The sequence below is a fragment of the Schistocerca serialis genome, chromosome 4 (genome assembly GCF_023864345.2).
Source record: "Schistocerca serialis cubense isolate TAMUIC-IGC-003099 chromosome 4, iqSchSeri2.2, whole genome shotgun sequence".
NCBI classification, from domain to species: Eukaryota; Metazoa; Arthropoda; class Insecta; order Orthoptera; family Acrididae; genus Schistocerca; species Schistocerca serialis.
Genome location: NC_064641.1, coordinates 433,929,194 through 434,176,463, shown reverse-complemented (window position 1 = coordinate 434,176,463; position 247,270 = coordinate 433,929,194). Strand labels below are relative to the sequence as shown.

General features: G+C 42.4%; 1 protein-coding gene and 1 non-coding gene across 2 annotated transcripts; both read right to left on the bottom strand.

Moving 5' to 3' along the window:
- Positions 1 to 20,135: 20,135 nt before the first annotated feature.
- On the bottom strand, positions 20,136 to 20,210 carry Trnat-ugu (transfer RNA threonine (anticodon UGU)). The gene has a single exon. It is a non-coding gene; the product is annotated as a tRNA-Thr (tRNA).
- A 58,931-nt stretch (positions 20,211 to 79,141) lies between these two features.
- On the bottom strand, positions 79,142 to 236,885 carry LOC126475036 (cholinesterase-like). The gene is made up of 12 exons (XM_050102581.1): positions 236,785 to 236,885; positions 214,330 to 214,443; positions 198,678 to 198,812; positions 171,919 to 172,195; positions 169,948 to 170,133; positions 146,636 to 146,838; positions 113,208 to 113,358; positions 108,672 to 108,853; positions 104,244 to 104,373; positions 94,188 to 94,320; positions 81,102 to 81,283; positions 79,142 to 79,681 (listed from the first exon to the last, which is right to left on the bottom strand). Exons 2-11 carry the CDS (start codon positions 214,390 to 214,392, stop codon positions 81,115 to 81,117), a joined length of 1,629 nt encoding a protein of 542 aa, XP_049958538.1. The 5' UTR covers positions 214,393 to 214,443; positions 236,785 to 236,885; the 3' UTR covers positions 79,142 to 79,681; positions 81,102 to 81,114.
- Between the last annotated feature and the right edge of the window lie 10,385 nt (positions 236,886 to 247,270).

The window sequence follows — 247,270 nt, the reverse complement described above, 5'->3', positions numbered from 1 at the left end:
CTATTGTTCTTGTTACTGCTGCTTGTTTTAATGTGACTCTTTTATCTTCATAAGGCTTAAGTTTATTCCGAGCTGGTTTACCATCGTCATTCCCAGAATACGAAGTACACTATGTGATCCGAAGTATCCGGACACCTGGCTGAAAGTGACTGACAAATTCGTGGCGCCCTCCATCGGTAATGCTGTAATGCAGTATGGTGTTGGCCCACCCGTTGCGTTGATAACAGCTTCCTCTCTAGCAGGCATACGTTCACTCAGGTGCTGGAAGTTTTCTTGGGGAACGGCAGATAATCTTCACGGAGTGCTCCACTGAAGAGAGGTATCGATGACGGTCGATGAGGTCTGGCACGAAGTCGGCGTTCTATAAAATTCCAAAGATGTTCTATAGGATTCAGGTCAGGACACTGTGTAGGCCACTCGATTACAGTGATGTTATTGTCGTGTAACCACTCAGCCACAGGCCGTGCATTATGAACAGGTGCTCAATCGTACTGAAAGATGCAATCGCCATCCCCGAATTGCTCTTCAACAGTGCGAAGCAAGAAGATGCTTAAAACATCAGTGTAGGCCTGTGCTGTGACAGTGCCACGCAAAACAACAAGGGGTGCAAGCCCGCTCCATGAAAAACACGACCACACCGTAATAGCGTCGCCTCTGAATTATAATGTTGGCAGTACACACGCTGGCAGATGACGTTCACCGGGCATTCAACATACCCACACCAGGCCGTCGGGTCGCCACATTGTTTACCGTCATTCGTCACTCCACCAACGTTTTTCCACTGTTCAATGTTGCAATGTTTACGTTCCTAACACCAAGCGTGGCCTCGTTAGTCATTAACCGGCATGATGTGTGGCTTATGAGCAGCCGCTCGACAATGAAATCCAAATTTTCTCACCTTCCGTCTAACGCTCATAGTACTTGATTCTGATGCAGTTTGGAATTCTTGCGTGATGGTGTGGATAGATGTCTGCCTATTACACACTACGAGCCTCTTCAACTGTCGGCGGTCGCTGTCAGTCAACAGACGAGACCGGCCTGTACGCTTTTGTGCTTTACGTGTCCCTTCACGTTTCCACTTCACTATCACATCGGAAACAATGGACTTAGGGATGTTTGGTAGTGTGGAAATCTCTCATACAGACTTATGACACAAGTGACACCCAATCGCATGACCATTTTACTCTCACGATGTTTAATGATTACTGAGGTCGCTGATATGGAGCACCTGGCAGTAGGTGGCAGGACAATGCACCTAATAAGAAAAACGTATGTTTTTGCGGGTTTCCGGATACTTTTGATCACATAGTGGATATGAAAATCTGACAGTTAGTAATGACCATTAGCATTTTTCCTCAGGGTGGAAAAATTTACTGAAAATCGTCTTCCTGCAGAGTGATCATACCTAGGTACCAGTGCTGGAATAAGGTTCCATTGGTATCAATGTCCCGAGATAAATAAATCATCTATGTTGTACTTCAGGAATTAGGTTGTATATAGGGTGAGTCACGAACTATTGCCACCAAGAATAACTCTGAAAGTATGATAGTAGCTGAAAATTTGTGGGACAAATGTTGCATGGGTCAACAGGGGCGATAATAGTTGCTGGTTTTTGTTGCTAGGTGAGGTCTCCTCAGAGATATGAAGGTCAGCTTTGTTTTTTTAAAATGGGATGCTATAGTTTGGTACTTATTTTCTGACAGCGGTTTTCGAGACGAATCCAATGATGTCCAACTGTAAGGCCTTTGAAGGTCAACGAAGGACAAAAATGTGGCATGAAGTCAATTTACTGAAGGTGTTCGAAGTGATAAGATTGTTATCAACGTAGTTCTACGATCTTCTTATCACAGAGTGAGTGGTATTCCTGATCACTTCGGCACTTACCGAAGCACATGCTCTGAAATTCTCTCTCATATATCGTACAAATAGTAAATATTCGCCGAAAACGGCGTATCCATCTAATGTGCCATTGACATGTATACACCATTCGACGATTTCATAGTACAACGCTGATAGGAACGGTAAGCATAGTATAATCGAATCAAGCGAATTTGAATGATGTATTCCTACGAAGAACAAGTCGATATGATTCTCATTTACGGGGAATGCCAAAGAAATTCAGTGAGAGCTAGAGACTTATACGCTGAAAGATATCCTGAACATACTCACCATACACGTCGTACATTTAACTATGTCTATGATAAACTGAGAACAACTGCATCTTTAACGTATCGGAAAGTATGCGGCTAAAGGAAAGTTACTAACGAGGAAACAGAAATGTGTACTCTTGCCACTGTGGTTCCAGATCCTAGTGTTAATTCGCGTCAAATCGCAAGGGAATCTGGCATGAGCCAGAGTAGTGTTGTTCCTGTTCTACATCGCCATACATATCATCCTTACCATATGAGTCTGCACCAAGAATTAACTGGTACGGATTTATGGCCGGCCGCGGTGACCGAGCGGTTCTAGGCACTTCAGTCCAGAACCACGAGGCTGCTACGGTCGCAGGTTCGAATCCTGCCTTGGGGATGGATGTGTGTGATGTCCTTACGTTAGGTTTAAGTAGTTCTAAGTTTAGGGGACTGATGACCTCAGCTGTTAAGTCCCATAGTGCTTAGAACCATTTGAACGGATTTTGCATTGCATTGAATTCTGCTGATGGGCTCAGCTTCAGATTCAGAGGGATAACACATTTATTAATTTGATTGTATTCACTGACAAGGCTACATTGGCGAACCATGGAAATGTTAATTTTCATTACAAGCATTACTGGGCAACTGTTTATCCAAGTTGTTTGCGGCAAGTTGCACACCAAAAGCAGTGGTCGGTGAATGTATGGTGTGGGATTCTGGAGGACAGAATTGTAGGTCCTTATTTTATCGAAGGAAATCTTAATAGTAGGAAGTTCACCACATTCCTGCAAGAAACATTAGGTCTGTTTTTGGAAGAAATGCCTTTAGGAATAAGGAACAGAATGTGGTATCAACACGATGGGTGTCCGGCACATTTTTCACTGATGGCTAGAAATGAGTTAGAGACAATTCCCAAATCGTTGGATTGCACGCGAAGGAGATGTGTCGTGGCCGGCTCGTTCGCCAGACTTGAAACCTCTGAACATTTTCTGGTGGGGATTCGTAAAAGACATTGTTTATAAAGACGTTCCAACTACAGCTGAAGATGTGCGAGAGAGAACTGTCAGAGCATGTGCTTCGATAAGTGCCGATGTGATTAGGAATACCACTCAGTCCATGATAAGTTTGCAGCACTGCATTGATACCAACGGTCATCACTTCTGTAAATGGGCGTTCATGACCCCTTTGTGACCTTAGTTGATCATCAAAGACCTTGCTCTTACACATTATTGGATATGTCTCGATAGCTGCTATCAGAAAATAAGTACCAAACTACAGCATCTCATTACAAAAAAAAAAGAAAAAAGAAAACAAAGTTGACCTGCGCATCTCGGACGCGACTCCACCTAGCAACAAAAAACCAGCGTCATATTATGGCCCCCGTTGTCCCAAGCAACTTTTGTCCCACAAACTTTTCAGATCCTATCATACTTTCAGAGCTATTCTTGGTGGCAATAGTTAGTGACTCACCCAGTATGTACGGCGTTCCATAAGGCCTGCATGTAACTGCCACCTCACTTCATGAGGCTTTTTATCAACAGCGACCGACGTACACAAAGTCACAGATTACACCAAGTTAGTACAGTCAACGCCGAATATCATGACCTTTAAAAAAATTCTACATGATTGTGAACCCCGAACATGCGAAGCTTAACAGTACGAGTAAGTTTCGATTGTACCCTACGTGGGCTATAGCCTCATTTTGTCGGAATTTGACGTTTATGGCCTCAACTGGGGATGTTTTGTCGACAAGTCCTGTCTGCAGTTAGCCGCCACAGTTGTCTTTTCTTCATGGCGATAGAAAGTTGCCTTGAATTCTCTCTCTCCGACAAAAATCACGAAAAAATCTGAAATTCACTAACACATCTCTGTAGTGTCTCTACGCATGTCAAATATCTGCCCTTAATTTTTATTATGGTCAGAGCGAAGTATTTTAGTTTTTTAAATAGATAAAATTTTTCCGTTGCATAAACAGCGTGAAAATTGTCACGTAATATTTCGAAAGGTGTTGATGTCACTGAGAAACTTTTTTTATTGCTTGTTATCAAAATTCCTTGCTCGGCAACACATCTTTCCGAAGTTGCGTACCACATTGCTTTTGATTTGTGTGAGCTTCGGAACACGGCGCTTATGTTTCTTCTGCAGTTTTATTAGTACGTAACTCATAACAAGAATGAAGACTCTGTTTATCTCTCCAAAAAAGTAACTAAAGTTTCTGAAATTAACATGCGGTATAGATATTCATTGTTTCCCGTGTGTCCTCCTTTCAAATACTTTCATCTCACGTCGTAAGCCACGCGAAACTAATGTTTACGCGGATCTCTTACACCTAATGCTCACAGGGAACTTGCAGCCACAATGCTTGGAACATTTGAAGCGCCAACACATGGGAGACGGTAGTGCCACGTTCCCATTGTCATAGCGACGGCGGGGTCACTCCATCCCACTACCTGTCAAAAGGTGACCAGTTTAACACTCTAGCTGTTTCAGATAGAAAATATAACAAGAGTGAGAATAGTCCACCTGACTCCATAGCACTTCCACTGAGAGCTGTGTAGCTAGGGAGCAGTGCTAAGTTATGTCCGTGACCTATGCACGGTTTTTTTTATTTTGTAACTTATGATGTGACTTAGCCGGCCAATCGGCAGCGCAGTCCGTATCGAGTGACTTCTAGGAAGCCGTGATAGTCGCCGCCGCAACATCTTACGCGCGGTATGTTTAATGCCTGGGGAATTACCTCCGTGTTGCATAGCACTCACGTCCGCGTTGCGTATCGTGGCGGCCGCCTAGTCCTTTCAACGCTCCACAGAGAAGAAGCACAAACAAAGTTCGTTACCGCTGTCCGGCACACGTTCCAAAACCGTGTTGTTTTTAGCACTTCGAAGGGAAACGGTGAAAGGTGCTATCATGATGTGCTGTATATTCCTTTCGCTTGATTGAAAATGTGCCTACTGCCATATCGCAAAGAAGGCGCAAATTTACTCGTATGGTCCTGTGATATCGGTACTCTTTGGTGTAATACGAATTCCTGAGACTTTACAAACCTATTTTGATGAGTCTCTAACAACTTACTTTTTTTACTTGCGGCGATTCCAGACTGGTCAAGAAGTGCTCTTATCGCTGAACGCGCAGCGTGCTGCAGTCCGAGACGGGGAGGTGAGCGAGGCCCGCTTCGATTCCTCGCTGCGCATTAACGACCATTGGTTTGGTACCTCGGATAGTGGGGATATGATTATCCTCGATCGTTGAGGAGAATACGTGGTTGGTTCCCAATGTCCGCCACATAAAATATCACACACGAATAGTTAAAATACTACGACACACATAACGCACACAGATGATACACAAGCGGATAGCGCAAATGACTTGCCACCCATAAAAGTCTATACAGGGTTTCCAAAAACCTGACAAGCTTGTCAGGGAGTGGCAGGATGGGTTGTATTGAGAAATAATTGTTAAGAAAGAAATTCGTTACGTTGCGCCGTTGGCATTGATATTAGCCACTCAGGCTACTGCACGTGCAAATTCAAATGGTTCGCCAGATACTCGTACAGTTACTGTCAGCTGCTCTCAGAGCGCACGAGACCGCTCAGCCTTTGGTTCAGATTCGATAGTTACTACCGTTCCATGTTGAATTTTTGTATCGCTCTCGTGCTTGGCTTTAGGAAAGAAAACTATGAATGCGTTTGGCGACATCGTGTCTGCCGGGTGGCTTAAATTGACGCGCGCTACATCCTGATTGGCTAACTTCAATGCTAATTAACTCGGAAACGGCGCATCAAGTGGAATTTTTTTCTTAAAAATTATTTCTCAGCACAACCTAACCTGCAATAAGTTTAAAAGAAAAAAATGGCTCTGAGCACTATGGGACTTAACTGCTGAGGTCATCAGTCCCCTAGAACTTAGAACTACTTAAACCTAAGTAACCTAAGACATCACACACATCCATGCCCGAGGCAGGATTCGAACCTGCGACCGTAGCGAAGTTTAAAAGATTTGCAGAGAAAGTATGCCCATTATTTTCCCGTCTGCATGCCACGGGTACAGTTCGTGAGTGGCTGTAGCCACGTAATGCAGCCGGCCATATTGGACCCACCCGTTACGTGTGTTGCACAGAAAGTGCTAAGTATTTTCGGAAGCTGCGTGTGAAATCGTGCCACGGCACTGTGCTTCCACCTGCACTATTCAAGCGCAGATGAGACGGGAAGTTCACAGAATTCCTTCTGAAAGATGAAATGCACCAAGAAGAATGTTCATGTACTGACGTAAATCTTCTTAGGATCTAAGACTGGGCGATCAGTGTGTCATGCAAGAAAGAGCTGTAATATTTTAATTTGCCTCAATTTGTGTTCTAAGCTCCCCCATGATCTGAGTTTAAGTTCTTGAAGTATGAGTCTCTTTAATTGTCTGCAGGTCATTCAGACACCCAAGAAACGATGACGTAGAACTAAGCCAACATAACTGATAATTGTTTCACAGCTAAAGTGTACTTAAAGAGTTGGCACCAATATTTTTGCTGAAAGTTCTCTACCTTAATACAGTTATCCGTAAGTGACATCAATCACTTACACCGTAATCGAGATAAGGATGTGTGAACTGTAGCTGTACGTCAGCGATACTGGGAACGTGTAACGCATCAGGTTAATACGCGATAACGTTCGTTGCGGTAAGGCACGCAGTCGTCTAGTAAGGTGGCTGCATGATGGCTACGTTCTTTTTTCCACTCTTCCGTGAGAATTGCGTTCAGTCGATACGAAGATTCATACCCTTTACGAATTAGTTATTATCTGATTTTGTTCAAATGTGGTACACGGTCTTTTGTTATTAATGGAATGATGCTGTCAAAATTTAATATTTATATTTATTATGGTTCCAGAGATAAGGAGAACTACCTAAAAGTGCTAAAACCTACTCTTGTTTTTTAAAACAAAGTTAGGAACAATAACAGATTGACTTTCGTTATTATTTGAAACCGTTACAAAGATGCAGTGCACAAAAATCAATTAATTCGAATTTTCTTTTTAAAACTTTAGTCACTCTGAAATACATAATGAAAAAATCGGCCAAAATTATTATTTGATTATATTTTGTTGGGTGATTGCGTAAGAGTAAATGAGAGAGTGTATGTGGGACATACGTTAAAATTTAATATTTCATTTTACGTAAACCCTTGTACAAAACGAGCTGTGGGAAAGTTATGATGCAACCAGGATTCAAGTGACGTATATCTGTGTGAGCATGCTTTTGTATAAAAGCTGCCAGAATGGAAGTTAAAGCCGGAAAAGTTTATTAATTTTGAAGAATATTTCGCACTTTGCTCATTTTCATTATTTATTTATTTTATTTTATTTATTGATTTGTTTAACCTGGCAAGATTAGGGCCATCAGGCCCTCTCTTACATCTAACCAGGCATTCTACTTATTTTACATTCATATGTTTTAGTAGGCATGTTAAACTACATCTAGTACAAAAAGTGAAATAAACAATTTGAAAGGTACACCTGGAAAAATACATACATATAGAGTTTATATTCTTAGGTCACAAGTACTGTTATAATTAGACATTATTGAAGAGACAGATTTTAGATAGGAGTGCCGGCAGCACGGAGTATTGAAGAGACAGATTTTACATAATACAAGAAATTGAAGTTTTGCTGACATTAATTACTATCAAATTAGTGATTGGATAAGGCAAGATTTGCCGCGAGAATGATCAGGAAGGAACGTTCAGATTGGTCATTTAGATCCACAGCCAATCAGAATTAGGCTGTTCCCATGCGAACAGAGAAGTGTGCAGAGAGGAGAGTACCTCGAGAGAGTTGCTTGCTAGCCGGCCTACAGATAATACGATGATAGATCGCTCCTTAAAAATACTCTGTAAAATGAGGAAATAGTGAGCTAGTTTCGGTTCAAACATATCGTGACAAGCGGCTGCCGGTACGAGCATTTCAATGAATTTTGATGTTTCTAAGTTAAACAGTTTGAGAGATATGAGCGTGTGAACTTTCTGGTCGTAGTAACTATTCCGCGTTGGATGTTTCGTGCCCGCTACCGAATATTTGGCGAGTACTTCTTACGAAGAAGACCACTGAAACGACCGAATGTTTAGCTCGCGAATATCTGTGGGTATGTGACTGGTAGAATGTGAAAATTAGTCGTGTCGGACTTACTAAAATTCTGGCTATTTTTTTCGAGTGAATATTTGTTATACAGACAGTGAACTTTCAATGATAACGTTTCGCCATATTAAATACGGACTTGATAGCCATTTAATGTGTTTCAATATAAATAAAAAACAGAGTTAATCCAATTTTAATGCTTTTCTGCAAGGAGGCTGAATATCCCGAACGGCCGATTTTTGAATCAAGAACTTCCAGGAACTGACTTTCAACTCGAGTTACGCGTCCTCTGCGTGGTAGTTATTAGGTAGTGGTTTCATCAACACTGATTTACACTGCCTAGCGTGTATCTGCTACCACAGAGTGAAGGGCCATCCGCAAGAATGACTGAATGATGGCGATAACAACAATATAGATGACCGATCCCAGTACGCCGCAAACGATACATGTTTGGATCATATAAGTTTAAGAAGGATACTGACCATTGCATGAGTGCTATACCTAAGTCATTTATGCTTTGCACAGCAATTTGTTTGACTGGAATTTTCTGGACTAAAAATACACTAGTATTAGGCCTACTACATACGTTGTACACAATACACTGTGATTCTGGCCCTCTAATAAAAGAAAAGAGAGCAGTGTAATAAGAGGAGTAAAAGTTCTAATCTGATCCATTAAACAAATATTGTTGCCGACGAAATGTGGTTTCTATGCCTGCAGGCGGTCTGCTTTAGCTTAGAGACGTTCGGTTTGAAGCTATTACTTCAGGCTGTCAGGCAGTGGCACAAACTTCTGTACACCCCCCCCCCCCCCCAATACCCCCATCTCGATTCCCGATAATTACTCCCCTTTACCTTCCATTCATAGTCGCGCTGCACTTGGGACGTGCTTACCTGCTTTACCAATTTTTTCCAGTATAGGTAATTTCCAAGCGTCTAGGCACTATGAAAGCAAATGGATAAAGTAGGAAACAAGAAATGTTACGTAGATTACTTATTGCGTTTTAAAGTGATAAGTGATACGTAGGAATACTGACCTCTGCTGGCCATAGCCCGTGGGAAGTGCACGCAACTAACGATAGATGAATAGGAACGGCAAACATGCGGGGGTCGGTGTTTGAGCAACTGTATGTGTTGCCATATTGGTAACCGCCGACAAGTTCGTTACATTTCCTTGTACAGTGGTTTAGCACCCCTTAAATAAACATACTATTGTGGCGACAAGAAGGTCACCAGCTACAAAGTTGAAATGAAAATAAATTTTGCCCAAACGTGGAAAACAGAGGAGCCCCTATGGCGGTTTAAAGCTAAGGACCAGAGAGACAGTACTCGTGATAGAATATTACCGATGTTAATGAGACTTGTTATGTATCCAACATTATTTTCCTGTCATTATATTTTACACGTAAATGAAATATGTCTACCTGATTGAACTATGTAGTTCATGAACAAGTATGAGATGAATGCCCTAGCTAGTTGTGGTATGCTCTGAATTACAACTAATTTGATTACGCGCACAAACTGTGAAGGAATGATTTGCGTTAACGTCTAAAGTTCGCTGGTTGCATTAAGATGTTATTTCAGAAAAGAATGTATTCTGTTTCTAGTTAACTGTTTGCTACTGCAGTGAAAACAGCCAAGTCATTAAATGAAAACATTAGATTTATCAATAAAATTCCAGCCAAAAGGCTCACAGCTACTTACTGGTGCAAATACGTATTCAGCTGCCGTGCATGTCTGAGGCGCTCCGGAAGTTCCATGTTTAGTAGCGGGTGCGCAGCTTCCTGTTGTGTTGGAAGAGGAAATGTACGGAACGTCAGTATGTCTCTTGCCTTGTCCCTGCACTGAACAATTCTGTGAAGTACGTTAAGAGTTACCCTTATCAGCAGAGGCGCTCTTCTGATCACATTCACTTCTTGAAAGGGAGCAGGAAGAATTACTAATATAAGTGGTTCATTCGTTTACAGAGGTCTGTATTTTCCAGAATGTTACACGTACAGATGAGAGTAATGGATGAACAAAACGTAAACTCACTAAATCTGCATTCTGGCCACCAGTTGACGTTACTAGTGTAGTGCATTGACAAAACGGTGCGAAGCAAGACAACAGTTTCTGTGAGTTGGAATACGCGGTGAGCATTCAGAAACAACTTTGAAGAAAAGCCAACTTGTAAGCAGAGAAGAATGCTTTGGTATCGACAGCACACTCCTTGTCTCTCCAAACAGCAAAGTAACGGTCGGAAAATTTGTGCCAGATGCAGTCGTGGAGAGGGTGAGGGAAACGGTCGTACGCAGTAATAAAAAGGTCCGCGCAAGTCACGAACTTGGAATACCGCAGCAAACTTTGTACAAGACGGCGGTTACATTTCAGACCGTACCGTCTGCGCTTTGTGCAACAATTAAAACTGCAACATTATGGCCAGCGCCTTCAATTTTATATCACAACGGACGAAGCACTTGCGGATGAACATTTAGCCTCCAAGTTGCTAGGCAACGACTAAGCAACCTCCCATATATCTGAAAACATTAAATGCCACAATGTGACACAAAGAGTCAGTGGACATCCTCATGAAATTGTGGTGCATGAACGAGATTCGCCGAAGGTTAAGGTTTTAAAATATATGGAATGGTTTTCTTATGTTAGAAGACTGCAAGCGTACCAATTGCTTTGACATGTTGAGTTGTTGTTGTTTCACAACTGACTGCTGATTCCGAGGATTTCATCTCCCATCGCTTATTTGAGCATCAGTGTTTGTTGCTTCCTAAACGTCGAAATTCGCATCGCTGGGTTGGTCAAGATGATGCAGCTCTCTTCGCTTTGTTCCCCAGATTCCCTGACTGAAAGCCTTGTGATATTTTCAATTTGGGGTACTTCAGTGGACAGTGTTTACGTAAACCGCAGTGCCAAGATCGCTGGAACAACTCAGAGAACACATCAGTGGTACTGGGCAATCACAGACAGGATGTCACAAGGTATGGAACAAACTTGGATACCTCTTGGACGGTGTCATTCGCTCTGAAGGGCACTCATAGGACATTTGTAGAGTGCAAAATGGAAAATTGCTGAGTTTACGGTTCTCTTCATGCATAAATCACATTTGTACATGTAATACTTTGGAAATACATAGCTTCGAAAACGAAAGACTCAGTTATATTACCCCTGTACATGTTCTCTTTATGAATGGGCAACCATTAAAGAAATATCGTATGTACAGTACGAATCCTTTGTTGACAAGTAATAACGTTAGTAATTCAAGGTACTGTCCGCATGACTTAATGCTGAATGACAAGTTCAGACAGGCAGGTACTAGAGATGTTAAAATGTCACAAGATACTCATAACAGTACAGTAAAAAATAAAGTTAGTTTATCACAGTATTCGGATAAAAGGACAGTCTAAAATAATCTTAGTATATTTCATCAGAATATCAGGGGATTAAAAAATAAAGTAGATGAGCTTCTCGTTTGTTTGGAAGATTTAGAAACTGAGGGTGGAACAGATGTACTATGCCTGTCTGAACATCATATAGTCACAGGTATGGAAATGCTAAATGTAGATGGATATAAGGTTTCAGCACATGTAAGTAGAGACACTATGGAGAGAGGAGGAGTTTGTCAGAGTGTGAAAAATTTGGAAACTAAAAAATTTTGCGTAGAGCGACATATAGAGGCATGTGCTGCATGTGAGGTTAATCAAAATAATGACACTTTTAAAATTGTGGTGCCCGTGTGGAGTTTGCTGGTCTCCCATCGGGCGCCTCCCCAGGTGGCGGATAGGTGAATGCTCACCAGATATGGTGGGTACCGGGGAAATAAAATACCCGGGGTGGACCAAAACTAGCAACTGCTGCCTTATAGTATGATATTGGCTTATCAAAGGCTAAAGGAAGAAAACCTTGAGTAAAAATTACCTGGTCCTCCGGGTTGGGTGTTGTGCAGTGGGCCAGCTCCTCACTCACATAAAAACATAAAAATGCTAAAAAACCTAATAATATGCCTTGGAGAAATTGGAACTTTGGACGACGAACTGGCGATGAGAAACGGAAAATTATGTTTGGATGCTGGAATGTGATAGGTATTTCCACTAAAATAAATTTACTACCTGCAGAACTTGACATGTTCAACATGGATGTTGTCGTACTCTCTGAAAGAAAGAAGAAAGGCCAAGGAGAAGAAGAACTGGATAATTATGTACGTATCTGGAGTGGGGTATCAAAAGCACTAAGAGCCAAAGCAGGAGTCTCCATTATGATAAAGAAATCATGGAAAGAAAGAATCACAAATTGGACATTTATCAATCAACGTATTATAACTGTTGAAAAGACATCATTTGCTAGAGAAGTTGTGATTATTGGCGTATATGCACCCACGAACGACACAAAAGATAAGGAGGAAGATACATTTTGGGACACCCTCAGGGAGACTATTGAAAAAATCCCAAGAAGAAAGGAACTAATTATCATGGGAGATCTGAATGGAAGCGCAGGAATTAGAGAATCTTGTAGAATAGTAGGAAAACATGGAGAGGACGAATATAATGACAATGGGGAACGATTGATTACAATTTGTGAACAATTTGATCTAAAAATTACCAACACATTTTTCAAACATAAGGACATTCATAAATATACTTGGCAACAGAACACCAAAGAACTTCGTTCTATAACAGATTATATTATCACTAGGCAACAAGTCGTTTCAAAGCAGTAGACGTCAGATCTTATAGAGGAGCCCAGTGTGGATCAGACCACTATCTAGTTAAAATGAAGTCTTTCTGGCCATGGAAGAATGCAAGGAGTGATACAAGTAACATAAATAAAACGAACCAGATTGAGAAAGATGAAAATTTACCTTTTAATATTGACAGCCTACAAGACGAAAGTATCAGAACACTCTTTGCGGCCAGGATGGAAAGGAAATTGGTTGAATCATTTGAAGGAAGTACAGAGGAAATATATGACTATATAAAACCTAATGTGAAAATCATAGCAACAGAGGTGTTGTGTAAAAAAGATACCAACCACAACCGTGCAGCAGAGTGGTGGTCAGAGGAACTAGAGATCCTCGTTAGAGAAAAACGAAATGCGTTCTTTCAGTGGCTGAATGATAACTCAGAAGAAACAAGATCAATATACAAGGAAAAGAAGAATGAAGTGATGAAAAAAGTAAGGATGGCAAAAAATGAAGCATGGGAAAGAACATGTGCCAAGGTGAATAGGAAATTAGGATTTGGGAGAGCAAAAGAAGCATGGTCAGTATTGAAAGGGCTTCGACAGGATACAAAAAGCAAAACTAATCTCCAACTGATAACACAAAGATAGTGGAAAGGGTATATCCAAAAATTATTAAATGAGGACAGAGAAGAATATCTAGAAGAAGGAACAGGGGAAGATAAAGGACATGAAGATGATGAGATCCAGATTTTAGAAAGTGAAGTACTTCATGCGGTGAGAACAGGAAAGAATGGTAAATCATCGGGACCAGGCAATATCAATCTGGAGTGTCTGAAATATGGTGGTGACAAAATTGTGAAACTGATAACACAGCTCTTCAACAAAATGATGCATGGAGATTCAATACCCAACGAGATGAAGCTAGGTTACATCAATACAATATTTAAGAAAGGGAATCGCAAAATTTGTTAAGACTATCGAGGAATTTGTGTTACAAACACATTTATGAGAATTTTTACGAAAGTAATTAAAAACAAACTGGAAAAAAATTTTAGAACCCCAGAAGAACAATGTGGATTCATGGCTGGGAGATCATGTGTAGACCATATTTTCACGTTATGACAGATTTTGGAGAAACATAGGGAAAAATAAAAAAATATAGGATTAATTTTCATAGATCTAGAAAAAGCGTATGATACTGTTCCAAGAAAATTACTTTGGAGAGCACTACATATGGCAAACAGAAACCCTTCCTTGATTAAAATAATACAACAGATGTATAAAGATAACATTTGCCAAGTGAAACTTGCACAGAAATTTAGAACAAGCAAAGGCCTTTTATATGGCTGTCCCATGTCACCATCATTATTTAAAATCTATATAGATATTAGCCTTAGAACATGGTCTCGTAAATCTAATAATATGGGATTAGAAATAAGAGATGGAGTTTACCTACATCATTTATTATGTGCTGATGATCAAGCAGTCGTAGCACAAGATGGGGAGGATGCTAACTATATGTGCAATCAACTAGCAGTACCATGCAAAACTTGGGGTTTGAAGATTAATTACCAAAAAACAGAATACTTGACTAATGATTCAGATGAGCTATACATTGAAGGAAAGAAAATCAAAAAGATAAACACTTTCTGTTATTTGGGATCCATTTTAGAAATCGAGGGAAAATCAGAGTCATAAATCAATAAAAGAATTAGTAGCGGACGGAGGGTCATTGGGATGCTTAACTCAGTCTTATGGAGCAGGAATGTAATGAGCAGAACTAAAAAACTAATATACAAATCCACATTAGAGAGTGTGGTTCTGTATGGAACGGAGACCTTGACAGTTAACATGAAGCACATTAAAAAATTACAAACTCTAGAGATGGACTTTCGGAGAAGTTCGGCAAGAATCTCCAGGAAAGAAAAGATAAGGAACACCGAAGTAATAAGGAGAATGGAAATAAAAGAAAGAATATATGACGTAATGGACAGGAAGAAATTACAGTGGCACGGGCATGTACGACGAATGGAGAAACCCCGGAATACCAAAATTGATACTGGAGTGGGAACCGGAGGGGAGAAGAAGAAGAGGACGACCTATGACCACCTGGCTCCAAAATGTACAGCACACAATGAGGAGAATGGGCGCAGAGGAAGAAGACACACAAGATCGAAACACCTGGAGAAATATTTTGAGAATATAGTTTAAGAATATTTATTGTTTGTATTGTAATTTCCAAGTAAATTATTATGTTGGAGATAAGCCTCTGTAATGAGGAAAAGCTCAAAATAAAAAAAATAAAAAATAAAATTGTGGTGGTGTATAGGTCCCCACTGGGAAATTTTCTACTATTTTTGAAAAACTTGGATTCTTTGTTGTGCTATCTGTCAGATAGAGGAAAGCAAATCGTTTTTTGTAGGGATTTCAATGTAGATTTTCTGAAAGAGTCCGATAGAAAATTTGACCTTGAAGTGTTACTTGGTTTTTTCAATTTGACATGAGTTAATGATTTTCCTATTCGGGTGGTACAGGAAAGCAGCACACTGATAGGTAGTGTTTTCATAGATCAAGATAAATTTCATTAAATAAAAAACTTTTCCTGTTAAAAATCGTCGGTCTGATCATGTGCACAGCTAGTTACAGTATATCACATAGATCCATAAAGTAACGCAAAACAGTCCTCCAAAATAGTGTGTTCAATTAACGATTCAACAATTCAAAATTTTAGGCAAAGCTTGCAACAGTTAGACTGGGATGAGGTGTACATGTTCATATGGTTCAAATTGCTCTGAGCACTATGGGACTTAACATCTTAGGTCATCAGTCCCATAGAACTTAGAACTACTTAAACTTAACTAACCTAAGGACATCACACATCCATGACGAAGGGAGGATTCGAACCTGCGACCATAGTGGTCGCGCGGTTCCGGACTGAAGCGCCTAGAACCGCTCGGCCACTCCGGCTGGCGTTCCTTATAGCCAGGAGGAGTAATGATTCTGAAACAGTGAAATAGTATAAAAACTACTGCACTACAGGGTGTTACAAAAAGGTACGGCCAAACTTTCAGGAAACATTCCTCACACACAAAGAAAGAAAATATGTTATGTGGACATGTGTCCGGAAACGCCTACTTTCCATGTTAGAGCTCATTTTATTACTTCTCTTCAAATCACATTAATCATGGAATGGAAACACACAGCAACAGGACGTACCAGCGTGACTTCAAACACTTTGTTACAGGAAATGTTCAAAATGTCCTCCGTTAGCGAGGATACATGCATCCACCCTCCGTCGCATGGAATCCCTGATGCGCTGATGCAGCCCTGGAGAATGGCGTATTGTATCACAGCGGTCCGCAATACGAGCATGAAGAGTCTCTACATTTGGCACCGGGGTTGCGTAGACAAGAGCTTTGAAATGCCCCCATAAATGTAAGTCAAGAGGGTTGAGGTCAGGAGAGCGTGGAGGCCATGGAATTTGTCCGCCTCTACCAATCCATCGGTCACCGAATCTGTTGTTGAGAAGCGTACGAACACTTCGACTGAAATGTGCAGGAGCTCCATCGTGCATGAACCACATGTTGTGTCATACTTGTAAAGGCACATGTTCTAGCAGCACAGGTAGAGTATCCCGTATGAAATCATGAAAACATGCTCCATTGAGCGTAGATGGCAGATCATGGGGCCCAATCAAAACATCAATAACAATGCCTGCCCAAACGTTCACAGAAGTGTCGCATGTCAACACAAGCACCGAAGTCAACCTTCCTTCAATTGGGCCAACTGGCGGTGAATCGAGGGAGTACAGTACATTCTGACGAAACTAAAATGAACTCTAACATGGAAATTAAGGGTTTCCGGACACATGTCCACATAACATCTTTTCTTTATTTGTGTGTGAGGAATGTTTCCTGAAAGTTTGGCCGTACCTTTTTGTAACACCCTGTATATTAAGAAAAGTTATTAAAAAGGCCTGAAGTATGTGCATTATGTGTGAGATCAGCACATCTGATAATAAAATTTAAACAAGTTGGGATATTGTTAAAAGGGAAACAGGGAAACTGAGAGCACAGGAAGACTGTATTTCCATCAGACTCAATGAAAAGTTTGTTAACAAGAAATCAGAAGTAGAAAACATTTTAATAATCATTTGTTAAGTGTTGTAGAGAAAATAGGATCCAGCTATTCATAATAAAATGCAAGGCAGTGTACAGAAGAGGCAGTACCTAAACAAATTGATAAAACTGAAACTGAACATACCTCTCCTACTGAAATTAGGAAATTAATAAATTCACTCAAAAGTAAAAGTTCACATGGAATTGATGGCATTTCCAACAGAGTTCTAAAAGGTTGTTCCAAACAAATAATTAGGATTCTCAGCTACATATGTAGTAGCTCACTGAAACAGCATTCTTCCAGGTTGACTGAATTTCACTATTGTTAAACCATTGCATATAAAAGCGGACAGGTCTGATGCTAACAACTACTGCACAATTCCACTTCTGACAGCCTTATCCAAAATTCTTGAAAAAGTAATGTATTCAAGAGTAGCATCCCTTATTTGTAAAAATTAAGTACAAACAAAATGTGAGTTTGGTTTTCAGAATATGCTTTCACTGATCAAATATTAAATGCATTGAATAACTGAACATCACCCACTGGGATATTTTGTGATCTCTCAAATGCTTTTGATTGTGTGAATCATGAAATTCTTCTAGATAAGCTCAAGTATTGTGGTAAGAGTGGGACAGTGCACAAATGGTTTAATTCATACTTAACTGGAAGAATGCAGAAGGTTGAATGTAACAGTACAGATAGTCTGCAAAAATCCCCAGAGTCCTGTAATTGGGGAGGAATCAAGAATTGTGTCCCACAGGGTTCAGTCTTAGGTCCCTTATTGTTCTACATATACATGGTGTTACCAAAAGGTACGGAAAAACTTTCGGGAAACATTCCTCACACACAAATAAAGAAAATATGTTAGGTGGACATGTGTCCGGAAACGCTTAATTTCCATGTTAGAACTCATTTTAGGTTGTTCTTCCACCTACGCTCAATGGAGCACGTTTTCATGATTTCATATGGGATACTCTACCTGTGCTGCTAGAACATGTGCCTTTACAAGTACGACACAACATGTGGTTCATGCACGATGGAGCTCCTGCACATTTCAGTCGAAGTGTTCGTATGCTTCTCAACAACAGATTCGGTGACCGATGGATTGGTAGAGGCGGACCAATTCCATGGCCTCCACGCTCTCCTGACCTCAACCCTCTTGACTTTCACTTATGGGGGCATTTGAAAGCTCTTGTCTACGCAACCCCGGTACCAAATGTAGAGACTCTACATGCTCGTATTGTGGACCGCTGTGATACAATACATCATTCTCCAGGGCTGCATCAGCGCTTCAGGGATTCCATGCGACGGAGGGTCGATACATGTATCCTCGCTAACGGAGGACATTTGTTTGAAGTCACGCTGGTACGTTCTGTTGCTGTGTGTTTCTATTCCATGATTAATGTGATTTGAAGAGAAGTAATAAAATGAGCTCTAACATGGAAAGTAAGCGTTTCTGGACACATGTCCACATAACATATTTTCTTTCTTTGTGTGTGAGGAATGTTTCCTGAAAGTTTGGCCGTACCTTTTTGTAACACCCTGTATATTAACGAATTGCCACTCCATATTCATGAAGATGCAAAGCTAGTTCTTTTTGCTGATGGTACAAGTTCAGTAATCACACCCAACTAGCAAGAATCAGCTGAGGAAATTGTAAATAATATCCTTCAGTAAATTATTAACTGGTTCTCTGCAAATTCACTATCACTAAATTTTGAGGAAACACAGTAAACAGCATAGCACCATTGATAAATACAGACTATGAACAGAAGTCTGTTGATAAGTAGAATGCTCAAAATTTCTGGGTATCTGCCCTGATGAGAAAATGAATTGGAAGAAACACATCGATGATCTGATGAAACGGTTAGGTTCAGCTACTTATGCTATTAGGGTTATTGCACATTTTGGTGATAAACATATCAGTAAATTAGTCTACTATGCCTATTTTCATTCACCACTTTCATATGACATATTTTGGGGCATTTCGTCATTGAGAGAGAAAGTATTCATTACACAAAAGCGTGTAGTCATACTAATAGCTGGAGCCCACCCAAGAAACTGGGATATTCACAGTACCCTCACAGTACATATATTCACTTACAAAATTTGTCATTAATAACCCATGCCAATTAAAAAAGAACAATGAAGTGCATAGGTACAACCCTAGAAGAAAAGATGATCTTCACTAGTGTGGATTAAATCTCACTATGGGACAGAAAGAGGTGAATTATGCTGCCACAAAAATCTTTGCTCTGACAGATAGCCAACCAACATTTAAAAGCCAATTACAAGAATTTATGAATGACAACTCCTTCTACTCGGTAGATGATTTCTTAGATGTGAAGAAGTAACTGCAAAAATTAAAAAATAAATAAAATAAAATAAAAATTAATTATTTTGTGTAAAGAAAACTTATGTTAGCGTGACACATTCCACATCATTACGAAATGTCGTACTCATGATCTATGAAACAAGAATTAATGTATCTAGCTACGTACTGAGTATGAAGCACGCCGTTTGTATAAAAGTTGTATCTGCCTTGCTGAATGAATGGCTTGTTGCTTTCAATATTGCAAAATCAAGATAGACTTCGCAAAAACATACGAAGATTACAAACTATACAATTTCCTGCGTTCAGTAACATAGTACCCCTCTACACTGAAGAGCCAAAGAAACTGGTACACTTGCGTAACATAGTGTAGGGCTGCCGCGAGCACGCAGAACTTCCACAACACGACGTGGCGTGGACTCGATTAATGTCTGAAGTAGTGCTGGAGGAACTGACAGCATGAATTATGCGAGGCTGCCCATCAATCCGTAAGAGTAAGAGGGGGTGGAGATCTCTTCTGAACAGTACGTCCCAAGGCATCCCAGATAAGCGCAACAATGATCATGTCTAGGGAGTTTGGTGTTTAATCTCAGAAGAGTGCTCCTGAAGCCACTCCATAGCATTTCTGGACGTGGGAGTGTCGCATTGTCCTGCAGGAATTGCATAGACCTGCAGCCGTCTAGAACGAAATTAGAATTATATATTAATACCTTCAGCTGCTAACGGGCGTTGATATATATCAACGGGGACAGGTGAAAATGTGTGCCCCGGCCGGGACTCGAACCCGGGATCTCCTGCTTACAGAGCAGACGCTCCATCCATCTGAGCCACCGAGGGCACAGAGGATAGTGTGACAGCAGGCTCTATCTCGCTAACGCCTCCCTCGAGACCCACATTCTCACCATATATGTCCACACGCTACGTTCGTAGTGTCACTACCCAACACACTCACTTGTTCTGGCAATACCGGCCATGACCTTCTTCTTCTGTGCGGATGCACACATATTACCCGAACTCTCACGGAACTTGGTAAGAATGTCGTCCACGAGTAATGAGTGTGTTGGGTAGAGACACTACGAATGCTGTGTGTGGACATATAAGGTGAGAATGTGGGTCTCGCGGGAGGCGTGAGCGAGATATTGCTTGTAGTCGCACTATCCTCTGTGTCCTTGTTAGCTCAGATGGATGGAGCGTGTGCTATGCAAGCGGGAGGTCCCGGGTTCGAGACCCGGTCGGGGCGCACATTTTCACTTGTCCCCGCTGATATATATCAACGCCCATCAGCAGCTGAAGGTATTAACGTGTAATTTTAATTTGAATGGATGCAGGTGTTCAGAGTATCAGGTGCTCCATATCACTCCGACTGCACACGCCCAACACCATTACAGAGCCAGATTGAACAATTACTTGCTGACATGCAGGGTCGATGGATTCATGAAGTTGTCTCCATACCAGTACACTTCCATCTGCTCTATACAATTTGAAACGTGACTCGTCCGACCAGACATGTTTCCATTCACCAACATAAAAAATGTCTGTGTTGACGGGTCCACGTCAAGTGTAAAGCTTTACGTCGTGCTGTCATCAAGGGTACATGTGTGGGCCTTCGGGTCCGAAAGCCCATATCAATGACATTTCATTGAATGGTTCACACACTGACACTTGTTGATGACCCAGAATCGAAGTCTGCAGCAATTTTCGGAAGGGTTGTAGTTCTATCATGTTATACGATCCCCTTCAGTAGTCGTTGGTCCCATTCTTGCAGGATCTTTCTCTGGCTGCAGCGGTGTTGGATATTTCATGTTTTACCGGATTCCTGTTATTCATGATACACTGGTGAAATGGTCGTATGGGAAAATCCCCACTTCATCGCTACATCAGACATGTTGTGTCCCACCGCTCGTCGCCGACTATAACATTAGGTTCAAACTCACTTAAATCTTGATAACCAGCCATTGAAGCAGCAGTAATCGATCTAACAACTGCGCCAAACACTTTTTATCCTATATAGGCGTTGCCGACTGCAGCGCCGTATTCTGCCTAAACACATGTCTCTGTATTTGAATACGCATGCCTATACCAGTTTCTTTAACGCTTCAGTGTATAGATGGATGTAACAGCGTATAAAGTAGCGGAATGTTTCCTCGACCATCTGCTGGTAAAGGCAGAAACAGTTTTTAAATATAAAATAACAAAAACAAAGAGACAGAGAATACTCAAAATACAAGCACTCCCTCTGAAGAGCGAAAATGTAACCTAGAACTGATTGAAAGAAAGAATCGATGAATGATTGTGGAGGAAAGGATCTAGACAGTGATGGGGATTACCTACAGTGTTTTATGTTCGCCGATGATCAAATTACATTAGGTGCAGAATATTGCGATATAGAGTAATGATGAAGAAATCTTAGACAAACTATAAATTTATCTAAAACAAAAAACACCTCTGTAGTATGTAAGCAACATGACACTATCATACATGTAAAAACCTGCATGCAAGTTGTAATCTCGGATTATTCCAGTAAAATAGAAATAAGGCAGAGGTCAACTCAAGCTAAACATGTGGTCAATAAGCTGACGTCCATCCTTTGATCATACAAAATGAAGTAAAAGGAAAAGAGGTTATGTTATTGCTGTTGTTGTCTTGATGCAGTTCTCCATGCTTCCTTCATGCAAGCCATCTCCAAATAATAACTACAACGTACAATCTTTTGAGACTACTTAATGCATCCATCCCTTGGTCTCCCTCTACAATTTTTACAACTGCCCCACCCCCCATACACACATACACACATCCTTCCTCTACGAAACTTGTGATACCGTATTGTCTCTGGATGTGTCCCGCCCACTAATACCTTCTTTTACTGAAGCTGTGGGACAAATTTCTTTCCTGACCACTTTTATTCAGTATCTTTCAATAATTAACGTGACCTACCCGTTTGCTATTCAGCATTCTTCCGTAGCACCATATTTCAAAAGCTTCTTTTCCATTTTTGTCTGAAAGCTTATCGTTCACACTTCACTTCCATATAAGGCTACACTCCAGATTAATACCTTAAATCTATATTCGGTGTTAACAAATTTTTTTCTTCAGGAACACTTTTCCTGACATTGCCATTCTGCGTTTTATATCGTTTCTACTTCGGCCATCGTGAATTACTTTCCGGCCTAAATAGCAGAACTCGTCTTCTGTTCTTGGCGTGTCGTTTCCTAATCTAATTCCCTGTGATTTAATTATACATTTGCTGTTCGTGTAAGAACTGAAATGTCATGATCAAACTTCTAAGTTCTTATTTTTTCTCCTTGAACTTTAAATTCTTCATCAAAGTTTTCTTAGGTTTCCTTTACTGCTTGCACAGTGTACCGGTTCAGTTACATCGGGGATAGACTCCAACGCTGTCTCACTCTTTTCTCTCACGCCCCTTAGTTCCAATAGCTGCGGCATGGTTTCAGTAGAAGCTGAAAATTACGTTTCACTCCGTGTATTTTAACCCTGCTACTTTCAGAATTTCAAAGACTGTATTCCAGTCAACATTGTCAAAAGCCTTCTCTAGGTCTACAAGTTCTGTAGACGTAAATCCTCCTTTCCTTAACCTATCTTCTGAGGTAAGTAGGGACGTACGCGTGGTCTAGGGGTTTTTATTTATTAATTAATTTATTTAATCTTCATAATTACAGCCTATTATCTGGAAACTTAAAATAGGCCATGAAATCACGTTATCCTGGACAGTAATAAATTACATATTAATTATTTATATCTGATACTTACCTCCTTGCTTATCTGTGAAGATAGGTTAAGGAAAGGTAAATTTACGTTTATGGGACTTGTAGTCCCAGAGAAAGCTTCCGGTAATGTTGACAGGAATACACTCTCTGAAATTCAGAAGGTAACGTCGTTGATTGGTAATTAAAATGTCATCGGTCCCGGATTCGATACCCGCCACCAATTAAATTTTGATTAATAATCGACAATGGTGGCCGTAGTCTTCCGGCACACTAAGTCACCGACCTTCTGCCAACGGCCTTGTCAAAGAGGTCGGAGCAACGGACAGATGTTCAGGGCACTCTCTTGATCTTGGAGTGGGAAACCATCCCTTAAAGGCGGAAAAATCAGCATTGATCAATGGAATGAGGATACAGAAGCCAATGGAACCCACAGCATTAAAGACTCATAACATGTATCACAGGGTATGTGCTCTGTAATTGAAAAAGTGTCATCATAGTCTCTCCATTGGCAAAAGATTCCGGAATAGTCCTCCATTCGGATTTCCGGAAGGGGACTACCAAGGGGGAGGTCACCATGAGAAAAAGAATGAATAACCACGGAAAGGATAACGATCTACGAGTCGGGGCGTGGAATATCAGAGCCTTGAAAGTGCTAGGGAACCTAGAAAACCTGAAAAGGAAAATGCAAAGGCTCAATCCAGATACAGTATGGGTGAGTGAAGTGAAATGGTAAGAAAACAAGGATTTCTGGTCGGATGAGTATAGGGTAAAATGAACAACAGCCGGAAACGGTATAATTGGATTAGGATCCGTTATGAATGGGAAGATAGGGCAGAGAGTGTGTGTTACTGTGGACAGTTCACGGATAAGCTTGTTTTTTTCATCGACAGCAAACCAACACCATCAACAATAGCCCAGGTATGCATGCGGACGTCGCAAGCCGAAGAGATAGCGAAAGTATATGAAAATACTGAAAGCGTAATACAGTACATAAAGGGAGATAAATATCTAATAGTCATGGGGGACTGGAATACAGTTGTAGGGGAAGAAATCGACGAAAAAGATGCAAGGGAATATGCGTTTGGGACCAGGAATGAGAGAGGAGAAAGATTAATTGAGATCTGTAATAAATTTCGGCTAGTAATAGCGATTACAAAAGAGGAGCAGCTATTCTTGGAAAAGGCCGGATGATACGGGAAGATTTCAATTAGATTACATCATGGTCCGGCACACATCCCGAAATCAGTTACTGGATTGTAAGGCATACCCAGGAGTAGATATAGACCCAGATCACAATGTAGTAGTGATGAAGAGTAGATTGAAGTTTAAGAGAAGAGTGAGGAAGAATCAAAAAGCAAAGAAGTGGGCTACAGAAGCGCCAAGAGACACCCTTGAAGTTATGTAAGGTTGTAGATACAGTAATGATGAACAGCTCAGTAAGCAGTCAGTTGAAGAGAAATGGACATCTCTAAAAAGGGCAAACACACAAGTTGGAAATAAAAACATAGGTACAAAGAAGATAACTGCGTAGAACCCATGGATAAAGGAAGAAAAACTTCAGCTGATCGATGAAAGAAGGAAGTAAAAAAATGTTAATGGAAATTCAGGAATATAGAAATATAGGTCGCTGAAGACTGAAATAAACTAGAAGGGCTGAGAAGGTAAGACGAAATGGCTGCATGAAAAATGTGAAGAAATCGAAAAGGAATTGATTGTCGGATGGACTGACTCGGCATATCCGTAAGTCAACACAACCTTAGAAAAGGGGTAACATTAAGAGTGCAACGGAAATTCCATTGTTAAATGCAGAGGAGAGAGCGGATATGTTGAAAGAGTACATTGAAGGCTTCTGTGAGGGGAAAGATTTTTCTGATGTGATTGAAGAATAAACAGGAGTGGACTTAAAAGAGGTGATCCAGTATTAGGATCAGAATTTAAGAGGCCTCTGTGGGACTTAAGATCAAATAGGGCAAAAGGGATAGATGACACTCCATCAGAATTTCTAAAATCATTGGGGAAGCGCCAAGAAAACCATTATTCACATTGGTGTGTATGAGTCTGGGGACGTACCATCCGAATTTCGAAAAAATACGATCTACATAGTTCCGAAGAGTGCAAGAGCTGACAAGTGCGAGAATTATCGCACAATCTGGTAAACATCACATGCATCAAAGTTACTTACAAGAATAATATACAGAAGAATGGTAAAGAAAATTGTGATGACGATCAGTTTCGCTTTAGGAAAGATAAAGGCGACATAGAGACAATTCTGACGTTGCGATTGATGATGTAAGCAAGTCTAAGGAAAAATCAAGATGCTTTCATAGGATCTGCGTTCGACAATGTAAAATGGTGTAAGATGATGCACATAAAAGAAAGGTTCGGGAGTGGACTTTTAATTCAACGTAAAAGGATAGTAAAGATAAGATTCGCTGATGACATTGCTATCCTGAGTGAAATTGAGGAAGAGTTACATGATATGCTGGATGGAATAAACAGTCTAATGAGAACTGAATCTGGATTGAGATTAAATCGAAGAAAGACGAAAATATTGAGAAGGAGCAGAAATGAGAACAGCGAGAAACTAACACCAGGATTGATGGTCGCGAAGTAGATGAAGACTAGGAATTCTACAAACTATGCAGCAAAATAACAAATGACGGCATGAGCGAGGGGGACAGAATAAGCAAACTAGCACTAGCAAGAGTGACATTCCTGGCCAAGAGAAGTGTGCTAGTATCAAACACAGTGCTTATTTACAGGAAGATATTCGGAGCAGAGCATTGTATGGTAGTGAGACATGGACTGTGGAAAACCAGAACAGAATGGAATCGAAGCATTTGAGATGTCCTGCTACAGACGAATGTAGAAATGTAGATGGACTGATAAGGTAGAGAATGAGGAAGTTCTGTGCAGAATCGGAGAGGAAAGGAATATGTGGAAACCACTGACAAGGTGAAGGTAGGACGTAAGGACATTTGTTAAGATTTCAGCGTATGACCTCCACGGTACTAAAGAGAGCTGTATAGGGCACAAGATAGGAATTCGTGGCGGGCTCTATCAAACCAGTCAGAAGATTGACCATTAAAAACAAAAAAAAGAACTAGTAGTATGGTCAGTACTGTCTCGCATGTTCTGAAATTTCTCACTGGTCTTCCCCGCCGTTGGCTTCAGTTTGTCGATTCTTCTGTGAATGTTACATATTAGTATTCTGCAGCCGTAACTAATTAAAGTGATAGGTCGGTAAAAAGAAAACAAAGAAATTTATTTGTGTGGTATGGAGTCCTAGGAAACGACAAAACAAAACAGAGGAAAATTTAAAGCCGTGCAAGTGGATTTTCTGAGAATACGTTGCAGAGTTTCAAGGCGGGAGAAGATAACAAACAAAAAATCAAGAAGCGAATAAAAGCTGACACGTGCACGGCTGTAGAAGTGGAAAAAAGGCTTTCAAAATGGTATGGGCGCATAATGAGATTAGGGAATGAACGATAGCCGAAAAAATACTGTATTCACAACCTCTATGCAAGAGAAATAAAAGATGACCCATGCAGAATGGTAAAATGAAGTGGAGAATGATAGATAACGACGAAATTTGAAAGCTTTATGGGAGTATCGGAAAGGCTTGTATATGAGCATGTGAGAAACGGCCGGCAAAGCTGTAAAACTCTGGGTAAAACGAAGTATAGCAGATTTCGGGGGTATGATGTTTATTTGCGAAGAAATGCCAGACACGTTGGATGTGAGTTGTCAAAATATGTGTTTGAATGTTGGTGTCTTGAACAGAAGGACACCACCTATGCTCAAAACCCCGTATCCGAACACCAGAAGTTACACTTTCACGTCTGGATTGCCGTATCAGGCGTGCAATCACTGGAGATCTCGCAGCGACATCAGGACAAATATGGACTTACGTTGTACCCTGACTGCCGGTTCGTACCGTGAAATGGAAACTGTACTTTTACGAAGAGAAGTTATTAGTCATCTTCTCACTGACGCGGCATTACTCAAGGAGGAATGTCCATTCATTTTTTAAGTAGGGTTCTTATCTGGACTATCTAGCACCATTACTCTTCTAGCCTTTTAGATGGACAATATCGTGGTCAATAATTCCTGTCCCTGCACTGAAACCGCCAATAAGACCAGGCCTGTTTGAAGCTATGTGGTTGGTGCTTGAATTGTCTAATCCCTCAAATTCGGTACGGATGTTTGTCGGTCCTGTCTTGAAACTCTCATTTTGCTATGTGAAATCGATCACAAAACAGGTGCTGATTCTTTCCATTTCTGTGGGTTGGGTATGTATCCAAATTCATTGCGCTCATCGTAATGTTCATAATGATGCATTAATTATTCTTAATAAACCGAATAAACGTTTTCAAAGGGATACACATACTAAAATGATTACTTATAGACCTGTCTATGAACAATCCTGCATTTTGTAGAACGTTTATGTCCGAATTTCATGCAGATACTCTGGAGTGTCGGTTGTGCTGTGATGATATAGTCTGATCTCTGGTGACCTACAGAGAAGGAAGAAACCTCATATGATCACGAAAATAAATTAAAGGAAATAATAATGATAGAAACGTCTTACTGAGTGATAATTAATAGGGGTGGCCCAATCGAGCATAACAGTGTGGGTACCGCATCCAACAAACAGACAGATTAATGAGAGGTTGGATCATCTAATCTATAACAGAAACAAGTGATCACTATAACAATCAGGCTTATTATCGCAAAGCAACACATGTTCAGAAAAAAAACCAGAACACCTTGAACGACTAGAGACGGGACGTTCATATTCAAAGGACATGTGCATTAGTATGTTCTGCAGAAACGATTAGCCTTTCACTCGTCTCGTTTCAGTATGTGCTCTGTCGCCTAGTAGGCTCAATGTCCGCCATGGACTCTGGTAACTTGTTTCACCCGTGGTGGCATCGACATGTATGAGGCGCTAATGGCGTCCATGCTGTATTCACCTGGTTCCAAAGTTCATCTGTGGTAGTTGACATTGGGTCACAGCGCTTCATCTGTCGTTTCACCATATCCGACACATTCCTGATTGTCGACAAGTCGAATGATATGGAGGGTCAGGCAGAAGGCAGACATTCTGTGACACCAAGGAGGCACATGTTCGTGTAGCAACATATGGTAGTGTATTGTCTTGCTGAAAAACGGCGTCTGGAGTGTTGTGCAGTAAGGGTATGGCTACAGGTCGCAGGATGTCATTCACGTAGGTCACACTGGTCACATTGTCCTGGATACGCAACAAATGTGATTTGTAATTGTACCTTTGTGACTGTACCCAATAGTACAACACACCTTAATGCCTTGAGTTGGTACTATTTGCCTAGTGCGAACGCACTCACTATGATGCAGCAACTCTGCTGCGAACGAAAATGGGGCAGTCATTTTCAAATATATAGATTCATCCGGAAACACTATCTGCTGCCATTCCTGTCCCCAGTGAAGTCGTTTCATACACATTCTCACCTAGAACGTCTCTGCACATTCGTCAAAGGTAGGCGAAGAAGTGGACGACGCACACGTAACCAACGTCGTAATAAATGGCGACGGACTGTCACTGCTTATAATGTAGGATGTATTACCATGTTCCACTGTCGCGCCAGAGGTGAGGAGGACGCAAATCTGCCCTGCAATGCTATTCGGAAGAGGTGTCGATCATCTCGGGAGTTGGTCTGGGTAGTGCGCCCTGACCCACTCGTCGTATTCTACGACATTCCGTTGCACTGCCGAAACACTTCGTCCCACACGAACAGCAACTTCCTATATGGCCGCACCACATAGTTTCATGCCAAAGACGTGCTCTGTTTCGAGCTCACTGATTTTACGGTAAGATTCGGGTATACGTCTAAGAGGCGTCTTGCATATCTGTTCAAGTCACACTGATCCATTACCTTCGGTTTATAGCAACAATAGCAACAAAGAGAGGCGTAGGCACATTTTATCGGTAGGTTGTGTTGCGCCGCGATGTGGATGTTGACTTTGAATCCGCTGTCGGACATGGTTAAAACGTTAATCATTTCTGCAGAACACACTAATGTACATGTCCTGTGAATCTCTATTCGTTTTAGGTGTTCCGTTTTTTCTGAACATGTGTGTATGAGTTACCCAATGAGGTAAAAAATTGAAAAATTAATAATTGAATAATGGGATTCTAATGGTGAAATGTAACCTTTGCACACTGGAATGATCAACATACAAGCAAAGTTAAGTGAATAATACTCGAGTACAGCCTATAATTGACCATGGTTAGAAAATTAATGGAAGTACACGGAAAAATAGTTTCGAAAACCAGTGAAGTCTATGCAACTACATTGCACAATTTTGAAACAGACGTATGAGGCAGATGATATATAGGCAAGGTCGGGAAAGTGCGTACTCTGTGTAAAATAACAGTAACAACTAACGGTGACGGTGGGTTCTGAATATTTAAACTGAGCGTTATTTTGTGAAGTCGCTCCCGGGGTAAAGAAGGTTCACCCAGCAGCGTTTGGGAAGTGACGCCTGGATCGAGGTCCCTTATCTTTCTCAAAAGCGTTTATGAACAACGACGCGTTTTTTCGACTGAAAAAAGTCGACCATGTCCTGCCGGGGGAGAGTGGGATGAGAGAACGCGCATGGACGCGAAAGTTGGTCTGTCCAGCTGAGGCTGCAGCATCACCTCGGGCTCCCAACATTTTTATGGTAGCATTAAAAGGGCTCTTACTTTTTTACTAGACACCTCTTTGTCTCCAAACTGTGCAATCTTTTCACTGTATTAGAAAGAGAAGAGTATAAGGAGAGGAATAAAAGTGACACTCACTGGGAGTAGTGAAACTTGAATGCCATTATTATGCAGCGTCCATAATCGACTAGTTCAGCTAGGTAAATATTCTGGAATATGTTGGGTGACAGTTTAAGAGAAATTTAGGCACTTAATAATATGTAAGCTTTGAGTGTTGATGTGATTCCAATGTTTCTTGTGCAGTTGACCTTCATACTATTACGTTCGTGCAGTATTTCTTGAAACAGAAAGGCGAACGCTTCAAGTGTAAGTCGTGAGGTCTGTGCTGGAGAACTTCTATAACTCTTCATAAATGTGCATTCGAAATGTAGAAAACTAGTTCTTGGAATTCGTAAAAATAAATTATTCCTTCGTGATAGTAAGGTGGAGATATTATATCGACTAATGTCATTTCGATGCTTCAGTCCTGTTTACGTGAGGAACTTGTAACTCTGACGTGTTAGCGCGTTATATTTTCATTGTGGAGTGGAGTACTGAGTGATTTTTGTACTGGTTTGTACTTTACGACCCTGGTGCTTCTTCAAATGAATATGTACCATCATTTCCCCTCCTGGAAAATTTACAGGATACCTATCTTGGTCAAAAATGTTCAACTCGTGGTGGTTTAATGTCTGAACAGGCACTAAGAGGCATATCAGGCTGTTCCACACCTCCGTGACTTTGTATCCTGTTCACACTGTAGGGAAAAATCCGTTGATTGTACGTATTAATTGGTCGTTGAGGTATTAATTCGTTACGTTGTTGTACTTGATACGGTACTTATTAACAGGTAAAATGTTGACTGGCTGATCCGACTTGCAATTGTCGGTTATCATAAACCGACACTTGAATCCTTGAGAAACCTCGTATTGACACTGCTGACTTCCTGGCTAAAGTCTGTAGTTTGTTTCGTCAGATTTCCTTGTTTGACATATATTAATGATTGCTTACAAGTCAAGTTCTCTTACAGATCGTATTTTTTACAGATTTGCATTTATATCGTCAATGTTGTACGAGACAGATGGTATCTCCTCAACTTACCCACCTCCTAGATGAAATTTACTGTTCATCGCGGTGATGTTCGGAATGTTGTTGTAAGTTTCCAGACCAATCAATTCAATACTCCATTCCCCCTTGTTTAGCTATTTTGGGGGAAAGTAATTTACGCTTAAAACAGCTGGGTATTGCTTTAAAGACAGACTTTAAATCATCACACCTATGCCTCAACAGCCATTGTGATGTACATGCTGCTTGTTTTTATGTATTCGTCAGAAAAACCTTTTGACAGAAATGACCACAAAGGTATGACTCGAAGGCTCGATAGTATCGAAAATTTTAGAAAACATGAGTGTTGGCGGAGTGCATAATGATGCATTAATTATTCTTAATAAACCGAATAAACGTTTTCAAAGGGATACACATACTAAAATGATTACTTATAGACCTGTCTATGAACAATCCTGCATTTTGTAGAACGTTTATGTCCGAATTTCATGCAGATACTCTGGAGTGTCGGTTGTGCTGTGATGATATAGTCTGATCTCTGGTGACCTACAGAGAAGGAAGAAACCTCATATGATCACGAAAATAAATTAAAGGAAATAATAATGATAGAAACGTCTTACTGAGTGATAATTAATAGGGGTGGCCCAATCGAGCATAACAGTGTGGGTACCGCATCCAACAAACAGACAGATTAATGAGAGGTTGGATCATCTAATCTATAACAGAAACAAGCTCCTCATACATGTCGATGCCACCACGGGTGAAACAAGTTACCAGAGTCCATGGCGGACATTGAGCCTACTAGGCGACAGAGCACATACTGAAACGAGACGAGTGAAAGGCTAATCGTTTCTGCAGAACATACTAATGCACATGTGCTTTGAATATGAACGTCCCGTCTCTAGTCGTTCAAGGTGTTCTGTTTTTTTTCTGAACATGTGTTGCTTTGCGATAATAAGCCTGATTCTTTTTTTGATGGTGCGGACCACCAGACGAGTCAAAGTAGAACGCGTTACTTTGTTTTCCTCTGCTTTTTTTTTTTTTTAACACGGCAACCGAGTGTGTTTCAAATCCTCTTGGAATGTCTAAATTTACGATCCTACATTGTCTGGATTTCCACAACATTTTTGGCGACGTATTCCGCTGCCCACTGCCCACCACGAGATTGAATCCCACCTGGTGGGGTTGGCGTTCATGTGACGCCGTAAGAAAAGTATATTAGCGGAGCAGGGACGAGTGGGGAATCATTCTATCTATGGTACGGGCCACCGATGGCAAAAATTATTTAATATAAAAAAAAACTTTGAGAAAGTTTAGATTGTTCTGACCCGGCAACTAGGAACAAATATTTCAGAAACTGTGAAGCTGGTCGGGTGTTCGCGCATATTGTTGTGAGCATCTGTGACAAGTATCTGCAGCGCGGTGAAACGACGAGAAGGCGACAAGGTGCTTTACGGCCAAGCCTCGTCACAGAACGTAGAGAACGTAGAGCTCAGAGGCTTGTTCGCTATGTCAAGTTGGATACGTGGCGATCTATGGATGTTCTGACGACATCCTACAATTCTGGTGCAAGCATAAGCGTTTTAGAGTACAGCGTTCAAAGTACGTTGTTAAACAGGGGGTTCTGCAGGCGACGACCTTTTCCTTTTTGTCATGCTGACCCAGCTATAAAGGCAATTATAATTGCAGCAGACACGGGATCGTCGAGGCTGGATCGTAAACCAATGAAAACTGTCGCTTGGTTAGAAAAGTCACGTTTCTTGTTAACACCAGGTCGAAGGTCATGTCCAGATACATCGTCATCCAGGCGAAAGGTGGTTCGATACATCTGCCGCGCGAGGGTTGCTGGCCGTTGGGACCAGACTAACGCTAGCAATGATACTTAACGTGGGCTTCCGTGAGACGTGTGGTAGTAATCGAAGGTATCGCGACAGCTGTGGACTCCACAAACATTACTGCAGCTATCTGCATCCTTAAAGGATAATGTCTTCCACGATGGCGATGGTATCTTCCAGTAGGATAACGGTTCATGTCACAACAGAATAGTGCTACAGTGATTTGAGGAGCATGACAGTGAACCCCCACTAATGTCTTCGCCAACAGATTCGCCTGATATGAGCCCAAAAGAAGAAATCCGGGATGCGTCAAATCCGGTCCGACAAACCAACATCCCGTAATTTATGAGAACTGCTTGACCTATGGATTGACATCTGCTACCACATATCTTCGTAAACCTAGTAAGGAACCCATGTCATGCAGAGTCGCTGCTGTATTGCGTTCCAAATGTGGACCAGAATGCTATGAAACCAGGCGGTCATAATGTTTTGGCTCGTCAGTGTTATATGGTTCATAAAAATAGTACTTTACCAATAGCTATGGCCTCCATCATCCTACTATACCTTTAAATTCCTGTAGTGTTTCCTCTGTGTTCCGTGTGTGTTTTTATTGTTTGGGTTTGGATAAGAGCTCCTGCTCCTAAGGAGTCAATTTATGTTAACTTAGGCAATGCTGGGTTTATAAACGGGATAGTTTCACCAGATGTCTTACATAAAACCAGAACCATAAGATTTTTAACAAGGCTTCTTCTTTCTCCTTTCTGATTCTTCAAACCTTTTTATGCTGCTACCACCACTGATTGGATGCAACTTTTTAAACAGCCTACCGCCTTCCTCTTCTTTTTTAGTGAACGGTGTTCTGTGTTCACAGTTTGTTTGAAATTTATTCTAGGACGAAATTTAAGTTTGGTGCACATTTCTTAAGCTTATGTCCTTCTTTAGTCGCCTGCCTTATCAGTCGCCTGCTTTATCAGCTACAACTCGATCTGCAGTGTGACGCTCTGCGAAATATCGATTTGCAGCATACGCTAAATCATGCTGGTTGCAGCCCTTATCAAGAAAGGTTAAAACCCTTGTCACTAGGAGCCAGACACTCTTTTGGTATCGTTCCAGGCCAACAGAAATTGCATCCAGCGATATGCGGTTCAACTGATAGCTTATGAAGAAATACGTCACCACCTCTGATGGACTTTTCAGCATTCCTGATAAGCTGTTGCCGTGTCTGAATTTTGCGCACCCTGCTATACACCATATTGTGAACGTACACCCAAACTGAATAAAATAATATAGGATATAAGGTGATGTCATGAAGCAATTAAATTACCAATATTTCGACCAACTTTCTGTGGTCCTCTTCAGTGCAGGTAACTGCTGGATATTGGTGAATCGCTTCCCCTACATACTGTCTATTTAAGTTATCTGGTAGTTGCCGATTGTCTGGGAAGTCGCTGGACAATTCGAAGAGAGGTAATTGTGTAGGGGGGTGGTTATACAGTGCCTAATTGGTCGGCAATTCTTGATGGTGATTGGCAGGCAGGTTCGCACCACAATCCTGTACAAAAGAATATTTTGCTACGTACTTTGACAGACGAAACTCATTGGAACAGTGATTCTGACCAAGGGGAACAGGAACTGAACGACCCCAAGACAACATTCTCTATGAATGACAACAACAACAGGGACATTAAACGAACTATGAGGAACGGAGACGACAAAATAAAGGTACAGAAGAAACTCTTCCTGTAGATCACCTACCTTATGTTAGACCCATAAGTGAACGTGTAGGCACGGTTTTGCATCATGGAGAAATCAAATCAATATTTCATAGTTGTCACAAGATCCGAGATCTCTTGAGGCCCAATATGGATCCTCGAATGTTTTTCAGGTATCTACGAACTTCGGTGTGAATGTGGCGAAATCTACTCTGGCGAAACCGGCAGAGTGTCTGAGCGTTAACGTTATGTACGACAGAGACAGAATTGTAACTGAGTTATGAGTTACCTATGGACTCGCTGACAGCGGTTTCAACCTAGTGGACTGCATGTGTTCACAAACCTGCAACACCACTTGACCCAGCTTTAGCAACATACACAGCTGCCATGAGAGAACTGCTGTGTGGCCTTTACGCTTCGCCACCGATAGTTCTACTCCATGCATACTATCAGCCGATTTGCTGTCAACTACCAGTCACCAACCCGAGTTGTCAACTAATCACTTACTAGAGCAGCACATGCAACAGCCTGCTGATGTGCTATTTCCTACCAGTCAACTACTGGAGTTGTCGTCCAATCAGCCACCAGAGTAGCACAGGTAACTGTGTACTGTACAACGCTTTCCCCCAAGCCAATTCGAATTGTCCAGTGACATCCTAGACATGTGACGTCAATAGCTACCAGACAACCGAAACAAACAGTATACAGGGGAAGACGTTTACCAATAAGCAGCAGTTAACTACCCTAAACAGGACTGCAACAAATTAGTCGAAATTTTAGCAGTTCAGTTGCTTTAGTGTTTTACAATGACGCGACCTAATACACAAAATTATTTTCTTCAAAATGACAGTAACCGTGTAAGCCTACGACTTTCACCCACTATTTTGCGATGACTGATAAGTGACCTTTTCTAAAGGCTTCTTCCCTTGACGTCATAAGACACACTTTACATGAAATGTTTAGAATATTTCTCTAATTCTTGTGAGCAAAAGCTCTCCGAAATTTCTTAAACTTCACTGTCGTTTAAAATGTAAGACCTCAGGTTTGTCTGGTGTACTTTGGAAACTGTAGATATCTCAACTGATCAGTTCGGTGGGTAATATCACTTAAATGCATTTTGTATTTCGAAATACTCACCAGATGAGCTACATTGAACTTCTGCTTATGCGCATCTACCACCTGAATACTACTGTATACTGCCAGATGTCGATTGTTACCAACAACAGTACGTCTCATTTTAATCGTATGATGTTTAACTAATTGTACTCCAGAATAATTTGTGGGAGAATGACCAGCCATGTGTGTGAACCATGAAGATTAAAGTGCATCCAAATAAATTTTTCTATATTTCAGTTCAGATACTCCACGAAATTTATTTTCGTCTGGGAAAATGTTGAACAGAGGTGTATTCTGTAGTTTTCAATAACCAACCTGTAGTACTAATTATAAAATTCATGTCTGTAATCGGTTTTTTGGTTGTCAGGATACAAATCATCTCGGAACGCTGCAACTTCGTACCCAGATTTCACCTTCACAGGAAGGGCCCAGGCGAATTTGCGATACGTGTTTATGGCTATTAAAATATATTTGCAACTTTTATTGGTCGTGATTATTCTCTCATATCCACGAGAGCGCCCTGCCGTAAATCATCCACACCTCGTGTTATGACACATCAGTATGGGCTGTTTTGCGGGCAGGCCTGTGGAGTTCGTGACCCTCAGTCAGTAATGTGTCTTTCTCAGTGCTCTGAAATGGCTAATGTTATTAGTTTCATGTGAGCTGTATTCCCTGCAGTGGCTGGTTGGCTGAAACTGTGAGTATTCGTAATCGATATGTCATTTCGCTGGGTTATCGTAATTTATGTACACCAGAGGTAATGTGTTCGGCATTTTTTGTTGAGTTGCAGTGCCTTCGTCTTTGCTATGTATATCGCTAAACACTAGTCTAATAATGTTATCGTATTTCCTCCTGTTTGTGCTTCTTAATGGTATTTTTGGAGCATTAGCCGGCCGAAGTGGCCGTGCGGTTAAAGGCGCTGCAGTCTGGAACCGCAAGACCGCTACGGTCGCAGGTTCGAATCCTGCCTCGGGCATGGATGTTTGTGATGTCCTTAGGTTAGTTAGGTTTAATTAGTTCTAAGTTCTAGGGGACTAATGACCTCAGCAGTTGAGTCCCATAGTGCTCAGAGCCATTTGAACCATATTTGTTTTTTTGGAGCATTGTCTCATCCATGTGTGTTCACCATACATAAGATTTAAATATATCAGCTCTCCTCCTTCGGCTAATACTTTTTGGAGTTCGAACTCCCCAGGAATATTCTTCGCTCAATCTCCCTGTATGATGACATTCATTAAGCATATACGTACCTCCTCCAGCCCGTAGTGTTAATCACAAATGCCGCCATATGTCCTACCTAATTCGCTAGCACTGTGACAGCTGATGAAATGGCTGAATGTATACCCTAATTACTCTTCTTCTACAGTCAACCCCCCCCCCCCCCCTACCACAACCAAATGTGATAGATATTTAATAGTTTCTGTTACAGATCTAGTTTCAGAACGAGGCACTTCATGCTCCAGCTGTCCTAGATTTAAGAACTGTGGTTTGCGACTAATAACTCTCCGTGCCTCTAGTTCTGTGCATGCTGTCACAGACTGATCACACTTAGAGATACTACACATATTGTATACTTTTATACACCGTGTTCTCAATCTCTTCAACCTTCCATTTGTTATACTGAGAAACTTCAAAAGGTTTTCATTGGCTTCTCACCAAGCTTTACTTTCCGTAGTATTTACAACAGGAGACTCTTTCTATCTCTTTTAATTGTTGTTGAATTCCGTGGATCTTTATAGTTACTACAAGAGCGTCATTTATCTTTCCCACAATGTATGACTGTATTCTTTCACTAAACTGCCACACCTCATACTTACCTTTCGTAGCTGCAACCTTGGTAATTGTATCCAATTGGGTTAATATTGTGATGATTGCTTGCTCACTTCGCTGGATTCTATCATTCATATGCTCCACCTGAAATTCACATTTTTCAGATGCTGCCTTCACATCATTATTTAGCACCATTAATCTTGCGTAGATTGTCTCGATTTTTCTGTCGATTTATGAACGTATGTTTCGCATCCGCTTCATACCAACAGAATGAGCCTGTAATGTGCAGTAGTAACACAGTTACAGGTTGGTACGCTACCCTTTATGCAGAATTTCCTCGAAGTTTGAATTGATCAGCCGTCATATTATCAAATAACGTAAAGCCAGCATTTCACCCATGTGGTAAAAATTCATTAGATGATGCGGGGGTTCGTATACATGCTTGGTAAATATACGTTAGATTCATGCTGTCTTGTTTGGAAGCGGTAGTAAGGTTTACACGATCCCTGACCAACTGTTCTGGAATCCTCGAGTATGTTTGGCTCAAACAAAAGACATCTACTTCCATATGGCGTCCGAAACACATTTGTGGATTCGATATTTATTCCATCTAGTCCTAGTGATTTTCTGCTTTTCATTTTTTTTCAAACCTGCCTCAATTCCGTATTCAGTATAGTCTATTCGTTGCAGTTGTTCTTTCCTAACAGCTTCTTTGATTTCTGCATTATACCACAGTTCTTTGTCAAATTGCACCCAAGCTCTCGGGATAAATTACGTCGCGGGACTGGACTGGGGTTCGGGAAAACATCATTCACCTTTACTGAAACATTTACTATAACAGATTATAAAGCACAAACAATTTTTCAACAGTCAAACTTTCTGAACATACAGGAGGACAACAATTGAACTTATGAGAAAACGTAAATTAGTTATAAACTAAGGCATGCACACCCTTTATTCAACGTGTAATCATCACTACAAGTTTTCGTATTAACGTTAAGACTTGTTCGATATGCCTGCCATCATTGGGCCCGCCGTGGTGGTCTCGCGGTTCTAGGCGCTCAGTCCGGAACCGCGCGACTGCTACGTCCGCAGTTTCGAATCCTGCCTCGGGCATGGATGCGTGTGCTGTCCTTAGGTTGGTTAGGTTTAAGTAGTTCTAAGTTCTAGGGGACTGATGACCACAGATGTTAAGTCCCATAGTGCTCAGAGCCATTCTGCCATCATTGGCGATGATGTGGCGCAGACCAATAGCGATATTCTGCAAGACGCGCTGAAGTGTCAGAACATCGAAGCTGTCAATGACCTCCTGAATGGCTGTTTCCAGCTCAGCAATGGTTTTGGGATTATTGCTCTACATCTTGTCTTTAATATAGCCCCACTAAAAGGAGTCGCATGCGTTCAGGTCCGAAGATGTGGCGGCATATCAAGGCCCATGCCAGTGGCCTCTGGGTACCCCAGACCCAGAATGTCGTCGCCAAAGTTTTCCTCCAGGACATCAAACACTCTCCCGCTTCGATGGGGTCGAGCTCCGTCTTGCATGGACCACATCCTGTCGAAATCCGGGTCACTTTGAATAACGGGCATGAAACTGTCTTTCAAAATCATCATTTACCGCTAGGTGGTCACCGTGCCTTCAAGGAATATAGCACCGATTATTCCGTGACTGGACATTGCACACCACACAAAAACTCGTTCAGGGTGAAGAGACGTCTCGATCGCGAAATGCGGATTCTCAGTCCCCCAGATGCGCCAATTTTGCTTCTTGACGAATCCATCCAAATGACAATGGGCTTCGTCGCTAAACCAAACCATGCATTCGTATACAAATTCCCATCATGTCCCTCGACCAACCGTGGAATTTGAACGTCCTATCGCAAACCATTCAGAAGTTATGACGATTTTATTTCATTTAGTTCAGTAATTGACACCCTGTACCTATTGGCTATTGACGGTTAATTGAATTAAAATAGCCTGAACCCAAAAAAACTTTAACATTTGTGAACAAGCCCACAGCGCACCAAAATAAAACTTGAAGAAGAAGCACTGGAAATTACTCTAATTTTGAGTTTACACATTTAGGAACAGAGGAAAAAACTATCATTATCAACATGGGCTTAATTATTCTGATAATCGGGTCCAGCTAGCCTTCTAGACACTTATACCACGATTCAGATCTACAAACAGGATCCCGGATAATATGAAACCAAGAACACGAGGGGAATAAGGATAATTACTTACAAAGGAATCAATTAACATATTGCCTCTACGCATAAATGCCCGTTTACTTATGAAAATTTGGCCAGTGTCAGATAATAAAACATTAAAAAAATGGAACAAATTAAGAAACTGCAACCACGAATCTTAAAACATTTAAATCTGTCCGAAGCCAGATAATAATATTTAAGGAAATCTCAAATTTTGGACAACGGCCGTACACGGCCCTGCGAACCATTAACCCAACATTAAGTAAAACACGAAATGATAAAAGTTTTTAAATGATGGAAAATAAAGCAAAATATTAGAATTATTGTGGCAGAAGCCCGTAATAAAGTTATGTAATTTAATTCTCTTTGGAGTGAGGTCATGCGCAAGACAGCACGCGCAGTGAAGACGATGTCAGCAGCCGATGCACTATGGGGCCAACAGGTTCTTAGTTTTGCTCCACTCTGAATTATAGCATCTTCCCCATTAGTTCGTATTACATTAGGAATTGGCAGTTTTCCAATTCTAGCATTTAAATCTCCCATTAAAATCACATGGTCATCATTATTCGTTTTATTTAGACATTTCTGAAGTTCTTCGTAGTAGTAGTAGTAGTAGTCTCTTTCCTCCTTCTTACCTTCCTTTGGCACATACTTTCCTATTAATGTTAGATAAGCCGTGTCGTATATTAATCTTACTATTAAGAGTCTTTCATTTGCTAGAGACTAATCTCTTACTTTATCCATCCGTATCCCATCTGTTTAAGCTGCCACTCCATAGAGTGCTCTTGCTGTCTGTGTCACTCCATCTTAAAAGAGGGCATAGTCTTCTAGGTATTTTGCACCTTTATGCTTCTTCTTTGTTTCTGTGATTACGGCGCCGTAGTCAATAACGGTAATTCCTGCGGTAATTCACCTTGACCTTTCTTAACACCGTAAGATACTGCTCGTGTGATGTTGAACACGTCGCTCTCTAAGTTCACAATCTGTGTGGAATGCCACTAACCTCTACTAACCTCCTTGTGGCTTCCGCTGTTCTATTCAATATAATCATGTAACTTGCATCTGCTGTCCCGAATATGGTCTTTAGTATCCTACCTCCAGCATCTATCTAACTCCTTTTACCCAACTGGACCGGTGAGGTACCAACCTGATCAGTTTCCACATTTGCTCCTAAAAATAGTGCATACTCCCCGAGTAACCTCCTGCGCTCCTATGAGACCTCTAGCAGCATTTCGCTACTATTTACCAAACGTTGTACCCTTGGAAATACCTCATCACATATTAAACATAAAACACAATGACCATCTATGACTGGATAACAGTACGTCTGGTTCCCTGGAAAATAGAGCTCATGCGTCCAGGTAATGATTGTGCAGCGCCCCTACTCTACCCCTGCCGAAATTAAAATTCTTCTTTTTTGGCCCTTCTTTTCTATAGAAAGATGAGGACAGGTATCCATATCACCTCCCCTCCCCTAAGAAGGCTACTGTCATCGAACAGCACGTCTTAACATACTAGTGATCACTTCTTAACGATCACATCCCTTCTTTTTGTGAGTCATCAGTCTTCTTACTACAAAAATACAAACATACAACCTCATCTAAAACAAAGTTAATGGCCTACATTAGACACAAAAAATAATCCTAATCACAATTTACCATAAAGTTTTTTTTTGTTTTTGTTTTTTTTTTTTTTTTTGTTGGTCATCAGTCTACTGACTGGTTTGATGCGGTCCGCCACGAATTCCTTTCCTGTGCTAACCTCTTCATCTCAAAGAAGCACTTGCAACCTACGTCCTCAATTATTTGCTTGACGTATTCCAATCTCTGTCTTCCTCTACAGTTTTTGCCCTCTACAGCTCCCTCTAGTACCATGGAAGTCATTCCCTCCTGTCTTAGCAGATGCCTATCATCCTGTCCCTTCTCCTTATCAGTGTTTTCCACATATTCCTTTCCTCTCCGATTCGGCGTAGAACCTCCTCATCCCTTACCTTATCAGTCCACCTAATTTTCAACATTCGTCTATAGCACCACATCTCAAATGCTTCGATTCTCTTCTGTTCCGGTTTTCCCACAGTCCATGTTTCACTACCATACAATGCTGTACTCCAGACGTACATCCTCGGAAATTTCTTCCTGAAATTAAGGCCGGTATTTGATATTAGTAGACTTCTCTTGGCCAGAAATGCCTTTTTCGCCATAGCGAGTCTGCTTTTGATGTCCTCCTTGCTCCGTCCGTCATTGGTTATTTTAGTACCTAGGTAGCAGAATTCCTTAACTTCATTGACTTCGTGACCATCAATCCTGATGTTAAGTTTCTCGCTGTTCTCATTTCTACTACTTCTCATTACCTTCGTCTTTCTCCGATTTACTGTCAAACCATACTGTGTACTCATTAGACTGTTCATTCTGTTCAGCAGATCATTTAATTCTTCTTCACTTTCACTCAGGATAGCAATGTCATCAGCGAATTGTATCATTGATATCCTTTCACCTTGTATTTTAATTCCACTCCTGAACCTTTCTTTTATTTCCATCATTGCTTCCTCGATGTACAGATTGAAGAGTAGGGGCGAAAGGCTACAGCCTTGTATTATATCCTTCTTAATATGAGCACTTCGTTCTTGATCGTCCACTCTCATTATTCCCTCTTGGTTGTTGTACATATTGTATATGACCCGTCTCTCTCTATAGCTTACCCCTACTTTTTTCAGAATCTCGAACAGCTTGCACCATTTTATATTGTCGAACGCTTTTTCCAGGTCGACAAATCCTATGAAAGTGTCTTGATTTTTCTTTAGCCTTGCTTCCATTATTAGCTGTAACGTCAGAATTGCCTCTCTCGTCCCTTTACTTTTCCTAAAGCCAAACTGATCGTCACCTAGCGCATTCTCAATTTTCTTTTCCATTCTTCTGTATATTATTCTTGTAAGCAGCTTCGATGCATGAGCTGTTAAGCTGATTGTGCGATAATTCTCGCACTTGTCAGCTGTTGCCGTCTTCGGAATTGTGTGGATGATGCTTCTCCGAAAGTCAGAAGGTATATCGCCAGACTCATATATTCTACACACCAACGTGAATAGTCGCTTTGTTGCCACTTCCCCCAATGATTTTAGAAATTCTGATGGAATGTTATCTATCCCTTCTGCCTTGTTTGACCGTAAGTCCTCCAGAGCTCTTTTAAATTCCGATTCTAATACTGGATCCCTTATCTCTTCGAAATTGACTCCTGTTTCTTCTTATATCGTATCAGACAAATCTTCACCCTCATAGAGGCTTTCAATGTATTCTTTCCACCTACCTGCTCTCTCCTCTGCATTTAACAGTGGAATACCCGATGCACTCTTAATGTTACCACCGTTGCTTTTTATGTCACCAAAGGTTGTTTTGACTTTCCTGTATGCGGAGTCTGTCCTTGCGACAATCATATCTTTTTCGATGTCTTCACATTTTTCCTGCAGCCATTTCGTCTTAGCTTCCCTGCACTTCCTATTTATTTCATTTTTCAGCGACTTGTATTTCTGTATTCCTGATTTTCCCGAAACATGTTTGTACTTTCTCCTTTCATCAATCAACTGAAGTATTTCTTCTGTTACCCATGGTTTCTTCGCAGCTACCTTCTTTGTACCCATGTTTTCCTTCCCAACTTCTGTGATGGCCCTTTTTAGAGATGTCCATTCCTCTTCAACTGTACTGCCTACTGCGCTATTCCTTATTGCTGTATCTATAGCGTTAGAAAACTTCAAACGTATCTCGTCATTCCTTAGTACTTCCGTATCCAACTTCTTTGCGTATTGATTCTTACTGACTAATGTCTTAAACTTCAGCCTACTCTTCATCACTACTATATTGTGATCTGAGTCTATATCTGCTCCTGGGTGGACCTCACAATCCAGTATCTGATTTCGGAATCTCTGTCTGACCATGATGTAATCTAATTGAAATCTTCCCGTATCTCCCGGCCTTTTCCAAATATACCTCCTCCTCTTGTGATTCTTGAACAGGGTATTCGCTATTACTAGCTGAAACTTGTTACAGAACTCAATTAGTCTTTCTCCTCTTTCATTCCTTGTCCCAAGCCCATATTCTCCTGTAACCTTTTCTTCTACTCCTTCCCCTACAACTGCGTTCCAGTCGCCCATGACTATTAGATTTTCGTCCCCCTTTACATACTGCATTACCCTTTCAATATCCTCATACACTCACTCTATCTGTTCATCTTCAGCTTGCGACGTCGGCATGTATACCTGAACTATCGTTGTCGGTGTTGGTCTGCTGTCGATTCTGATTAGAACAACCCGGTCACTGAACTGTTCACAGTAACACACCCTCTGCCCTACCTTCCTATTCATAACGAATCCTTCCTGTTATGCCATTTTCTGCTGCTGTTGATATTACCCGATACTCATCTGACCAGAAATCCTTGTCTTCCTTCCACTTCACTTCACTGACCCCTACTATATCTAGATTGAGCCTTTGCATTTCCCTTTCCATATTTTCTAGTTTCCCTACCACGTTCAAGCTTCTGACATTCCACGCCCCGACTCGTAGAACGTTATCATTTCATTGATTATTCAATCTTTTTCTCATGGTAACCTCCCCCTTGGCAGTCCCCTCCCGGAGATCCGAATGGGGGACTATTCCGGAATCTTTTGCCAATGGAGAGATCATCATAACATTTCTTCAATTACAGGCCACATGTCCTGTGGATACACGTTACGTGTCTTTAATGCAGTGGTTTCCATTGCCTTCTGCATCCTCATGTCGTTGATCATTGCTGATTCTTCCACCTTTAGGGGCAATTTCCCACCCCTAGGACAAGAGAGTGCCCTGAACCTCTATCCGCTCCTCCGCCCTCTTTGACAAGGCCGTTGGCAGAATGAGGCTGACTTCTTATGCCGGAAGTCTTCGGCCGCCAATGCTGATTATTTATCAAAATTTAGGCAGTGGCGGGGATCGAACCCGGGACCGAAGACGTGTTGATTATGAATCAAAGACGCTACCCCTAGACCACGGGTCTCACAGTCCATGTAGTTACATCATTTATTTCTTTTGTCTTGATGCCTACTGTGCTTGACCTCCTCCTCTTGTTCTCGTCTCTCTGCTTCTTCCTCTTTGCATTATTACTCACTTTCATAGCAGCTTTAGCTTTACATTTACTGGTGATGTGGTTTCATTTACTTGGGACTGGTATTGATACCGTGTTAGAAACATCTTTGTTGTTACCTTCGAAGTATATGGACTTAATAACACCATCCATTGTCCTATTTTATACTCTGAGATAACGCTCCCACAGGTTTTACTGTCTTTTCCTGCTTTTCCAACGCCTTAGTGATTGTATATAGCATTCCCGGATATACTGCAGCGTCAATTCTGGGTTAAACCTCGAGCTTTCGACGTACCTCCATCCTCTTCGTCAGGAGCAACTGACTTCTGCTATGATGGGCTTATATAGCCCGTAGCAAAACATAGAGGTCTTATAATTGCTTGGTAATTAAGTAATACTATCACAGATAGTCTCGAAAGCTCGAGGTTTTACCCTGAATTTACGTGGCAAGAAGTCACAATTCCGGAGTAATTATCACTTCTCACGGGTTCTAAGTTGCCCCACAAATTCCTCTCCTGTGCCAATCTCTTCATCTCACAGTAATGTTTGCAATCCACGCCCACAATTATTTGCTCGATGTATGCCAATATCTGTATTACTCTACAGTTTTTACCCCCTGCAGCTCCCTCTAGTAACATGGAAGTTCTTTCCTGATGTCTTAACATATGTCATGTCCCTTTTTCTTGAGTGTTTAACATATATTCCCTTCCACGCTCATTCTCCAGAGAATTTCCTCATTCCTTAGCTTACCAGTTCAAATAATTTTCAGCATTCTCCAGTAGTACCACATATCAGATGTTTAGATTCTCTTCTTTTCCGGTTTTCCCACAGTCCTTGTTTCACTACTACACAATGCTGTGCTCCAAACGTATATTCTGAGAAAGTTTTTCCTCAAACTAAGGCCTATGTTTGATACTAGAAGCTAGCCAAGAGTGCCCTTTTTGTCAGTGCTAGTCTGTTTTTGATATCCTTCTCGCTCTGTCCATCATAGATTGTTTTACTGCCTAGGTAGCAGGATTCCTTACCTTCATCTGCTTCGAGATCGTCAGTTCTGACGTTAAGTTTCTCTATGTTCTCATTTCTGCTACTTCTCATTACTTTCGGCTTTCTTCGATTTAGTCGCAACCTATATTGTGCTCTCCTTGGACTGTTCATTCCTTTCAGCACATTCTGTAATTATTCTTCACTTTCACTGAGGATAATAATGTCATCAGCGAATCTTATCACTGATATCATTTCACCCTGAATTTTAATCCCACCCATGAGTATTTCTTGTGTTTCCATCGTTGCTTCTTCGATTTGTAGATTAGACAGTAGTGACGAACTATTACAAATCTGTCTTACATCTTTTCAATCATAACACTTCCTTCTTGATCTTCCACTCTTATTATTACATCTTGGTTCTTGAACATATTCTATATTACCCAAATTTCTCTACAGCTTACCATTATTTTCCTCTGAATTTCGAACATCTTATACCATTTCAAAATGTCGGACGCTTTTTCCAGGTCGACAAATCCTAGGGATGTTTCTTGTTCACATTATCAACTGCAACGTCGGTAGTGTGTCTCTGGTGCGTTTAAAATTTAAAGCAAAACTGGTCATCATCTGACACCTCAGTTTTTGTTTCCATTCTTCTGTATGCTTTTCTTGCCGGCAACTTTGATACATGAGCTAGTAAGCTAATTGTGCAATAATTCTCACATTTGTCGGCTCTTGCAGTCTTCGAAATTGTGTGGATGATGTTTTTCAGAAAGTCAGATGATACTCACCAGCCTCACACATTCTACACAGCAACGCGAATAGCCATTTTGTTGCCACCTACCACAATGGTGTTAGATATTCAGTGGTTAAACATCACTTAATGTCGGCGGGAGTGAATAATACGTTGCAGTAGTATAGTCTGGCCATCCTCAAGGAAAGGATACGACGTATAAGGTACGGAATGGATGCTAATGCATGCTGCTTTTATAGCTGCCTGCTCTTTTTATTCTGAGTTCTCTCGTTTTTACTGGGAGTGTGCAGCTCATGAAACATTTACCATAGCAATACAACGGCTAAACAAACAAAGAAATCGAACTCGCAAACACGCAAAGATCGGTGTCATCACATGGAACGATACGCACTGTCATCAATATGTGGGCAGGAACCTGGACGAATAAGCTAACTCGCCCTTAATAAAGGATTGCATTTCGCTCCTACACCACGCACTGTATGGATGTGGGGTTCATTAGGGAGCCGAACAGTGTTGCGGCACCTCTTACCACTGGACGGTGACAAGCTAACACCACCATTCGCATTTTAGCCTCAGCCACGGCTCCATGGTCTGATCAGCAAAGAAGAGAAAGAGAGGGAGAAAGATGAAGATTTTGTGGTGCTCCCGGCGTCAATGAAAATTCCATGGTTGTTCTGTATACCATTGAACATAGCAACACAGCAGTATCGTTGCTGGAAGGTAGCTCGTACGAATGCCTAAAACAGGACCCAGATCTGTCATATAGCAGAAAAGCAGTGAAACTCCTGAAGAATTCTGGTCTACCAAAGGCTGTTTTCAAAAATATTAGAGCACGAGCTCCTAGACTTACCAGGCTGCTCGGATTATCTAAACACCACAAGGAAAGTTTTCCATTGAGGCCAAATGTTGGCGCTATTGGTTCTTCTAACTCCACGCTGGCCAAATATTTCACTACGTTGATGACTCCGCCAGTGGGCCGCTGCGAGCATCACATCAGAGCTAAGATGTTCATGGAAAAAATTAAGCCGACCAGAGATGGCCGAAACAATATTTTATTCACGCAGAGTGTGGTCTAACTATTCAAAAAACTTCCTGTGGAGGACGGATTGAAACTGTTGGCAGAGCATTTGCCTCCTGAAACGGTAAAGTTGTCCCAACATAATTCACAACCACTAACTCCTTGTATGTAGGTAAATTTTATGAAATGACGGACGGAATAAGAATGGGTTTGCTGTTGTCTCCAGCAGCGGCCAACTTTTTCGTGGAACATTCAGAAAAGGTGAATTGTATTTGCCTCCCATTCGTCCATCTTAATTTGTATGGATTTGCAACACAGAGTGAAAGTTCTTGAGAACTTCCTTGGACATATGAACAGTATGTACCCAAACATCCAATTCAGTGTCGAGAGAGAGAGAGAAAAGGAATGAAGGCTGCCCTGCCAATTTTAGATGTTTTGGTACAACGAAAGTAGGATCCATGGATCGGCCACTCAGTGTACCGCAAGCCGACGCATACTGATTTACATCTTAGCGCCTACAGTTTCCACCATCGAGTCCAGAAGAGAGCAGTTTTAAATACATTGGTACACAGGGCAAAACTACTTCTAACAGTGATACCTTGTATAACGAAATTAATCACCTAAAGAAACGGGTTCCGAAAGAGTGTTTTTCTTCGTGTGATATGAAGGCAGCGTTCTTCAAGAAATGAAAACGTGAAAAAGTTGAACATTCACGTGGTGAGCCTTCCTTTCTGCGGCACTTCATTCAGAAAATAGACAGTGTCCTGGGAAGACAAGGTATAAGACCTGTTTCCGACCTTCTAAGAAGATAAAGAAGATTCAACGCCCTGTTAAGGACAGTCTCGGCCTCAGGGTCCCTGGGATCCCTTCTGAGTGCTGAAGCCATTACGTCGATCAGTCCATCCACATCGTTTCTAACAGCTGTGCAGATCATATTAAAAACAGAGAGCTGGAGAAATCTACAGTTGTTGAGCACAGCCCCACGAACAGACACAAAATACTGTTTGACGAAACAATTTTCTATCCCAGGCTGTACAAGTTTTACAGAAGCTCTAGATGTAACCCGAACACCAATCGGAGATGCTTTTAATACATTGCACAACGAAACTGTCTCGAAATCTGTCAGAAAATCTACAGTGATTCTGGTCGTATGTGAGGTGCATAAGCGGAATGAGAAAGTCTATACCTTCGATGTACTATAACAACGGTGATGTTACTGATAAGAGAGCCACTGCAGCAGAGATACTAAATACGAGTCCGAAGCTCCTTCACCAAAGAAGACGAAGTAAATGTTGCAGAATTCGAATGAAGAAGTCGTGGTCTAGTGGCTAGCGTTGCTACCCCTGGATCACGGGGTCCCGTGTTCGATTCCCGGCCGGGTTGGGTATTTTCTCTACCCGCCGACTGGGAGTTTGTGTTGTCCTCATCATTCCATCATCATTCATAAAAGTGACTAGATTGCACTGGAAATGTGTCAGGGCGCTGATGACCGCGCAGTAGAGCGCCCCACAAACCCAACATCATCATCATCGAGTGTAGCAAAGCAGGTTATATCACTTAATGAAGGGAAGGTCTCCGGTCCTGATGGTGTACCAGGCAGGTTCCTTTGAGTGTGCTGAATACAAAAGTTTCGAATGTGGCAATCGTGTGCAACCGGTTGAAAGCTCGCTACCAAGAAAGGAAATAGGAATAATTCGCTGAATTACAGACCCGTATCGCTAACGTCGATCTGCAGCAGGATTCTGGAATATACGCTGTGTTCAAACATTACGTGTTATTTCGAAGAAAACGATCTATTGACAAACAGCCAACTCGGGTATAGAAAATATCATTCTCGTGAAAAACAACTAGCTCTTTATTACCACGAAATAATGAGAGCTACTAACAGGGGATGTAAATTTGATTTCATAGTTTTATGTTTCCAGGAGGCTTTCCACAACGTACCTCACAAGCGAATTCAAATTAAATTGCTATCCTATGAACAATTGTCGGAGTTGTGCGACTGGTTTCGTGATTTCTGTCAGAAAGTCATCAAGTAAAACTGAAGTAATATCAGGCGTTCTCAAGGAAGTGTTATAGACTCTATGCTTTTCCTGGTGTACATAAACTATTTACGAGACAGTCTGAGTAGCACTCTTAGATTGTTTGCAGATTATGCTGTCATTTACCGTCTTATAAACTCATTAGATTACCAAAATAAATTGGAAAACGATCTATGTAAGATACCTGTATGGTGCAAAGAATGACACTTGACTCTAAATAATGGAACGCGTGAAGTCATCCACATGAGTACCAAAAGGAATCCGCTAAGCTTTGGTTACACGATAAATCACACAAATCTAAAGGCTGTAAATCCAACTAAATACTTACAAGGGAACCTCCCCATCGCACCCCCCTCAGATTTAGTTATAAGTTGGCACAGTGGATAGGCCTTGAAAAACTGAACACAGATCAATCGAGAAAATGGGAAGAAGTTTTGTCGAACTATGAAAAAAATAAGCAAAATATACAAATTGAGTAGTCGATGTGTAACATAAGCCACATCAAGGAGAATGTGGTCTGAGGAGCGTCGTAGTAGCCGGCACGGTAGCTCAGCGTGTTCGGACAGAGGGTTACGTACCCTCTGTAATAAAAAAACTGAGTTAATCGATCATCAAAGAACTTAATCGGATGTCTTATGACGTCCGCCCCGAGCAGATACAACGAACAAACGCGAACAAAATGAGAATAAAAAAAAAATAGTCTCGTGGTTAGCGTAAGCAACTGCAGTACTAGAGAACCTCGGTTCAAGTCTTCCCTCGAGCAAAAATTTTAACTTTTTTATTTTCTAGCAATTGACGTGTGTCAATTATCAAAGTTCAGGCACTCACACAATCAACTTCGCTCTCGAAAATTCCAGTTCAGATTTGCTTGGACATATGCAGGATTTGACGGTCTACACACGGAAAAAATTGGAAAACGTTAAAAACATATGTTTTGACAGAGCACAGGGAAAACTGTGTGACTGTGAAACTGTTGCATTCATTTGTTGCAGTTTATGTGACAAACTCTTATGTTTTCATCACTTTTTTGGGAGTTATTATCACATCCACAAGAAAACCTAAATCGGGCAAGGTAGAAGAATCTTTTTACTCATTCGCCAAGTGTACAAGTTAGGTGGGTCGACAACATATTCCTGTCATGTGACGCACATGCCGTCACCAGTGTCGTATAGAACATATCAGACGTGTTTTCCTGTGGAGGAATCGGTTGACCTGTGACCTAGCGATCAAATGTTTTCGGTTCCCATTGAAAAGGAACGTACTTTCGTCTACTAATCGCACGGTTTTGCGGTGCGGTCGCAAAACACAGACACTAAATGACGTCAATGAACGAACTGACAGGTCATAACTTTTCGAAAATAAATAAAGTAAAATTTTTACCTGAGGAAAGACTTGAACCAAGGACCTCTCATTTCGCAGTTGTTCACGCTAACCACGGGACCACGGCGCTCCTGAGCTCACCCTATGCTCGATGTTGCTTATCTTGCACATGGACTACTCAGTTTGTATATTTTACTCTTTTTTTTTTTTTTTTTTTTTTGTTCCACACAACTTCTTCCTGTTTTCTCGATTGATCTGTGTTCAGTTTTTCAAGGCCTGTCCACTGTGCCAACTTATAACTAAATCTGAGGGGGGTGCGATGGGGAGGTTCCCTTGTTAGGGATTACGAATAACAGGTCTACCGACAAGAGACTATATTTGTAACTCCTCTTCTGGAGCATTGCTATGTGGTGTGGAATCCGCATCAGATAAGATCGACGGGGAACATGTAAAAAGTTTAGAGAAGTTCACCTCGTTTCGTACTACCGCAAAACAGGGGAGACGGCGCCACGGATACGATACGTGAACTGGGGCGGCAATCACTAAAACAAAGGCTTATCTCGTTGCGCCACAATCGCCTTATGAAATTTCAGTCACCAAATTACTCATCATAGTGTGAAAAAAAAATTGCTGGCGCTCATCTACATAAAGAAGAATGATCAACACAATAAAACAAGTGAAGTCAGAGCTCGCCCAGAAAGATTTAAGTGTTCGTTTTTTCCATGCGCTGTTCAAGAGTGGAATGGTAGACAAATAGCTTGAAGGTCTTTCGGTTAACCTCTTCCAGGCACTTAACTGTGAACTGCAGAGTAATCATGTAGGTGTAGATATTAGAATTTGCGACGAGAACTTCAACCGTGACAGCGCAAATAATCTTAGTGGTGCACTGAAGTGTGCTCTCGATGCACAGGAGAGGCAGAGATATTCGTTGCGCTGTTTACGCTACGACGGGAGCGATGGCGCCACCAGTGCAGACATTGACACTATACGCGACCACATTATCAACCAATCAGAACTAGTGTGGGGGAGGCGGCAAGAAGTCAGATAATGTTTCAAATAACAGAGCTGTCGTGAAATACTTCATGCCTTAGTATTTGCTCGCTGGATCTTTCTCCACAGTTCCTACACCCTTCTTGCAACTTCCCGGATTTTCTCTGCGTTCCTGACACCTAGAGTCAACTCGCTAGTTTTACGCTCTCACTACGAAGGATAAATAGGTGCCTGTATTCCCACGTCCCATCTCCGGCGGTAATTCGGTTGAATACCGCCCTTCGATTGTGCTATTACGGTACCAATCGAAGCGGAAGGTGTTGCAGGTTCCAGCCAGCCAGCCAGCCAGCCGAGCAGGAGCAGCAGCAGCAGCAGCAACGGTCCCGGCCAGCAGCAGCGGTCCAGCCGGCAGCCGGCAGCCAGCCAGCCAGCCAGCCAGCCAGCCTGCCTGCCTGCCCTCCAGAAGCGGCGGTCCAGCCAACCTGCCCTCCAGCAGCAGCAGCAGCAGCAGTCCAGCCAGCCAGCCAGCCAGCAGCGGCGGCGGCGGCGGCGGCAGCAGCGGCGGCCCCGCCCCGTCCGCGGCAGCAGCAGCAGCTGCGGCATTCCTGCCAGCCATCGTCAGCGCCAGCGCCAGCAGCGTGGGACTCTGGTCTTCGTCCGTCTTCGTCTTCATCTGTCTTCGTCTTCGTCTGTCCTCAGTTTTTTCCTTTCCTTTCGTCGTGTGCAGTTTTGTTTATCCCTGTCGTCATGTCAGCCCCCACCATCACAGCCATAGATTGTACTTCCCCCTCCGCCGCCACCACCACCATTACGTGGTGTGCCCAGTCACACCCCCCTCTTTCCCTCCCTCCTCTTCTCACTCTCCCTTCTCACTCTCACTCTCGCCGTCGCCGTCGCCGTCGCCGTCGCCTTCACCGTCACCGTCACCATCTCTGGCGCCGACTGCAGCGTCCATGCCGGGACCTGCCCCTTCCCGCCACATCCCTATAGCTCCCGTCCCTCATGTCACCACCCACCCTTCTGCCGCCGTTAAACGCCCTAGAGGCACCACCACCTCCTCCGCTCCCAAAAAAGCCCCGTCCCGTCTTCTTCCCCCCCCCCCCCCCAAGGATGCCATGGATGTCTCCCCGCCTGGCCCTGCTCCCTCCACCTCCTCCTCCTCCTCTTCCTCCTCCTACTCCTCCCCCCCTCTTTATACAAATATCTCCTCTCCCACCCCGATCCTTACCTCCTCGAGGCCCGGAATCTCTCCCTCCTCCTCTGCCAACACTTCCCTGGTGCCCCCATCTCTCTCCTCACTCCCAGGCGGGATTCCATTCTCATCTTCTCTCCCAGCCCAACCCTCCATACTGACATCCTCTCCTGCCTCCCCGTCACCCATTTTGCCCCAACGCCACCCTTACCCCTGCTCCTTCCCCATCTCCTACCCGCCAACCCCAACCCCCACGTCGCCTGCCGACCCTCACCGCCGTGATCACTGGGCTCAGTCCGTCGATCATGGAGGAGGAGGAGTTGGCAGAGCTCAAGGCTCATCCCACGCGGGAGATGCGGGCGGTCCGCCGCATTTTCAACTCGACCGGCCCCACCCCCCTTATGCAGGTTTTCTCCGAGGCCGCCCCCTCCATTGACCGTCTCCTGAAGGAGGGTGCCCTCCTCTTCAACCAGCGCCATAAGGTCGACCCCTCCCATTCCCCTCCTCAATCCCTGCGCTGCCAGAGGTGTCTGCACTATAACGCACACCCAACAGCCGAGTGCCGCGAGGCCACCACCTGCCCGCATTGTAGCCAAGTGCACTTCCTCCAGCAGTGTCCGAACCTTCAATCCCCTCCCTCCTGCAATACCTGTAATCTCCCCCATCCCACCTACTCCCAAAAGTGTAAAGCCCGACCCACTCCGACCACTCCTGAACTCACCATCGCTGTCCATCCTCTGGACGCCCCCACCCCTCCTGGCAATTCCCTTTGCCCACCCCCTACCACTGAGGACATCATCAGATTCCTCACCATCATCCTTCAGAATGTTCATCCTTTTCAGCGCCCCCACACCCTCCAACAGATATCCCTCACCGCCCGTTCCATTTTCCAACTAAAAATGTACACCACCTACTCCAACAACCAGGCCCATTTCACCTTCTCCCATCTTGACACCCTCGTCTAAATCCCTGTCATGGCACGACAGCACCATATCCTTTTCAACAATATCTGCTCCCTTCCCGCCAACAAGAACCTCTTCCTGCACACCCTTGCCACCCACCACGTGGATGCCTTCCTCCTCAATGAAACCTTCCTCCAACCCCACCACACCGACCACACTTCGCACTATCTCCTTCACTGCTCCAATAATACCCCCCCCCCCCCCCCCCCCGATTGCGTGTGGCGGAGTTGCCATTGGTCACCACCGCCAGATCCCCATTCGGCTGCAACCTCTCCTTCCCGACCCCACCGAACACATCCTTAGTCTCCTCTTACCCAGCCTTACCGTTACCTGCGCCACCGTCTATGTCCGCCCTAACGCCCCTATTCCCTTCGGCTTCCTCTCCCACATTGACTGTACCTTCTCCTCCTACGTGATCACCGCCGACCTCAGCATCCATAGTCATTCCGCCACCCAGTTACGGTGGTGGCATCGGTTCCTCTCCTCCCTTCAAGGCGACCTCATCCCCATCCCCCAGCACACCCATCCCGAAGCCAACTCCACTCCCAATGTTATCATTTTCTCCCCCAACCTCCTTGGCCGCATAACGGTGGATGTCCTGAAGCCTATTGGTAGCGACCATCTCCCTGTCCTCCTCACCATTTCAGATGGTCGGCGCCCCTGCCCCGACCCTCGTCATGACCCTCCCCCTAATTATGTCCATGACTATTCCCATGCCAACTGGAATGCCTGCTGGGATACCCTCTCCACCCAGGTTGATAGCCACCCCTTCACCTACTACCACCCTGACGATGTAACCCATGCCGCCTCCTTTCTGCAGCAGACCTTGTCTGAGGCTGTGGAGGCCCACGTCCCTACTGTCGCCATCCACCCCCACCATCCTACCTTACTCCCAAAGGCCGTCCTCCTCCTCCGAGAATCCCGCCGTCTTTACCGTGCCTTCCTCCACACGCGTGACCCGGACACACTACGATGCCACCGGCAACTCAGCGACACATTCATAATTTGCTCGCGGCTAAGAAACGCCGGGACTGGCGACAGACATGCACTCGTTTAAATGCTACCCTACCTATCACTCCTACAAGTTCTGGTCAGCCTTCCGTCGCCTTACCGGAACTAAACCCTCCCCCTACTATCTTCTTCTCCATGATGATCACCCCTTCCCTGACACCCTTAGTAAGGTCAATCACTTTGCCTCCTACCTCTCCGATGTGTTTTCCATCCCCGATGATCCCCAGTTCGATTACTCCCTCTTCCCAGATGTTCGCAATCGAACTGACACCTCTGTCCCTCCCCTTGCTCCTGGTTTCCAGTTGTTGGACAACATTGCACACACGGAACTCAATGCCCCTGTCACTACACAGGATCTCATTGCAACACTCCACACAAAACGCAACACCGCTCCTGGTCATGATCGTGTCACCTACCATCACCTTCGTGAAGCTCCTGTCTCTTTCCTCTCCACTCTGGCCAGGCTCTACAATGTAGTCCTATCCACCGGTTACTACCGCAACCTGTGGAAAACCTCCCATATCCTGATGTTCCTCAAACCCGTCAAACCGCCGTCCGCCATCTCCTCCTACCGTCCCATCAGCCTTACCTCAGTCTTCAGCAAGGTCCTGGAATCTATTCTCACCCGGCGCATCCACCAGCATCTCTGCCAGCACCGCCTCCTTCCCATTACCCAGTGTGGCTTTCGGCCATCCTTCTCTTCCAACAACCTTCTCCTTCACCTCACTCATCTCCTTTCTGACCAGCTTAATTCCTGTCGCTCTGCAATCTTCCTCTCCCTGGACCTCGAACCTGCTTATGACCGTGTATGGCAATCCGGTCTCCTCTTCAAGCTCCAAACCTTCGCCCTTCCCATTAACTACGTCCGTCTGATCGGCTCCTTTCTCTCCCACCGTCCTTCCTGCGTCACCATCCATAACACAGATTCCTACACCTCTTTCCCCTCCGCCGGTGTGCCCCAAGGCTCCGTCCTCTCCCCCCTTCTGTACCTTTTCTACACGGCGGACATGCCGCCGCCGTCACCCCCCGTCCACCTTCTCCAGTTTGCCGATGACACCGCCTTCCTTGCCCTTGCCCCCACCCTGCAGCGCTCCCAACACCTTCTCCAATCCCATCTTGACCTGTTCACCACTTGGTGCAACCAGTGGTTGCTCAAGGTCAGTCCCTCCAAAACTCAGGCGATCATTGTAGGCAAAACCACCCCTTCCTTCCGCCTCCTTGATTTCTATCTCACCATCTATGGCCGTCCTATCGCCCTCACTCCCACCCTTAAGTACCTTGGCGTCACCCTCGACCGTCGCCTCTCCTGGACTCCCCATCTCCGGACAATCCAGCCCAAGGCACGCTCCCAACTCCGTCTCCTCAAGCTCCTTTCCGGCCGTACGTGGGGTCTGGACCCCTCCACCATCCTCCACACTTCTAAATCCCTCATCCGCCCTATCCTTTGTTACGCCCATCCGGCCTGGATCTCCGCCCCCCCTACCTTTTATAAATCCCTTCACATCCTTGAACGCCATGCTCTCCGCTTCGCCTATCGCATCCGTCTCCCCTCCCCCACATGGATCCTTTACGATCTCATTCCGTTCCCCCACCTCCTCCTTTTCCTTGAAAGGATACGAATCCTGTACACCTCCCGCAAACTCGATCCTCCCACCTGCCTGTCTCGCCCATCCTCTCCCACCCCCACCCAATGCCAGGCCTGTATTCCCACGTCCCACCCGGTCTCCATCTCTCCACCCTCCTTACCCTCTCCCAAGGTGGCTTCCGCCAGCTCCCCCTCACTGATGTGATGATGTCCTCCTCACCATCAACCCCTCCTACCAACTTTGATCCTCCCTCCCTCTTCCTGTGTCTGTTCCCTTGGGCACCCTTCCTCCCTCCTCCCTTTCTCCCCACTCCTCCCTGGGCCTCCCCTCCCCTGTCCCTCTGCTCCTCCTCCCATCTCCTCAGCCATTGGCATCTTTGTTCTCCCCTCTCCACCCCCCCTCACCCTTCTTCCCCACTTGGCAGGTCCCCGGACTTGCACACGCTACATGGACTTTCGCGCGCCAGGGATCATCGCCATCAGTGTCTCGTGTGTGTGATGTCGATTTGTGTTTTTAGTGTCCACCATCACGCTTCTACATTCACTTGTGCCGTCGGATTCATCAGTGTTATGTGCGCCATGTCAACGTGTTTTCAGTGTAGTTATCGTCGAGTGTGAACGGCTCTGTGTTTTTTGTGTATCTGTGACCACTATTTTTTTGCCCGTCACTATGTTCATTCTGATTCTCCATTCTGTGTTCTGTTGTTGTCAACACTATGGTTGAAGAACGGCGTAGCATGCCGCTGACAGCCTACCTGATTGTTCAGGTATTAAAATAACAATGAAAAAAAACCCACATCCCATCCTGTCTCTCCACCCTCCTTACCCTCTCCCATGGTGGCTTCCACCAGCTCCCCCTCCCTGATGATGCCCTCCTTCCCTCCATTTACCCCTCCTACCAACTTTGATCCTCCCTCCCTCTTCCTGTGTTTGCTCCTTTGGGAACCCTCCCTCCCTTCTCTCCCCCCTTCCCTCCCTCCTCCATTTCTCCCCACTGCTTCCCCAGGCTTCCCCTCCCCTGTCCCCCTACTCCTCCTCCCATCTCCTCAGCCATTGGCATCTTTGTTCTCCCCTCTCCCCCCCCCTCACCCTTCTTCCCCTCTTGGCAGGTCCCCGGACTCGCACACGCTACGTGGACATTCGCGCGCCGGAGATCATCGCCATTAGTGTCTTGTGTGTGTCGTCGTGTTTAGTGTTCAGTGTTCACCGTCACATTCCATCGTTCACCAGTGCCATCGACATCTTCAGTGTTTGTGCATCGTGTCAACAGTTTGTAGTGTGGATTGTCATCGCGTCTGAATGGCTTCATGTATTTTATTTTCATGTGTCTATTGTTTTTTCCCTGCCGTTTTGTTCCAACTCATGTGTCTTCTCTGTTTTATCATTGTAACATCTTTGGCTGAAGAGCGGCGTATTGTGCTGCTGCCAGCCATCTGTTTTTATACGGGTATTCAAATCACAATAAAGAAAAAAAATGTAATGGTGTGTATTCTAGTAATATGTAAGAATATTTACAATTATCCGACGATCTTATTCTATCTATCAGTTAGCTTCTGGATGAAGCATGCAAGTTCTTAACATTTTTACTTTTAATAACCGACACAACTCTATCACCAGGTCTGACATGAAGTTTGTGCCCTGGCCTGTAATTATTATCTCCTACCTAATAACAAATACTTCACCGACTTTTGTTCTTTGGGGCCCGCAATGAAAAACATGTATTTTAATGACATGATTAGCCATGCAACACACATACATTTGAACATTTGAATGACATGATTATTATGAACAATAGCCAGCTACACTGCTCTGTAAATTGTTTTTATTTTATATGATCCATGATGAGCCCTTTTCGACATACTGCCATCATTAGGTGCTCTGTAAATACATAAGTGATGGCCTTAATATAATGGCCTCTAACTATGATCAGAAAAGCTATAATACCTTGTTAGGTGTTTTTACCTTACATGTAACATCGTTGATGTCATGTCCTGTCTTTTATATAATCATTATTTTCTCTTAGGTGTACACTGGAGATGTACTTTTACTTGGTTTCCATTTATGCTGCTTTTCTGACAGCTTGGATGACAGCGGATCGGCGATATTGCATGTTTCCATAGATACCATTATAAATAAGTGATGTGTGAAATTTAGTTGTTTTTTGTTATTTTTATGGCTTTGGTTCTAATTACGTTTTTGCCTGAACCTGTTTTAGTATTATTTGAGATTTTTATTTTACGTCTTTAATTTTTTCATAATAATTTTATTAGTGTCTATTTAAGTTGGTGCTATATATCTCTGTTACTTTTCATGTTGTTATCGCTGTTACTATGGATATGTGTTATTTAACGTCTCTGATTTATTACTTTACCCGTTTTTTGTTTTATAATGTGAATAAAGTTTTCTATGTACTTTTTGCGCTTTAGGTGGGTTTGTATGTTTAGAGAGTTTGTAGGGTTGCTGTTTACATTTGACTATACCTCTAATTTCTCAAGGACGTTCATGAATGTTCCATTCTGCGCAATATGGAGGATTTCTAGTGGTTCGTTTATATGTTTTATGTCGTGTTTTTCTGTTTGTAAATGTTGAAAAATTGTGGAATGGTCGTTTTCTCTTTCTCTAATGTGCTATTTATTCTAATTTTGAAGTTTCTTCCGGTCTATCCCCCGTGGAGTTTGTGGCATGTGTCGTACCAAATTATGTAAATGCCGGTAATATTGTGTATGGCAGTTTTCGATCTGCCTTTGTGAATTTTGTGTTTGAGACTGTGTGTTTTGATATGCAAAGGCGATGTCATTTTAGTTAATTAATCTGTTAATTTTATTCGAGATGTTTCATAGATAAGTTGTGGCTACGTATTTTGAGCTTAAGCGACTGTGAAAACAACGAAGGCTTTCATTCAATCTCAACACATGTTGTGTCATGGCTCATTCAGGCAAAACACGTTTCTCTCTGTTGACACTGGCGGGCCCTGACGTATGGACGTCGGCTTCCGCCGAGTTATTGAGGATACTGCGTAGGCACCTCGAAATGCTGACAGCAGTCCCAGAGGCAGCCAGTGGCCTTTTTAGGTCACGATCATGGCGTGAGCGGCGCGCTACTGCTTCGTGGCCGATGGCACTTAGGATGACACCTTGGCTGCGCCCGCTGTCAGTACAGGAAAGTGTGGAGACGGCTGTGTGCGGAATTCGACCGGCTGCTCCCTGGAAGGAGTTGGGTGGTGGCATCGAAATTCAGCTATAATTATATCGCTTCGTGTTACATTCGTTTTGTTAAAACCTAGCATCTAGTCAGGTTGCTCATAACAAGAGACTTGCTCTAGTGAGGTGACATCCACCCACTCGCTACAGTTGTTACCAGTGTGCGGTGCAGTTTTCCGCTGAGCTCAGCTAGTCTCGTCTCGCAACACCATTACGTGTGTGTTATTCTGACCCACATGTTGCCCCACTGCGGCTACCAGGCAACGGCTGCTAATGCAGAACTTCACTATAGATTTTTCACTCCTTATTACTTTCGCCAAATGACTTTTGTAAAAGACAGGGTAGCTACACTACATAATATGTTTATTTTTCTCTAGCTAATACACTCCTGGAAATTGAAATAAGAACACCGTGAATTCATTGTCCCAGGAAGGGGAAACTTTATTGACACATTCCTGGGGTCAGATACATCACATGATCACATTGACAGAACCACAGGCACATAGACAAAGGCAACAGAGCATGCACAATGTCGGCACTAGTACAGTGTATATCCACCTTTCGCAGCAATGCAGGCTGCTATTCTGCCATGGAGACGATCGTAGAGATGCTGGATGTAGTCCTGTGGAACGACTTGCCATGCCATTTCCACCCGGCGCCTCAGTTGGACCAGCGTTCGTGCTGGACGTGCAGACCGCGTGAGACGACCCTTCATCCAGTCTCAAACATGCTCAATGGGGGACAGATCCGGAGATCTTGCTGGCCAGGGTAGTTGACTTACACCTTCTAGAGCACGTTGGGTGGCACGGGATACATGCGGATGTGCATTGTCCTGTTGGAACAGCAAGTTCCCTTGCCAGTCTGGGAATGGTAGAACGATGGGTTCGATGACGGTTTGGATGTACCGTGCACTATTCAGTGTCCCCTCGACGATCACCAGTGGTGTACGGCCAGTGTAGGAGATCGCTCCCCACACCATGATGCCGGGTGTTGGCCCTGTGTGCCTCGGTCGTATGCAGTCCTGATTGTGGCGCTCACCTGCACGGCGCCAAACACGCATACGACCATCATTGGCACCAAGGCAGAAGCGACTCTCATCGCTGAAGACGACACGTCTCCATTCGTCCCTCCATTCACGCCTGTCGCGACACCACTGGAGGCGGGCTGCACGATGTTGGGGCGTGAGCGGAAGACGGCCTAACGGTGTGCGGGACCGTAGCCCAGCTTCATGGAGACGGTTGCGAATGGTCCTCGCCGATACCCCAGGAGCAACAGTGTCCCTAATTTGCTGGGAAGTGGCGGTGCGGTCCCCTACGGCACTGCGTAGGATCCTACGGTCTTGGCGTGCATCCGTGCGTCGCTGCGGTCCGGTCCCAGGTCGACGGGCACGTGCACCTTCCGCCGACCACTGGCGACAACATCGATGTACTGTGGAGACCTCACGCCCCACGTGTTGAGCAATTCGGCGGTACGTCCACCCGGCCTCCCGCATGCCCACTATATGCCCTCGCTCAAAGTCCGTCAACTGCACATACGGTTCACGTCCACGCTGTCGCGGCATGCTACCAGTGTTAAAGACTGCGATGGAGCTCCGTATGCCACGGCAAACGGGCTGACACTGACGGCGGCGGTGCACAAAGCTGCGCAGCTAGCGCCATTCGACGGCCAACACCGCGGTTCCTGGTGTGTCCGCTGTGCCGTGCGTGTCATCATTGCTTGTACAGCCCTCTCGCAGTGTCCGGAGCAAGTATGGTGGGTCTGACACACCGGTGTCAATGTGTTCTTTTTTCCATTTCCAGGAGTGTATTTAATAGTCTGATGAGTAATACTGTAAAGGGCTGTTAAGGACTAAAACCCCTTTCATAAAAATCTATAAACAAATTTTCATAAAAATCTATAAAAATATTTTTCTCTGAAGTATACTACAGCATGTTGTTATCAATGGAGAGACGTCTACAGACGTTAAAGTAACCTCTGGCGTGCCACAGGGGAGTGTTATGGGACGATTGCTATTCACAATATATATAAATGACCTAGTAGATGGTGTCGGAAGTTCCATGCGGCTTTTCGCGGATGATGCTGTAGTATACAGAGAAGTTGCAGCATTAGAAAATTGTAGCGAAATGCAGGAAGATCTGCAGCGGATAGGCACTTGGTGCAGGGAGTGGCAACTGTCCCTTAACATAGACAAATGTAATGTATTGCGAATACATAGAAAGAAGGATCCTTTATTGTATGATTATATGATAGCGGAACAAACACTGGTAGCAGTTAATTCTGTAAAATATCTGGGAGTATGCGTGCGGAACGATTTGAAGTGGAATGATCATATAAAATTAATTGTTGGTAAGGCGGGTACCAGGTTGAGATTCATTGGGAGAGTGCTTAGAAAATGTAGTCCATCAACAAAGGAGGTGGCTTACAAAACTCTCGTTCCACCTATACTTGAGTATTGCTCATCAGTGTGGAATCCGTACCAGATCGGTTTGAAGGAGGAGATAGAGAAGATCCAAAGAAGAGCGGCGCGTTTCGTCACAGGGTTATTTGGTAACCGTGATAGCGTTACGGAGATGTTTAATAAACTCAAGTGGCAGACTCTGCAAGAGAGGCGCTCTGCATCGCGGTGTAGATTGCTCGCCAGGTTTCGAGAGGGTGCGTTTCTGGATGAGGTATCGAATATATTGCTTCCCCCTACTTATACCTCCCGAAGAGATCACGAATGTAAAATTAGAGAGATTAGAGCGCGCACGGAGGCTTTCAGACAGTCGTTCTTCCCGCGAACCATACGCGACTGGAACAGGAAAGGGAGGTAATGACAGTGGCACGTAAAATGCCCTCCGCCACACACCTTTCGGTGGCTTGCGAAGTATAAATGTAGATGTAGATGTAGATGTAAAATTTTTTGGCTGTAATGATAGAGCAATGTACAAGTTAATGACTCCGACAATTTTTGTTGATATGCATTTGTATCGTTGCTGTCACTTGAGATTAAGTAGAATTCTTCATATAGGGTGTATTTTAAATGTTTAGAGTCAGAAATCATAGACGGTAGAGCATCGTAAGAGAGTAGCTCGAGACAAGGAATCGACGGTCTGAAAAAATGTAAGTCGGCAAGCGGATAATAACAGGAAAGTGTGTGTGAGACACGTATTTCTAAACAGCTTATGTTTCATTACAAACACCTGCATCCGGGATCGCACTGGCGTGGGACCTGGAAAAGAAATACCCAATCGCCTGTCATGACGGGACGATGTTTACCATTGTTTACAGTGCGTGACTGGCTGACGAAAACAAAGGATTTTTTCTTACAGGAAGTTGCACACAAGTGTTCAGTGTACGAGTGGTGTAATAGCAACGTTGTGCTGCGGAAGCAAAACGAACATACAGAATAAAATCCCGCAACAGGCGTCATCGCCGGTTGCGGTGGCCGACCGGTTCTAGGCGCTTCAGTCCGGAACCGCGCGACTGCTACGGTCGCAGGTTGGAATCCTGCCTCGGGCATGGATGTGTGTGATGTCCTTAGGTTAGTTAGGTTTAAGTAGTTCTAAGTTCTAGGGGACTGATGACCTCAGATGTTAAGTCCCATAGTGCTTAGAGCCATTTGAACCAGGCGTCATCCTAACGGAAAGCAATTTATGGCAGATATATTGCTGAACGAAATCATAGCAGAAACTAGTGAGCAACTGCTTAGTGTGTTCCTAGTCACATGTTTTATTGCATAATAATCAAGTGGTTTGGAAGAGCGCAGAAGCATTTTACGTGCAGTTGTCATGCACGCATATAGATTTATTTCTATAGTGCTTTTATGATTCAACAATCTGTAAATGTTATTTTTGCAATAAAAACAATAATGTTTCAAATAACATTTATTCTGGGAACATTTATTTCCTTCAAAAAGTAATTTCAAAATTAAAACTAAAGTTCTTAATGCAACTTAAACATAAGGTAGTATCATCAGGCAGGACTTGAAAATTTAGTAGCATATTTTAATGCGACTTCTGCTTTCGAAGATATATTCCTTCCTCTTCAAAGAGGCCTGATACTCTGCAGAAGTAATCGCACTCATTGGGTCGCATTCGAACTGCACAAAATGCTGTACTTTTTTCTTGACTGCAAGAATTTATTCGTAAACACTAAACATATTTGGTTATATATCCTGAAAGATTAAATTAAGTTTATTGTTGTTTGGGAAAATGTCGTTTAATTAGAGAATTTGAAGCAGCTGGTTTCTACAAAATAATCGATGTTTCAATTATGTTCTAAAAGGAAGGCATGCACCTCATCCCTCAGCTTTAAATTACGTATTAATATCTTCCTTCGAGATAAATATCTGGCCAGTATGTAAGAAAAGAAGTGTTTATATACTTCCCATGTGCTAACGAAGTATTTTAAATAAACAGGTATTTTGTTACTGGTATTTTTGAAGTTACTAGTTCTGATAACTAATGGCAGCAAAATTTTTTCCCGCAGCAGGTGTCTGCCTAAGGCTAATGCTGTGTTTGCTAGGAATGTAGTTTTAGACATTTCAATAATTTGTATAGCTCCATAAATTATTAAAATCTTATATTTGTGTGGTTCCACGGCCTCCAGACACTTAAAAAACATAAACATTGTCCGTAGTAGACTGCAATGCAATGTTTATTTAACCGTGTGATTAGTTAATTCCGACCCAGCGTCACTGTCAAGCACCTATGAAACTAACATGGAAAAGGACTACATTGTCTGCATACACTGCCATGTATAAATAACACTTTACGCACCTCACATTAAGATAAAACAGTACCATACAAATTACTTTCTTACTTTCGTAACATTTGTATTTCATGTAATTTTCGAATCACTCTTAATTACAAGTAAAAAGAAACCATATTCCGACATTTTACACTGCACTGATATCTGTCAAGATCATGTTCTGAACTTTGCTCTATGTGCAAGATATGGTAACTGACAGCAGCTGGTATGAATATATATTTGTGTCAATGCGATGTCAGTTGCCATGTTGTTGTACACAGAGCAAAGTTCGGAATATGATCTTAAAAGGTATCACTGTACTGTGGATCCTTTCGTAAAATGACGGTATATGGCTACTTTTTACTTGTAATTATGAGTAATTTGAAAATGACATGAAATACAGATGTTACAAACATGAGAAAGAAATTTGTGCAGTAATTTTTTATCTTCATGTGAGATGTGTAAAGTGTTATTTGTACATGCGATGCGTGCAGACAATGTAGTGCTGTTCCACGTTGGTTATACAGGTGCTTGACAATGAAAATTGGTTGAAATTAGCTAATCACACAGTTAAATAAACATCGCATTGCAGCCTACTACAGACCATGTTTACGTTTGTTATTCATTAATTACGCAACCCATGGCTTTTACTCTATTAATTCAAATTTGAATCCTGTTGTTCAATGGTATTTTATTCTGTTCAGAAAATGAGTTCAGGACACGAAATATTTCACATGCGCTAGCATTTGTTAGTAGACGTCTGCGTTGAAGTATGTCCCCTAGTTTTCGTGCTGATATTGCAATTAATCCTGCAAGTCCAGCAATAACGCTAGACTCATCCATCTGCAACGAAAATTTTCATTATGAGACAAGAACTAGGTTCATTCTTTATGTGTGATGCTAAATCTCTTATATGGTTAGCTACCACCTCCTTCGCGACTGGCATCTTAGTTCGTTGTTTCGCTTTCACCTAACATACATTTTATGATCTTTGTGATGAAATATTTATTAAGATTTGGCACTACTGAGTTGTCTTCATCATGAGCTGACTGATAACTGATTGAGAAAGGAACTGCAGTTTCTTTTTCATTCACTTTTTTGTGGTCTGAAGTTCGTCACGCTTTCTAATGTGATTTCTATCGTTTAAGCCCACTACGAATCTACTTCAAATGACGACGGATTTTAGAAGAGCCATAGAGCTCTTTCGAAGAGCTTTGTTGCATGTACCACGCAAATAGTTCATGCTTTAAGAATTTTAAATATATATGACTTTCATCACACTTCCAAAGTTTCTTAGTAAGTACTCTGGGTTGACTGCCTGTAAAAGAACGAACTGTTCTAACTTCTTTGGAGGCGACTTCATGGCTTTCATTCTCATTGTTACCATAATTGTCTTTAAAAAAGATCTAATTGTTTAGTCAGGAAAAGAATAGTCAAAATCTACGGTAGATGAGTGAATTTTTAAAGGTAGCTCTCAATCCTGGAAAAAAATTCGGTAATGTGTGATGTTCTTGCTCATGTTCCTTGAGGCTGCGCTCTTCGACACCGTCGTCAATCGCTGAAGCACGGTCATTAAAAATTAACCTTGCCTTCTTTAAACAGTTGCTGAGTGTTTGGGGTGTTGCTTGTTTTAAGGCTGAAGAAATCCACAGAATTGCATCCAATACACTAATAGATTTTCCAAGTTCGTATCCAGATTCAACACTGTCATTTGAGGCAAAATGTGTCTCAACACTTTTTGCCTGTAAACCACATGGGTATTTCGAATAATTCCTTGATCCAGTAGTTGGCAACGTGAAGTTGAATTTGGCGCCAAAAAGATTCTCTTCACATTTTTTAAACCAGCATTGTAATGGGAAGTGGCATTACCATTTTTTTAAGGCATCATTGTAATGCAAAGTGGTATTACCCATTAAATATTATACTATCCTCCTTTGTCTTTCCATTCTTCTATCAAATACCAGCAACCATTCAGCCATTATTGCTCTCATCATCCAAGATCGTTTATTAGCATACCCCTCCAAGTTCAGTTTTTTGACGTCAATACCCTTAAAACATATAGGCTTCGTAGCCTTACCAATAATTAAAGGCTTTTCAAATTCGCCTATCGTAGTAACACGCCACTGAACAGTGAGTCATCCTATTGAAACTTTGCCTTCTGAACAGTTTTCATATTTATGGTCGTTGTTTTGCAGGGAAGTGTTCGGAAGAAAAGAGCAGTCTCGTCATTGTTAAAAATGTTTACTTCTTCATAACCCTCACAAATTCCTGTTACGTTTTTTTTTTCCCATTCTGTTTTCGTCCACTAAACTGGATTCAACATACACGGTTAGAAAAGAGATATGTCTACTCCTAAATTTGTCAAGTGTGACGTATAATTATATGTATATATATATATATATATATATATATATATATATATATATATATATACTGATGTAGTAGAAACTGAAAAAATAAATTTCTTTTAAAGCACAGTTTCGTATATACTTTATATTCAAAGCCTTACACCTGTGTCACAGAACAAATCCTACATCGAGAATACTTTACACAAGTTTAAGGGAAGAAATGCTTCCGATAATTATTACAGTATTTAAAGAACATCAAAATATTAACAGGCTGAAATGAAAAAACAGTACATGAGACTATGTTAATCAATTCAACTGTAAAACGTTAAGGAGCATATTATTAGCAAAATGAGAAATATGTAAAAGTGGAATGCCAAAATGAGCACTTCTCAATTGGAGTAAATCAATGGCTGAAAGAGAGCACAATAACTTGAGCCATAAACGAATAAGAGCTAAGCAACTAAGCAAATAAGAGAATAGGCAAAAATGAGATGCCAACAAAATGAGAGCTGGCCAAATTCCGTCGGCAGTTACATACGGTTGCGCTCCTGGCGGCACCTCGTGACCCGTACGCAACACGCGCGCCTGCGGTCGCAATGCACTTTTAGCGCTCGCGGCGGCTTCTAGTGGCCCGTACGCAAGTTGAGCGATTGCTTTCGCAGATCGACCCTTTAATCTATGATGTTACACAATCCAACGTATAGAGCCCTAAGTCTTTGACGGCTGTTAGAGCTGTTTAGCGGATCAAAGGCCCACTAAGTGGCAAATTATTTCTGCGAGTGCAACAGAGCCATTCCAAATTCGAATTGTCAACTTTTAAGCCTGGTGTGTTGGGAAAAGCGTGTTTACTGGTAACGTTTTCATTTCTAGTCCACGATTTCAGAATGCCATTTTTGTTTCTTAAAATGTCACTGCTCTGTGTTTTTTCCAACAGCAGATCACGTGGCCGTATCTCTCCACACTAAGGTCTTCCTTTCTGTAGACATTGATTATCTCGACCTTTTCATTCAGCTTTAACGGTTTCGGTTTTTGTGATATCTTGGCACTACAGTACATAAACTCTGCCGCTTGAAGTCAGCAACAGTATGCATTTAGGCCCTCTTCAGACGGAGCCACAGAGAAGCGTTTCTCGGTCGCGCTTCCGCTGGGAAAGCGTTGGTTTAAATGTTCGTCTTCACACGTGCCTTCTGTTGTGCTTGGTGGCAGACTCGCCAAAGGCGGCGCCAATTAACCGGCCATACAGTGGGTCTGCACATATGAAAAGACGCCATGTGAAGTCTGTGTAGCAGTAGCGGCACCATCAAAGCTGTTCGCGGCAACATCAAAGTTGCACAGAGCAACAGCTGCGCCATGTGAAGGCATGCATGATCATGATTATTGATTTTAACTTGACAACCGTCATTGTTTTCACGCTGTCCGTTATTTGGAAGTCTTAACTGTTGTTGGGAAGCACATTTCAGTTACCGCATCAGTTACTGTGAATGTCCACTATTCGGAAGAGTTTAACCATAAGGGCTGATGTAATTTGGCAGGAGAATTTTAAAAAGTCTACTACTTAGAGGAGTCCACTATTGGGGAGTATCCGGGGAAGTTTTACTTTATTTAAACACTTATGCGGCTTAGCATAATAGTGAGTGAAATAATAATATAATTGGACATAGATATATCAAAACACATTTAAAACTTGATTGACGTTACTGGGTCCCGAAGGATAATGCACTAGCCTAATGCTCAGGTTTTAACTCAAGGTGTAATTAATTATAAGTAAAAGTGTAAGAAACAACTACGGAAAGGTGGCCATACAGTTCTAAATGGATTTACTTTAGTTCCTTAGGTTGATCGACAGAGTAGTGCGAAGTAAGCAGGCGGCATTCGGAAGTTCCAAACGCTTATCTCACAGTTCGCGGGACGTAAATCACAGTTCTAAAATACTGAAGATCCAAAGAAACTGGTACAACTGCTTAATATCGTGTATGGTCCCCGTGAGCCCACAGAAGTGCCGCACCAAGACGTGGCATGGACTCGACTAACGTCTGAAGTAGTGCTGGAGGGAACTGACACCATTAATCCTGCAGGCCTGTCAATAAATCTGTAAGAGTAGGAGACGGTGGAGATCTATTCTGAACAGCACGTTGCAAGGCATCCCAGATATGCACAATAACGATCATGTCTGGGGAGTTTTGTGGACAGCGGAAGTGTTTAAACTCAGAATAGTGTTCCTGAAGCCACACTGTAGCAATTCTGGACATGTGGGGTGTCACATTGTCCTGTTGGAACTGCCTAAGTCCGTCGGAATGCACAATGGACACGAATGAATGCAGGTGATCATACAAGACGCTTACGTACATGCCACCTGTCAGAGTGGTACCTAGACGTATCATGGATCACATGTCACTCCAACTGCCTGCACGTGCCCCACACCTTTACAGAGCCTCCACTAGCTTGAACAGTCCCCTGCTGACATGCAGAGTCCCTGGATTCACGAGTTTGTCTCCATACCCGTAGATGTCCATCCGCTCGATGTAATTTGAAACGAGACTCGTCCGACTGGTAATATGTTTCCAGTAATCAACCGTTCAGTGTCGGTGTTGCTGGGCCAGGCGAGAGGTATAGCTTTGTATCGTGCAGTGATCAAAGGTAAACGAGTGGGCCTTCAGCTCTGAAAGCCAGTGGCGTAGCGTGGTTGTAAAGATTGGGGAGACTCCACATTTATTATAGGTAGACAAAATAGTACAATAAACAATAATTTAAACAAATGAAACAAAATGCGTCAAATAAAACAACAACAACAACTGCTACTACTACCACCACTACCGCCGCCACTAGTAATAATAATAATAATAGTAATAACTAACTTGTTCAAGGAACGATGACAAATTTGTAGAACTCCAGCAGCAAGAGAAGAAGCACTTATATTTTCTTGTATACAAGTGCAATGCGCCTGTCTTTTCTTTCCACGAATGAGTCTGTAACTCGGTCTACAAAGATCTGATCACTGGATAACTCTCCAAGTAGTGTCTTTTCTATTGCTAACGTGCTCAAACACGACAGCAGGGTGTTGGGCATTGAATTCTTTAAATAATTCTTCACTCGTTTAATAGTACTCATGCTTCGTTCACTACCTGCTGTAGTTGCAGATAGGGTCAAAACCAAACGCAGGAACTTCGTTGTTTCTTCATAAACAGTGTCTAAATCATTGTTGACAATGTACTTTAAGAGTATTCTTGGAGATAAGTGTTTCTTCACATCAGCGTATATGTTACACACTGCATTTTCAAGTTGTTCTTGTTTGAAAAATGGGTACTGTACTAATAACTGAAGCAGTTTCAACTTTGGAAATTCTTTTTGATAGTTCGGGAAACACTTTTCGTTCAAAAGTTCACAAACTGAATTTGGGGAAACTCTTGAAATCTTCTTTCCATCTGAACAATTCGCAAATCCAGTATCACGTAAGTTAGTGCCCTGAGAGATGTCTTTTGACTGTCACGGAATGATAAGTTGCCATTCAAACACAAACTGCATTTAATGCATTCATCAACGAATGTTTCCGTTCTTAATCGTCGAAAGTTTCTGAAAACAGTTCTTATTTCGTCGTGGCGAGCAGTTATACTGACAGATTTTGACTGAAGAACATAAAAGAATTGAACAACATAAACAAAGCAACCTCGGTAGGAACAAAGTAAGTAGACAAACGTAGGATCATCCATCCGTCGTTTCATTCTCATAGCACAGCTCAAAGATTCTGGGTCCCACTGAGAGTCTGTATCATCAATTGTATAATTAAAAATACTATATGGCTCTGAGAAATGACTAGATATTGTTCAAACTGCCCTCTAAGGAAAGTTCCAGTGAGTGTTTCTTGCATGTGGCAGGTTAAATCCTTTCTCTTAGCAATACGGTTCGTTTTGATGATTTGCTGAAAAACGAATGGAATGCAGTAAAATCACTTACAAACATGCGTACTTGTCGTATGATTTTGGAGGCATGTAACAGTACCAAAATCAGTTGGTGTGTGTAGCAACGAATAAACAGCGCATAGGGACAGAACTGCTTCACCAATTGTTGTAATTCTCTTTTTCTCTGCCCGCCATTGCGGAAGCGCCATCATATGTTTAACTAACCACTTTTCTTTCCACATTCCGTTCTTTCAATACTGCATGAATAATGTTTGACAAACCTTCAGCAGTTTTATCTCCAGAAACATCGTAATGTCCAACGAATCTTTCCTCAATTTTGTCTGCAATACAGTATCTGAATATTATACTCATTTGACTCTCACATGACACGCCTAATATTTCATCAGCTTGAATCGAAATGAAATTGCATTCTGAATGTCAGATCTTATTTTCTCATTAACTGCCAGAGTTATCATTTCTATTACATCATTCTGTATACCTCGAGAAGTTCCTTTAAAGGTTGAAGATGATAACAGATGGTCTAGGATTAACTGCTCTCCTTGAGCTAGTATATTCAACAATTCCAGATAGTTATCTTTGTAGCTAGAGGATTCCTCCTCTCAATGGCCGCGAAAGGCTAGTTCTTGTTTACAAAGAATTACAATTGCCTGAATAAGACAAGCCAATACTCTCATGTTGTATGCAACTTGTTCGTTGTATTTTATTGCTGTCAGACGAGCGGCTTCAGAAAGGGCGTGCTCAATTCTACTTTCGACCAATAACTGAAATGATTCTTTGTTCTGCGGGTGACATTTTGATATCTGATGCTTTGGTGCTTTCCAGTCAAAGTTCTTTATTGTACAAATGCCCTCATTGCACCATTCCTTTTCACCACCAAACAGAAGACATATATAACAGTATAATCAGTACTGCATTCGCAGTCAGCCAAGTATACTTTTCGTACCAGGCTGCCTGAAATGTGAGTTTTTGTTTGGCTTCACTTAAAACTACACTGAGTATAGGAGTAGGTCGTTTCTCCTTCTATTCGCACTTTATTTCGTACGGTATGTTAATGTAGAAATAGGGGTTTTTATTAAAAATTCTATAAGGTGTTCAGTTGCTCGACCACTCATGTTGGCGACACAATGAAAATATGCACTAAAATCTCACAAGAATGACTATGAACACAAACCGCGCTACTGTTCACTTCCGTGTTAAAATCCTGCATAGAAGCGGTAGAGACTAGTCTCGATACCTGCTAGCTAGTGCAGCGCACCGGCCATCGTTGAAGAGGGGAAGTGGAGGGGGCGCAGGTGCACACAGCCAGGTAAGGAGAAGGGAGGCCGTGACTGAGAGCACTCGTCTCTCAAGCAGGCAAATACACGAATACTCGGGGTGCGGCGCGGGCTACAAGACTGATGTCTTCGCACATTTAGAGCTCTTAGCAGAAAGTTATTCATATGTTTGTTATGTACTACTACTGAATCTTTTTTAAGCACGAATACATGGGAGTCTCGAAGTCTCCCCTCACTCTACGCCACTGCTGAAAGCCCACATCGATGATGTTTCGTTGAATGGTCTGCACGCTGACGCTTGTTGTTGGCCCATCATAGAAATCTGCAGAAATTTGGGGATTGGTTGCACTTCTGTCTCATTCAACGATTATTTTCAGTCGTCGTTGGTCCCGTTCTTGCAGGATCTTTTTCCGGCCACAACGATGTCTGGGATTTGATGTTTTACCGGATTCCTGACATTCGTGGTACACTCGGAAATGATCGTTGGGGAAAATCCGCACTTCGTCGCTACCTCCGAGATACTGAGTCCCATCGCTTGTGCGCTGACTGTAACACCACGTTCATGCTTCCTTAAATCTTTATAACCTGCCTTTGCAGCACCAGCAACCAGTCTAACAACTGCGCCAGACACTTAATATATCACATACATAATTTTAGAAGTTTATGTATAGATTGTATTACTGGTTTAGATGTTATTTTGATCACTTTTTGGGACTTCTGAAGAAGGCTATATTATTAGACTTGAAACCATGGTCGAGATTTAGAATAAACATAATTAGTGCAACTGTGGGCTGTTTTTCATTCGAGATAACTGATCAGCAAAATATAATTTTTATCACTAGAATTGTTATTATGTGCACACTAAGCTAACATCTTGTGACTATAAAGAAGAAAGTGTTTGAACAATGACAATGACTACAATGTCTGTGATGATTAAGAGGGCATCTAAGGTGGTCGAGTGATAACAACATGCTACTTGGAGTGTTTGCTGTGCTTGTATAACAGTCCTTCGTACTGACTCAATAGATTGAAGACCAGTTCTAGGTTGTTCGTGCAGGCAAAAAATGCGGTTAGGCAGAAAGTTATGAAATCCGTTGGCAAGTTGTGATATTTGTCAGTAAACTGCGAGCCATGGCGTGTCAATATATGCAATGTATTTCACTTACACATTTCAAAAAAACAACAAACTTAATATCAAAGGCATTGTTCTTCAAGATAAGCGTAAATTAGTTATGTGTAATGCAGTAGCAAATGCAAGTTGGCGTTTTCCACGACGTGCCTCGTTATACTTCGCTTCCACATCTCAAGGAACAGGAAACATAGTCCTCAGAGGAAAAAATCTCTTCTCCTCTATGCGGCATGGATATATTTACTGGCAATAACAACAATTTTGAAATTTCAACATTTTGTTGATGTAGGTTCATCTTTTTATTTCCTGAAGATATTATTACAAACTGTCAGTTGTAGTACATATGTTTTGATGATTAGTTTCGAATCGACTTTTTCATTCCCAAGGCTGACCTACTGAGGCTGCACTGAATGTGCCTCATCTTAACGACAACGATCTAAAATTGGCAATACATGCATCACATAGTGATTGCAGATAAATGTCATAATTTACTTATGCTCATTAGACAAATGTGGGGTTCATTCTGACTTGTATAGTGAGTGTATGCACATTGTGACATGCACAGTAAAACGGTCTACTTATTTTTTTCCCCTCTTATACCCCTGGTGACGTTAATACATACTGATCAATTTCGTTTGTGTTCCTCTTTATACACAGTCTCCTTTATACACAGCTGATTAAGTGGGGTTGCGGCGTGTAGTAGCTAATGTCATATGTAGAGAAATATTTCACCCACATACCAATACCGACCTCAAGTGTTAACACATATTCCACAATCAATATTTAAAATTATAAATAACTACATACCATTTTTAAAATTTTTCCACAGATTACAAAATAATACGTAATTATGTGAAGAAGTCCATAGAATATGTTTGCATGAAACTAGAATAAAGGACATTATTTGTTTGGTAGCTAGTCATAATCTGACAACAAATGAACGAATGTTGGCGATCCTTATTGTATCAATCTGGTGAGTAGATTTGACTTTGTATAGCTGTGATCTGTGACGAGCTGAAAATTGCCACATTAGTTTGCGAAGGAAATGTGCAACTCATTGGTTACCAGAATTACGGCAAGTTCGTAACATATTCATCTCCGTTTGCTATTTTTAAATGTGTGAAAAGTCAGCAGCTCCGCATTCTGCTGCAGATTCGAGGATGAGATGCTGCTACAGGGCTGCTTCAGCTATTTCAATGTCCATATGGAGATTTAAAAATTGTTCCATTCACTTAAAATCCCTTCATTTCAGCAGAACTTATAAATGTCAATCTATACTAAAATCTATTCATTGTACAGTCATTTTACAGCTCCTGCTTGTGGCAGCGTTTGAAAGTACTATATGCTACATGGAACAGTAGACGTTGTTTTCAGGTATTTCATAATAATTCCAGCAGGTCCAATAAAATTTAATGACTGCATTAACATATTTTTTATCGTATTACTTTGCTGCAGTTATTAATATTTTAGCACTTCAGTCCATTAAAATCGACTACATTGCAAAACTCCTCTCTGTTAGAAGCATTCGTGTAACGTAAAACGAATCTTCTATTTTACACGTTTATACTGCACGAAAAAGTAATGTCTCCTCTGACACAGATGTAAGACGATGTGCAACGTTTTGGTTCAGCTTCCTAATACGGTGAATAGTCTGTCTTGTATTTAATGATGTGGTTCTTAGTGTCATGTTCCGTTGTCTCTTTCTCCTGTGGTATGGGGTTTACTTCAGGTATATGTAGCCATTTCGTGTGTTGGTACTTTGGTGACGAATGCATTTTATCATTGTGCTACCATTAATCTCATTTATCAAACCGATAGTTATCAAAACTATAAATTCAGGCTCATTAGCTCTGGAGATAATTGACTACTTTCGCAGCTTGAGTAAAACAATTAATAGACAGTTCTTTCATCAAGATGACACGAGGTGGACCATTACAGCATGCACTAACGTTTTTACTAGATCGTGAGGTATTAAAGCAGTCATCTTTCGTTGCACTGTTCAATTGAATCAGCGTCTCTACTCTACTAATCTTGATGTCGACAAGACTATAAAGGCTAATGATTCTCTCTGTATAGACATGTGGAAGTTCTTAATTAGACATAAAATTTTCGTCCATGTGATTGGTACGTAGTCTCACCTACAGTATTCGCTAACACAATAACATGATAGACTTTCATAGAAGAGCCAATATTTTCTGCAGCGGAAAAGACATAGCCGACATTAATGAGAGAATATGAATAATTATTCAAACAATATCAGCAATATTGGAGAAACTTTTACTGTTTATTTATTTAAAATTTAAAACACGTATATCTTAAATATAACTTTGCTTATGGTCGCTATCGAAACGTAACTTCCCAGTATAAATCGGACTTCACAACGACACACTAATCTTTTGTGAGAATTTTTGATCATCTGCATTCGTTCTAAATCATATAAACGATGTTGTCTAAGAAAAACACGAACATCGCTTTGGTCTACAGACACCACAGAAAAGCCGAGGAAGGCTAGTAGGTGTTCCTAGGGCACGAGATTGGAGGCTGATAGATCTACGCCGCTTCATCGAGCAACGAAACAATGAAGAAGGGAACAACAGTACTGCAGCATAATAAGATGTTCAGCGGTTCTCGGGTGGAGATATGTGATGCACTCTGACCCGACACCATGTGGTATAGGGATATGAAGATTTTGCTAGATCTGGTACGTCTGGTATCGAACGTACACAGAAACCAGTAACAGCAAGGTGTGTATGCCTTTCTCAGTCTACAGTGCTATGGAGTGGGCAGCAGCAGTGGTTCTCTGGTGGGGACCAGAAGTAAATTCATCAATGCTCAGGTTGCAAGAATATAGATACGTAAGCATTGTTTATGCTACAACAATGCTTCAAGTCCGCACATGGGAGGCAGGACGGGCGTCGGATCTACTATCCTTGGCAGCGGTGCATTGTCATGCAGCGTGGGTCGGAGCAGAGCGTTCTCACTTGGCGCTACCTGACAATGGCTGACGATGAGTAAGTGCTGATGCTGCAGCCATGGGCATACAGTGGCACAAATATTGGTGGGGCTTGTGCTGAAGTTGGTGTCATCCGGGGAGTGAAAGTAGCCCTCTCGCCTCCCCCCCCTCCCCCCCCCCCCCACACACACACACTCCACGATGTCCGGCAGGCAGCGTCTGGTGTCGCCAGTTATTACACCGTCAATGGTTAGTAGGATATCAGATCGACCCTCGATCCCGTCAGTGTCAGATGCAGAACTGTAGCAAAAGTATCCGGACACCCCCAAAAATATACGTTTTCATTTTCATATTAAGTGCATTTTGCTGCCATGTACTGCCAGGTGCTCCATATCAGCGACCTCAGTAGTCACTAGACAGGCTTCGAACGTGGTCAGGTGACTGGGTGTCACTTGCATCATACGTCTATACCCTAGATTTCCACACTCCTAAACATCCCTAGGACAACTGTTTCCGATGTGATAGTGAAGTGGAAACGTGAACTGACAAGTACAGGTCAAAAGCACACAGGCCGACCTCGTCTGTTGACTGACAGATACCGCCAACAGTCGCAGAGGGTCGTAACGTGTAATAGGCGGACATCCACTCAGACCATCACACTGGAATTCCAAACTGCAAGTACTATGACAGTTAGGAGTGAGGTGAGAAAACTTGGATTTCATGGTAGATCGACTGCTAAAAAGCCATACATCACGCCAGTAAGTGCCAAACGACGCCTCGCTTGGTGTAAAGAGCGTAAACATTGGACGACTGAACAGTGGAAAAACGTTGTGTAGGGTGATGAATTACGGTACACAGTGTGGCGATCTCATGGCAGGGTGTGGGTATGGCGAATGTCCGATGAACGTCATCTGCCAGCGTGTGTAGTGCCAACAGTAAAATTCAGAGGCGCGTGTTTCATGGAGGGGGCTTTCACCCCTTGCTGTTTTGCGTGGCAGTATCACAGCACAGGCCTATGTTGATGTTTTAAGCACCTCCTTACTTGGCACAGTTGAAGAGAAATTCGAGGACGGTGATTACATCTTTCAACACGATATAGCAATTGTTTATAATGCATGGCCTGTGGCAGAGTGGTTACACGACAATAACATCCCTGTAATGGACTGGCCTGCATGGAGTCCTGACCTGAGTCCTACACAACTTCTTTGGGATGTATAGGAACGCCAACTACGGGCAAGGCGTCACCTACCGACTTCGATACCTCTCCTCAGTGCAGCACTCCTTAAAGAATGGCTGCCAAGAACGAATATGCCGCTGGTAATGAGATGCAAGCATCACCTCCTCGGAGCTTCAGCGGTGGACCTACTATAGTTCGAATGTCATGCACAGAGCCCATTTAGCGTGTTTGCCAGTTACAAAACGCTCACAGACTTCCATAGTGGCCAGAGATCGACATTTTCTGAATAGAAGGTATACTAAAGATTGGGGAATTTATAAACCTTTTGTATTTGTATGTGTTAGCGACTGAAGCTCCAAACACAGCAACGAAGTTGTGTATTATGTCCGCTGTTTGATATTAGATGTAGAGTAAATTAATGCCTGAAGTCACTGTTCATGAACGGCAAGCGTTCTTCGCTCCTGCATTCACTAAAAAACCACACAGCGTGGAAGGGAGTCACAAAATAAAACTAGTCATGCTCTACATTAAACACCAATAGCAGCTGGAGGTAAAGATAGTAGCCAAATTAATTAAAACACTCTGAAATATGGAAAATTTATAGCTATTTTTCTGGGGCATGGAAGGAACAATTGTGATTAAAAAAAGAAAGCCGCAGTAACACTACATGCCAAGCGGCGTTTGGAAAGATATCTAAACGTTGAAATTATAACAGGAATAAAGGAAAAATAACGTGAACGATACTGTATACATAACTATAAAGTTCAGTATAAGAAAATAACTCTACAAAAGTTTAACGTAATTATATATATAAATCTAATTTGATCTGCAATTGTACACCGTTGTTAGCAAGAAAATGGTGTGGAAAGAATTAATAAATAAATAAATTTCAACGAATAAAAATTTATTGCAAAAGTGTTAGATCCTTTTTATGGGTACAGCTCTGTGTACATGATATTGATTCGTTGATCTCCATATAGGTTTCAAGTGGCAATTCATAGTGAAGCTATGTTATTTTTCCTGTTTTCATACAAGAGTTCGATAGGGCCCTAATAAATCGACTCCGTCAATGTCAACATAATCCATTTTTAGCCCTCTCTTTTTTAAGTACAATCGTACTCAAAAGTAAGATTTCTTCTCCTGTACAAAATAATACCAATAATTACACAACAAAATGCCTGTTACATCATAAATTGGATTTTTTATGCACTGTATTAATATGTTACCGGAAAGTATTCCACTTAGCTGCCAGTGCTTTCGAACTAGCCACTGAGAGAGGCCTGAATAAATCCTTCTCTCATAATAGAGAAGTTCAGTCGTACTGAATGTCCTAGACAAATCCTTACATCAATTTCATCAGCACACTTTATACAGTCCAGGTATGCTCAAACAATGTCACTCTAAAAACAAATTACGTATGTCAGTTACTTTACTAAATACGTATTTACGTCAGCAAGTATTCATTTTTTTATCTATCAACACTTTAGTCGAAAAGAACCCAGAAAACTTTCTTAATTCACTTCTCTCAATCTGACACCACAATTAAGTTTTCAGGTTTTGAAATTAAATTTATTAATAAATTTTGTCAGCGTCATTTTGTAATACGTGGGATCTACTTAATGAAACCTATTTTACGTTAATTTTAATAGCTTTAGTGTAATGACCTGCATCTACACACTGCTGAGGTTCGATCCATTCCTTACAAGAATAGAGATGATCGGCTGGCTATTGGTCAGGCAACACTCAAATTGTTACTACTCTGAAGCTACTGCAGTATACTTCGCAAGAGTAACGCTTAAACACAAATACATAGTTGTTAGCTGCATCGTGTATCAGTAAATATGTATAGAGATTGTGAAATGCTGTAAAGTATTTTATTAATAATTCCTTTTCACTTTTATTTTCTCAAGTCACTGAGAGGAAATTATTAATTTTATTACAATAAATACAAAAATAATACATTCATCCTTAAGTAAATAAGATAAACGTACATGAAATTAATAATTCCATCTTACTGAGAAGAGAAAACTGAAAACTAAGTGAGCTATAATGGACAGTACCACAAGTTGCACTTGAGCCGTTTTCCGAAATTTCTTAACATTTGTCACGTTTAAGTATCAGGATTATGTTCAGGGAAGATGAAACTGACATTTCGCAGTGACTTGCTACTTATACTTTAATGACTTTGTGTCGAGTTTTTGATTAAATCCTTTACTGGCATTCAGTATTCAGTAACAAGGTGTTGTTTCTCCTCTTCTCTACAACCGGTGAATATCTGTAACATTTGTGAAGTATCTGTATTATATTCAACAACGTCTAAACCCCACATTAAAGGAGATATTTCGAAGTGCTCAGTAATTATGCATTAAAGATGTTTGGTTCAAATTCTTATTGAAGTCCTTTCCTTTTAGTCATTATTAATCTGTAATGTGCTGTTTTTCCTCTCCTCTGCAATCAGTGAATGTCTGTAACAGGAAACAGAAATAATACATACATATATTTTAAGAGGTAAGTAATGAAATGTTAGCCTACTCCTAAAATACTTTACAGCATATATAAACTTATGTTGGAGGGAAAATTGCATTCAATAGCAGCTGAAGCACGTGGGACATTCCTTATATTCAAGAAAGGATATAGAACTAATTGAGAAAATTATCGAAGAATAAGGTTACTGAATAAAACAGCAAGGTATACTAAAAAATCATTACAAAAGAATGAGCAAAACTGCTGTAGTTAACTTAACAGAAGAGGAAGCAAGATTCAGGGGACGAAAGTGCTAACATAACAATCTTGAATCAAACTGTAGAAAAACATACAGACCAGAGTAAGGAAATATATTCTCCTTTGATTTCATTAAACCGTTTGATCGCGATCTAGACAACAAAGGTATCTCTGACAGTTTAAGGGAAGTCATAAAGTGCATATATGAATAGTCGCTTGTATCTGTTGTAGGGAAGAGTATTCAAAATAGCTTTAGAGAGCATCGGGGATAAAGGTGCAGCTAATCCCTTTACTTTGCCCAAAAAATCAATTCTATAATCTTACTATACTATTTGATAACTAATAGGTAACTATTACTGACACTGGATAATCTGGGAACAGAAGCATGTCAACAGTAAAGAGAGTTCGCTTCATGCAACCAGAAGTTACCTGGTAAGAAACGAAGACAATTGCAGTTTACGTGAAAAAGTAAATTTTGTCATGCATTGTAATACATGGGAAGTAGTAGAACAAGTAACAAATGATAAGTGCTTCGCGTGCAATAAGTCACACGATGGCGGAATTGAGTTTGGAAATTAATATCGAGAAACTGAGGTTAATGAATGGCAGCAATAACGTATGGGAACAAAAGCTGGTTAAAAAAATAAATAAGATGATGCACTAAGAATCCAAAGTGCACAAATTAAATTCCTGAGATGTGCCGTAGGACGCACATTTTCGTACAAGAAGTTCAGAAATAAGAGCAGAGTTACTATTAATAACATGAAATGAAAAATTAGAAGAAGGCTGAAGCGAATGTGAGGAGCACTTCAGTAGGACGGAAGACAGACGCACAAAAAATACTACATTTATATTATGCAATACGAAGAAGCTACATGGGGAAACCCTAAACGAGGTTAAAAGACAGACTAGTCTCAGTAAGTAGGCCAAACAGGTGATGTCTAATATGTATAGAAGAACATAACGATGATGACACCGTAGATGTAAATAATAATAAGCTGTGAATTACAGTTCTCTTGTTCCTTTGCTTTCCCGGTCTTATCAAGATTTTGAAATAATTCTTGCAGGGAGGATCGTCCTCTATTAGTGTTTAGAAATTGTATAAAGGGTTTTTCCATACCGTTAGAAGAGTTTTTGCAGCAAGATATTCATGTTAGTACTTACTTCTTGTAGCATATCATATTGTGTCAGGAAATGGCATGAGTGGCACGTTCTCTCTCCAGAATGCCATGCGCTCGCCATATGGGTCGTGTGCGATCGAGAAGTTGGCCTGCATCAGCAGGTACCTGTGGCTGGCTAGGTCGTACGGCTGCCACACCACGGGATCCGCCTCAGGAGTAGGGTTGCTGTTGAGACACACAGTACATGCATTATCCTTTACGTCTTCTAGAGATCCTCATAAGAAAAAGTGAACAGCAAGACTAAAAGTTACTTATTAATTACGTGATGAAGGAAGTTCAAAATAGACCATGGTTAATTCACTGATATTCAGTTATATAAGCATTCCACAAAAAATATCAGTAACCTTGAGGAGAACTGGCGACTGTTGGAAGGAACATCAACTCTATAATTGAGAATGGCTTCAGTTCCGCAATACCGAGAGTAATTAATTTTTTTTATCTTTATTGTAATATCATGCCTCAGCTAAGGCGGGCCGGTAGTGGCCTACATACGCCACTCTTCGGCCAAAAGACACAACATAAATACATGGAAGGCATAGAAAACAGAAAAAAACATGGTAAATACAAATGAACACTGCACAAGGGGTCAGACGTCGTTCGATGGAAGACACTGTGATGAAGGGTGGCACCACTTGAAAACAGATGAAGGCGTCCAGGTGGAGACACGAATGTAGGAGAAAACACTGATGAAGACACTGTACACAAACAGAGAGACACTGACGCACGGAAAACACTGGCGACGATCATCGGCGAAGCACTCACACTGACGAAGGGTGGGGGCGGGGGGCTGCCTCCAGGTCAAAGGGAGAGGTAGGAGCGCGGGAAGGTGGGATGGAGCCAGTGGGAGAAAGAAGGGCGAGTGGGGGGAGGAGAGAGGGGGGATGGAAGCCTGGGGAGAGGGGTGGAAGCAGGAGACGTGGGAGAGAGGAGGGGTGAAGGAAGGTGAGGAGGGAGAGTGGGAGCCCTCCAGGAGAAAAGGGAGGAGAGAGTCAGAGCTGGTACAAGGGGTAGATGGACCGGATAAGGACATCATCAGTGATGGGGTTGGCAGAGCCACCTTGGTATGGATGGTGTGAAGACAGAGAGCAGGTGGGATGCAAGAATATAGGCATGGCAGTGGGCAGGGTTGGGCGAGGATGGGAGAGACAGGTAGGTGTGGAGGATTGAGCTTGCGGGAGGTGTAAATGATCTGTATCAGTTCAACGAAAAGGAGAAGGTGCGAGAACATAATCAAGTCATATAGGATTCACATGGGGAATGGGAGACAAATGCGGTAGGCAAGGTAGAGCACAAGTCGTTCAAGGAATTGGAGGGACTCATAGTAGGTGGGAGGAGTGGAGATCCATGTGGGATGGGCATAGCAGAGAACAGGGCGAATGAGGGATTTGTAAGCGTGTAGGATGGTGGAGGGGTCGACCCCATTTGCGGCCAGAAAGGAGTTTGAGGAGGTGGAGTTGCGAATGTGCCTTGGCTTGGATCATCAGGAGATAGGGGTTCCAGGAAAGGCGATGGCCAAGGGTCACACCAAGGTACTTGAGGGTTGGGGTGAGATGAATGGGATGGCCATAGATGGTGATATAAAAATCAAGGAGGTTGAAGGAAGGGGCGGTTTTGCCTTTAATGACTGTCTGGGTTTTGGAAGGATTGACCTTGAGCAGCCACTGGTTACACCAAGTGGTGAACCAGTCAACATGGGATTGGAGAAGATGTTGTGAGCGTTGCAGGGTGGGGGCGAGGGCAAGGAAGGCAGCATCATCAGCGTACTGGAAGAGGTGAATGGGAGGTGAAGGTGGCGGCATGTCCGCTGTATACAGCAGGTACAGAAAAGGGGAGAGGATAGAACCTTGGAGCACACCGGCGGAGGGGTAGAAGGTGTAGGAATCTGTGTTATGGATGGTGACATAGGAAGGATGGTGGGAAAGAATGGAGGAAATCAGATGGACATAGTTAATAGGAAGGGCAAAGGTTTGGAGTTTCAAGAGGAGACCGGAATCCCATACATGATTCAAGGTCAAGGGAGAGGAAGATGGCGGAGCAACGGCAGTTGAGTTGTTTGGTTAGGAGGTGAGAAAGGTGGAGGAGAAGGTCATCGGCGGAGAAGGACGGCTGAAAGTGGGAAGGAGGCGGTGCTGGTGGAGATGTTGCTGGATGTGCCAGGTGACAATGGATTCCAGGACCTTGCTGAAGACTGAGGTAAGACTGATGGGATGGTAGGAGGAGACAGTGGATGGAGGTTTGTCAGGTTTGAGGAACATCAGGATCTGGGAGGTTTTCCACAAGTTGGGGTAGAAGTCGGTGGACAAGACCACATTATAAAGTCGGTCCCGGGTGGACAGGAAGGAGGTGGGGTCATCATGAAGGATCCAGTAAGGCGGTGGAAGGCTGACCAGTACATAGAGGTGTTGCACTGTCATGACCGGGAGTGGTGTTGCATTTGGTGTGGAGTCTAGAGATGTGATCATGAGTAGTGATCGGGGCATTGAGTTCGGTGTGTGTAATGTTGTCCAAGTACTGTAAGCGAGGAGTGAGTGGAGGGGCAGAGGTGTCAGCTCAATCACGGACATCATGGAAGAAGTAATAATCGAACTGGGGATCGTCAGGGATGGTAAAGACATCAGAGAGGGAAGAAGCAAAGTGGTTGGCCGTATTAAAGTTATAGGGAAAGGGGCGGTCATCATGAAGGATCCAGTAAGGCGGTGGAAGGCTGACCAGTACATAGAGGTGTTGCATAAGACGGGTGCATGTCTGTTGCCAGTCCCAGTATTTGTTGGCCACAAGCAAGTTTCGGACGTGTCATTGGAGCTGCCGGTGGCGTCGTAGTGTGTCGAGGTCACACGTGTGAAGGAAGGCATGGTAGAGGTGGTGGGATTCATGGAGGAGGAGTATGGCCTGTGGGGATAAAATGGGATGGTGTGGGTGGATGGCGACAATAGGGATGTGGGCCTGCACAGCCACAGACAAGGCCTGGTGGAGAAAGGAGGTGGCATGTGTAATGTCATCAGGGTGGTGGCAGATGAGGGGGTGGCTTTTGATCTGAGTAGTGAGGGTAGCATGGTACGCATTCCAGTCAGCACAGGAATAGTCATGGACATATTTCTGGGGAGGGTCGAAGTGAGGGTCAGGACGGGGGTGATGACTGTCTGATACTGTGAGCAGGACATTGAGATGATCGCTGCCAATAGGGTCGAGGACGCCACCATCATGAGGCCAAGGAAGTTAGGGGAGTCCAGGATGACATAGGGAGTGGTATTGGATTCAGGGTGGGTGTGATGGGGAATGGGAACGAGGTCACCTTGGAGGGTGGAGAGAAATTGATGCCACCGCTGTAGCTGGGTGGTGGAACAACTGTGGATGTACAGGTTGGCGGCAATCACGTAGCAGGAGAAGCTACAGTCGATATGGGAAAGGAGGTCGAAAGGAATAGGGGCAGAGGGGCAGACATAGATGGTGGTGCAGGTAAAGGTAAGGCCAGGGAAGAAGAGACTGAGGATCAGGTGTTCTGTGGGGTCAGGAAGGAGGGGTTGGAGACGAACAGGGGTCTGGCGGTGGTGGCCAATGACTACCTTTCCACGTGCTATCAGGAGGGCATTATGAGAGCGGTGGAGGAGGCAGGGCAACATGTATACAGGATGTTGGGCTGGACAAGGGTTTCATTCAGGAGGATGGCATCCACACACTGGGTCATGAGGGTATGCAGAAGGAGGTTCTTGTTAATGGGAAGGGAGCGGATGTTGTTGAACAAGATATGGTGCTGTCGCGCCATGGTGGGATTTAAACAAGGATGTCAAGGCGGGAGAAAGTAAAGTGCGTGAGCTTATGGGAGTAGGTGATGAAGGTGTTGAGGTGAAAGATGGAACAGGCAGCGAGAGAGATCTGTTGGAGGGTATGGGAACGCTGAAAGTGGTGGATGTTTTGAAGGACAATGGTGATGAATCTAATGATATCCTCAGCTGTGGGGAGGGGGTGAAAGTTGTTACCAGGAGGAACGGGACAGGCAGGCACAGTGAGTTTGGGAGAGATGGAAGGAGGCCCGGGCCTTACCTTTTTAGGGAAACGGGAAGGGTCGAATTTGTAACGGCGGTTGAAAAAAAGGGCGCCCTCTTTGAAGAGGTGGTCGATGGAGGGGGCGGACTCTGAGAATTAAAAAAATGGTTCGAATGTCTCGGATCACTATGAGACTTAACATCTGAGGTCATCAGCAGTCCCCTAGAACTTAGAACTACTTAAACTTAACTAACCTAAGGACATCATACACATCCATGTCCGCGGCAGGATTCAAACCTGCGACTGTAGCGGTCACGCGGTTCCAGACTGTAGCGCCTAGAACCGCTGGGCCGCCCCAGCTGGCCTCTGAGAATACATGAAGAAGGTAGGGGTGGTAGAATTATGGATGCGGCGAGCCGCACGGATATCAAGGTTGGGATGGGCGTTAAGCTCTGCCAACACCTCCTCCTCCTTGATCACTTGGCTAAGCCGAGTGATCATGGCGGTGAGGGTCGGCGAGTGGCACAGGGGTTGAAGTTGACGAGAGGAGGGGATGGATGGAGCAGGGGTGAGGGAGGCATTGGGGCCGAAGTGGATACGGGGGATTCACGAGAGGAATTAAGAGTTCTCTAGTATGCTATATCCAGCTGAAACCACTCACTAAAGATGAGATTCCGTTGAATAACCTAACTGCTACGTTTCGTCTACTGTTCGAAATAATCGCAGACCATTAGGCTGGGACTGAACTTGTGTAATTTGGACGGCCATTGCTGCTAAAATCTTAACTATTCTTCAAACCAGAATCGTGTGCAAGCAGCTCTGTGAACACACTGACGCCATCTTCGAACGCGGGAGTGTCCACAGCATACGCATCATCAAGATCTAGAACACAGGGCCACACCGGGTCACTACTAATGCTATAATAAACGTTGTCGTTCACCTTAACATTACCCTCAATACGTTGACTCTAGTGATGGTACGAAAAACACCCGCAAAACATTACAGGACCACCTCCTACCATAACTACTCTAGCGTACTCTCGCGTACACCGTGCGTTATAGCTGTCACCACGTCGTTGATGCTAGTTCAGACTGAACTGAATTCATCGACAGTGGCAATTTCTATTAGTAATATTTAAAAAATAGCCATAGGTTGCATAATAGACGTTATTAACTAAGGAACAACGTGTTTCGTTCGTATAGGACATCTTCAGGTTATGTTAAAAAATCAGAAATTTTCTGCCAAGAAGCATTCGTCACAGAGGCAAGCTACTAAATAAAAATTGTCGAAAGGCAGCTTCATGAAGACGCTATTATGTCGGTCTTGGTCTGCGAGAGGTTATTTCATTCGGTATCATACCTCCTCACGGATGCTTTTTGGAAGAAAATTTCTGACCTTTCGATATAACATGATGACGCGCTATTCGGGCCATACGCGTTGTACTTAAGTTAATAAGGAATATTTTACTTTTACGACTGTTTTTAAGCAGTAGCAATATGGCGTCGGTTCACCACCACACCAATATGGAATTTCTAATTCCAATCGGTTCTCAAGCCAAGCGCCAGTGAAAAAGTAACACTCGTCTTTTTACAGTGGATAGTCTCATGTTAACAAACCTAAATTTTTGTAAAATCTTCTCTGAATCCCACCATTAGAGTTTACGTTATATTGTAAGACTGTTTCTTCATTTCATCAGTTTTCAACCAGAAGAATTCAGTTTTAGCTGTAGCGATATATTCCTGTTTGCCATGGAGTGAAAAGGACTTTCCTGAGTTATTGAAACACACTGTGTTACTAAATCGTAAGGTCGCAAATTCGCGAAGTACAACAAGTAGCTGGCGTTTATAAACACATTTTTCTCAATATAACTGATAAGAAATACATCTCGGCAAACAGCTAGCTGAATTACATTAGAAGAAAGAACACCATCGAAAAAGCTGTGAGACAGTAGATCTGCCATTTAAGTCAGTGCGCTGGTATCCATCTCACTGTGACAAGCATATCCGTAGCGTTTATCGACCTTGCAAAGTCGATAATGATACATAGGGTGTTTAAAAATTTCACCGTAAAACTTGGAAGGTATATAGAGTGTTTTAAGGAACAAAACGAGGTCAGGAGCGTGTGTTCGGAAACGTCATCCGACACCCCACGTCAAAGTACTTATGTCCGTGTATGCATATATAGGGTGATTCCGAGGTGATGCTACGTATTTCAGAGATTATGGAGAAGGTTCAATTTGACGTAACGGGCCCTGGTCTGGACACGACAGAGTCGAAAATTACAAGCCACTATCTTTGTGGCAACTCACAGCGTAATACATGTACTGGTACCGTTGTTGCCAAGATTGTAGGGTAAGAAACTTCGAGAGGTGACAGTATGGACCAAAACAAGGTTAAAAAATCTAAGAAGGTGAACTTACGTTCCATTCTTTAAGAGCTATGAGCATTTGCTCAATAGGGGAGATGCTTTTCACTACAGCGAAGATAAGCAAGTGCTTACAACTCCTCAGATATGCGTTGTAGAGCCCATGTTTACTATACATTTGTTCTTGTTTTCGTCCGTATTAAAACCTCTGACGGTTATCTATCATAAATTCTTAGCAGAAACAGTGTCGGTACACGCATTCCTCTGGCAGGGGTATTAAACAGATTTTCGTTTATAACTTTCCATTCCTTCGTTCCTGAACCAGGGTCCCATACCTCAAACTGATACGTAACCTCATCACGGAATCACCCTATTTGTACTTACGTTTAAGATACGTGGCGGTAAAAGTACGTATGGCATGAGTGCACATCAAGTTTTCAGTCCCGACGTACACATTCATGCACATCAGGGCTTTGTAGTGTCATCCTGCCAAGTGTTTCCCCGAATTGAGACCTGATATGTGCGACCGTGCACGTCATGCGGTTTCCGTTTTTGCCACTAGGTGGAAGTCAGTTTCAGCGGGTTTTCTCGAATTTTGCAACTTCAGATCTGAAGGATGGCGAGAAGAGTAAATTCAGTTTTAATATTCGTTTTTTAATTCTATTATTGTTTTTATCTTGTTTTTTACTCCAAACAAGACATCAAGGAAGTGATATGTGCATGCAATTAAAACGATTGTTTCGTAGTTTTACAAACATCGACTGTTGAATTTGAAGTACACACTCATGTAAATCAGGTCTTAGTCACCTGGTAGTTTTATTCTTCGTCGTGTGCTCCAAGTGGATTTTAAGTGTGTTGTTTCGGAGTGTTTTTAATACTGTGGGGAACTTTTAACCTGTGCCTGCACATTCAGTGTCTTCTCTGTGTTTTAAGACTCGCCAACTGTGTTTTTGAACTTTCTGGTGACTTTTTTAACTGTCCCCCATGAACGTCTACATGTCAGTGTATATTTACCTCCATTTTCTCCCCTTACTCTGTTTTATGTTCCCCTTTTTTATCTCCTTATGTATGTATCATTTTATTCTTGTTTTAGTTGTCGTGTCACTCGGCTGAAGAGCGGCGGATTGTGCCGCTGGCAGCCCTCCCCTGCCCATATGGGGCAGGGGAATGAAATCACAATAAATAAAAAAAAAATAAGACAGATCCCCTTGCGAAATCGTAATTTAAAACGTAATTTGAATTAAAATCTGAAAATTTAGCTACTTATACTGTGGATGAGGAGTAAAGTCGTTGTTGGTGTAATAGGTAGCGTGCTGTCTTGGTGACTTAGGTTTTGGGTTTTAGCTTTGCTAAAATCTCCTAAGATTTTTATTTTTGTTATTAGTTTCAGTTTCATTTCTTTATTCAGTTTCTTCAACAGTTACCTTCACTTCATTTAATTTTCGCTTCTCAGTTCTGACAGACGATGAAATTATAAAACTAGTTGAGACGAGTGACTTGAGTTCCTTGTCAGACGAAGATGAGGATTCCGTTCATGAACTTCAAACTCCACCTGAAAGAATTGGTGTGCTTGAAATTGAAGAATGCAATGTGGATCTTACTCCTGAGTCTGACAATGACGCACGCACTGTCGTCTACTAAGGTGGAGGCTATCTAAGTAGGCAGTACATTGGTGTAGTTCTGTGTGTCATCTGACACGATTTAGGTCAGTATTTTTCAGTGGTACTCAAAAATGGTTCAAATGGCTCTGAGCACTATGGGACTTAACATCTGAGGTCATTAGTCCCCTAGAACATAGAACTACTTAAACCTAACTAACCTAAGGACATCACACACATCCGTGCCCGAGACAGGATTCGAACCTGCGACCGTGGCGGTCGCACTGTTTCAGTCTGAAGCGCCTAGAACCGCTTGGCCACAAAGGCCGGCTCAGTGGTACTATTTGTTTGCAGAATGTGTAATCGACAACCTTCTGACGACAACTTTGGAGATCAGACAGATGGTGAAATGAGAAATCCTTCACAGTTTTTCTTCGAGTACTTCGCTAAAAATTTCTAGAAAACCGTTGCAAGATAAACTAATGTATATTATTGCCGAAAGAAGTCAAAAATTCTTGATACAAATACTAATGAAATTTTGTACATTGTCGGCATTGAGATACTGATGGGTACATTGAAATTGCCCCAGAATATGCAACTTGATATCCCCCTTGTATTATCAACCGCGACAAGAGATAACTACTACAAATTACGGAATAAGCTGCATTTTGTAAATAATTTGGAAGGTCATGACCCAAATGACAAACTCTGGAGGGTTAGACCAGTAACTGATGCTTTTAGAATTAAACGTATTAGTTTACCCAGGTCTCAACACTAGTCTGTGTATGAACAGATGATTCCATTCACGGGGAGGTGTATTATGCGGACTTATGAACCTTCCAGACCTTATCCACTAGGCCTCAAAAATTATATTTTGGTGTGATCAAATGGACTTCTCCTTGATTTTTCTATATAGACTGGCAAAGGAACAATTCCTGCAAGCTATCAAAAAGAACATGGCCGGCGAGCGGGTATACTCAAACTACCGGCTAGAACTGTACCCAATGATTAAAATCATGTAATTTACAGCGATAGATTTCCTACCAGTACAAAACCTATTCATCTTTTACTAGATAATATATTTCAGACAGGAACTGTGATGGCCAATAGAATAAAAGAAGTAGCTCCTAAGTTCAAGAGAGATCAGGAGCTTTAGCGGGGACGATGGGCTGACTATGTAAGAGAGGGCCAAGAAGTTTGCGCCCTTAAATGGAAGGACAATAAATCCATAATTTTGTTTTACGTGCATAGGGAGCGAACCAGAGGGTACCTGAAAACGACGTTGTAATACAGAAAAACAACGGTTAGTGTCAACCAGCTATCATCAAAAGTCATAATCGCAATATGGGTGGCACTGATCTTTTTGATAGATACATGGCATACTACAGGTCAAACATCAGGACAAAAATGTGGTCTGTCAGAGTATGCAACCACTTCACTGATTTAGCCATAATTAATTCATAGATTGTGTACAAAAGGTGTTGTCAAAAAGAAGGGATACCAAAAGAAAAGTGGATCTCTCTAACTTCAGAATTCACTTGGCCCATGACTTGGTAAAGGCTTCAAAAATTGTAGAGTCACTGGAACTATCGAAAGAAACTTCTCCGAGTGTGACACAGGAGTACGTCAGCAGTTCTGATAAAGATGAGCAGCATCAGCCCACAAAACGAAGTCTAATTGTAACAGCCAATTAGAGAAAGCAGATATGACAGGGTTGACCACCTTCTTGAAGATACTGAGAGTAGTTTTGCCTCAAGGTGTCGGTTACCAGTGTGAAAGTCACGTTCTCGCATAGTGTGTGAAAGGTGCAAAGTTTATTTGTGCGTATTAAAAACAATTGTTTTGCTAAATTCCATAAGCATGAGAAGTAATGTGTTCATAAAATGTAATGTTTACATAAAAACGAGAAGTAGGGTGTACATTTTTCATTGTAAATAAAATTATGAGAGTGGTATGAGATCGGCATTTTTTCTCTGTCAAGCCCCAGTGTACACATATGTGTACATTCAGTTATTCAAACATTATGTAAAATAAAATTTCAAAATTTGTTTTTTCGTACTACTTTGAGATCAACTGCACCAAAAAAAGCAACTGAAATATATCTCCATTCTTTCTTTATCTTCGGGACTGAAGGGGCTAAAGCAGAAGTTCACCATTCTTCCGTCAAGCAGCGCATGCGTCATCATGTCCTTAATTTTTTACTGGAAACTCATGGGAGTCGGGCGCTTACACATGGAGAAAACGCTGCAAGTCACTTTCGTACGTTTCGATGTAGGATTTGAATAATTCGACTAAGAGTTAGGTGAACCTAGATGTATTTAAAAATTAGATAAACTCATTACCGGATCTGGCGGCTGTAAGCTTCCATTGTCCATGACTTTAGTTGTGTGTTATCTGTAGCTCGTCGATAGTGAAAATAGTGAAATGGGGTAAAAGTATGCAGGTCCGTTGCGGTAGAAGTTCGCAGGGCATACTTTTATCCCATCAAGAAACTATTTGCGAAGTTTTTCATTAGATACCTCATTGTTCACTTTAGAGAACTTAATTTTTCTATTTTGTAATTTTTCTTTCGTTGGGTAATGGTTTTTTCAAACATACCTAACACGCAAACAGACCCCGAATATAAGCACGTCTTACATAGTGGTATTTTCTTTTCAGGAACCGACCGAGAACATGAACGCGACAGCTATTGGCAGAGCCGTTCTACCATGAAGCTCCTGGCTTTATTGAAAACGTAAGCGCGATACGGCAACCATCCAGAGCTATCCCGTTTTCAGAGACTTCCTTAAAAAGACGTCTTACATATCACAGGTAGTGAGAAACTCGGCCGACTCACGAAAATATTTCCATTGGAGGAAGAATAAGTAATAGTGCATTACTGCATTTCCCTCAATAAAAGATTTTTGGCTTTACTCTCACATTATTACGCTATTTACTTTCTGAATTCGCCGAAAAATAAACAGTTGCTAATTTTTTATTTCACATATTTATTTGTAATCCCTTCAGCTGGGTGTAAAATTACGCTCTGCGTACAATTTCCCCATGCCCATGTACTCAAAATTATTTTTCACGAAAACGTTTATTAGTCTTCTAGTAATAATTGGATAGCACTGAAACTGTTACTCAGTGTTACCAATATGTCAAACTAGGTGTTGCATGCTGCCGTTCTTCATCTATATAAACGGTATAAGAGACAATCTTACGCTGTTCGCAGATGTTGCTGTAGATTATCGCGTAGTAAACTTAGGACATCAAAACAAACTGCGAAACGATTTAGAAAAGGTATCTGTTTGGTGCGAAAATTGGCATGTGAGCATAAACAATGAGAAGTGTGAGGTCTTCCACAAGAGTGCTAAAAGGAATCCGTTTAACTTCGGTTACATGATAAATCACTAAAATCTGAATGCCGGAAATTCAAATACATATCTGGGAATTACAATTAGGAACAACTGAAATTGGAAAGACCGCACAGAAAATGTTGTGGGGAAGGCGAACCAAAGACTGTGTTTTATTGGCAGAACACTTAGAAGCTGCAACAGATGTACTAAAGAGACTGCGTACACTACGTTTGTCCACTTTTGGAGTACTGCTGCGCGGTGTGGTATCTTTATCAGATACGTTTAACAGAGTGCATCGAGAAAGTTCAAAGAAGGGCAACACCTTTTGTAGTATCGAAAAATACTGCAAAGAGTATCACTGACGTAATACAGGATTTGAGGTGGACATTATTGGAACAGAGGTGTTTTTTGTTGCGGCGGAATCTTCTCACGAAATGTCCATCAGCAATCTTCTCCTCCGAATGGAAAAAAAATTTTATTTGCGCTGAGTTACGTAAAGAGAAACGACTATCATAATAAAGTAAGGGAAATCAGAACTCTCACGGAAATATACAAGTGTTCGTTTTCTCCGTGCCCTGTCCAAGATTGGAATAACAGAGTAATATTGTCAAGAGGGTTTGATTAACCATCTGCCAGGCAAATTTGCAGAGTATCCATGTAGATATAGACTTAGATGTAGATGTAGTTGATGTAACATTCCTGCAAGTTTTTAAAAACGTTTTGTAAAACAGAAATGCATACTTTTATCCCCCTCTCCCCCCCATACTATACAGGAGCCAATGCCCTGTAACTACGAAGCTGTGTTGCGTCGTTGGTTCAAATGGCTCCGAGCACTATGGAACTTAACTTCCGAGGTTATCAGTCCCCTAGAACTTAAACGTACTTTACCTAAGGATACCACACACATCCATGCCCGGGGCAGGATTCGAACCCGCGACCGTAGCGCCTAGAACTGCACGGCCACTCCGGCCGGCGTTGCGTCGTTGGATGACGTTTCCGGTCACAGATTCCTATCCTCCTTTTCTCTTAATCCATCAAGTGGGACTGTAGCCGGTCAGGTTGTACTTGAATAACGGTGGAAAAACCAGCGGCTTTATTTGAATATAATGTCGTTTATTCTTTTTAAAACATGCTACCAGTTTGAGCTGTCGTCTGACCATGCTGGGCTTGTCACTGCCACAGAAGGTATGGAATGCATTTAATACTGGCCCGCTGCATACAATTCTGTTCATTCACATGAAAACGGTTTTGGATAGAAAGTTATGTTCAGGGCCTGAGGATGACACCATGTGGTGTCGAAACTGGTTGCATATTTTAAAAAGAATAAACGACGTTAGATTCAAATGCAACAGCTGGTTTTGCCGTAACTGTTCAAGTACTATCTTCCTTCTGTTCCTCAAGACACCTTTTACAGACCGTCCAAGTTTCCCGGTGTGATTTTGAAACACTGTGTATCCATCTTTCATTAGCAGCTTTAGGTAATTCATATTCCCCAGTATACGCACTCCACCCGTTCCAGCTACTACCAACTTACATTCCGTTGTGTACTACTGCGCTAGTAATAATTGAGAGCAGGCAGTAATGCGTCTGCGGTGGGAGTAGCCCACGACTTTTAATCGTAGCCTTCCCGGTACAGATTGTTGAAGCTATTAATTTCAACTTCAGCTGCAGCCTTGTATTCAGAAAATGTAAATTTATCAGATACTGCATTGCTGTAAATGTGCACTCTAATTTCGATGTTTTAAATTTTCGATATTCGCAGTTTCAGTCATCGGAAATACCTACCCATACTTTGCGAAGTTCGTCCAAAGACGCAGCATGTTTCTGCGCACTTTGTCTTCTTCTGATTCAGGATCCAAGTTATACTCTGTATCTTTTCTCAAGAACAACATAGGCAACTCTCCTCCATGTGAAACTCCTGAAAGGAGAAAGAAAGGAATGACAGATGGAAAAGATTTGGTTATGTTAACATTGAAACCAGTATACTGAATATGGCAAGCAAGCCGTCGACTTTCTTGCAGTCAAAGAATGACACAAAGCCCGCCCGGCTGGCCATGCGGTCTAACGCACGGCTTTGAAGGCAGGAAGGTGCGCCAGTTCCCAGAACGAATCCGCCCAGCGGCTTTGTGTCGAGGTCCGGTGAGCCGGCCAGTCTGTGGATAGTTCTTAGGCGGTTTTCCATCTGCCTCGGCGAATGCGGGCTGGTTCCCCTTATTCCGCCTCAGCTACAGTATGTCGGCGATTGCTGCGCAAACAAGTTCTCCACGTATGCGTACACCACCATTACCCTACCACGCAAACATAGGGGTTACACTCGTCTGGTGTGAGACGTTTCCTGGGGGGTCCACCGGGGGCCGAACCGCACAATAACCCTGGGTTTCGGTGTGGGGCGGCGGAGGGGTGAAGTGGACTGCGGTAGTCGTCGGGGGGTTCCAGACCACTTACGCTGCGGTGGGGACGGAGCCTCTCCGTCTTTTCCAGGTTCCCAGTTAACATAACATAACATGACACAAACATACACTAGGATTTTACATTTTTACCAATTTTCTTAGAATTAATGACACTCCTGTACATTTAATTCGACATAGATTTGTTGCAGGTTACACTTGTTGTAAGGTAAATCCAGAACTGGTAATCAGAACCAAATATTCTTAATTAGGATCACCATTGCCACACTGACTGAAGCAAAACCATCTATACCTTGGGTTGGATCTTAAACAGATCTCTCGCCCTTTCGTCGCTGAGAGTGAAACGTATTTAAAAAATGATTTCTGCTTTCGTAGCGGAAGTAAAACCTAGGCCACAGCTTTATTTTGAAAATTTAATTTAATACGTTGTATAAAGAGATTGTCTGAAGCACAAAGCTATGTAATTGGTTTACCACAATTCCTTTAACCCATATTACAAATAATGTAACGGTCCTTATCAAAGACAACAATAAAAAATGTTTTGCCACCTTTTGAAAAGGGAGATATGGCCTGTAACTATAAAGGGATCCTATATTTATGTCATGTGCTAATATACTGTATTTAATGACAGAGTATAACCGATAGTGAGTGCTCGGATGCACAAGCTTTACACATAAAAGTAATCACTTAGAGCTTCTTGGTGCTCTCCGTAAGTTCTTCCTCGAAATACGAGTGATGGGCAATGCAGAGGTGAGAAGAAGAGAACCATTGCTCACTGGAGAGAAAGCACAGTGAAAGCTTTATTACTGATACAGGGGAATCATCACCATCCGGTTTTCTAACCTAGAAAAACTCCTCTTTGAGAAAGATAACGGATGAGCTAACCTCTTCACAAGTGAACAACCAGCCTGAAGTCCTCAGAAGACTCGCCAGCGGGGGAATCCCGTTTTGGATAAGCTGGGAGCCGTCAAGCTGTTATTGAAAACCGTGAGAGCACTTGTTACATGAATTTACTGTTCGCAAATGAAATATTTTAGGGACTTTCACTGTCTTTAGCAGAATGTGGGCATGCGGGAGCAAGTAATCAAGGAGAGGAGAATTTCCCAGCCGTCAGTGAATAATATGATCGTAACGACAAAGTTTCAGCACTCGAAAGCACAAGGTGGAGAACATCTATATCATGGCTGGTGAGTCCTTTTCGGTGGAATTTTTCTGTGGAGACACCCAATGAGGATTGTGCATTCATTACGATTCTTTTGAGAGACTTCATGTTGGGTCTTCCTTCAAGACTTAATGGTTAGGACTTAACCTGCGCTGACCCATGGTTCTGAACCGATTCAGTGATGACTTTAGTCTACTCCATGTTGTTCTGATTCCCATTACAGTCTTAACTGTAGCTGCAGCCTCGTATTCTGCCAATGTAAATTTATTAGACACTTCATTGCTATAAATGTGCACTCTAATTTCCATTAATTCAGTCAAGTTAGTCAAATCTCAGTGTCGCTGGCTTTCCGACTGTGGGCGTGACCCGTGACGTCAACGTAATGTTTCGGCTATAAATATTTTATCCGTCGGCTTTCCGATCGCAAAAGGAACCCGCAACATTGGGGAGGCTCTGCCGACTGTTTTACAGCAACACTATTCTTTTCACATTTAATCTAGGCTTAGGAGTGGTTGTGCGCGTAGTAGACACACTTATATTTTTTATTTTTGACAGCTTTTCTTACTTTTTCCTTTTCTCTTTATACCAGATTACTGGAGAAAGTCATTACACGTCTTGAATTATTTATAAATTCTAAATTTTGAAACGTTTATGTAAGAAAGTCAGAAATTAAAAGTATCTTAAAACCTTATGCAGAGTGACCAGGAAAGGTCTCAGAAGCTTTTAAGGGTGTTGCACGATAGGATGTGCCAAGAAATAATTGTTGTGAAAAAACTTCGATGCCTTGGGCAGTTTTTGGTTAACCAGTAAATGCAAGTGGTCCGCCAGAGACCGTGTCGCCAGACACTGGGCTTTTCTTCCCTTATGGGCATCCGCGATTCATCGGCACTGGTGGATAGAAGGTGTCTGAAGCGAAAATTGTAACCAGGAAGAGATTTTTCGGGAAACAATGTCTTCATAGCTTTAAATATAGGCATTTCAAAGCCTAGCACTGCAGTTTCTGGTGACCACCCAAGAACCAATTTTCTGATTCCTGGAAAAGCTTTCACATATATTTTCACTTCTTCTGTAGTTCCGTCGTTAGCACGTATACTGTACAGTTGCCTGAACTGTTTCGAACAACAATCAGATGTCTCGTTAAAAAGAAGGCTTCAATTCTCGCACAGGATTTTATCTGTTTCTTCACAACCGAACACCAGTGTTATTTTCTCCAGAACAGAACCGTCACCAGTTTTCAGAAGACTGTTAAACGAACTCTTCGCCAGGACATGAAGATTTTTTTGACAAGTAATAAGCTGAATCGAGAAATGTAAAAAAAAAGAAAAAAAAAGAAAAATGTGACAGATGATGTTATCTCCAGACTTCTCAAGTTCAATCACCAGGGTTTTCACAACATTCATTCCAAATCAGACGGCTCTCGTGTGTTTCTCCTTCCCCAAATATACTTTCATCTTCCAGCAGTACCTTGTTGCACTGTCACAGATTGTCAATACCTTTAGTACTGATGTACTAGGTTTTGATGGCATGTATGGTCGAAATGAATGTGACATCGAAATGTGACCAACTGTTCATCCACCGTCATGCACCATCCTGGAATCTAAGTATCCCTCAGTTTCCCTCATCTCAGAAACTTCTCTGATTTGTTCCAGTTTGTCATTTGACATATGTTAACATCAGGATATTCCACGGTCAAAGCGCAACACCCTCAGAATAGTATGGAAGCGATTGCGAGACATTGAGCATTGAGCAGTGGTAGCCGTTCTCCACACTTCAAAGGTGAGTGACATCGTCATTTCTTGACTGGTAAACAGTCGGGATCAGAATATAAAACAACTTTTCCACTCCATCCTAATCTATATCCACCTAGGCTTTGTAAACGATTCAACTTTCCTTGTGAGTCCACAAACACACTTTCTCCATTAGGGGTACATGAAAAAACAACACAAAAAAGACTCTTCATTATCACAGATCCTAATCGAATACCTTGTAGGTCCCTGGTCTTCTTTCAGTACATCATTTTCGCACTGCCAACCAGAAATAGCACCCAGAGCATCAGTAGTCCATATTTCATTCCTATTATTAGAAAATTACTACTCGTACCCAACAGAATTTGCACTAATTCCTGACATCATAATCTTCGTGTTGTTCTGGGTTTTTAGCGACTTCTAGCTCACTATGATCATCACTGAAAAATTCAAATTCACTAGGTGGGTTTTCAGAACCAGACGACTGCTGCAACAATTACCTTATCTCGCCATCTAACAGTCCTTTTTGCTGTAACATTTTTTTTTTTTTTTTTTTTTTTTTTGTAGAACAGACAACTGTTATGAAATAATGCACCAAACTAAATATGTGCTTATCACTCGGATGAAGTCTAAGATGCGAGGCAACAATAGCCAATACTGTTACAGACGCTGAGCAGACAGACATTATCACGATTAAAAATTGCGTGTGACAGGACGGGACTGCAAGGCGAGTACTGGAGAAATCAATATGTAAGGTGTCAGGCAAATCCAACACCTTCCATGAAAACCCTGACATGATCAGCAAATCCAGTAGTATGTCACATAGCTCCGAATAAATCGTGACATTAAGTTAACCAAAGTAATACGAGTAACGAGTGAGCAAATGGAATACTACAGACTAACACAAGAATGCCAAAATGCATGTCATACCTTCCCACCGTGAGACAGACGCAGTTAAGAGGGGAGAAACGAGAACAGAAGCCGAGAGCAGAACCGTGTTAAGCTAGAAGGCCCTACGATAAGGGACGGACACCCACGTTGCCAGCTAACCGCTAGGACCACCCCCGAGCCCATGTTAAAAGCTAGACCCCTCCAGAAGAACAGTATAGATCTTACGATAACACAAAAAGGGCCACACCAGCCGCAAGTTTCAGCGTGAGACTTTTCGCGTCTCTGTTACGTTGCAAACGTTAAAAACATTGCCCCAACACGAAAAGTAAATGCCAGGACCACCCCCCAGCCCATGTTAAAAGATAGAGCCCTCCAGAAGAACAGTATAGATCTTACAATAACACTAAAAGGGCCACACCAGCTGCAAGTTTTAGCGTGAGACTTTTTCGCGTCTCTGTTACGTAGAAAACGTTAAAAACATTGCCCCACCACGAAAAGTATAACATTTCTCATGGGGTAGACAGAATTTTTGTAGGTGGAGCTTAAAGTTAACATTGAGACCCTGATTGGTCAGATGAAAACACAGCCAGATAGTTTTTTTTTAAACCAACATCGGTAAATTGTAGTAAGGAGAAGTTAGGAAAGAGATGCTTCTGAGACGGCGAGGTGAGCGGAGCTGTGCTGGCCGCAGTCCCCTGACGAACACTGACAAGGTAATGAACGCACGTGATGATGCATTTTTGAGCTCATAAGGCTTCACTCAGAACTGCAGAAGTCTCATCTGTTACATCCCCTTTTTATGTGATACTAGTATCGATCGTCAATTGAAGCTCATGGTGTTCACATTTGCTGCGTAAGTTAAAATCTGAAACCCGATGATTTTTCTGTTATATAATTATTGAGAAGCCACATCAGCCATTGTAATTTACGACAAGTTAGATAAGTAATTAAAAATAATTGAGGGTCACTGTTGACCATTTTGAGAGTTTTCTCTTTTGTGAAATTTAATTTAAACCTAGATTATAGATGTGATATGGCATAGGTCATCCTTCAATCCATTGTCTCGGTCCGGGGCTCAGTTTTAATCTGCCAGGAAGTTTCATATTAGCACACCCTCCGCTGCAGAGTGAACATCTCATTCTGGAAACATCGCCCAGGCTGTGGCTAAGCCATGTCTCCACAATATCCTTTCTTTCAAGAGTGCTAGTTCTGCAAGGTTCGCAGGAGAGCTTCTGTAAAGTTTGGAAGGTAGGAGGCGAGGTATTGGCAGAAGTAAAGCTGTGAGGACGGGGCGTGAGTTGCGCTTGGGTATCTCAGTTGGTAGAGCACTTGCCAGCGAAAGGCATAGGTCCTGAGTTCGAGTCTCAGTCCGGCACACAGTTTTAATCTGCCAGGAAGTTTCAACGTAATAATAATCATATACTGCCCTCTGAGGGCCAGTGATAGTTAGAGCGTTAACGGCAGGGAGCTATCTTTCTGACGTGACTCGTCTTCAGCCAGACTTTGCTTTCCAAAGCTTAGTCTTTCAGCAGACGGGCCACTGATATGAGGCTCCTTCCTTGGGTTGTAGTTTCAAGGTGAGTGATGCGCAACACAGTGGCCTATCCCTCTTAGCCCCTCCTCATCTGCGGAGACCACACTGGAGGGGGGGTGGGGGCGATTACCAGCCCTCCCTCGTGTTATACCCTTTCTAGTTGGGGACTGTCAGTCAGATATCAGAGGAATAGGTCCTCTTGCTGGAGGTGCCAAACCAGCTACCCCAGCGCCTATGCAGCCAATAGACCTGCTGAGGTCCTGTTTGAGACACAGCACACAAATGCCCTGAATACGCCCACAGCTTCACCACCAAGTCCTGCTTGGGGGTCCACCACCGCCGACAACACTAGGTGGCTGCCAACGTGGCCATCAACATGGACGATAAACTCGTGATGTGGACCAAGAAGGAGGGCCTCTCACTCGCCCAGGCCGAGTTCTTCTATGGGAGGGACTGCCGGTCCTTCTTCACCAACAAGGAGCTCCCTTGCACCTTTCCCGACAGGGTTGACGCCATCAAAGGACTGAGATGGAAGCCTGTACACCACCAGCGCGTGCAGTTTCTGGCCATCCTGCAGGAGAGAGACGAGGAGGGACAGGCGTCCAGTCTAGGGCCAGCGAGGTTGCCGCCGACGACCAGGGAAAGGACAGCACGACACCGCCAGGTATGCCACCGCCAGATGCCAGCGGGGAAGACCTCACAGAGCTTCCTGCAACTGCACAGCGCTTCTTGGCCTGGACCACCACATCATCGGTTTGGGGCTGGGGATACAGCCCGCCACCATCTTGGGCATGCTCCCAGATGCCCTCACCTCTGTCGGCTCCATGGAGGGGGAGATACACAGGTTCACGCCACGCCCCCCACCTAAATAGCAGCAGCCGCCTCAGCGTTGGAGGAAGTATCGCCGGTGGGAGTTCGCACGTACCCAGGAGGCCCTCCAGCGGTCCTGCACATGTGGCGTGTGGGGTCTCCTGCATGGCAGCCTGCTGCGACCACCACCTGACATACCTGTTGTGCACGATTTCTGGGCCGACCTCTTTCAACAGCAGCCACTGTTAACCGCTGGCGCCATTGGTGACCACCTCTTGCTGCACTCGCAGCCGGTTGACTTCAAGTGCCTGTGGAGGCCGGTCACAGCAGAAGAGGTCGCCGCTTCCCTGCTGCCCAGGAGCTCTGCGCCAAGCCTGGACGGCCTAACTCCTGCCGAGCTGCGCCGCCCGCCAAGCAATATGGTGGTTAAGATAATGAATCTCATCCTTCTTGCACGCGCACTCCCTCGCCCCCTCCTTGCCTGGAACACCTTACTCCCCAAAACGGTTGCATCACTGACTTCTATCCCATTACTGTATGCTGAGTACTTCCATAATGGTCTAACCTCACGCCTGATGCGTCTGTGTGCTGTAGATGTACATCAGTGGACCTTCATCCCTCTGGGTGGAACGCTGGAAAACACGTTCATCTTGGACTAGGCTCTCATCGACGCAGTCCGCTCCTGCCATTCTGTCTTTGTTGTGTCTCTCGACGTATCTAAGGTGTTCGACTTGCTAGACCATGCTACCCTACGCACCGTTCTGAAATCGCATGGGCTCCCGAGCGAATTTGCCGACTATGTTGAAAGCTACAGAGGCAGCAAGAGGGTGATAACGGATGGCGGCGGCGTGAGCGTGGCCGTGCAGCAGTCAAAGGGCATCCGTCAAGGGGCGTCCGTCAAGGGGACCCTCTCTCTACCCTACCTTTCAACAAGGCCATGACATAATGCTTAACACCCTGCCTTCCCACACAGGATTCCGGATTTTAGGTCGCAGAGTCAATGATGCGGTCCTCACTGATGATGTCCAGCTGTTTGCATCGACGAAGAGGGGCCTGCAATTCCTCATAGGCGGAGCCATGGCACCCCTCGCCATTTGGGGCTGCATATCAACTTGTGGAAGTGTTTCGTCCCTGCCTTAGTGGCCTCTGGCCACGAGAAGAAGGTGAAGGTAGATGATTCCATCACCTTCACAGCTGGCAGCGCCACCATGCCGGCCCTACGCATGGGTGAGACCTTCCGGTACCTGGGGCTGCAGTTCTCCTCTTATGGTTGGTGCTTGTTCCACCATCGCCGCCATCGTCACCCGGGCACGCCTGAAGCCGCAACAGCGCCTCCTTGCCCTCGTCCACGTGCTGCTGCCGGGCCTGTATCATGGGCTGGCCCTCAGTCGGACCTGGATAAGTGCCTTCAACGCCGCGGACACCGCGAGGCGTGCAGACGTCAGGAGACGGTTCCGCCTCCCAGAGGACACATCCTTGGACTACTTCCACTCTCTTGTAGCCCCCGGGGGCCTTGGCATTCCATCACCCCACTGGATGAGCCTAGCCCCACGGAAGGTCAGACTCCTGACGCTGCAGAGGATGGGGCCAGCTGCAGACGATACAGGCCTGCGCGAGGTGCAGTTTGACGTCGCGGCAATCGAGCGGCACTTGATGTGGGAAGACCATCTCCTCACGACCTCAGAGCAGTTGGAGGAATTGTGGGCGGCCCGTCTACACGTCGCCTTCGATGGTGCGACCCTCTCCGAGTATGCCGCCATCCGGGTTAGCACCAGTGGGTCGCCTATAGCCGTGTCTCCTCTCCGGGCGCAGCTTCATCAACGCCATCCGCGCCTGCATCAACGCCGTGCCCTCCAAGGCGCGGTGTAGACGCCGGCTCGCGGCTGACAACCGATGCCGTGCGGAGGGCAGAGCCTACGATACCGTCGACCACGTCATCCAGGATTGCGGACATTGTCGTGTAATGTCACGACTCTGTTGTGAAGTACGTCGCGCGAGGACTCGTGCAAAGGGGCTTCGACGTCTCGGTGGAGCCCCGTCTTCGAACACCGGAAGGACTCCGAAAGCCTCACATCGTTGTGATCAAAGACGCCCAGGCCTGCGTAGTAGACGCCCAAAAGTACAACACGCCGTCCATCAGGCGTGCCGCCATCGACCTGCGTCCCGGCGTTCAGAGTGTCACCTATTCATCGGCGACCTCCAATTAGAGGGGAACACAGTCCGCGATCAGCCTCATGACGCTGGGCTTTAAGGTGCGCGAGTTCTCCATCATCTCATCTTACGTCGTGCTGCGCATCATTCAGGACTTGTGAGAGTATGACAGCACAGCGTCCAATGCCCAGGGCTGGTGTTGGGTAGGGTGCTGGTCTCTGTCTTCCTGACTCCTGGGGTCCGTCACAGGATCAATACTGTCTTTGTCCTAACGTCGAGTCATTCTCCAAAAGAATGTAGGAGCATCATAACGACAGCTCGCAGAGATTGTTGGCTGCAGTACAGTGACTGCAAAACGACTGGGAGCGAGATCTAAGGACGACACCGTGTCAAGAAGACATTGCACGGTTCCCTGCGAAAGGACTACACTACGAGGGGACCATAGGATTGTTTGACTGGTCCTGACGGACAGACGAATTATAGCAGGGGCAACCTGGGCAGAGGTTACAAGCAAATTGTCACAACGTAACGTCGGGAAGCTTGGTTGTGATCTGCAGTTGCGTTGCGTCTTTTGGTGCTGACTCTACATCACAGTCAGCCAGATTATAATGGGACACTGACTAGGTTTAGGTAGTGCTGAGCGGCGTCTCGTTTCTGTCGATGATATCCGATCGACACAAACGTTTCAGTAGACGATCTGGTTTCGTTCTACACGTCATTTTACGTCATCTGCAATTGCCTAGTGTATACTATTTTTTGAAGCCTTGCGGCGTATTAGTCGTCGAACACAGTTCTTCTTTCTTCACAGTAGCACACTACAGATCAAGAGCGTGAACCGTGGAAACATCAGCATACTAGCCGGCTGTCGTGCTGTGAAGATTCCATCAAAAAGGTTTCGTTCTCTTCCGTGCACTTTTATTCGAACCTCCTTGACGGGCCGCGTGTAGTGGAAGCAAGCGTGCAATTCAGGACGACCTCTGCTGTAGCGGTGGCAGTAGCAGCGGCGGCTTGTGGTAGTTAAACCGCTCACAATTATTGAAAATTATCTTTAGTTTTATTTGTTAAAGCCTGCCAAGCGAAAACAGAAATAATAGTGACATTATCGATATCATCAGGTAGCACAGTGATTATTTTACTCACCCCATGGATTTGTGAGAACGATGTCTCCTCTGTAGTCGAATACATAGAAATAAAGTGTCAAGTTAGAGACCTCGACGACTTTCTTTATCAAAGCGTCGTTGGGATCAGACCACGCGAAGTCTTCGAAAAACTGAAAGGATAGAAATAAATACGACAAATAAACTGTCTTTGCTTCACAGAAGGAAGATGGAAGGGCAAAACGTGAATAAAAATTAAAAGACTGATTTGAACTAACGTAAGCTACTTGGAATCACTGAGCCGTTACTGATCGAACATAATGTCGTAACAGACGTACTTATTGTAAATATTCGCCTGCCTAATTTTCTCTGCCTCGTATACGTTTTACACAAATTTTAAAATGTGCACTTATTGTTTGTCGGAAATGTTTTACTGACAGGTAAAAGTGAGATACGATGGTCTAGCGAAGGCTTATACAATACTAATACATCGACAAAGATCTTCCCAGTTGGGATAAATGGCAAAGACATGCGTGGTATTTACAGCGTCCTTAAACACGAAGTGAAAAATATAAAAATAACAAAAGAAATAGATAACAGTATGTTAAAGAAGGCTATGAGAAGAATTGTGGCTAATTGTAAAAATTATTTACTTGCAACGTCGAATAAGAAACGGAAAAACTGAAACTAAAATTAGTGTATACATACAAAGGCACACATTAATGAAAAACTTTAATGTCAGCAATGACACAGTCCGTTTGGATGAAGGTAACAACAACTTATAACACGTGACTGGAATGGTTGAAATGCTTAACAAAGAATTATGTGTTAAGTGAAGCAAAGATGGAGACACGCAGAAAAGTGTTACAGAATTTTATGCAGCATTGAGGAAGTGATACAACAAGAAAGGAAGTTTCATAGACGTAAATTTGACATCGTCAAATATTGTATTTCAGTTGAAATTCATTTAGCTCTAATTTTTCATAACATTTTCGTCTGATGTGACATCAGAAGTAGTTAACTGAAATATACTGATATATGTTGCTTAAGGAACACCGATAACCTATGCTATCATAATACGTAGAAAGAAAGAACATAAGTAAGAAAGCCTTTGCTATAAGGAATAAAACTTAGGCTGATCATAGTTCAGTCTTCAGGGTTACTTAACGTTGTCTTGTAAGTAATGAAGTAGTGGGAGATGAACACCTTAATACGTAGAAGGCACTGCTGTAGACGTTGTCAACGTTGGGTATCGAGAGATGAAAAGGTTAACATAGGCCAGCAGTGAGAAAACATTCATTAACGTACGGATATGTCTATGTAGAAAAGAATCAGTGATCTCAGATTAATACCAAACATTTTAGTATTAATTAAAGATATGTATTCCATAATTAGCAATTTCTTCATAGTGGTAAGTGTAGCAGTCCTGGGAACTCTATTAATGGTGCTTTATTCCTAACACGTGTGTCGTGTCATCAGTAAACACTTCCGGGCTAAGTTGCCGTGGTCGATCCGTAGAACTTCTTCTCCCTGACGTTTCGTTCTCAACTACGGAGAACATCTTCCGAAGTGAGTCGACTCACTTCGGAAGATGTTCTCCGTAGTTGAGAACGAAACGTCAGGGAGAAGAAGTTCTACAGACCGACCACAGCAACTTAGCCTGGAAGTGTTTACTGATGAAGACGCCGGCCGTGAAAGCCTACATGGGATGATACGTGTGTCGTGTATTACAAAATGTGACAAATCCGACCCCTATGTTTAACGAGGATACTTAGGAAACGAAACTACCTTTTGTAAAAGTTCACAATAGTGAGGTCGTCAACGATACCCGATGCTGTGTATTTCGACAATATCGAAACTAGGAAGGGTTGTAGGTAATTCACAACCATTTCAATAAAGCTAACAAAACTGATGTCCTACCCGAACAGGCAACCATATGTTGTTGGATATAACTCTTTTTATTAGACAATGAAAAGCGCAAAATAACGGAAAGTTGTTTACAAAGGATTCCTGTGCCGGTGTATGAGTTCCAAGTCGATTTCAGTGTAGGGAATAGGGATTCTGGCGACTAAGTCAGCTAAGCATGTAGTTACGTAACTTTGTACTTATGAAAACAGTTGGGCATCGATCAAAAATGGTCCCACAAAAACACACGCACGTATTAGACTAGAAGTTGTGCCGTACCATAATGTCAATTCATTATCAGACGTGTTTATTAACGCACAAGGCTTTCGCAACTTTTCAAAGGAATCTTTAGTGATGGCGGCTGGCTTTCTTCAATCCGAAGCTCGACTTTTGATTAGTTTCAGACAATTTTACGACAACCACTTAGATAACAACCTAAAACGTAACAAACATTAAACCTCGAACGAATCTATAATTCTGCAGGGATATGTAAGCTATAGTTGAATCTCCTGATTTTTTTAATTGAAAACGCTCAAGCTACAACAGTTTGGAGCTACTGTAAGTTTTCCTTATCCCTAGCAGTACCAACGCATTATCCATAAGCTACATTACCACGGTGGGATACGTCATGCCCGCTATGAAGAAATAATGAATTATGAATAGGTTCCAGAGCACGAAAATATCTTTTAGCACATTCTTAGCGATATCAACGCACTTTAATAATGTACACTACCGACCGGCAGGGGGAGGCGAGAGGGGTGTGAGGCGAAGGTTATTTTAAGCCAGCATAAAAATATTTAAAAAGGTAACATTCGTTAAGATTTTGATGTCTAAGTAATGTCTTGAACATAGAATACTCAATATGACTTACACGGAGGAAAGTGACATTTACTACTACGACATACATTTTTGGGTTAGGTTTAACAGAAAAAAATTATGGAATCTGCTAGAAGAATTCATTAAAAATTATAAGCCATTTTTTCAAAATTTTAAAATTTAATGTAAATGACTACATTACAATATTTTCAAGAGGTTGGCACACAATACCCCCTCCTCCTTGGTGCGGTAAAGGTTAAGCAAAGTTGCTTCACGAATGAAAAACGGGATTGTAGATTTTTTTCCGTATTGTCATATTTTGAAATTTTTCTGTTGTAGGTTGCGGACTATTTTTGTAAAATTCTCAGGTATTTCTCCGGAGTTTGTTGTGAGAGTACTTTCTAATCTCAGTATGCCATGTGCGGCAAGTTCACTACGTGCACCAAATTCGCGGAAGACCCGTTGTTTTTCGGTCAGAAGACGCCAAACAAGTAGCTAATATTCAGTACATGAATGATGTCTTTCCTCACCGATTCAGTATCCAGTTTTGCAGAAAAAGTTTCATGCTATATTCCGATACACTCGGCGCAGAGTTTATCATCTTTCCCGAGTCGTTTTGATTAACTGAAGTAGAGTTTTGTTGTGGTCGTATATGCCACAAGTATGCACTGAATTGATGACCAAAATTGTTGTTCGATGGGGGACGAAAGCATTAGTAGATAAGGGGATGGGCTACATTTATCGTCTTTCTCCTTGGGATAATTAGATCACTTGAAAATTCTGTACACAAGAACCTCAGTACGTTTGTTATATGTTTTCTGTATTACCACTGTAGACTGGATATGCGATTTTTATATCGAACATGTTCCTTTATTTAATACTTTTAATACAGCAATAAATATTTGTCATCGGTAGAGGTCTCTGAAAAACTTTTTCATGTTTTTGGAAGAGTCACGGACGATTAAGAGCTCGCCTTGTTCTTAAATTGTTAAATAGCTAAAAGTAACACTCTTATAACACTCTTTTATGGTACTCGTACTACGGAAGGTGCTTATGTATCTGACGGTTACAACCGTTTTAGGATAGTCCGTACACTTCTCTCTGATGGGAAGTTCTGTGTGCAGTTACTTGGCTGATCAGGTATTCTGTAAGCTAGTACTTCGTTCACTACTACAGGAAGTAGCTGTATAGAATGCCCTCCGGAAGTAAAGTCAGATGGCTTCAAATGTTCCAAAATTGTACAAGAGAATTTCGTTGCTGATAGAGACGACCTTTGGTTCACCGAATTACCTTAACTGATGCCACAGGGGGAGCAATTTTTTTCTCTTAATCTATGCAGATTTGCACACGTGGGGTGAATTTCTAATCCGTCATTAATATCGATCACATCGGACCTCGTACAACTGAAAAGAGGCACTGTGTTAAATTACTCTGAAGAGAAAAAATTTTAGATGATCAGTTTGACATCAGCTCTGGCATTTTTCGTGCTCCCACTATCATCAACGAGTGATTGAGCAGATTTTTATCTACAACTATTGGTCAGGTCAGTAGCAAAATTAGAATTCGTTGGGCAATCGTATTGGTCTTGTTAGCGATATTTGGTTGCATTGAGCTTCCGTTTGTCGGCAACGCTTTGACTTTCTTTAAATCCACATCGAGCAACCACATTGAGAGACCGAACACTTTTATTCACATTGAATAGATAACCATGAAAATAAGGAAGTAGTGTTAGTACTAACTAATTACTCACAGGGATCAGAGTGTCTGGGTCGTCGGCAGAAATGGTGTTGTTGCCGAAGTAGAAGTCTTTCACCGTCCAGGCGGCCTCTGTCTGCTGTTCCACGGTAGGCAGGTGTAAGCTGGGACCTATCACAGCCGCGAAGTCTTTGTTCAAACCGGCTATCAGTTCCGGTCTCCCAAGAAGAATGTATCCTGAAATAAAACTAAAAAGAATCACCTAGAGCAAAGAACTACGATGTGTAGAATGACTAGGACTGTAACTACGAAGCAGACTCAACAAACGCCCAGTCGTCTGACGAGCACAATACACATACACTTTACCGAAGTGGGCAAGAGTGAAGATAAATCGATTAATACGGGAGAGAGTGTGTTCACACTAAGGAATACTGACACTAGACAACATTTACCAACATAGAACCCGTCTCAGATTTATAAACATCTAATAGCAAAATTCAGTAACTTGGAAAACGAAATAGGCACACATAAAGGACAGAGAAACCAACCTCCGAGACAACTTGCACGTTGACACATAATATAGGGTGTTACCGTAAGAGCGTGCAAAAGTTTAACTGCACGTGAAGGATGTTCCACTGATAAATTTGAGGTAGGGAACCTGGGATCGGGAAGGCAGCTTAAGGAGATAATACTACGTACTTTTTTATTTGCGCTAGTTACAGTTAACGGCAAATATCTTAATTGACATAATTAACGTACTGTTTGTATTTTGTCTTACAAAATATCTTCAAACTGACGGCCATCAACCTCAATGCAAGCATGACATCGGGGAACAAGTTTGTGACACCTCCTCCTAACATATATCCCTAATGTGTTTCGAATAATATCACAGGCAGCTAATTTCATATCCGTATCCACTGAATCATGGACCTTGCCATTGGTGGGGAGACTTGCGTGCCTCAGCGATACAGATAGCCGTACCGCAGGTGCAACCAAAACGGAGGGGCATCTGTTGAGAGGCCAGACAAACCTGTGGTTCCTGAAGAGAGGCAGCAGCCTTTTCAGTAGTCGCAGGGGCAACAGTCTGGATGACTGACTGATCTAGCCTTATAACACTAACCAAAACGGCCTTGTGGTGCTGGTACTGCGAACTGCTGAAAGCAAGGGCAAACTACAGCTGTCATTTTTCCCGAAGGCATGCAGCTTTACTGTATGGGTAAATGATGATAGCGTCCTCTTGGGCAATGTGTTCCGGAGGTAAAATAATCCGCCATTCGGATCTCCGGGTGGAGACTACCCAAGAGGATAGCGTTATCAGGATAAAGAAAACTAGTGTTCTACGGATCGGAGCATGGACTGTCAGATCCCTTAATCGGGCAGGTAGGTTAGAAAGTTTAAAAAGGGAAATAGTTAGGTTAAAGTTAGATATAGCGAGAATTAGAGAAGTTTGGTGGTAGGAGGAACTATACTTTTGGTCAGGTGAATACAGAGTTATAAATACAAAATCAAATAGGGGTAATGCAGGAGTAGGTTTAATAATGAATAAAAGAACTTGGAGTGCGGCTAAGTTACTACAAACAGCACAGTGAACGCATTATTGCGACCAAGATAGACACGAAGCAAACGCCTACTACAGTAGTACAAGTTTACAAGCCAACTAGCTCTGCAGATGACGTAGAAATTGATGAAATGTTGTTGTTCTTGTGGTCTTCAGTCCTCAGGCTGGTTCGATGCAGCTCTCCATGCTTCTCTAACCTGTGGAAGCTTCTTCATCTCCCCGTACCTACTGCAACCTACATCCTTCTGAATCTGCTTAGTGTATTCATCTCTTGGTCTCCCTCTACGATTTTTATCCTCCATGCTGCCCTCCAATACTAAATTGGAGATCCCTTGATGCCTCTGAATATGCCCTACAAAGGGATTCCTAATACTAGTCACGTTGTGTCACAAATTTTTCTTCTCTCAAATTCCATTCAATATCTCCTCATTAGTGATGTGGTCTACCCATCTAATTTTCATAATTCCTCTGTAACATCAGATTTTCAAAACTTCTATCCTCTTCTCGACTAAACTATTTATCGTCCACGTTTCACTTCCATATATGGCTACACTCCATACAAGTACTTTCAGAAACGACTTCCTGACACTTAAATCTATACTCGACGTTAACGAATTTCTCTCCTTCAAAAACGCTTTTCTTGCCATTGCCAGTCTACATTTTATATCCTCTCTACTTCGACCATCAGCAGTTATTTTGCTCCCTAAATAGGAAAACTCCTTTACTACTTTAAGTGTCTCATTTCCTAATCTAATTCCCTCAGCATCACCCGACTTAATTCGACTGCATTCCATTATAATCCTTTCGCTTTTGTTGATGTTCATCTTATATCCTCCTTTCAAGACGCTGTCCATTCCGTTCAACTGCTCTTCCAAGTCCTTTGCTGCCTCTGATAGAATTACAATGTCATCGGTGAACCTCAAAGTTTTTATTTCTTCTCCATGGATTTTAATGCCTACTCCGAATTTTTCTTCTGTTTCCTTTACTGCTTGCTCAATATACAGATTGAATAACATCGGGGAGAGCTATAACCCTGACTCACTCCCTTCCTAACCACTGCGTCCCTTTCATGTTCCACAACTCTTATAACTGCCGTCTGGTTTCTGTACAAATTGTAAATAGCCTTTCGCTCGCTGTTTTTTACCTCTGACACCTTCAGAATTTGAAAGAGAGCATTCCAGTCAACATTGTCAAACGCTTTCTCTAACTCTACCAATGCTAGAAACGTAGGTTTGCCTTTCCTTAATCTATCTTCCAAGATACGTCGTATGGTCAGTATTGTTTTACGTTTTCCAATATTTCTACGGAATCCAAACTGATCTTCCCCGAGGTCGGCTTCTACCAGTTTTTCCATTCGTCTGTAAAGAATTGGCGTTAGTATTTTGCAGCCGTGACTTATTAAACTGATAGTTTGGTAATTTCCACATCTATCACCACCTGTTTTCTTTGGAATTGGAATTATTATATTCTTCTTGATGTCTGAGGGTATTTCGCCTGTCTCATACATCTTGCTCACCAGGTGGTAGAGTTTTGTCAGGAATGGCTCTCCCAAGGCCGTCAGTAGTTCTAATGGCATTTTGTCTACTCCCGGCGCCTTGTGTCGACTCAGGTCTTTCATAGCTCTGTCATTTCATCGTCATCTACATCCTCTTCCATTTCCATGATATTGATCCTAAGTACATCGTCCTTGTATAGACCCTTTATATACTCGTTCCACCTTTCTGCTTTCCCTTCTTTGCTTAGAACTGGTTTTCCATCTGAGATCTTGATATTCATACAATAGTTCTCTCTTCTCCAAAGGTCTCTTTAATTTTCCTGTAGGCAGAATCTATCTCGCCCCTAGTGAGATAAGCCACTACATCCTTACATTTGTCCTCTAGACATCCCTGCTTAGCCATTTTGCATTTCCTGTCGAACTCATTTTTGAGACGTTTGTAATCCTTTTTGCCTGTTTCTTTTACTGCAGTTTTATATATTCTCCTTTCATCAGTTAAATTCAATATACTGTTACCCAAGGATTTCTACTAGCCCTCGTCATTTTACCTACTTGATCCTGTGCTGCCTTCACTTTTTCATCCCTCAGAGCTACCCATTCTTCTTCTACTGTATTTCTTTCCTCCATTCGTGTCAATTGTTCCCTAATGCTCTCCCAGAAACTCTCTACAACCTCTGGCTCTGTCACTTTATCCAGGTCCCATCTCCTTAAAGTCCCACCATTTTGCAGTTTCTTCAGTTTTGATATCCAGTTCATAACCAATAGATTGTGGTCAGACTCGACATCTGCCCCTGGAAATGTCTTACAATTTAAAACCTGGTTCCTAAATCTATGTCTTACCATTATATAATCTATCTGATACCTTCTAGTATCTCCAGGCTTCCTCCATGCATACAACCTTTTTCTATGATTCTTGAACCAAGTGTTGCCTATGATTAAGCTATGATCTGTGCAAAATTCTACCAGGCTATTACTAATGTAGAGTTTTCTTCAGAAAGATGTATTCCAGCTGTTTATATGTATTTCTAATACTGTCATCCTGAAACTTTTCTGAAGTCATCAATCACAGCTAAAACGTAAGCAAAAATTCGGAGTATATTGGGGATACGTTCAAAATACATAGGTGTAATTTAGAACAAGAAACGTTTACTGGACGCAAAATGTTAATAAGGGGATGAAATGGACTGTCACTATTATTTGGGGTAGATGGTGGTGGTGATTCAAGGGTTGGAGTGGGGGAAGATACAGCCATTAACTATAGATGCATTACCTTATAAGATCTCTTTCATTTAATAGATTTTAGTTTTCGTGCATTAATGAAATAGGCCACTAACTCAGATACAAATGCCGTGACCACCAGAATGACAAGAGTCAGCTGTTGGAACAAATACTAGAAGACGCAAAGAAGTTACAGAAAATTTATCCGAAACGTTTTCCGTTTAAATTTTGTACTAGCCTTGTACTGACCGAGAAAAAACCCGTCATGCAGCACGAGTGTAGCAGCTACGACTCGGATGGGGTAGACAAGGAATACGTACCAGTTTCAGCAGAAGTAGTGCCCATCATGATTGGCACGTTGTTGAAACGGCCGTCTATGAGCATCTGATTGGGGGACTCAGTAACTACAGCACCCTCCACATCTGGCTCGATATTTGGTTCCCACGGATGGTGTATAATTTGCTTCTTTTCCTAAAATGTATCAAAAGAAAATATAAGTCACACTTACAGCGTTTTAAGAGATGTAGGTACCAAATCTTTGCACAGCAATAAGTGTTACTTCGCAGTGTTCACAACATTATGCGTTTTTATCTTGTGGAACAAATGCCTAGTGACAATAGGCATTTTAAATGAGAGAATTGTTTCACCAATGTAATTATAAGTCAATTTTGAAATGTCAGATGCTGGTTAAGAATTTTTCACATCGGCTGCAGTTGTTTTATTTGCTGGCAGTCACCATGTTCTAGTTATTTTTGCACAGAGTACAAAAACAGCGCAAGTACTGAGCACCGTGCGACAAGAGATGGCAAAGTACAACGTGAAGTGATACACACTGTTGCAATGGAAATATTAATTAAAGAAATAAAGGAACTGATATTCTCGTAATGTGTCTAGCAATAGATGCTGTGACCGGAGAAAATTATTTGATCACTCAGCTATTATTATTTCAAATTTGATGTGGGAAAGCAGCTGCTGCCCCTGTGTGTCCTAGAAAGTAAAATTAGGATCTCCTTTCTACCCCACAACATCCAAATATATATTGTCTGTTTGAATTTTGTACTCATCTACACTCCTGGAAATTGAAATAAGAACACCGTGAATTCATTGTCCCAGGAAGGGGAAACTTTATTGACACATTCCTGGGGTCAGATACATCACATGATCACACTGACAGAACCACAGGCACATAGACACAGGCAACAGAGCATGCACAATGTCGGCACTAGTACAGTGTATATCCACCTCTCGCAGCAATGCAGGCTGCTATTCTCCCATGGAGACGATCGTAGAGATGCTGGATGTAGTCCTGTGGAACGGCTTGCCATGCCATTTCCACCTGGCGCCTCAGTTGGAACAGCGTTCGTGCTGGACGTGCAGACCGCGTGAGACGACGCTTCATCCAGTCCCAAACATGCTCAATGGGGGACAGATCCGGAGACCTTGCTGGCCAGGGTAGTTGACTTACACCTTCTAGAGCACGTTGGGTGGCACGGGATACATGCGGACGTTCACTGTCCTGTTGGAACAGCAAGTTCCCTTGCCGGTCTAGGAATGGTAGAACGATGGGTTCGATGACGGTTTGGATGTACCGTGCACTATTCAGTGTCCCCTCGACGATCACCAGTGGTGTACGGCCGGTGTAGGAAATCGCTCCCCACACCATGATGCCGGGTGTTGGCCCTGTGTGCCTCGGTCGTATGCAGTCCTGATTGTGGCGCTCACCTGCACGGCGCCAAACACGCATACGACCATCATTGGCACCAAGGCAGAAGCGACTCTCATCGCTGAAGACGACACGTCTCCATTCGTCCCTCCATTCACGCCTGTCGCGACACCACTGGAGGCGGGCTGCACGATGTTGGGGCGTGAGCGGAAGACGGCCTAACGGTGTGCGGGACCGTAGCCCAGCTTCATGGAGACGGTTGCGAATGGTCCTCGCCGATACCCCAGGAGCAACAGTGTCCCTAATTTGCTGGGAAGTGGCGGTGCGGTCCCCTACGGCACTGCGTAGGATCCTACGGTCTTGGCGTGCATCCGTGCGTCGCTGCGGTCCGGTCCCAGGTCGACGGGCACGTGCACCTTCCGCCGACCACTGGCGACAACATCGATGTACTGTGGAGACCTCACGCCCCACGTGTTGAGCAATTCGGCGGTACGTCCACCCGGCCTCCCGCATGCCCACTATACGCCCTCGCACAAAGTCCGTCAACTGCACATACGGTTCACGTCCACGCTGTCGCGGCATGCTACCAGTGTTAAAGACTGCGATGGAGCTCCGTATGCCACGGCAAACTGGCTGACACTGACGGCGGCGGTGCACAAATGCTGCGCAGCTAGCGCCATTGGATGGCCAACATCGCGGTTCCTGGTGTGTCCGCTGTGCCGTGCGTGTGATCATTGCTTGTACAGCCCTCTCGCAGTGTCCGGAGCAAGTATGGTGGGTCTGACACACCGGTGTCAATGTGTTCTTTTTTCCATTTCCAGGAGTGTAGTATTGAGCAAGACAAAAGTTGTCATGTATCACAAGTGCAGCAGTTACATTTCGGATGGAGCAGACACAGAATTTGAATTTCCATAAATTATTACTACTTCGATCACTTACGAATCATGTTCAGACATATAATTAAAGAAGAAGTAGTAACAACTATCTGGGTAGGTAGATAATAAGAACTGAAATGGTTTAAAATTTAAAGTTCTTGAAACTGTACCTTACTACTCACAAACTGAGAAAGTTAATTATTTTTGTATTAGAATTCAGAGATAAGGTTACAGTAAAAGGAAGGGTGCTGTACCAAACCTGTAACAGCGTTTAGTGGTATCGAGCAAGTTATTATTTCCAGAATAACCTCGTACACATCAGAGTGTCATGGATGATGACGTTGATGCTGGCGATGTATTTATGTGGCTGCATCACAGGAGGGTCTCTAGCAGCGGCAATAAAATTTTGAGTTGGGTGTGGGTTAAAGTCGTAGGATACAAAAATTTTAGTTCAGTTGAAAAATAATAAAAATGGCATGATGACATGCATATATACATACCACAAATAAAAAATCGTCAAAGAACATTCATTTTCCAGATCTAAGACTTACAGAAAAAAGGAAGAAGCAGTGGGAAGGATTAAAATAATACAGAAGATAGCTCTTTCAGACTGATTGCTGGAATATAAAGGATGTGCCAGCTGCTCTGAAACACACTAAGATTTCCAGGCTAAATCTGAGGCTGGAGACCAAAATCTTCACAAAATTGTCAAGGTTTATCACACTCGTATCACACTTGACCACTCATCATATAAGATAGAGAGCAGGTCTCCACCTAAATTTGCATCTGCTGTCTCAGCACAATAAAAAGTGCTCTCAGTTTAAAGGTAGCGTATTATGATTTCGACAGCGTACGTCAGGGGACAGTGCCCATTCAGAGAGAGGTCAGGGTCACTTGATTCAAGGAGAGCGACCAATGTGAGGGACGCTTTGGCCAGATTGTTGGCTCTGCCACCAATTTGCTTAGTGTATCTCTCCGCCAGCCATTTATCCTCCCACAGTGTCACAGTTCTGAGTCAACAGCAGAATGACTGCAGGGGGGGAAGGGAAACTGTGCCACGTTTTGTCCCCTGTAGACCCCTTTCGCTGCTTGGTCTGCTTGATTATTTATCCGAATTTCCGCGGGCGCTGATACCCAGCGCGGAGATACAAACTTCCCTTGCAACTGAGAAAGAAGCAGATTTTCTTCAATTTATTGTAACATTTTCTCTGAATAGTACAATTGTTGTAACATTATAGGGCACTAAGTAAATCTTAGAAAACAATGAACTTACTGTTGTGAAAACACATCATTTGCTCCAGAGCCTTCAAGATCTCTGTGGCAAATACGGTGTATTCATTCGAAAGTCAAACCCTGAAGACGCGGTTGTGAAACACTACTGAACAGTCGAGAATGTCCCTTTGCTTTGAAACGCCAGTTGATTTTAAAACCTTGATGCAAATCCAAAAAGCTATAAAAGAAAGAAGTGCCATCTGTATGAAACTCCGTCGAATCGGAAATATCTGTGAGCCTCTTTAGGAGCCAAGGTGGAGATCTGCCCCAACCTTGGTGTAAGATATCAAAATCAGACGTAGCCAGCTATAAGAGGCAATCCGTCCTACCGAATGAGGCCTTTATCTCTACACCAAATGAGACTCGCAGGAACCTCACTGTGCCCTTAACACGAGCATCGTGGCTCATTCTTACCCCAGTAAAGTGCAAAACAGGGCGTTAACATTTAGAAAAGCCGCACACAGATTTTTCGGTTGAGACATTAAAACCTCTCCTCTCCGCCAACTCTTCCAAACTTCTAATAGTCTGCAGCAATTGATGAGTTGTTGCTGTAACGCTGGAGGAGGAACAGAAGATGGAGAAACGTCTACAAACAACCAACACTGAACAGGTCTTATTAATGTCAACGTTGTATCATTGATAACTACAACGAAGACTGTCACACTATAAAAAACTTGGGGGACATGGTTCTCTTGTTCAGGTCGATTATGGAGGACGTCGCCGATTCGATATTTAAAATAGAGATTTTTTTCTTTTGTTTTTTTTCTTAGTCATCAATGTTGTGACTGGTTTGATGCGGTCCGCCACGAATTCCTCTCCTGTGCGAACCTCTTCATCTCAGAGTAGCACTCGCAACCTACTTCCTCAATTATTTGCTAGATGTACTCCAATCTGTCTTCCTCTACAGTTTTTGCCCCTCTACAGCCCCCCCCCCTAGTACCATGGAAGGAATTTCCTCATGTCTTAACATTGTCTTATCATCCTATCCCTTCTCCTTATCGGTGCTTCTCACGTATTCCTTTCCTTTCCGATTCTGCGCAGAACCTCCTCATTCCTTACCTTATCAGTCCACCTAATTTTCAACATTCGCCTGTAGCACCACATCTCAAATGCTTGGATTCTCTTCTGTTCCGCTTTTCCCACTGTCCATGTTTCACTACCATACAATGCTGTACTCCAAACGTACATTCTCAGTAATTTCGCAGTGCGGAGTGGCCGCGCGGGTAGAGGCACCATATCACTGACTGCGCGGCCCCTCCCGCCGGAGGTTCGAGTCCTCCCTCGGACATGTGTGTGTATTGTTCGCAGCATAAGTTAGTTTAGGTAGTGTGTAAGTCTAGGGACCGTGACCTTAGCAGTTTGATCCCATAGGAATTCACACACATTTGAACATAGAAATTTCTTCCCCAAATTAAGACCGATATTTGATATTAGTAGACTTCTCTTGGCCAGGAATTCCCATTTTGCCATTGCAAGTCTGCTTTTAATGTCCTCCTTGCTACGTCCGACATTGATTATGTTACTGCCTACGTAGCAGAATTCCTCAACATCATCTACTTCGTGACCATCAGCCCTGATGTTAAGTTTCTCGCAGTTCTCATTTCTTCAATTTCCTCTCAATCCATACTCTGTACTCATAAGGCTGTTCATTCCAATCTGCAGATCATGTAATTCTTCTCCACTTTAACTTAGGATAGGATTGTCATCAGCCAGTCATATCATTGATAGCCATTCACCTTGAATTTTAGTTCGATTCCTGAAGCAATCTTATATATCCGTCATAGCTTCTTCGATGTAGAGATTGAACAGTGATGGCGAAAGCCTACCTCCCTGTGTTACACCCCACTTAATATGTTTAATCTATTTAATTCGTTCTCCACTCTTGTTATTCCGTCTTGGCTTTTGTACATATTGTATATGACACATCTCTTCCTATAGCTTACCCCTACTTTTCTCAGAATTTAAAACATCTTGCACTATTTTATGTGTCGAACGCTTTTTCCAGATCAACATATCCTATGAACGTGTCCTGATGTTTCTTTAGTGTTCCTTCCATTATTTACCGCAACGTCAGAACTGCCTCTCCCGTGCCTTCATCTTTCCTAAAGGAAATTGATAGTCATCTAGCCAACCTCAATTTTCTTTTCCATTCTTCTGTGTATTATTCCTGTAATCGACTTGGATGCACGAGCTGTTAAGCTGACTGTGCGCTACTTTTCGCACTTATCGGCTCTTTCCGTCTTCGGGATTGTTTGGATGATGCTCTTCCGAAAGTTATATGGTATGTCGCCAGACTGATACATTCTAGACACCAACGTGAATAGTCGTTTTGTTGCCACATCTCGCAATGATTTTAGAAATTCTGATGGAATGTTATCTATCCCTTCTGCCTTAGTTGATCTTAAGCCCTCGAAAGCTCTTTTAAATGCACATTCTAATACTGGATCAACTATCTCTTCTAAAAATGGTTGAAATGGCTCTGAGCACTATGGGACTTAACATCTGAGGTCATCAGTCCCCTAGAACTTAGAACTACTTAAACCTAACTAACCTAAGGACATCAATAACAAATCCATGCCCGAGGCAGGATTCGAACCTGCGACCGTAGCAGTCGCGCGGTTCCGGGCTGAAGTGCCTAGAACCGCTCGGCCACACCGCCCGGCTATCTCTTCTAAATCGACTCTTGTTTCTTCTTCTATCACATCAGAAAAATCTTCTCCCTCATAGAGGCCTTCAGAGTACACTTTCCACCTATCCGCTATCCCCTCTGCATGTAACAGTGGAATTCTCGTTGCACTCTTAATATCATCACCTTTGCTTCTAATGTCACCGAAGGATGTTTTGACTTTTCTATATGCTGTGTCTGTCATTCTGACGGTCATTTCTGTTTCGATGTCTTCATATTTTCCCTGGAGACATTTTGTTTTAGCTTCCCTGAACTTCCTATTTATTTCATTCCTCAGCGACTTGTATATCTCTATTCCTGAGTTTCCCGGAACATTTTTGTACTTGCTCCCTTCATCGATCTATTGAAGTATTTCTTCTGTTACCCATGGTTTCTTCGCAGTTACCTATATTTTCCTTCCCAAGTTCTGTGCTGGTCGTTTTTTGATACGTCCATTCTTCAAGCGTATCTCGTCATTCCTTAGTACTTCCGTATCCCACTTCTTTTCTTCCTGACTAATCTCTTAAGTTTTAACCTATTCTTCACCACTACTACATTGTGATCTGAGTGTATATCTGCTCCAGGTACACTTTACAAGCCAGTATCTGATTTCGGATTCTCTGTCTGACCACGATGTACCACCTGGCCTTTTTCAAATATAACTGCTCCTCTTGTGATTCTTGAACAGAGTATTCGCTGTTACTGGTTGAAGATTATTTCAGAACTCAAGTACCCTTTCCCTCTCTCATTCCTTGTGCCAAGCCCATATTCCGCTGTAACCTTTTTTTCTGTTTCCCCTAGAACTGCATTCCAGTCCCTGACGACTGTTAGATTTTCATCTCCCGTTACGTACTGTATTACCCTTTCAAATCCTCATGTATACCCGAATTATCGGTGTCGGTGTTGGTTTGCTTTCGATTCTGATGAAAACCACCCAATCACTGAAGTGGTCACATTAACACGCTCTCTGCCCTATCTTCGTGTTCATAATGAATCCTACTCCCTTTATACCATTTTCTGCTGCTGTTGATATTGTTGCAGAAGAAGCAGAGTAGTTCCGGGGTGTAGTGGTTATGATACTAAACTGTAGCATGGAGGGTCGTGATTTCAAAACTCACCTGGATTGTTCAGTTTTAATTTCTATATTCTGTTCTAGTACGCTCTAGAAGCATCCACAAATGTCAAGAATCATTGTACTGGAATGTTCTGTAGCAGTATGTATACTGTATGTGTTCTGGCCGGAGCAGTTCGTTCCGCGCTGCTGTATGCGCAAGTACTGAATAAACCTTCGTTAGGTGAAGTTAGTGTTCGTCACTGATCTAATTACACCTTCTTCTACGTGACATAATTCTGGTGGAGACCCTGGGTACTGGAACGTGTAGTAGCGCACATTATCTACGACACAGTGGCTCCCATCAGGCCACGACAGAGTATTCGTTTACGTGGCGAGAAACCAGAGTTCAAGCCATGTTCAACAGATCACGATCTATGGGAGACAGAAGAAGGAGTGGACGTTACAATGACGGCAACTGTGTGCCATCAATGAGACATCCTTTCGGTTTCTATGGTGACGATGGCCAAGATCCAAACATGTGGCTGAAGGTATATGAGCGTATAGATACATGTACAAAAGGGGATGACAAAGTGTGTTTGGCTATGGTATTTTTCTACTTGGTGCGCACTGCCAGGCAGTGGTATGAGAACGAGGAGAAGTTCACAAACTGGGAAATATTCCAGGCGCAACTGCGCAAGTATTTCGGCGACACACAATGATAGAAGAGCAAGGCTGAAGATAAATTAAAGTGCCGGGCACAGCTTCCAGAAGAAACTACAGCATCTTACATTCAAGACGTCTTGGAACTGTGTAAAATAGTGGATCCTAGAATGAAGGAGGGATATAAGGTTGCACATTTCATAAAGGCTGTTGCTGAGGACATGTATCAAGCCCTAATCCTGAAGGAGGTTTGGACAGCAGACGACTTCGTAAAATGGTGAAAGCATATCGAGAAAAATGCATGAAAAAAGAATTACACGCAAGAAGTTCGAAAGGCTTCCAAACGTCGTATCGATTTCCGTGATGGAGGAAGCAACAGATTTCACTTCTTCGTCAGATAACGAGAGAGGAATTTCTGAAGGCACTTGTTTTGAACAGCGAGCAAAAAACCGACACGCTTCAAGAGGTCATAAGGGAGGAAGAGGAACAGTCTTTGAACCCCATCTCTCGTCGTTAATTTCCATTTGAAACGGTGAAAAAGTCGAGACCCAGACGGAGTTACGTTCCCACAATGCCGCATGAGGAACCTGGTTGGGCACCAAGGAAGACTGACGTCTGGAGGACCCAGGATAACCAACCAGTATGTTTCCACTGTGGACGACCGGGTCATGTGGTGCGCTATTATCGAGACAGGCGGCGGATGTTTGATGACACCCGCGCCAGCAGACAGCAGACCGATGTTAGCCGACGACAACTCCGGGACGACGACGATGAACAAGAAGATGTGGGCGCAGGACGACGTAGATCACAATCGCCGCAAACTAGCCGCTGAAGAGGACTCTCCCCAACACGCCGACCGATGTCTCCATCGCCGTTTAGAAGCTCCAGACGATCACCTAGCCGACACAGCCTGGAAAACTAAAGGGTGCAACCTTCCTTGGAAATGAGGCCTCCGAAGAGAAAAATCCTCCGCCATCGATCACTACAAAAATGATAGTAAACTACGTCGATATCCTCATGGATGGCCCACCAGCCCAAGCTCTTGGATTCTGAAGCATCATATTCAGTTGTTTCCTAGAAGTACCGTCGACAGTTGCAGAAAACCGTATTCGTCGACAACAAAACATCTCTACTGAAGGTGACTAATGTGAAATATGTAAAACCTACAGGAAGATGTACCATTCGTGCGGGTATAAGTGGCCATACACAGCCCTTAGAATTCATCGTCTTACAAGAGTGTAGTCATGACGTCGTTCTCGGATGGGACTTTTTGAAAGCTTCTCAGGCAGTTATACATAGTGGTCGCTCGTAGATTATGCTAGACGAAATGAGCCACTGCGGACAAGAAGATGCGCATCAGAGTATGTGGAGACTATGTGTGCTGGGTAAAGTGGTCATTCCTGCATCAGCGCTAGAAAGGTGTCACGTGTCATGCCATGCATCGACCCAGTGATCTCGTAGTGGAATGTAAGAGAGGCATACCACTGAAGAATAGCTTGGTCATCCCACCATCTGTCGTCTCGTTTAAGAACGGATTCGGTGAATTGTGGATAGTTCACTGTCGCCGAGAACCGCAGATCCTTCCAAGACGCATGTGCGTAGCAAACACTGAGCTGTTAATTAAGAACAGCTGAGTGTCATAGAAATCTCCCATGCCGAGTCTGTGGGCGAAATTTGCGCTACCACTACAAGATCTTTTATCTCGACTATCACCAGATCTCACTAAGTAACAACAGAATAAGCTACTTGCCATTCTTCAAGGGTTCTCCACAGGTGAAGAGCAAAATAGACAAATCGACGGTGTAGCACCGGATTAGCATTGGAGACCATCAACCATTAAGCCAGAGAGCATACCGCGTGTCAGCAACGGAACGTCGAATAATTCACGACGAGGTAGAGAAAATGATGAAGAATGGCATCATTCAGCCTTCGCAGAGCCGATGGTCGTCATCAGTGGTCCTCTTCAGGAAGAAGGATGGCAGTTGAAGATTTTATGTTTATTACAGGAAGCTTAATACGATAACTAAAAAGGATGCTTACCATCTTCCACGAATTGACGATACACTAAATTGTCTGAAGGGGGCTAAGTTTTTCTCAACCATGGACATGTACTCGGGATACTGACAGATCGAAATAGATGAGGCTGATCGTGAGAAAACTGCATTCATCACCCCTGAGGGCCTGTATGAGTTTAAGATAATGGCATTTGGTTTGTGTAATGCGCCAGCAACTTTTGAACGGATATCGATAATCTTCTAAGGCACCTATAGTGGACGATGTGTCTTTGTTATTTAGATGGTATTATAGTGTTCTGAGAGACATTTGATGAACATATAAAAAGACTGAGGGCCGTTCTTATGTGTCTCCAACAAGGCGGACTGAAACTTAATCCAAGGAACTGTCTTTTTGGAGCAAAAGAAATCAGAGCACTAGGACACCATGTGTCAAACGTAGGTGTGCGGTCAGACCCAGAAAAAGTGAGATCTATAATGGAATTTCCCATTATTAAAAGTATTAGAGATGTGATAAGCTTCCTCGGATTATGTTCTCATTACCGTCTTTTTAACAAAGACTTTTGTATCAAAGCTAGGCTGCTCCAAGAGTTGTTAAAAGCTGATGCCAAATTTATCTGGAGTGGTGCTCAACAAAATTCTTTCGATGTACTGCGAAAAGCTCTGACGACTGACACTGTATTCGGTGTGTATGATGAGAGAGCAGCTACAGAACTACCCACAGATGCCAGCGGGTATGGGATCGGTGCTATTCTGGTGCAAATTTCGGATGGAAAAGAGAAGGTTATAGCCTATGCTCCTAGGACACATACAAAAATCGAGAGAAACTAGTCAACTACAGAAAGAGAATGTCTAGCTGTGATCTGTGCCATGTGCAAATTTCGACAGTATCTCTATGGAAGGCCTTTCACAGTTGTTACAGACCATCATTCACTTTGTTGGTAGTCGGATCCAACAGGACGAATCGCCAGGTGGGCACTACTTCTTCAAGTGCATGACATTACCATAGTATACAAAAGTGGAAGAAAACACTAAGATGCCTATTGTCTCTCAAGAGATCCTATGCAAGACCATCAAGACTTTAATGAACATAGTGACCGTCTCGCTGCACTCCAGGATCTCTCTGCTGAGCAGAACAAGGATGCCAAGATATCTCCAATTATGCTTGCCTTAAATTAGTCAGAGGATGTGAAAGAACTATTTAAGGTAGTTAATGGATTACTTTGCAAGAAAAACTTTGATCCGTTTGGATAGAGGTGGCTATCAGTTATTCCTAAATACATGCGCTTAGATGTTCTCCAGAAATTCCATGACACACCTGAGGTAAGGCATCTCGGATTTATTAAGACATACGATAGATTCAACAAGAGATTTTTCTGGCCAGATTTATTTAGGAGTGTCTGTCACTGTGTGTCGCACTGTCAAGAGTACCAGAGGAGAAAGGCAGTTCCTCAGAATCCACCTGATTGGAACGACCTCATCGGGCGATTTCCAAAGTCCGCTAGTGGCAATAGACGTATTATTGTTTGCACTGATTATCTGACACGCTATGCCATTAGAAAAGCCATGAAAACAGCCGAAGCATCCGAGATAGCGAAATTCATCGTGGAAGACATTGTATTAAAACACGGTGCCCCAAGGTCGTTAATTATGGATCGAGGGAAAGTTTTTCAATCGAATCTTGTGACAGAGATAAACCGTCGGTGCTACATTACTCATCACATGATGACTGCCTACCATCTGCAGACTAACGGGCCAACTGAACGACTTAATAAGACCTTGGCCGACTTGCTATCAACGTTCGTCAGTGTTGAGCAACTGGGATGAGGTGCTACCTTTCGTGAACTTTGGCTACAATACCGCCAAACAAGACACCACAGGAATTACGCCATTTTTCCAGGTGCATGGGCGTGGGGCGACTACGACGATGGACACTGTGTTTCCGTTACATCCTGATGACGTGGACGACAACAACATCGGGCAGGTGTTAACCAGAGCTGAAGAAGCTCGGCAGTTAGCTCGGTTCCACACTTTGCAGGCTCAAGAAAACGATCGCCGAAGGTATGACGCGAGCCACCGCCCTGTTGTCTATCAGCCTGGTGACTTCGTCTGGATCTTCCCTCCTGTTCGGAAGGTTTGTCTCTCTGAGAAGCTCCCCAGGCGCCACCCTGGTCCTTATAAGGTTGTAAGACAGTTGTCTGATATTACTTATGAAGTTAAAGGTTTCGACACCGACACAAGACGACGAAAGATCAAAGATATGGGCCATGTCCTTCAAATGAAGGTCTATAAGGATCCTGCAAACCAGGGTAAATTCGAAGCTCCAGCGACAGGCGACAAGCGGAAAGGTGACGAAGAGCATAGCGGCAAAAGAAGTTGTATGAAGATCACCGCCAGGGCGAGAATCAGTCATCAGGAGTCGGAGTATGCAGGACCGACGACTCATTTCCATTGGTACTTGCGGTGCTGTTTTGTTTCTATTCCCGCTTGTACCAAACACATGTGTCGTAGCATTCATACAAACACCGTTCGCCATCTTCCCAAATTTTCGGTCAGGAAAACTTTCTGGTAAACGCGTCAAACATCCCCTACGTTGGACAAACTTGTCAAACATCAGCGTGCTCCTTTATGAAGGACATGATGTTCGCCATTGGCTGTAGAAAATTATTTGTTCTCCTTCAGTTTTGCAGTTTAGGCCTTTAGGCCACTGTCAAGTGGTACTGCGTAAGATTTCGCTTCAGAACATATTAACTCCTAAAATCTTCCGACACCTGCCTACATGTCATCGCCAGAGCTAAGCTGTTTCACTTTAGGAATACTGTAACAAACAGTAAGCGGTTAAATGTTCGGCAAACATACTGAAGTTGACAAATTGTTTGATCGTTTGCAGGGGCCTTAACTCTGACGAAATATTGCGCCATAGTCTGGGCAAAGTTTCTCGGGTTAGTCTAGAGACTTCCGTTCCCCATTGCAACAGCCACTTTGCTTCTCCCACCTCTCCCAGAAAACCTCCAAATGACCTTCTATACGATTGAACTTTCAGTGGAACAGTTTGTGATGTTTCCACGATTATTTCTCACCATTTCTAATGATTAAGTGGCATTTCACCTTTGCAGCCCGAAAGGCTGCGAAGTTCTTTGCAACTGGCCGGTCCTTGAACCTTCCGTCAACCGTTTGCCTGGCTTTGACTTTTGAGTGGCCTCCATGCCACCACCAAATGAAAGGCTGCCATTTTAGCCGGCCAGTAGGTGTCTACATCTGCAACTACATGATTACTCTGCCTGGTAGCGGATTCATCCAACCAACTTCGAGCTATTTCTCTACCGTTTCTCTTTCGAACACCATGGGGAAAAACAAATACTTAAATAGTCCCGAGCGAGCTCTGACTTCTCTCTGTAGTAAATTTGGTTTTTTGGTAGGTAGTTTATTTTTTAAAGTTTAGGGGGATAGGAACTCGTGAATGAGACTACCACTGATTTTCGATCCGAAGTAAAATTGCCAAAAGAAAATTTCTTTCTATGTGAACAAATTTCTATTAAAGTTTTCTAAGTCACCAAAAGAAAGTGTTTTTTATGCGGTATTGATGATGTAACTTTTCACGACTGTATCGGACAATATGGGTCAATTTACTACAGAAATAACAACCCTGGATAATTTTTGAGATTTAACAGAGTGAATTTGCTTTTAGAATCCCTTTTTACCTAATTTTACAGTAGGCTGTGTAGATCTTCGTTTTCTCTTGATAGCTGCTGGTCAGGCAATTGTCTCCGTTGATTTTCTCCCTCCGATTCTTGAAGTAGGTAGGTATGGAAATGATTTTTTTTCTAACTCTTGATCTTGCTGTTTTTCATATTCATTTATTGCTTGTACTTATTTACGACCATACGAAATTGAGTTGCAATGAAATCTGACATTATCGAATTTCGAACTGGTCAATATCATTTACAAGAATACATCAGTCACTTGCACTGTTCCTATGAACTGCTCTACGTGTTATCACAGTAAGAGATCTTAATTGCAACTGCTGCCGCTCTCGACTGGCGGACGTCTATCAACGCTACCGCACCTCTTTGGTCAGAGATAGCAATGCCTTGTCTTCGCTGCTTCCGACCAAAGAGCGCGTTTACAAGAAAATTTATTTATTTATTTTAATATTAATTTACAAAAATGATAATTTAAATAATTAGTTGCGTAATTTCATTTGAAATAAAAAAATAAACATTTTCCTTTTTCGTCATTTGCGTCAGTGGGGAGGGTTCTGTTCGACTACATCTCGTTTTATTGTGATGATCAGTTCTCCCTGCGTAGATTTGCACTAGCAAAATATTTTCACAATCTGAGAAGAGAAGCGTCTGCCACAACGAGAAACTCTTTTGTTTTAATGATTCCCACCACAGTTCGCATATCATATCTGTGGCACTCTTTCCCGCTTTTGGCAATAATACAAAACGCCCTGCCACTCTTTCAACTATTTTGATGTCCTATTTGATGCACATCCCACAACGCATAACAATATTCCAGAAGCAGATGGAGATTCGTAAAACAAGCAGTCTCTTTAGAGACTGTGAAATGGATGTTTCAGTGGCGTAATGAATAGTCTTGGTAATATGATCGACCCATCCTTAGACACTGCCACAGTGCATAAACGCAAAAGTAGGCTGTAAAGCACCCAGTCTTCCCTATTGAGCACTCAAATTGGCTGCTGCCTTTTGGGTACCGATCTTTTTGGCAGGTGAGTGCAGATCGAGAAATGGTCACTTGACTGCAAGCCATTGATCACATCCCATTCAGTGTGTGCAAAGGCTCGAAAGTATACCAAGTGCTCAATAGCAATGAACGACCCTCTTGAAGTGTTGATGTGTGGGCAGTGCTCTCTGGTTAATTTATACTCTTGCTATGACTTTACGAGGCCCTCAATCGGTGTATTCGACGGACATGTAGGTGCAGAAACACAAAAAGCAATCTCTGTGTAAAAATCTCCATAATGGTGTGACGGTGGGAGAGCTGAGAGTGAGTTCGCTGAGAGCATGTATCCATTACTTCATGTTGGGGCAGGTTGAGGGACCATACTGTAAATCTATGTTGCGCATGCACTGATACAGCAACTGCTTGTAAGCTGGTGGATAGGGGCAGAGGCGACGAGTCTTATTAACGCTTATGAGAATAGCCACTCCTGCATTAAATTTAATCTCACGAAGATTGTCATTTTTGAGGAAGATGTAGCCGCACAAACCAGGAGCATGTAATAGTTTAAAACTGAAGACAGATAACTGTGCATCTCTCCAGCCCTCGCATACTGCTCAACGTGAAGTGGTCCGTGGTCTGCACTCAGGTGACCATTTTGCAGTCTCGACTTACATGCTAAACGTATTGGTGCCTAACAGGCAGCGGTAAGGATGGTCAGACTGGATACTTTACAGTACTGTCAGGTGACATAAACAGTTAATCAGTCACAATTACTGTCTCCTACTGTCCGCAGCTCGTGTTCTTGCGGTAGCGTTCTCGCTTCCCGCGCACGGGGTCCCGGGTTCGATTCACGGTGGGGTCAGAGATTTTCTCTGCCTCTAGATGACTGGGTGTTGTGTGCCATCATTTCATCCCCATTCACTCGCAAGTCGCCGCAAGACCCCGCGAGGGGTCTCCCAGCCACCAATGCCAGACGCTCATATATATATATATATATATATATATATATATATATATATATATATATATATATATATGTGTGTGTGTGTGTGTGTGTGTGTGTGTGTGTGTGTCACTTAAGGTAACGCACAAAGCAGACAGTGATTATTTTAGGCCTAAAGGAGAGTATGTGAAAAGATGAACTTTCAGAGAATTTTTTGGATTTTGCCGAGTGGTACTATGGTGCCAAAGCTCTCTAAAAGGCTCAGTAAATACTGTATTTACCATAATGAACTGCTAAATGATACCACATTCTAGTCACAAAGCTCTGAATATGAGACGTAAACACAGAACATAACCAAACACATACGAACTGACCAAGCGCCATTTTCGGGTAGAAGAATACAACTTGGCCAAAGACATAGTGGAGAAGCTTTCAGATGTAGAAAGGTATAGACATAGTTACGAAACGAGGTATCTATAGTTTCAGCTATCCACTTCCAAAGCCACCTAAGTATTATAGCGACTCCATGTTGGTGTTTCTTGCTGTAGAAAACCTTTGTCACCTTCTGCTAATAATGCTAAATTATTCTGTCACACAGCGGAAGCTGCAATGCTAGGCAGGCGAGGCAGTGACAGTTGACTGAAACAAATACACAATCATATAGCATTACAAAACAAGAATCTGACAGTGCATGTTCCATAACTCGATAGTGGGTGGCAGCTACTGATTTTCAAAGGGTATTGTAACACCAAAAGCTGTCCTTTTATAGGCCACTGCTTGACACTGTCTGCGAGATACAAGATCTCAAAACTGCAATGGAACACTAGTAGCTCTCAGCTTATATGTACAATGTATTTCGGCATTAATACATTGTTCTTAAACTACAGGGCTCTGAAAACAGTATTCTAAAACCAACAGCTGGCCATTTGTAAGTGGGAGAATGTTGGCCACCCTGTAGTGGCACAGAATAGAATGGATTGGAATGTCATAAAAATTCCACAATGCATTCACACTGATTTTGAAAATGTTATTGAATGTAGTTCATAGAAACCTAAAAAAGAAATTACAACGAATATCAGATTGTGAAAATCAAACACAGAACTTCAAAATGGAACATAACTGGATGGGATGGTACAGATCTTCACAAAATTTGGAAATGTAATGCAGATGCTGGTTTTATATTGACTGTCAATGGATTAAGATATCAATGTCAAAGGTTCTTGGGAAGATATTTTTTACATTATGGTTGTGGGGATAGCAGTTGAGGGGGTAATAGTGGAATTGTCTGCTAACATCAAACCTTGACATATTCTTGCTGGACTCGCTCATGATATAGTAGGGGGTAAAAGTGGTTTCAAGTTGCGATGCATTCCAACAACCAAAAACTGATTCATTAATATCAGCAAGTCAAGATTTGACAGTGTCTGTCAGATGTACGATGTTAGAACTGTCCTGTAACACTAGTAGCTGTCAATTGTTTCAAATGGTTCAAATGGCTGTAAGCACTATGAGACTTAACACTTGAGGTCAACAGTCCCCTAGACTTAGAATCACTTAAACCTAAGGACATCACACACATCCATGCCTGGGGCAGAATTATAACCTGCGACAATAGCAGCATAGCGGTTCCGGACTGAAGCGCCTAGAACCGCTCGGCCACAGCAGGCGGCTTTTCCATTGGTCCGAGCAGTGCATTTGTCAGATTTGTAAAGTCATGGTGCATATCTGTACCCTATAGATTAGGTCAAAAGACATGCCATACCAAAAATGTGAACAAATTGGTCTAGACATCACTATGTTACAGTAAACGTGTAACAATTTGCCCCATGTACAGAACGTTTGTAGTCTTCTGCTGATAATGCTAATGCATGACCCATAACGTGATAATCGATGTCAAATAATGGATCTCAAATAATACTGAATCATACGCATATCTGTAACATATAGATATCAAAAGTCACGCTACGCCAAACATTGTAACATATAGGTTCACACACCACTATGTTACAGTAAGAGGGCAACAATTAGTCCTATGTACAAAACGTTTGTTGCCTTCTGCTAGACTGCTGGTGTATGATCCAGAACCTGACAGTGGGTGTCACATAACGGATCTCATAGAGTAACAAAGCATAAAAGGTTGTAAGTGCTCCATAAATCACATCTGTCCCATGAAATTGTAACAAGCACCCCCATACATCATTACTATTACATAAAATAGTAACAAATTACCTGCATCATACACCACCATAGTTACAGCAAGCAGTAAAAAACCTTACATCGCTGACTAAGCTAGCTGAGACTCATTCTGCCAAGTCGGAACTACTTTTAACAAGAAAAATTATTAGTTTGACAGTTATGGCTTGTAGCTGCTACCAAGTGAAGATTTATTTCAGCAGGCAAACCCCTGTGTGACGTTATGTGTGGAGGTCAATATCCTGTAGATGGCCAAACAATCTATAACCCCATTACTATGACATTATACCATTATATGACACATGCAGGTCATTGATACTGACTGCATGAAGACACAGTACAAGGTTGCAGCTACACACTGATTGGGAGTTTTATGTTCAAAGCCACCAAAACGCTTTTCTGATTTTGACAATATACAGTGATGGTCACTGTCCCGCACAGGGCAACATTTTTTGCACCAGTAGTAATTATAGTATCATCTTTACAATTTTGTGTGGCAGTAGTGATGTATGTAGCATTTTGTCGAAATTTTTCAGTAAACTGGCGTTGTATAGTTCAAGGTGAAATGTAGTCTCCACTGTGTGATTATATTAGCACTGTGTGATTATATTAGCACAATCAGCAGATGAAAAAAAATTGTATGTGAGCCAGTTTGTTACAATTTTGCTGTTACATATTAATGTATGAATCAATTTGTTGCAATTTCAGTCATAACGAGCTTGTGATGTCATACATAGAGCACTGACACATGCACTTGACCTCACAAATATGACAGCATTTTTCTTGATGAAACAAGTCTGGGGTTGCTGGCACTGGTTAATTACAACTTAATGACTGTTAAATTTTGCTTAATGTCTGTGAAACTGATATCTCAGTCCATTAATGGTGAGTATCAACGCTGCCATTCGAAATGCACTTAAGATTCTTTGGATCTTGTTCCCGTCATATCCCATTCATTCAGTTGTGAGAGTCTCTGAGTGAATGTGCCATTTTGAAATGCACCTTGGTATTTTTTGATACCCTCATTCATTCTGCTCTATCATGAAGCTCTGTCTGTGAATGACACTACTTTAAATTGTGGACTTTTTTGTTTTGTAGTTATGAACTGATTTTGTTGCTTTTAGTTTTGTATATGTAATTGAATACATCCATTTCAAATGCACTGTGAGATGTTTTTGACATTTTAATCAGTTCCGTTCCATTTCATAGCTGATTGACTGCACATTCATAGATCCTGTAGCTGACACCCACTGTCATGTTATGGCGCATATACCGTTAGCTTCCTGTGTTACAATGCAATTTTAAAATCCAGTAGCTAATGCCCAGTATGAAGTTATGGCATTTACACTGTCGCATTCTGGTTTCACTACACTATTTCATTTCAGAATATGGCCTTTTTTTAAATATTCATTTCTTACATATACTAACGGGCATTATTACTGTACAGCACGCTATATAATACAAATCACATGTAGTATTTATGGCAGCATTGTTATCATTGTCATCTTTATATTACAAACATTTTCTAATTGAAGATAAAGTTGATACCATACTATTGGGCCACAGTAATGTAGGCTGATTCTGATATCAGTTTCAGCCAAACTAAGACCAGGTTTTGACAGATTTAGACATGAGAATGATACTGTTTAGCTACCATTGTCTTTGGACAAGGTGTATGTGAAAGTTTTGTATCTGGAACATTACAAAGTTATGCTTGCATAGCACAAAAATATGCAGTTTAAGATATACAACACAATAAAGGTCTCTCCAAAACCACTACTTTCCCCTAAAATGGTGTTTGATCAGTTCTGATTCTATGCACAGTTAATTTTTTGATCCTTGTTAAGCATAATGTGTTTTATAGAAAAATTAAATATGGAAAAATTCAACTCAACTGTGGTTGTTCCGAAGCACTGTTTAACATGTATGCACATGGCATAAACATGGTGTGTGTTTGTGTGAGAGAGAGGGAGTGGGTGGGCGGCTGAGTGGGTGGGTGTGAGAGGGTGGGTGGGTGGGTGGCTGTGTCTGTTTTGCTGCTGGTGAAGGTTACGTCTTTTACATACGGAAATACTCACTTACACCATTTATATAATTATTTGAAAACTAATTCACATCATTTAAATACCCAGGCCAATAATTTTGGTAGTACTACACCCTGGATGACAGGGAGGGGAGGAGGAAAATTCTAGAGAGAGTGGTCAGAAAAATAGTACTGTCTGCTATTAAAAGTTATATACATCATTCGCTAGTATAAATTTAAAAGTGATAACCTCTATTGATAAACGCAGTAATGCTCATACGAGGAGCGTTCAATAAATAATGCAATACACTTCTTTCTCAGCCAGTTTCGATTAAAAATGCGGAATTTGTTGTACAGCATCTTGAAATATTACCAGTTCAGCCTCGATAGTTTCATGAAGCTCTGACAGGTGGCGGCGCTATACGTATCCTTCAAAATAGTAAAACACCACCACAGTTCCAAGTAGTACACAAGCTACTGTCACTGTTAGCAGCTGTGAACAATGATGTGTTGATGCAGCAACCATTCCTGTTAGGCCCTTTTTGCATCGAAAACCTTCTGTGTAGTGACAATAGCATCTAAAGCACTGCCCTATAAAAGACGTTTCCCGCTTCTTCAGCACAGTCAGCCTTGAACAGTGGCATTGAAATCCTCAGAACAAGCTTCATATCAGCGGTACGACTGGGGCATATAATGACGCCCAGCTTAATGTTTGACGCTGCCGCCACCACACCATCATGATCAGCACACGTACTGCTTTCAGCTGCCGCTCTCGAGACTAGCGTTCCTTGATCATCTTAGCAGTCCTCCACATTGGGATGAAATGATCAGTCTATTGACTACTGAACACGTATTAAGAGTAAACTAGACAAAGACGAAGTGAATGACATGTAGCAGGAATGTGAATGGCGAGACACAACATCAAAGTTGGGGATCACGAAGTAGTCGACATTAAGGAATTCTGTTAGCAAGGACGACATGTACTAAAGATTAGCGCAGGCAAGGATGGCAGTACTGGCGAAGAGATGTCTCCTGATTCAAACAGTGGCCTTAATGTGAGGAACAGATTTCTGGCAATGTGCGTTTGGAGAACAGCAATGCATGGTATTGAATCACGGACAGTGGGAAAACTGGAACAGAAGACAACTGTAGCCTTGGAGATTTGTACTCCTGGTAAGATTATAACTTAACAACACTTACAATTTGTACTTTTCTAGGCCTTTTTTTGTCACAATCTATATAAGGTTTCGAGTGTGTATATGACAACAAAAGCAATTCAGCTTAACACATTATGACCATGTGTAATGCCTGGTGGCTGATGCACCCTGAATTAGGTAATAGCTTTTACTCGTTTTTATGACAGAATGTAAGTTAAAATACCAGATATATGTTTCTGTTGTTCACCTCTGTTATGCAATTTTCTATTTTTTTGATCGCAGATGGCTCATCAATGAGCTGAAACTAGTAATCAACAAAGGAATTTTATCGATCTTGAATTAGGATTTTTATGAACATATTTTAATGTGTTATGTAGCACTGCTTGCTTGATAGTACAAATTCGTATAGGTAATTAAAACAATGTGGTTGTAGAAGTAATCAATTTTGGTAGGTATGACGTAATGAAGTACAAATTATAGTTAATTTAGACCCTGCATAGCATGAATGAGCCAAGCGTAGCAGATTAGGGATAATTGACCAGTTCATGTACCCTTGACTAACCTTTTGCGACAGGTATTTTATTCTCTGTTTCCGTGTAAAACGATTCCTTTGCACCACTCACCAATTTTATTGGTTTTAATATGCTTTAATGTGAGGATTCACTTACAGTGTAATGTAATTAGGCTTCTAGTTAAGGTCGTGTATGTTATTCTTGTGAAGATTTGTCAAACACATAAAGTGACAGAGTACCTCTTTCTGTGTAAGATAAGACATCCACCTTGAAATGGTATGTCTAAATAATGCACATATACATGCACTGAAATGCCATATGCGGTCAGTATACTAATTATAGCTGTACATTTTCATGATTCCATCCATGGGATGGATGGTGTGACTGAGGCTGAGACACTACCACACAGTACACAGCATGAGTGACTAGCTGTTGGCAGAGGCGGCAGATGGTTCACCTTACTAGAGAGTATAGAGGACGTGTTTTTTAAGTAGAAGGAACCCATCACATTCGGAGAATCTGATAGCGCCGATGGGAGACTATATCCATCATTGGGATGAATTACAGAGAATGAGCTTTTACATACCTCCCTAAACTTGTAGAAGTCTGAAGTACCTGGAGCATGGCGAGATCTGCTCCACATATATTGATGAGTACATCAGGTGTTACACAATCAGCACAAGCAACCAGTGAGGTGACAATGATACGACCTGTGCCACTATAGCTAACGATTTTGAGAGAAACCATCACATATACTTATATGTATGTTGATTCTTCTGTGCACTAAGTAGAGTCCAAAACAGTCTAGCCTCGATGTCAAGCATGTTAAATTTCATTTTAACAGAGTAAACGATATGCCTTTCCTGCACTAATTGTATTGTAACTTTACCAAAGTAGAATGTCTGAAAGAGATGTTACTGTGGTACTATCAACAGTGTAGATTAAATACTTCACAAAATTTATCAAATTATAACTAAAAATATTATTTTTCATGAACTCCCCCAGCAATTATGATGTAGATTTCTTTAAAATATTTATAACGAATAATGTTTTATGATGAAATTGTAAGTTATTTTATTATTTTTAGTAATGTTACCTGGTGTGATAATTATTACATCTCCAAGTCTAAAAGATGCTTTTAGAACTGTTGTACTAGATAGTGCATTACATTAATTTATTTACTCCATCATAATCATATTTATAATAATGTATCTGCAAAACATCTACACCAAATTTAATGTTATTAGGAAATCATTTGCATTTAATATCTTTGCTTAAGTCTATTTTTACAGTTTTGTATCTTTTTACTCATCAACATGAATAATTTCCATTTCTATTGTTATGACTGAAACTCACATTTTGTTCAGAAGATGTAGGTGAAAAATATCTCTTATAACAATTTATTTTAATATTAAATTATTTTCCATCATTTGGATTCTTGACAGTCCAAAGTGATCTATATCTTCTCATTAATTTCCTTGATATCCAATAGTCAATCTTAAACTTATAAAATCAGTAAGTTAAAGACACATATGCCTTAAAATATTGTATTAACATACCTGAAGGGCCTGCCACAGTGATGATCAGTTTTCAGTTACAAGAAAAGTCTTCCCAGCATGATGATCAGTTTTCAATTACAATCAAAATGTTTAAATTTTGGGAATTTAAGGCAGAGTATTGTGTAAAGACAAGCGAAAAGGCTTCATCATGAGGTTACCCTGACACATTTCATGTAGAAGTTCTTTACTTACTTTTTCTTACGAAATATCTTTATCTTTTGAAAAGTGTTATGATTTTATGTAATAGTTCGTATAGTTCCCTATTGGTCTCCTCCAGAGAACGTTTCAAATCTCGCATGTTCAGGTAGTTCATTTTTGACCATATTTTACTTTCAGTAGATCTAGATAGTTACTTTTGTGAATTCTTTGTGTGTTTCTACCATACTCACTTTCGATTTAGCAATACAAACATTCTGAGCAACCTCTTAACATAGCCACTGAGGCATTTTTGTTTCCTTGAACTCAGTTTGATGTTAACCAATGGGAAGCCTTCGTCGGTTAGAAACCATGGCGCAGTTTTGTTTGAAATAGCATTCACCATTCTAGATCAGGGTGCCACAATTGGAGTTATCTTCTCGGCTACGACTTGGGAAGAAGACTGGCTCTGTATGGTGGTGGCTTCTGCTGGTGTGGAGATCCCATATGGATGAAATGAATGGGTGAAATCGTTTCAGCTATAAGCCATGATTGAAAGGCTACACAAAATGGTTATTTCAGGACTCCTTGCCAATTTCTACACGGCTTACATCTGCTTACCACACGTTGGAGTCACCATATCCTTATACATAGTGAAACAGAAACTCATAGATTAATCAATTTCCATTAAATAGAAGCGGATTATAGTGACAGCCATTATTTTTGAATGCATAATGTTGTAGACACAAAGTTACCATCCTCCCCTTAATTGTGGAACTGTTATTGCTTTGTTTAAAGAGACATTAAATCTCGAGTGTTCCTTGCTAAACTAATTTTATTGTCTGTTACATTGAGAATTACTGTGGGCTTTTACATCAGTTATCTTCTTTTTGTAATAGTGTGTATTTACATAAACGATATTGCTTCTGAACTAATCTATCCACAACTAGTCATTTCTATCTAAATAATGAACGACCTCATACCATGCAACATTGCCATGTTACTGGTGCCATTAATTGATTCTAATCTTGTGAATGACACCGTATCACGTTGTGTGCCTGCAACTAGTTGTTTCTGACCATGACCAACGAATATTCTGATGTATCAGGGGACACACAATGAAATAAAGTCTCAAAACATTATTTATAACCACTGCCCTTTTGCGTACTATCAGATTAGTGACCCAGAGAAGTAGATCGATGACTGCTGCTTCGACAATGACTGTTGGTTAAATGTGCTGTGGAGTGATCTGACATTTTATTGTAATGTTTGATGGAAATTATAATTTATGTTTCAATTTTGATATCTCAGATACTCTCTTAAGCTTAATATTAGTAATTTTATATCCAAGGAACATACTCATGACCACTGCTAGATGCTATAAGTAGTTTTCAAACACTTTCACACTTATTCAGTTCTTAATTACTTTCTTGATGAATCACTAATCACTGCTCAATGTTCAAATGATAATTAATTAAAACTCTGTTCCAGTGTGTGTGTGTTTGTGAGTGTGTGTGTGTGTGTGCCTGCGTGTGTGTGAGAGACTACTATTTGTAGATACCATCAGGTGTCAGATTGCTTTTCCAAAGTATTATCTGAGGTATAAAGTTTTGTGCTTGCTGTATAGCTTAAAAGTTCAGGGTTTAACTATCACAACTTATGGGGTGTAGTTCAGTCCTTTCTGCACTATATGTACCTTCCCAACTGATGCTTCAAATATAAAACTTGATTTGTTTGTGCTATATTTTCTTTAATAAAACTGTTTCGGTTGTGTGAATACCATATTCACCCAATTTTTATTATGTTGATCATTTATATATGAAATACTATCTCTTTATTTCATGGGCTTGTAAATAGTTTCTGCCCTTGATTTTCCTCTTTTATTGTAATATTATCTCTTTGTAGATGTGTTCAGTTTTAACTTTTTTAAGCATTTTAGTGACTACTTGAGCATTATAACCATTATCTACAGCTACGTACTTCGAAATGGCCATTTTTTGTCTTTTCTGCATACTGATTACTAGTTTAAGCAAGACGTTGATTGGCAAAAGAAAGTGAACCATGTTGTATATTCTATGATGAAATGTGTGCAAATCGGTCTCCTGCAATGCAACAGTTATGTTCATCACTAAGGTTTAGTTTCTGATGGAGAACACGAAGCTTTGTGGGAAATTCATTTGTCTTATTCACATTCCATTTTAAAAATAAAGTGGAACTGAACTGAATGTAAAATCTGTGAACATCACCTACAAGAATCACACGAAAAACTGTGTCGCTAGTGATGAAATCTTTTCGGTTGATAATGGAGAATCGTTATATGAAAACCATTTTCCACCCAACGTGAAAATTTATGGGATTTTTGGTTTGATAGAAGAGCAGGTAGAACTGCAGACGCCAAGCGTTTACAGTATCGAATGCAAATGGGTATTGCACTATATCGGAGAGATGGAGGGATGCACATCAGAACACGTCAGATATGTTCGAATAGGGCAGACAGTCAAGTCCGTGGTAGCAGAGCATAGCTTCCATAAGGAACACATATTCGACTTATAATTAAAGAAGAAGCTATGCAGTGTCTTTGGGTTGTGGGACCTGATTCTTAAAGAGGCCATAGAAATACGTGTACACAACATGGGTTTCAACTCAGCGCACAAATGCGAAATAACTACCGCAACGCTCTGTTCTGAAGAAGGCAGTGTCCGCGGACAGAGTGGACAGACATAGCGACTCGATGCCTTCTTCGTCGCGGCGGTGCGTTTCCCCACCACTAGCTACTCCACACTCCCCTCCACCATCGCAGCACCCTCTTCTGGACTGGCTGCCCACAGATGTGGTCAGCACAGTGGATATATAAATATGCTGCCAGAAGATGATGGCTTTTTTTTTTTCATCAGGCTTCTGACTGGTTTGATGCGGCACGCTGCCAATTCCTCCCCGGTGCTAACCTCTTCATCCCACAGTATCACAAGCCACCTACGTCCTCAATAATTTGATGGATGTGTTCCCACATCTATCTTCGTCTACAGTTTTTGCCCACTACAGCTCCCTCTAGCGCCATGGAAGTCTATCCCTCATGTCTTAACAGATGTCCTGTTCATCTTGTCCAATCTACTTATTAGTATTTTCCACATATTCCTTTCCTCTCCGATTCTGCGCAGGATCTCCTCATTCCTTACCGTATCAGTCCACCTAATTTTCAACATTCGTGTGCAGCAACACATCTAAATGCCTCGATTCTCTTCTGTTACGGGATTCCCACTCTCCATGTTTCACTACCATACAGTGATGTACTCCAGTCGTACATTCTCAGAAATTTCTTCCTCAAATTAAGGCCGATATTCTATAATAGTAGACTTCTCTTGGCCAGGAATCCTCTGTTTGCCATTGATAGTCTGCTTTTGATGTCCTCCTTGCAACATCCGTCATTGGTTATTTTACTGCATACGTAGACGAATTCATTAACTTCATCTACTTCGTGATTATCAATCCTTATGTTAAGTTTCTCGCTGTTCTCATTTCTACTACTTCTCATTTCTTTCCTTTTTCTTCGATTTACTGTCAATCCATACTCTGTACTCATTAGACTGTTCATTCCATTCAGCAGACCATGTAATGTTTTTTCACTTTTACTCAAGATAGCAATGTCATCAGCGAATCGTATCAATGATATCCCTTCACCTTGAATTTTAATTCCGATCCTGAGCCAGTCATTTATTTCCATCATTTCTTCCTCGATGTACAGATTGAACAGTAGGAGCGAAAGGCTACAGCCTTGTCTTACACCCTTTTTAATACGAGCACTTCGTTCTTGTTCGCCCACTCTTATTATTCCCTCTTGGCTGTTGCACATATTGTATATGACCCTTCTCCCCCTACAGCTCACCCCAACTTTTCTCAGAATTTCAAACATCTTGCACTAATTTTGTCGAACACTTGCTACGAACGTTTCTTGATTTTTCTTTAGTGTTCCTTCCATTATTAACCGCAAGGTCAGAATTGCTTCTCTCATGCCTTTACCTTTCCTAACGCCAAACTGGTAGTCGTCTAGGGCATTCTCAATTTTCTTTTCCATTCTTCTGTAAGTTATTCTTGTAAGCAACTTAGGTGCTTGAGCTGTTAAGCTGATTGTGCAGTAATTCTCGCACTTGTCAGCTCTTGCCGTCTTCGGAATTGTATGGATGATATTTTTCCGAAACAAACTGCGTACTGCCTTCTGTCTCGGGTTCTTCGGCCGACGTTCATTGCCGGTGGTGAAATGGCAGTGGAGGGTGAAGCTTTGACAGTGCCAGCCACTCGTGCTGGCGAAACGTCAGTAAAATCATCAGATAAATGTCGGCCGAAGAGCCCGAGACAGAAGCAATAGGCAGTTTGTCAACAAATGGCTACCAAAGCCTTAACAATTTTGTATTTTTCCGAAAGACAGATGGTTTGTCACCAGAATCATAGATTCTACACACCAATGTGAATAGCTGTTTTGTTCCCACTTCCCCCCAAACGTTTTAGTAATTCTGATGGAATTACCCTTGAGCCTTATTTCATCTTAAGTCCTCCAAAGCTATTTTAAATTCTGATTCTAATACTGGATCCCATATCTCATCTAAATGGACTCATCTCTCTTCTTCTATCACACCAGACGAATCTTCCCCGTCTAGAGGCTTTCATTTGTTCTCACCTACCCGCTCTCCCCTCTACATTTAACAGTGGAATTCCCGTTGCACACTTAATATTATCACCCTTGCTTTTAATGTCGCCGAAGGTTGTTTTGACTTTCCTGTATGCTGAGTATGTCCTTCCGACAGTCATTTCTTCTTCGATGTCTTCACATTTTTCCTGCAGCCATTTCGTCATAGCTTCCCTACACTTCCTATTTATTTTATTTGTCAACGATTTGCATTTCTATATTCCTGAGTTTCCCGGAACATTTTTGTACTTCCTCCTTTCATAGGTCAATTGAAGTATTTCTTCTGTTACCTATGGTTTCTCCGCATTTACCTTCTTTGTACCTATGTATTCCTTCCCAACTTCTGAGATGGCTCTTTTTAGAAATGTTCATTCCTCTTCTACCGTACTGCCTACTAAGCAATTCCTTATTGCTGTATCTATAGCCTTAGGGATCTTCAATCGTATGCCACCCGGAGTGGCCGAGCGGTTCTCGGCGCTACAGTCTGGAACCACGCGACCGCTACGGTCGCAGGTTCGAATTCTGCCTCGGGTATGGATGTGTGTGATGTTCTTAGGTTAGTAAGGTTTAAGTAGTTCTAAGTTCTAGGGTACTGATGACCTCAGAAATTAAGTCTCATAGCGCTCAGAGCCATTTGAATCATTTTTTAACTATCTTCAATCGTATGTCGCCCTTCCTTAGTACTTCCGTTTCCCATTTCTTTGCATATTGATTCTTCCTGAATAATGTCTTAAACTTCAGCCTACTCTTCGACACTACTATATTATGATCTGAGTCTACATTTGCTCCTGGGTACAATCCAGTATCAGATTTCGTAATCTCTGTCTGACCATGTTATAATCTAACTGACATCTTCCCATATCACTCCGCCTTTTCCAAATATACCTCCTCCTGTTGTGATTCTTGAACAGAGTATTCTCTATTACTAGCTGAAACGTGTTACAGAACTCAATTAGTCTTTCTCCTCTCTCATGTCTTGTGCCAAGCCTATATTATCCGGTAAACTTTTCTTCCACTTGTTTCCCGTACAAATGCATTCCAGTCGATCATGACTATTAGATTTTCATCCCGTATTACATACTGTATTACCCTTTCAATATCCTCATACATTTTCTCTATCTCTTTATCTTCACATTGTGACATCGGCATATATACCGGAATTATCGTTGTCGGAGTTGGTTTGCTGTCGATTCTGATAAGAGCAACCCTGACACTGAAATGTTCACAGTAACAGACTCTCTGCCCTATCTTCCTGTTCATAATGAATCCTACCCCCATTATATCATTTCCTGCTGCAGTTCATATTACCCTATACTCATCTAACCTTAAATCCTTGTCTTCTTTCCACTTCATTGACCGCTACTATATCTAGACTGAACCTCTGAATTTCTCTTTTCAGATTTTCTATTTTCCGAACACGTTCAAGCTTCTGACATTCCGCACCCCGACACGTAGAACGTTATCCTTTCGTTGATTATTCAATCTTTTTCTCATGGTAGCCTCCCACTAGGCAGTCCCCTCCTCATGATCCAAATGGGGGACTGTTCCGGAATGTGTTGCCAGTGGAGAGAACATCAAGACACTTCTTCAATTACAGGCTATATGTCCTTTGGATACAAGTTACGTGTCTTTCATGAAGTGGTTTCCATTGCCTTCTGCATCTTCATGCCGCTCATCTTTGCTGATTCTTCCGGCTTTAGGGGCAATTTCCCAACCCTACGACAAGAGAGCACCCTGAACCTCTGTTCGCTCCTCCGGCCACTGGCAGAATGAGGATGGCTTCTTACGTCAGAAGTCTTCAGCCGCCAATGCAGATTATTAATCAAAACTTAAGAAAAGACGGGATTCGAACTCGGGACCGAAGATGTATTGATTATGAATTAAAAACGTTACCACAGACCACTTGTGCATGATGGGTGAAAAAGTGCTTGATACCTTCCCACATGATAACGGCACAATTTGGCTGCTAGCCCAACCATATGCCGAGAAGGCCTCCAGTAACATTTGTCTTCACTGTGACTTCAAGAGTTCTGTGTATTTCAAGAATTATGAAGACATGTATTGACAGGCTCAGCCCCACCTGGTGGAAAACCAACTTAGCAGCTCACCACACTTACATGTGTTGTATGCTGCTGTTATTTTACATGTGATGAAAGAGATCTTACACTATAATTTTTGACTTTTGACAACTAATGACTAATCAATGATAAGATTAAGAATTTTAAATTTCTTATATTTTTGAAAAGTGTTACTCACTTACTTAGAGACTTATATCAATGATTTATTTTCATTTATAGACACTAATGTTACAATTAAATGATTGAAATTTGTGACAATTTACTACTGATACTATTAAAAATAAGTATTTAAGTATACATTTGCAGCATCTCTCATGATAATGTTGCTATTGTTCTGGTTTGACGTTGTTCTCCATGCTAGTCTATTGTGTGCAATATTCTTCATCTCGCAGTCTACATGCCTGCTTACAATATTCAATCCTTGGTCTCCTTCTGTAAGTTTTACCCCATACGCTTCGTTCCATTACCAAACAAAGAATTCTTTGATGCCTAAGGTGTGGCCTTCTTCTACACGAGTTATGTCCTAAACTTCTTTCTTCCAAATTGTCTTCAGTATATCCTCCTTAGTTATTGGATCTACCCATCTAAACTGCAGCGTTCTTTTACAGCACTGTAATTCAGAACCTTCTGTTCCCTTCTTGTCGGAATAACCTTTCGTTCATGTTTACATTCGTACAAGACCTCGCTCCAGAAAAAACCTCCAGTAAAGACTTCCTAGCTTCCTCATATGTGTTAGATGTGAACAAATTTCTCCCACTCAGAGATGCTTTTTCTTGTTAATTCCAGTCTGCATTTTATAATTTCCGTACATTTGCAATCATTAGTTTTCTGCAGCCCAAAAATAAAACCCATCTACTAATTTAATTGTCTCATTTCCCAAAGTAATTCCCTCAACGCTACTAGCTCTACTTCGACTACATTCCATTAGCAAGATTTATTTTTAGTGATGTTCATCTTATAACATTTTTTCAAGGAATTGTTCATTCCATTCTAAGGCCTTAGCCTTTGCTGACAGAATTACATTAAAATTGGCGAACGGTTAAGTTTTAATTTATTCTCAATTAACATTAATTCCTTCCCAAATATCTCAGGGTTTCCTTCACGGCTTAGTGAATAGATGGAGTAACGTTTCGGATTGGCTACAACACTGTATCACTCCCCTCTTGTAACTACTGTCTGATTTCCACACAAGTAGCAAATAGCACAAGTAGCAAATACCCTTTGGGCAAAGTTATTTTATCCCTGCCATCTTCAGAACTTCAAAGAGTGTACTCCGGCAAACAATGTCGAAAATTGTCTACATTTTCAAATTCTATAAACATCGGTTTGCTTTTCATCGACTTATTACACGTAGGATTTGTTTGTTTGTTGTTGCTTTGGCGTGCAAAACAGTTGAGGACATAAGCGCCGGTAGACGTAGTGTGATTACTGCCTCCGGTGTTTCTACATTTTTCCTGATCTACTCCAAGATCTGACTCTACTGGTTTCTTCATTCTTCTGTAAATTATTCCTGTTAATATTTTACAAACACGACTTATTAAACTGATTGTCAGTAGTATTCACACCTGTCAGCACCTGTCTTTAGTGGAATTGGAATTCTTACATTTTTTCTGAAGTGTGAGGGTATTGCGCCTGCCCCCTATGTCTTACACACAAATTGGAATTTTTTCGACGTGGCTGGCTCTCCCAATGGTTCCGTAATTCAGAGGGTACCTTGTCTACGTCAGGTGCACTGTTTTTAGAGTTATGTCCTTCAGTGTTCGGCTGATTTTTTGTTGTTGACAAATGTCATGTGTCAAGTCTACAGCTACCTCCTCTGCACTTTAAAATTCGTCCTCAAGCTCGTTCTCTTACACAGACCTTCTATGTATTCCTTTCATCAAACGACTTTACCTTCTTTGCTTAGTAATTGTTTGCCGTCTGAGCACTTGTTTTTCATTCAGTAGCTTCCCTTTTAGATAACGATCCCTGTATTTTCCTATTCTTCCCCTAATTAAACTTCAACTTGTCGTCTACCAATCCACACAGGGCTATTTTGCAGTGTCTGCCAGTAACACTGTCTATGCACCTGTAGTCCCTTTCGCCAACTCCATTTGCTTTATCTTTAATTTTTGACTTTTCGTCGGTTACATTCAGTCTCTCCTGAGTTATCCAAGTTATTAAATTAGTACTTGTCTTTTTATCTTTGTCTTTTTTTGTTTCCTATTTCATTCCTCAGAGTTACCCATTAGAATTCAGTAGTACTCTTATCAACAGTTTCAGTTCAACGTGGACAAACGCTCCCTTTGAAACTCACAAGAACCCTTCATTCCTTCAATTTATCCATCTCCTTAGTTTCTCACCTTTTTGCAATTTCTTCAGTTTTAATCTGCAGGTCATAAACAATAAATTGTAGTCAGAGTCCACATCCTGGAAATGTCTTACACGTTGAAATCTGGTTTTGTTATTTTCGCGTTATCATTATGTCATCAATCTTAACTCTTGCAGTGTAGCAGAGACCATCCACATATATAACCTCGCTACACGATTCTGTAACCAAGTATTAGTGATGACTGAAGTACGCTCTGTGTAAAATTCTACTAAGTGGCTTCCTCTTTCACTCTTTTTCCCCAGTCCATGTTCTCCAAATACCTTTTCCTTCTCTTCCTTTTACTACTACCGAATTGAAGCCGCCCACCAAAATTAAATTTTCATGTCTTGTAACTATCTGAATAATATCATTTGTCTTATCATGCATTCCTTTAGTTTCTTCATCTGCGGACCTAGTTGGCATACAAACCTGTACCACTGTGATGAGAGCTGGTTTGCAAGTTTATCTTGGCTACAATAACGGGTTCACAAGGCTCTTCGTAGCAATGTACCTGTATTCCTACTTTTTTTTTATTAAGGTTTAGGGCTAATACTGCATTACCCCCCATCCAGTTTTGTGTTGATGATCCAATGCTCACCAAACCTAAAATCCCGTTCTTTATTCCCCGCCCAAATTAAAGGATCTAACATTCCACGCAATTTCCTCTGCCAGTCCTAGCATTCCTTATGACGACTTCCACCACCCAGGGATCGAATTGGGGAACCATTTTATCAACGGAATATTTTACATAAGAGGATCCCATCGTCACAAACCGCATGGTCGTAGCACAGAAAGTACTACAGTAGCTGTCCCCTTTTTTCAATAGCTTACATTACCAGACCAGTAAGACCATGCTGGCTAAACTTAAAAAGCTGGACCCATCAGTCTTAACGACTGTTTCTCCTAGACTACTGAAAAGGTTGCTGTTTCTCTTTAGGACGTATTAGACAGACCTCTCCGCAGATACCCCTAAATTGTGATTGCACGTGTTATCTGCGTTATTCAGGCAAGCAGTCAGCTCGATATCGGTAAGGTCCATGATTCACATGGGACTCAAAATATTTTGTCGTCTATAACGAGTTATCAGTTTGAAGAAACCTAGAAGATATAACAAACATTGCGTGACCCCAAGTCCCCCCTCACACTTTCCCCTACTATCACAGCTCAAATCTTGTACACACTTTCGCTCATATGCAGTACACAGAAGGAAAAAGTTGTATTTTTACGTACCACTTCTGTCTGGATAAGAGAGTCGTTCACCAGAAGGTCTGTTACGTTCACAGATTGCAGAAAATCGAGCAGCTGTTGTGAATCGTCGGTTTCGTAGCCGAGGATGGCTCCTAGTTTGAAAGAATGAGTTCGGGCATTTGCTGTTGACAGCGGGTTTGCGACGACGAAGTTGCTACTCTGAATAATAGCTCTTGAGAACAGACCTGCAAAAGGACGTATTACACATTTCAGTTAGTGTCGGCGCTGAGAGGTGTGTCACAGGTATTGCACTCAAACAGAAGCCTTGTGACTTATTCACCATGTTACTGTCCCTCTGAAAGTACGCATCAGTGGATACTATTTCTGGGAAAGTAATAGGTAATCAGTTGTTAATAAGAAAGTGAATCAGTAAAAAATAAATCGTGTAATCTGACTCCTACACGTAATGTATACCCTCGACCTGATGCAAAAATATTTTGGTGGATCATCGAGACTCTGATAAGACATAATCCTCAAATTACAGAATGCAATAAATTTTTACGGTATAACTTCTGCATGACATGATTAACATCTCACTTTCTAACGATTAACTAAGGTACATCTACATCTACATTTATACTCCGCAAGCCACCCAACGGTGTGTGGCGGAGGGCACTTTACGTGCCACTGTCATTACCTCCCTTTCCTGTTCCAGTCGCGTATGGTTCGCGGGAAGAACGACTGTCTGAAAGCCTCCGTGCGCGCTCTAATCTCTTTAATTTTACATTCGTGATCTCCTCGGGAGGTATAAGTATGGGGAAGCAATATATTCGATACCTCATCCAGAAACGCACCCTCTCGAAACCTGGCGAGCAAGCTACACCGCGATGCAGAGCGCCTCTCTTGCAGAGTCTGCCACTTGAGTTTATTAAACATCTCCGTAACGCTATCACGGTTACCAAATAACCCTGTGACGAAAGGCGCCGCTCTTCTTTGGATCTTCTCTATCTCCTCCGTCAAACCGATCTGGTACGGATCCCACACTGATGAGCAATACTCAAGTATAGGTCGAACGAGTGTTTTGTAAGCCACCTCCTTTGTTGATGGACTACATTTTCTAAGCACTCTCCCAATGAATCTCAACCTGGTACCCGCCTTACCAACAATTAATTTTATATGATCATTCCACTTCAAATAGTTCCGCACGCATACTCCCAGATATTTTACAGAAATACCTGCTACCAGTGTTTGTTCCGCTATCATATAATCATACAATAAAGGATCCTTCTTTCTATGTATTCGCAATACATTACATTTGTCTATGTTAGGGGACAGTTGCCACTCCCTGCACCAAGTGCCTATCCGCTGCAGATCTTCCTGCATTTCGCTACAATTTTCTAATGCTGCAACTTCTCTGTATACTACAGCATCATCCGCGAAAAGCCGCATGGAACTTCCGAAACCATCTACTAGGTCATTTACATATATTGTGAAAAGCAATGGTCCCATACCACTCCCCTGTGGCACTCCAGAGGTTACTTTAACGTAAGTACGTGACAAAGGAAAAGAAAAGAAGTAGAGAATTAATAGCATAATAAGTAATCGGGCATAACTCGAGAAAGCAACTAAGCCTTGTGTTCAATAGAAGAAGGAATTCAGGAAGCTCCAATGTGGATTCCTTTAGCCCTTTGTGAGGGACTAAAACAACCATGAACGATATTAATTCTGAAGAAGATTATTCTGTACCTGAAAACAGCAGCGATACAAGAGAAGCAAGTAGGGAAATTTGCAAGGTTTTAAAAAGCAAGAAACCTGTAATTGAACGCAAAACATAATAGTTAATCTGTTAAAGAAATCTATTGGGGTAGTATTTTGTGGCGTCTGTTGGAAATACTCTACCAACTGAGAGGTATTTTAAGTTCACATGGAAAAGGTACTTAGGGGGCTATATCTGAAAGTCTGTCATGAAGTATTACAGATGTTAACAAGTGCCTCGTTAGAACACTTTCTCATTATGCATACGTTGATATGTACAAAAAAAGTATTGCGGGGTTCAAGAAATAGGAATATCTCAAAATGCATTTGAAATATTATTAACAGCTGCTGGCTATAGTTCAAGTGCAGTTTCTCATAGGGGTCCAGTGTGGACTCCAATTATCGGATGGCAGCAGAACGTAACAGATACGCTAAAGCTGTTAATGCTGAACCGATGTACGCTGGAAAAAAAAAAAAAAATTGTTCCAATATTGGCCACCAGGTGCAGATCTGGCGCTGTAGAGCATCTCGTCTACGCCTTCGATGCTCATACTAAATAAACTGTGTAAAGAACTTACTTACTGGCTTGGCCTTTTCTGCCCGCGTCCCTATGCTACTCCTTTACATATGGAAACATTGTTGTACGTCTTTCTTTGCATTCGCAGCGGGAGATATGCGCCAGGTAGCGAAAACTGGAACTAATTCTTTTTCTTGCGTTAATAGGTTCCACATTAACGCATTAGAGTATCTGGCAAGTGTCGTTGCCATACGAGAAGTCTGTACTAGACCTCTGTCTGTAGCTCACTCTAATTACAATCAACCGCTAGTTGATGGATCTGAGCCTCCGCGAGTCAACAGATCTGCATATAACGATCTGCAGGGGGCTCTTGATTATCTGTCATCACCAGTACAGCCTATACGGGCAGTGATTCGAGATACTGGCCGGCAGTCAGCGAGTATTCCCTGGCAGTTTTCGTAAGACTGTCCATGTGCGCGCGGTCTTGCTTGTCTTTAGGACCCGGGAGTTGCGTAGTGGGTGCCAATGTGACCAATGTGACCAGTAGTGAGAGGCGTTCAGTATATATGGCTGATTCGACGTGCACAACAGCCGCAGTACATCGCACATCCCACAACACTGCTGTAAAGGACGTAGTTAGGATCTAGCTATCGTCCTGCAAACGGATGTTTTTCGAGGGTTATTTCAAAGCAGCGTTAGAAGCATTGATTTCTGGACACTAGCAGTTTCCTGGGTTGTCTGTTTGTGCCTGCGCCTCCAAAAGGAATGCGGGAACACCAGCTGTTTTTAGATTCTAGTTATTTCTCCAGAATATGCGGAGTATGTAATGTCTTATAAGCAAATTATCGACACACTAAAACAAAGAAAATGACGTACCATGAAGGAATTATCAAACTGGTGCGGTTACCGGTAAATGTGATGCACAAGCGCAGGCAAACAAATGATAACAATTTCAGAAATGATGGATGATTTGTACTTGAGGAAGAGATTCACAAATTTAGCAAGTGAATCACACAATAGTCCACCTCTGGCCTTCATGCAAGCACTTGTTCAGATTGTCATTGATTGATAGAGTTGTTGGCTTTCCTCCTGAGGGATGTCATGTCAAATTCTGTCCAATTGGTGAGTTATATCGTCAAAATCCCGAGATGGTGGGAGAGCCCTGCCCATAATGCTCCAAACGTTCTCAGTTACGAAGAGGTCCGGCGACCTTGTTGGCCAGTGCACGGTTTAGCAAGCAGGAAGAAGCAGTAGAATCTCTTGCCAAATGTGAGCGAGCTTTAGGTTTGGTGAAATGTAAGCCCAGGATGATTTGCCGTGAAGGGCAACAACAAGGGGCGTTATCGTCAACGTATCCCTGTGCTGCAGGGTATCACGAATGTCAAGCAAAGCAGTCCTGCTACGAAAAGAAATGGTACACCAACCCATAACAGCTGGCTGTCGGGCCGTATGGCGAGTGATAGTCACGTCGGTACCCCACTGCTCTCCGGGACGTCTCCAGATCCGCCTTGGGCCTGGAATCTCATCGACTGGAGTAGTCTTTATGCTGATTCCCGCTTCGAATTAAGCCCGCCGACCAGCGAAGACGTGTCTGGAGGCGCCACAGACATCAATGGGGTACCAGCGTGACTGTCGCCCATCATACGGCGCGTCAGCCAGGTTTAATGGACGGGGTAGCCATTTCTTTTTGTCGGAGAACCATTTGGTTGTCGACATTCGGATCCTTACGGCACAACGATAACTCTACGTTATTCTACGTCCCGTATTGTTGCTTTTCATTGTAAGCCAACCTGGGCTTCAATTTCAGCTAGATAATGTCCGGACGCACCCATCTAGAGTTTCTAGAGCTTGTCTTCGTGCTTGCAAGGTCGCCGCGTCTCTCACCACCTGAGAACGTTTGGAGCGTTAGGGGCAAGGCCCTCCTACCAACACGGGATTTTGACGATCTAACTCTCCAATTGGACAGAACTTGGCACTATGTCCCTGAGGAATATATCATAGAACTTTAACAATAAACGCCATGCCGAATAACTGCTTCAATAAGGGTCACAGGTTGGACCAACATGTTACTGACACTCTCAATTTGTAAAGCTCTTTCTCTTGAATAAATCATCAACTTTTTTCTGAAACTGTACACCACATCTACCGATGTACGTTCTTTTCGGCTAATTGCTTCGTGATGCGTCGTTTTTTTCTGTCTTATGATGTACATGCCAAACAAATTAATGTTGCGTGTACACGCGAGTTGGTGAAAGCACTCTTGTTAAAGAAGGAACTTTCTTATAACTTGCGGTGTTCGTTGCACATTTCGGTTAGTAATTTTTTTTATTTCAGTATAAATCAGCAGTTGCTAACTTTCACAACTTACTTTGAACTCGTCGTTTTAAATTGGTCCCGTAATTTTTTTCATGTGTTAAATCTGAATAATTTTCCTTAACGACCATTTTCTTTCAAAAGGAAGATTGTTTTAATATCGGAAGTAGATTAAAATTTACCAAACGTTGGCAAGATAAGGCGTTAATCTTTCTACAGTTCTGATTTTGTTTCAAGGAGGTGACGGAACAAGCGATGTAGTCTTCGTCAATATCAGATGTTTGTTAGGCTACTTCTACTTATTGTTGTAACAAACGGTGAAACGAAATGATCGTATGGCATTGAATGCTGGAAGTCTCAAGCCGGTGATGTTCTGCTGCCAAGTTGCAAGTCTTTTCATTAGACGCCAAATTAGGCGAACTGCGTGTCAGTGATGATGAAATGATGATGAGAACAGTACAACACCCAGTGCCAGAGTGGAGGAAATCTCCGATCTGGCCGGGATTCGAACCCACGCCCAGTGTATTGCGGTCAGACGCGCTGATCACTCAGCTGAGGGGGCGGACTGCAACAAATGGTAACTGTTCTTTATTTGTTGTAAGCTAGAAGTAGAAAAACGAGCAATCTTTACTTCAGGAACCCGTGTTTCCCCTGTTACAGGTTCTATGCAGTGGAATTCCATCGACTGTACTGCGATTATTCCTGAATATGCTCTTAATACTCGATTAGCTTATATACTATGTGATCATAAGTATCCTGACACCCCATGGACATTAAGTCCATTGTGCTGCCACGTACTGACAAGTACTCCATATCAGTGACCTCAGTAGTCATTAGACATCGTGAGAGAGCAGAATGACCGCAAGACCGCTACGGTCGCAGGTTCGAATCCTGCCTCGGGCATGGCTGTTTGTGATGTCCTTAGGTTAGTTAGGTTTAACTAGTTCTAAGTTCTAGGGGACTAATGACCTCAGCAGTTGAGTCCCATAGTGCTCAGAGCCATTTTTTGAGAGCAGAATGAGGTGCTCCGTGAGACTCACGGACTGAGAGCGTGGTCAAGTGATTGGGTGTCCCTTGTGTCACACGTCTGTACACGAGATTTCCACACTCTTAAACATACCTAGGTCCACTGTTTCCGATGTGATAGTGAAGTGGAAACGTGAAGGGACACGTACAGCACAAAATCGTACAAGATGACCTCGTCTGATGACTGACAGAGACCGCCTACAGTTGAAGAGGGTCATTATGTGTAAAAGGCAGACATCTATCTAGACCATCACACAGGAACTCCAAACTGCATCAGGTTCCATTGCAAGTACTATGAAAGATAGGTGGGAGGTAAGAGAACTTGGATTTCATGGTCGGTCAACTGCTCATATGCCACACGTCACGCCGGTAAATGCCTAACGACGCCGCGCTTTGTGTAAGAAGAGTAAACGTTGGACAGTTAAAAAACGGACAAACGTTGTTTGGAGTGATGAATTACGGTACACAATGTCGCGATCCGATTACAGATTGTGGGTATGGCGAAAGCCCAGTGAACGTCATCTGTCAGCGTTTGTAGTGCCAGTAAAATTCGGAGGCGGTGATGTTATGGTGTGGTCGTGTATTTCATGGAAGGGGCTTACACCCCATGTTGTTCCGCGCGGCACTATCACAGCACAGGCCTACTCTGATATTTTAAGCACCTTCTCGCTTCCGACTGTTGAAAGGCAATTCTGGAACGGCGAGTGCATCTTTCAACACGATCGAGCAACTGTTTATAACGCACGGCTTGTGGCAGAGTCGTTACACCACAATAACATCCCTGTAATGAACTGACCTCCACAGAGTCCTGACCTGAGTCCTATAGAACACCTATGGGATATTTTGGAACGCCGACTAGGTACCAGGCCTCACCGACCGACAATGATACCTCTCCTCAGCGCAACAGTCCGTGAATAATGGGCTGCCATCCCCCAAGAAACCTTCCTGCACATGACTGAACGCATGTCTGCGAGAGTGCAAGCTGTCATCAAGGCAAAGGGTGGGTCAACACCATACTGAATTCCAGCATTATCGATGGAGGGCACCAAGAACTTGTAAGTCATTTTCAGCCAGTTAACCAGACACTTCTGATCGCAAGGTATACATTCACAGTATACGATGCTGATTTATATCCGACCTTAAGGGCTTTGAATGTGATGAGGTGTAATCACGCTACCAAATTCCTCATTTACTAGGGTTCCTACAAGCTGTCCTTTACTTATAATCGGAAGAAAGACACACCCAATTAATCAACGACTACCCGTTTCATCTACAAGTGCATGGAAAGGGGGTGTCATTCTTCTGGGTAATATGATATGTCGTAATTCAAGGAGACGAAGTAGCAAATGAAGCGGACGAGGCTGTCTTAGTGCGAAACACAATTTTATATCGCGCAGCACCAGCACATGCAGCTACCTCATTGTATTGACACAGTATCACATATCTGTTGGAGGAGGAGTCTTTCATTTCACCTACCTTTTGGAACCCTCGTACGTTTCACTACTAATGAGCACATATTGTTTCAGACTGTAGCCACAATGGAGTGGCCGCCGTGGGCTAGTGGTGCTGACACGGTAGTGCAGCGTATTCGTTGCGCCCACAGACCGCTGTCTGTGGTAAATAAACTGATTGAAGTTCTCATACATGGGCTTTGAAAGATGTCATGCGACATATGCTCTGAAATGCAGATGAAAAACCAACGAAGAAACAAATGGAAAGAAAGAAAAGGGAATAGCGTCTTTGATTAGTAATCAGAACATACCGGGTCCCCGGATAAATCCGCGTTTGTGTTGAAATTCTGAAGAAAAATTATCAGCAACGGCGATCGAATACCTCTCGTATAACGAGTCACTCTTGTTCTGCCAACGGCCTTGTCAAAGACGATGAAGGAGCAGACAAGATTGTGGCAACGTTCTTGCCGTTGGTGTAATCAACTGCCCTTGAAAGGTGGAAGAATTAGCAGCGATCGAAGGTGTGAGCATGAAGAAGACACTAAGAACCACCGAATTCAAGACGCCTAATGTGTATTCACATGACATGAGGATGTTATTGAGAAAGTATCATCATCATATCTCCACTGGCAAAAGATTCACTACTAATCCTCCCTTCGCATCTCCTGTGGGGGTCTGCCATAGTGAAGGCGGCCACGAGAGAAAGAATGAATAACATACGAAAGTATAATGTTCTAAGAGTCAGATCTTAAAACGTTGGTCGCCTGAATACGGTAGGGAAGCCAGAAAATCAGAAAAAATGCAAAGGGTATGTCTCGATATAATGTGGATGAAAGACGTGAAATAGAAACATGCCAAGAGTGTCTGGTCAGACAAGTATAGGGGTAATATGAACAGCAGCAGAACGTGGTATAACGGAAATAGGATTCGTCATGAATAAGGAGGCAGAACAGAGCTACTGTGCTCAGCGATAGGTTTATTCTCATCAAACAGGTGACTACAACAATAGTTGAGGCATGCATACCAATATCGCAAGCAGAAGATGAAGAGAATGAATAAGTATATAAGGACTTTGAAAATGTAATGAAATATGTAAGCAGAGATCAAAATCTGATATCCATGGAAGAAAGGAAGCTATATTTGAGAAGGGAATGGAAGACGGTATGAAGGGATGATGTGGATTCCGCATTAGAAAACAGAGAGGGGATAGATGAATTGAGTTCTGCTTTAAAATTCAGTTAGTAATTGCTTGTCAGGGTAATACCAAAAGCAGCAGAAAATGGTATAACCTGAGTAGGATTCGTCACCAACAGGAAAATAGAACTGAAAGTAAGTTAATTCGGAGAGCTCAGTGACAGATTTGTTCTCATTAGAGTCGACAGAAAACCGACACCAACAACAATAGTTCAACGATACGTGCAGACATCACAAGGAGAAGATGAAGGGACGAAGAAAATTCAATATGTAATAGTAAATGATCTAAAAACCATGGGCGAGTGGAACATAGTACTAAGGGAAGGAACGAAGAAAACGTTACGCGATAAAATGGTCTTATTTGTAGGAATCAAATACGAAAGGTACTAACTGGATATTGTATACATCCCAGTAGCAGCGAATAAATTATTTAAAAATCAGGATTGGACGAGCTATACTCGAAAATGGCCTTGACATACGGAAAGATTCCAGCCGGCTAACATCATGGTCAGACAGAGATTCCGAATCAGTATTGGATTGTAAAACGTATCCAGGAGCACATACGAACTCCGATCGTAATTTAGTAAAGAAGAGGAGTAAAGTAAAGTTTAAGAGAATCGTCTGCAGGAACCAAGGTGCGAAGCAGAGGAATAGTGAAGTACAGAGGAGTGATAGATGTGTCTGTAGTTCTCTGAGGCTATAGAAGCTGCGATAATGAATATCACAGTAGGTAGTTTAGTTGAAGAGGAATTGACATCTGTGAAAGGGCAATCACAGAAGTTCTACAGTCAAACATAGGGGTAAGAATTGTAATTGTGAAGAAACAGCTGGCAACAGAAGAAATACTTCAGCTGATCGACGAAAGAAGGAAGTATAATAGTATCGGAGAAACTGAGGCATACAGAAATATGTCACTCAGGGATGAAATAAATAGGAACTGGAGGGAAGCCAAGGCGAAATAATTTTCGGAACAACAGATGCAGCGTAAAGAAAAGTCAAATCAAGTTTCAGTAAAATTAAAAGCAAGATCATCAATATTAAGAGTACCAGGAAAATTCCAGTGTTAAACGCAGAGGAGAAAATGGATAGGTAGAAATAGTACATTAACGGCCTTTATGACTGAGAAGACTTGTCTGCTCACGTGATTGAGGAAGTAATGGTAGTCGATATGGAAGATGTAAGAAATGCAGTATTAGAGTCACAGTTTTATAAACCGTGCAAGACTTGCTGTCAAATAAGGCACAAGAGATAGCTAATAATCCATCGGAATTTCTGAAATCATTGGTAAAAGAAGCAACTAAGCGATTTTTTTGAATGGCGTGTGGAATCTTTGAGTCTAGAGGCAAGGGCAGATAACGGCGAGAACTATCGTACAATCAGCTTAACAGTTCTGCATCGAAGATGCTGACAAGAATAATATACAAAAGGATGAGAAAGAAAGTACAGAATCTGTTACATGACAATCAGTTGGGCTGTCAGAAAAGAAGAACACCACAGAGGCATCACAGACGTTACGGTTGATGATACAAGCAAGACTTACGGAAAATCAGGATATGGGCATAGGATTTGTCAGTCTAGAAAAAGGGTTCGACGACGTTTGCCGGTTCCCGTCAGATCACCGAAGTTAAACGCTGGCGGGCTGGGTTAGCACTTGGGTGGGTGAACATCTGGTCTGCCGAGCGTTGTTGGCGATCGGGGTGAGGCAAAGTGAGGAGCTACTAGACTGAGAAGTAGCGGCTCTGGTCTCGTAAACTGACATACGGCCGGGACAACATGCCCCTGCATAACCGCATCCAATTACGTTTGTGGGCTGAGGATTATACGGCGGCCGGTCGGTACCGTTGGGCCTTCCAAGGCCAGTTCGGACGGCAAGTCTTATGTTAAATGGAGCGAGACATTCGAAATTTTGAGAAAAGTTGAAGCGATAGGGAAAGACGGACAACAAGCAATATCTTCAAAAACGAGAGGGAACGATAAGAGTAGAAGAACAAGTACCAAGTGCTCATATTAAAAATGGTGTTTAATAGGGATGTAGCTATTCTTCCGCAGTGTCGAGTCTATACATCGAAAAAGCAATGATGAATATTAAAGAAAATTACACGAGTTGAATTAGAATTCAGGGTGAAAGGATGCTAGTGATAAGATTCGTTAATGACCTTGCTGTCTTCAGTGAATTTAAAGGAGAATTGCACGACCTGCTGAATGGAATGAACAATCTAATTAATAGAGAAAAGGGATTGTGGCTAAACTGATGAAAGTCGAAAGTAACATGGTGTAGCAGAAACGAGATTAGCGGGAAATTTAACATCAATATTGGTAACCAAAAGGTAGACGAAGTCAGGGAATTCTGCTACCTTGGGAACAAAATGGCACATAGCGGACGATAGAAAGAGGAGTTAAAAACAACCTAGCGCATGCCAAGCGGGCATTATTGGTCAAAATAAATCTAGTAGTGGAAACTACCTTCCTAATAAGAGGGAGAAATTTCTAACATTCTAGGTCTGTATGAAAGTGGATCGTGGACTCTGTGGAATCACGAAAGGAAGAGAATAATGCGTTTGAGATGTGGTGCAGTAGAATGATGTTAAAAGTTTGATTGATTAACGGGAAATAATGTTGTTGTCATAATCGGCAAAGAATGGAACACATGGAGAATACTGACAAGAAGGAGGGACAGGATCATAGAACATATGTTTAACATCTAGGAATCAATTCCATGGTTGTATAGGGAGCCGCAGGTGGCAAAATCAGTACGGAAATATAAAGACGGGGTCGTATACAGCAAATACTTGAGCTTCTGGGGTGCAAGTCCTACTCTGAGAAGTAAAGAGTGATATAGGAGAGAAACTCCGGCAGGCCGCATCAAACCAGTCCACGACCCAAAAGAATACCACTGCATAGCATCCGTCGGATTACCAGTCCGATACAGGTGTGGTGGTCTTTTTCTCTTCTAACATTGTTCTTCGTCAAGAAAACTCACTGCCATTGGCAGAATTGTTCCGCTCCACAACACTGATGGTGATGTCACTTGTGACATCCAGATGAATAGACGGCTGGAAAACATCATTCTGTGGGATAAACAGTGACTCATCCATGAACGGGACACTACTTGTTCACCGTGGACAACGGTTTCGATGAAACATGAGATGAGCTCGTGTCATGTCGGCACCTGATCGTATGTAATTGAAGACACACATTGCGTCAAAACACTCTGATCATAAGTTGCTGTCTGTAACTTTGCAGCCAAGGAACTTTCGCCTCCTTAACTTCACACTCGTAAACCAGCATTTAGCACGATCTTTAAGATGAACCCCTTTAGTGTACAGAGACTGGGTGCGTGCAATGCAGCAATTTTCGTTGTTGAAGATGAGGTAGAAGAGGTGAGCATGCAGTTTGGTAGAAAATGGCGACCACAGGTGGCTGTGAACTTCATTACAGGCACATTTATTTTTGTTACGACGCTACTGGCAATGTCCACGCCACAGAACATTATTTAGCTGGACACGTGCGAGCAGTGTGGTTCGGTATCCCCAAATGTATTAAAACTTCAATTGCATGAAAATCTCTAAGGGCTCCATAGGTGCAAAGTAATCCAGCACTAGAATCCATCTGAGAGGTCTCTGCACAAACTGGTTAACCTTTTCAGTCCGATAATACTCAGCAGCAAACGCGGTTCGAGAGGTGACTGTGTTGTCTCTTACTAAAGCATGTACTCTGCTGGTTGCACCTCTTTGGTTACTTAAAGCAACTATTCTACCACAGAGTTGTCACATGGTGTGTATCTTTCCTATACTGCCACAGGCTGTTTCCATCCTCTTTACTACTCCCAGAATCGTGGGATGATCCTACAGGTGACACTCAACTCCCAATCTATCACTCATTGACTGTGATCATTTTCTGTCACATAAGCGATATTGAATAATGTCATCCGGATGTGTTCGCTGTGCTAGCTACAACTCGAATACTTGACACCAAACATACATAAAAAGGTAATGAGAACGCTGTGTAAGTAAATCGATTTAAACTGACGTCTGCAGACACAGTTCGCTTATGTTCTCTCCCAACATCGTTTTACGGACATAGTGAAAGGTGACTACACTGAGTCACAGCGCCAGAGATTGCGCTAAAGAGTATGATTCCGCCGCCTCCACTGGGCAGTTGTAGTTCAGAGGTTGCCGTGGGCAGTGCTTGTTGAGAGGATGCCGATAGCAGTACTAGTCGAGTGCGTGTCGTGTGCAGTTGTTCTGTTGGGCGAAATAGCAGATGCTGTTCGATTGGGGATGTTGTAATGATCACAGTGTACTTTTCGTCAATATATATGAAGGTAAAAAAAAATTTTTGTTTCAAATTTCCTAAATAACAATGCCTCTTGGTCACAGGTTCAGTCAACAAAGCATCTGGCTTGTGTTCATGTATTAGACTGTAATTCTGGTTTCTATGTGCAATTATAGTATTTCTGGTTTTTTAATTACTTCATTGTAAATGGTGTTTAAAATATCTTGTCGTATTGAGGAAGAACCGAGCCAGATACGTGTACGTTGAGTCACACTTCCACACACAGAACAGTTACATTTGTGCTTTGTTGTTTCGTAGTTTTTACAGTTGCTGGGGACTTAATTAATCAACTGTGTTAACGGAAATTTCCTGTCACTCTTTGTTGTTATTCTGTGCAGTCCGATTGCGTACTAATACTACTCAGGGCCAACCGGTTACGAGACTTCGTAACCGGACATACAGCTACTAAAATTATTGCATTTTCATTTAAATAATTAAGCCCCCACGCACGTGGCGACCGCTGCTTCGGATCGTCCCTTGGAATTCTTTTGATAGTAAAAATAGCAGACAGCAGTATTGTTGTTGTAATTTGTAGTTTAGTAATTGTAGTCTATATTGCATGTGTAGATTTGGTAATTGAACATTTGTGGTTGTCTTGTCATTCTTGTAATGGTATTTTTGCAGAATTAATTTTTGATGAGTCGTATACAGGTTTGACAATTTTGTGCAATTATGAAGATTTCAATTGTTCGTTAATCGTGTTTGTCGGGGAGCATTTCGTGTGAATGGTATTGTTGGTGATAAAGTGATATATAGTGTGTAATTTTCGTATAGTGACGAGTTTTGTATGTGATTACGCAATCGATGAAAAAGGCAAAAATGATGGATAGTCAGAATGACGAAATTGTTAACATCGCGAACTCGCCAACACAGGAGAACAGTATGATGAAGTAGAAAACAATTTAATAAGCAGGGAAAATAGTCCGTAACCAGTTCAAAGTTTTTCACAATCGGAAAATTTTCAGAATATGTGATTAACGATAGAAGATTCTGAAATAGTATCGAACACAGATAGCTTTACTGCTATGACAAAGGAAGTTAGTGTTACGGGAAATGTTAGGGGCGAAAAGAATTTCGAACCAGTTGATGAGTGCAATATTAAATTTGGGAACACGGTTAGACTAACAAATAGGAACAATTAAAACTGATATGGGAACAATGGAAACACGGCTAGACTCACGAATAGGGGCATGTTTCAAAAACATGAAAGATGAATTAGAAAAATAAATTAGAGAAGGAATACAACTGATTTTAAATGCTCACAATAATAGATTAATTTCAATAGAAATCAGACAAAAGGAACAGGATGGAGAAAAGGAAGAAAGAGATCGTGTGATAGCACAAAAATTTTCAGAGTTAAATTTACAATGTGTACACGATAAGGAAGAAATATTTGAAAGAATCGATGAATCCGTACCAAATGACAGAATAAATAACCTATCACAACAATATGGACAGTTAACTACTAAATGTGTCAATACTGAAACCTGAGTCGCGACACTTGAGGAAGACGTAAATAAACAGAAAGAACAAATAGCTGACTTATGGGAAAGAGTTGAGGAGATTTCAGGTAAATTGACAAGTCTTAGTTTAAATGGGGACAGAGATTCAGTTGATACAGCTCCATTGCCATTTGCAGAAACCGAAGAGCATCAGAACCTAAATAAACATGTTGAAAATCAGGGAAAATTTAATGAACGCGTTAAAAGGGAATTTAAGGTGTTACGAAAGCAAGTTAAACAAATTGAAAGCGAAATCGTAGGAAAAGACAGTAGAAGAAATTTAGAATCACAGATAGCAGAGGGTTTTGAAGAAAATAATTTATTTCATATACGAGATGCAACAAGAGAGCGCCAGGCGCGCGAACTTGACAATAATCGACATTCGGACTGGGACAGACGTGATAGGTCTTCGTAGCCACGAGGCGAAAACTTTGACTGTAAACACTTTTTAACTGTTCGTAAATTTAAGATCTTTCGCAATTCTAAAATGACATACATCCAAGTTAATGGTTAGATCAATTTATGTACGCACTTCCACCAAATTGGCCACTAAGTGCCAACTGGAATTTATGTGCGGCTATTTAAGTCCTCAGGGGATTCGCTGGACTAAGTGAATATGTGCCGTAGCGTGCACAGGGCCCCGAGCTGTAGTGGTGCTATTTCCCTTTTAGTTTTCTGCACCGCTGCCTACTGTTTTACTATTCTTTGTATCCATCAAAACAACTCTTCAACTATCAATCTATCTGCAGAGTCGGTAAAGAATAACCGGATATGACTATTTTACCCAAAAGTGACTTCGGAAATTACCGTTTGGACTTACTGTATCTTCTGCAGCATTCATTCATGGTTTAAACGAAATTTTACCTGTTTATCTTCTTGACAATATTACTTCATATGTTGACGATATTCTTATTGCTAAACGTTCTTGGCGTGAGCATAACAAAATATTGGATTCATTATTACGTATTTTTGCAGGAGTTGGCATTACAGTGAACTTGGAAAAATCTGAATTTGGTCGTTCTAAGGTGAAATTTCTTGGTCATATTATTTCTACAAAAAGTATTCTTCCTGATCCCGAGAAGCTAGACGCTATTCGTAATTTGCTGTTCCTACTACAAAATGTGATGTTCGTAGTTTCCTTGGTGTCTGTAATTTTCTTAGACGCTTTGTTAGAATGGACAATTTGGCCACACCTCGTTTATGTGAACTATATGGAAAGAATTGTAATTGGTGTTGGGATGAGGAAGCTCAATCAGAATTTGAACAATTTTGTGATGCTTTAGTTGCTGCTCCACTTCTTTCACATCCGGATTTATCTAAAGATTTTTGTTTGGCGACAGACTCATCATACAAAGGCCTAGGTGCACACTTATTTCAAGACATAGAAGAAAACGGCGTTGTAGTACAGAAAACTATTGCATTTGGAAGTCGAGTTCTGTCTAAATCAGAAAATCAGAAAAGAATTATTCGATTACAGAACTTGAAGCCTTGGCTGTTGTTTGGGCTTTCACAAAATTTCGCATATTTTTGTATGGCAGACATACTAAGGTTTACACCGATCATCGAGCTCTGGAATTTCTTATGTCAACAAAATTAACACATGGAAGATTGTCACGATGGGCACTGTATCTACAGGAATTTGATTTTAGTATTGTTTACATACAGGGTTCTTCAAATATTATTGCTGATGCTTTATCACGTGCATGTATGGGTTTGAAATAAGGTGCTGAGGAGGACTGCAAAGAAAACAATAATTGTTTGATGTATATTCAAGATGTTGCGTTTGAAAATTTTATTTTGTCTTCATTCCAGGACATCGCTAAGGAGCAAAACAAGGATCCAATCTGGAAGGACATTAAGGAGGAGGAGAAAGGAAAGCGTAGCGATTAGACAGTATTATTTAGTTCGCAATGATATTCTTTTTAAACGAAAATCGGTCGACAACTCTTTTTGGTTAGTTCACATTCCTGATGAGTGGGTTAATAAATTAATTTGGTATACACATTTCAGTTATGCACACTTTGGTCCCAGAAAATGCTTTCATAAATTACGAGAAAATTGCTACTTCAGTAATATGGAAAAACGTATTCAATCTGTTCTTGCCAAATGCAAATTATGTCAAAAGACTAAGCCGCCAACTATTTCTCACAGAGCACCCTTGTTACCTATCATTCCAGCGAAATTAAAGGAGATGGCTGCAGTCGATTTGTTCGGACCAGTGGTTCGTTCTACTAATGGTTTTGCGTACATTTTGGTAGCAGTGGAACTGACATCAAAATATGTGTGTTTTACACCTTTACTCAAAGCAACAGCTCGTTCAGTATCTAATGCTTTCATCAAACATTTTCTTAAAGAAGTGGGTCATGTTGATAAGGCTATATTAGATAATGGATCACAGTTTCGCTCTAAAATTTGGCTTCATACTCTACGGCGTCGTAAGATTAAACCAATTATCATTTCACTTTTTCACCCTTAATCTAACGCTTCAGAGAAATGGATGAAGGAAATCAATAAATTGTGTCGACTTTGTTGTCATCAGAATCACAGAACGTGGGATCAGTATCTTCATATTTTTCAAAACATTCTAAATGAACTCCCTAATGATTCAACTTCTATACCGCCTATATTGATATAAAAAAAAAAAGCACCGACAAATCGCATTTCTGAAATCGTTCCTTTTCCGCCTACACGGAAACTGCGGCATTCTAAAGTTGTCAACCTGGCTCTACAAAATATTGCATCTGTGGCTGCTAGAAGAGAGAAATCAGCTAAACGTCCTGGTCGTTTAAAAACCTTGTCAGTTGGTCAAAAGGTGTTAATTAAGTCTCACCATTTGTCTCACAATGGAAAAGTCTTGAGTCGCAAATTTTTCTGCTTTATAACGGTCCATATAGAGTTCGCAAAATTATTCATGATAACACTGTTGAAGTAGAAACTCTTACATCTCGGCGCTCTAATGGAATACATCATATATCGAACGTCAAAATTTTTGTGGAATGATACACGCAGAGAATAGAAGGATACCGCGCAGTTTTCTGGCGGCGGCACATACTCAAAGCAACAGTCAAGCCTGCGCGCCGCACAAGGCAGTCGTTGACCGCAAACAATTACTTCCTACGTCACGTGTACCTACAGCTGATCGAGCGCTCAGTGCGAACGCACTGACAGCCGTAAACAAACACACAGTCTAATTTCTCTGATTAAATTCAGTATAAAGCTATAGAGACTTGATAAATTATGTTATTAACGTTCAGTTTTTTTCAGGATACAGTTGTATAAGATATTTAAGAACTTCAGGTAAATTCTGAGTGTGTCCGACGTTAAGAAGACTTGCTATCGAGAAAATTTCAGGAAGAATGTAATTTCGAAGAAGAAAGTAATAAACTAAAAAGGTAACTATTAATTGAGTTTATTTTTCAGGTAACATATTTCCACTTAGGTACATACTTTAGACGTAATTTGCTGCTCGCGATTACGTGATTTATACTTAGTGTTAACTGATTTTGACAATGATTGATTAATGAACAGGGTTGTTACTTATGTATATTATGCATCGCTTGGCTGCACTGCTTTTTCACTGATGTCACATTTTTTTACTATGTGCCTGCTTGCTTATTTATTTAAATTATAATTGTCACCTGATTAGTTGTGCTAATATGGTTATGTATGTAAGTTATACTTTGTGATTTATCTGCTTGCGTCTTCATGTTTACTTTTTAAGATTACATATGAACATTTATTTGTTTATGCTGATATGATGCTAATGGCCTGTTTATTATGCAAGATATATATTTGCTGCTTTGCATATGGATTGCATATTTACACATTTCTGTTTTGTTATCGTAACTACTCTTTAATTTGGTATATAGAAATGCTGATATACGGTGTACGAACATGGAGTCTAGGTCACACTATGGTATTAATTATAGATTGTTCGCTTGGCCGAGCCTCGTTATAGGGATTGTTCTACTTCCACTTGTTCACATTCTGTTCTCTACTGGTATCTATAATCTATCTACTCGCTATTGCATGTTTTGCTTACGCTCAGTGCTTTATATTTGAAGATAAGGAAATGAACTGCTATAATTCTACGAACGACATTGGTACAAGAAACTTCATTGAAGTCACATGAGCTGGAGGTTTTATGGAAGCTGTATAAATTTATGCTAATAGGAAGGAAGCTAACGACATGACATACCAACACTAGGTTTAGACCATTGACAGTTATTACACTGCATTCTTCGTGAGCAACTGAAATAGCAAGTAACACTTGACACAAGAAATACTCCACATGTTTGCTTCTGTTATGCCATGATTCTTGAAGTGGTGTACACACTGTGAAATATTACGATCATTCACACTCCATACTCGTACTTACTTACTGAACGTTATTCAAACTAAAGGCTGTTAGAGGTCATGTATGCATTTCTTTTATTTAATGATGGACAAGGTAACCAAAATGTATTTTATAATTCATAATGAGTAGAAGATTTGGGTCAGATGGATTACACAGAGGTTGTGTATGGACATTGTGTCTTCGGATTCTATGGGATGATGAATTGAAGTTTGCACTAGGTTTTTATCTGTACTTGTTCGAGGAGACTGACTACAGGAAAAGAGTAGTTATGGAAGTGAAATGATATTGGCGATAAGATTTATATGTATCGACGTATTGAAGAGGTATTGTTGAGGTATTGAAATTGTGTGAAGTTGATGATTATTGGAATTTTGCTGGACAAGAGGTAAGGTAAATGATATTGATGATGAGGTGTATATGTATCGACGTAAGAGGTATTATTGAAGTACTAAGATTATGTGATGCTGATGGTTATTGGAGTTTTGGTGGATAAGAGGTAAAGTAAGTGAGGAGCATATTTTTTTTGTTGGTTTATATGGAGCAAGAAGAATAAAGATGGCAGACTAGAATACTCAAGTGGAAGGAAGATTGTCTACACACACACTTTGTTAAATCAATAATCAGTATACACTCCTGGAAATGGAAAAAAGAACACATTGACACCGGTGTGTCAGACCCACCATACTTGCTCCGGACACTGCGAGAGGGCTGTACAAGCAATGATCACACGCACGGCACAGCAGACACACCAGGAACCGCGGTGTTGGCCGTCGAATGGCGCTAGCTGCGCAGCATTTGTGCACCGCCGCCGTCAGTGTCAGCCAGTTTGCCGTGGCATACGGAGCTCCATCGCAGTCTTTAACACTGGTAGCATGCCGCGACAGCGTGGACGTGAACCGTATGTGCAGTTGACGGACTTTGAGCGAGGGCGTATAGTGGGCATGCGGGAGGCCGGGTGTACGTACCGCCGAATTGCTCAACACGTGGGGCGTGAGGTCTCCACAGTACATCGATGTTGTCGCCAGTGGTCGGCGGAAGGTGCACGTGCCCGTCGACCTGGGACCGGACCGCAGCGACGCACGGATGCACGCCAAGACCGTAGGATCCTACGCAGTGCCGTAGGGGACCGCACCGCCACTTCCCAGCAAATTAGGGACACTGTTGCTCCTGGGGTATCGGCGAGGACCATTCGCAACCGTCTCCATGAAGCTGGGCTACGGTCCCGCACACCGTTAGGCCGTCTTCCGCTCACGCCCCAACATCGTGCAGCCCGCCTCCAATGGTGTCGCGACAGACGTGAATGGAGGGACGAATGGAGACGTGTCGTCTTCAGCGATGAGAGTCGCTTCTGCCTTGGTGCCAATGATGGTCGTATGCGTGTTTGGCGCCGTGCAGGTGAGCGCCACAATCAGGACTGCATACGACCGAGGCACACAGGGCCAACACCCGGCATCATGGTGTGGGGAGCGATCTCCTACACTGGCCGTACACCAATGCTGATCGTCGAGGGGACACTGAATAGTGCACGGTACATGCAAACCGTCATCTAATCCACCGTTCTACCATTCCTAGACCGGCAAGGGAACTTGCTTTTCCAACAGGACAATGCACGTCCGCATGTATCCCGTGCCACCCAACGTGCTCTAGAAGGTGTAAGTCAACTACCCTGGCCAGCAAGATCTCCGGATCTGTCCCCCATTGAGCATGTTTGGGACTGGATGAAGCGTCGTCTCACGCGGTCTGCACGTCCAGCACGAACGCTGGTCCAACTGAGGCGCCAGGTGGAAATGGCATGGCAAGCCGTTCCACAGGACTACATCCAGCATCTCTACGATCGTCTCCATGGGAGAATAGCAGCCTGCATTGCTGCGAAAGGTGGATATACACTGTACTAGTGCCGACATTGTGCATGCTCTGTTGCCTGTGTCTATGTGCCTGTGGTTCTGTCAGTGTGATCATGTGATGTATCTGACCCCAGGAATGTGTCAATAAAGTTTCCCCTTCCTGTTCTTATTTCAATTTCCAGGAGTGTATAATTTTTTTTTTTGGAGAGAGGAAGTATTTGCATATCTTGGCACACTGACAGTTGTCCAGCAACCGTACATTTGATTTGGCTTGGCAAACATTGGTCTTGACATGATGACTATGACATTGACTATTATTTACTATTATACACTGCTGCCACTACTACTTGATACACATGTTGAACATCAAATTTTTGACAGAATTGCATTTACACAGTTAAAACTATTCAATTAGAAAGATCAGTGAGTGTGTTTTGTGTGTTTTCCTTTCCTAATCCCAAATAATTGGTACCGACCTACCTCCTAAATATTATCTGTGGTCATCAGTCGCCTAGAACTTAGAACTACTTAAACCGAACTAACCTAAGGACATCACACACATCCATGCCTGAGGCAGGATTCGAACCTGCGACCGTAGCAGTCATGCGGTTCTGGACTGAGCGCCTAGAACCGCTAGCCCACGCGGCCGTCTCACTTGTTTGTGTCTGCACCTGTTCAACATTGCTGGGTGCCACTGATGGAACTGCTGCTACTGAGATAATGTCAATTGTTGGTGTCTGCGCCTGCTCACCATTTCTAAGTGCCACTGTTGGAGCTACTTAAATACTCCTGATGAAATGTTATGAGACTGCTATTTGCATCTGTTGACCAATGCTGGGTGCTACTGTTGGAACTGTCAGCTACTCTGAGGAGTGCTACTTGTATATTGAACTATTGTAAAGATTTTATATGCATATTTGTATAAACAGATTTTTTTTGTGTATTTACTGTTTATGAAATGTTATGAGACTCTTACCTACACCTATTTGTCATTGCTGCTGCCATTGATTGAATGATACTTGTGTAAACTCTTGTGCAAAATCACATGTATCAAAGCATTTGTATTGTATTTTATCTATTAGGTTATTGAAGGGCCAGTGAAAAACCAAAATTTATTTAGTTATGTGATATTTACTTATTAATATTATCTTTTATTTTGTCTGTATTTTTTTGGACGAATTTGGTGGTATTTTCACCACCAGTCCTCGCAAAAATACCATCAAATTCTAGCCCGTGAAGGAGAGGGATATGAAAGGTGGCTACACTGAGTCACAGCGCCAGAGATTGCGCCAAAGAGTATGATTCCGCCGCCTCTACTTGGCAGTTGTAGTTCAGAAGTTGCCGTGGGCAATTGTAGTTCAGAGGTTGCCGTGGGCAGTGCTTGTTGAGAGGATGTCGATAGCAGTACTAGTTGAGTGCATGTCGTGTGCAGTTGTTCTGTTGGGCGAAATAGCAGATGCGGTGCGATTGGGGATGTTGGAATGATCACAGTGTATTTTTCGTCAATATATATGAGTGTAAAAAATTTTTTTATTTCAGATTTCCTAAATAACAATGCCTCTTGGTCACAAGTTCAGTCAACAAAGCATCTGGCTTGTGTTTATGTATTAGACTGTAATTCTGGTTTCTATGTGCAATTATAGTATTTCTGGTTTTTTAATTACTTCATTGTAAATGGTGTTTAAAATACCTTGTCGTATTGAGGAAGAACCCAGCCAGATACTTGTACGTTGAGTCACACTTTCACACACAGAACAGCTACATTTGTGCTTTGTTGTTTCGTAGCTTTTACAGTTGCTGGGGACTTAATTAATCAACTGTGTTAACGGAAATTTCCCTTCACTCTTTGTTGTTATTCTATGCAGTCCGATTGCGTACTAATACTACTCAGGGCCAACCAGTTACGAGACTTCGTAACCGGACATACAGCTGCTAAAATTATTGCATTTTCATTTAAATAATTAAGCCCCCATGCAACAGTAACGCCATAATTCGGTATTCAATGTGTAGTAAGGTATAGTACAGGGTAAATGACTCATTCGTTTTCAGAGATCTGTATGTTACAGAGTATTACATGTTCAAATATGATTGATCCATGAATAGAATCGTATTAACACCTTTTATGTGCCCACCAGATGACGTTACGAGAGTAGGGCCTAAAAATAAAGCGACAAAGGCAGAAAATAGTTTTTGTGTGTTGGAATATGTGAGTGCCGATTCAGAAGGTATTATGGAAAAGAACCGCTATGTAAACAGAGAACTGTGCGTTGGTATCGACTATTCTGGGCCAATGATTGTTGCTCTGAACAGAAAAGTACCGATCGATGAAATACGCCTGATCCAATTGCGGGGTGAGCGAGGGGAAGTTTCGAACATAGTCCAAAGGAATGTCAACCTGCCGCGCAATCTACGAACTGTGATTACCGAACCAAACTATGTGGAAGATTTTGCGACAGCGGTTATATTTTAAACTGTACCATCTGCAGTTCACGTAGCAATTAAAACCGAAAGATTATGGATGGCGCATCACTGAGTTGGTGGCAGTGGTGAACATAATGTGGCTCCGTTCTCTTGGCCCTGTAGGTTTCCTGATCTGACACCTTTCGAATTTTGCCTTTGGTGATACATTACGGACCGTTTATGTGTACCCTCACTTACAAGAGCAGTGGAACAGCTCAGAGAACGTGTCAACGCCGCTGTGGTGACCATTGACAGGATGTTGCTACGTAAGGTAAGGAACGAATTTGACTAGCGATTGGACGTGTGTCATGTTATTAGAGGGGCGCTTATAGGACGTTTTTAGAGTTCAAAATGGACAGATGGCGAGTTTACACTTCTATTCCTGCATCAATCGTATTTGTACATGTAATACTTAGTAATATTGAGAGCTTTTGAAACGAATGAATCATTTATAATAGTGATCTTATGTACACAGCTTTGTAATCGCCATTTAGAAGTACGTTATAAAATAGTTCATGATAAACTACAGAAATTCTCCCAGAGCATCTATAAGGCAAACTTTAATACAAATGGATGAACTGTGTCAGAAGTTTTGCTCACCTGAGGACTGTGGCGAGAGGAAGTGATAGCAGGTAGACAGCGCACCGGCGCTATGTCCGAATATTGTGACTTGCTGCGGGTCGCCGCCAAAGCGCGCGATGTTCCTGTGTACCCAGGTCAACGCCAGCCTCTGGTCCTTGAGGCCCGCGTTACCAGGGGCAACAGCGTCTCCCGTGCTCAGAAAACCTGCAATTAACCATGACAACCAGGACATAAGAAAGTGACTAACAACAGAAGCAAGCTACCATAGCACACGTGCACTTAATGACAAATGAAAGTATACTGATCGCAATTATGTTTATTCAGGTTTCATGATGTGTTTGAAAAGCATATGCAGATGTATGATGAAGATATCTTAATTAACCACACAAAAATTACAAAGCAAAACTAATGCGACGCATGCCAAGATAAAAAACGACATTTTAAAATGTGCACGATCCAGATACGTTAAAATGACCACTGCCTGTGTGCAACGTCAACGTGAAATAACTACTCACAGACGGCAGGTGGCATCTCAAGCACTGTGGGGTAGTGGGAGGGGGGGGGGGGGGGGAGGGATGTCGAAAACAGTACACTCGTTGTCGGAAAGCAGAACTGGAGAGATTTATCTGACATTCAAAATAACATGATAGTAGGCCTTTGCGCCAAGGGTGGAAGCATTTCCGAACTGATAAATGTGTAAACTGTTAGCATGCTCCGGTGAGTAAAGTACAATGTGCGTGTCAAAATGGCGCTATCCGAAACAGATACACGTGAACGACGACTGCGAAAATGTGTACAGGTGAATGAACATGGAGCGTTTTAGCATCTGACTTCCAAATAAACCAAGGGTCTGCCAACAGTGACTCCCCAACGCTGCTTAAGAGATGTGTTGGAAACAACGCCCTAAGGTAACTTATTCGTTCACTGCCGCCCTTGAGGCCACCTGCTCTGGCCTTTTCCTGTCCATTATGATCGGGTGTCTCCGAAATGTTTTCCTCGGCCACCCGTAAGAAAACCACTTGATTTCAGCGTTGGGTATTGGGGTTCTAACTTCAGTCGCAACGAATGTAAGGCGTCGGGATTTTGGACACCTTAGATGTCGGATGCCTCAGTTTTAAGAATCGTTTATAGTGTCGCTCCACTGGTTTTGCAACATGGGACAGGTTTTTGTAGTTTTTGTGAGATTTAATACACGTAGCGCTGGGAGTGACGAAATTAACATCCTTATGGAAATTTGCATATTTAAGTTAAGTGGAAAGAGGATGGAAGCATCAATGGAGGGGAAGCCAGATTTTAGTTGAAATGGTTCAAATGGCTCTGAGCACTATGGGACTTAACATCTGAGGTCATCAGTCCCCTAGAACTTAGGACTACTTAGACCTAACTAACCTAAGGGCATCACACACATCCATGCCCGAGGCAGGATTCGAACCTGCGACCGTAGCCGTCGCGCGGTTCCTGACTGAAGCGCCTAAAACCGCTCGGCCACACCGGGTGGCGCAGGAATTTTTGAGCCAAATTTCAAACTTCTGTGTCGCAAAGAGAGACAATGTCGGGGTTTCGAAACACTGATCCTTTAAATGCATTGCACATTGCAGTACTTAAACATAATGAGTCGGTCATTACATAAACCTCAGTACACAAGCACGTGCCCACTTCAAGGTAGACAGCCTTCTGATGATCTTGATTATCAATGAGTTTTCTGAATTGATAGCGTCATTAGAAGATTTTGACTATGTCAAAAAAAAAAAAAAAAAAAAGACTGTTGAATGCCGATTTTTATGGCTTTAGAGCAATTTTACTTTTAAGTTTTATCCGCTTCTTCATCTTCTTTGGTAACACCATGGGCTGAGTGATTGTGATTTCTTGTTGCGGAAGTATTCGTCGACCATTACACGTACTCCAAAGTTAAGCTGTGGCTCGTATCTAACCTGGGACCCAATACCTTCTCACTGCCTCTAGACCAGAATATCGGAAAGCAATACTCACCAAACTGCCCCACGCGATAATTGACAGTGATGAGTATGACGCCATAGGAGACGAGAAAGTCTGCGCCGAATTCCTTATCAGAAGCACTGCCGCCTCTGAATCCACCACCGTACATCCAGAACATCACAGGTAGGTTGGTGCCCTCTTGTGGAACGCCAGGCACGAAGACGTTCAGGTAGAGGCAGTCCTCGGAGCCGCTGCCGTCCTGTTGGACGCAGTCGCTGGCGTATTGACTGGCATTGCGTACTCCTTCCCAGTTTCCTGCCGGCTGCGGAGCCTGTAAGGCATTCCTAGGGTAATTTCAGATTTAGCAGAGGTTTATCACAATGTCATTTATGGAACATTTGAGGAATGTGTCACTATGACAGGTATAGACGTTAACCCTCCGATAGACGCGCAGGTTTTGAGGACACAGATAATGGCGCGGAGTACAAATGTACTCCACCACTTTTTTGGTTGAAAAAAGTCTTCTTTATTTAATTATGTTATTTGTTTGTTACGTTCATTGCGATGCATGAGTAAGTTGATTACTAATACTTTTTAAATGCGGGAAGGAATTAAACATTTAATTTTTTAAACAGAAAATTAGTTTTTGTCACTCCACCCATTTATTACTCACAACATGTAACATTACACAAGAAGTAATTAAAGTATTCAAAATAACTTTAATGAAGAAGCTCATAATACACAAAAAAGTAATCACAGAGAATATGTACAATAAGAAATCACGTACAATTCTTACAAACAACGGTAGTCACATTTTGCACACACACTTCGTGTTGATTTATTTCTTGATCTTCCACATATTTTACAACACCCTCTTCCCTCCTTCTTTAGTTTGACTATTTACATTTTTTCGTCTGAGTTCATGAATCTGTGGTTTCACCATTTGACAACTAATTTCGTGAAGGAAATCAGCTCGTTTCACTTTGACATAGTTTTTGTTTGCTGAATAAATGCATAAAGCATTGATAGCGGCGATATTTAAAAAGTTGTAAAAATTGCTGTTGGCCATCTTTTAGTAGTTCTTGCTATATCATAATTTGAAAAAAGTTGATCGAGTACGTCAACTCCAACTTTTGTGCGATTGTAGAATGTAACAAACTCTGGTTTGTTTTTTGAACTGGTGGACTCGTCAATCGCTGCACGATTGTGCATACTTGAAAGTAAAATTACTGCTTTCTTTTTCCTTTCTCAGTAGTGTTGCATCATGTCTAAAGCCGAAAACAGAAGTGTTCATTTATCGATATTTGCTGGGTAAAAATTCCTGAGGTAATTCTTTTTTGTTGTGTCTCATTGTTCCAACATAAGTTTGTCTTTTTCTCAAGCAGTTCTTGGAGCAGAGGATAGATAGTAAACCAATTGTCGCCCTGATGTTACGTCCTGTGTTTAAAACTGGTTTCGCAATTCTTATGACGACGACCTTTCCTACATTGCTTACATCAAAAGTCCCCGCCGGCTGTTTTCCACAATAAATTTCGATATTCACGGTATACATTATTCTACAATCCGCTAATGCAAACACACTCAGGCCATAACGAGCAGGTTTACTCGGTATAATCTGTGTGAATGAACGTCTTCCACGAAAACCAACCAGCTGCTCATCAATTGTAAGGTACTCCCCACGAGAATAGTACTTCTGAAAGTTTTCTTACAACAAATTCATAAGTTCCCGTATTGGTGCCAATTTGTCGAGCTTTCTTCTTTCATTTTTGGTGCTTATGTCATCAAATCGGAGGCAACGAAGCAAGAAATGAAACCTACTCCTCGACATAGTCAAATACACTCTTTCAATACCATTGCCTTCTTCTTTGTCATATATTTTGCAAGTATTCAACTTGGAAGAGTTTAACGTGTCAGTGAAAAAGATTATACCAAGAAGGACACGCATTTTACATTAATCTGTAAATTTTGCATCTCGTTCTGTAGAAAACTTGTTCCTGATTGTTTCTATATAATTATTGGTACTTTTCACGATCAACTCTATCAGTCTCTCATCAATAATCAAGTTAATGCAATCGATTTGAGATTTTCCATTATTTGCCTCTCCTTTTGGACCAGGAACACGAAGAAAGATATTGCTGGCCTTTATTCAACATTAGGACAAGGGGGTAATTTATTCCAATTTGTTTTATCTTCTCCAAAACAAAAATCAGATTCTTCCCTTGCCTTCAAGTTCTCTTCCTTGTCGACATTATGTTCTTCCCATTTTTTCCACTTTCCTTGTTGAAGCTCTCTTCCATGTCCACATTGTCTTCTTCCGATTATTCCACGACGTTGTTTTCAGGGTTCGCTCGTCTGGTCGATCATCATCCTCGCTTGTATATCCATCGCAGAGATCAGAATCACAATAGGAAGACTCCTCAGTCTGCAGTTCTTCGTCTAGCCATTGCATCCAAATCCTTTCATCAGAAGTGCGATCTGCCATTATACCTAAATAATAACGATAAATTAATTCTACAATAGCAATCCAAACATATTTCAAATATAATAGAAATCAAAATTTTCACTTACCATATAAAATATGTACTGGTAATTCGATACTCGCGTGGAGTAAACGTATGCGCCAAACACGACAGGGAACACTCAAGACTTTCCTATGAGAAGATCGTGCAGGACGACGCACGGCACTTATTGTAGGTACGCCACACTCTGGGAATTTTAGCCCCGCCACTCTTGTCAACAATAAGAAAATAACGTTTAGAACGACAATGGGGTACATTTGCACTCGGCGCGAATAAGAGAAGGTTACGAGAATACTATTCCCCCACAAAACTTTACTTCTATAACTGATGAATTCAGTCAATTTGTTTTCACAGAATAGAAGGTTTACAATCACCACGTTAAAATAATATATAAAAATGATGTAAAAACGTGACTGCTTTCTGATAACTTGTTTCCTCGCACACTTCTTTTCTGGGAGCAAATTTAACTAATGTTAGAAAAGCGATGCGCGACCCCTCCCGCCAGATGTTCGAGTCCTCCTTCAAGCATGGGTGTGTGTGTTGTTCTTATCATAAGTTATTTTAAGTAGTAAGTCTAGGGACCGTTGACCTAAGCAGTTTGGTCCCTTAGAAACTAACACAAACACAAAAGCGGTACAAAGAGTTCGTACCACAATAACGTGATACGTATTTTCCAATATCAACACAAATTATTTTCGGCGCATTTCATTACATTTAGCATGTTACTTCCCGTGATTTGTTTTCTCTTTCACAACACACACAGTCATTTTGAGTCCAAAATGTTCTGAAACACAAATAACCCTTGTAATATAAATTCATAATATTTAGTTTTCAGCCAACAGACATTTCCTTTTCCATCTCATTTGCTATTTTAAATACGATACCTGCTCGTACTCCGCTTTAGTAGCTGTGCAGTCAGCGCAGCGTATTAGTAACCAAAGGATCCTGGATTCGATTCCCGGTGGGTTTGGAGATTTTCTCATTTCGAAGACGGGCTGTTGTGTTGCCCATACGTTCGTATCATCAAAAATGTCCTGTAATTCTTGAGATGGCTGCATGGATAGTCCCCAAACGCCAGTAAAAGAAAAAAATACCCTGCTCGTAAAAAATTAGGCTCAGAGCGTTAGCTCACGAGATAATGATTTGGGTTCTACGCGGATCTATCCGCGTAGCGCATTAACGAAAATGTGCTCGTACATCGGCCAACATGACTGTGGCGGTTATTAGGCGATTTCGCAAATGTGATACACAAAAGAGGTGATAAACGAGAAAATACAAAACGGATTCTACTCGTTTCGCAGATAGATGACACACATGCGTTTTGCTCAATTTGGTCCACTTGACAACTGTGCGTCAGGAGGGCATCTGGCTATACAGTTTAATAATGAAATAAAATTTGTCTACTATAGAAAAAATGGGCCTTGTACATACGGAAAAGAGAAAGACTGTGGAAAAGAAATTTATCCTTAATATTTTAAGCAAACGCTACTATAAGAAAAAATGTATTTTCCAAATAGAGATCGTTTGTTATTCGTATCATTATTATTGCTATTGCTTTGATTTTTGCTTCGAATATACTAAATAGGATCACAGGAACAACAAGTAAAGCAAGACTTTTTTTTCTGAAATCGGGTTGGTTTTATTCTGAACTGCAGTACACCACAATATCCTCCACATTTTAGACTACAAAACTCTAATTTTCAACATAATCTGCAATGCAACGGCCTTATGTCAACACCGAGCGAGGTGGCGCAGTGGTTAGCACGCTGGACCCGCATTCGGGAGGACGACGGTTCAATCCCGCGTACGGCCATCCTGATTTAGGTTTTCCGTGATTTCTCTAAATCGTTCCAGACAAATGCCGGGATGGCTCCTTTGAAAGGGCACGGCCGACTTCCTTCCCGTCCTTCCATAATCCGATGAGACCGATGACCTCGCTGTTTGGTCTCTTCCCCCAAACAGCCCAACCCATTATGTCACCATACTGGGAGGGCCTGCACGCTTGCTTGGTACCCCTCTACTGGTCGAAGTCAGAGCCAAGGTGCTGCTGCATCAGTAGCCTGTCAGTCATCCACGTACTGCGTCCCACGGAGTGCATCCTTCTTCATTGGGCCAAAAAGATGGAAAACGGAAGTGTTAGATCTGGGCTGTAGGGTGGATGTGGGGAAAGAGTTCAATGAAGTTTTGTGAGACACTCTCGAGTGCGCAGACTTCAGGCTTCATGGAGAAGGTGTCCTTTAATTGCATTTCTGTGGCGTTGAAAATGTTGAAGTCATTTCTTCAATTTCCGAGGGTATCGTAATACACTTCAAAGTTGATCGTTGAACCATATCAAACAAATTAGACCCATTGGAGTCCCAAATAACCGCCGGCACGACTTTAGCGGCTGAGGGTGTGTCGTTGGACTTTTTTCTTCGGAAGACAGGTGTTGTGGCGCCATTCAGGAAGCACCTATGAATGCGATGCTTTGATTTTCTGCCAAAATTAAATCAGTGAGATTTCTCTGGTTGAAACGCGCCTCCGTTATAGACGCCACTTTGAAGACCACATAGAGCGCCGCCACCAATCTGAAGTTCGTGAGACTATAGGGGCTGAAGCGGAAATATTCCAGGATATCCCACAATAAGTTCTGCATTTTTTCAACTGAGAGTGGCTAAGACAAAAAATTTGTTGCATCACTTACCGAACGCCTTTCGTACATGCCTACTGCCCCTTCCTCTCAGAGTGGCACAGCACTTTGTAACTGCAACTCGAGCTTTGATATTGTGGTTGTGTCACATTGTCAAACATTTGGGGTTCAAATGCTAGTGTTATTCGCCTTGTGTTTGGGTTATCTTTGCATTGAATTGCTACAGGCACGAATTCGGTTGTTAGCTTCGACATGATGCGATCATGAGCACACGAAAAGCTTTCCAATACATTATCATAAGAGACTCAATCACTGGTTTGCTATGGAGCTGTGCCTCTGTATGCATTAAGAATTTTTTGTATCTTCGCTCCAGTTCACAGGCTTCGTTGCCTATACTATCACTCCTCATACAGTTTCTCAGAACAATTATTACCTCCTGGCTTATTTCTTTGTTTCATTTCATTTTGTTTTCCAACAGTAATAACATCGACAACTATTTCGAATCTCTGAATGGTTTGTCGCAGTAATAACTTCGGTACATGGCTAAACAGTGCTCATCATTTACTGATCTATACAGGAGGAAGTGAGGGGCGCTCTCATTACAGTGAGTCATCATCTAACTTCCAGAATGACAGCAGGCGTATTAGCATTAATTGCGAGGACAGACGCCGCGTAGAGCGGGGAAATTTACACAGGAAGGGCGCTGCAAGTGACAATCGCACCTCGATCAACCTTGTTGTATCAATAGTGGTGACTCATTTATTTCTCTGGAAGAATATAATGAAGCTCCTTGACGGCGCTGCATTTCCAGATCCCTAGTATTGGGGCCTAAAGGCTGCTGTTAGCCAAGCGCCAGTAGTTTTACAAACCAGATAACGCCTGGAGCCAGTTTTTAACGATAGCTCAAATCTCATCGGGAAATAGCCATTAAAGAGAATGAGATCGTACAAAGAACTACCTCTGCTCCCTCTTCTGTTAAAAAGATAAGCCGAAAGGGTAGGAAAAAGAAAACATGAGATATACATTGCTCGATTGACCATAGAATTGTATTACACTGTTTGACGATCTAAATGCGGACGACAATAAATTTTTCAACTTTCAAATGTCGAAGTCATTGTTTTACAGACTGCTTGGCTGCATAACAAAAGAAAGAACTGGAATCGACACAGAACTAAACAAGGAGAGAAATAGTCCTCGCACTGTAGTGGTTACTATATTTTTCATAATATATCTTCAATAGTGTTCTAAAATTCGGAAAACACTTTCTGACTTTCTGTGACCAGTGACAACACAGTAAGCCATTGGTAAATAAGAAACTTGTTGGCACATTAAGAATGAGTGCCACACCGAGATTCGAATTCGCGACCTTTATCTTTTGCTGTACCATCTAAGGTACTCAAGCATGACTCAGGACCCGCCCTCACAGCTCCACTTGCGCCAGTATCTCGTCTCCTACCTTCCAAACTTCACAGAAGCTCTCCTGCGAACCTGCAAGGTTCTCAAACCAGTACACCCATCTCAACCAAACTTAGTACTCACACAATGATCTTCTACCAATATAAACCCCTCCAGGCGATAGCACCGTCGCCTGGACAAGAGTGACTCTTGTTAAACACAAGCACAGCACATGTAGTCGCAGTAGACTGGGGAGGCCAAGCGATCTACCTGAGGGCAGATTATGATAGCACGACTTGTCGAGTGTTGGAGGAGTGCTGTGGTGAGTATCTCCAACATGTGGCGAAACCAAGGTGAAACCGCGTTCAGATACCGTGGGATTGGGTGGCCACCCTTTATCACAGATGTTGGACGTCGTAGGCTGCGCGAGCTAGTAAAACAGGACAGGCGGCGAAATGTGGCGGAACTGACATCAGACATTGATGCTGGGCAGAGTAAAAGTTTGTCTGAACACACTGTGCACCGAACAATTCTAGCGATGGGCCTCCGCAGCCGACTACCCATACATGTCATGTGTCAAAGTTAACACCACGTCATCGGCAACTATGACTGAAATGAGCACATGACCATTGGCACTGGACGGTGGCGCAGTGGCAGAGTGTTGGATCGTCTGATGAATCCCAATACCTACTTCATCATGCCGATAGGAGTGCGCGAATCCGTCGTCTTCCAGACGAACAGCTGCTTAACATCTGTACTGTAGTACGGAGAGAACCAGGTGGAAGCTCCTTTATGATCTGGGGAACATTACTTGGGCATCCCTGGTTCCACTTGAGGTGCAAAGCACCGCCGGCCGGGGTGACCGACCGGTACTAGGCGCTACAGTCTGGAACCGCGCAACCGCTACGGTCGCAGGTTCGAATCCTGCCTCGGGCATGGATGTGTGTGATGTCCTTAGGTTGGTTAGGTTTAAGTAGTTCTAAGTTCTAGGGGACTGACGACCTCAGATGTTAAGTCCCATAGTGCTCAGAGCCATTTGAACCACTTCCCAAAGCATCATGACGTCCAAGGAGTATCGTACACTTGTTCCAGACTACGTACATCCCTTCATGAAGATCATGTTTCCAGGCGGCAGAGGCATTTTTCAACATAATATGTTGAACGGGTTCAAGGAAAGCAGTGCTGGCCTTCCAACTCGCCAGACCTGAATACTATCGAACACATCTGGGATGCGATTGAATGTGGCGTCGGAGTTCGTCGCCCCCTCCCCGGAATTTACGGGAATTAGGTGACTTGTGTGTGTGCAGATGTGATGCCAACTCCCTCCTGCGACTTATCAAGGTCTCATTGCTCTTCGCCACGCCGCATCGCCGGTGTTATTCGTGCCAGAGGTGGACATACCGGCTGTGACCTAGATGGTCATAGTGTTCTCGCTGATCATTATATACCTTACTGTCAGGCAACTATCATCGGGGGGGGGGGGGGGGGCAAGAGCAAAATACCACAAAAGGGGGGGGGGCGTGGGTGGGGGAGGGAGTCGTGGTAAAAAAGAAGCGCAGCCGACAACGCATGAATTGTCAGTATTCGAGAATGAGAGCACTCAGCCGACTTGCACCAGACTTTAGACATAATTTCAAAACTTCTCGAAATTTTTCTCCATGACAACCCCTACTAAGTGATCAAAGGTAATAAATAAATGACTACTACTTTTCCGATGTTCATGCATGAGGCATAACGTTGTAATTTATTACTTCCTTACTACCAACTGTATTCGCGAAACATTTCGCAGAAGATATGCACATATACAGGTGAATGTATCTGCAAAATTATATAATTGTTACACGCATATTTGAGAAGATTTGACGTCATAAACAATGAGATGCGTGGAAAACTGTCACATAATGCATGGCGTTTAAATTTATTACTTCTTTGCCACTAAATCTGTTCGCAATAACTTTTTTTTGGTGAGTCATCAGGCTTGCGACTGCTTGGGTGTGGCCCGCCATGAATGCCTCTCCTGTGGCAATCTCTTCATGTCAGAATAGCACTAGCAACTTACATCTTATATTATTTGCTGCAAGTATTCCAATCTCTGTTTTCGACAGTTCCCTCTAGTACCACGGAAGCTGTTCCGTGATGTCTTAACAGATGTCCTACCACCCTGTCCCTTCTTCTTGTCAGTGTTTTCCATATATTCTTTTACTCACCGATTCTCCGCAGAACCTCCTCATTCCTTACCGTATCAGTCCTGCTAACTTTCAACGTTCTTTCGCACACCACATCTCAAATGCTTTGATTCTATTCTGCTCCAGTTTTCCCACAGTCCGTATTTCACTGCCACAGAATGCTGTTCTCCAAATGTACAAGGGTTGTCCAGAAAGTAATGCATCGCATTTTTGTTCTCATCCGAAAGCAATGCTACGTATGCGAAACGTTATGCATGTATTATTTGAAGTATCCTAAGCGAGCGCGCCAAGTTCCTGTCACTTCCAACAGATAGTGTAACTGCAGGACGGTTTCAAATGACATCTGTAGGTGATGTATCTTACAAGCAACGTGCCTTCATTGAGTTTCTCACTGCAGAGAAAGAAACTGGGAAGATTGTTCACAAACCCTTGTGCAAACTCCATGGAGCATCTACTGTCGACAGAAGTAAAGTTAGTCGCTGGGCACAGAGGTGAGGTCACCAGAAGAGCTCCACGATTTGCTGCGGTCGTGAAGACCATCCACCCTTGCCACACTTGACATGTTGTAGCGAGATGATGTTGTCATTGGCGAGGACAGAAGCACTACGACTCGGCAGTTGGCGCTGCATCTGTCAATGCTGAGGAGGTGATTCACACAATGAAGCAATGACTCCGCCATCAGAACAAGGAATGGTACCGACATGGGATAGACGCCCTTATTTCGCTCTGGAGGAAGGCCACAGAACGGGATGGATATTACGTGGAAAATAGGGTGAGTAGTGTTTTGGTTGGCAGGAGAGCCAACACCGTGTTACTAGAAGGAGGCCGAAAGGCACGCGTTTTAGCTCACGCAGGCTGGCGTGAGGATTGGAACAGGACAAGGAAATTAGAATTTAGAAAAACGGACGTAGCTGGTGGAATACTTAACTTTAATCCGTTAATGAAGAACGTCGCTTGCCGGTACATGATTCACAATATCAATGGTAACTGATAATGGCGCCTTGCTAGGTCGTAGTAAATGACGTAGCTGAAGGCTATGTTAAACTATCGTCTCGGCAAATGAGAGCGTATTTTGTCAGTGAACCATCGCTAGCAAAGTCGGTTGTACAACCGGGGCGAGTGCTAGGAAGTGTCTCTAGACCTGCCATGTGGCGGCGCTCGGTTTACAATCACTGATAGTGACGACACGCGGGTCCGACGTATACTAACGGAACGCGGCCGATTTAAAGGCTACCACCTAGCAAGAGTGGTGTCTGGCGGTGACACCACAAGTAGATAAAACACCATTCTTTCCTGTTTGTAATTCTCATTACGTTCAATAAAGAATTGTTGAGGGAAGAAAATGCAGTGCATTACTTTCTGGGCAACCCTCGTATATTTTCAGAAATTTCTTCCTGAAATTAAAGCGTATATTTGATCCTAGTAGCCTTCTCTTGGCCAGGAATGCTCTTTTTGTCAGTGCTAGTCTGCATTTTGTACCCTCCTTGCCCCTTCTGTCATGGGTTACTTTGCTGCTTTGGGGCCGGCCCGAGTGGCCGAGCGGTTCTAGGTGCTTCAGTCTGGTAACTCGCGACCGCTACGGTCGCAGGTTCGAATCCTGCCTCGGGCATGGATGTGTATGATGTCCTTAGGTTAGTTAGGTTTAAGTAGTTCTAAGTTCTAGGGGACTGATGACCTCGGAAGTTAAGTCCCATAGTGCTCAGAGCCATTTGAACCATTTGCTGGCTAGGTAACACAATTCTATAATTTCATCCACTCGTGACTGTCAGTCCTGATGTTTTTTCGCTTTTCTCATTTCTGCTACTTCTCAGTACTTTCATCTTTCTTCGATTTACTCTAAATCCATATTCTTTACTCTTTAGAGTGTTCTTCCATTCAGCAGACCATACAATTTTTCTTCACTTTCCCTCCCGATAGCAATGTCAACAGCGAATCGTATCATTGATATCCTTCCACAATAAATTTTTGTTTCCACTCTGGAACGTTTCTTGTATTACCGTCATTGCTTCTTCGTCATAATGATTAAATAGAAGAGGCGAAAGTCTACATCCATGTCGCACACCCTTTTTAATCCGAGCACTGCGTTCTTGGTCTCGGACTCTTATTTTTCCCTCTTGACACTTGTACATATTGTATATTACCCGTCTTTCCCTATAGCTTACCCCAATTTTTCCCATAATTTCGAACACTTTGCACCATTTGACACTGCCGAGTGCTTTTTCCAGGTCGACAAATTCTATGAATGTGTCTTGATTCTTCGTTAGTCACGCTCCCATTATCATCTGCACCTACAGAACTGACTCCCTAGTGCCCTTACGTTTCCTAAAATAAACTAAGCGTCGTCTGACACATCCTCAATTTTCTTTTCCATTCCCCTTTATATTAGTCTTGTCTGCTATTCGGATGCATAGTCTGTTAAGCTGACTGTGCAATAATCATCGGAATTTTGTGGATGATGACTTTCGAAAAGTCAGATGTTATGTCGCTAGACATACATTAAACTCACTAACGTGAGTAGGCATTTTGTTGCAACTTCAACAAATTAATTTTATAAATTTTAATGGAATGTTGTCAGTCTCTTCTGCCTTAATCGATCTTAGGTCTTTCAAAGTTCTTTTAAATTCTTATTATACTTCTGCATCCGTTATCTTTTGTATATGGAGTCATGCCTCTTCTTCTATTCCGTAGTAAGACAAGTCTTCCCCTCGCAGAGGCCTTCAACGTATGTTTCACGGAGCTACTTCACCTTAACTTTCCTGCGCTTCCTATTTATTTCATTCCTGAGTGACTTGAATTTCCCTGAACATTTTTGTACTTCCTTCTTTTATGAATGATCTGAATTATTTATTCTGTTACCCATGGTTTCTTAGCAGCTACGTTCTTTGTACCTATGCTTTCCTATCAAACATTTGTGACTGCTGTTTTTAGAAATTTCCATTCTTCTTCAACTGAGCTATTCCTTATCGCCGTATCTATAGCCTCAGAGAACTTCAAGCGTATTTTTTCGTTGCTAAGTACTTCCGTATCCAACTTCATTCTGCATTGCACTTGCTGACTAGTCTCGTAAATTTCCACCTACTCTTCATTACTATTAAATTGTGATCTGGGTCTATATGTACTCACGGGCACGCCCTACAATCTAGTAACTGATTTCGGAGACTCTCCCTTACCATAATGTAATGTAACTAAAATCTCCCGTATCTTCCGACCTGTTCCAAGTAAATTTCCTCCTCTTGTAATTCTTAAACAGAGTACTCGCTATTACTGGCCGAAATTTACTGCAGAACTCAATTAGCGTTTCTCCTCTCTCATTTCTAGTACCAGGCCCATATTCCGCCGTAACATTTCTTCTACTCTTTCCCCCACAGTCGCATTCCAGTCCTCCAAATCTACTAGATTTTCATCTCCCGTTTCGTACTGTGTTACCATTTCAATATCTTCTTGAAATTCTCTATCTCTTCATATTGAGCTTGCAATGTCAGCATATCTATCTGAACTATCGTTGTGGGTGTTGGTTTTCTATAGATTTTGATAAGAACGACCCTTTTCTACATCTACATCTACATCCATACTCCGCAAGCCACCTGACAGTGTGTGGCGGAGGGTACCTTGAGTACCTCTATCGGTTCTCCCTTCTATTCCAGTCTCGTATTGTTCGTGGAAAGAAGGATTGTCGGTATGCCTCTGTGTGGGCTCTAATCTCTCTGATTATATCCTCATGGTCTCTTCGCAAGATATACGTAGGAGGGAGCAATATACTGCTCGACTCTTCGGTGAAGGTATGTTCTCGAAACTTTGACAAAAGCCCGTACCGAGCTACTGAGCGTCTCTCCTGCAGAGTCTTCCACTGGAGTTTATCTATCATCTCCGTAACGCTTTCGCGATTACTAAATGATCCCGTAACGAAGCGCGCTGCTCTCCGTTGGATCTTCTCTATATCTTCTATCAACCCTATCTGGTACGGATCCCACACTGCTGAGCAGTATTTAAGCAGTGGGTGAAAAAGCATACTGTAACCTACTTCCTTTGTTTTCGGATTGCATTTCCTTAGGAGTCTTCCAATGAATCTCAGTCTGGCATCTGCTTTACCGACGATCAACATTATATGATCATTCCATTTTAAATCACTCTTAATGCGTACTCCCAGATAATTTATGGTATTAACTGCTTCCAGTTGCTGACCTGCTATATTGTAGCTAAATGATAAGGGATCTTTCTTTCTGTGTATTCGCAGCACATTACACTTGTCTACATTGAGATTCAATTGCCATTCCCTGCACTATGCGTCAATTCGCTGCAGATCCTCCTGCATTTCAGTACAATTTTCCATTGTTACAACCTCTCGATACACCACAGCATCATCCGCAAAAAGCCTCAGTGAACTTCCGATGTCATCCACAAGGTCATTTATGTATATTGTGAATAGCAACGGTCCTATGACACTCCCCTGCGGCACACCTGAAATCACTCTTACTTCAGAAGACTTCTCTCCATTGACAATGACATGCTGCGTCCTGTTATCTAGGAACTCCTCAATCCAATCACACAATTGGTCTGAACAACTCAGCTAAATCATCCTGAATATGTACTAGCTAAGTTAATATCATATTTAATTCTTGTACTCTACCATATATGCTACTCTATTTGTTTATGAATAAAAAAATATGCATGGCTTTCCCAGTATCTGTTGCATAACATTCTGACATAGATAAAAGGGCTAATTCAGGAGAATATGCAACCACAATACGTATTTTTGTGTATAAACCTAGCCACCAATTTCTGCCATTTCTATATTTCATACCAACTGGTTTTTTGGGCATAATGTGTGCACGTATTTTTTTTTATTTTCATTAATAGTTCTTTAAAGAAAATTGTACTTTTATTGTGCAAAAATATTTTTTATTGCTGAAACAGCCCTGCCTTTATGTAAAATGTTTTGCTGTATAATTAACATTTTGTGGTTATCCACCCCATACCTCTGTTGAAACAATACAAGATTTCTGGACACACACACACACACACACACACACACACAGACACACACACACACACCTGGTGAGTTCTATAAAACCATTTTTGGTTATCATTATCATCTAATAGCACAGCTATTGCTTCCAAAAGAGGATATGTTACGAGACATTATGAACCCACCCACTAGGCTATTAATGTGCGAAGTGAATTTGATGAGCATGAAGATACAATAGAACATCCCTCTCTGACTTTTATAATGCAAATTGAATACTGTTGTACCACTGTGGTTCATACTGAAAAATAGTTTAGCAGAAAATTTTCTACGGGCAGAACGTATAAAATCCCAATGACTACCATTCAGATGTATATATGTCAATCATCAAAACTTAAGAAGTTTTAGAGACCAAAGCTGGTGCCATACCATATTCTATGAAAGAAAAACATTTGAAATCCCTGTAACAATATGGGTCATACTGTTGCATACATCGACGTTCGTGAATGGTGAGATAGAATAAATATTTAATATAGTAACTGAAAGGTGATGAAGCAAATACAACTTAATTCCCATGGTCAAAGAAAAAGTCACAATACTGTCTCAGAACATACTCAATGTTGCTCCCATTCATCAAATACTAAAAAAGATTATTCTGATAGTGAATATTCTTAGTGCCATACCAACAATGGAATGAGCAAAGAGGACTATTCACTCTATAGATTTGATGTTCAGCAGTTGATACGTGTGTAAGTCAGGTTTCAAAACTTTTGATGTTTAACAGAAAAATGAAATATATAAAAACTGCGTCTAAAATTGGCTTCACTGGTATGAAGGTAGCCACTACAGGCGTAAGGTAATAGCAGCCAGCTCAAATAGCTTCAAATGACTTTATGAAATAGCTCTGTATAAGTCAGACATTAGTTGACAAACAGATAGGAAAAGAATATTTAGGGAATAAACGTGAGAAAGGGAGGTATTAACAAAGAACACAATGAACAGATGGATAAGGCATAGTAAAACCACAAATTTAAAACAATATGCATGGCATGGTCTGATAAATACAGTACAATACAATAAATGAAGCATTGATGTTGGTTAACACAAAAAGGCCACACAAAAATTTCTTGTATAGGTGAATATATATGTCTAGGATATTCTCTGTATGTGGAAAGATTCCACTAGACAACTTCATAAGATCTTGGACAATAAGAATCAATAGCAACTAGCAAAGAGGTCAATGTGGAATTAGTAAGTTTCAGTATTAATTTCCTGGATATCAGCTTACAGATAGAAAACAGCAACCACAAATTTGAAATTTAGAGGAAATGATGTCTTCACTAACACATTCCCACCTTCCTCTCAACATCCTACAAACATGCAGCATTCCACAACATGATCCACTGTCTCCTTTCTATCCCCACTATATAAGAAGACTGCGAGCAGTGAACTGCTCACATAACTCACTCTGTATCCTACCTTTCTATTCATAAGGAATCCTACTCCTGTTATATCATTTTCTGCTGCTGCTGATATTACCCTATACTCATTTGACCAGACATCCTTGTGTTTAAATGTCACTTCACTGACTCGCCAGTATATGAACACTGCGCTTTAGCATTTACTGTTTCATATCTTCATGCTTCCCTATCACGTTTAAACTTCCACGTATGCCGCTGGATGCACCTGCAATATTACATAATTGTACGAAACATAGTTCATAGAGCTTGGCGTTATAAGCATTAAGCAGAAGGCCAGATGTTGCGTGGGAGAGGCGTAGACGCAGAGTTGTAAATTAATACCTGGGCAACGCAGGGTTTCTTCATTAATTTACTTATATATGAGGAAAAAGTAAGCATGCATATGCTAACACTCTCACTGAAAACGATGTTTATACACTCCTGGAAATTGAAATAAGAACACCGTGAATTCATTGTCCCAGGAAGGGGAAACTTTATTGACACATTCCTGGGGTCAGATAAATCACATGATCACACTGACAGAACCACAGGCACATAGACACAGGCAACAGAGCATGCACAATGTCGGCACTAGTACAGTGTATATCCACCTTTCGCAGCAATGCAGGCTGCTATTCTCCCATGGAGACGATCGTAGAGATGCTGGATGTAGTCCTGTGGAACGGCTTGCCATGCCATTTCCACCCGGCGCCTCAGTTGGACCAGCGTTCGTGCTGGACGTGCAGACCGCGTGAGACGACGCTTCATCCAGTCCCAAACATGCTCAATGGGGGACAGATCCAGAGATCTTGCTGGCCAGGGTAGTTGACTTACACCCTATAGAGCACGTTGGGTGGCAAGGGATACATGCGGACGTGCATTGTCCTGTTGGAACAGCAAGTTCCCTTGCCGGTCTAGGAATGGTAGAACGATGGGTTCGATGACCGTTTGGATGTACCGTGCACTATTCAGTGTCCCCTCGACGATCACCAGTGGTGTACGGCCAGTGTAGGAGATCGCTCCCCACACCATGATGCCGGGTGTTGGCCTGTGTGCCTCGGTCGTATGCAGTCCTGATTGTGGCGCTCACCTGTACGGCGCCAAACACGCATACGACCATCATTGGCACCAAGGCAGAAGCGACTCTCATCGCTGAAGACGACACGTCTCCATTCGTCCCTCCATTCACGCCTGTCGCGACGCCACTGGAGGCGGGCTGCACGATGTTGGGGCGTGAGCGGAAGACGGCCTAACGGTGTGCGGGACCGTAGCCCAGCTTCATGGAGACGGTTGCGAATAGTCCTCGCCGATACCACAGGAGCAACTGTGTCCCTAATTTGCTGGGAAGTGGCGGTGCGGTCCCCTACGGCACTGCGTAGGATCCTACGGTCTTGGCGTGCATCCGTGCGTCGCTGCGGTCCGGTCCCAGGTCGACGGGCACGTGCACCTTCCGCCGACCACTGGCGACAACATCGATGTACTGTGGAGACCTCACGCCCCACGTGTTGAGCAATTCGGCGATACGTCCACCCGGCCTCCCGCATGCCCACTATACGCCCTCGCTCAAAGTCCGTCAACTGCGCATACGGTTCACGTCCACGCTGTCGCGGCATGCTACCAGTGTTAAAGACTGCGATGGAGCTCCGTATGCCACGGCAAACTGGCTGACACTGACGGCGGCGGTGCACAAATGCTGCGCAGCTAGCGCAATTCGACGGCCAAGACCGCGGTTCCTGGTGTGTCCGCTGTGCTGTGCGTTTGATCATTGCTTGTACAGCCCTCTCGCAGTGTCCGGAGCAAGTATGGTGGGTCTGACACACCGGTGTCAATGTGTTCTTTTTTCCATTTCCAGGAGTGTATTTGTCTGTGATAGGCATCCGACGGATAACATGTTACCAGATGCTTTAGCAGATGTGTTCTGTACTTACTGTACATGGAAACGGTTTATTACAAAGGGCGTTCACTAAGTAAAGCAACACATTTTTTTGTCGGCCAATTTAGGTTAAAAAATAGGGAATTTGTTGTGGGACATTCTCGAATATCACCGCTTCAGCCACTATAATTTCATGAAGTTTCGATAGTGGCGGTGCTATACGTTGCCTTCAAAATGCTGTCTGTAACGGAGGCGCATTCCAAGCAGAGAGCTTTTTTTGTGGAAAAACAAAGCATCACAGATATTTATAGGTGCTTGAAGAGTGTGTATTAACTCCTGCCGGTGAACAAGAGCACAGTGAGTCGTTGGGTGAGGCCTCTTTCAGCAGTGCAACGAGGTGGCGTAAATCTGTTCGACCTCCCTCGTACCGGCCGGCTGCACGCGGCTCTGACTCCTGTAATATTGGAACGTACGGAAAATATTACTCGAGGTGGTCGATGGATTACAGTCAAACACCTCGCTGCATAACTGGACATCCCTATTGCCACTGCTGGCGCTATCGTTCCACCAGCTGGCGTATTAAAAGATGTATGCCCACTGGGTTCCCCGCCGCCGAATAGAAGACCATAAAGAACAATGAAGGACAATCTGTGTGGAATTGCCGTTGAATTGCGACGCTGATCGTGATAACTTTCTGTCGAACATCGTCACATGCGATGATAAATGGGTTCATCACTTCCAACAGGAAACAAAGCAGCAATCCATGGACTGGCACCACACCAACTTACCTTCGAAGAAAAAGTTCGAAGCGGTCCCCTTAGCCGGTAAAAGTCATGACCATGGTATTTTGTGACTCAGAAGGGGTTATTGTATTTGAAGTCCTCCCTCATGGTGAAATGATCAGATCTGAAGTGTACTGCGATAGCCTCAGGACATTGAAGAAACGACTCCAGCGTGTTCGTCGTCACAAAAATCCAAACGCACTACTACTTCTCCATGAAATGCAAGGCCTCACATAAGTCTGCCCAACCAAGAAGAGCTCTCAAACTTTCATTGGTTTGGTCTGCCTCATCCACCTTACAGCCCGGATGTAACACTTTCCTATTACCATCAGTCTGGGCCAATGAAGAACACACTCTGCTGGAAGCAGTACACGGATGGTGTGGAGATTATTGATGTAGCAAGACATTGGGTGCGACGTCGACCAATAGAGTGGCGCCATGCGGCCGTACAGGCCCTCCCAGCAACGTGGCATAAGGCCGTCGTGGTGGAGAATAAGATGAAAAGTAGAGTTTTGTAGCCAAAAGAATGGAGAATAATACGGTGGATTGGAATCCTGAATTAAAGTAACATGCATCCCGAAAAAAAAAACTTATGTTTCATAACTTATTGAATGGCTCTCGTAATTTCCCTCACAACTCGATCTACGTAATTTGGTTTTTCCATATTTGCTCAGTTTTTAAAGAAATAACAGCAATACACACATTGTGCCCTGTATTGTAACAAAGAGTTATTGAACAAGTGTGAGGCAGAGACATTGTGCTCGGATGATAAATTGTACGCGCGTGCAGGTCCATCGAGGGGAAGTGAGGCCACTAGTCGCCCACAGCTGATAAGCTCCATATACCGCAATGCGTCTTGAAGGCCTTGGGCGGCTCCAAGTGAACAGAACGATGGGCGGGCCCGGGAGCCAGTGGATCAATGGCGACGCCCTTTATCGTTGGTTAATATGTTTACGCAACTAAACGTAAGACAAAACGCACCGAACCCACTGGCAGTCAGAGATGCCACTCGTGACGTCAGGAATGGGCCACTAGTGCCTTCAGCTAATAGCGGTTTCGCAGCTCTGCTTCCACCGTCAACAGGAGACGGATATATGGACCGCAGCTGGGTTCGGCTGCTGTAAATAGTGCGAGCTGTGACACGCGGGCGACATGTGTTCGGCTGAAAAGACTGAAAGTAGAGCTCCATCATGAAATGTCAGGTGTAATAACAACAAGTTCGGTTTTCTGCACGATCAAGCTGGACAGAGAATCTCAAAAATCGAAATGTTCCCACGTCATAGATAGGCTTGAGCGACAATGGACGTAGCGTGATTACAGTTTTGTATCGAATACCGTCCACGTAAAATAGACATTGAAACTATCCATGGGATCGTACTAAATTGCAACGGAAAAGAGATTCGCGTCTCGTACTGGAGATATCTAAAAAGTTACTGTAGCCCACGCCGAGTTGGGTATGAGCAGTAAATTACCTTTCGAAATTTCTGGAGACCCTATCGCAAGAGCCTTAGTAACTTATTGGACGACCCACAATTAACAAAATCAATGTTTACAAAACACGAGTTCCTTCAGTATGCCGAATAGTGTGAGAGTTATCAAAACTGATCTACGGAAAGACACAACATCATATCCTCCTCACTCCTTATGTAGAAATTATGCTAGATCCAAATTTAATTTGTCCCTAGCTCTGAGAATAAACTAAACATCATGTGCCCCACTGTAGCATACACTTTACACAATGTTCATCAAATGTTTTCGTTCCTGCTTACTCACAGAAGGTGGCAGCATTTGTTTGAAAAATAAAACAGTTTTTCCCATGATCAGCACGCCTTTGCTTAATAGAATTAATTCCTGTTTCCTTTCAGTACTTTTGTAATATAATGGGTTTTGAAAAATCTGTAATCCGCTAATATGCGCTACTCTACCGAATGAGTGATTGTTCATTTCCTCAGAACAACACAATGACATATGTTTTCGATGTAGCAATGGATCTATATTCGACAACGATCTATGTAAGTTTATGTCCTACAGAGTTGGCCTTTATTTTCATTCTCAATATGGTACTGAGGATTATATGAAATATCCGAGTTGTTCCCTACATTTTATTGGATGATTTTTTGTTTGCTATAGGGATGGTTTCCTTTTTCGTGTTTTATCTAAGGGATCACCATTTAACGATATAATTATGTTGAGCTTTTCTCTTACATTTTTAGCTTTGCTCTTCCTTTTTTAGGTTTCCTCTTACATTAATTGTGTTTTAATTGTCATTTTAAGAACAACTGTCCATGTTCACGCTATCGTAAAAGATTTGAGTTAGCGTGGTGGTAAGAATGACCGAGTAGGCTGGAAGAAAGTGCGTGTTTTTTTAAAAGCTTGTTATTTATTTATTTATTTCATTTTAACAGCATTCATTCCTACCTACAACTGTACGGGCTCTGATAACCTTGCCGTTGATCGTTCATCAACCACAAACTCTCTTTCTTTCTCTCCCTCTCTCTCCTCTCTCTCTCTCTCTCTCTCTCTCTCTCTCTCTCTCTCTCTGCGAAACGGTTGCAACGGCCTTCTTCTGGGTCTACTGGTGCGTTCTAGCTATGCAGTGTCCCTTATATTTTGTTGTTATTGTTCACTGTGCATGCCATTACGTCATAATTTTATAAAGATAGTTCCTCTCATTGGTCACTTAAGGAGGAAGGAGAGGGAAATTCATTTTAATAGGTTATTGCGGTGGAGGGAGAGCGTAACCTTTCTTGTCTATTGGCTCTTGTGTTATGTGCCACGACTGGTGGCCACTGTCGAATGGAAAGTTGGCTGCTGTTCACCAAATGCTGGACGTCGGCCGCGCGGGGGCAGTTACTCGCCGGTAGTGCTCGTGCCTCGTGTTGACAAAAAAAAAAAAAAAAAAAAAAAAAAAAAAAAAAAAAAAAAAAACCTTTCAAATGGCTCTAAGCACTATGGGACTTAACTGCTGAGATCATCAGTCCCCTAGAACTTAGACCTACTTAAACCTAACTAACCTAAGGACATCACACACATCCATGCCCGAGGCAGGATTCGAACCTGCGACCGTAGCGGTCGCGCGGTTCCAGACTGTAGCGCCTAGAACCGCTCGGCCACCCTGGCGGCTCGTGTTGACAAGTGTGGTCTGTTGCGCTCTGATTGCTGTCAGCCAGGATGGGGCAAGCCTGAGTCCATCCTCTGTATTCCAGTTATTAGGGTATTTAAGTATTTCGATGACCTCTCTGATTTTGCGTTTCGTCATAGCCGCCTGCTTGGCGACATAGATGTATCACTTCTGCAGCAAATGGAACTGGGTAACGTAGGGTAATGTGACGGGTTACGATTCCTGTGTTATCATGGGTACGGAAATCAACACAACAGTACTATACCGCCAAGACTAGGAATGCATTTCCCCACTGTGTTGAAAGTTGCACGTGGCACTGAAATAGAAGTCAGTGGTTGACACGCATTAAAAATATATGCATTCACGGGAGCAAGAGCCACAGTGGATGGACGTGAAGTCGTACATCTATCATGTTCTGTGGTGACTCCAACTGCGTCCTAAACCCCAAAGAGCAAACGGCTAGTTTTAACTCTTCTGAAGGGTTGTCTGTCTTAGTAAAAAGTGTGGATATAATTTATGCATGGGTACAGTTCCATTCGGGACAACTGGATTATCCCTATGCGTCTCCAGTAGAAGCCGGCCGGATGGACAGAGCATACATGGAAAAATCCGTAATTTCACAAATGTAAACAATATAGAATTTAGGTCTGTAACACTTTGTGCCCATGTTGCCTACCATGTCACCATAAAACATCGGCCATAGAACGTTTCCAACGGCAGAGGCAAATAGAAGTTAACAGTGACATTTTACGAGGTCATTTTATAGAAACATACTTTCGTGAGATTTAGGGACGGATGTTAGTGAATATTCCCATGTATGGAACAACAAAAGAGAGACTCATAAACAGGGTCACCAACGGGCATGAGATTGTATCTTATACACATTCGGATATTAGAGTATTTACAAGTATTATACAACACTACGATAGTGTCACAGAGAAAGCAGGCACTTGGCTTCAGCGGATGGGTGTAATAGTATACCTTATCTGACAGCACAACATAGAATGAAAAGAAAAGTGTTTGCTGGCTTTTGCCTGAGGACGATACAGTCAAAACGAATCCTTCCCCAGAGAGGATTTGAAAAAGTAATAAAGGCCGCGTCAAAGCATGGAGCACAAGGGACGGATGTCATACCTATCAAACTATACGACAAATATTGGGAAATAATGGGACAAAAACTAACAGAAATGTTGAATGAATTTCGAGGATAACTGCTTCGAGCTGTTTCACGGAGGATATTATCATTTTGTTGAAGAAATCCAATCCAGCGTTAATAAATTAACGTCGCTCAGTAACCCTATTAAAGGAGGATTTAGAGCATATACACAAGACTCTTAAATGATAGACTGAAATAAGTTATTTATCGTATTTCGGTAGGTCAATAACTAACGTATTGCCAGCATACACAGATCTGGTCCACTTCGATTCAGATTTGACAGTGAGTTTAACTTTTATAAATTTCGAAGGTGTCTACAATAAGGTTGAACATAAATACGTGGTAGAGACATCCTTATTCATTATCGTTTTCTTGTGTCCCTGTCTCCCATCGGCGCAGGGTCGACATGGTTATTTACGGACGTGGCACGGTTAATTTAAGAGGTGGCCGCGTGATCTGTCACCGGAATTACGTGTTAGATTCACTGCTGGTATTTGGTTTCTATAATCACTGTGTACGTGTACGGGAAAATTGCATGTGTAGTACCTTGAATATAATCGAGTTCAGCTAAACGTTAACAGCGCAGATAAAATGAAGAACAGCTTTGAGAGAAACGCATTCACTGCTTGAGCATTACATCCCATAGCCATGGAGCTGCTCCGGAGCAAGACTCAAGAGAGCTTGTCGGGACAAACGTTTAGCGGCCTACTTTACATGTCCGCTAGAGAAACGTGTAAGCTCTCTGATGTTACTTACATGTTTCACAGTGATGAAGGGTACTCCTGACTGTGTTGTCTGTACAGCAGTCATTCGTGGTCACGTGTGCATTTAGAGGGTTAAATACGCCTATGTAGGAGGTATAAATACAATGGCAAATAATCAAGAAAAAGTGAATATTTTAAGTGAAACCACTAAAGATTATGACCTGGAGAGCGGGGCCAAAATGAAGTTACGTAAATCTTCCATCATATGAGGATTGGAACCTGAAAAGGTACCATGTCCCAATAACACATTTATCAAGAGAAACAAAAGACAGTTGTTTCTCTTTGTAAAAATTGAGAATGTATTCTAACTCAGATATATGCTGCAACCGCATCAGTGCTAAAAAACGAGAAAAATTTCAAAATGAGCAATTTATTAACAAGTTCAAAGCGACATTCCTGGAAATTGACTCGTTCTATGTGCCAGTACATAAGTTCTTGTTTCAAGTGCCGTTAATACATAGCGATTACGATTTTTCGTGACGATACACGTAAAGAAATACAGAGGCAATATTTTGACTTGTACAGCTGTAATCAACCACAAAAATTTCTCGCAGCTTTTGAATGTATTACAAGAGAGTGACAAACCTAAATTCAAGAAAAAGAAATCTCAGTATCAACCTCTGTTCCATACACACGGTGGTCATCCAGCTGTGATCCGCAGGCCGCATAAGGCCCGAACGAAGTATTCTTGCGGCCCGAGGTTCTCAGCCGTATTTCATAATAGTCTGTAGCACTAACAGCCAAATACAACTAACCTTAAGAACGTCTTAAGAGTGTACTTTTCATGTTCAGTAACAAAAAATTCCTGAACTCATTGGGAGAAATGGCAAAAAACGACTATTCGCGCTCGTGTGTAGAATGTATCAGTGTCGCGAAATTCCATCTGACTTCCAGAAAAATTCATTCACACAGTTCCGAAGAGGGTTGAGAGTGTGTTAAATACGATCAGTTTAGCTTTAGGACAGGCAGAAAGGCAATTCTGACGTAGCAGTTGATAATGGAAGAAAGACTAAAGAAAATAAAGGAACGTCATAGGATCTGTCGACCTGGAAAAATCGTTCGACAGCGTAAAATAGTGCAAGATGTTCGAAATTCTGAGAAAAGTAGTGGCGAGCTATAGGGAGAGACTGGTAATATACAATAGGTACAAGAGACAGAGGGAATAGTAACAGTGGACAACGAAGAACGGAGTACTAGGATTTAAAATAGTATACGACAGGGACGTAGTCTTTCCACCCTGCTGTTCAATCTTCAATCTGTACATCGAGGAACCAATGATGAAAATAAAAGAAAGGTTCAGGTGTGGAATCAAAATTCAACGTGAAAGGATGTCAATGATACGATTCGCTTATTACATGTCCTGAGTGAAAGTGAAAAAGATTTAGAGGATCTGCTGAATGGGAGAACAATCTAAGGAGTACAGAATATGGACTGAGAGTAATTCGAAGAAAGACGAAAGTAATGAGAAATAGCAGAAATGAGAATAGCGAGAAACTTAGCATTACGATTGATGGTCAGGAAGTAGATGCAGTTTAACAATTCTACTACCTAGATTGTAAAATAACCAATGACCGACGGAGGAAGGAGAATATCAGTTGCCGAATAGCATTGGTGAAAAGGGCGTTCCTGACCAAGAGAAGTCTACTAGTATCAAATACAGGCCTTGATTTAAGGAAGAAATTTCTGAGAAAGTACGTTTGGAAGACAGAATTGTAAGGGTATGAAACACGGACTGTGGGAAAACTAGAACAGAAGCATTTGAGATGTGGTGCTACAGACGAATGTTGAAAATTAGGTGGACTTATAAGGCAAGGAATGAGGAGGTTCTGCACAGATTTGGAGAGGAGAGGAATTTATGGAAAACTCTGACAAGGCGAAGGGACATGATGATAGGACATCTGTTAAGACATCAGGGAATAATTTCCATGGTACTAGAGGGAGCTGTAGATGGAAAAAGCTGTACAGGAAGACAGAGATGGTAATACATCTAGCAAGGAATTGAGGACGTACACTACTGGCCATTAAAATTGCTACACCAAGAGGATGACGTGCTAAAGCGCGAAATTTAACCGACGGGAAGAAGACGCTGTGATTAGCTTTTCAGAGCATTCAGACAAGGTTGACGCCGGTGGCGACACCTAAAACATGCTGACATGAGGAAAGTTTCCAACTGATTTCTCATACACAAACAGCAGTTGACCGGCGTTGCCTGGTAAAACGTTGTTGTGATGCTTCGCGTAAGGAGGAGAAATGCGTACCATCACGCTTCCGACTTTGATAAAGGTCGGAAAGTAGCCTATCGCGATTCCGTTAACGTATCGCGACATTGATGCTCGCCTTGGTCGAGATCCAAAGACTGTTAGCAGAATATGGAATCGGTGGGTTCAGGAGGGTAATACTGAACGCCGTGCTGGATCCCAATGGCCTCGATCACTAGCAGTCGAGATGACAGGCATCTTACCCGTATGGCTGTAAAGGATCGTGCAGCCACGTCTCGATCTCTGAGTCAACAGATGGGGACGTTTGCAAGACAACAACCATCTGCTCGAACAGTTCGACGATGTTTGCAGCAGCATTGACTAACAGCTCGGAAACCATGGCTGCGGTTACCTTTGACGCTGCATCACAGACAGGAGCGCCTGCGATGGTGTACTCAACGACGAACCTGGGTGTACGAATGGCAAAACGTCATTTTTTCTGATGAATCCAAGTTCTGTTTACAGCACTTTGGAAGCGTGTCTTCATCATCGGCATACTGGCGTATCACCCAGCGTGATGGTATGGGGTGTCATTGGTTACACGTCTCGGTGGCCTCTTGTTCGCAATAACGGCACTTTGAACAGTGGACGTTACATTTCAGATGTGTTACGACCCGTGGCTCTTCCCTTCTGTCGATCCCTACGAAACCCTACATTTTAGCAGGATAATGCACGACCGCATGTTGCAGGTCCTATACGGGCCTTTCTGGATACAGAAGCGTGAGGCGCGATCTGTACCGGGAGATCGATCATCACGTAGTATGTTGGACAAAATTTGTGAACTCAAATGGAAATCCCTCGAGCGAAGATGACGTCCTTTTCGTGAAACAATTTTGAGAAAATTTAGAGAACCGGCATTTGAAGATAACTGCAGAGACATTGTAATGCTGCCAATGTACGATTCACGTTTGGACCAGGAAGGGAAGACGAGAGAAATTAGAGCTTGTACGGAGGGACAGACGCAGTCGTTTTTCTTTCACTCCATTTGCGAGTGGAATACAAGACGAATTAACTACTTGAGGTACGAGTTACCCTCCACCATTCCGTGAATTCCTAGACCACTCCTGGCAAATGCCGGGATGATTCCTTTGAAAGTGCACGGCCGAGTTCCTTCCCCATCCTTAAATAGATCCTAGTTTGTCCTCCGTCACTAATGAGCTAGATGTAGAAGAAACAAACAATAATCTCTCTTCCATCTTTCCTTTTCCTCTAGGTACCTGTAACGCTATACAAATTACAAATCGCATGTAGAATAGCACGTCAGTGTTGCACAAGATACCTCGGTGGCTTTCAGGAAGGCGAGTTGCCACAGGTAATCCTTCAGATCCTCGTCAAGCTGAAAGTTTCTTCTCAAGAAGAATGGCGCTATTGGTGCCTCACATGTCGCCTTTAAAAGAATTGTATCTCACAGCATGTAATAATCACTGTTCGCATTTATATTACTTATTTTATGCCAAACTGACATCCCATTTATATATTACAAATTATTTCTAAGTTCCAACACGAGTTATTTATCTGAAACGCTGTTTGTTACTCCCTCTTTTACCAGTTTGCTACATTTTAGATACACTTCGACACTTTTTTCTTTTATTTTGTTAGTTTTGCTAAGATTCCTCGGCGGACTGAAGCAAGTGCAGTTTAGAAACTGTGCGCCCAGTCACTTTCTGACAGCTGTTCAAATTTACTCACTAACAGTTGAATACTCACCAGGAAACGCAACTTTCCGGTTGGCGGCACGGCATACGGGACACCCAAAAAGGCCGTGTAAGAGGTGTTGTAGACGCTCGTGGCTGTGGTTCCTCGTAGTGTTCCCTGCTGAACGGTCACCAGCACATCTTCTCCCTGCAACAGGAGTGAATTTCACATGGGTATGAGAATGAGATAAAAAATCTCCGTCACCAAAAGCTTTCGCCAAAATGTAAATAAACTCATTACCTCGATCATTAAGCCTGGAATGTTTCAGTAAATAAAATTTAAAACTCTTAAGAGAGAATCAATGCCACACTGACCCTCACTTTTGAAGACATGAGGTGAATACAGATTGTAACTTCTTTGAAGTTACTGGATAAAGTAAAGCTCTGAGGACTGCTCATGAATGATGCTTGGGTAGCTCAGCACGCAAACCGCAAGTAGCGTTTGGCCACTTTTTCATCAGAGTCGCTAGACACGCTAGCTTTTCCTCCTCGAGACGGTGCCCTCGGTCATGTCAACGTCCATGCAAAAGCGGCTGTCGTTTATGTAATTACGATGGTTAAATCACAGACCCGTCACCTAACCGGGTTAAGGGGCAGCCTGACTGATGAACTGGCCCCTCCCTCCCGACTGGGGCCCATTGCAGTAGCACACATTTCTGCCTCCACCTCACACGCCATCAGCTCTCTTTCATCGAATAGCGTTATGTCCATACCGACTTGCCTTGTACCAGAAACCCACGGGACGTGACATGTGTCGCCTAATGATAGGATATGATACTTCGAATGTGGTGGAAAGCCGATTCCTACGGCCGCATGGCCCGTGGTCTGGCGATGAGTTCACTATGTCCTCCTTGACACGAACGCTCGTCAGACCTTTTATCTAATGTTACGCTAAATACATGACACATCTTCATCCATATGCCATTAACATGACAAATTCGCAGCTTTCCCCCACTCATAAACGCCCATTGAAATGTGCATCCTCTGCAGATGTGTGGCAGCTGATTCAGAAAATGCTTGCCTTTCGTCTACGTACGGCTCCCAGTGCCATAGCACAGAAGACACTTCTGTTCCCCGCTGAAACTTATTTATACGAAGACTAAAGCGGTGACCCGGATAAAATGTGTATCAACCTCTTCCTTTTTCCATGTAGGAGATAAAGAGTGTCCTTGGTTTTTTAACATTCTTGCAAGATCGATTTACCTTCCTCATCCATAATCTGCGATACTTTTGGATAGCTCATTCTTGGACCGCCCCCCCCCCCCCCCCTGCATCTCGGGTGTCCTGGGTATGAATAGGTGCTTTCAGTGTTAGATTGTAATACCAGGACTCCGACCAGTGTATCGGAAAAATGGAATATTCTTAGAGAAGACGGGACTGTAACATGCCAGATTGACTTCGGATTATGAGTGCACCTACCCACAAGTTGGTGGCGCGCGGATGCCATTTTGTTTGTTTCCACAAGAATGCGTTTTTAATTCCATTTATGTTTTGTTTGTTATTGACGCTAACTGCACATCATTATCCTTCAACTGGAGGGCGTCTTATTTAATTGTTTATCATTTGGAGGAAAAAAGGAAAGAAAGAATGAAGGGTGGTAGAGCACTTCCCTGCGAATGGCAAAGGTCACGAGTACGAGTATCGGTCCGGCACATAGTTTTAATCTGGTAGGAAGTTTCATATCATAACACATTCCACTGCAGAGTGAAAATTTCATCCATGAATTTTCGTTGTTTACGAGCCGCAAAAATTGGGTGTAGAAATTAATGCTTCCGGTGTATTACGTAACGTAAAAATGTAATTAATTCCACTTAAAATAAGAACTCGTTTGTCACATAACTGCAATCATTTTATTTTCTCCAGTTAGCACCCCTGCCCTGTGAAAAATCTACATATTCCAGAATGAGATTTTCACTCTGCAGCGGAGTGTGCGCTGATATGAAACTTCCTGGCAGATTAAAACTGTGTGCCGGACCGAGACTCGAACTCGGGACCTTTGCCTTTCGCGGGCAAGTGCTCTACCGACTGAGCTACCCAAGCACGACTCACGGCCCGTCCTCACAGCTTTACTTCTGCCAGTACCTCGTCTCCTACCTTCCAAACTTTACAGAAGCTCTCCTGCGAACCTTGCAGAACTAGCACTCCTGAAAGAAAGGATATTGAGGAGACTTGGCTTAGCCACTGCCTGGGGGATGTTTCCAGAATGAGATTTTCACTCTGCAGTGGAGTGTGCGCTGACATGAAACTTCCTGGCAGATTAAAACTGTGTGCCGTACCGAGACTCGAACTCGGGACCTTTGCCTTTCGCGGGCAAGTGCTCTACCGACTGAGCTACCCAAGCACGACTCACACCCCGTCCTGACAGCTTTACTTCTGCCAGTACCTCGTCTTCTACCCTCCAGAAGTAAAGCTGTGAGGACGGGCCGCAGTCGTGCTTGGGTAGCGCAGTTGGTAGAGCACTTAACCGCAAAAGGAAAAGGTCCCAATTTCGAGTCTCGTTCCGGCACACAGTTTTAATCTGCCAGGAAGTTTTAATCTACATATTGGCCGTAGTTCATGTGTCCACTACAGCTGACTTCACAATTCCTGTCACGTGTTTATTTCCTTCCGAATAATTTATATGCTGCCTCACGTTATTCTTGAGCAGAAGCAGACTTGATCTCTTAGTTTTACAAATTCTGAAGACTATCGAAGTGATCTGTAGTAAGTAGGAGAAGTCTTAGGTCTCATGCTCAATGATAAATGTTCATTTTATTTCTCAGAATTATTTTTGTGTCCAGTGTGTAGTATTGCTTACATATTGTAAGGTTTCTAGCTGAAAATTTCATCTTAACGGCAATTCATTTTTCATATCCCTCTCTGGTTTGAAGATATTGGGTTAGAAACGTAATATGTTCGAGAAAGTAGTTCTGAAGTGAACAAATGTGAGGATCTGAGTGAATATCAGTGGGGTAAAAACAACTTCGTAAGAATATCAAATTATACGAATACTGAATATGTTTACGTGTACCGGGCAGAAAATGAATGAAAACTCTCGTTTTTTACATACAGGTCCCATCCAAAGGAGTAAACGAGATCAGCCAGTTCGGATAGCTGAATAAAAATTAGATATTGATTCACATATTCTTCATAAAAACGTGAGCTCTGACAAACATGTAACATTATCCACTGTGAAATAAAACCGCAAGCGCTTTGAATGTCAATGTAACGTAAGTACGCAAAGGCAGTGCAAACCGGGAACCATCGCAGTATAATTCTAGACCATGTATCTTCAACATGTCCATTTCAGTTTCCAAAGACAAATCGTCTATAATACGCAAGTTGACACGCCGATGCTGCAGCAAACGCAAGAACATGATGCGTCGCTTCGTACACAGTCCATTGTTCTTTGCTAATCCAACCTCCCTGCTAAGCAATACTATTGGCTGGTTCACATTAGAGTTTAAGCTCCTTGCTTATAACATGCGTTCCAGTTTCGTCCAAAGGTAAAGTTCTTCTTCCACATAGCTGTATGACTAAGGCTCTGTGAGACACGCTAGTGTTTATCGTTGTGCGTATGAATACATTACATTAAACGTTTCAACACAAGACCACTTTTATTTTAACATGTAAAGAATCAGGAACACGAATATGTCTGTATTGTCATCAACCTCATCAGGTATCTTACTCTTCGTTCTCTAAAGCCTTTTAAGGCATTTCTTGTACAAGTGCAAAAGCGTCATTAAAATCACACAAAGGAGAAAAGTTTATGACTATTAAAGACAGTTAAGGTGCGACATTGCACTGCGTTTCCTTACCCTATTTTGCATAATCCATATAAACCTTTTCAACACCATTGTGACGATTTTATCATGTTGTGAAAATTCCCGGAATTATGAATCTTTCCCAGATATTACTGCCAACAAAGTTTACGAGTAATAAAACTAATTTTCAGTTTTCTTTCTACGTGAAATGTCTGTAACATTTCGAACAAATTGCTTTATGAAAGTATTTTACGAAATCGTGAGACGCAGCCATGACTATCTGTGTTGGCTAATAAACAATATACTAAAAAGTTCGTATAGACTATTATTTACAATGTCATGTCAGATTCATATGGCCACGTTATTACCACGGCCTCATCAGAAATACTGGACATCAAAAGAATAAACAGGTATTCACAATCAAGAGGTGGCCCATCAATAGTTATATTTTCATATCTCATGCACGACCACATGAGTACGAACACCTCTTTTCTTCTACTGATGTTCAGCACCTCTGAAGGGCTTACGTAAATAAAATTGCTCTGTGGATACGGCATGACATAATATAAATAAGATATGAAATGTTGTACTGTGATGGTGGTTGGTATCCAAAACCAGTAGTAATAATATGGGATAAATAGACGTCCGTGTAGCATGCACTTTATAAAATACTTTAAATCTGTTGGCAATCGCCTTCTAAACTTTGGGACGTCGACCTTATAATGCCACCTGTTGACTCTGCGTCCACCACTCTGGCAACGAACCTCAGAGTGTCCGACACACAGGGATTACCTGGTAGAGGGAATCAACCAGTTGTCTGGTGTGTCCACCTAAAAGCCCTACCACAGTGAACCCAATCCCTAAATTCAGCACGATCTTAAATCCTTAAGTTCATTTTAGAACCTTCCTCCCTCCATCCCTCCTTCCTCCCCCCCTTCTTTACCCCCAGTCTACCTCTCTTCTCGCCACCACCACTTGGTGCACTCCAACATTCTTCCTAAAGTTCATACATACATTTACTAAGGATTCCCCAATGTGGCTAATTACTGTGCCCCCACTGACAAATGCTCCACTCTCTGATAACAATACCTTCAGCTCATTGCCCATAACCTACCATCCTATATCAAAGTCACTACCATATCATTCACCGATTCTTCACACTTCGTGTTCCTTTACCAGCCAGCACCCTGCTCTTCACTGTTGACATCACCCCCCTCTGCTTCCTCTAACCCAATGGCCTTACTGCTGTTGAACATTATTTTTCCCAACAGACTGCATGGCCAACTACATCCTTATCCACATTTATTCTCTTTTGAAGGCATCATCTACAAACAAACATGCAGTACAGGAACTGGCATCTCATCCTGTGCCAGTCGATTCGAGGATCATCTAGACGAATCCTTTCTAAACACTCAGAATTCAATTCAGATTCATTGAGGACATATTCGTGGTCTGAAGGTGAGGCCAATCTATGCACATTCCTTCAGGCCTAAACGTCTTTTTCCCCATTTAATTTATCTGGTCATCCTCTGCCGAACAAGCCACCTCGATGTTGAACTCCACCTCAACGATGGATAGATCAGTACCTCCATCCACATAAAAGCAATTTGTCACCAACAACACTTCCACTTCAACAGTTGTCACTCATTCAGTACTAATAAGTCCCTTCCATACAACCTCGACATCCATAGTAAAAGCATCACGCTACAAAAATGCCAAGTGTTTTACTGGCACTTTCACAGATCGAAATTACCCTACCCAACTTGTCCATAAACAGTCAACTTGCCTCACATCACCTATCACCCCCCACCCAACGTACCCTTTGACCAGCAACAAAGGAGCATTCCTCTTTTGACTCAAGACCACCCAATACTTGAGCAAATGAATCACATTCTCTGCCAGGTTTCGACTAGCACTCATCATGCCCTGAAATGAATAATATCATCCCCACTATCCTCCCCACACCATTTACAGTTGTATTCCCCCACCCACTTAACGTACACAATACCCTTATCCGACTCTACTCTAACCCTGCACCTAACCCCTTGCTCCATGACTTGTATCCCTGCCGTAGACATAGATGCGAGACATGTTCTACACATCCTACCAGTACCACATACTCCAACCCTATCAGAGGCATCTTCTAACTCATCAGATTTAGGGCCCCCTATGAAAGCAGCCATGTGACCTTCCATCTCAGCTACCACCACTGTGCTGCATCCTATGAGTGCATAACTACTGTCAAGCTGTCTGTCTTAATGACTGGTCGAACTGTGCCCAGTACTAAACATACCTTCTATCCCATCGACACACCCACTTATTACTTTCCCATCTCCATATGTCCCCCTGTCTCGCCCCTGCACCCTCACCACAGCCACTGCACTTAGCAATCTATCCTGTCCTGACCACCTCCCTCTGCATTCCCTCAGGCAGCACTAGCAGTGTCCCCAGTCCTACCCTGCTGTCCTTCCCCTCCCCATCCCTCACTTAATACCGAAGCCCCACCCCGACCAGATGAGTGTTCATATACAAGATATACAGCAACAGTTGGGTATTAGTTCCTGGATACAGTGACCATGTGTGTGTGAGTTGTGCTTGTGTGAATGTTTAAACGTGAGTTGTTCCCTACTTTGTAAAATGGAATTTTTCCAGAAGCTTACTTATTCAACATCCTTTTTCACGGCATCTGTCTGCGACTTAGTACCTCATACAGAAGGCGGGTAGCAATCTGTCCATATTGTTTTTATTCCATCACGGACCTTACATCATTTGAAACGCATTATTTCGTTCACTTTTCTTACACTGAAGTAGTGGATAAGATATGGTCTTACATTGGCGAAAGCTACAAAGGCGAGGAGGTTTAATGATGCACTCGATGGTAGGCTTGGCTCCATAGCTGACGGTGTCTCCCACCGACAGGGACCACTTGCATAGTGAAAAGGGACTGTCAAGAGATGGGTAGTAAAGTTTACTGGGCAGGAGGAATTCTTATGCTGACATCTGCTTTAAGTGGGTGTAAAGTGATTTCATAACCTCAGCATGTGTTGTTCTGCTAGAATTTGAGATACTCTTGAGCTGAGGAGGGACTGGGGATAGGAGGAGCTAGACTGCTTGACACAAGTCTGAAAAGCTGTATAATACTGGGGTAAAGTTGGTCATGAATAAGATTTATGAAGAACTGTCGTCCCACACGATGCATAAGGGAGGAAGGTGGCTCCAATTTCTCTTTTATAAAATGAGTGGTACACGTATGTTATCTTGTAGCTCTGTGATACAATTCGCCAGTCCATAAGAAGATTTCTAAAAAGAAAACTTGAACCCCATTCAATCTGCTCTTCTCATTCACATCAAAGTGTCTGAAACTTGTTCACAATGGGAATATGGAGTTAGCTTGTTTCCAATTTTGTGTTAATTAATAAGATGACCTTATGTCCCGTTTGAGACACCAAAAGTTCTTTCTCAATAGTTGGTTATGCTTGCATTAATTGCATTACTCATTTTCAAAAGGTGTCAAAACGCTTTGTGATTTTGTCCATTTTAAACGGATTTTTTGAAATCCTGCACTGTGAGAACAATGGGTTTGTTTATAAATAACTTTTCGGCTACCAATCACAATTTTCTTTTACTCGTATTTTACACGACACGCTTTAGGAAATGATTCAAGTTTTCAAGTGTGTTTTCTCTTTGTACTATGCCATTTTTAAGTAATGTTTTCGATGTGAGAGGTTGTGCTTTGTTTTGTTCTCTTTACTCAAAGTATACAAAATGCGCAATTTTTAGGTAGTTATCGACTTTTATATGTAATTAGTGGCGAAATTCACAAGAACTTGTATTTACAGTTTTCTTATTGTCCGTTCGTGCAGAATCTCAAACACGTTATACATCATGCACCATTTTCAATGCACAGTACACATCGAAAATAACTTGCATAAATAGACAGTTGCCAAGATGTTTTTATACGTAGTTAACAGTGATAATGTTACTGGTCTTTCATAGATACGCCTTTGTATAGACGGTATTTACGTTCTGTGGACCTTTCTGAGTCATCGGTTCGACGACTTCTGTGGTAGGCTTGACTAGCTGAAAACATGACTTTATGTCAACTACTGTTTCCCAGAGAAACGCTCGGAGTACCGTGGGCACATGTACGTCGCCGCAGATATGGTGAATTACAGCTACTATATTCGCGGAAGCCAGATTGATATCGGTCAAATAATTTGTTTGTTGTTAATTAATTCGTAACCTGCTGGTAGACTACATAGTGTAAGACCTATCACAAGGGTAGAAGATAAAAATGGGGTGTTAGAGGGCTGCGAGCTGTGGCGGGGACTTCCTGTGGTAGTGGTTTGACAGGTGTCTCTTTCCAGGCAATAGGGAAACCAGATGTCAAGGACTGATTGAAAATATCTGTTATATGGACAGCAGTGGGTTCTGACATTAGGACTGAGACCTAACAGGTCCAGTAAATACTGATGTGACACGCATGACAGCTTTTTTTTTAACAAAATTGTTAGTAATCTAACATTCCGATTGAGGCGGTTATGTCAACTATCGCATTTACTTTGCAATTATACAGAACACGCAGTTTTTACTATTCAACGTCTGGTTTACATCTTCTGTGAGTTAATGCCTGAGCTTAGTGTTTCTCACGGACTGACTAACGCTGTTGCGTTTGTGATAGTAAGCAACATGATATTCAGTTGTACCTGATCTACGGAATCTCTTAGTTTCCTGAGTTGCTTTACCTCAATCGTTTTCACATTTGCTGATTTTCCTCTTATTTTTCCAATCTTTCTGGAACAATAATTGTACCGTAATATAATGGAATACACTTGTTGGTCAGAAAATCAGAAGATTTCTCTTTTATGTTCCTTAATGTAAGGTACGTTATCTACCAATCTGTCACTTGTATCTTTGTTGCAGTTTAAGATATACTGGTGAACTTAATGTCTGTGTAAGTAGTCAGTTGTGTTTTCCTTTCTGGAACATTCTAGCGAGCACAACTTGGAATTTATGTTACAGGCACACTTAACAGCTGTGGATGTTTGAGTAGTGCAAATTACTCTCTTTGAGGATTTCACTGCAAATGTATGTATTAGGCTGTGACAGTTTACTGTATAATGGGTAAGGTGAAGCTGTAGTGGCTTTAGATTTGAAGAAGAAAGTAATATGGTATACATGAACATACAGTCGAATTGTTTCTCTTCATTAGTGTTGGATGTATATAGCTTGATAATACGTCAGAGCTTCTTTACGCCCTCTCACATGTTAAATCTGACCTGTTCTAGAAGACATAGATGAATGGATTTTCTCTGTTGAAGATCGCTTGCTTTGTTTCATGTCTCTGGCAGAAATTTGATATGCATGGTTGCATCATGAAACATATGGTGGAACTCGTCGCGATGACAGGCCAGAGACTTAACATTTTATGCAAACTGAAGGTTGAAGAGTTGGTTGGGGGAGGGTGAAGGGAGGAAATTCGTTATGGAAGTTTATGCGGAGTCAGTGTGACGAGTCAAAATGTGTGCTAGACCGGGATTCGAACCTAGGATCTCTTGTTTACTAGGCAACTACGCTAATCACTGCGCCACCTGGACACAACGTCTATCGTTATTGTGCAGACTTGGCTGACCCAAATTCCTACCTCGCACCACCTAACCACAGTGCCCATCTATGTCCACCTTGTTCGCTACTTTGAGATTACTGCAGAGGGTCGAACGTCATTGTACATTGTTACTGATGATGTCAGGCTCATAGCTCATCGAGGCGAATCAGGTATATGAATGCATGGTGTCTGTTGTTTCTGACATGTCCAAAAGCCCAGACACCATATCAGAGTCAAAGCATGAGGTATGTGCTGAAGGGGTTAGTTAGGTTTAAGTAGTTCTAAGTTCCAGGGGACTGATGACCTGAGATGTTAAGTCCCATAGTGCTCAGAGCCATTTGAACCATTTGAAGGGGTATGAAAATTGGAAGAAGGTAGGAAGGATGGTTTAGTGATCGAGGCTAGCTAGGTTACACAGCTGTTACACGAAAAAGAAGAGGTAGTGGGAAGTCGAATTTCACTACGTAGACCAAAAACAATTCTCACACAACAGTAGAAAATGCAAGATAAGAAATGATAGCGGATGATTTAATGTCAATAGCTCTAATGATAAGTAATACCAATTATTTGGTAATTACGCGCTAAATAAAATATAGTAAAGTTAAGCCACTACAGGGGAAAAGACACATAAAAAAGCAATAGTAATAAAGTAAAGTAATTCAATATCAAATGGGTAAGTCACATTTATGTTGTACGGAAACAATATGATACAAATATATAAATAGTCGCTGCATGAAATGACGTGTTTTTAGGTTCTACTTGTTAGGTTTTCAGTTCATTTGCAGTGAAAACTGTATTTTTTAGTAGCTTCTTCGTCATTACCGTGTCATTAAGGGAACACAAGTTGTCTAACTCACATCTGGAGACTTCCAGCTGTTGTCAGAGCTAACTCCACAAATTTCTTCTTCTCTCTTAACGTATTTCTCTATATGATCCATATATCACGATCCCATTTAACCCACTTTTTGACTTCCATCGTCATTTTCTGTCACTCTACCCCTAGCTCCTCAGGCAAGATTTATCACCGTACTTTCGAAGTCCTCCTTGCCGTGCTCTGGAATTCCAAACAGTGTAAGATCTCTGATAGTGATCCAGCTAGTCAGATTTTTCTGTTCGACTACGTTTGGGTAATCAGGCCATATTCACAGTTCCCTTCAATTATTTGGTCAGGGCACAGACATGGATCACATACACCTACAGTGTTTTCAATACGTTTCAAGCAACACTGCTGCAGTGACAGCATCAGCAACAGTCTGGACCATTGCCCTGAAGCATGTTTTGTACCTGTTTTGCTGCACTCACGTGGACCTTGACGAATTCACCTCTGCCAACAATGCCCAGTTGTGTGTTCATAGCATTCTCTGTTGGCTCGCCTCCTTGGCTCTCAGCGGCCTGGCCATTGCTGCATACTGCTCTTTCGTTATCCATTTTAGATGCAGTTACATATTAAATATCATCAAAAAGAATGGTAATGGGGCATTAGATCACAGATCTCGAAAATATTTAGCAGTGTTGCTATTTAAGAACAGCTTCAAATATCAAATAATCTGTGAAAGAAACAAACATGCATGACTCACTAGCAGCTAAATATGTTTTAGTCTTCTCTACATAGTTTGATTCCATAACTCTTTCTATCTATTATTTCAATAATGAGTCTCCTATATCTTCTTCTTCAGTCATAAATGAAAACAAAATCTCCCACCATATTATCGTCCTTCAGACACTCATTCCACCTGCCAGGTCTATCTTCTCTGTTTAACTCTAATCATTCTGTTGCACCTATAAAGCTGATGCCCTTTCTTTGTTCGTTAAGGAACAATCAAATAATTATAATTTAAATGAATGTAAATGTTATTCTGTTATATGAATTTGATCCCAAAGTACGATGGTTTCATTATATAGGACAATTACCATTTATTATAAATAATTTATTTTACTGTTGTGTTAACTGGAACAGTAATAAGATTAATATTAACCCTAAGAGTCAGCTACCTCAATTTTGTGGCAAATTCAGATAGAAGGATCAAATACTGAGAATAAAGTTTCGTCTCTTTAGTATAAAATATTTTTCTCGGTTTTTTTGTATAAATGTTGTTTAATTACATAAATTTAACAAGTTTATTTCATTATATAAAATTAATGAAATTGGAAAGTAATTAAAGAGATAATATTGTAGTGATTTTGAAACTAATTACGCAATTCGCCAATGTCCCTTCAATAACAGCTGGTATCAGTTTAGGCCATGTTTGATGAATGTGCACTGTGTAAATAATAATCCAGGCAGAAGGATTGTAAATCTTCCTTAAGTTTCTGATTTTGGTGTTACATCACTCTTAGCTTCTAATGCTGTAACTGTTCAGGAATATAACAGATCTGGCGGTTCTGTTGTGATTAAACATTGTGTTCATATGTAAAATTGTTAAATTTCTACATATAGAGTCTAACATATATGAATTTACAGTTATCTTTCTTCTTTTATGTGAACATCTGCTACAACATGAATAAAATCTGAATATCCATATCTTCAGTTTGAATGTCATCCATGAATTTAATCATGACCATTGATTCAATAATATAAAGTAGAAAAATAAAATAGCTCTATTTATGGTGAGATAATAAAATTAATCTTATAACTGGTAGGAATGTTCAAATAGTTCTGTTCAATGCCCATGAAGTATATTTAGTAAATGGTGTCTAGTTTGTGACTGGGACATTACCTGCAAACATTGTAACTAAAAATAATACAACTATTTTGAGAAAGAACTATATTAGCTCTGTTAATGGTGAATTACTACCTTCTAATGACATAACTGATCATGTTGTCATAATGTGCCATTAAAATTGTAGTACAACAGTACTAAACTCCTATGTTGTGACGTAAAAATTGTGGCAGATGTGGACAGCAGTATTCTACTGCACAGCAATTTTATGGTCATTGTGCTGAGCTTCTAATAACAGCTCTAATTATTAGTACCCATTTTGTAGCCATTCTTGTCATCTCATAACAATGAATATAATAATATCAACAATGTGTTTCTTGACCAAATACTTTAGTAGTCTGAATATCATTCAAGTATACCTGCTAATCCTGTATGTTGATGAGCAGAAAATATTAACTTTCTTCCATCACATATAGTTGTGAATTGGGATTTTAATCATGTGCTGTTTTTTTTTTTAATATAGTGCATATCTCATAATTATCTCCTAAAATTGCAAGTATTGCTCATAGAGGTAATACATATAGAAACTAAAGACAACTTAATAGGCATCATGTGAAATGGAACAATTAAGCAATGTGATATCTGTTACACCTCCAGTTACAAAAAAGAAGAAAAAAGGTATATGATATATAGAGATGCAATATATGTCATGTGAAAGTTTATCAAGTGATTGATGTATCAGTATTTGGTATTCTCACACTATAAATCCTGTTGGTCTGTTTCTTTATGCAATATAAGCTATTTCTAATATTCCAAATGATTCTAACTCTATGTGAAGAAATATTACATACAATTTTTAACATGGCTGTCTCTCAACAACTGTAGCTTTTTTATGAATATTCTACAATATCCTGTGGTTTACATAATGATATTTCCTGTATAGCCTCATAGATGGCTGAGTTGTACTTTATTTCCCCTAGGTTTTTGTAATTTCAAAAGTGCACTAAGCTCTTTTCCTTTGAATTTGGTTTTCCTGTCAATTGTTGTTTAGCTCAGATGTTTCTGTCATAATGGCTCAAGTAGGCATATATGCCACTGTGTGCGTCCAATAGGGGGCGCAGCTTGTATCATTTTCTTGACAGCAATGTAAGCCACTAGGCCGATCAGTCTGATGTTGCCCCTAACAAGGCATACGTGCCAAAAGGTTGAAAGTGTTTAATTTTAATTTTTGATTTGAGCGTATCTGTTCTAAATGTAGACCATTGCTGTCTCGCAGTGTAACTCTACATAAGTAACCTTTGAATGCCATGACAATTGTGTATCTTGGTTAATAATTTTGTCAAACATATTTTTCTCCATATTATTTTGTAGGGTCTCTTAAAATTTCATTCTAAGGGAGACATCTCTAGAGGAGTCGAAACCTAGGGCAGTGTACCAAACAGTCATTTGCATGCAGGTGGCTGTGTAATATTAAATGTTTAAAATCTAAATCTCTTCGTGTATGAAGAACTACAAGATTTATCGACATAACACAACATTACTTAAATTTCGCTAATGGGATACCAACAAAACTTAAATATGACTAGCCATACACAGATGTGGATTGTTTAAATTAAGTGAGTAAATGCTCCAGTTAAATAAAATCGTTTTTATCTCCAGAAAATGCACCAGTCTGGAATATTTTAATGTGGGTAACAGCAAGAATGATATGAGTCATGGAATTACATTTGCTTCAGAGCAAGTACAGCCAAGCCATGTGGAATAAGAAGAAGAAATTTCTCCAGAGGGTCTAAGCAACCACAGATGCCACTATTTTGAAAAGTAGAATATGAAATGCTTGACCCATTCGATGGTAACTATGAAAAAGAGTATCTTTGCCATTACATGCTGCTAAAGGGTGTATTAAGTATTTCTACTGTACTATTTGTGCGATCTGAGTAGAGTAGAGTATAGCAGATAAATTAGTGATAGTACTAATGAAAAACGATGTTTAGTAAAGACGAGGAAAACAGTATCTCTTTCAAATATAAATTTAATGAAATAAGAGAAACAATCCATTGACAAAAACCACAAATCCACTTGCCTGTATATGTTGCGCTGAGAGTCTACTTTCTGATAAACGACACTTATTAATACTTGAAGAAGAAGTAAAAAGACTGTAGGGAACGATCAGTGGCTGACATTTTTGCGCTTCTGAGAAAGCTGTAATACTAAATGTGATGTTAGTTACCACTACACTACGTAGCGTTGTTATAGAGAACTACAGAAAGACTGAATAACCTTCACATATTCTCTCTGGTCATGTAGTGGAAAAACCGGGCCAATGAAGGTGTGTTACGTGCGGCTTGCCTAAAACGTAAGATGCTCTTACCAAATGTGTAATCCGAACATTTTCTAATGCCATACTCGAATCTGTTGGTACTCAGAATGAATCTTTCATTCGACACCGGAGTGTGTCCCATATTAAAGCACACTGATTGGTCTATACTATTTTTGGATTGTTCAGTATCTAAGAGAGATTACGGCAGGTTTACCTAGATATTTACTCGAAGTAATTGTTCTGCATTTGTGTATTCATATAGTAGAGGGGCCTTCTGTCTATTTGCAACTAACCCTCAACATACACAAATGTAAAGCATTGCTAACACATGGACAGAAGGACCCTTTACTGTGTGACCTGAAGGTAGGTACAATCACAGGAAACTGTTCCTTGCAGCCGGCCGGTGTGGCCGTGCGGTTAAAGGCGCTTCAGTCTGGAACCGCGTGACCGCTGCGGTCGCAGGTTCGAATCCTGCCTCGGGCATGGATGTGTGTGATGTCCTTAGGTTAGTTAGGTTTAATTAGTTCTAAATTCTAGGCGACTGATGACCTCAGAAGTTAAGTCGCATAGTGTTCAGAGCCATTTGAACCATTTGTTCCTTGCATAAAATGTCTGTGAACGTGCGACTGAGAGATCTGAAGTGCAACGACCATATAAAATTAATCGGGAAAGTTCTCAGAAAGTGTACCCCATCAACAAAGGAAGTACCTTACATGACACTCATTCTATCAATACTTGAACATTGCTCGTCAGTCTGGGATCCGTACTAGACACGATTAATAGAGGAAATAGAGAAGACGGCAGATGAACAGCACGTTTCGTTTAAGGTTCATTTAGTAAGCGTGAAAACGCCACGGAGATGGCCAATAAGCTCCAGTGACAGACGCTGCAACACAAGGATTCTGCATCACAATATAATCTACGCTTATGTTTCTGAGAGAGTACGTTTGTAGAAGAGCTAACCAATATACTGCGTACTCCTACGCATATCCTGGGAAAAGAACGTGAAGAAAAAGTTAGAGGGATTGGGATGCTCATAGAAGCATCTCAGCAATTGTTTTTTCCGCGAAGCATTCACAACTGGAACAAGACAATGGGCAAATGACATTTGAACACAAAGTACTCACCACCATACACCATAGGCTTGCGGAGTATAGATGTAGATGTAGATTTGTCTATTTCCACGACGTAGTTTTGATACTTAAGGAAGTTTCTATACAACATGCAGAGTCAAGGAATTTTTAAGAGTCTCTTGCGGATGATGTCTGAAACGCTACTGCAGTGCAATAGGAACAGGTCTGAGAGATTGCGCTGAATATACCGTCATCAATGTTTACCTCGCAGAGCGTCACGAATGCGACGATTGCTAGCGTGGCGGTGATTGAGAGATTAAGCTGCATGGCTGGTGCGTTGTTATCTTGTTTCACTGCTGCGGAGAGAGCCCCAGCGTCCTGCAAATCACAAGAGTTTTACTGAGATAAGTTTTGTGATATTCCGACACTTTATATACAGCAGCGATGTATTCTGGTGAAGCTGCTGTTATCACCATTACCGGCAGAAGTTATGAAACGTTCCGTAATTATAAAACTTCTTCGCTGAGAATACCTTCTCCTGTTGGATTACAGTGCAGTGTACGTCTCAGATTTCTCACATGTGAAATTTCTAGTAATGATCATGCACCATGTTTCAGGATATAACGAAAGTTTTCTGAACTTTATGTTGATAACGGATGGTTGCAAAAGGTGGCAGCAGATTTGGCATCTTTGTTGTGGCGTCGGTCGGATGTCCACTTTTCGAGGAGTCTGGTATTTCGTCAAAGAGACGAGCAGGAAAATTTATATTTGAAAGCAAATTTTTAGTGAAAATACAAAGAAGGTTTGGGAGAATCAAACTAATAGCAATAAACGACAAAATCTACTGAGGAAACGTACAGAGCAAGTCAGGAGCCGTGAAAAGAGCAGCTGACAGCCGACAACGTGTATTTGTAAAGGAGGGGGCACAATTAATGACAGATGTGTCGCCTCTAAAATGTCTGAAACAGTCGCAGTAAAACCTTTCTTAAATTCACTGAAAATCGTTGTCAGAATTAGTTAAAAGGCTTTAATTCTTGCAAATGTGTGCAACGAAGTTTAGAAAACGGGGGGAGGGGGGGCAGAGGGGGAGGGGGACAGTAAACAGCTCTGAAGGATGAGCAGACTGTAAGCTGATAATACACGCGCTGTCATGGTGTGACAAACGTGACGACTGTGGCTCTCCTAACAGAAAACGGTCGCGAGTGATTTCTACGATAGCTTCCAATGATATCGTGGCCTTGACAGGTGTCCAGCCACTACACAAAGGCATAAGTCGAAAGCGACGTGTGGTTTTGTTTCCGTATTAATGTCAGAGAATTTCCTATCGGTTATAAGTCAAACAAAAGCTCTAAGAATATTCTAGTATATAGATCATGTAGAAATCTATAGATAAGGATTTCGACCGACGCCGCTTGAGTCATCTTTCGACACTAAGATGACATTACCTGCAAAATCTTCGAGAATTGAGTAATCGTCTAGTGCCCAGTGAGAAATACGTATTGCACAAGGTCATTAATAATAGAAAATAAACTTAAGTCAACTTTCGAATCAGTAACTCTTTTACTTTCTACTTTGACAGAGTAGAAGATCAGCAATAACACTTAAGGTTTCCTTCCAAGTGTTACCCTCGGCCATCAGTTCTCTTTTTCGAAAGTCTTGACCACTGGGGAACCTTGTAACTTACTGTAGCAACTGTAGTACTAATAAGGATGCACATCCATGTGTTGAAACTTTTCGAGTCTCGATTCGATCTTCCAGCATTGTTACTTCTTAGATGAATGAATGAAAGTAGGAGAGCATGCTGACAGGGCCATTCCATCAAGGCACGGAAGATGGTTAATGATCTTCGGGGCAGAGGATCGGTGACAACTTGAAGACCTTGAAGCATGAAGAGGTCATAGAACAGCCAGGTGGGTCACATGTCTGCTACAGCCGTCAGGCCCTGTTTGTATAGACCACACTATTGGACCATATAGGCCTTATGCTCCTGCAAATAAATTAACCCAAAATCACTATATCAGTCACTCGATCAACAAAGCTGATAACAACAACAACTGAAAGAATTTTTATTTATTGTTCAATCTCAGTAGCACATTTTTTATTTTATGACACGTTTCGATCACTGTGGACCATCTTCATATCTAAGTAGTATCGTCGTCAGCCCGTCTTGCATATTCAGACTGCTCTGGAATAATGTTCCGGAAAGACAAGACGGCCTGCTGGTGCAACTATTGATCTGAAGATGACCCCGAGTAATTGAAACATGTCATAAAACGATAAATGTGCAACTGTCGGTAACAGTGAAAATTGGCCGCTTAGTTCTTAACACGGGTCACGGAAGTTTACCCGATGTATGTAGAAGGAGTGTCGGTCTCTTGGATGATAATGATTACTGTAAAATTAATTGACGAGAGAACGTTGCAAACTGTGGGCAGCCCATGAGTTGGCCAGGGCAAACACGATCACGCTTTAGAATCGCTGTTGACAGTTGAGTGTGCTTTGTTTCGAAATTTTGTGGAAGATTAATAATGGCAGAAGCCAAAGTCGGTACATACTTTTCTTCGTGACTGCTCTTGCCGACTAATTATGACTCCCGAAATGCCTTGAGTGCTTTAATTTTCGTAAAACTTTCCTTTTCCATTCGAATGGTCACAGATACGCTCTTGCATTCCTTGCTGTACTAGTATTTCGGAAGGACATACATCGCGGAGAATTTACTTGGTGCGGTCAAGGTCTTCTCTTCAAAACTAATCTTTCGGTCTGTATCGGTGTATTCGCTGTTTCGAACGTGCGTCGCAGATCCGTCTTAGACCATCGAAAAGCCATTTCTTCACTGTTTTGTTTCTTCCGAGTGTACTACAAAGTATGAATAAAGGAGTTAATTTCCAGGGCGTGTGCCATTCAGATGGCTCTTCTAGTAACTAAAGAATTCTAATATCGAATATATATCCTTGGTAACTTCTTTTCTGATGTACGGTCACGGGAATCATCCCACACAGAACTGCTAACCAGTGGTCCATTATTCTAAAAATGGTTGAGTGAATTCCAGTTTTCAGAATGTGTCATTCAAATTATTTTCATCAGAGTAAGCACCTTGAGATTTTGGAATGAAACCACATTCTCTAAACAGCTACTTTTCCAAAATAAATTAACTTAATTCTAGCAAATATCATTGCATGTTAAATTCAGTATATTTTTGATAAGTACACGTCTTTATTAAAAACATATAGGGTAACCCATCTCACTTACACTTTTCCTTTCTTCAGAGAACAGCCACGACTAAAACCTACACATGTCTCCCGTTGCCATGTTAAAATTTGCTTCTTTTGCCAAAACTCAGCGAACTTTACACAGTATCACCTCACTAACGTGTTGTGCAGACGCAATTGCGAGAGAAACCTGAAACTGTGGTTTATTAAGTGACGAACTGAGGAAAAGTAAAGTCAGCATTTTATGAAAAAGGACACCCTCGGTACAAAATAATTCAGCAGCTGTAAATGACCTTTAAAATTTTCACTCTTTCATGGGAAAAGTCTGTAGTTTGTGGAATAACACAGTAACTAATGAAGTTTTGCGTAGTAACCATGCAGCGAAACACTCCCCTCTTTATGTGCTGTCATTTGACAAAATCTCATATCGATATCTCTACGTTTATGAAACATGAGGAATGTTGTGCGTAATTCACCTTGGCTTTGTCGCTGGCGGGGCGCGATCCCAAATGAGTGCACTACGTCAGAACAATTTCGTCGACATTGGTGACGGATGGAGACCTCCAACCAAGTCTAAAGAAAAATTCAATATGAGAGCTAAATTTCATATGCAGCATCATGTTATGTAATATTCACCAGACAGAAAGTCATAGCGACCCGTTTTACATTGGAAACATTTTCCAATTTCGCGAAATGTCCTACTGACACGTAAATATCCCAATAACTATGACCATTAACGAAATATGGGCACATCATAATGAACCTGACATATAAAGCTACAATTAAAGAAAAAAGAAAATTTTTACCGAATAGTTTCTGTAAAATCATTCGAGAAAGATTGCAGGGCGTACGCAACTGTTTCGTCATCGCCGACCGTCCGAAAGGAGGCAAATTCTTGTTGGCCTCCCCTTCTTAACAACGGAATGAACTCTCCCACCTTTTTGGACTAAAATCGCTCACTGCGCATCGCCCACCGTACCATTTGCCAGTTATACACTGAAGTCAACGCGATTTATGAGGGTTCCCTGCACGTTAAAAGAAGGTGGGACTTGGATGTCTGATCACCACTGACGGCAATGCTCGCTCTTTAACGTGCTGCCGTGCTGGTCACAAGTTTGTAAGGAGTTCTTGTCACAGAGCGTTCCATTCCTCCACCAGCACGTTTGACAGCCGCTGGATGGTCTTTGCTGAATGTGGATGTGCTGCATTATGCCATCGCATTCGTGCTCAATAGGTTTTTAAGTCGGGGGGACAGTCAGATTAGACCATTCACCGAATGTTCTAAAGTTTCAAGATTTTCTCCACTTGCACAGTTGGAAGCTGCCACACATTTTGATCCACTAAGATCATGTCAGGGCCGAATGCACGCCTGAAAAGATACGCATAGGGAGGTGTTACAGTGTCACAATTACATCGACCGTCGTATGGTGAGATGAGGGAACACCTATACCCAGGAATGTTGTCGAAAATGATTGTTTTGGTGATACAAGTGTTATAGTGTGGGGAGACATAATGTTGCAAAGCTGACCTCCAAATTTTTAAACATGGTACACTGACTGGTCAATGTTATTGCAACACTGTACACATTCCCTACATACGTCGTTTCAGGGTACATCTGGCTCTGACTTCATAACTACATACGCAGTGTGCTACAGCATCGAACTGTGCAGGTAGAATGGGTCTTGGAATGGGACGATATATGCGGCGAATGGATTGGTCTGCCTGTTCTCGCGACTCAAATTCCATTGAGCAGTGTGGGATGCATTGGGGCATGTACAGTATTGCAGCACGTGCAGATGCACCAACCACCACACAACACATGTCAAAAGTGCTAGTGGAGGGATGAATCGCCCTACCACAAGAACTCCACATCAAACTTGTGGCCACTATGGGAGCACATTACAGAGCATGGATTCTCGTCCGTAGTGATCAAACACCTAGTTAAGGACTGCGTGCATTGCCAAGAGGCCATTATATCTTTCTTTTAATTTAATTTTGTTGAGTTTTGGGATTCATTCTTTAATAAATACTGCTAGAGGCTCAGTTTATTTAAGGTAATTTCTGTCTTCGAATAGAAGTGTCCCTACTGTCCTTCTTATTACATATTTCTTTTAGTTACCTTCTGTACCACACTGCTGCAGCTCTTTGTATGTATGGTACACGTTCCATTGGTCTATGATACTTCTTTAATTTTTCTTTAATTTTTGCACATCAGTGTATTGTCGGAGTCAAGGTAGATACGAAGCCACTCCCCAACCAGCTGGGCAGAATTTAAGAGAAAATATAAAGTTCCGCAATCTGGCACTAGACAGGTCCTTCAGGAACGATCATCCAACATGTGATCCTCTGCCAGTGATGACACCCTCTGTCAATGACATCATGCTCTGACCAAGACTTCATTGGATGCAGCATGGAGCACACCGCTATCCCCGCCATTGTTGGGCTAAAGAATGTATATTGAGATGAAATTACTCACATTGTAGAACAAGACGTAAACGCACTTGTAACTGTGGCTTGGAATTCGATGTTAGGAGAAAGGAGAGATGGAAGAAGTATAGGAGAACGTGGACTGGGGAAGAGGAATAGACGGTTAAACAGCATGTTAGAGTCTTGCTCGCAACATAGTTCAATCCTTGGCTTAAGGATTATGAAAGAAGGTGGAAGTGTAGGTGGAAGAGACGTGGAGACCAAGGCTTCAAAGAAAATACATGATGATAAGACATAGATTTTGAAAATATATTTTAAACTTCGAATCATATCGAAAAGCATTTGCCTGTTTTCACTATAATTTACTTACAATGGTTAGCAAATTAAGACTGAAGAAATTGCAGAAAAATGGGTGAGGTGGATAAATTGAAAATAAAAATGATTGACTGTGGAGATTTTCAAACTGACAGAGGGGAAGGGAATACGGGACAAGACGGGCGGGTAGAGTAGAGAGATGAAATAGTGGAGGCAGCAGAACATCAAATACACAAACGGACAAAATCCAATAGAAATCACTGGACAACAGAAAATATTTTAATTTTAGTAGGCGAAATAGAATAATACGAAAATATAAAATAACAGGAACTGAAAGATACAGAAAGGAATATAAATGACTGAAAAATAAAATTGACAGGAACTGAATAATGTTAAAGCAGGAATGGCAATGTGAGACATACAAAGCTGTAAAGGGAAGCAATACCAGCAGAGAGATAGACGTCACCTATAAGAAAATTAAAGAAAGCTTGGGAGAATAGAAGATATACCTCTACGAATATGAAGAGCTCTGGTGAGTAGGCTGTACTACGCAAGGAAAAGGAAAAGTGAGCTGTGAAGAGAATGAACAGGGCGACTCCAAGAAGATGTTAAATACTTACAGAGAAGATGGAGAACTGTAACTGTATCCGTTAGATGTAATGTCCACAGGTCCAGAAACGATCGAGTTCGAAGTTATCAGCGAAAATCAATTTGATACCTCTTACAGAGCACCGGTATTGTTGTAACTCTTCAGGCTTTCCCGGCGAGATGTTGACATGTGGAAAAATCGGGTCTACTGCCGGATGTTTGTGTCGCTCTGGCACAATATTTCCGCCACGTAACTCGTTGCTTTCTTCAGGTGCTACCTGAGACTGCCGTGTTGGAGGATCTTGTCCAGTATTTACGCCCAGAGGGCGCTGGGTGCTCTCTTTGCCGTCCGCGCCCGCCTGGCGCTGCTTGTAATGTGTTGTCTCTTCCCCGGTGTTCCCTCAGACGTCCGCGCCCGACTTGGGCGCCATCTGTGGCAGCTCTCTGAGGCCTGTCCTGTGTCGGGCGTTCCGTTCGCGGTCCGCGCCCGCCAGGTGCTGCTCCTGATGTTTTTACCCCTCCCTGGTGCTCCCACGGACGTCCGCGCCAGGCTCGTCTACCATCTGCGGTCGTGGCAGTTGTCTGGGGCCGGACCCGCATGTGGCGTTCCATTCGTTGTCCGCGCCCGCTTGGCGCTGCTCCCAAGGTGTTGGCACTTCCCTGGTGCTCCGACGGACGTCCGCGCCTGCCTAGTCCACCATCTGCAGTTGTGGCAGCTGTCTGAGGCCCGTCTTGGGTCGGGGGCCCTGTTCGCAGTCCGCGCCCGCCTGGCGCTGCTTGTAAGTTGTTGTTTCTTCCCCGGTGCTCCCTCAGACGTATGCGCCCGACTTGATCTCCATCTGTGGCAGCTCTCTGAGGCCTGTCCTTTGTTGGGCGCTCCATTGGCGGTCCGCACCCGCCTGGCGCTGATCCTGCGGTGTTGGCACTTCCCTGGTGCTCCGACGGTCGTCCACGCTCGGCTCGTCCATCATCCGTGGTCGTTGCGGCTGTCAGAGGCCCGTCCTGCGTCGGGAGTTGCGTTTGCAGTCCGCACCCGCCTGGCGCTACTGCTGCAGTGTTACTACTTCTTGAGGAGTTTGTTGGTTCATTTCGTTGAGCCCTAATAAGCTCCAGAGCCGGGCTGTACACCGAGCTGAGCTGGTAACCGCCGTCTCAGTTTATTAGGTTGTCAGTGACCTTGATCTCGATGGCCTCCTTTATGGCACTGTCTCAAAATCTTGGCGTCTGTGTCACAATTTTGGTGTTGTTGAAGCCCACTGAGTGGCCGAGCTCCAGACAGTGCTCCGCTATGACTTCTGGAAGACACTGCTTGCAAACCACTAGACAAGGTGGACAAGAACACCCAGAAGTTGCTGAAGGAGACAGGTCTACCTGAACAGGTCACCAAGAAGCTTCATCCCAAAGCATGTGTACCACCCGGACTCTATGGACTCCCCAAGGTCCACAAGGAGGGGGTCCCTCTTCGACCTATTGTCAGTAACATCGGTGCAGCGACATACCTCACTGCACAATACCTGAAGATGATATTGGCACCATATGTGGGCAAATGTGCACACCCCATACGGAACTCGGAGGACTTCCTACAACGGCTAAGGCAGCTACACATCGTGGACTCCGACATCATGGTCAGTTTCGACGTGGTGTCGCTCTTCACATGAGTGCCACTCACTGATTCACTCAATATCATTGGAGAGAAGTTCGATGGTGCCCTGCTCGACCTGTTCAAGCATGTACTGACCTCAACGTATTTTCTTTAGGGGGGTCAATTTTATGAGCAAACGGAAGGAGTGGCAATGGGCAGCCCTTTATCACCAGTGGAAGCCGACCTTTTCATGGAAAGGTACGAAGAGGAGGTGCTTGCATCAGCCACTTACCAACCCAAGTGCTTTCTTAGGTATGTCGATGACATTGTTGTCATTTGGCCCCATGGTAGGGAGAAGCTAGATGACTTTTTAGAACATCTAAATTCGGGCCACCCAAGTATAAAATTTACTATGGAGCTAGAGAAGGATGGACAACTCCCATTCTTGGATGTCCTGGTCAAGAGGAAGGCAGATGGCACTTTGGGGCACAGTGTGTATCGTAAGCCCACCCACACTGACTTACATCTTCAAGCCAGTAGCTGCCACCACCCGGCACAGAAGAATGGAGTCTTGAAAACCTTAGTTCACAGGGCTCGAACTCTGTCAGATAAGGAAAGTCTGGCCACAGAGATAGAACATATACAGCTGGTGTTCAGCAGAAATGGATACTCCTCCACAGACATCCAAAGGGCACTTTATACTAACAGTCAACCATTGGGTACACAAGAGCAGCCAGAGGAATCGAAGAAGGTGGTATATCTGCCATATGCTGGACCTATTTCTGCAAATATCAGCAGAATTCTTTCAAAATATGATATAAAGAGTATCTTCTGTCCACCCTCCAAAATGGGGACCATGCTAGGGAGTGTGAAGGACGACCTGGGGCTACGTAACCCAGGCATTTACAACAACCTGTGCCTGTGTGGTAAGTCATACATTGACCAGACCACCAGGACAGTAGACATCAGGTGCAAAGAACACCAGAGGCACCCCAGACTCGGACAGGGAACAAAATCAGTCATAGTGGAGCACCGTCTGGAGCTCGGCCACTCAATGGACTACAACAACACCAAAATTGTGACACAGACGCCAAGATTTTGGGACAGTGTCATAAAGGAGGCCATCGAGATCAAGGTCACTGACAACCTAATAAACCGGGATGGCGGTTACCAGCCCAGCTCGGCGTGCAGACTGGCTCTGGAGCTTATTAGGGCTCAACGAAATGAACCAACAAACTCCTCAAGAAGTAGTAACACTGCAGCAGTAGCGCCAGGCGGGTGCGGACTGCAAACGCAACTCCCGATGCAGGACGGGCCTCTGACAGCCGCAACGACCACGGATGATGGACGAGCCGAGCGTGGACGACCGTCGGAGCACCAGGGAAGTGCCAACACCGCAGGATCAGCGCCAGGCGGGTGCGGACCGCCAATGGAGCGCCCAACAAAGGACAGGCCTCAGAGAGCTGCCACAGATGGAGATCAAGTCGGGCGCAGACGTCTGAGGGAGCACCGGGGAAGAAACAACACCTTACAAGCAGCGCCAGGCGGGCGCGGACCGCGAACAGAGCCCCCGACCCAAGACGGGCTTCAAACAGCTGCCACAACTGCAGATGGTGGACTAGGCGTGCGCGGACGTCCGTCGGAGCACCAGGGAAGTGCCAACACCTTGGGAGCAGCGCCAAGCGGGCGCGGACAACGAACGGAACGCCACATGCGGGTCCGGCCCCAGACAACTGCCACGACTGCAGATGGTAGACGAGCCGGGCGCGGACGTCCGTGGGAGCACCAGGGAGGGGTAAAAACATCAGGAGCAGCACCTGGCGGGCACGGACCGCGAACGGAACGCCCGACACAGGACAGGCCTCAGAGAGCTGCCACAGATGGCGCCCAAGTCGGGCGCGGACGTCTGAGGGAACACCGGGGAAGAAACAACACCTTACAAGCAGCGCCAGTTGGGCGCGGACGGCAAAGAGAGCACCTAGCGCCCTCTAGGCATAAATACTGGACAAGATCCTCCAACACGGCAGTCCCAGGTAGCACCTGAAGAAGGCAACGAGGTACGTGGCGGAAATATTGTTCCAGAGCGACACAAACATCCGGCAGTAGACCCGATTTTTCCACATGTCACCGGTATTGCTGTTTCTAAGACTGTAGGGTAGACAACACTGAGAGTTGGTAGTATGAACCAAAACAAGGAAAAACGTCAAGTGAGCATAGGCTCTAAGATTCATACCTTAATAGCTAAGAGCACATGTTCAACTTCGATTGAAACACATCTCTTCTACTGAACATGTGCTCGTAGCACTTAATATACGCATTTTAGAGACGATTTTGGCTCGCTATTTTGGACCATACTACAAACTCTGAAAGTTACCTTAGCAACAATAGTACCGGTACATCCATTTCACTGCCAGAGGTATAAAGGAGATGTTCACTCAGGCCGGCCGGAGTGGCCGTGCGGTTCTAGGCGCTACAGTCTGGAACTGAGCGACCACTTCACTTCACCTAGGATAGCAATGTGATTAGCGAATTGTGTTATTGATATCCTTTCACCTTGAATTTTAATTCCACTCCAGAACCTTTCTTTTATATCCATCATTGCTTCCTCGATGAACAGATTGAACAGTAGGGGCGAAAGGCTACATGCTTGTCTTACACTCTTTTTAATATGAGCACTTCGTTCTTGGTCGTCCACTCCTATTATTCCCTCTTGGTTGTTGTACGTATGTATATTACCCATCTCTCTCTGTACCTTTCCTTTACTTTTCTCAGAATTTCGAATATCTTGCTCCATTTTACATTGTTGACAAGTCCTGTCAACGTGTCTTGATTTTCTGTAGTCTTGCTTCCATTATTAACCACAATGTCAGTATTGTCTCTCTCGTGCCTTTACCTTTTCTAAAGTCAAACTGTTCATCTACGCATCCTCAATTTTCTTTTGCATTCTTCTGTATATTATTCTTGTAAGCAACTTGGATGCATGAGCTGTTAAGCTGATTGTGTGGTAAATCTCGCATTTGTCTTCTCTTGTGGTGTTCGGAATTGTATGGATGATGCTTTTCCGAAAGTCAGATGGAATGTCGCCAAACTCATACATTCTACTCACCAATCTCAATAGGCGTTTTGTTGCCTCTTCCGCCAGTGCTTTTAGAAATTCTGATGGAATCTTATCCATCCCTTCTGCCTTAATTGATCTTAAGTCCTCGATAGCTGTGTTAAATTCTGATTCTTATACTGGATCTCCTGTTTCTACGGTTTCCTTATTTTACGATTCTGGAGCTTAACCAACCCTAACATTGGTTTCTCTTTACTGAGGATTAAAACCCCTTTATAATGATCTGCACAGATTGGAATTGATTCGAGTTCAGTCGTGTATCATCTGGATTGTCCACAGGACCCGCTGTACTTTCGTTGGACTGCATTTTGTTGTGGAACTTAAATTGAAAATTTAAATAATCTAGTGGTGTTTAGTACGATCTTTCATGAACATTTAGAGGCAAGGTCTGCTAAGCAAGAAGGTTAGGCAAGTACCGCTTCATTTGTGTGTCGCATGTTTGACTGTTAAGCCACACACTGTAAATCTTGGCAGTCATGGAATTTTATAGGTAGGGAATTTAGTTTCTACCAGTAGAGTGAAGGTACCAAGGCCATTCGAAATTCTTGTCTTCCCAGAAAACGAATGACTTTTCCGTTTCGTGGGGATGCATGAATGCTTACTTGAGGGGCACTTGGGCATCTACAAAACTGCTATGAAAATTAAGAAGCACCTCATCAGTCCGACATTGAGTAGGAATGTTATAAGGCTGGTTGGTGAGTGAGAGGCCTGTATAGCGGCGAATCCAAAATCTACAGTCGTTGGGGTCGCCTTCACTCGTGAGGAGATTTCGATTGGGAAGGTTTTTACCCGTTAATTGCGGCCTCTTCCTCGTACCCAAAAGGGAAACACGTACTTTCGATAATGACGCACTTTCTGTATTCTGGGTCTTCTGTCTTGTATCAGTGTGATGTCAGGCTGACCGTTCAGCATCTAGCTACCGTTTTTATATTTTTAGACCGCCTAAGATGTTACCTAGCGGTAACGCACAAGCTCCTGTCTCCAGAGAGTTTAAGAAATTTCGTTTCGAGAAAGCGATATCAAACGTGAGGAACATTCATCACTATTCGCAGCGATCCTTAACTGAATGATTTAACGAGAATCTCTAATCTGCCTTCATTATTTTTTACTCTCGCATGTGGACGAATTGGGACAAATATATACCATGCCTAAACATGACTTATGGTCTGTAAACGACCTCCTCGTGGAGCAAGTCGCACATAAGGTCATCTGGAAGAATTGCAGCTATGAGCAATACTCACCTGGCACATGTGAGGGAGGCGCAGCACTACGAGGGTAGCCTGGTAGAAAGGCAAGAAAAATGTTTGTTTCCTGCACTTTTCTTCTTACTTCTCAACATAGTCACCTTTAAGGGATATGCACTTGATCCAGAGATCCTACAGCTCTGTCATCTCATCGGAAAAGTAGGTTGTGTCGAAATGTGCAAAATACTTGTTGACTACAAGTATCACTTCCTCATCTGAATGAAATTTCTTCCTAGCTAGCCAATGTTTCAAGTTAAGGAACAGGAAGAAGTCTTTTGAGGCTAAATCTCGAGAGCGGTGTGGATGAGGAACCAATTCAAAGCATAATTCATGCACTTTCGCCATAGTTATCGTTGATGTGTGGGATGGTGCATTATCTTGGTGAAAGAGCACTTTTTTTCGTGTCAACCTTGCCATTTTTTCAGCCAACGCACGTTTCAAAAGCATGAAGCACAATAGGGTACAGTTACAGTTGTCCATTTTTCCAAGTAATCTATGACCATTATTTCCCAGGACGCCCAAGAAACGGTGGATATCACCTTGCCAGCTGACAAAATGGTCTTTGCCTTCTTTAGTGCACTTTCACCAGCCATTATCCGTTGTTTTTACTGCCATTTTGACTCTGGTGTGTAATTATGTATTCAGGTTTCATCAATAGTCACAAATCGCTGCAAGACGTCTTGCGGATGTGATAAAACATAGCCGTACATTATGCTGAAACGTTGTGCCTGATGCGCTTTTGATTGACTGCGAACAATTGTGGCACCTGCGACACACACAGCTTCTTCACAGATAATTCTCAGTAGACACGCGTAGCATATTTGATTGTAATGAAAACGTTGTCGGTCCCGGATTCGAAATCCGCGACCTCTCAAATCTTGATTAATAATCACCACTGGCCGCCGACGATTCCCAGCGTAAGAAGTCTCCTGAAAGGCCTTGTCAAAGTGGGCTGAGAAGCGGACAGAGGTTCAGGTCACTCTCTTATCATTAGGGTGGGAAACTGCCCCTAAAAGCGGAAGAATCAGTGTGAGGATGCAGAAAGCAAAGGAAACCACTGCACTGAAGACACATAACGTATACCCGTAGGACACGTGACCTGTAATCGCATCTGTGGAGAACACTGCCAAAGGGGGGGGGGGGGGGGAGTAAACCAGTAGATATGGTGGAAGACAGTGAAGTGAAATGCAAAGAAGACGATGATTCCTGGTCCGATGAGTATAGGGTAACATCAGCACCAGCAGAAGATTGTATAACTTGAGTAGGATTCGTTATGAAGAGGAAGATAGGACAGAGAGTGTGTTACTGGTAACAATTAAGTGACAGGGTTGTTCTTGTCAGAATCGACAACAAACCAATACCGACAACGAGAGTTCAATTAAACATGCCGACGTCAAAAAAAAGCTGAAGATTAAAAGATTGAGAAACTGTAGGAGGATACAGAAAGGGTAACATATACGCAAAAGGAAATGAAAATCTAGTACGCATGGGGGACTGGAATGCAGTTGTAGGGAAAGGAGTAGAACAAAACCAAATGTTGCACGTGAAAACGGACTTGGGACAAGGAATGAGAGAGGAAAAACACTAATAGAGTTGTGAAATGAATTTCGCCTAGTAATAGCGAATCCTCTGTTCAAGAATCACAAGAGGCGGAGATGTACTTGGAAAAGACCAGGTGATACGGGAAGGTTTCAGTTAGATTACATCATAGTCAGACATAGATCCGAAATCAGATACTGAAGGACTACACAGAAGCAGATATCGTCTCAGCTCACAATTTAATAATGATGGAAAACAGTTAAACTTTAAGAAATTAGTCAGGAAGAATGAATGGGCGAAGAAGTGAGATACGGAAGTACTGTGGAATGACGAGATAGGCTTGCAGTTCTCTAAAGCTACAGAGAGAAAAATGTGAAGAAATCGAAAAAGAAATGAATAACAGAAGGACTGTCGCTATATAGGAAAGTCAAAACAACTTTCGGTGAATTTAATAGCAAAGGCGATAACATTGATAATGCAACGGGAATTCCACTGTTAAATACTGAGGAGAGAACGGATGCGTGCAAAGAGAATATTGAAGGCTTCTATTAGGAGAAAGATTTGTCTTATATGGTAAAAGAAAAACCAGGCGTCGATATAGATGAGATAGGGGATCCAGTATTAGAATCAGAATTTAAGAGAGCTTTGGAGGAACTAAGATCAAATAAGGCACAAGGGGCGGACAACATTCCATCAGAATTTCTAAAATCACTGGGCGAAGTGGCAACAAAACGACTATTTACGTTGATGTGGAATGTATTAGTCTGGCGACATACCTTCTGACTTTCTGAAAAATGTCATCCACATGATTCTCAACACAGCAATAGCTGTCAAGTGCGAGAATTATCGCCCAATCAGCTTAACAGCTCATGCGTCCAAGTTGCTTACAAGAATAACGTACAGAAGAATGGAACAGAAAGTTGAGGATATGTTACATGACGATCAGTTTGGCTTTAGGAAAGGTAAAGGCACAAGAGATACAATTCTTACGTTGCGGTTGATAATGGAAGTAAGACTAAAGAAAAATCAAAATGCGTTCCTATGATTTATCGACCTAGAAAAAGCGTTCGACTATGTAAAATTGTGTAAGATGTTCGAACCTGTGAGGGGAGAATCGGGTAATATACAATTAGTACAAGAGCTAAGAGGAAATAATCAGAGTGGACGATGAGAACAAAGTGCTCGGTTTAAAAACGGTGCAAAATATGGAAGTAGTCTTTCGCTCCAACTGCTCAATCTGTACAGAAAAAGCAATGATGGAAATAAAAGCAAGGTTAAGGAGTGGAATAAAAATGGAGGTGAAAGAATGTCAATTATTCGATTCAGTGATGACATTTCTCTCGTCAGTGAAAGTGAAGAAGAATTACAGGATGTGTTGAATGGAACGAAGAGTCTAATGCGTACAGAATATGGGTTGTGAGAAATCGAAGAAAGACGAAAGTAATGAGAAGTAGCAAATATGAGGTCAGCGAGTAACTTAACATCAGGATTGATGGTCATGCTGTAGATGAAGCTAAGGGATTCTGGTACCTATGCAGTAAAATAACCAATGGAGGACGGAGCAAGGAGAACATCAAAAGCAGTCTAGGACTGGGAAAAAGGGCATTCATGGCCAAGAGTGGTCTACTGGTATCAAACATAGGCCTTAATTTGAGGAAGAAATGAGCGTTTTGAGTACAGCATTCTATGATAGTGAAACTTGGGCTTCTGGGAAACTCTAACAGAAGAGAATTGAAGCATTTGATATGTGGTGCTGTAGACGATTTTTGAAAATTAGATGGACTGATAAGATAGGGAATGAGTAGGATCTGCGCATATTCAGACAGGAAAGGAATTTGTGGGAAACACTGACAAGGCACAAGATGATAGGACATCTATTAAGATTGGCTTCCGTGGTACTAGAGGGAGCTGTAGAGGCCAAAACTGTAGAGGAAGACAGACATTGGGGGGCCGCATCAAACGAGTTAGAAGGCTGTTGTCTCAAAACGGAAAGAAAAACGCAAAACAGCATATCCTCTGCGAACTATATTATGCAGTTACTCAGTTGAGATACCTGCAGTATCAAGGCTCATAAGTCTCACTAACTTTTATTCAACTTTCTTCCGTCACCATGTCATGGACTTTGTGAATGGTTTTCCTTACCGTGACTTCAACTGGATGGCCAGAGCGCCCATAGTTTTCGGTGCATGACCGACATCGCTTAAATTCATTAATCCAAAAATAAATGGAGTCACAAGAGGAAGCGGACATGCTGGTTGTAAGCTGTTTGCGTTCAATGCGAAGGTGGTTACGTGGCTCGACAGGCCTCGCTAGTGAAATGGCTGTGGAGGCCTGCAGGGTGCTGAGTTCACTCGTTTAGTCCCGGCCATAATAGGAAGACGAGGGTTTGGTTAGCACTTTTCTCGATATTTGTATCAGACATTAATGCAGTCTGGGGAGATTCAGCGATGCAGAAAGTTTGGCAAACTGTTGTGGCACACATTGTTTTGACTTTTTGGCATTCCTGTTCTGTATGTGAGTGCTGGTCTGACAACTTGAATTAAACGGGACCTGATTGGTGCTTAAAGCTTCACAGGGAAATTCACTGGAATGATATGTTTCTTGCCTTTAATTTATTTTACTCTATAGTGTGGATTACTGTAACTACAGTTTACAACAATATTAAAGGATCACTTTTTCGAAATGCAAATTTTGTTAAAACGTGCCTACAGTGTTCCCCTGTAATGGTGCAAAGGCGTGGCGTCGCTCTGCAATGTCACCATAGGGCTCGGAGACGCTTCAAACACCAAGGTGTCGAGAGATGTGAAAACAAAGCCACAACTCAGAAGTTGGTGTGACATGTAGAGCGATTTAATAACGTCAAATTGGAACGAAATTTCACTACAGTTTTGAAAAATACCGCCGTGGACGTGTCACACGATGAGAAAGTCGTCATAGCCTCGATTACCCACATTTCATACCTTCTTTCGATGTCTCTGCGATAGAGGTCAGTACCGCGACATTTGGCCTTGAAATCACGCAGTTTTATAATGGGTGGCCGAGGGTTACATTTCAGAACACCACCGCTCATTATCATATCAGAAGAGCAACATTTCTTCAATGGAAAGGGCTGCGCTGCGCAAGTTACGGGAAGATCCTCAGACGGTGGTCCTTCCGGCGGATAAGGGGAATGCCACTGTGCTGTTGCCACGTGATATGTATGATCAGAAGATATATAGTTTGCTGAGTGAGACAACGTAGAGGAAGCTTGATAAAGACCCTACTCGGAAAGTAGAAAGGAAAACGTCAGAGTTGCTAAACTCCTCTTCTCTGCCGCAAGAAGTTGTGAAAAGATTGAGACCTCACAGTTCTCTTCCACCGACGTTATATGATCTTCCAAAGATCCATAAGGATAATGTGCCCTTACGCCCCATAGTGAGCAATGTCGGTGCTCCAACATATGATTTATCTAGTCATCTGGCTTCGCTACTGAGACCTTTTGTTGGCAAATGTACGCACCATATTCGCAACTCTGCGGACTTTATCAACAGACTGAGAACACTACAGCTGAAGGATTCAGACTTGTTAGTAAGTTTCGATGTCGTTTCACTCTTCACGATGGTCCCTCTTTTGGATTCATTGTCACTTATCGGCAATAAGTTTACGGCCGATATAACGGCGCTGTTTCACCATGCCCTGTCCTCTACTTACTTTCTATTTAATAATGAATATTTTGAGCAACTTGACGGTGTTGCCATGGGTAGTCCTCTGTCCCCTCTGGTAGCAAACTTTTATATGGAAGACTTTGAGGAGAGGGCTCTCGATTCGGCGATGTTGAAACCAACAGTCTTCTGGCGGTACGTCGACGATACGTTTGTAGTGCGGCCTCACGGTGAAGAAGAGCTTTCAAGGTTTTTACAACATCTGAATTCCATCCACACAAGCATTCAGTTTACGATGGAAGTTGAAAAGGATGGTTGCCTACCATTTCTGGACGTCATGGTTAAACGCAGGGTGGATGGGTCATTGGGGCATTCTGTCTATCGAAAACCCACGCATATGGACCTGTACCTGCAGGCGTCAAGCTGTCATCACCCGTCACAAACTATGGGCGTGCTTCGAACGTTGGTGCATAGGGCACGTGTCGTGTCTGATAAAGACAGCTTTGCAGACGAATTAGAGCACTTGAAATCTGTATTTCAACATAATGGATATTCTGCACATCAGGTCAGTACTGCTTTAAGGAGGAAAAAACGTGACCACCCACAGGATCAAGAGGAAAAGGAGGTGTTTAAGTCCAGAGCATTTCTCCCATATGTCGGGAACATTTCATCGAAAGTAGGCAGAATTTTAAAGAAACATCGTGTGAAAGCAATCTTCCGGCCACCTACAAAGACTCGTGCTCTTCTGGGCTCAGCCAAGGATGATCTGGGATTACGGAAGGCTGGAATTTATAAAATACCTTGCGAGTGTGGGAAAGCCTACATTGGTCAGACCACACGCACAGTACACGACCGCTGCGTTGAACATGAGATCCACACTCGCCTTTTACAGCCCAGTAAGTCGGCCATAGCCGAACATTGTATTTCCACAGGACATACTATGGATTATTCGGCCACGAAAATCTTGGCCCCATCGAGATCTTTCTGGGATTCAGTTGAAGGAATCCGTGGAAATACGTTTAGCGGAAAATCTCATTAACCGTGATGGCGGCTTTTTATTGAATAAGGCCTGGGACCAGTTGATTTCTTTAATTTCAACCAAAAGAAAACTTTTTATGGCTTCTGACATGTCGAGCGACAAGTAATTTTAATTTTAATATTGAAATTTTGCATTTTACTGTTTTGGACACATCTGCGTGCATGTTTCACTCTTTTCATGAATTCGTTTGCGCTCCATAGATGCAGTAATATTGTAGAGGGCCTTGGAATCGACTGGTGGCGCGCATGCTACGGTAAGTTGCGCATGCGCGCCGGCGGCACTTTTACGTATAAATAGAGCGACTTGCACTAGCAATCTCCAGTGTCAAACACTCGCCTGAAGATGGCTGTAAGGTTGTCAGCCGAAATATTGTGTGAAAGAAGTCGATGAGATCCGTCTGCAATCCCGAAATCTTGTGGAATATTCAATACGCCGGGAAAATTTCAAGAGTCACATAAATAGGCTTTGATGCTTTGGATCACGTTCAGATTTCGTAGTGGTGGTTTCAAGCTGTACATGAGAGCAAAACGTGAGCTCGCGCTGCGGTCCAAAGGTATTTGATCGCATTCAATGGCGATTTCGACCGCAAAATGTGTGGAATCAACCCCCCAAGGGGAGGAGTGATTTCATTGACGCCCTTTGGGCCACCCTCAGTGGCCTTTTCGTGCTTGAGCCGTGGGGTTTCTGATATGTTATCCTCGGCCACCCATAGGAAAATTGCGTTATATCAACGCTGTATTACACGTATCTGAGCTCAATCGTTCTTTTTTTACTAATGACTTTACTGTATCGTAAAATATTGTTTTTTTGGTATTTGCAGCTGCTTATTCATTCTTATCCGTAATAAACCGTACGAACCACTCAATAAATTCCCTAGGTGTTGTGTGAAGTTGTTAGTGTATATTTATTTCAATGAGTTCTTTTCTGAATGTTCTACAACGGCCAGTGGCAGCGGGAACTTAGACGAAGGATTCGGTGGAGCGGCATCTTCAGAACTGGTGGCCAGCGCCTTCTCTTTTAGTGCATTACCTGCTTATTGCAAAAGATTTTGACGGTCCTCCAGGCACGTTTGGTTTTAATTGTACACCTTTTGGCCACTGGTGGTCCTTAAATTCAAAATTCATTCCCGGTTTTAGTGAATATAATTCCGTCCTTGTATTTGAATGATGTGTATTTGGTCACCTGGCACTTCCCCTCCCAGCTCATCCTAACTACCTTTGTCATATTGTAACTCTGACAGTGATAGAACAGGACTTGGCATGTCAGCTCATCATTCATTGAAAAGCCGACGCTAGATATTTAATGTTGTTAATCGTTCACACTTAGGCTAGTAGCGTTAAATTAATGATTCTTTAGTCAGAACACTCTGGCTACAGCTGAATATTGGCTATATTTCTTTTACCAGGGCATCAGCAGTGGCTTAATATGTACAGGGTGCTAGGAGTATAAGGGCAGATATTGTGATCATTGGTACCTTAGTATTTACCCCCTTCATGTGTTGGTTGTTTTTTTCTCTGCGTCTTCCCTCAAATATATGATGTAATTGACTACCTCATGTTGTCTGCACAGTCGTACACATACCACTAAGAAGACTCTGCTTGTCAGTGTAGACCAAACGTTTAGCGTCCACAGTTACACATCTGACCTGCTGGCCAGGATAAAATAATGGTCAATGGTTCGCTCTTGTCAGATGTGCTTGTAGGTAGTCGGCCAACCCCCTATATAAGTGCTACTCCTTATAACTACAGTTATTGCTCTTCACGTGATGTAAATACTCATGTAATGTTGTTCATTACGATATAGTCCCCAGGATATATATTCTGGGGACTGAGTACGATTTGATGAACAGCATTACACCAGTATTTACATCATTTGAAGACCAGTGACTGTAGTCAAGAGCGCAGGAAACAAACCGCACACACACTCTTCCACCATGTCGCTCATATTATGCACTTTTTCCAACGGTGAGATTTACGAGGGAGTGCGAATAAGTAATGCCTCCAAAATTTTACGTCAAAAATCTTAAATCTATATAAACAAAACAAACGTTATTAACATTCTACATCGTTATTCTTCATGTCTGCATATTTATTTCTGAACAGTCACCCTGCAGAAGAATATACCCGGCCGGTGTGGCCGAGCGGTTCGAGGCGCTTCTGTCTGGAACCGAGCGACCGCTACGGTCGCAGGTTCGAATCCTGCCTCGGGCATGGATGTGTGTGACGTCTTTAGGTTAGTTAGGTTTAAGTAGTTCTAAGTTCTAGGGCACTGATGACCTCAGATGTTGAGTCCCATAGTACTCAGAGCCATTTGAACCATTTTTTGAAGACTACATTTCCCGCAACGTGAGACCTCTGCTTGAACTGCTTCATCACAGTGAATGCGAACTCATAGATGATGTTTAAGTTTTTGAAACAGACGACAATCATATGGGGGCACGACGGGATTTGTGGAGGATGATTGATGACAGAGAACACAAGGCGTCGGATTGTTGCATATGTCGCACCGTCGCACCGCTAGTGTACGTTGTGGCGTTGCCCTGAAGAAGACCGTGTTCCATATTATAGTACTGTGTTCCTCACTCACCGACATAGTTACGTTACAGACAGCCATGTTACAGACTACAATTCTTAGCCCTCTGCCATCAGAGGGCTGCAAATATGTAGGCACGAAAATGAACATGTAGTATGTTAATAATATTTGTTTTATCTAATAATCTTTAAGATTTTCATATAAGAAATTCGGAGGCATTTGTTTTCAGCAGTTTCTCGTATATTGAGCTGCCTGCGATCATAGTTTGAGTGTCTGTATGTGTCAGCTTTTTGGCTAGGTTTTTTTAGTGAGTTGGTCTTTATATGTGTGTGGTCATTGATAAGTTGCTTGCTTTGTACTATAAGTGTGACGTATTTATTGGGATTATTTGTTGTGGTGGTTTTCATGCCTTTATTTAAATATTCCACAGATATGGAGAAATTACAGTCACACATGGAACATCTGATGTGTGCTTTATATCTTGTGTTAAAATTCCTGTTTGTCATTCGAACATACGCTGCATTGTAGCTTTGACCTTAAAGTTGACTTATACTTGATATCTGGAATTTCACACTCTTCAGTGTAGAGGTGGTTAAATACGTTCGCATACAATTTAGAGTTTTATTTGCTCGCAGAAGACCTTGTTTCATAATCATGTTCCCAACTCTGTGTGTTTATGTGTGTATAACATCGTCTGCCAAGTTGTTTCGTTTGTGTGGTGTCTCTTTTATTGTTTGTACCTCAGAATCTATGTGGAGCGAGTCCGTTATGGCATCAGTCACGTTTTGCTTCTGGAAACGTTACCGGTGTTGATCGGTTAATTGATTGAAGAAATGAACTTTTTTGAGAATTTAACACCGTAAGGACTGTGAAGAAGCATGGAGAGATGTATCTGCATTGCAGATCCGTTCACTGGCGGGATGTCTAGATCTGTGATGCAACATGACTGCTACATCCTCCAGTACCCAGATTTTCGATAAATAAAACTACAGTTAACCGCTTATTGTAACTGAAAGCAATGCTGTCCTGTTCTAGTTTATCCTCAGTGTCGGCCCACAGGAAGTTTATTTACGATAATAAAAAATGAAATAAACCGAAAATTGAATCATTAGAAAGAAATGTGCAAACGAAATGCTTCTTTCTACCCCAAACAAAAGTTTCAACGTCGCAGTATAAATTTACAAACACAGATATGAACTAAGGCACATCTGTAAGTTTATTTCACACGACATTGATTAACAGCATAAGTCGCAGTGGAGTGGAAGTGAAATAAGAATTATTGTCTCGGGCTATTACGTGCCATCGGACAAAGCCGCAGACTGCCAAGATAACAGTGTCAGGAATAACACAGCGCTGTACGCCGCTGGTGCAATTGGCAGCTTGAGCACACCTATCACAAGCTTTTGAGGTAATTCATCTGGCCGTTATCAGCTGCTAAGGACCAGCGCGTAACCCGTTATATTCCAGATAAAATTGAGATATACTTACAGATGTTCCTCCTCTGAAGACGTTTCCAGCTGAGGACAAAGTTTGCTGCCAACGCGGCTGCAGCCACGACCCAACTGCCGGCACGGCTGCTCTCGAGGTCACCAGCCAGCACACTACGCTTCCCCTCCCCTCACCCCCCCCCCCCCCCAAAAGCCATCCACCACACCTGCAGCTCCGTCCACCACACCGACCTCATCGTCCTGCTTATGTAACCTCTAGGACGACAGCGCAAATGTGCTTGTCATAGTTCGTCATTTATATACTGTGAAATAACGACGGTCATTTACTTCTGTGCTTGATGAAAAGCAAGAAAAGAGACTACAAAAATTATATCAAAATTCAAGAGCTATGTAACTTCTACTCAAGTCTTGAAAATCGACAAAATTACTTTCTCTTCACCATAGTTACCTTTGATCAACTTGCTGCAATATCTGTTCATATACAACTTCACAATATTACGAACTTAAATTTAAGGGCACTCTCTTTCATTGATTAGTCCTTGTAACCGAAATTTACTGCGTAAGTGATTAAGGGAACTTACGCAAACTAGTCCCGCCAGTGACACACTCAAGCACCTTAAAAAAGAAAACGTGCATCAAAAGAATGTGCTGTAGCGTTCCGTCTAAAGTGGTTAGACAAAGAGAAGAAGAATGATTAAGGTTTCATGTCCTGTCTGCAGTATGGTCGTGAAAGATAGGGTGAAAAGCAAATGAAATAACTCAATGGTCGTCGTGTAAACTGCGAGTCCAGTGTGCTACCCACTACATTGCCTCGCTCGGTAAAAAGAAAAAGCAGATAATGTTACAGATGACACAGTTGCTACCGTGAATTAACATATTGTATAATTTTTAATAAAATGGAATGGAGAAAGCTGTGATACACGGTTTGTCATTATTGGCTGCTAACTTTGATAACCCAGAGTCACAGGAGCCACCGTTTTATTTTTACTTTTTGTTGAATTTTATTCTCTGTTATGAGTGTTCTAACTAGTTTGGTGCAGCCTGCCAAAAATTCCTTTCCTGGAGCAGTCTCTTCATCTCAGAATATCTCTTAGTTGTTAGATGTATTCCAAGCTCTGTCTTCCTATCCAGTTTTCACCCTCTTATAACTCACTATAGTGCCACGGAGTCTGTTCCCTTGTGCCTTAACAGGGGTCGTATCATCCGCCCCTTAGTCTTGTCAGTGTCTACCATACGATCCTTTCTTCGCCTATCCTGCGAAGAATCTTCTCATTCCTTTTTCTTCTTAGTCCACCTAATTTTGATCATTTTTATGGAGCAGCACATCTCAAACACTTCTTTCTCTTCTGTTACAAGTTACCACAGTCGATGTTTCACTACCATACAATACCTTGCTCGCAACGTACGTTTTCGAAATTTCTTCCTCAGATTAAGTCTTATATTTGATACCAGTCTGTTACTCTTGACCATGAATGCCCTCGTTGCCTCTCCTAGTCTGCTCCTTATGTTCTCCTTACTTCGTCGAACATGGGTTATTTCGCTTCCAGTGTAGCAGAATTCCATATTTTCCTCTGTTTCGTGATCACGAGTTTTGACGTTAAGTTTCTCGCTGATTTTATTTCTGCTACATCTCATCACTTTCATCTTTCTCCTGTTTTCTTTATATCCTTATTCTGTAAATATTAGACCTTTTTATTCATGAGGTCCTGTAATTCTCCTTAACTTTCACTGACGACAGTAATGTCAACAGCGAATCTCGTCACTGACGGATTGAATTTCAATCCCACTCTTGAACCTTCCTTTATTTCCGTCATTGCTTCTTCGGTATGTAGGTTGAGCAATAGGGGTGAAAGACTGCATCCCTGTCTCACATCCTTCTCATTCTGACCACTTGGTTCTTGGTATTACTCGTCTTACCCCATATTTTACTCCTTTTTTTCCAGAATTTCAAACATTTTGTCCAATTTATGTAGTTGAAAAATTTTTCTTAGTCGACAGACCCAATGACCGTCTGCTGATTTTTCTTCAGTCTTACTTCGAATGGCAAGCGGAAAGTCAAAATTGCCTCACTAGTGCCTTTCCCTTCCTAAAGTCTAACTGATCGTCATCTAACTGTGGTCACCTACCCAGATTCCGATGGAGTGTCATCTATCCCTCTTGCATTAATTCATGACAAGTCTTCCAGAGCTCTTTTAAATTCTGACGCCGATACTGTATCCCCTAAACCTTCCATATAAATTCGAATTTTTTCCTTTATCACGTCATGAGGCAAGTTCTCTCTCTCATAAAGACTCTCAGTGTACTCATTCCACCTATCCACTCTTTGTCTTTAACAATGGAAGTGCCATCGCATACTTAACGCTACCAATATCGCTTTTCACTTCAGGGAGGCTTCTTTTACTTTTCTGTATGTTGAATTAGTCCTTTCGATGAGCATTCTGTTTCGATAGCTTAACATCTGTCCTGTAGCTTTTCGCTATCGTATACAATTCTTCGAAAGCCAGGAAGATAATAGGTGTTTCTGTCAATCGTTCGTAGTCCAGAAGCAACGAGGTGACCATTGAAACTATATGGTGCAATAAAGGAATATTACTAATTTTACTATTAAATTGTGTCTACAAAGTACTGCAACCCGTCACTTTAAATTTTACGATAGCTCCACGTCCTCTAATGTCGTTAACTCATAATATGCAATTACATCTTGAAATAATACACACAACAACATAATTAACGGAGGCAGACTAACACCAAACAGTTTCGGAAAAGGTTATTGTCTTGTAAGTAACAATTCCTGGAGGATAGTTCACCAAAGCAGCAGCGTGTTAACTGGATGACGTCAGTCACTGACGACGGTCTTACACTAGTTTCCGCTGCCTCGAAGTGCTGCTATCCCGGACGCGCGCAAAAACAGCTGTCGATGGCCCCTGTAGTGGCTGACCATGACCGGAAGCGTCTCGATTTATCGCGGTGTTGAATCACGTTACGCGGTGGCAGAAGGAGTGTTGCTACAGCTTATGCAACTACACGCTCTTATATGCTCTGTGGTGGATGTCTCGAGTTGGTGCTTAAGAAACGTAGAACTCGTAGTGCCGGAAGAGATGACGTCACATCAAAACCGAAAACAGACATCTGCGTCAGTTCTCTGAGTTGGCCATAATTTCAGCACTTGACACTGGTTTCCAGTTATCGTGCAGAGAGTGCTCCAAAGCATTTTTCTTCAGCTTTATTTGCATACCAGCATGCATCCGAAGATAAATGGAGTAATTTTACAGTGATTTAGGATTGAATTCAACTGGAAATGGCGTAATTTACGTGCGATATCTGGCTCGCATTCGAAGAGAAATGGTACAATTTTAGCGCCATATTTACGGTGTGTTGTTGCATATTAGTGCATGATACCTGCCTGTTGCTGTGCAATGGCCACTTGAAGCGTGATACTTGTCCTACCGTCTGCGTTTTCAATGGGCCAAGTTGATAGTGGACATGTAGTGTGGTCCAACTGATCTCTGTTTTATGTCTTTTAAATTACACAGTGCATCGAGTACACCGATGGCGAAATTAGACATTTAATCCGATATGTGTGAAAGATGTAGTTCAGGCTGTAGGTAGTTCTTCCTTATTTGGAGGTATTTAATGTACCATGACTTGTTACCAGTGATTCAGGTTACCGTGACCATGAACCAGGACATTACAGTTTCTTGACAAGTCCGCCACGGACAATCCCATATACCGAGCTGACAACAGTCATGTTTACAGAAGAGCATCCATAACATCTTGCTTGGACGAACACTCAAGCTCCCTGCGATTGGCCCACTAAATCACTCGAACGGAATTCCGTAGAAATATCTAGGCCGCGCGGGATTAGCCGAGCGGACTAGGCGCTGCAGTCATGGACCGTGCGGCTGGTCCCGGCGGAGGTTCGAGTCCTCCCTCGGGCATGGATGTGTGTGTGTGTGTTTGTACTTAGGATAATGTAGGTTAAGTAGTGTGTAAGCTTAGGGACTGAAGACTTTAGCAGTTAAGTCCCATAAGATTTCACACACATTTGATTTGGGTTTTTAGAAATATCTGGGACCAAATGGAAAAACAGATGAAGAGTAGTAATCAGCATCTGGGCAGTTTGGTACCTTCAGCAGATCTAATAATTAATGCGTGGGTTCAGCCGCAAACTCATAAAAGATCGAGACGGTGTTACATATGAATGTGACTAATTTTTGGTCCCGTGTGCTTAGTTTTACTACCTACAAGGGGAGGTCGCCAATCGTGAAATTCAGATTCGATAATAATAAAAGCTAATGGCCAGAGGTGTAATGTGGCAAAGCACCAAGATGCACTTCTCAGTCTTTGTCGAGAAAATCGACAGTTAAAAGAAACCGTTGCGGTGAAATACTCTCTACGATTAATAGTTTTCTACAGCGTCGTGGCGCAGCGGTAAGCGCTCGGGTTTGTAATCCGAAGGTCGCCGTATCGAATCTCGCGCCATACAACCTTTTTTTTATTATTTCTTTTTTGTAATTCAAATGTATACACACACACACACACACACACACACACACACACACACACACATATATATATATATATATATATATATATATATATATATATATATAATTCCCGGCAATCAGTTGCAACAATTATGCATATAATAAGTTGTTGAAAGTCGTTTGTCGTGGAAAAACTGGCGACTTCGAACATCATTATGTTGTATTTCACAAATGTTATTAATTGTCTTCATAATGTTTACCACGTGTAGTTAACGGAAGACGTAGAAACGATATTCCGAAACGAATACGTATGGTGTAAGTCAAACGTTCGAATTAGAATAGAGACCCCATGAACACAAATTTGCTGTGACAGGTCTGAACTATAAACTCCGTTACTCGCTCGTTACACTTGAAGGACAGATGTTGAATGGGCCGAAACGAGCCGCCGCATAACAGCGTAGTTGCCTGCTAACTTCGAAAGAAGGTAGATGCGGTCCCTAGCGCAACTTATAAGATCGTCGAAAATCAGTGGGTACGTGAGAGCTTTGGTACACCCTGTTAAACAAACGGAAAAATGGAGGCGGTACAAATAGAGAGCGATCCGGGCCCTTCGCATGAAAGTGATGTGATCAAAGAAGATTATATAAACACTGAAGGGGCGAAACAACAATTGAAAGATGCGTTGGTGTATTTTGAAAGCCTCTTTCGTAACAGTAATCGCATTGCAGCAGAACCGTCATCATCAATCAACGAAGAAGCCATGGTAATTGGGGAAGAAATGTTCCAGAATACGCTGCAAATGCTCGCCGAAAAAACCCTCGTTCATGATGAGGAACTGATAGACATTAATGAAATCGACGATAATAATGCCTACGGAGACGTTGAAACGAGTTCCATTGCCAACGAATCATCAGACGAATACGAGCCGGACGAGAAGAAAAAAAAGAGTACGACTATATTTCTCTGGATTACAAAATTAGAGCTGTCAATCTGGCCAAAGAACATCCAGGCTGGAGTCTCAAAACTCTACAAAGAAAGGGGTGCTCTCGTTTGACAAATATGGGCTATTTATCCGGGTGGGAAGAGCAAATCAAACGTGGCGGAAGCAAATATGATAAATACTGTACCATTGATTCATGGGTGCATGATCGCTTCGTAGAAGCTCGACAAAACTTCCAGCAAGTTACTACCAGAAACCTGCACCAGTGGGCCTTGGGCACTGCAAGTCGGTTCCCTGATTTCAACTTCAAAGCTTCAAAAACATGGGTCACCGAATTTAAAAAGAAGCATGGGATTCGGCAACGGAAAACCACAAAATTTGTTTCCCGGAAAGAGACGGCTACCCAAGACGAAATTTTGGCCGCAGCGGACACATTTCGGGTCCAGACGCGAGCGTTGATAACTAACTTCGACAAAGATTTCATAATTAATACTGATCAAACAGGTACGTAAACAGCTGTTCACAAATGTCAAATTATAGAATATGATAATCTGATATATGATAGACAACACAGATTTCGTATATTTCTTATACAAACGATACTTTTATATTTTGTTTGTCAGGGTGCCAGTACCAGCCCACATTCAACAGAACTCTCGCCGAAAAAGGGTCAAGGGCTGTCCTGGTAACCCCACACGACTTGAACAAGGTGACGCATTCGTATACGGCACAATATTCAATCACGATGTCTCGACCTGTCTTGCCTCTTGTTTTCGTATGTCTCCAAGAGTCCACAGGTACGTTTGGACCCAGAGTACAGAAGACAGTCGACGAGTATGCCAAGAAGTTTTCCAACGTTGTTATTACACCAGCCGACCGGAGTGGATGAGCGGTTCTAGGCGCTACAGTCTGGAACCGCGCTACCGCTACGGTCGCAGTTTCGAATCCTGCCTCGGGCATGGATGTGTGTGATGTCCTTAGGTTAGTTAGGTTTAAGTAGTTGTAAGTTCTAGGGGACTGATGACCTGAGAAGTTAAGTCCCATAGTGCTCAGAGCCATTTGAACCATTTGTTATTACACCCTCCAAATCCGGTAAACTAACAACGGGTTTGTTCATGGACTTCTTGCGTAATGCTTTGCAACCATACGTACAAAAGAAAGAATTTCTCCTTCTGATCGGCTCTTGGGGTGGGCAAACGAACCCGGCGTTATACGATGAGATGTTCTAGGACGATAAGAAGTTACCAACGTGCACTATAAAAGTCATTCCTCCAAAGTGCACTCCTCTCATCCAACTGTGTGACGTGTATTTTTACCGGCAGGTAAAAACTTTGATCAAGCGCCTTCAAAAGTGTGCTTTTTTAATCGAGCGAAACCGTGACATCAACTCCAGAGACGATTGTATAAAAATCCAATCCATCGTCCACCACCAATTGTCTTCTCCGATTTTTGCCGATATGATACGATACGCGTGGTATGCATCAAACCTGACGAACGATAGGACAATTTTTCAGAATGTCAATCAGGTGTGTTTCCCAACAGATAATTTAAAAAACAATTGTTCTTGTAAAAACACATCGTTTATCAGATGTGCTCCATGTCGTGCTGTTTTCTACTTTCCATGTTTCTATGATATCTATCACTCTGGTTCGTGCGATACTCTAGCTACTTCTGGTCACTAATTGTTAATTATGTGCGAGTGTATACCGGACGTTTCAATTATATCCACTTGAATATTATTTGTGATATTGTGTTTTATTTCAAGTATTATTTTTCTACGACAAACGACTTTCAACAACTTACTAGATGCGTAATTGTTGCAACTGATTGCCGGGAATGATATATACAGGGTGAGTCACCTAACATTACCGCTGGATATATTTCGTAAACCATATCAAATACTGACGAATCGATTCCACAGACCGAACGTGAGGAGAGGGGCTAGTGTAATTGGTTAATACAAACCATAAAAAATGCACGGAAGTATGTTTTTTAACACAAACCTACGTTTTCTCAAATGGAACCCCGTTAGTTTTGTTAGCACATCTGAACATATAAACAAATGCGTAATCAGTGCCGTTTGTTGCATTGTAAAATGTTAATTACATCCGGAGATATAGTAACCTAAAGTTGACGCTTGAGTACCACTCCTCCACTGTTCGATCGTGTGTATCGGAGAGCACCGAATTACGTAGGGATCCAAAGGGAACGGTGATGGACCTTTGGTACAGAAGAGACTGGAACAGCACATTACGTCCACATGCTAACACCTTTTTATTGGTCTTTTTGACTGACGCACTTGTACCTTACCATGAGGGGTGAGGTACACGTACACACGTGGATTCCGTTTTCAATTACGGAGTGGAATAGAGTGTGTCCCGACAAGTCAGGCCAATAGATGTTCAATGTGGTGGCCATCATTTGCTGCACACAATTGTAATCTCTGGCGTAATGAATGCCGTACACGCCGCAGTACATCTGGTGTAATGTCGCCGCAGGCTGCCAAAATACGTTGTTTCATATCCTCTGGGGTTGTAGGAACATCACGGTACACATTCTCCTTTAACGTACCCCACTGAAAGAAGTCCAGAGGTGTAAGATCAGGAGAACGGGCTGGCCAATTTATGCGTCCTCCACGTCCTATGAAACGCCCGTCGAACATCCTGTCAAGGGTCAGCCTAGTGTTAATAGCGGAATGTGCAGGTGCACCATCATGCTGTACCACATACGTCGACGCGTTTCCAGTGGGACATTTTCGAGCAACGTTGGCAGATCATTCTTTAGAAACGCAATGTATGTTGCAGCTGTTGGGGCCCCTGCAATGAAGTGAGGACCAATGAGGTGGTCGCCAATGATTCCGCACCATACATTTACAGTCCACGGTCGCTGTCGCTCTACCTGTCTGAGCCAGCGAGGATTGCCCACGGACCAGTAATGCATGTTCCGTAGATTCACTGCCCCGTGGTTTGTGAAACCCGCTTCATAGGTAAACAGGTAGAGCTGCAACGCATTCTCTGTTAATGCCCATTGACAGAATTGCACTCGATGATTAAAGTCATCAGCATGTAATTGCCGATGTAGCGACACATGAAACGGGTGAAAGCGGTGACGATGCAGTATGCGCATGACACTACTTTGACTCAGTCCACCGGCTCTCGCAATGTCCCGTGTACTCATGTGTGGGTACATGGCAACAGCAGCTAACACACCTACTGCACCCGCTTCTCCTGTGACGGGCCTGTTACGGACCCGTTTGCATGCTACGACCATACCTGTTGCATACAGTTGGCGGTAGATGTTTTGCAATGTACGGCACTTTGGATGCTCTCTGTCCGGGTACCGTTCTGCATACACCCTGCAGGCTTCAGCTGCATTTCGTCGACACTCGCCATAGATGAGTATCATCTCCGCCTTTTCAGAGTTCGAATACACCATGGTCACAGTTCCTACAACACTACACTATCACAGACGTCTGGTACCACGGTGTACTACAGTTGGTCTGCGTGCGGAGACGAATGCAGACTAAGAATAGCAGCAAGCGCTACATGCGGACACTGCGACAGCTAGACCAAACCACAACAGTGCACTACAGCCACACTCGTAAACACGGTCGTCATCGTAAACATGTCCCTGCAGATGCTGCTCGCCGACCGTGGCCCGTGTTTGTTACAACACGCAACTGAACGTCGGAGGTTTCAAGCGTCAACTTTAGGTTACAATATCTTCCGACGTAATTAACATTTTACAATGCAACAAACGGCACTGATTACATATTTGTTTGTATGTTCAGATGTGGTAACAAACCTAACGGGGTTCCATTTAAAAAAAAGCGTAGGTTTGTGTTAAAAAACATACTTCCGTGCATTTTTGTATGGTTTGTATTAACCAATTACACTAGCCCCTCTCCTCACGTTCGGTCTGTGGAATCGGTTCGTCAGTATTTGATGTGGTTTACGAAATATATCCAGCGGTAACGTTAGGTGACTCACCCTATATATATATATATATAGGGTGTCCCAGCTATCCTGTCCACCCAAAATATCTCTGGAACAATAACAGCTATTGGAAAACGACTTTCACCGGTATCAATGTAGGGCTGGGGCCCATGAATGTACATATTTGGAAACATTCTAAAACGAAAGCGTATGTGTTTTTTAACACAAACTTATGATTTTTTAAAATGGACCTCCTATATTTTTTCTTCAGCAATCCATAACATGACAAAGCACATACACAGTGGCGTTGATTGCATCGGAATATTCCCATTACATCCCGAGATATTAAGACGCGAAGTTGACGCTTGAAACACCCGACATGCGCTGCTAGCGCACGTCCTGAGGCTCAGGCGTGAACCCCATGCTGCCTGTAATCGCGATGTGATTGTCATTCGTAATCACACTTCCATACTTATCAAGAGGTCCGAAACGAATAATACGGTCTGCTGCCATCCTGCTGCGTCAATTTCGCGTCTCAATATCTCGGGATGTATTGGGAATATAGCGATGCAATCAACGCCATTGTGTATGTGCTTTGTCATGCTATGGACTGCTGAAGAAAAAATGTAGGAGGTCCATTTAAAAAACATAAGTTTGTGTTAAAAAACACATATGCTTTCGTTTTAGAATGTTTCCAAATATGTACATTCATGGGCCCTAGCCCTACATTGATACCGGTGAAAGTCGTTTTCCAATAGCTGTTATTGTTCCAGAGATATTTTGGGTGGACAAGATAGCTGGGACACCCTGTATATATATATATATATATATATATATATATATATATGTGTGTGTGTGTGTGTGTGTGTGTGTGTGTGTGTGTGTGTGTGTGTGTATGTGTGTGTGTGTGTGTGTGTACATTTGAATTACAAAAATCAAATATTAAAAAAAGTTGCATGGCGCGAGATTCCATTCGGCGACCTTCGGATTTCGAACCCGAGCGCTTACCGCCGTGCTGCGACACTGTAGAAAATTATTAATCGTAGAGAGTATTTCACCGCAACGGTTTCTTTTAACTGTCGATTTTCTCGACAACGGCTGAGAAGTGCATCGTAGTGCTTTGCCACATCACACCTCTGGCCATGAGCTTTTATTATGCGCAGT

Excerpts from the sequence above, each read along its gene's own strand:
- LOC126475036 (XM_050102581.1), bottom strand. The coding sequence starts at position 214,392 with ATGCAGCTTAATCTCTCAATCACCGCCACGCTAGCAATCGTCGCATTC. Across the intron at positions 146,839-169,947 it reads CCTCTCGCCACAGTCCTCAG|GTCTGTTCTCAAGAGCTATT; the intron begins GTGAGCAAAACT and ends GTCCTTTTGCAG. Across the intron at positions 104,374-108,671 it reads ACCCAGACACTCTGATCCCT|TTTTTCGAAGACTTCGCGTG; the intron begins GTGAGTAATTAG and ends CTATCCTTTCAG.